Here is a 288358-nt window from a genome sequence, read left to right as displayed (position 1 = left end):
TACAAATATATATTGGTTGCTGTAGATTCGTGCTCCAGATTTGTGTGGGTATGGCCACAACGCTCGGCTGACGCTCGAACTGTTATTAAAGATTTGCGCATCTTTGTCAATACATTTGCAGTTGCGGCTTTTCATTCGGACCAGGGCCCTGCTTTTGCCTCTAAGGCATTCAGGGACACCATGGCTTCGTTGGGGGTCCAACTCCAATTCTCGTCTCCATTTCATCCAGAGGGAAATTCTGTTGTGGAGCGTTTAAATCGTGATTTAAAGCAGTCCTTAGCGGCCAGGGTTATAGGTACGGGTCGTGGTTGGCTAGCCCACCTATATGGAGTACAGAGAGCACTTAATAACTTGCCTAGAAGGTCACTGGGGGGTCGTACTTCATATGAGTGCCTGTTTGGGACACAAATGTTGATGTTCCTGATCTAGATGGTCCTGGTGTGGAGGCGGCAGATACGCCCTTTGACATAAATGATCATGTCACTGTTTTGCAGGATTTACAACAATTCCGTGAAGATAACTCTTCTGCCAGTGCTGCCTCCTCAGGAATTAAGGATGAGCCAGTAACTCCTACTGGTTGGATACCCAGGATTGGGGATCTAGTACGTGAAAAGGTCGCAGTTAAAAAAGAATTTGGTCCTTCTTATCGAGCACCTGTCCCTGTGTTGGGGGTAAGCGGCACGAGAACTGTGATTTTACCGCCGCTGAGAGGGGCCAAAGGAAATCGCTTTGTTTCCATTGATAATGTCAAGTTACAACATGTGGCCGATTCTGCACAGCAGACCAAGAGGGACACCCAGTAGTTCCGGAATCCCTCTCACTACTGGGGAAGAAGTCCTGCTGCAGGTGATTTTCACCGACACTGTTTCCTCTCCGAGCTTGGGGAGGGTGGATGATGATCTTGCGATTGTTCCACCGACGACGATTAATATGGATTCTTTTGATCAAATTGCTGTACGTTCTACTGATGTTTCTAAACATGTGGTTTATAGCATGCCAAGGCGAGAGCCTCCATCTGCTTCTTTGTTCACTGTTGCACCTTTTGCTAGAACTGCCTCTGGCTGCTTCAACGATGCTGATAATGATGTGTCCGGCTCCTCGTCCTCGATGTCTTCTGTCCACGGTCCACAACGGATGCTGGGTTGGCTTAAACGCACATATTTTGTTTTTCCTTGGAACTATTTGTGGCTGTTTTTGACCGTGATGACTCTTTTATTATGGTTGGGATTTGTGGTTACTTTTTTTCTGATAATACATGGTCATTTTCTTCCTGATCGATCTGACATTGAGCACGTGGAGACTGTGTTAAGACTGCATTTTTCGTCTCATATGGTTCGGCGAGACTTGTCCACTGTAAACATTTCTGCAATACCAATTCCGGATGGGATTGTGTGGGATAAAGTAATGTTTGATATATATGGTCCCACTGAATTGATTCAAATACCGTATGTCATCAAGTTATCAATGAATGATATTGTTATACCAGGCATTGTTTCTGATGATTGGGATGTAAAGACAGTAGATTCTATGCTAACAGATTTGCAATATTATACTGTCTATGACGATGAAGATGCTTTCCAGTTTAGAGATAATCATGGTGACATGTTTTGTTACAACTATTATGAACACCACTTTATTCATAAAGCTAGTAGCCCTAAGTCCATGTTTAATTATGTGCAATGGGAACATTGCTCGACTCCTCCACAAGGGAGTACGAAAACGTATTATGATAAATTTGCATATTTTTCTGGGCATGATCAACGAAATGCTAAGTCTTACTATTTTAAAGTTGCCCCGTATTCTAATAAGCAAATGTTGTTGACCGATACTAAATTACTGTATTCAAATTTGTTTGTATCTAAACTTTCGGTCGAGGGGTATGAATACTGGTTTAAAACTGTTGACTTGAAAAGTGTTTGGGGTTCGAAAAATTGGCAGATGCAAGGCAGGGACACATTATTTAGAGCATGTATTATCCCTGTGCAGATGATTTTCCTCAATGACACAGTACAACAGACTAGCTGTTTGGGCTTAGCGACAATTAGGGAGTTGAATTTGCCTAGTATACCTGTCCCTTCTAAATTAAAAAATTGGCAGCACTACGTGAATGCTACTCTTAGTGAATTTACACATTGGGTCCAGAATGGTACGCTTAACATTTCATCGTTACATCCAGGCGGGTGGTTATTATGGCCTGTAGACACTAATGTGTGTCATCAACGTTTTGTTACCTCTTCAGGGGGGTTCAGGACTAATAGGGCAGACCCTCGTTACATTTCACCAGAACATGCTGATATTATAACTCCATACAGTGTGGGGAAGCTTTGTCAGCAATGGTTGAAGTCATCCACGCTGGATGCAGTTAAGTCACATCTCACGTTAATGTCTAATGATACTGATTTACAAGATTTTTTGTCGGGTCCCAAAGTACCATGGAAGAAAAGGTTCTTATATGAAGTTTATAATGAGATTTGGAAGCTTTCACAACAAGAGGCTGCAGCCCGGTTGAGGCAGATTGATCAGGAAAATCTGATGCAGACTTTGTCTGTTGTTGATAATGGCATGCATACCCTTTCTGAACGTGTTTACACGATTGACAGCATTGTTTCCTCTGCGCTTGACATTATTAAATCGGACATGTCTTCTTTATATCATGGGCAGAGTCAGACGCGGTCCATCATGCAGCTAGGTTGGACTCTTCAGACCTTGAAGGCGGGTCGCGTTCCATGGCAGCACGTTCGTGCCAGAGAGATCTTTATCTCTTTTAATTTGACTCGTCAGCAACAACTGATGGCTAAAAAGGAAGCGACATATGTTATGTTGAATATTGAGAAATTGGAGAAACTGCCTTTCACGGCTGCTGAGATTCCGTCAGCTGAGTGGTTGATTCATGGGGTTATTAATTTGCCTATCTCCACTCTGCAATTTACTTCTTGTTTGAAGCACATTCCGGTGGGTAGATATGAACTATTGGGAGACAGTTAAATACACGAGGTGTGGGAGCTTCCCTTTCAGTACAGATGTGTTAATGGTTTGAGGGAGGTTTTTCTTAGCGGCAGCGAATGCGAAGCTTCTGTCAGCCATTCAATGGTTTGTAAACAGCTGTCCTTGCAGGGGGCGTGTAACGCTTCGATTGCTAACTTAGGGCCAGATGTAGCAACCCTTTTGCGAGTCGCAAACGGCGAAAATCGCCGTTTGCGACTCGCAAACGTGGGTTTGCAATGCACAAATGCATATTGCGAGTCGTTACCGACTCGCAATATGCATGTGCGACTCGCAAATAGGAAGGGGTGTTCCCTTCCTATTTGCGACTCGCAATGGTATGCAATACCATTTGCGACCGCATATGCGGTCGCAAATGGCATCGCAGTTACCATCCACTTCAAGTGGATGGTAACACAATCGCAAATTGGAAGGGGTCCCCATGGGACCCCTTCCAGTTTGTGATTGCACCCAAAAATAGTTTTTCAGGGCAGGGAGTGGTCCAAGGGACCACTCCCTGCCCTGAAAAAAACGAAACAAAAGGTTTCGGATTTTTTTTAAATGCAGCTCGTTTTCCCTTAGGGAAAACGGGCTACATTTAAAAAAAAAAAAACCTGCTTTATTGAGCAGCAGGTCGCTAACATGGAGGCCTGCTGACGTCAGCAGGCCTCCATGTTAGCGAGTGCCCATAGTCGCTATGGGGCCGCAATTTGCGACCCACCTCATTAATATTAATGAGGTGGGTCTTTGCGACCCCATAGCGACTTGCAGAAGGTGTCTGAGACACCTTTCTGCATCCCAAATTGCGACTTGCAATTTGTTTTTTTCGTACATCTTGCCCTTAGCTTGTTATGTGAAGGGAGTTCCAGTCCCGGTTATTAAAAACACTTTCCAGGTGCTTTCTAACGGCAGTTACATTGTTCTTAACAGAGAACGCTGCTGTGGCATGCGTGCCGGAATAGTTTACATTGTCGTTGTCAACAAGGCCGTTACGTGCTGCGGGAATGTGTTGTTTCCCCCCACTCAAATTAGGGAGGTAGCGGACATCTGGCCTCATATTGCTACTTCCAAGGTTGATTTTGACAAGTTGAGTCGGCTAAAAGCTTTATTGTTTCAAAAGCATGTGGCCCTTACATCTGCTAGCGAGACCTACGCACTTCAGGTGGCAAGGTCATCGGCGGAGATACAGTCCCTTTTGAATACTAACTTTCCAAGTCACTTCGGTGAACTTGGGGGACGTATATTTAATGCATCCAGCACTGCTGGTATTGCACATTTTTTCAAAGCCGTTGGTGTTGGTTTTATTCACACCTTCTCTTCCATATTCGGTTTGATACCTTCGGCTATACATTCTATTTTCGGAAGCATTTTTGGGGGTTTCCCGATTACTTTGGCTTTATTGGCTGGAGTCTTGCTGTTGTTGCTATTTTTTCGCAATGGCTGTCCCGTCACGACGAGATCCTGTATTGCTGCTCCCGTCAGCGCAGCTGTGTCGTGAACGCATGACGCAGCATTTTGGAGCAACACTCCTGGGACATTTGGAGTGTGACTGGTCTCTGTCATTCAGACCGGTTTTGGATTGTGTGCAACCCGTGTTTCGATGCCTTTGGTGCTCGTTTGAACATGCACTGGCTCTCTGTCTCTCACTGCAGCGCCCTCCAATGGTCGATACTGATCTGTTGATGTTCCCGATTAGGGCTCATTCCCAGACTTGTGCACTACGGATGCGCTTGCTTCGTGAGGCGGTTTATGAGATTCCCTTCCTGGAGGAAGATGGTATTGTCTCTTTCATAGGCCCTGCACGGGGTGCCGCCCTGAATGGTTTTGGGGCTTTGGATCACACCTGCTCCATGGTACTTTGTGGCGTGGATCTTCCGATATTGACATATATCGAAGTGGAGGAACTCCTGCGTTCTGTTGCTTCTGTCTGACGATTGGATTTTTTTTCTCTTTTACGAAATTTACACAATATTGAATTTGGTTTTATGATCACATGTTTCCTAAATTTATGACTTTGTTGTCTTCTCACCTTGTCGAAATAATTGATTTTATATATTGTTTATATTTGGGCATCCTTTTATATTATTGGAACCACTTGCTACTGACAAGGGGAGGGTGTAGTGTGGTCAGTTTTTACGTATTCATTGCGCTTTAGCTTCAGGCTTTAGGCCTTTGTGCACTTTGCCCTGAATATATTTTATTCATTTGCTGACAGCTTAGAGCCTCTGTGCACTTTGCTCTACATGCTTTTTATTAGGCTTCGTACTGTTATTTTTCAAATAGCCAGTTCTACGGTGTTGTTTTTTTATTCATATCACACTGTTTTGCCTACTTCAGCACTGGAGTTCTCCATAACATATTTACTCTGTGCTTCAGTCAAGGATACAGTCTGGTACATTGCCGATAGACGTGGTAGGAGTTTAGACTTGGCATTCCTGCGTAGGGACATTTTGTGATCACGATGACATGTTAGTTATAAAATCACTTCCTTGTCCCAATACACGGAAGAGGGAGATTCCGACCAGGGAACCACAACTAGACGCTGACTGCCTCGTTGCAGATGCTGAACCAAGATCACCTCACCTCAGCTGAAGTGGGTAACATGTCCACTGGTTCTGGAGGGGGCTCCTTGCCCAAATGTCCCTGGTGGGGAGTGTAAGGCCACAGACGCTGAAGTGGGTAACATGCCCACTGGTTCTGGAGGGAGCTCCTTGCCCAATTGTCCCTGGTGGGAAGTGTAAGGCCACAGTCTCTGAAGTGAGGAACATGCCCACTGGTTCCGGAGGGGGCACCTTGCCCAATTATCCCTGATGGGGAGTGTAAGGCCACAGTTTCTGAAGTGCGTAACATTGCCAGCTGGTTCTGGAGGATGTTCCTTGCCCAATTGCCCCTTGTAAGGAGTGTAAGGCCACAGTCTCTGAAGTGGGAAACTTGCCCACTGGTTCTGGAGGGGGCTCCTTGCCCAATTGTCCCTGGTGGGTGGCCTACATGCCCTCTTCTGGAGGTGAGGGCCCCTTGCCCACTGCTGTTGGAGGTGTGACCCTGGCTGCCTCTGCTGGAGGGGAGGGCTCCTTGCCCACTGATGGTGGAGGTGTGACCCTGGCTGCCTCTGCTGGAGGTGAGGGCCCCCTGCCCACTGCTGTTGGAGGTGTGACCCTGGCTGCCTCTGCTGGTGGTGAGGGCTCCTTACCCACTGATGGTGGAGGTGTGACCCTGGCCGCCTCTGCTGGAGGTGAGGGCTCCTTGCCCACTGATGGTGGAGGGGACCTCTTGCCTCTCTTTGCTGGATGAATGGGATCCTTCCCTTTCTTGGGTGGTGGAGTGGGATCCTTTCCTTTCTCGCCTCCACGACTAGGAGGTGCCTCCACTGTCCCCATCTTATGTCCCTTGGTTTTCAGCACCCTAGTCCTCCCTTTCTGAGGCAGAGGTGTGCTCTCAGTAGGAGTGGCAGCCGTCACACTCTGGGGCCCCTTTGTGCCAGTAGCACAATGATAAGGATTTGATGGGAGAAGTGACAGACTGTTTGGCTGAGGTGCTATGCTGGGTCGTTGGGACCCTGATCTTATGGGCAGGATGGGGAGTGGAGGGGAAGGGAAAAGGTCAAGATGGGCAAGGAAAAGCTTCTTAGGGGCGTTGGGGCAGGATGTGGGATGGGAGTGGAGGTTGAGGGTGTGCTTGTCTGAGGTGTACGTCTGCTGGACTTGGGTGCAGGTGCATGGGCAGTGTGCGTGTGTGAGGTGGATGGCTGTTGAGAGTCTGAGTGCGTGTGTTTGTGTCTCTTAGGAGGGGGCAGACAGGGGGTGACAGGACAAAGGGGACGTGTGGATGGATGTTGTGAAGGTGTCTGCAAGTGAGGTGTTTGTGCTGCTTGATGTGCTGATGGTGGTGGTGGCTGTTGATGCAGTGCATGTAGGTGTGAGTGCGGATGTGATTGTGAGGGAGGAGGAGGAGGAGACAGTGGAGGCAGTAGATGTTGTTGTGTGTGCAACTGTCTGTTGTTTGAGTGAGTGCTTGTGGCCTGAAGTGTGCTGCCTGTGTTTGACTGTGGTACTCTTGTCTGATATTTTGTGTGCATGCTGTCGGTATGTGTGCATGGGATGGGTTGCAGTTGAGGAGACTGGGACTGGGAAGTGGTAGTTGGAGGGGGACAGTAAGAATAGGGACACTGGCTGCCAGCAGAGAGGAGGCCAGAGCCTGAAACGATCTCTGTAGGGCCACCAACTCACTGTGGATGCCCTCCAGGTATGCATTGCATTGCTGCATCTGGGATGCCAGCCCCTAGATGGCATTCACTATGGTTGACTTCCCTACAGAGATGGATCTCAGGAGGTCAATTGCCTCCTCACTGAGGGCAGCAGGGCTCACTGGGGCTGGGCCTGAGGTGCCTGGGGTAAAGGAGATGCCCACCCTCCTGGGTGAGCAGGCACGGCCAACTAGTTGGAAGGCTACTGGGAGGGCGGTGCTGGTATGGGGGATGGCTACATTACCTGTAGCTGGGGTGGTCCCAGACATGTCCGCCGCCACCAGGGAGCTAACATCGGAGGAGGAATCAGAGTCAGTGTTGTCACCTCCTGTCTCCGCCGTGGTGATCCCCTCACCCTCCGCCCCACTGGTCCCCTCGGCATTGGTGGACTCTGCCTCCTGGGTCCTGTGGGATGCAGCTCCCTCAGTCGCCGGTGCCCTTGCTCCTCCGCCAAATGATGCTAATTCACACATGGACAGGATGACAGAAAAAAATAAGGGGGGGGAGAAAGGGAGCACTGGGTCAATTACAGCACTAACACCATATATGGCATACACATTACCATCACACACTGGGATTAGGATTGAGCACTATGCATCGCACTGGCATCCCATTGGCTAGGTACCACAGCAAGATGAGAGCAGACCACCACCAACTGCACCCCTCCTGGGACCCACTAAGCCCTGTCTGACATGGAATGCCACCTAGCTAGATTACAAGTTTTTGCTGTACACCTATTTACCTTGAGCTGGACCACGCAACAATGTCTGAACTGACATTAAGGGGTACCACTAACTGAAACCCACCACCAGGATCCCATGGCAGCCAACAAACCTGGTTGTCACGCTCACTGTACTCACCACCTTGTGGCTGCTGTGCTGCCCTCAAGCGCCCATCGAGCTCTGGATAGGCCACTGCCAGTAGGCGGGCCATCAGGAGGGTCAGGCTCCGATTGGCACCCCTCCCTCGTTGGAAGGCCATCCCCAGCTGGGCCTCCTAGGTCTTCTGGGCCCAGAGTCTCAGATCCCTCCACCTTTTCATACTGTGGGTGCTCTCCCGGCTGTAGACCCCCAGGGTCCGCACATCCTTTGCTATGGCACACCACAATCCCTTCTTTTGATGGGTGCTGACCTGCAGAGGTAATGCAGACAGGAGGACACCATTAAACATACAATCCAGCCTGTCACACATATGGCCCACAAATACCATATCCATCCCCATTGGCACACACATCAACCGACGCCACTACCACCAGATTCCCCCCCCCCCCCCCCCCCAAGTGACATGCTTCTAGCAAACACATCTCCATGCAACCTTGTCACATGCATCATGCCCATGGTGTACTCACCTGTTGGTCTGGAGGCCCAAACAGCTATCCATACAGGGATAGGACCCTATCCATCAGGCGCTCCAACTCCGCTGAAGTGAAGGCTGGGGCCCTTTCCCCGGTCACACGGGCCATGGCAGGATCCAGATACAGGTCACAGCAGCACATGCAGTGGAGGTGTTGTCCTGTGGAAAGTCAGGAATCAAGTGAGGTTTTAGACAGAAAATGGCAGAAAGTGGCAGTGACGTCTTCGGCTGTGCACACCGTCATTGCCGCCGGTGATCCCCATTGGCCACTGTACTCCATAGAGCCTCATTTTAGCCAATGAAGTGTAGCACAGCGGTGCAAGACCGCCTTTTGCCATGACGCTCATTGCCCGCGGAGTTACCTCGTTTCCACCTGTCCCTACATACAGGACAGGCGTTTTCCATTTTAAGGTGGTGGACAACATTTTGCAAATTAAGAACTGCGTCATTGCTGTAAATTGCACATACATTGCCATTCACATTGTCCCTTCACAATGCTCTATGTACACTGAGGTGGTGGTTCCATTGTTCAATTTGTAACACCCTACTCACTCTTGTGTCCCTCAAATGCCTACCACTGCGGAGAGATAGGAGGAGGAGACAAGACCTCGTGTACAGACCCCTTGTGGACTTGGCTACACTGGAGGACAGGCACATAATACTGACCTATAGACTGGACAGGGCCACAATCACAGAGCTGTGTGCACAATTGGAGCCTGATCTGATATCAGCTATCTGTCATCCCACTGGGATCCCCCCTCTTGTGCAAGTTCTGTCAGTGCTCCATTTCCTGGCAACTGGTTCTTTCCAAGTGACAGTGGGCTTGGCAGCAGGAATGTCACAGTCAATGTTCTCAATCGTGCTGGCAAGGGTTTTGTCTGCCTTGGTCAAACACATGTGCAGCTACATCGCTTTCTCCCAGGTGGAAGATTTGGCCACTGTGAAGGCAGGATTCTATGCAATGGGACATATACCAAATATTATTGGGGTGATTGATGGAGCACATATTGCGTTTGTCCCCCACTGGGCCAATGAACAGGTGTTCAGGAATCAGAAGTTTCCACTCAATCAATGTGCAAATGGTGTGCCTGGCTGATCGGTACATCCCCTACATCACCGCCAAGTATCCTGGATCTGTGCATGACCCCTTCGTTCTGAGGAATAGCAGCATCCCAAATGTGATGGCACAACTACAGAGGCACAGGGTGTGGCTAATAGATGAGCCAGAGTCCCCACCCACTGTATGTCAGTGTATGCCTTCAGGAGTCATCCCCCATACCATTGTGTAAGGCTAATGTTTGTACCTCAATACTTGCAGGTGACTCATGCTACCCAAACCTATTGTGGCTCCTGACCTCTGTGAGGAATTCCAGGACAGGGACTGAGTTTCGGTATAATGATGCACATGGGCGAACCAGGCGAATCATAGAACGTAACTTCGGACTCCTGAAGGCCAGGTTCAGATGCCTCTATCTGACAAGTGGGTCCCTGTGCTACTCCCCTGAGAAGGTATGCCAGCTAGTAGTAGCATGTTGCACAACCTGGCCCTCAAATGACGTTCCTTATCTGCAGGAGGAGGAGATTGGAAATGCCCCTGTGGCAGCAGTGGACCCAGAGGACAGTGAGGATGCAAATCTTCCCTGATCTCCTGATGGTGTACCTCCTGCAGCCGCTTTTTCTCCTGCATGTTGTTAAGGATCTGGTCCATCTTGTCCTGGGATTGTCGGTAAGCCCACAGGACATTAGTGAGTGCCTCCTGTAGAATCAGTTCCCTGGGCCTGTCCTCCCGCTGGCACACAGCTGTCCTCCGTGTGTTCCTGTCCCCCTGTGCCTGTGTCCCCTGAATGGTGTGCCCACTGCCACCGACCCCAGTACCCTGATTGTCTTGGCTGTGAGGTGTGGACTGGGGTCGATGTACAGGTGGACACACTGCTGAATGACATGTCCTGGGGACAGATGTGTGGGGACGTTGAGTGGATGCTGTGGTGTTGGATACTTAGTGGGAGGCTCTGTGGTGGACAGGGACTGGGAGTGGGCTGGGTTGCCCGACTGACCAGTGGTCCCTGATGGGCCAGGTAGTTCATCCAGATCCAGAAGTCCAGAGTTACTGTCATCACTGAGGGCATCTTCTGGTGGGGGACTGGATAGTCGTGGCACCTCCTCGCCGCTGGGATTGGCGGGGGCACCTGCAGGGATGTAAGTGATGTATTATGCTTTATGTCTGTGACATTTTGTACATCCCTAGCTTCCCCATTATCGTTACTGTTGCCCTGCCACGTTTGTTTGTGTATGGTGATGTATTGTTGGATTGTTAGTTCTCCATGGTGTGCATGCTTTGTTGTTGGGTGTACATGCAGGGCTGGGAGGGTTGTACATGCATTGGTATGGCATGCAGGGCTTGGCATTGGGGTTAGTCACATGTGTAGGTGCACTGTGTGGGATGGAGTGGAGTGATGGGAGCCAGGGTGAGGGGGTGAGATGGCATGCAGGTATGTGGGATGATGAGTAGCAAATATTAACACACCAGTGGACAGACCTACGGCTATTCCAGTGAGTCCCTCAGGATGCAGTATTGCCAAGACTTGCTCCTCCCATGCTGTCAGGTGTGGGGGAGGAGGTGGGGGTCCACTGCCAGTTCTCTGGATGGTGAGCTGGTGCCTTGCTGCCACGGAACGTACCTTCCCCCGTAGGTCATTCGACCTCTTCCTGATGTCATCCCTTGTTCTTGGATGCTGTCCCACGGCGTTCACCCTGTCCACGATTCTCCATCATAGCTCCATCTTCCTGGCAGTGGATATTTTCTGTACCTCTGCTTCAAACAGCTGTGACTCTACCCTGACTATTTCCTCCACCATGACCCGCAACTCCTCATTTGTAAAACAGGGGTGCCTTAGTGGGGACATGGGTGTTGTTTGGTGTGTGTTGTGCAGAGGGTTTTGAGTAATGTGGTGGGGTGTGGGATGTGGGGCGCATGATGGACGAATGGGTGTTTGTGGTGTATGTGTGTAGTTGTCTCTGTGATTTGCGTGGCTATCTCCTGGCTATTTTTTGTGTTTGTAAAGGGTTGTGTGTGATGTGTGTGTTTTATAGTGCTGTGGGTGGGTGGGTGTATTGTGTGTATAAGTGTCAGGTGTGTGATTTTCATTTTGTCCAATGTTGTGTTGTTTTGCATTTGGGTGGCCATTCTGACCGCTGCGGTGTGTAATGCCAGTGGTTTACCGGCGTTGAATGTCCACCGTGGTGATTTGTGGGTCTTAATGTGGTGGGCATTGTTTTGTTGGCGTAATGGTATGGGTGTTTGTACCGACACTTTGCCACTTTCCTTTGGTCTGGTGGATTTGTGTTTGTGGCAGTATTCTGGCGGTTTAGTGTGTGTATGTGTTTCATAATATGGCGAATGGATGTTCGCCTCTGCGACGGTAACTTGGCGGTCGTCACTGCGGCAGTACCCGGGATTTACTGCCAATGTCATAATGAGGGCCTATATCTTGAGTTTTGATTTCATGTAATTATTATCAAATGCAGATTTAAGTCTTATGGTATATTTTCAAGACAGAAGCTGAAATGGGGAGTGTCTGGTTTATCTTTCTCAAAGATGGCGCTCACATAAATAAGCTTTCATGTCAAATGACAACAAACATGAACTACTGTGTGGTGGCCATCTCTGAACTCTCATATAGCAATGCACTTACCTGGAAAAACCTTGCTTCCCAATGACTGGATTACTGTCTTCTCACATCTCACTGAGTTTGAAGACTTACTGTGCCATGACTATGTTTTGGAAATCTCTTGTTGGAATATCGCCTATAGCTTTTGTGTGGACCTGGAAACCTTCTTCAGAGGCGCTATTGTTTGTGATAGACTTTATTGAACCAAAGTTACGTTCTTGTCTACGTGGCAATCTCTCAATCCTTCTAAAGATTTTGAACCAAATATTTGATTTGGCTTTCTGGATGTATTAAAACTGTATTTGATATTATTCAGGGTAATTGAAAAATAATTTTTTGCCTGCATGTATCAGTACACGCAGAGATATTACACATTAGGCTAATGTTTTCCATTATATGTTTCAGTCAAATAATTTGTATTCACAAGCACATGTAACTACAGTATGTTTGATAGTTCAGTTCAGAAAAAATGTAATATTTGTTTACTCTTGTCAAGACTCAGATGCCTGAGACAAATCCATACCAGGTGCAAGAAAGGGTTCTACGCAGTGATATGTGTTTTTTTCCTAATTCCCCTTTCCCCCTGTGTTCTTGAATGTGCCTTTTAGCCTCCTTGGAGTACGAGGTAGGTGAGACAGAGTAGCATCAAAGTCCAGACATCCCTGCAGTGGAACAGCGAGTCTGACAGGCCCTGAATCTAGACCCATCTTTGCCTAGGGTTGGACAAGATTTTAACCACAGTGTGAATCCATTATTTTCAACGGATCTGCATTCACTTAAAATATTTAAAGGAAAAAACAGACAAACTGAAGGTGGTCATTTCACAGTAGTCCATGAATCACTGCTACATTACCAGTACACTGTAGTTCAGGTAGGTCACATTTTGGGCTGCTAAGGATAGAAATCCACCCATTTCACCTGCGGAGCAGGAGTGGGCAGATTTTGTCATGTCACTCCCTCGCCAGAAATAAAAAGGCCAATTTCACAAATTTGCTTTTTGACAAGTTTTTTTTTTTGCACAACCCTATGTGTAGCCATGACATAGACAAGGAATAATCTGCAAGTTAAGAGCATTACATCAGGATGTCAGATGCTTCTCATCAATGAAGAGGTAGTGAAGATGCTGGACCTAGAAACCATTGAGCACTTCTGTGATGAAGGGGCCAGTCAATGATGCTCGTATCCAAGCAAAGGTTGATGGACAAACCCCTCTTCGTGGACTGTTGTGGTCTAAATACGGTAACAAAGATCTATGGCCCAGCACATTACTTGAGCTGGCAAGCTTATGGATAAGTTTAGTGAAGCAAGATACCCCAGGTCTTTTGATTTGACCACTGGCCTCTTGCAAATAGCATTTGCACCTGCAAGCAAGGAGAAGACTGCATTCTCCACACCAGAGGTCTCTGTTAGTTTATACAGGTGCCTGATGATTTTTTAAATGCCCCCAAACACATTTGACAAGTTGCTAGACCATGTGCTCTCTGATTTAGACATCATCGGTGTGGCCTGACTTGATGACATTGCTGTGTTCACCTGTACTTGGACAGAGAATTTAGATACCTTCAGTAGGTGTTGGTTGCATTGAAGGTGACCAAACTGATCATCAAACAACCATGGGTCAAGATGATGAGTCGTCAGAGATCTACCTAGGGCAGCACATAGGGAATAAAAAGTTTTACCCTCTGGAAGCAAATGTCAGGCTGTGATTGACTTTTAGTTCCCTGCTACTGAGATATAGATGAGAGCTTTGTGCCTCACAGGAACAGTTTGGCCAACTATGGGACCATAATTCTCCCTTCAACAACCCTGCCCTCCTGGCCCTGACCTCCTAGAAAAAGTCTACCATGGTTATCTGACTAACAGTTCTGACTGACAAGTATCAGAAGGCCTTTGATATCCTGAAGCAGGCATTTCACTAGGCCACTGTGGTCTCGACTCATCAATATGATCAGTTCTTCACTGTAAAAACATATACTTTGGACAAGGGGGATGGAGCAGTCCTTCCTCAACTGAGTTAGAAGTGAAAATATAATCCCATGGCTTTTATCAGTTAGAGACTACTCAGCAAGGAGCAGAAAAGAGCTGCTATTTAAAATTGTTTTGCAATTGTTAGTTTTAATGCAGTTCAACAATTTTTTGCTCAGGACTAAAATAATGATCCAGATGGATCATAAACCCCTCAAATGTGTGATGACTATGAAATATGAAACCCTTTGTTGCTAGTGTGCTGCATGTTCCTTCAAGGGTTGGACTTCACTCTGAAGCCCTAGGCAGAGGTTTTTCATAGGAATGCTGACTGCTGTTACAAAAGTGTTACCCAGTCGGATGACCGAGTGCCTACTGGCTCTCCTACAGTCTGATCTGTACAGACAGACTTAGAATGGGCATACTGTTGTAATAAAAGTCTCTACATGACTTTGAAGGCCCAGCTGCCTGCGCTATTTTCTGGACAGCCGTTTGTTTTTTCAGTGAGTAAGCTTAATATTTATGTAAGCCATTGCACATGCTCCCTGTATTTTACATCTTTGGTTTACATCAGAGATAGGACCCCTAGTGTATACCCCCATTCTCAGCGAAAGGTGGATTAAATATTGGACCTATGCCTTTTTACCTGTACTGCTGTAGCCAGCAACTCTTCCTGTTCAAATACTTTCAGTCCACGTATCTGATGTTATTTTCATTCATAAAGGGTGGGACATACATTAAGGATGTCTATTCTTTGTTTTGAAATGTGTTGTTTGCGAAAGACTGGTGATTGTTGGGAGTGCTGATTGTAGGGATCCGTTGACCCCAAATGTTTCTGCTGCACTGAATGGTTCTGTATTACAAAAGCTATCCCAGAAGCTTCTGTACCACAGTCAACTAAATGAGCAGGGCATGGAAGTTCCATGCATTACCCAACTCTTCTCTACCTCTCCCCAAACTGTGCAACACTGGTCTTTATCTGCCTCCAAAGGATCAAATGAAACCCTGCATTTAATGATCAAATCACCACATTTTGCAGCGAGGCCGGAAAATTCCTTATACACAGTGGGAATGAGTGTTATAGCCTTGTTTACAGGGAGACGTAGCTTGGATGAGGGACAGTTATGTGTGAGTCCCAAGCAAGGGTATCAGCACATTGCTAAAACTATTGCTAAAGGGCAAGCAATTAATATAACAATCTATAAAACATATGCATGTTGCTTATCAAATTCCATTACTTACATTTGTTATATGTATTTACTCACGCTGGAAAGTTAGTGTTTTTCCCTGATATGATATAATATTTGTAAAGCACCCTAAGGCCTCCCAGGGCTAGATGAGGGATAAAACCAACTATAATGCACACCAGTCTGGCTATGTATTGAATATAGTTTAATTAGTGAGTTTTGGAAAGAGCCATACGTTTATACACTTCCTAAATCTAGATTCCTCAGTAATTGAACTAATCTGTATAGGTAGAGCATTCCAGAGTTGTGAAACCAGATAGGCATAAGATCCTAATTCTTGGGACCTTCAGGAGATGTCCTTGCGCTGATCTAAAAGGTCTGGAGGGGTAGTATTTTGTCAGTAAGCCTCTTAGTTCCTGCGGGCCTTTATCATGAATCACTTTAGGAGCTGGCGGAAAGGCTACCAGTGACAGGAATTTGCATTCCTGTTGCTGGTAGACGACTCCCCCACCCCTCTACATCCAAGAGCCCCCCACCTTCTTTTTCCCTTACAGCATTCTCACCCTGCACCCCTCGCTCACCGTAGTAACCCCTCACCCCCTGTACTTACCGCCCCACCCCCTGCATACATGCAGGCACCCAAACGCTCACACTTACACTCACTCACACTCACAACACCCTTACACTCGCGCACGCACACACACACACACACACACACACACACACAACATTCCCCTCCCCCGAATCCATACACACACTCATGCACACACACAACACCCCCCTCTTTCGGACAGTCACCTTACCTGGTCGTTGAGGTGGTCGTCCGGGAGGGAACAGGTACTGGCGCTTGCACTGCTGCCAGCGCCCCACCAACACAACACCGCCAGGCCATTTTTCCAATTGAAATATGGCGGGCGGTGTTTTTTCGGTGTGGGGGTGTCGGCAGTGCAACCACCACTAGACCGCCAACCGCCAGTACGACAGCTGGCAGTTTTTCACCTGGAAAATGGCAGAAAGCCACCAGCAGTCGTAATATGGCAGTCTGAGGACTGCCGTGCTGGAGGTCTTTTGGCAGCCGCCAGCACAGCGGTCGGCGGTCTTCCCCGCCAAAGTCGTAATGAGCACCTTCATGTTTTAAACTTGATTTCTGCTTCAGTTGGTAACGAATGTAGAGTCTATAATGCCTTCTTTGTTGATTGTGTCTTAGCGATTTCCAATAGCATTCTAGCGGCTGCATGTTGTACTACTTGCAGCTTTTTTCTAACATATTTTGGCGAGCCCAGGTAGAGAGACTGACTGTAATCCAGGCGTGAGGTTATCACAGCCTGTATCACCGTTTTTCTTATGTTTTCTGGGCGTAACAATGATTTTTCAAGAAGTCTTCAGTGTCCCAAAGCAACTGCCAGCCAATTTTGTTGCCTGGGCATTTTTACGAGAGATTTAGGGGTGGGGTGACTACCCAGACAATCTGACCATCCTAAATCCATATTTGCATGTGGGTTGTTTCATAGGAACATCACCTCGGTTTTTTCACCATTACGTTTTAGGCAGCAGTTTGCCATCTACTTAAATACACCTTCCAGGCATAGAGAAAGCTGTGGGTTCTTTATTTTCTTCCCTTTTGCAATTGATACTACCAGTTGTGTATCATCTGCATAAGACACAACTGATAGCCCATGGTTCATCACAATGTTTGCTAAAGGTCTTACGTATATATTAAAAAAGGTAGGGCTACGGGAGAAACCTTGAGGCATTCCACATTTAAAGGCCCGAGTTTCTGAAAAACAGGGATTTTCCATTACTTGGAAGGTTTGATCTTCAATAAAGGACATCCATTTCAGGGCCTTATCCTTCTCCCCCATCTCTTCTAATCTCTGGGTCAGCATCTTATGGCCGACCATAAAAGTTAGAAAAACATAATGCAAGGCCAAAGTGTCACACTTTAAGACTAAGGGCCTGCTTTAGATATGGGCAGGTGAGTTACTTCGCCACAATGGTGACAGATATCCCATCCGCCGAAATTTTAATCCCATAGGATGTAACGGAATTTAGATTTTGGCGAATGTGATATCCGTCACCTTTGTGACAGAGTAAATCATCCACCTAAATCTAAATGAGGCCCTCAGTCTTCTGCAGACTGTACACAAGCATGGGCTTATATATTTTCTAGAATGTGAGGAAAACGTCTTCTGCAAGCTTATGTCTGATAGTTATTATTTTCACAGCTGTGGAAAACGTGTATTTACAGCTAACTTACTAAAGTGTCAAAAAATACAATTTACAATCAAATGAATTTCATTGATTAGGCAGAGGACATGCAGTTGGCTGCAAATTACCAGGTCTCCCCTGTTCCTGAGGTCCAGTGAAAACAAACATTGGCAAAGCCAATATGTTTTGCCTATGCAAAATCTATGGGCTTTGTCAGTGTTTTATTTTCATGTGGCATAGTAGTGCAAGCTGCTGGGCAATATGGCTTAAAGAAAAAAATAAAAGAACTATGACTGCACTATCCAGAACTGACCCCGTCATAGCATTTTGTTTTTTAACTTGAAGCCATGTTGTACATCAGCCAGTGTTCCAGTACAACTTGTAGTAAAAAAAAAAAAAAGCAGCATGTGGAGAGGGGGAACACAAGGGAGGAGGGTGGGAAACACAATAGAGAGCATGGGGGGTGGGTTCGAAATAAGGGAAAGTGGGAGGGTGGGTTAAGGTGAGTGGAAGTAGGGTGGACAGTGGGTTTTAAAAGAAAAATGGTGAGTTCAAAATTAAGGAGATCGGGGGAGGGTGAAGGTGAAGGTGAAGGAGAGGCCCTAAAAACTAAAAAAATAAAATAAAATAATAGTGCTTGCAGGAGCCTGCAGAAAAAGTATACTAGCCGCCAGATGCAGTACTTGGTCCAGGCTCCATGGCAGGATGAAGACTCAAAGTCCAGGAGGAAGGTGGAGGCAAGGAGGAGGAACTGACAAATAGGAAGCGAAAAATAGAGAGTGATGCTTTGATACTTGGCCTCTCCCTGCTATTCCGCTCTCTGGGTGTAAACCTGTTACTAGGTAGTGTGATCAGAGCGCTCTGTTTAATGTCAGAGCATCAGAACTGTAGTTATAGCAGCAAAACTACCCAGGAAGGTGAAGAAGGGACGCTGGCATGAGAGCTGATGCAAGGGCGTCCTGGACATCTGTGTTTTTTGTTGAGCGGTATGAACAGCTCTGTAAAGAACAATACATACCAGGTCCGGCTTTACCACTGGTGGCGCCCTGTGCAAAAGTCTTTTTTGGCCTCCCCACCCCATGACCACCTCCTTAGATTCCCACACTACCACCTGGCAAACTTCCCCTTCATCTCTCCATAGCCCCTCTTTCACATACATTAATTTGTTTTAAAGCGCTTGTAAAGGCTGGCTTTACTAATCCACATAAAATATAGCTCTGTTCTTTGCAGCAGGCACTTTAACCCTCTGTGCCACTTTATGGCGAGTCAAAATTGCCACTGAACAAAACTCCAATCTCTCTTTCTAGCAGGAACATTAATCATAAGAGGTATCTTGATATTTGAATTGCTTCCTGAAGCCTGGACGCACAAGGAACCTTTCAGCGGGTGCTTTTAAATCTCCGGTTCTGTAAGTTATTGTTAAACACAGCACCCCCCTGAGGTCAGCTCCCCCCAATCCATGCCAGCACCCAGTGCGACCGCACTGCTCACACCACCCTAAAGCTGGCCCTGATACATACCAATTAGTTTGCCCCACCAAACAAGGGTGAATTGACTGGTGCATTCTCACAGCTTAATTCCAGTAATGGCAGCTGTTTGTGTGGGATAAAAAAAACTTAAACACGCCCTTCAGAGTAAACTAAGTGTGCTGTTGTGAATGTTCACACACAGTAAATCCCATCTCCGGTGTCATCCAGTGGCACTAGCATTATTAGCTACCTCATCTTTTTTATTTCAAAACTTTTATTGAGACTATGGCGGTCATTCTGACCGCGGCGGGTGGCGATCGCCGCCTGCCATGCGGTTACTGCCGAATGGCCACTCCGCGGCCATTCGGCTTTCCCGCTTTCCCGCAGTCTCAGATTATCAAAAATCTTGCTGGTGATGGTGTGAAAGAAGTAATAAAGAAAATGCCAGGAACTGACAAAGAAGTTACATGCTGTCTGATCAAGAATACATTGAATCTCAAGCTTGATCCAGTATCAAACATCAACTATGAATATGTTTACAGTCAAGAATGTCAAAGAGTTGACAAAACAGTTGATGAATTTGTGGAAAGGCTCCAGTTTGAACTGGAAGAATGCTGTAGATATATTACAACCTATGCTACGCCCTCATTACGACCACCAGGGTTGCGTGGTGGTCCAACTGCCACATTATGGCTGTGGCTGTAGTGCTGCAGTCGGACTGCCATCACCACCACTTTTCATCGGCACGACGGTGCAGCAGTGCTGACAGTCCTAATTCGCCAGGGCAGCACTGCACGTAGCGCTGCCCTGGGGATTATGACTCCCTTCCCTGCCAGATGTTTCATGGCGGTAGCACCACCGTGAAATGTCTGTCAGAGACTGGGTGCCAGAGCCCCCCTGGCCAGCCCTGTCACAATGTTCACTGTTTGCTTTACAGACAGTAAACATTGCGATGGGTGCTAGTGCACCCTATGCACTACAGCATTGCAGCTGGCTCTATTACGAGCCAGAGACAATGCTGTAGGCTGTTTCCTGCTGGGCTAGTGCCCTCTGACCCATCGAGAACCTCGTAATGGGGCCGGCAGGGAGGCAGCCAAACTGGTGGGAACCTACCTCTCGGGACTTTGGTGGACAGGCTTTTCCGTCTGCCGAAGTAAAAATGAGGCCTTAGCTTCGGTGTGTCATCAGCTGCAGAATATTTCCAACATGTAATACGATGCATCATACAAACTGTTGTGAAGGCATTAACTATAGAAATGACATGTTGTTTTTGGAGATACACAGAAGGAGCATGATAGAGCCCTCATACAAGTATGTCAATTACTCAATGATGCAGGTTTGACTTTAAAAGCAGGCAAGTGCGATTTCAATAAGACACAACTGAAATTCTCTGGCCATATCTTTCTGATGAGGGCATGACGCCTGATTCTGCAAAAGTCTAAGGGCCTTATTACGAGTGTGGCGGTCTGGACCTCTGCCAATGAGGCAGTCCGACTTCCACATTACAACCCTGCCACGATCTTGAATCCCAGAGGTCTGGCGATGGCAGAGATCCTAATCCACCAGGGCAGCGTTGCCCTGGGGATTACAACCTTGTTCTCCACAAAGCGGTTTGATGGTAGTAGCACCGCCATGAAAAGGCTGTCGGAAAACAAGTGGAGGGGGCCATTTGGCATGGGCAGTGCAGAAGGGCCCTTGCCCAGCACCGCTGCAGTGTTCTTTGTCTAATTTGCCAGCACCCTGCTGGCGGCAGCATTGTCGCGGGCTTGATTACAAGCCAGAGACAATGCTGAAGCCTGTTTCCCACTTGGCCAGTGGGCGGAAACTTAGGTTTCTGCCCTCTGACCTAGTGGGAAACCAATAATAGCTCCGGCAGGGAGCTCGTTGTGTAGGCGGCATCTACCCTGTCGGGAGTTTGGCGGACAGAGTTTTCTGTCTGCCAAACTCATAATGGGGCCCATAGTCTTGACAAGTGCTGAACCCCCACAAGATGTTTCCATTGTACTTTCTTTACTTCGAGTGGCCAGCTGTTGGTCACAATACCTAAAGGACTTTGCCACTGTTAGTGCTTCATTATGAAAGTTTAGGAAAATTTAGGAAGAAGTTATACTACGAGGAACCTGATTCCGGAGAATCTATGGCAAAAGGTGTTAGAAGTAGCTCACAAAAGACTTTGTGGTATTGTTGCTACAAAGAGAGTTCTCTGAGATTTCCATACCTTGATGAAAGAGTTAAAAAGTAACTCATAGACTATTACATATGCAACTGTCTGTCAACCAAAGTCACTCAACATACTTATACTTGTCAGAACTCCCTAAACAAGCCTGAGAGAGAATAACCATTGCTTTCTTTGGTCAGCTTGACAATTGACACCTTTTAATGGTGCTCATAGATCAATATTCAAATTTTTCTTTGGCCAAAGATTTCTCATCCATGACACAGGAGCGAGTAATCAAAAAACTTGATGGCATCTTTGCAACATGGGGCTTACCAGCCATTGTGAAGTCTAGCAATGGTCCGCCCTTCTACAGCAAAGAATTTGAAGAATTTCTGGAGCATTTGAGCATAAAGCATCAAAAGATCACACGTTTATGGCCACAGGCCAATGGCCTTGTTATGCGTTTTAGGAGTACACTAAAGAAAGCAATGCAGTGTGCAAATGTGGAGAAGCTCAGTCTAAAAACACTACTGAACTCCACTCTACAAGCTTCTCGTTCGACACTCCACTTGACCACAGGTGAAAGCCCTGCGACTTAGATGTTTGGGAGGGCAGTGGTAACCAAGATACCCTAAAGGACCACAGAAAGAAAAATAGTAATGAAAACCTGATTCTTACAAGGGACTTGGTTAAAAAAAAGAAAATGAAAGCGTATGCAGATAAGAGGTGACATGCGAAAGAACCCTCATTCTGAAAAAGAAATTTGGTGATCCCTTGACAGTTATGAAAATGAAAATCGGAAGTTCCTTACAATGTTGAACCTTTTAAAGTAGTGTCTACCAAAGCACACATAGGGGGTTATTCCAACTTTGGAGGAGGTGGTAATCCGTCCCAAATGTGACGGATTTACCACCAGCCGTATTACGAGTTCCATAGGATATAATGGACTCGTAATACGGCTGGTGGTATATCCGTCACTTTACCGTCACTTTTGGGACGGATTACCACTACCTCCAAAGTTGGAATAACCCCCACAGTGACTGCCCAACGACCTGGGAAGTCCCTTACCAGAAACTACTCTCACTTCAGGCCTGTGTTTCATTGGTCTTCAACTCGAGATAGTGAAAGAAAGGCTTATTCTAAAGACTCAATAAATGATGCTGATTCCTTACCATTATAGGAAATCTGAGACATTAATGATGGCCATGTACAGCTTCTAGTAACCAGATCGGATCAACTGATCAAAGCGCCAAGAAGATTATTTGAAGAGATATAGTTGTACATGTTTACCTATATGTTTAAATATTTGTGCCTGTCTCATGATTTTCTAAATAATTGCAATTCTTCATTTAACAAAGGGGGAGATGTAGCATCTTGCATGATTTAAAAAAGAACCTATCCGGCTCCCCGAGGACACAGTATCAGTGTGCAATGTAATAGCTGGAATGGAATGTATGAAAGCTTGGTTTAGAGTATTGGAGTTCACAGGTACACACAGACAAATGAAGACATGTGATTTACAGCTCTGTGGGTGGTCTAGTTATTCAGCAGGGGACCAGGCTGGGAAAGATGCTACACCATGTACATATTAACATTTCTTTTCCTTTGAGTCCTGTAGCACAATATTCCTATGAGAATGAATCTTCCCAAAGCTTCACCTATTGGGCCCATGGTGATTTCTTATGATAATTTATCACAGTATATTAAATATGAATATTTGTACTAATAATTTAGGTGTTTGAAGTGCACCGGAAATATGAACTGCATTTTGTGAATCTGTTGAATAGTGCTGAAAAGTGTAATTTCAGCAATAAACTGTATTGTTCTTCCATTAAGCTGATCGGTTTAAACTCTGTGACTCTTATGCAATTGTATTAACAAGGAATAGATTTTCTCCTTTGACTGAGCTGGATAATAATGACTGATAGTTCAGACTTGCATCCACTGGGGTCCCTAATGGAGGTAAACTACATCCTGATCGCCCAATGGCAGAAACTGCTAAATGTACTGGTAGGGAAGTTAGTTTTATTTCCTGGAACTGTGCGGGCCAGGGGGTTAAGATCCTCGGTCCTCAATGTGTGATGTTTATTTCTCAATTTGACATCGTATTGCTCCTGGAAACATCAGCACAGGAGATGTTCTATGTGGAGGGATTTGAGACTCATGTGGTCCGAGCAATACCTTCTCTTGGCCATAGGGCTAGGGGAGACTAGGCTATCATGCTCCGAATCTCCGCACAGTTACGAGTTGTACAGGTCCCTCTTGGACAAAGGTGGGTCCACATCTTGTGGGTTGTTTCATCTTCGGATTTTAATTTCTTCTTAGTGGATTTTTATAACTCAGTGCGTGATCCAGGATGTCAGATTGAGACCTTATTTCAAGCATTATCAACTTTGGAGAAAAGGGCCGCATCCAAGTTGGGCTGCTTTAACGTCTTCCTCGTGGAGATTTTAATGCTAAATTGGGAATGACTCCTACTATTTTTTACCCGTTTTTGTTGGGAGATGAGGCTTTGCGTGCTGAACCACCTGACTTTAGAGGAAGGCAGTTGATTAAAGAACTGGGGTGGGCAGGTTTATATAATCTGATGGAACAGGTGGCTAGTCCTGGCCTAAATAAGCCTACATTTGTAGAGTAGGGTAAGAGGACCACCATCGATTATATTTTTACCTCTACTAGGTTTGGAGATTTCTTCGTTAGTGGGCAAGTCCATGATTCACTGCTGAATGACCACAATGCCCTTGAAGTTAAGATGGTAACCCCAGTTCCCGGCCCCTCGACCGTGGCCTCAGGAGTGGTTTGGTTAACCCTAGGGGACCAGGGCAGGAGGGTTAGTTGGCATAGAATCTCAATTCCTATTTTATTGGTTGACTTAGTTAGGACGTGTATGAATATGTTTTTAAGGTCTCTCTTGTCAAATGAGGCTCCACCAGTTACCGTCCTGGCAGAGTTCCAGACACTGAATAGTACTCTCAGATCTATTATGCTGGATTTAGCTGGACCTTCAGGGGTTTCAAAGGAGAGGTGGTTCGACAAAAACTGCAGAGTGGTGAGCAAGAGTCTGCATGAATCCCTTAAGGTCAATCGGCGAGATCAGCAGCTTATCAGATCAGCTAGGGCAACTTACAAAGAAGTAGTCACAAATAGAAAGTAATGTCTTAAGGAAGAAAGGTGGGAGCAGTTATTGGACATGTGTAAGTTGGGGGACATGAGAGGCTTTTGGAAAATAGTGAATGGTAAACCTGCATGTTTAGTCTCCCCTGAGGACGTAGGGTCTAATATCCTTGCCCAAAAATGGGTTGCTCACTTTGAGAAGGAATACTCCTTCGATAATGACTGAGTGGGAAGACGTAGTGCCTTTCCTCTTGGGTGTCCACTTTGATTTGGAGGAGATACAACAGGGCATTATGGGTAGTCCATCCAACAAGGCCCCTGGTCCAGACGGTGTCCCTATGCACTTGTATAAGGATAACGTTAGTCTTTGGGCGCCATTATTGACAAATGTGCTGAATGCTGCCATACAAATTGGTATTCCCAAATCCTGGAAGACTGTGGTTAAAGTTCTGGTTTTTGAAAAGGAGTGTAGGCAAAATCCAGGCTGCTACTGCCCAATTTCCTTATTAGAATTTATGGTCAAGATTGTGGGACGTATCATTCTGCTCCGCATTGAAGAGTGGATCCAAAAGAACAATGTCCTTTGCCCGGCCCAGCATGGATTTAGGTAGGGTAAGGGGACGATGGAACAATGCTTGAATCTAAACCTGCTGGTGGGCAAATATGTGGTGGCAAAGATGGGAGCTGTCTATTTTGCCTTCATGGACTTGAGCTGTGCTTTCAACAGGGTCAAGCGTTCAAAGCTTTGGACCATTCTCAAGGGTCTTGGGCTACCTCAGCCTTTGGTTAATTTCCTTTGGGCTCTCCATACGGATGTCAATGTCTCAGTAAAGTTTGCCCCTGTGTGGAGTGGTCCGACCTCTTTACTCTGTCAAGGGTTGTTGGGCAGAGACGTGTCTTGGTGCCAATTTTATTTTTGTTATACATCAGCGGTTTAAATTATTATCTGGCCGCTCATGGCAAAGACATACTGGTGCCTTCTTTATTATATGCTGATTACGCAGTGTTACTCTCATGTACACTGAATGGGCTTAAAGCTTTGGTAGATCTGTTTGTGCATTTCATGGGGGATCTAGACTTGGATATAAACATTTCTATAACACAGGTTATGGTTTGTGGGAAGAGGACTCCAAAGCTCAGACCTATTACTTCAAGGGGCTGGCAGTGACTAGGGTAACTTCCTTTTCCTATTTAGGGAGCACATTTGATCAACAGTGTAGTTGGACCCCATGTCGAGCAAATTGTTGTGTAGATTTTGACCAATCGTGTGGGTCCCTTTTTGTGTTTGCTAAGATGATTGGTAGTAAACCTATCCTGCCACTGCTACAGATATATAAAATGAAGTGCCTACCAGTCCTTTTATATGGTGCATCAATTGGGTGTACCATAATTGTAATGCAATTCAACGTGAAGAAAATCGGTTCTGTGGAAATTATCATACATGAGGAATTGGGTTTGGATTTTGCAGATGATCATGCTAAAGTTGCCCCTTTGTTGCTGTGGATTGCGGGGTGGAGTGGGGAGTTCACAGCGTTCAATAAGGAGATAATTGAGGATTGTCTTGGGTGTGAGAAAGGCTACAAACCCCCATGGTTAAATTACATTAGACCTACCACCTTGTAACTCTGGCGTCCTGATGTATTTTACAATGCGGAGTTGCTGAAATGGTCAGACAGAAGTCTTGTGAAGGAGGTATTCCTTCAGCAAACTAGAGAAGGCAGAGATAATTTGGCACTAGGTAGTCAATCTATGAGGGCCTTGTTGCTTTTAAAAACTTGTCCAGGCTCGGAACCCTATCTTGCTTTCTTTAGAAACCCGTTGGAGAGATCACTTCTTAGGCTCTGCCTGGTTTAATCTTTGTTTTCCCTCGGGCAATATGAGCCGTTCTCGATTAGGGTATGTCCCTCTGACAGTCTTTCGCTGCAGACCTTAGAACATCTGGCTTTGTTTTGCAGTTGTTATAATCCTCCAGAGGGAGGTTCTTGCTGCCTGTCCTTAAAACTAAGGGTCTCTATCTTTACCGTCCTGTCTTCCTTTACCTACAGATGCTGAATGAACATGGTGTTGCTATGGCGGTTTGCAGTTTTTTGAAGAGCGCTTTTTATTGGAACAAAATAATGAATTATGGGTTTTCACTGTAACCGACTGAGGCTTGTTTAATTCAATATGAGGAATGAGGTGTTTCCTTTTTATGATGTTAATGGATTTTAAGGTTGTGATTTTATAGTATTATCTGAATGTTCTTTTTGTGATTATGTGCTTATGAATATTTTATAACGAAATACAGACTCATTCACTCATTCATTGTATTGATGTATGACTCTCATTGTATTATACACTAAAAAATAAGCCCTTCTCTGAGTCTATTGTGCTCAGTCTCCACGGATACTTAGGAGGCAACACTATGGCTGTGTGTCCTCTTATTTATGGCTTTTTTTATTTGAGCTGAACTATATTTGCTTCTGCTGTGTTATTATTTGGATTTTAGTCTGGGCATCATGCTACTATCTGATAATTGAATAACTTACTGACTCCTAAACATTACATTTTCCTTTCAGTAAGGATCTGAATCATTTAATAAACCTTTATAGTTTCCTTTTTAATATTTGTCTCATTTTAATTGTAAAACCTAATCTTTATGGTTTGCATTGTAATTTTGTTGACCAGATCCAGTTGAGGAGCAATAAAATCTTTGGAGTGTTATCACTGCTCCCAGTAAGTCAGAAGTTCTTTTAATTGACATATTAGAAAAAACACCATCAGAGTAGTACGTTATAGATCTTTTCAACAGTGTTAATGGGTGCAGCTCGGCTGGGTTACAGTGAAGTTATCAAGTACTGTCATTTAATAATAGAGCAAATGTGTCCATCAGTTTGAACATCTTCAGGAACATTCTGTGTTAGAAAACAAGGAAAATACTGTACCAAAGAGTAGAGGTAAAAGGTGTGAAAGAAAGCAATATACAGAAGGTGAAAAAATATGGAACTACAGGAGAGGTAGAAGATCGCAGTAGGCAACATATATTTGGAATGTAGCCAAAAGAGAGGCAGTATTGTAAAGTGCACAGCTGTGTGAGATTGAGAGGGAGTAGTTTTATTCTGTAAGAATCTGTCCAGGGAGTTCCAAATTCTGGAAGAGCGCCTAGAGATGGGCAATTAATTGTGGAGTGAGTAGTGATTACCCATGATGTAAGAGACTCAAACCCACCAAGTGTGAATGTGAATGGATAGTTGGTTGAGCAACTTCTAGTCCATCAATTTGAGTTTCATTGTTATCAAGAGTAATAGGCCCATGAGACTCCTGTCTGTGGTTGAGAGAGAGAGAGAGATGGGTAAGATTATTTCAAGTTTTCCATCCATCATGTTTTGTATTGTAGGAAACTGGCTCTGTATATACTATCTCAAAGTGAGAGATAGTGTGCACCGAGTCCAAAGGTTCCCCTTAGAGGCTGATAGTGGCAATAATAGATAATACTAATGCTCTATTTGTGGCAGTGTGTTCGAGCAGTTAGGATTATCAGAGGGTAGTATTAAGTATTTGTTTTACACACACAGGCAATAGATGGGAACACACACCCAAAGACTTAACTCCAGGCCAATAGGTTTTTACATAGAAAAATTTTCTTTTCCTAATTTATTTTAGAACCACAAGATTCAGAATTCAAGTAAGTCCATAAATTGTAAGGTACTTGGCATAGGTAAATATAGAACTTTGAATTAAAACAGTAATGTACACAGTTTGGCATAAAATGGCAATAAGCTATTTTAAAAGTGGACTCTGCAAAATTCAACAGTTCCTGGGGGAGGTAAGTACAAGTTATTTTAGCAGGTAAGTTAAAGCACTTACAAGTTCAGTCTCCGGAGCATAGGCAGCCCACCGTTGGAGGTTCAAGTCAACCCCATACACCCAGCACCAGCAACACAGGGCTGGTCAGGCGCAGAGGTCAAAGAGGGGCCTAAATAACATAGTAACATAGGCGCCTATGGAGACTAGGGGTGCTCCGGTTCCAGTCTGCTAGCAGGTAGGTACCTGCGTCCTCGGGGAGCAGACCAGGGTTTTTTTTGTAGAGCACTGGGGGGGTCCCAAACAGGGACACAAAATACACCCTCATCAGCACAGGGGCCGCCAGGTGCAGTGTGCAAATTAGGTGTTGGGTTCTGTATTGGTTTCAATGGACGGACATGGGGGTCACTCTGCAATGCAGGCAGGGCACAGGGGGGCTTCTTGGGCCAGCCACCGACTGGGCAAAGATGAGGGTCGCCTCTGGTCACTCCTGCACCAGTAGTTGGTTCCTCTCGGGCCAGGGGGCTGCGGATGCAGTGCTTCTTCCAGGCATCGGGTTCTTTGTTACCGGGCTGTCGCGGTCAGGGGGAGCCTCTGGATTCTCTCTGCAGGCGTCACCGTGGGGGTGCAGGGAGGTCATCTCAGGGTGGCCACGTCATGGGAGTCACCTGGGGGTCCTCGCTGCAGTGTAGGTTTCTCTGGACACGGGCGGGGGCGTTGGATGCAAAGTGTTGGGGACTAACGCTTCAGCAGTGAGGTGAGAGTCCCGTTAAAGATGATTTCTTCTTGTTGCTTTGGACAGAGTCGCTGTTCACTGGAGTTTCTTGGTCCTTTGGGTTGCAGAGCAGTCCTCTGAGTTGGCAGATGTCGCTGGTCCCGCTGGATGCGTCACTGTTGCAGGTTCTCTGAATCTGGAGACAGGCCGGTAGGGCTGGGGCCAAAGCAGTTCTCATCTCCGGCTTCTCTGCTGGGTTTTCAGATCTGCAGTCCTTCTTATTGTTCAGGTCATCAGGAATCTGATTTCGTGGGTTCAGGGTGTGTGTTAGGGCTGGAGGGCAGTAGCCAATGGCTACTGTCCTTGAGGGTGGCTGCACCATCCTTCTACTCCCTCCCTTTGGGGAAGAAAGGTCATCCCCATCCCTATTGGGCTAAATCCTCCAAAACAAGATGGAGGATTTTCCAAGAAGGGGGTCACTTCAGCTCTGGTCACCTTTGTGTGGACCTGGCGGACGGGGTGACTCCTCCTTGTTTTTCTCATTATCTACCCGGACTTGCCGCCAAAAGTGGGGGCTGTGTCTGGGGGGGGGCGGGCATCTCCACTAGCTGGAGTGCCCTGGGGCATTGTAACACGAAGCCTGAGCTTTTGAGGTTCACTGCTAGGTATTACAGTTCTCTTGGGGGGGTATGAAGCCCCTCCACCCAGTGCAGGCTTTGTTTCTGGACCCAGAGAACACAAAGGCTCTCACCCCAGGGGGTCAGAAACTCATCTCTCAGTGGCAGGCTGCCACAGACCAGTCAGTCCTGTACTGTGAAGGATTGGGTAAAGTACAGGGGGCATCTCTAAGATGCCCTCTGTGTGTGTTTTTTAATAGCTCCAGCACTGGCATTAATATAGGTGTATTATTCTGAGAAGTTTGATACCAAACTTCCCAGTATTCAGTGTAGCCATTATGGAACTGTGGAGTTCATTTTGACAAACTCCCAGACCATATACTTAAAATGGCCACACTGTACTTAATATGTCTAAGAATGGACTTAGACACTGTTGGGGCATATTGCTCACACAGCTATGCCCTCACCTATGGTATAGTGCACCCTGCCTTAGGGATTTAAGGCCTGCTGGAGGGGTGACTTACCTATGCCACAGGCAGTATTTTGTGTGCATGGCATCCTGAGGGGGATGCATTGCCGACTTTGCCTTTTTCTCTCCACCAACACACACAATCCCTTAGGGTGGCACAACACATGCTGCAGCCCTTAGGGACCTCCCCTGGTCACAGGGCCCTTGGTACCAATGGTACATTTTAGTGAAAGACCACTGGTTCTGGGGCCTGGTTAGCAGGGTCCCAGTACACTCTCAGTCAAGTCAGCATCAATATCAGGCAAAACGTGTGTGTGGGTGGGGTAACTGCAACAAGGAGCCATTTTCCTACATGTATACTTATACTTTAGTGTGTCCATTTATGTGGGACTGAGATGCCAAGAAGTGGGTCTGTATCACAGGAACAAAGCTGCCTGTCTAATGAGCACTAACTAGGGCGAAACCAGTCCTGGGTTGCTTCTATTCCAGTTCAGTGAAGACCTGGCCTGGCAGTTCGGTTTGGACTGTTCTCACTGGAGCGGGATTTAGAGTGATTTGTATATGGCTGGGTCCAAAATGAGGTGGAATGGTGTGCAAAATAACAATGGAGAGGAATGCTGTCCCAAATAATTGCCAGTGACTGAGATTAATTCAAGCAATTCATCCATCACTTTGTATACTTTAGTGTGGTGCCCTAAGTCAGATGGGTTTTCGGAGATGTGGGTCCCTTGCACACTGTGTCACTGAAGCCAAGCTATACTTGGCTGATGAGGCCTAACTAGGACAAAACCAGTCATAGGTTTCTTGTCTTCCAATTCAGTGAGGATATGGCCTGGCAGTTTGGGCTGGACTGTTCCCATTCAACCACAGTCACAACTAATTTGCATATGGCTGAATCAAAATTGAAGTGACATGGTATGCAAAATAACAATGGACTGGGATGTGGCCTGAGTAAATACCAGTAGCTGAGATTTATTCAAGCATTCCATCCATCACTTTTATGTATATTTTAGTGTGTTGCCCTAAGTGGGGAGGGTATGCCCAGACAAGGGTCCTGTGCACACTGTGGGGGTCATTCTGAGTCTGGCGGGCGGCGGAGGCCGCCCGCCAGACTTCCCCCCTCCAAAATACCGCTCCGCGGTCAAAAGACCGCGGAGGGTATTCTAAGTTTTTCCCTGGGCTGGCGGGCGGTCGCCAAAAGACCGCCCGCCAGCCCAGGGAAAAACTCCCTTCCCACGAGGATGCCGGCTCGTAATCGAGCCGGCGGAGTGGGAAGGTGCGAAGGGGGCTGTTGCACCTGTCGCGTATTTCACTGTCTGCCAAGCAGACAGTGAAATACTTGTAGGGGCCCTCTTACGTGGGCCCCTGCAGTGCCCATGCCAGTGGCATGGGCACTGCAGGGGCCCCCAGGGGCCCCGCGACCCCCCCTACCGCCATCCGGTTCCCGGCGGGCGGACCGCCGGGAACTGGATGGCGGTAGGGGGGGTCGGAATCCCCTCGGCGGCGCAGCTAGCTGCGCCGCCTTGGAGGATTCCAAAGGGCGGCGGTACACTGGCGGGAGACCGCCAGTGTTGCCGGTCCGACCGCGGCTTTACTGCTGCGGTCGGAATGCCCTTGGGAGCACCGCCGGCCTGTCGGCGGTTCTCCCGCGGTCATTCGCCCTGGCGGTTTTTACCGCCAGGGTTAGAATGACCACCAGTGTGTCTCTTGAGTTAGCTACATTGGCTCATGGGCCCTAACTAGGGCAAAACTGGTCATAGGTTGCCTGTGTTTCAGTTCAGGGAGTACCTGGCCTAGCAGTCTGAGCAAGACTGTTTCCACTGGAACAGGGTCAAAACTGATACGCAATTGGTTGGACCCAAATGGAGGTTGCATAACAATGGATTGGGATGGGGCCCCAAGCACTTACCAGTGGCCTTAAATTAATTCAGGCATTCCATCTGTCAGGGAGGCTGGGGAACTGATAATCAGGAAAAACTGACCGCTAATCTACCTGGGCATATCACAGGCTCTGACCTCCAAACCACTCAATCATCTGTATTTTGTTTGCAGCCTTCCTCGAGATTTAGTCAGGCAGCCGCAACAGGGACAACAGGAAGACCCTCCCTTCTTTCAGACGTCCAGATTGGGACGGAAACTTGAAAAGAAAACGAGGACCGGGCCCATTTAAGAAGGAGCAGCAGGGAACTCGATGGTACGGGAGTCGACTGGAAAGCGAGAAGACACCACCGAAGAGGACCAAGGAACACAGAGGAAGGAAGCCACAGAGACGGAAGTCATCGGATTGCAAGGTTCTGTTTTAGGACCGGAGGCTCCGATTATGCTATCTCGCTCTATACTGTCAAAATATAGCAGCCAATCAATTAACAGTTAACAAAAAAAACTACACATCCCATGATGCTTCAATACAGCATCACATGCCCCAATCACCAACCACAACCTCTGTCCATAAATACCATGACCCCAAATGTCACTTCCTCTTTCTTTGCTGCTCCGCAGCATATAAGTACTGTTCATTTTTCCTTTCGTTGTTTAATAATAATTATGATGCCATGTATGTTTTCTGTATTATATTGCTGACAGCGATGCGATTTCGCTCGCTCGTTTGTTATTTTTAGCGCTTCGTGCACTAGTGCCGACTTTTTGGTGCCCCTTTTGTGGAGTGGGAGCGGGAACATGCTAACGGGCGTAGTCTTTCTTTCAGTATTTTAATTTTCCCCATGTGCGCGTGCTGTTTCACGAGCCAATCCTTTTGGTTTCACTTTCTGAGGAGATCGACTCGTGTCTGCTGCTCGCGCTACACGGGAGGCCCGTTCCTTGTATTCCCCCTGTGCACCCTGACACCCAGCGTGTGCTAAACGCCTGGGTTGTAAAATCTTAGAAGGCTTGGCCTAGAGCAGGGGTTCCCAACCTGTGGTCCGCGGACCCCCAGGGGTCCGTGACACATTCCCAGGGGGTCCGCAGGCCTGGGCTGGGAGGAAGGCACTTCTCCAGTTGGGGGCCTCTGACAAACACGTGTGTGCTGTTTTCATTTTTATTACTTCCTTTGTTGAGCAGTTTTAAACGCACTGCAAAGCTTCTTGTACTGCAAAATAAAAGCGTCGAGCTAACTCAAGTGATTAATGTATCTGCTGGAGAGTTTGGATCTCAAAGGTAGTGCAGATGGCTACTATGCCTGCTGCAAAGCATGTGTATCATGTAAAAAACAGTATTTTATGTGCATGGCAACAGTGGGTTCCTGCTTTTGTCACAGAGATTCTTTTGTTACTATGCAGTTCATAATCTTAATCTAGCACAGTGAGCTGTGAACTCCCATTATAGAGCTGCATGCAAACAGCATGGCACAAATTAGAAAGTTGTTTTTTTCCTAGTCTTTCATTTTTCTTATGCTGCTAAAAAAGGTTTGCTTGTGTAGAAATACATTCTTATTGCTAACGCAATGCTTAATTTGTGCTTGTTGTTTCCGGTGCTGAGCACCAGCACTTATTTTTGAGGGCCGGGGCTTATTCTTCTGCCTCAAGCATTTACTGCGAGCAAAAGACACATATGGGAAAGACGGAGGAAGGGAAAAACGAAAAAGCATCACAAAGGGAGAAAGTAGAAAGCTGCTAGTGAGCAGAAGTGGCAGGGAGTGGCTTTATATGGATTGAAGGGGCCCGAGATGGCTTCAGGATTACGCCGCCTCAGTATTCCGTGTACCCACATTTAATTGCAGCAGCCACGTGTTTAAGAGGAGGGGTTTGGGCACCGGCAGGTTTTTATTTACAAATTAAGCACTGTGCTAACATCATCGCTAATCACTGTGCTGTGTTCTGAATCCTAGGTTTGTGCTTCTCCGGACCAAGCACTCTTAGAAAATGCCTACCAGTGTGGATGACATGTAAATCCTACACCTTGTAGTCCCCTCTAAAGTGCCCTAACACCCTACAGTGGTATGAGAGGTGCTATAAAACAAATGAAGTACATGTGACAGAGAGGCTAGGGAGAGATGAGAGGCCCTTATGGTTTACTTCCTTTTCCCTTCACTTATTTATTTGAAAAAGCTTTCTCAGATCTTGCATACCTAAAAAATAAAAACAGAAATCGCTCCGGAAATGTACAATCTGACCTGAGGATTCACCTTTCCTAAATAAAACCAAACATTGAAAAGGTAGTTGCCGAGATGCAGTGCCAACCTTCCCAATAAAATGTTTTGATTTTTGCATATTTTTTCAATACAAAAGAATTTTATCTTTAGTAATTTGAGTATTTGTTTGGTGTGTACTTGTTATATTTTTTGCAAATTACTGTTTTAATGTTTGAAAATTAAATCGCACAAATTGCTGGGGGTCCCCGGCTTCCAGTAATGATTCATTGGGGGTCCACAGGAGTCAAAAGGTTGGGAACCACTGGCCTAGAGTGCTAAACAGGCTGCTCCCTCCACGCCTTATTGGGCCCCCACATTTTTTCTATCTGCCTGTAAGGGTTTTTGCACTCCCACTTTTACTTATTAATATTTACTATTAATATTATACTATTGCTTGATCCACATTAGCATTATGGCTCAATGGAGTGAGCAGGAAGCAGGGTACTACCCTGAAGACATTGGTAACCAGCTGGAGGTTAACCTTGTGGAAGCCCTTATTACTAGGGTTTAGCAGTCAGTTAATAATGCCCTAGTGAAAGCGTTAGGGCCCTTTTCGGGCCAACTTTTTGATTACGCCCGCTCCCTGGGTTGGCTTCACGGGCAGCAACCCCACTCTGAAGGGACTAAATCAAAGTCCAAGTCTAAATCAAAAAATATAGAAGGAACTGATGCTCCTTCTGGGGACTTACATGCTGACATATTTGAAAAACTGCGTAAAAAGCGAGCTACCGAACATAACTATAGCTCATGAAAAGATTCTACCTTCTCCCCATCTTCTTCGGATAAGGATTCCTCTTCTAAGGATTCTGATGACTCAGAGGCCCTGGGTCCCAGTAAGAAACCAAAGAAACAGGCGTCTCCTCTTCAGGTGTTGGATTCTGACCCCACTGAGACTGTACACCCCAGATCATCCAATTGGGTCCCGTCCTCTGAAGTGGCTCAATATGTACACTCCAATATTAGACGGAGTTTTGACAAAGAGGTACGGTCGTGCCTTCTGGCGGAATGCCCTAGACCAGATTTAGATGATAAAGTGTCCGACACTCCTGAAATTGACCCCACCATGGTCACTTTAATGAAAAAATTTGCGAAAGATCCAAAGAAAGTACTAGATAGGTCTTGGCACCTCTGTCAAGATAAACTTCTTGATTTAACAGGTCCATTAACTAACATCCTGGATATGGCCTTTCTTGCCAAGGAGTCTGACACTCCTGTGGACAGTGACGTACTGATTGGATGGGCTCAGAGAGCCATTTGTCATCTGGGCAATACTAATCTAATCTCTTCGGAGTGCAGGAAATCTATTCTCATGCGAAAAGAAACTAGCTGATTTAGCCTCTTCTGAGGCAGGCCCGGCTGCGGATGGCCTTCTTTTTGGATCCGCTTTTATCAAAGAGCTGGCCAAGTTTTGTTCTAGCTTTTCTTCTCTTGATAAGGTGCAAATGTCCCTTAAAAAGGTTTTCAAACGCAGCCTTTTTGTCAGGGCCGGTCGTTATGCCCAGCCAAGGAGCTTTCACAAGTCCTCAAAACTATTATCCCAGAAGGAGAGGTGATTGGTATGGAGACGAATCCGAATCTACTTTCTACCCCACTCGCTCCAGAGGAGGTCGGTCCATATTTCGTAGAGGACCCCGTAGGGGACAACAAGGAGCAATCCAAGAAGCTGGTTTCTCAGGTGAGCATTATAGCCTAGTCTCAGGTGCTTCTTGGGAGCAGAGTGGGATTATGTCTAGAAAACTGGAAAAAGATTTCTGGGGATCCTTGGATTCTTCAGACAGTTTTGGGTTTTCATCTAGAGTTTATTGGTACTCCGACACAACTAACCCCCCCTCTTCAAATGACTTTTTCCCACGCAGATCAGACTTTCATAGACGTAGAGGTTCAAGCCTTGTTAGACGAAGGAGCAGTACATTTTTCGTCTCCTCACCCATCCGGTTTTCTCAGTCCCATGTTTGTGGTAGACAAAAAAGGAGGGGGTCATCGTCTAGTATCAAATCTAAAGGATTTCAACTATTGGATCTTGTACAGACATTTCAAAATGGAAGGGATTCACATGTTAAGGGATATTCTATTAGAAGGGGATTGGGTGGTACGCCTAGACCTATAGGATGCTTACCTTTCGATTCCTGTCTATCCCCCCCACAGAAATTTCTGCAATTTCTTTTGAAGGGCCAATGTCTGGAATTCAATGCACTTCCGTTTGGCCTGTCGTCAGACCCTTGGTGCTTCACAAAATTGTTAAGACCAGTGATGGAATGGTTGAGGACCAAGGGAGTTCGATTGATCATCTATCTAGACGATATCTTACTGATGGCTCAGGACCTTCAATCCCTTCTGACTCATTTAGACTGGACCATCAGTCTTGTACAGGATTTGGGTTTCCTTATCAATGTGCAGAAGTCGTTATTGAAACCGACCCAAGTGACAGAATTTCTGGGATTCAAGATAGACTCAGTTCGCTCTCAGCTAATTCTTCCCTCACAAAAGATTTGCAATATCAAGAGGGAGCTGAGATCTGCATTGTCCAGTCCGACTATTTCTTTGAGGAACATTGCCAGAATAGTGGGTCTTCTGGCCTCATCTATTCAGGCAATCTTTCCAGCCCCCCTTCACTACCGTGCTTTGCAGAGACTCAAAATCAGACATCTGCAACAGGGTCTGAGTTATTCAGAACTGATTCCTTTAACCGTTGAAGTCAAGTCGGAGATTCATTGGTGGCTCCAACACATGGAAGCCTGGAACGGCAGGGCCATTTTCGGTTCTCACCAAGAAGTGATGATCGAATCAGACGCCAGTCGTTGGGGTTGGGGAGCCCGTTGCGGCTCCCTAGTGACCAGGGGACGATGGTCAAAATTGGAAAAGACTCTTCATATCAATTGTCTGGAACTCCTAGTGGGTTCTTTTGCCATAGAAGACGGACTGTTGCATACTGCTAAGGATGGACAACATCTCAGCGGTGAGGTATGTCAACAAGCTAGGGGGGAGGAAGTCCAGGATCCTGGCAGAGATTGCCAAGGATTTCTGGCACTTCTGTCTCAATCATCATCTGATTGTCTTCTCAGAATATCTCCCGGGATTTCAGAATACAATAGCGGACTGGAATTCCAGGTTTCTGACGGATTCCAGTGACTGGAGACTGGATCCAGTGATTTTCTTTCAGATAATCAGAGAGTGGGGCCCTTGCGAAGTGGATATTTTTGCATCTCGCCTCAACTCTCAGATATCAAAATTCTTCAGTTGGCCCCCGGATCCTCTGTCTCCGGCGACAGATGCCTTTCTACAGGATTTTCTGATGATATCCAGGGTCCTGTCTCAGGTTCGGAAACAAAAAGCAGACATTATATTGGTGACTTCATTTTGGAGAGCTCAACCTTGGTTACCAATTGCTCTGCAGTTAGCTTGTGCTCGCCCACTTCTCATTCCTCCTCGTCAGGATCTTCTCTTGAACCCGGAAGACCTTCAACATCTACTGATCATATCAGGGAAACTGACATTGATGGCTTGGATGGTTTCAGGTCGAGATGGAATTCCCCGGGTCTTTCGCAACAAGCTGCAGATTTCATCAGGCAGGCTTGGGCCTCAGGCACTCATAAAAGATATTCATCAGCATGGTGCAGATGGAATGGTTGGTGTGATGGAAGGGGTATTAATCCTGTGGAGTCAGATGTTGAGCTGATTGTAAATTTTCTGGCAGAACTGGCTGGTTCAGGTTTGGCTTATAGAAGTATTAATAATTTCAGATCAGCCATTTCAGCTGGCCATGTTCATATTGATGGTAAGCCTGTAGGTGAACATCCTCTGGTCTGTGAATTGTTGAGGGGTATTTGTTTAGCTAATCCTCCTCAAACCAGGTATTCTGTATTGTGGGATGTGAACATTGTATTGAGCGTTTTAGATGCGTGGCCTGCCCATAAATATTTGTCTCGTAAACAGATTTCAGCAAAACTGACTATGTTATTATGTCTGATTTCCTGTAAGAGAGTATCGCATGTCAAGGCTTTGGATTTGGCTGGTAGGGTGTATTCCCTTCAAGGTGTTACTTTTACTATTACCAGAAGAACAAAAACTAATTGCAGGTCAGTAACTTACCCAATGTATTCGGATAATTCAAAACTATGTGTAGTTCAATGTTTAAAGGATTATGAGGTGGTTATAGACAAATTTAGGCAGGTTGCTAATGGTTAATTACTAATTTCCTTGCAAAAACCTTTTAAACCAGTTTCTTCGGCCACTCTTTCAAGATGGATGAGATGGTTAATGAGTGAAGCAGGTATAGATACCGGTCAATTTGGAGCTCATTCTGTTAGAGGGGCTATGCCTCCAAGACATATGCCTTAGGTTCTCGTTTGGAGGACATAATGAAGACAGCTGACTGGTCTTCTGAATCTACGTTTCTTAAATTTTGTCATAAACCTGTGGGAGATGTTGCTACTGTGGTAATTGAACAGCTTTAAATTAACATAATCGGAGCCTCCAGTCCTGAAATAGAATTAAAAAAATTCTACCTTACGCATCAAGAATTTTTAATTCTATTAAGGACACGGAGGCGAGGATTATCCCTCCCTTAAATACATTGTTATGGCATGTGTTCAAGAAATATTTATATATCACATTGATACTATTGATTTTATTTTGCCCTACCTTATTAATATATATTAGATACTTCAAAGTAGTATTGACTATTTTAGCCTTACGAGATATTACCTTCTTTGTTTTATGTTTCTAGGGTCTGATCAGAAGGCTACCTGAAGTTCATTCCGTTGTGTGTAGAAGACGTCATCCATATGCGGATTAGTTCCTTTGGAGGTTTCTGCAACTTCTGGCTCCTGTTGAGCTCTTTTGGTGTTTCCAGATCTGGTTTGGAGGATCGATGGAACAGCGACATCGTAAGAAGTTTCGTTGGGAAGTTTTTAAGGATTATCTGACTTTGACAAAGAAAGAGGAAGTGACATTTGGGGTAATAGTATTTAGGTCATGGTTGGTGATTGGGGCATGTGATACTGTATTGAAGCATCATGGGATGTGTAGTTTTTTTGTTAACTGTTAACTGATTGGCTGCTATATTTGGACAGTAAAGAGAGAGATAGCATAATCCATGCATCCGTGTCCTTAATAGAATTGAAAATTCTTGACGCGTAAGCTAGAACATTTTTTTACTGTCACTGTATCCCAGGAGACGCTAAGGAAGGTGTACGCAGACTGACCTTCGAGGAGGAACCAGCTGTGTCAGCGATGCCTGGAGGTCACCGACAGGACGCTGCACCCTGCCATGCTCCCAGAGAAGCATGGCTTGCTCAAGTACAGGCTCGTGATTTGAGTTGACCAGAGTTAAGACTAACAGCCAGAACGTATAAAGGGCCCCCTGATTCTTACTGGTAACTTCCTTTACATAAATACTGGGGTTCACAACTTATAGGTAGGGGATAGTTCGTCGGTCGTTTTCACATTGTTGGTGTTGGTACAGGAGAGTGAATACCTTATTTTAAGACTCTGGTGGAGATTAACGCGAGCTGTCGGTGGCTCTACCCTAGAGCTAAAATCAACCCCTTCATACTTGAACATGAACAGTGAAGAGTATCGCTGTTTTTTTATGTTTTGCTTTGTTTGTTTTTATAAACACGTTTTTCCCACTCCATGCGAGACACTGGGTGAAGGTGCCTTATATTTGCTGAACACTTACCTGTGGCACTTCTTCTCCAAAGGGGAATGAACCAGGACGGTGGACCAGACATCCAGACCTCCACAGGGGACGCAGTGGAGAATCTTCCCAAACCATAAATAGAGCTATTGAGTCATGGGCTTGAAAAATAAAAAACATTACCTATCTCAACATTACGTGAATGGTGCCATCAATCCCACATCCGTAACACCATCCATCACATTTTTGTATGCTGTAGTGTGACAAATGTTTTTAGTACACGTGGGTGCTAGACACTTATGCCACCACAACTAAAAATTTTAGGTTGAGCCTCCTAGTCAGCGCAAGCTGTCTGGTTGCAAAAGATATATTGTCAGCTGAACAAGAACGTATAGTGGCCTTAAAATCCACTTATTGCTTACCACTTGTTAGCTTCATTGTAAATCTCTTTACTTGCTTCCTTTTTGATGGTTTGCCTTGTCAGTCTTATATTTATCCCTCCTTTGGAGCATAGTCTCTTTACTTATGTCCTTCCACTGTGCACTTTAAGGAAGCTACTTTTTTCTTTTTGCTTAAGTAACCAACGTGAGTGCATGTGTTTTCCAGCTATCTCCTTTATGCACTTCTCTCCACCCTGTGATCCGTATTGCTGTCTCTCATGCATGTTCTTCTCTCTCCCGAAGTCTGTACTGATGCTTCCCTCCTCATTCTCTGTGTTGCTCTCACCTGTGGGCTTCTCCCGTTGCCCCATGTTGCTCTCTTTCTTTTGCAGCCCAGCCTAGTTTTCCAGATCAATGTGTAATGTGGTTCTCCAGTCCATGGACTGCTACAGCACATCACTCATGGACCTGGGAAACTTGGCAGTTATGCTCACATGCACGCCTATAAATTTACACAGTCATGGCTACAAAATGCTGCATAATTGCACATTTGTAGGTCTAAGCTTACCTGTCTGGATTGCAAGGACTTCTTAGGGACCTTTGGAAACCAGAAGCTTCCCTAGGAATACATTCTACCTATTGCTTACCATTGGTTTTGTGTTTTTTAACTCATAGTTGCTTGCTTTCTATGTGCTGGCTTTATTTGTTTTAGGCTGTGCAGTTTACTGCAGTCTTCCACTCGTGCTTGCTTTCTGTAAACAGGCCTTTATATTTTGTTCTTATCTTGTCACATTTGCTGGGCGTTTAAAGACAGAGGTCAAATGTCAGGCTCTGTCTTCCCAGGAAGCTTGGTGTTTACTTTTCTTTCTCTGACTTCAAAGTGAGAGTGGGAGGATTTATGTGACAATCACTTTGGATATTGGGGGTGTGCTGGTGGAAGGCTGTACAATGTTGTTTTTTACTAGAACACAAAAAATTAAATGTCTGTAAATTAACTATGCAGATATGTGGTGGAAAAAAACACTTTAATACGATCAAAACAAATCAGTACACTAGGTGATGCCACTTTTCTATATGTTATTGTTTTTGTGTGCTGTACAGTTTTCTCAGTAAAACTGTACGTCTGTGCAAATTTAATGGTCATTTCACTTGAAAATGTGTTGTCTATAATGATAGTGTGCTACCACAATCTCTACTCCTCATCACTGTATGAAACTCTACTCCCCCTATGCTATGCCACTCTGCTCTACAGAACTCCATGCCACTTTACACCACTCCCTTCCATCACACTCTACAGCACTCCACAACACTGTACTCCACTGAACTAGACTCTACTCCACTCTGTGCCACTCCACTCTACTCCATTCTACGCCACTCTCCTCCACTCTACACTATTCCACTCCACTGTATGCCACCCCACTCTGTGCCACTCCACTCAATGACACTTTACTCCATTCCACTCTATGACACTCTGTGCTGCTTCACTGTACGTCACTCTACTCTACTCCACTCTAGGCCACTTTACTGTAGACAGCTCTACGCCACTTCACCCTACGACACTCTGTTCACTCTACGACACTCTGTGCCACTCTGACAACCCATTCTACTACGATGTATGCCGCTTTCCTCCACTCTACACCACTCCACACTATGGGGGTCATTCTGACCTCGGCGGTAAAAGGCGCCTACCGCCGGTCAGAAATCCTCCATAATCCCGCCGCGGTCGCGGAAACCCGCCACGGTCATTCTGACCCGCAGAAGGCAAACCTCCGAAAATCCGACCGCCACAACAGACCGCCAGACCAGCGGTCGGCGGAAAGGTGGAGGTGACCAAACCTCCACCGCCACGCCAACAGAAATACGCCCATCCCATTACGACCCACGAATCCACGCGGCGGTCATTCAAACGCGGTATTCCATTGGCGGGACACACCGGCGCGGTCAGAATACCCACCAACGAACAAAACTCACCCACATTGGACGATTTGAATCCCACACACCTGATACACATACACACACCACTCCCACACACACAATACAATATAAAACACCCACCCACATCACCCACAAACCCCTACGCTTACAAAATCGTAAAGAAGCCAAGAGAGAGACACCAGCATCCAAAACATAACAGCCACAGCCACTCAACACCATCACCCACACACTATCCACACACAAAACAACACACACCACCACACTCAACTCACTTAAATACACATACTCCACCCCACACATCATACACACCACCCCATGGCACCCCAAAGACAACCCCGCTTCACAGACGAAGAACTCAGGGTTATGGTGGAGGAAATCGTTCGTGTAGAGCCCCAGCTGTTCGGCACACAGGTACAATACACCAGCATTGCCCGGAGGACGGAGCTATGGCAGAGGATTGTCGACAGGGTGAACGCAGTGGGACAGCACCCCAGAAATCGGGAAGACATCAGGAAGCGATGGAACGACCTACGGGGGAAGGTGCGTTCCATGGTATCCAGGCACAACATCGCCGTGCAGAAGACTGGCGGAGGACCCCCACCTCAACCCCCACAATTCACATCATGGGAGGAGGAAGTCTTGAACATCCTGCATCCTGACGGCCTCGCAGGAGTCGGCGGAGGAATGGATACTGGTAAGTTGAAGCTTCAATACTGCTTCCCCCCCACCTGCATGCCAAATCAGACCCCAACCCTCACCCCCATCCTCGAACCCCACCCTCACCCCCACCCCCATCCTCACCCCCACCCTCACCCCCACCACCATCCTCACCCCCACCCTCACCCCCACCACCATCCTCACCCCCACCACCATCCTCACCCCCACCCCCAGCACACCTATTCCCCGCCAATGTCTCACCATCACAACCCACACATCCCAAAACCTAGGCCTGCATGCGTCCACTAAGCATGGACACCCATCACCAAAGCATGCCCAATGCATATACACATCCCCCCCACAAGCCACCCTCACCAAAGCCCCCACACACGAATGCCAGCACTTGGGGACACGGGAACCCACAGATACACCCATATGCCACACATTGAAACTATAACCATACCTCTATACCCCTGCAGGACCCGACCGTCAACACACCGCGGCGGAGGGGCCAGAATTATCCACACCCCCCACCCAAGAGGCCGTCAGCGATGACAGCAGCTCTGTCGATCTGGACACCGATGACCAGCCCGGACCATCGGGGACCTCTGGACAGTCGGTTCCCCTCACACAGGCACAGGCCACTATAGACCCTAACCCCTCTGGGAACACCAGCACAGCTCCCACCCAGCGGGCCCATGCCTCTGTCTCCAGGGCGCGTCAATCTGCGGTGTGTCTACCACTACAGGGCACCCAGGATAACCCACCACCCCAACAACAACAGGGACCTGGGGGCAGTGGTAGTGGGCACACCGGCCAGGGGGCAGAGGCCCAGGGAAACAGGGCAACTCGGCGGGCAGCTGTGCGACAGGGGGGGAGGAGAGGCCCAGGGAACCCACTCTCCACGAGGTCCTCACCACCATCATGGGAGCATACAACCGCTCCCAGGAGACGATGGCGACGGTACTGGCCCGGTTCCAGGAGATCCAGGTGCTGCAGGAGGAACACTATCGGGGGTACAGGGAGGACATCCGAGCCATCAACACCACCCTGGTTACCATGGTAGGGCTGCTGCAGGACCTCGTAAACAGCAGGGCGGACACTGAACAACACCCAAGGGCCCCTGCCACTAGCCGGGACCAAGAACAGCCATCCACCTCCGCCGGCGCTAGTGGACAGGAGGCCCCCGCACAGCAGCAGCCCACCAGACCCCCACCTCCTGCAGGAGAAGAACCACCCCGCAAGAGGGCCCTGAGATCTCGCAAGACAGAGTAGGATGTCAAGACCCCCGCCAGCAATGGATACCACCTGATGTCATCCCACTGTCCCACATTGTCACCCTGTCCATCCTCGAACTGCCCATGCTCCATCTCTCCACAGGCCTCTGGACAATGCACCTGTGTGACTGTTACTCTGGACTCTGCCATGGACATTCCTTCACCATAGCCCCCACCCACTTGAAACCACCCATCCCATTTTGAGCACTTTAATAAACACCTATTTTGCACCAAAATATCAGGAGTCTGGCTGTGATTTCAATAGATTGTAATTGACATGACAGTGCAAATATGTCCTTGTACATGGTGAAGTCAACAAACAGCTGCCACAAAGCTGTAGTCCATGGGGAAACGAAGCACAGGACTCGTAGTGGGGACCCCAGATCTGAAATAGGGAGGGAAAAGCCAAAACTCAGTCATCATACACTGGGGCAAATAGACAGGCAGCAGAGATGCTGCAGAGTAGTTAACTTTTACTAAATTATCTTTGAAATGTTACCTGTGTCCTATTGGAAGTACTGTTCAATGATTCTGTCCCTGTTGTCTGTTTCAGCCCCGTCGTCTTCCTCCTCGTCACTCTCCTCAGGTTCCACCGCTGCCACAACACCACCGTCTCGACCATCCTCCTGCAGGAAAGGCACCTGGCGGCGCAAAGCCAGGTTGTGAAGCATGCAGCAGGCCACGATGATGTGACACACCTTCTTAGGTGAGTACATTAGGGATCCACCTGTCATATGCAGGCACCTAAACCTGGCCTTTAGGAGGCCAAAGGTGCGTTCGATCACCCTCCTAGTACGCCCATGGGCCTCATTGTACCGTTCCTCTGCCCTGGTCCTGGGATTCCTTACTGGGGTCAGTAGCCACGACAGGTTGGGGTACCCAGAGTCCCCCACTAGCCATACACGGTGTCTCTGTAGCTGTTCCATCACGTAAGGGATGCTGCTATTCCGCATGATGTAGGCGTCATGCACTGACCCTGGGAATTTGGCATTTACATGCGAGATGTACTGGTCAGCCAAACACACCACCTGGATGTTCATTGAATGGTAACTTTTTCTGTTCCTGTACACCTGCTCCCTGTCTCTTGGGGGAACCAAAGCCACATGGGTCCCATCAATGGCACCAATTACGTTGGGAATATGTCCAAGGGCGTAGAAATCACCCTTCACTGTAGCCAGTTCGCCCACCTCAGGGAAAATGATGTAGTTCCTCACGGATTTCATCAGGGCAGACAACACTCTGGATAACACCTTTGAAAACATGGGCTGAGACATCCCAGAAGCAATTCCCACGGTTGTCTGAAATGACCCACTTGCCAAGAAATGGAGTACTGACATGACCTGCACCAGAGGGGGAATCCCTGTGGGTTGGCGGATGGGGGACATCAGGTCGGGCTCCAGCCGGGCACACAGTTCATGGATAGTGGCACGGTTAAGACGGTAGGTCAGGATAATGTGGCGTTCTTCCATTGTCGACAGGTCCACCAGCGGTCGGTACACGGGAGGATTCATCCGTCTCCTCGCCCAACCCAGCGGACGGTGCCTAGGAAGGACAACATGGAGCACACAGTCAGGCAACCGACAGGTACGTACTCACAGCTAGCACAGTATACGATTCTCTATGCAGTGAATGGCGTGTATGAGTGGCTATGCAAGGCCTAGGCCTGTGTGACGCAGTTGAAATTGAGCCATGTGGGCCCTGGAAATGGCGGCTGCCTGACCTGTGAAGTGTGACAATGGGATGTGAGGTCAATGCGCTGGCGTGGCACACCGCGGCGGGCGGCGGGCCAAGACCGCGGCGCGAAGCCGCATTGGTTAACATTGAAGCCTATGGGTTTCAGGAGCCAATGGCGAAGGGCGCCGGTGGTGGCGGGACGCACCGCCGCGGTACGCACCGCCGCGGACGTGACCGCCATTTTCTATCTACTTATCCACTTGCGACTTGAACTTTCACAGGAGAGGACCTATACTGCAAGTGTTGCTGTGACCTCGGTCTGGAAGGGACAATGGCTGCTGCGACTGGGGAAAGGGCCCCTGCCTTCACTGGAGAGGAGTTGGAGAAACTTGTGGATGGGGTCCTCCCCCAGTATGCGCAACTCTACGGTCCTCCAGACCAACAAGTGAGTTTAATTCTATCTGGATTTGGGGCCACTGGCTGGCTTGGGGGCCTGGCGGGGATGGGGTGCATGTTGGGGCTGGCGGGGGGCCTGGCGGGGATGGGGTGCATGTGGGGGCTGGCGGGGGCCTGGCGGGGATGGGGTGCATGTTGGGGCTGGAGGGGGGCCTGGCGGGGATGGGGGGCATGTTGGGCATGGCGGGGGGCCTGGCGGGGATGGGGTGCATGTTGGGGCTGGCGGGGGGCCTGGCGGGGGGCCTGGCGGGGATGGGGGGCATGTTGGGCATGGCGGGGGGCCTGGCGGGGATGGGGTGCATGTTGGGCATGGCGGGGGGCCTGGCGGGGATGGGGGGCATGTTGGGCATGGCGGGGGGCCTGGCGGGGATGGGGGGCATGTTGGGGCTGGCCGGGGGCCTGGCGGGGGCCTGGCGGGGATGGGGGGCATGTTGGGCATGGCGGGGGGCCTGGCGGGGATGGGGTGCATGTTGGGCATGGCGGGGGGCCTGGCGGGGGCCTGGCGGGGATGGGGGGCATGTTGGGCATGGCGGGGGGCCTGGCGGGGATGGGGGGCATGTTGGGGCTGGCGGGGGGCCTGGCGGGGGCCTGGCGGGGATGGGGGGCATGTTGGGCATGGCGGGGGGCCTGGCGGGGATGGGGTGCATGTTGGGCATGGCGGGGGGCCTGGCGGGGGCCTGGCGGGGATGGGGGGCATGTTGGGCATGGCGGGGGGCCTGGCGGGGGCCTGGCGGGGATGGGGGGCATGTTGGGCATGGCGGGGGGCCTGGCGGGGATGGGGGGCATGTTGGGGCTGGCGGGGGGCCTGGCGGGGATGGGGGGCATGTTGGGCATGGCGGGGGGCCTGGCGGGGATGGGGGGCATGTTGGGGCTGGCGGGGGGCCTGGCGGGGGCCTGGCGGGGATGGGGGGCATGTTGGGCATGGCGGGGGGCCTGGCGGGGATGGGGGGCATGTTGGGGCTGGCGGGGGGCCTGGCGGGGATGGGGGGCATGTTGGGCATGGCGGGGGGCCTGGCGGGGATGGGGGGCATGTTGGGGCTGGCGGGGGGCCTGGCGGGGGCCTGGCGGGGATGGGGGGCATGTTGGGCATGGCGGGGGGCCTGGCGGGGATGGGGGGGCATGTTGGGGCTGGCGGGGGGCCTGGCGGGGGGCCTGGCGGGGATGGGGGGCATGTTGGGCATGGCGGGGGGCCTGGCGGGGGCCTGGCGGGGATGGGGGGCATGTTGGGCATGGCGGGGGGCCTGGCGGGGATGGGGGGCATGTTGGGGCTGGCGGGGGGCCTGGCGGGGATGGGGGGCATGTTGGGCATGGCGGGGGGCCTGGCGGGGGCCTGGCGGGGATGGGGGGCATGTTGGGCATGGCGGGGGGCCTGGCGGGGATGGGGGGCATGTTGGGGCTGGCGGGGGGCCTGGCGGGGGCCTGGCGGGGATGGGGGGCATGGCGGGGGCCTGGCGGGGATGGGGGGCATGTTGGGGCTGGCGGGGGGCCTGGCGGGGATGGGGGGCATGTTGGGGCTGGCGGGGGGCCTGGCGGGGGCCTGGCGGGGATGGGGGGCATGTTGGGCATGGCGGGGGGCCTGGCGGGGATGGGGGGCATGTTGGGGCTGGCGGGGGGCCTGGCGGGGATGGGGGGCATGTTGGGCATGGCGGGGGGCCTGGCGGGGATGGGGGGCATGTTGGGGCTGGCGGGGGGCCTGGCGGGGGCCTGGCGGGGATGGGGGGCATGTTGGGCATGGCGGGGGGCCTGGCAGGGGCCTGGCGGGGATGGGGGGCATGTTGGGCATGGCGGGGGGCCTGGCGGGGATGGGGGGCATGTTGGGCATGGCGGGGGGCCTGGCGGGGATGGGGGGCATGTTGGGGCTGGCGGGGGGCCTGGCGGGGATGGGGGGCATGTTGGGGCTGGCGGGGGGCCTGGCGGGGGCCTGGCGGGGATGGGGGGCATGTTGGGCATGGCGGGGGGCCTGGCGGGGATGGGGGGCATGTTGGGGCTGGCGGGGGGCCTGGCGGGGATGGGGGGCATGTTGGGCATGGCGGGGGGCCTGGCGGGGATGGGGGGCATGTTGGGGCTGGCGGGGGCCTGGCGGGGATGGGGGGCATGTTGGGCATGGCGGGGGGCCTGGCGGGGGCCTGGCGGGGATGGGGGGCATGTTGGGCATGGCGGGGGGCCTGGCGGGGGCCTGGCGGGGATGGGGGGCATGTTGGGCATGGCGGGGGGCCTGGCGGGGATGGGGGGCATGTTGGGCATGGCGGGGGGCCTGGCGGGGGCCTGGCGGGGATGGGGGGCATGTTGGGCATGGCGGGGGGCCTGGCGGGGATGGGGGGCATGTTGGGGCTGGCGGGGGGCCTGGCGGGGATGGGGGGCATGTTGGGCATGGCGGGGGGCCTGGCGGGGATGGGGGGCATGTTGGGGCTGGCGGGGGGCCTGGCGGGGGCCTGGCGGGGATGGGGGGCATGTTGGGCATGGCGGGGGGCCTGGCGGGGATGGGGGGCATGTTGGGGCTGGCGGGGGGCCTGGCGGGGGGCCTGGCGGGGATGGGGGGCATGTTGGGCATGGCGGGGGGCCTGGCGGGGGCCTGGCGGGGATGGGGGGCATGTTGGGCATGGCGGGGGGCCTGGCGGGGATGGGGGGCATGTTGGGGCTGGCGGGGGGCCTGGCGGGGATGGGGGGCATGTTGGGCATGGCGGGGGGCCTGGCGGGGGCCTGGCGGGGATGGGGGGCATGTTGGGCATGGCGGGGGGCCTGGCGGGGATGGGGGGCATGTTGGGGCTGGCGGGGGGCCTGGCGGGGATGGGGGGCATGTTGGGCATGGCGGGGGGCCTGGCGGGGATGGGGGGCATGTTGGGGCTGGCGGGGGGCCTGGCGGGGGCCTGGCGGGGATGGGGGGCATGTTGGGCATGGCGGGGGGCCTGGCGGGGATGGGGGGCATGTTGGGGCTGGCGGGGGGCCTGGCGGGGGCCTGGCGGGGATGGGGGGCATGTTGGGCATGGCGGGGGGCCTGGCGGGGATGGGGGGCATGTTGGGGCTGGCGGGGGGCCTGGCGGGGGGCCTGGCGGGGATGGGGGGCATGTTGGGCATGGCGGGGGGCCTGGCGGGGGCCTGGCGGGGATGGGGGGCATGTTGGGCATGGCGGGGGGCCTGGCGGGGATGGGGGGCATGTTGGGGCTGGCGGGGGGCCTGGCGGGGATGGGGGGCATGTTGGGCATGGCGGGGGGCCTGGCGGGGATGGGGGGCATGTTGGGGCTGGCGGGGGGCCTGGCGGGGGCCTGGCGGGGATGGGGGGCATGTTGGGCATGGCGGGGGGCCTGGCGGGGATGGGGGGCATGTTGGGGCTGGCGGGGGGCCTGGCGGGGGGCCTGGCGGGGATGGGGGGCATGTTGGGCATGGCGGGGGGCCTGGCGGGGGGCCTGGCGGGGATGGGGGGCGTTGGGCCACTGGAAAGGAAAATGCTGAGTAACTTGAACGTGGTATTTCTCCCTCCCTGTACGTGTCACATAGGTCCGCGCCCATGAGAAGATTGGGATTTGGCGTGCCATCGCCAAGGAAGTCCGGGGCCTGGGGGTCCACCATCGACGGGGCACCCACTGCCGCAAGAGGTGGGAGGACATCCGCCGCGGGACCAAGAAGACCGCCGAGTCTCTGCTGGGGATGGCCTCCCAACGTAGGCGGGGTGCCTGCCGTCAACTGAGCCCCCTGATGTTCCGGATCCTGGCGGTGGCCTACCCTGATTTGGATGGGCGCGTGAGGGCAGCACAGCAGACACAAGGGGGTGAGTAGAAGCATCATCTACTCTGTTGTCGTGCAGTGGAGGTGTCTGGGTGGGGGAGGAGGGCTGTGGGTCCCCCTAGGCCAGGGCGATATCTGTAGGCTGGGCACCCCCGTAAGCCCCTGTGTCCCCAGCCACCACCCTCAGTAGTGTGTCAGTACAGCCATCCCTGGGCCGTGTCATCCATGGGTGCAGTTGACAACTCTAGGCGTGTAGGGCATGTTCCACGGAATGCGTAGCGGACCCCAAGTGCGCAACTTAGTGCAGGGGGCATCTGTGTCTGTCATGTCCGCTAACTGTACCGGAGATCCATGTACTCAATATCCCTTTATTTCTCTCTCCCCCCCCCCTTTTTGTTTGTCTTTCTGTGCTTGTGTGCATCAGCATCATCAGGCGGAGGAGAAGTGGCATCGGGGCAGGAGGGAGCTGCATCTCACATGGCCCAGGAGGGCCATGCCACAGAGTCAGACTGGACCAGTGAGACGGAGGGCGAGGGGAGCTCCACGACGGGGACGACTGGAGCCTGCAGCGACACGGACACGTCCTCGGAAGGGGGCTCCCTTGCGGGGGTGGCACCATCCGTGCCCCCCGCCATTACAGGTACAGCCGCCACCCAGCGCACCATCTCCGCCCTCCCAGCAGCCCCTCCGCGTTCGCCCCGTGCCCGCTCTGCCAGGAAGCCGGGCATCTCCTTCGCCCCAGGCACCTCAGGCCCTGCCCCTGTTACCCCCGCTGCCCTCAGTGAGGAGGTCATTGACCTCCTCCGAACGCTCATTGTTGGGCAGACTACCCTTTTGAATGCCATCCAGGGGGTGGAGAGGGAGGTTCATCGCAGCAATGCGTACCTGGAGGGCATTCATTCGGGTCAGGCTGCCCATCAGCGATCGTTCCAGGCTCTGGCCTCAGCACTGACGGCAGCCATTGTCCCTGTCTCCTGCCTGCCTCTACTAACTCCCTCCTCCCAGTCTCCTGTTCCTCTGCCTGTCCCACCCACACCATCAGACCAGCCTGCACACACCTCAACACCCAAGAGAAGCTCATCCAAACATAAGCACCACAGATCACCCAGACATTCACACACGCAACATTCCGATGCAGACATGCCAACAGTCACTACCACCTCTGTGACCCCCACCTCCTCGTCTCCCTCCTCCCTCCCTGTGACGTCTACACTCACACCTCCATTCACCTCACCATCAGCCAGTGTTTCCATCACCAGCACACCCTCCACTCCAGTCCGCACACGTGCAGTCACCATCCCCACTGCCATTTACACGTCCCCTGTGTCCTCTCCCACTGTGTCTGTCACCCCCTCTTCCACACCACACAAACGCAGCCACCCACCCACCCAACAGCCATCCACCTCACGACAGCCTATCCCTCCTGCACCTGCACCCAAAGACAGCAAACGTGACTCACCTACAACCACATCCTCTCCCTCCACTCCCATTCCCACTGTACCTACCACTCTCCATTGTCCCAAGAAGCTCTTCCTCGCCACTACTAACTTCTTTCCTGACCCTGAGCCCCCCCCTCCTTCTCGTCGGGGTAAGAAGAGCACCTCAGCCACCACCAGCCCTGCAGCCCCCTTGACAAGGGTGCAGGGGTATTGGAGCCCGCCAGCCCGCATGTCTGGATCTTCACCCAGCAGCAAGGGGACAGCCAGCCCACCCCCTGGGAAGAGGAGCAGAAGGCGGAAGGGGCGCCGCAGGAGCCCGCCTTCTACATCCCCCCCGGACACCACCCAGAGACAGTCACCAGCCACAGCTCCAAAGGGAGGCAAGGGCCACAGGCCGACGACTAAGGAGGGCAAGGGCAGCAAGTTGGAGAGGTCAGGCAGCAGGCCTGCTGCCCAGGAGGAGCCCACAACCCCCATAGCCGCTGCCCCGGGAGAGCCCACCACCCCCATAGCCGCTGCCCAGGGAGGACCCAGCCCAGCTGGCCAGGAGGGCCCCACCACCCACAGCCCAGGTGGGCAGTGAAGGAGCACCATCCCCGCTGCCCAGGAGGGCACCACCAGGCAATTAGCAGTTGGCCATAGACCGTCCGCCGTCTCAAGAACCGCTGAACTGGGCCCCGCCGTCTCAAGAACCGCTGGACTGGGCCCTTCAAGGCAAGAACCGCTGAACTGGGCCCCGCCGTCTCAAGAACCGCTGGACTGGGCCCTTCAAGGCAAGAACCGCTGAACTGGGCCCCGCCGTCTCAAGAACCGCTGAACTGGGCCCTTCAAGGCAAGAACCGCTGAACTGGGCCCCGCCGTCTCAAGAACCGCTGAACTGGGCCCTTCAAGGCAAGAACCGCTGAACTGGGCCCCGCCGTCTCAAGAACCGCTGAACTGGGCCCTTCAAGGCAAGAACCGCTGAACTGGGCCCTTCAAGGCAAGAACCGCTGAACTGGGCCCCGCCGTCTCAAGAACCGCTGGACTGGGCCCTTCAAGGCAAGAACCGCTGAACTGGGCCCCGCCGTCTCAAGAACCGCTGAACTGGGCCCTTCAAGGCAAGAACCGCTGAACTGGGCCCTTCAAGGCAAGAACCGCTGAACTGGGCCCCGCCGTCTCAAGAACCGCTGGACTGGGCCCTTCAAGGCAAGAACCGCTGAACTGGGCCCCGCCGTCTCAAGAACCGCTGAACTGGGCCCTTCAAGGCAAGAACCGCTGAACTGGGCCCCGCCGTCTCAAGAACCGCTGAACTGGGCCCCGCCGTCTCAAGAACCGCTGAACTGTGCCCTTCAAGGCAAGAACCGCTGAACTGGGCCCTTCAAGGCAAGAACCGCTGAACTGGGCCCCGCCGTCTCAAGAACCGCTTAACTGGGCCCTTCAGGGCAAGGACCGCTGAACTGGGCCCCGCCGTCTCAAGAACCGCTTAACTGGGCCCTTCAGGGCAAGGACCGCTGAACTGGGCCCCGCCGTCTCAAGCACCGCTTAACTGGGCCCTTCAGGGCAAGGACCGCTGAACTGGGCCCCGCCGTCTCAAGCACCGCTCCGCTGGGCCCCGCCGTCTCAAGAACCGCTCCGCTGGGCCCCGCCGTCTCACGCACCGCTGAACTGGGCCCTTCAAGGCAAGAACCGCTGGCCCTTTGGCAGACGTGGCAGGGCAGGATCTATCTCGGGCAGGGCTGCAGGATGTCCTCTGGCCAACTTGCCTCCTCCAGTGGCAGTGGGGTCTGTTATGGACTGTTTGGACTGTGGCTTTGCTCTCCCCAGGATGGCCCAGTGGGCAGGCCACCCACTGTATGGACTGTATGGACTGTGGCTTTGCTCTCCCCAGGATGGCCCAGTGGGCAGGCCACCCACTGTATGGACTGTTTGGACTGTGGCTTTGCTCTCCCCAGGATGGCCCAGTGGGCAGGCCACCCACTGTATGGACTGTATGGACTGTGGCTTTGCTCTCCCCAGGATGGCCCAGTGGGCAGGCCACCCACTGTATGGACTGTTTGGACTGTGGCTTTGCTCTCCCCAGGATGGCCCAGTGGGCAGGCCACCCACTGTATGGACTGTATGGACTGTGGCTTTGCTCTCCCCAGGATGGCCCAGTGGGCAGGCCACCCACTGTATGGACTGTTTGGACTGTGGCTTTGCTCTCCCCAGGATGGCCCAGTGGGCAGGCCACCCACTGTATGGACTGTATGGACTGTGGCTTTGCTCTCCCCAGGATGGGCCAGTGGTCATGGAGTCCCCTCGTGGATCTGGCGTCGTGTACTCAAGTGGCTGAGGTGCCCCCCCTTCCCTTCCCCCTGAGGTGCCTGTCCTATTTTCTTTCTGATGCCCCTGCAGTGTTCTCTCCGTGGAGTTCTTGTCGTGGGACTGGGCCTTGCCCCTTTGCACAGGACCCCTGTGATCCACGGACAGTGGTTGGACTACATTTAGTAGCTGTATATATTTTGTACATAGTTTATTTCAATATATCTGGCCGTTTATGATCTCTTCTTTTGGTCTTTGCATTATTTCGGAGGGGGGTGGTTTGTGGGTTGTGACAGTGATCTGTGGGAATGCATTGATGTGTGTGTTGTAGTGGGTGTGGGTGGGTGGGTGTGTGCCGGTAATCTTTTCCCTCCCCTGTGTCGTAGGTGCAGTACTCACCGATGTCTTCCGCGCCGCCGGGCGTGCTCCTGGTATATGAGGAGGAATAGGAGTGCGGGGATGACCTGCAACTCTGGCTCCATACTGCCGGAATCTCCCGTGGAGTGCGTAGAGGTGAGCGTTTTCCCGTTCGTAGTCTGTTTCCGCCGTGTTCTTATCGGCGGTGCTCCCGCCCCGGAAAAGGTGGCAGATTGGTGGGTCGTAATAGGGTGGGCGGTACTTTGTCTGCCGCCGGGCTGTTGGCGGGAACCGCCGCGCTGTTTGTTTGTACCGCTGTGGCGGTCGGAGTGTTAAGTTGGCGGGCTGTGTTGGCGGTTCCCGCCAGGGTCAGAATGCCATTTTTAATACCGCCGGTCTGTTCGCGGTCCGACCGCCGCCTCTCCGCCGACCGCCAGGGTCAGAATGAGGGCCTATGAGACTTTACTCCGCTGTATGCTGTGACACTCCACTCAACGGCACTCCACTCCATGACACTTTTCCCCACTCTATGACACTTTACTACATTCACTCTATGCCACTCTACTCTGACACTCTAATCTAGGCTACGCCAATCCTCTCCACTCTATAACACTACACTCTATGACACTCCACTCAACTCCACTCTACACCCCTCCACTCTACACCATTCTACTCCACTCTTTTGGCACTCCACTCTTATGTCACTCCACTCTGTGCCGCTCCACTCTACTCCACTCCACTGTATGACATTCTACGCCACTCCACTCTACGCCACTTCACTCTAGGCCACTCTACTCCACTCCATGCCACTTCACTCTAGACCACTCTATGACACCCCACTGTACAACACTCTGTGCCACTCTGTGATTCTCCACTGTACTCCACTCTACCCCACTTTACTCCACTCTACACCACTCTGCTCTATGATACTTTACTCCACTCTACAATTCACCACTCCACTCTACAGCACTCCGCTCTATGACACCTTACTCCACTCTATGCTATGCCACTCTACTCTGACACTCTTCTCCACTCTATTCCACTCTATGCCAATCCTCTTTTCTCCATGAAACTACATTCTACAACACTCCAATCAATTCTGCGGCACTCCACTCTACATCTCTGCACTCTCCACTGCTCTATGCCACTCTACTCCACTCCACTGTATGCCACCCCACTCTATGCCATTCCACTGTACGACACTCTCCTGCACTCCACTGTACGGCACTCTGTGCAACTCCACTCTACGACACTCTATGCCACTTCACTCTAGGCTACTTTACTCCACTCAAGGACACTGTACCCCACTCCACTCTACTCTTCTCCACTTCAAGATACGTCACTCTGTGATACTCTCCTCAATTCCACTCTATGACACTCCACTCCATGCACCCCACTCCAAGCAACTTCACTCTAGACCACTCCACTCCACTCCACCCTATGACACTCTAAGCCACTCCACTCTACTACACTTTATGCCACCCCACTCCACTCTATCACACTTTACTCCATTCTATGCTACACCACTCCACTCTACTGTACTCCTCAAAACGTTACTCCACTCTACGCTACGCCACTCTGCTCTGATACTCTACACTATGCCACTCTTTGCCAATCCTCGCCTCTCTATAAGACTACACCCTGCAACACTCCACAACACTCCACTCTATGCCCCTCCACTCTATGCCGCTCTATGCAAACCACTCCACTCCACTGTACTCTACTCCACTCTAAGCCACTCCACTATACGACTCCCCAAGTTACTGTACAACGCTCCACTCTACAATACTTTACTCTACGACACTTCACTCTACGCCATGCCACACTAAGCCATGCCACTCTGGAACATTCGACTCCTATCCAATTTACGACACTCTACTCCACTCCAGTCCACTCTAGTCAGTCTAATTTATTCCAGTTCACTTAATGCCACTCTCCTCTGCGCCACTAACTTTTAGTCATGCTGAAGAGTAGCCACGCTGGTATATAACATGGCTAAAACACATTGGTTAAGTCAATAGCTCTTGCGTAGGCAAGACCTATAGGCTTTTCCAATTCTTGTTAATGCTTGTAACAGGGTTGCGGTAACATCAGGCCTCAATACGCGAGTGGGGCCGATTGACAAGTGCCCCGGGGGCATTTCAGAAAGCGACTCACATTCCACCACACACGCCAACCCGGAAGAAGAGGGTTGTTGCGAGGTGACGCGAGGAGAAGAGGAAAAGAAGGCGACGCGTAGAGACAATCGTGGTGGGAGGACCAACGAAGGAGACGCAGAGGTGGGGGAATCTACAGAGGAGAAAGTGGTTGAGAGGGCAGAGGAGAGCGGCGAGAGATCCAGTGAGGCCGAAAGGGCTTGGGAAACGGAGATCCCACCACGTCACAGGAGGGACGTGGCTACTGCAGGTACGGGCCTATTTACAAAACCTGAGTACCTATTTTTGGAAGTGGAAAAGGGAGGGAGGGGAGCCAGAAAGAGGTATAGGAGAAGAGGGAAACCTAAAGCATTCATGAATGTTCTGCATGACTTGCCAGAAAAGAAATAAAATATAAAGGGGAGCAAGCGCGATGTGAAATATTTCAATTTCCTTTTTTGTTGTTCTTTACGACACGTTGTACACCAGAGCACCTGGGCACATATATGAAAAACAAAGAATGTTCACAAACATGCACTTTTGGGCACAGACCCCCACTGATCCCTGTTTCTTCCTCTTTCCCTCCCCCTCCGGCCAGGTGTGATTTGTCCATCTCGATAGATAAAATACTTACTTATCCCTTCCTATTTTTTTATTTTTCCCGCCTATGTCCATCCTTCTGGGGAAACTTCACATCCGGAAATGGAGACATACATAGAAAGAAAAAGAAATAACATGACATTAATAAAAGTCACAGAAAGAGGACTACGAGAAAGAGAAAGAAGGAGAGAGAGAGACAAGAAGAGAAAGAAAAGCAAAAGTTCTCAAATAGAAATACAGAAAATAAAGTAATACATTCAATTACTAAAATAATGAGTCTTCTGACAGTTTCTTCCATAATTATATCCCACGTGAGCATAAGTCCTAACATACCCACGACAATGCTGTACAGTTACTGGTGCTGTACAGCATGAACAAAAGGCCAGGGGCATATTTGTCACTAAGGTAGTATATTGATGTTATGCACACTAGAATCCGCGTGGTTCTGGGCGGATTCTGAACATAAAGTACGTAATGTGCAGGGAGGTGTTAGAGTGTGGTTAACAGAAAGTATGATTTATGAACAGCCTGTGAGTGTATGCTAAGGAATAAAGTAATGTTTGATCGCCCCTCCTGTGTGGCGTATTTCATCTGCATGTTCCTGGGATGGGGAAGATGATAACACTGGCGACGAGTAGGACATACATGCCAGAGAAGACAAGACTGCTCTCCCTGAGAGCAACAATACATCTAACTGCTTGTGCGTGCCATGTGTGCCTAGAATCTATACAGAGTGGTCTGTGACTGGCACATGTGGAGTCGAAGCCCTGCTCCAAACCACACATAGCCACAAAGAGATCAAAGGCTCTGCAGAGGAGCACATTCAAAATGCCCACCAAAACTGCCAATAAGGTGGTCGACAGAGATGCTGCGCCATACTTCAAATACAGAACGATTATTCAGACAAAGCAAGCAATAATGATCACATAAGCAAGGTATGAAAAACAGAGAACTTACCCACTGGCAAGGGCGATTGACAAGGACTGTGACGCATACTACAGCAGCAACCTCTGCTTACAGAAGTTGTTTGTGCCACACTGTGTGGCGAAAGCTGTCTGAATAACACATGCTTTCAATGGTGGCAGAAAGGAGCGCAAAAAACAATACACCCATGTTCCTGAATCCACAACCACCTTCTGACACTTCTATGAAGCGAAATATTGGTGCCATGTAGGCTACGCTGATCAAAACATTCGATGACTTCATAGGTGTACTAGAGGAAGAAGATGGCAAGAAGATCATCAAATATTTGAAACACCTTGCAGGTGATGGAGTGAAAGATGTTCTAATGAAAATATCCAAGACTGATGCAAAATCATACCAAAAGGTAAAAGAAGCATTAGAGGCCAAGTTCAATCAAATGCGGAATGTTGACTATGAAAGGTATATCTTTAAATAAGCGCAACAATAGGTTGGTGAAACAATGGATGAGCTTTTTTAAAGACTTGATGCACTCATCAAACATTGCAAGTTCTGCGACTTCTCCAATGAAGAAGCCATGTGCCTCAGAATCATATATGGGTGCCTTTCAGACTTGTTTAAAAGGTGCCTGCAAGGGAAACACAGTCCAGATAAAATGCTGATGGCTGTGAGAGCAGAAGAACAAGCAGATCGACAACCTGCTGTCGTTGAAGCAAGAATGGCACACCAGGAATCAGCATTGACTATAAAAAGCAAGCACAAGAACAAACAAGATACATGTATGTCGATGTCTTCAAAAAAAAAAAAAAAGCTATGCTTCTGATGATTTCCCCATGAAGGTAAGTGTCCAGCTGCAGGACAAGTTTGCAAAGGTTGAGGGAGAGAGAACCATTTCATAACTGTGTACTGAATAAAAGAAACGTCAAGTGCATCATGACAGCAAGAGCAAATAGCCGCGAGAACATTCCAGAAACATTTGCGCCATGCTCCTAAACCCGAAAAGCAACATCAGCTACAACAAGTAGAAACTAGGCAAAATCAATAATCGTCGAGCTCATTGTACAAAGGTTCTTCAACGTGACTATCAAATACCAGCAAAGAAGATGGATTTGCACTGATGATATCTACCAAAACATGGTATGCACATGTGGGGTTGACTACCTGTAAAGAAGATCACAGTTCAAAGAAAACTCACCAACAGAGTGACAGATATCATTTGGACACTGCCCGAAAATCAGGTTGAAATTGAACAATTATCCAATAACTTTCATCATAGACAGTGGTGCATCGATTAACATCATGCCAGTAGAAAAGTTTAATAGCCTGACCTGTGTGTCTCACTTCACTCCATCAGGCATGAGGGTGTACACCTGGGCTGCTTCTGAGTCATTACAAAGCCAAGGACCATTCAAAGTGACAATGCAACACAAAAAGACATTGCTGTGAGCTACCATTCGTGTTCTACAAGGGACCTAGTTGAGTGCCTGGTTACTCAGTTTTGCCACTTCTGCTGACATGGAACTGATTTCCCTCAACTGCAATCTCTGTGCTCAGTGTGAGATCACAAGCTGATTCCCATCATTGTTCCATGGCTTGGGAAAGCTCAAGAAAATGAAAGTACAGCTTTGCATCAATGAAGACATTTGCCCTGTTGCTCAGCAACACCACAGAGCTGCATTTCATCTATAAGACGTTGTAGAGAAAGAGTTGGAAGCCCTCCTAAAACATGACATCATCAAACACTCCACAGGCCCTATGCCTTGGGTTTCGCCCATAGTACAAGTACCAAAAAAGGACAGTGGTGGAGCAGTGCACACATACGTTGATATGCGCCAAGCGATCAAAGCCATTGAGAGGGAGAGACACCCTGGTCTGCTCATGGCAGACATGATTATGCAATTGAATGGAGCCAAGGTGTTTTCCCCCATTGACCTGAATAATGGATACCATAAACTCGAATTGGAGGAGAACTGCAGGTAAATCTGCTTTATCAACTCATGTTGGTTTGTTCAGATATAAAAACCTAGGTTTTGGAGTCTCTTGGGCTGTTGAGATATTTCAGGATGTTATTCACTGAGTATTCCAACCTGTTACACATGTTTTCAATCACAGTGATGACATACTCTTTTTTGGGAGAACTTAAAAAGAACACGACAAAGCCTTTACCTAAGTGTGCCATTGAGAAACTTGACAAAGTGAAATTAACTGTTCCAGTGGTCTCCAGAATGCGACCAGAGTTTCAAAGACATTAAACATGCGATTGAGAATGCAACAGAAGTGGCCTACTTTGACCCCAAGTACATACCAAAATAACAGTTGATGCCAGCCTGGTCGGTCTAGAGGCAAAACAGTGGGCATCCGAATGCTTAGAGATACATTGCAGCCTATTTGGGTCAAAGCCTGTCTGATACACAATATGCTTGTTCTCTGCCAGAGAAAGAGAGTCTAGCTGTGGTATGGGGTTTCAAACATTTGTATGTATTCCTCTATGGAACACGATACACTGTCATCAAGGATCACCAGGCATTGATTTAAATTTTTAGAAACTCGAAGGCTAAGAAGCCCCCTCGCATCAAGAGGTGGTGGTTGAGACTACAAGAATATGACTACACGATTGTGCACAAACAAAGGAAGGATCAAAAACCCAGCAGATTACTTTTCACAAGTTTCGCTGCATCATCACAGTTCAACATCCAAGCCAGCTCAAGCATATGTCAACTTTATCATGAAATCCAGCACCCCAGCAGCTCTGTGAAACAAATCATTGCTACCACCAATGTGGATAAAGACATGAACATAATCAAATAATTAATTACCATGCAATCATGGAGGAGAAGCACCAGGCCCCTTGCTGATGATGTTGAATTTCAAAAGTGTACAGGATGCACTAGTAGTCACCCAAGAAGGCATAATACTACGAGACTTGAGAATCGTCATACCTGGAAGCCTAAGGCAGTGGGCCATTGAGCTTGTCAATGAACGATACTGTGGTGTTATAGCCACAAAAAGAGCATTAGGGAAACAAGTGTGGTTCCCTAAGCTTGATAAGTGAGTCGAGAAGGAGCTGAAGGTATGCCACATTTGCAGTTGTTTGTCCCCTAAGGTGATGCAGTACGCAGTGACGATGTCTGAACTCTCTGCCCCTGCATGGGAGAGAGTTGCATTTACTTTTTAGGGACGTCAAGAAATGAACATCACCTCATGCTATTCATATATGAATATTCACGTTTTCCTTTGGTGGAAGACTAACCTTCGACAACCCATGACAAAGTCATAGAATGGCTTGATGACATCTTTGCAACATGGAGCATCCCCAAAGTTCTCAAATCTGATAATGGCCTGCCCTTCAACAGGAAACAGTTCAAAGAATTTCTTGTCTGAAACAACGTCAAAAACCAAAAGAGTGCAGCCTACTGGCCCAAAGCCAATGGTGTAGTTGAATGATTTACGGGCACCCTCAAGAGAGTCATTCACCGAGCGTCCATGGAGGGAATTGATCTGAACCAAGCCATGTGTCAGGCCCTCCGGGCCTATCGATCAACTCCTCCCTCGACAACTGGTGAGAGTCCAGCCACCTTGCTATTTGGGAGAACCATCAGAACAAAACTACCTCAATGAACCCTAGTTCGTTCGGTGAATACGGACAAGGTTTGAGACACCGACGCGGCGCGGAAATGGAAAATGAAAACATACGCAGATCAGTGTTGCCATGCCCAGGGAAGAGTTTTTGACAAAGGAGACTGGGTATTGGTTAAGCACAAAAGAAGATGGAAAACAGACACTCCTTTTGCCAATTTTGTGGATTGCAAAGGACATATGCTGACAGCACATCATCCTGGACAATTCATCACTCGGGGCATATCACTGTAGGAAAGTGCCATCTTTCTGGCATAGTTACCCCCACTTTTTGCCTGATGTCAGTGTGTTTGGACTGTAGTTCACTAGGACCCTGCTAACCAGGACCCCAGTGACTGTGCTCTCTCCCCTAAACTTAGTTGCTGGTTACTTCTTACGCCCACAATTGGCAAAATGGGGCACCCATGCAAGACCCTAGTATATATCACCTAGGTACCGAGGTCATTTGTACACCAGGAGTCCCCTATGGGCTGCAGCATGTATTATGCCACCCTAGGAGCCCATGCAAACTGTGAATGCAGGCCTGCCATTACAGCCTGCCTGAAAGGGTGCATGCACCCCTTCACTGCCAAACCTAACCACTTCACTTAGACATTATAAGTCACCCCTCTGGTAGGCCCTTCAGTCCAAAGGCAAGGTGCATGTCGCTAAGTGTGAGTGTACCCCTGCATGAGCAGGGCACCCCTACAGAGCCTAGGTCAATTCCTGGCCTCTGTAAGTGCGGGGAAGCCATCTTAAGGTATGTAATGGACACTGGTCAACACGAGTAGTCCAACTACATAAAGGATATTCTGAACCTAGGCATGTTTGGCATCAAACATGTTGCAATCATGCAACTACGCCGATTCCAGTGTTAATTGCATGATATCATGTACTCTAGGGGATCCTTAGGCGATCCCCCAGTTCTGCCTGCGCAGCCTTATAGGGTCTAGCTGCCAGCCCTCACTGCTGCTGACCCCAGACACTATTCTGCTCTCCTGCTGGTGAGCCAGGCTCAGGCTGAAGGAGCAGAACAAAGGATTCCCTGCAAGAGAGAGGTGTGGCCACTGCTCATGTGTATTAGGTGTCTAATGGCTGGGATGGGGTGGCCTCTGAGTGCCACCAGAATACTTTAAAGGGCCTATTTGGTGCCCTCTTTGGATAATCTGGTTTGCACCATTTCCTGCTCTGGCACAAAACTACACAAAGGACAGGGGAATGACCACCCCCCTGTCCAGCTCCTCCCCCTATGGAGGTACCCAGAGCTCTGCCAGGTGACCACCTGATTCTGCCATCTTGACAATAAGATGTGCAGAGATCCCTGGGAGCATCTGGTTGGTTAGGCCAGGTAGATGACGTCCCTGATTCCCTCTGATAGGTGAGTCACTACAGAGAGTGACCACCCCTCTTTTAGAGGTATTTAAGGGCTCCCAAAGGTCAAGCTAGACTCTACAAGGAACTCTCTGCAAGACATCTACTGCTTCCGGCCTCTGGAACCACTGCTGGTCTTTGCTGGAACAGAAGAAGTCTGCTTCTGGTGGGAAGGCTCCCATTGCAACATTGTTTCTTTGAATCCTACAAGAATTCTGCAACATCCAAGGCTGTGCATCCTCCAGGTTCGCAAGGGTTTTGTTTGCACCAGGAAGCACAAAGGAATCTCCATTGAAGTGAAGGAGTCACGCCCCTGCATCTGCAGGCACCTCAAAGCAAAGTTGACCGATTGGTGGGGTCTGCTGTACCTGGACATCCGAAGATTCTGCAACACAGGTGGTGAGCCTTGTGGCCTCCTTGGGGTCTTGCCTGTCTTCTTTCCGAGTTAGGAGACTGTAGGCCCTTGCTCCTGCCCAAGGACTGGCACCCCAGTGCACTGCAACTGGGCACTTGCCAAGGCTTATTGGCTCTTCCTCCAGGAGATCCTCAGGCTCCAAGAAGCCCGGACCCTCAGCACTCTGCAAACCGAAGTTCATCTCCTGTCCTACAACTCCTGCGATGTGAGACTTCTGTTTTGCTGGGCTGGTAAAGCCTCCTTGTGCCTCCCTGTGTCCGGCGCCTATGGGTTACTCGTGGGGGCTCCATCAACTTCTGCTGGCATTCGTGTATGCTGAGGGCCAGCTCTGACTCCCCTTCCTGGGTAGAGTCTCCTAGTCCTTGCTGGTCCCCAAAACTTTGCAAACTCCTCTTCTGTTCCTGTTTGCATTTGTCAAGGCTTGTTAGTGACCTGGCTGGTTACTAACCCTCCTGCAATCTGGCGACCATCGAGGGACAGCTCATAGGTGACTCCTGGGATCTTCAGCAGCTCCAGGACCCCCCAGCTGGACTTCTTCATCCACTGTCATGCAGGAACTTTATCTTCAGGAGGGTGGGCATTGGCACCTGCGCCACCTGGGCACCTCCTTGGATGCCGGACTCTGTCACCTTCCTTTGCAGGTCCTCCACATTCAGAATCTGTCCCAGGGTTCCACCGGCCTGGTCCACGGGTTTTGACAGCAGCTGGACAATCTGAGGCATCCACAGTCTTCAGAGAGAGTCCCTTCTCCCCTCTGCATCTGGGTCCCTGGTGTAGGTACTCTTGTCTTTCGTATCCTGGAGTTGGGGTACTCTCCATCCATAATCTTGCTTGCTGGTTTCCTCTGTGTCCAATGGGAATCCTGAATTCCAAAAACTCCAACCACTACTCTCTGTGTTAGCCTATGGGACAACTGGGCGGGTAACTGACTTACTCCCGGTTGCTGGGGTCATTTACTGTACTTACCTCTGATGTTCCTAACTGCCCCCAGCCCCTAGCTAACCACCACACTTACCTTGGCTGGAGTCACTCTTTCACATTCCACTTTTTTAGTATATGGTTTGGCCTTCCCCTATGGCCCTATATATTTCTGTGCCATGTCTGATGGTTATTCTATGTCTATAATTGTCTATAATATCTCCAAAGGGAGATGTACCAATATCAGTTTAGTAGTAACTTCTAGCTGCTCCTCCCTCTCACCTCCCCTCTTAATGGCGACCGCTGCGCGGTGAGGAGAGCAACGTCAGCCCTTGACCTGCTATCAAAGTCGTGAGAAGCTCCCGGCACCGCACAGCGCCACCTGTTGTGCCCGTGTCCCTCTCCCCACCCTCGCAGCTGCTACTGCGAGTTCGAGGCCTCCTCCACCCGCAGGGTCCCGCCTGCGCCTCATCCCTGGTGGTCAGTGGTGAGCCGTAAGTATTGTCTGTCTGTTTGCCTGTGGCTGTCTTTAACTGTTTTTCTCTCTTTCTCTGTTTTTTCTGCTCTTCTCTGTTTTTCTGTTGTAGTTCTGTGCTTTTGCACCTTTTTTTTCTGTTCGCGTTTCCCCCGTGGTTTTCCCGCCGCTACGTCCCCTGCATTACCGCCCCCTTGTGCACCCATTCGAAATTTCCCCCATCTCCCAGCTGCTCCTCCCTCCCACCTCCCCCTCTTAATGGCGACCGCGCGCAGCGGGCATGCCACCGGCACGCCAGGGGCGCGCCAGACGCAAGCCCGTCTGCGCCCATCCACGCCTGGACTGCGCCCAGCGCCAGTCCCCCTGGCCTCCGCAACCCCCCCGGCACCCAACGCCACTACAACGTCAACACCCTCCACGTCCTCAACACCGGCCGATCCTCCATCTGCTTCCAAGCCTCACCAAAGTACACCCACGGACCCTTCTCCTGCCGGAGCTGCAGCTTCTCCACCCCCGCAAGAACTGGTGCATCCTTCTCAACACCCGCTCCGTCCACAAGCACGCCATAGAACTCTGGGATTTTCTCGTCTCCTCTGCCCCAGACATCGCCTTCCTGACGGAGACCTGGATAAACACATCCTCAGCACCCGACATCGCCATAGCCATCCCAGACGGTTACAAGATCACCCGCAGAGACAGCACCAGCAGACTGGGAGGAGGGATCGCCATCTTCCACAGGAAGACCATCAGAATATCAACCAACACCGAAGACTCCCTCAGCACCGCCGAACACATGCACTTTCAAATCCACATCGACCCCAAGACCACCCTCAGGGGTACACTCATCTACAGACCCCCCCGGACCTCGTGCTCAGTTCACTGACTCCATCGCTGACGTCATCAGCACCCAAGCCCTTGCTTCTACAGACTACATCCTCCTCGGAGACCTGAACTTCCACCTCAAAAAAAAAAACAATTACAGCAACTCCACCGCCCTGCTTGGCAACCTTGCCAACCTCAGACTCAAACAGCTCATCACATCTCCCACCCCCTCCGCCGGGCACACGCTCGACCCCATCTTCTCCGCCAGCAGCCACATCACCTTCAGCCACATCACCGAACTCCACTGGACCGACCATCGCTGCATCCACTTCATCTTCGATAAACTCACCACCACCGGCAACCGATCCCCCGCCGCAGGTGTAACAAGGTCACCATCAACCAGCTGATCTCCACCCTTGCCCTAGCCCCACCAGATAATACTACCGATGCCAACATAGCCGCCCGCAACCTCAGGCGATGGATCGACGACTGCGCCAACACTCTTGCCCCGATCAAGAAACCATTGCACAACCGTGCCGTCAGAAAGGCCACCTGGTTCACCACCGACCTCCAGGCCTCCAAGCAGGCCTCCAAGCAGGCCTGCCAAAAACTTGAGAGGAAGTGGCACCAGGAAAAGACACCAGCCATCCACATGGCCCTCAAGAATGCCATCCGCAAGCACCACCAGCTCATCCGGACCACCAAGAGATCCTCCTTCAAGGAACGTATCGACAACAACGCGCACAACAGCAAGGAGCTCTTCAACATCGTGAAGGAACTCTCCAACCCCAGCTCCAGCACCAACGACATCCCACCCTCGCAAGACCTCTGCGACTCCCTCGCCACCTTCAGTCACCCCAAGATCACAGACATCCACAACAGCTTCAACACCAAGACCCCACCAGCAGTCGCCAAAACCCCTGACTCGCCGCCCCTCAACCTCACCAACCTCCTGCCCTTCTGGACACACGTCAACGACGCTGACACCACCGAAGAAATAAGCAACATACACTCCGGCTCTCCAGCTGACCCCTGCCTGCACTACATCTATAACAGAGCGAGCTCCATCATCGCCCCCCAACTCCGCATGATCATCAATAGCTCTTTCGAGACCGCCACCTTCCTGGATAGCTGGAAGCACACAGAGAACCACGCCTTACTCAAGAAACCCAAGGCGGACCCTAAGCACCTCAAAAACTACCGGCCCACCTCTCTGCTTCTGTTCCCGCCGAAGGTTATCGAGAAGATCGTCAACAGGCAACTGACACACCACTTGGAGGAAACCAACTCTCTGGACCCGTCCCAATCCGGCTTCCGCAGCAATCACAGCACTGAAACCCCCCTCATCGCCGCCACCGACAACATCCGGACCTTCCTGGACAAAGGCGAAACCGTAGCCCTCATCCTCCTTGACCTTTCAGCAGCCTTTGACACCGTCTGCCACCACACCCTGCGCACACGCCTCCACGACGCAGGGATCCGCGACAAAGCCCGGGACTGGATCACTCCTTCCTCTCCAACAAAACACAGAGAGTCCGCCTCCCTCCATTCCGATCTGAAGCCACCAAGACCATCTGTGGCGTACCACAGGGCTCCTCCCTCACCCAACACTCTTCAACGTTTACATGGCACCATTCGCCAAAATCGTCAGATCTCACAACCTCAACATCATCTCTTATGTCAACGACACCCAGCTGATTCTCTCCCTCATTAAGAAACCCGCCACCGCCAAAACCAACCTCCACGACGTTATGAAGGCCGTCATCAAGTGGATGAAGAACAGTCGCCTAAAGCTAAACTCAGAAAAGACAGAGGTCCTCATCCTCGGCCCCACCCCCTCCACCTGGGACTCCTCCTGGTGGCCACACACGCTGGGAGCCACACCAACACCAACCAACCACACCCGCAACCTGGGTTTTATCCTTGACTCATTGCTCTCCATGACCCAACAAGTCAACGCCGTCTCATCCTCATGTTTCAACACCCTCCGCATGCTCCGCAAAATTTACAGGTGGATCCCTACCGAAACCAGAAGGACGATCACCCAGGCCCTCGTCAGCAGCAGACTGGACTACGGCATCGCTCTCTACGTGGGAACCACAGCTGCTCTCCAGAAAAGATTGCAACGGATACAGAACGCCTCCGCACACCTCATCCTTGACATCCCCCGCCACAGCAACATCACAGCTTACTTGAGAGACCTACACTGGCTCCCCATCAACAAAAGGATCACATTCAAATTCCTAGCCCACGCCCTCAAAGTACTCCACAATGCCGGACCAGCTTATCTCAATGATTGTCTCACCTTCTACACCCCAAACCGTCAGCTCCGTTCAGCCGCCCTCGCCCTCGCCACCGTCCCACACATCCACAGGTCAACAACTGGCAGCAGATCATTCTCCTACCTCGCTGCCAAGACCTTGAACACCCTCCCCATCCACCTACGTCAGACGAGGACCTACTGACCTTCAGGAGACTCCTCAAGACCTGGCTGTTCGAGCAGTAGCAGCCCCCCCCCAGGGCCTTGAGACCCTCACGGGTGAGTAGCACGCTATGCAAATGCAATGATTGATTGATTGATTGATTGATAGTGCTGTAATAACGCATCCTTTATTTGTGAAACACTGTTGTGGTTCTTTCTTGTGACTGAGTTATTGTGTGACTACTGTGGTATTGCAAGTGCTTTACATTCCTCCTGGATAACGTTTAGCTGCTCACCCTAGCTACCCCTAGAAAGCGTCTGCTATCTGGACATCCATTGACTATCACTAAGGGTTGCCTGTACTCAGTATAGGGTGCCACACAATTGGTGTACACCATAAAAGGAGCCAGCCTCCTACAATCACATTTTAAACACCTACCGGGATGTGCGTTGAGTACTGAAAACATACCATAATTGATCCTGCCACCAGGTCTGGCTCAAGTGCCTGAGCCTATGTTGCCCTTGCCCCATCAGGGTGGACTTGAATCATCTAGGATCAACCGAGCCAGCAGACAAGTGAGAGCTCCTTTCCTACTAATCGAGGACATGTAAACTTGGTGAGGTCTGCCACCTCTTTATTTAACAAAGGGGGCGATGTAGCATATTGATGTTTTGTGCACTAGAATTCTTGTGGTTCTGGGTGGACTCTGAACATGGTGGGGAGGTGTTAGAGTGTGTTTAACAGATAATGTAATGAACAATGCGTGAGTGTATGTTGAGGAATAGAGTAATGTTTGACCACAGCTCTTGTGTGGCACAATTCATCTGCCTGTTCTCGGGCTAGGGAAGACGCTACAAGTAAGATTGGGAGAGTGAGTGCTTCAGATTTTCCAACAACCAAACTGGCATATAATGCCAAAACACACTATACGACAAGCAGGGCGCATGAGAGGGGCAAAAGGGGCAGTGGAAAGGGAACAAATGCGGATTGGAAGGGGTACTAAGTGAGAGAAAATGAAAAATGTCCTAGTAAACATGAAGAAGTTTCAATTCTATTAAGGACACGGAGGTGGAGATTATGCATTGCTTTCTTCCTTTATTTCATACAGCAGCTTCAACATAAACTATAACAAAACTACTTTTCCCATGAAACCTAGGGAAAAGAACTACAAGTCCCATGACCAATGATCCAGGCCTCGTTCAATGCCAGGGTAGCTCCCCTTGTGACGTCCTCTTTCTTGGATGCGACAAGATATGCTGATCTCCTCTTCCCTCATTCCTGTTTGGATCCTTCAGTCCCTATTGAATGAAAAGAGAACAAAACCTGGTAATCTACTGCAAATGATTTTGTCAGGAATAAGGCCATGCACGGCCCAGGTTCCGCCCGAAGCTCCGCTGCACGACTCTGAGGCGCTTTATGCGCACCACTTGTCATCCCCTCTTGTTCCAAAGGTGGCAATCAGCGTTGTCTGCCCTGTGGCAAAGCTCATAGAGCTGCAGGTTCAGGACATTGGTGGACAAGATGCACTTATCAGTGCTATTCCAAGAAGGGACTACAATTCCCATGTTTTTAGAGGCAGCAGCCATCTTGGGGTGTGGCAGGCCTATAAAGCCCAGCCACACCCAAGCACGTTGCTCACTATTTTGAAGACTTCGATGCAGTAAGACCTCGTGGGGGTTTCTCTGAAGAAGAGCAGAGTTCCTGCATGGCAGAGGGACATCCAATCGAAGTATCCTTGTTTCCATGGTGAATTCAAAAACGAGTAGGTCGTACTTGTAGCGGTAAGGCCTTGATGAATCAAAATTTTCGAGGAAGCCATTACTTCCAGAAGTAAAGCACCCCTTAGCATAACGAGCAAGGTGTTTTCAGTTTCCAGAGTACAGTGGCCTTGGTGCGACGATCAAAGGCGTTTCAGAGCACAGGTGTACAGCGCTCTTGGCACGGCAATTCAATCGCTTCAGCTCACAGGTGTAAAGTACTCTTGGCACAGCAATTCAAGCGCTTCAGTCCACAAATGTAAAGCGCTCTTGGCACAGCAATTCAAGCGCTTCAGTCCACAGATGTAAAGTGCTCTTGGCATGGCAATTCAATCGCTTCAGTCTACAAATGTAAAGCGCTCTTGGCACAGCAATTCAAGCGCTTCAGTCCACAGATGTAAAGTGCTCTTGGCACGGCAATTCAATCGCTTCAGTCCACAGATGTAAAGCGCTCTTGGCACGGCAATTCAAGTGCTTCAGTCCACATGTGTAAAGCGCTCTTGGCACAGCAATTCAAGCGCTTCAGCCCACAGGTCTTCAGGTAAGACAAGTAAAAAGCTCTTCCTGGTATTATAATTAAAGCGATTCAAGTTTGATGAGTAAAAACTTTTCAGCCTTTATAGTTGTGAATGTGAAGGTATTTTTGGAGATAAGCAAATCATAGGTTTCATTGTTTTTTGGAAAGCATAATATGTGAAAGGCATATTTAATTCTTTGGGATGTTCTAGGTCATGATCAACGGTTTATGTTATGAATGCATAGATGTTACAAGATTGATATTCTGAGTATGAACATAGTCCAAAGCTCTTGCCATCTCTTGTTTCTGAGGTCGTAGTTTATTCTTGTTCCATGATTCAAAGAAGGGGCTTTGCCCTAATTTCAAATGGGGTCTCCATCTGATAACTCAGAGACACATTTATTCAAGAGTCTATTGATGAGTTATATTCCTATGAATGAGTAAATGCATATTTGTTCTAACCTTTTTCTTTTCAGATCTCTCTCCCTGCTATTCCCTACCCTAATTCCCTTCCCCCCGACTGGCTTCATCATAACTCTGTGCTATTATAACTTTCTGAGTTGATGATGCCGGGAGGTGGGCCTTTTGTTCAGCAACGTGCAGATCCCTAAGAAAGGACACTGTGACAGAATTTTTGCATAACAGTATCACGGTCAGATAATCAAAAAAGCCATGAAAACAATCTTAAATAAAAGAGCAACTACACCTAGGTGCAATAAAAACCTCTCTCAACATTTGATAACTTTGAAATTATTCAGAACACTCAGTCGGAAAGAAAACATTTTCAACATTACTTAGACCTTAGGCCGTATAAGTCTGCTAAATCTTCATGAGCAGAGTCTAAAGGTCGGGTAATGGTCTTGACAAGCCCTGAGTGGGATTAATCCTGGCCTCCGTGTCCTTAATAGAATTAAAACTTTCCTTCATATTTACTAGGAAATTGTTCATTCTATGTCAGGACCAGAGGTAAGGATTATACCAGCTCAAAGCTTATTTACCACCAACAAGGCCATGTCCAATACCGGTTTAAAGTAAAACCGCTTGAACATGGAATCAGACGACCAATCCACTGCATTGATTATGTGCTCCAATCGGGCTCCTAAGTGGAAAGCTTTGGAGGCCATTGCTCCTCTTACTGAGTGAGCACCAAATATCAAGATAGTATCCCCGCTTCCTGCATTATCCCCCGAATCCATCTCACAATGGTGGGAGACAAGACTGCCTTATGAGGATTCCTGAACGAAATAAGTAATTGTCTCTCTCCTGGAGGTCTGAACTCCTCTGTCATTTCCTCATAAGCCTTGAGACAGCAAACTTCACACAATTTGGGAGATCTGTGAAAAGCTGGGTAAGAAACCACCTTGTTGTTGGTTTTTGTCCACTTGGAACTATGGAACATCACTCCGTTCGGAGAGAAAGATCAGCCCAGAATATCCAGAGCCCTCACGTCCGACACTCCGCGACATGAGACCAGGCATAAAAGCATAGCCAATTTCGGCGATAGCTCCTTGTGGGATAAAAAATTAGTTCAGCTGCCAAGACAGAAAGAGGTTGGGAACGAGATTCACATCCCAAAGAGATGAGTTGCGCGGCTCGGGCTACAAATTCAAGCGTATGCCCCTCATTCGTTTGCAAACAAGAGGATGCTCTCCTACCAAGGAACCTTCCAGAAGAAGGTGGGCCGCTGAAATAGCCGATCTGTAAGAATTTATTGTTCTGTACGCTAACCCCCGGGTTGCAAGGAGTGCCAGAAAATTCAGGATGGGGATCACCTGGCACCCCATGGGATCGTGGTTGTTTTGAACCAGCGTACCCACCTGAACCATGCTGACCTGTGGCGTTTGTTCGTTCCGTCTGCCCATGCGGCTGCCAGCATGCTTTCAGCTTCCTCTTTTAATCCTGGGACTCTCCAGCATTGCCTGAAATCTGCCAGGCCATAAGCGGCAGTTGGCCTAGCCTCACCAATGGGTGACAGTTGCCCAGGGGATCTTGGAGGAGAGTCCCAAGAAAGTTCCAGAAGAACCAGAAACCAGACTTGTGACCTCCAGCAAGGAGTGATCAGGACTACCTTGACCTTCTGACTGCGAACATGTGCTGTCAATCTTGTGATCATTGGGAAAGGAGGAAATGCAAACCCTTGTTCCTTTGACCAGTCCTGCAGAAATGCAGTGGTCGCTATTGCTAGAGGATCTGGCCTCCAACTGAATAAACAAGGAACTTGGTGAACCAGCCTGGACGCAAACAGGTCTATTGAGAACGAGACCCCAAAGGGTGTCCAAACATCAGAAGATTGACGGGTCCAGGTGCCACAGACTCGTGTCCGACCACTGTCTGGAGTACCAGTCCACTATGGAATTGGAGGCGCCAGGCAGATACTCTGCTGTAACGGAAATATTCTTGGTGAGACAAAACTCCCAGAGATCTTTAGCTAAGTCTGTCAACATCTTGGACCTGGACCCCCCCCAGCTTGTTGATATATCTGACCGCTGATCAGTTGTCCATTTTCAGCAGGACAGTGCAACGGACCCGATCCTTCGTCCCACACTTTATTGCGAAGGACCCCGCCATGAGCTCTAGGCAATTGATATGCAATTTTCGTTCCTCGTCGAACCATTTCCCGACTGTACAAGAGTCTCTGCAACGCGCTCCCCATACGGACTTGCTGGCTTCCGATTCGATCACCTGGTCGGGATCGGAACCAAAAATGGCTCTGCCGTTCCAGGGCTCCATATGTGTCAGCCACCACCTCATCTCATCCACCACTTCATCTGTGAGGGGAACCCTCTTTGAGTATTGAAGGCCTTTGCGTAAGTGAGAGACCTTTAAGCATTGCAGTGCCCTGTAGTGGAGAGTGTCTGGAAAAATCACCTAGATTGAAGAGGATAGTAAACCAGCACCCTGGCGATCTGTCGCAGTGAAGTTGAGCTCTTCGCTATGATTCTCCTGAGCTCCCTGTGTATTTTCACAATCTTACGCATATTGAGGCTCAGAGATTTGTCGACTGAGTCTATCACACACCCTAGGAAGGTGGTCTGATGAGCAGGAGCCAGAAAGGATTTGCATCTGTTGATGATGAAACGCAAGTCCTCTAAAAGACTGACTGCCACCTGGAGTTGGTTTGACAGACGGTGTGGACATGGATCCATTATGAGGATATCATCCAGGTACACTATAAGGTGAAAGCCTTGAGCTCTTAAATTTTCCATAACCGGCTTGAGGGCCTTGGTAAAACACCAAGGAGACGAGGACATGCAGAAGGGGAGGGTCTTGAATGCATAAACTTGCGCCTCCACCTGAACTGCAGAAACCTGCGGTGAGGGGGAAATATTGGAAATGTAAGATAGGCATCCTGAAGATCCAAGAGGACCATCCAGTCGTTGGGCCTCAGGAGGTCTTGTAGAAGATGGATACCCTCTTAACATGGCGGTACACTAGCCAACCATTGAATTCCCTGAGGTTGATTACCAGGCGTTGTCTGCCGTCCTGTTTCTCCACCAGAAAGAGATTGCTCAGGAAAGCATTGGGGTGTCGTTGTGTCCTGGTTATGGCATTCTTTTGCAGAAGATCTGCTACCTCCTTGTCTATTAAGGCGGCTTGATCTTCTGAAAACTGCATTGGGCGTGGGGAAACTGGCTGCACCGGGGTACCGTAGAACTCTGTTTGAAAGCCAAATGTGTTTGAACCATGTCAGCCTGCCTCCCAGATTTAGTTGGGAAGAATTGCGGAGCCTTACCTGACTGGGCTAGAAACTGTGCTCTGGAGGATCCTCTTGAATTTCGCCCTCTGTCCGGTCGTCGGGTGTTGAAGAATTCCCCTTGACAGATGTGGTCTGGCAGGCGTATGAGGCCTTTGGGAGGGTTCTGGATCTAGATGCACCCAGTCAAGAGCCCTCTGCCATGGCCCGCCCCGATGAAAATTTTTGGGTTGAAGATTTTCTTAATAGATGTTTGTGCTTTGTCCAGCGAGGTGAACCTTGCTACAAACTTGCCCAGTTCCTTTATAAAAGGCTCCCCATAGATTCCCCCCCGCACAGTGAGGCCCGCCTCCATCGATGCCAGGTCGCCTAGCTTTGGGTCAACTTAAGGAGGAAAGAATGCCTTTGTTCAGTGGCGAGAGCACAGTTGGTGTTGCCCAGAAAAATGATTGCCCTTTGAGCCCACCCGGATAGGGTCTCTGCAGAGATGGGAGAACCAGTGGCCTTGGCCTCCTCTGCAAAGTCCAGAATCTTCATCGGGGGCCACTGACATCCAGCAATTTATCCTGTCATGAGCGCCAGGATCTATCGATCCCTTTCTTAGGGTCCTTGAAGTACTTCTGAAGGAAGGTGGCCATGGGAGGTTCCAGTTCGGGAGTTAGCACCACTTTCCCAGGGAGGGAAGAGCGTGGGCATTCCACCTTAAGACAAGCCATGACCTCTCTATCTAAGGGTTTGTGAAGGTGGCTAGCCACATATCTGGCCACCTTGTCCAAAGGGGACCACTCCGAAGAGCGTGGATGGATGACATCCTCTGGCTCAAGCATGTCTGTCATAGGCTTCTGGACTTTGGGGTCTTCTACGGGCCAAGGGTGCCAAGTGCGGGATGGTCCCGCTTCTTCCGGCGAATCACTATCACCTGACAGAAGAGGTAGCTCTAACGGTCCTTGAGGACTGTCCTCCACAGAAGGCTCTGGCCCAGGAAAGGCCTTCTTGAAGGATTCAAAGACGCTAGGTCTGCAGGTTTTTCAGCCTTGTGCTTCTGAGGTGGGCACTTCAAGAGGGAAACCCCCGAGGGGATGTTGTCCAGGGCACCCCCTATAGGTATGGGGCAACAGTAATGTTGTAGTTAGAACAGAAAAATCGCACCTGGGCCCAAGCAGTAAATGGCGTGAGAAACGCCTAGCACCGAATGCGCTCGGTGGGCGTCAAGGGAAACTGCCTTGCGCTTGGTATTATCTGGCACTCAGTGCCCTTTTATACAGACCCACGAACTATGGGCGTCAGGCTTCCAGGTGGCTCGGGGATGAAAAGCGCGTGAGGCTAAAGCAACGCATCTGTCAGTTTCAGTTTTGGAAACTGACAAGCGTGTGCCCGATCGTCAGCCTGCAATACGCCCACCACCGTCAATGCCAGGTCGCCTAGCTTTGAGTCAACTTTAAGAAGGAAAGAATGCCTTCGTTCAGTGGCGAGAGCACAGTTGGCGTTGCCCAGGAAAAAATTGCCCTTCGAGCCCACCCGGATAGGGTCTCTGGCGAGATGTGAGAACCAGTGGCCTTGGCCTCCTCCGCGAAAGTCCAGAATCTTCATCAGGGGGCCACTGACGTCTAGCAATTTATCCTGGCATGAGCGCCAGAATCTATAGATCCCTTTCTTAGGGTCCTTGAAGTACTTCTGAAGGAAGGTGGCCATGCGAGGGTCCAGTTCGAGAGTTAGCGCCACTTTTCCGCAGAGGGAAGGGCGTGGGCATTCCGCCTTAAAACAAGCCCTGACCTCTTTATCTAAGGGCTTGCGAAGGCGGCTAGCCACATATCTGGCCACCTTGTCCAAGGGGGACCACTCCAAAGAGCGTGGATGGATGAGATCCTCTGGCTCAAGCATGTCTGTCATAGGCTCCTGACTTTGGGGTCTTCTACGGGCGAAGGGTGCCAAGGGCGGGATGGTCACGCTTCTTCCGGCGAATCACCTGACAGTACCTCTTGGTAGTTCTAATGGGCCTTGAGGACTGTCCTCCACAAAAGGCTCTGGCCTAGTAAAGGCCTTCTTGAGGGATTTAAAGATGCCTAGGTCCGCGGGTTTTTCAGCCTTACGCTTCTGAGGTGGGCCCTTCAAGAGGGAAACCCCAGAGGGGATGTTGTCCAGGGTACCCTCTTTAGAAGTGGTCTCCAAACTTTCTAATGCCGTGCCCCCCCAGTTGCAAAAACAAAAATCATTGGGCCCCCCTCAGGATTTTTTACAACTGTCTTATAAAGATGGCAATGTTTAAATATGCCTAGACCTACTTAAACATTGCAGTTCAGTATTGTTACCTTTAAAAAAATGCAATAATATGCTTCTGCTTAAAACAAAGGCCTGTGTTCTGTGTAATGTTGCTTTTGCCCAGAGTCTGCCCCCCCCCTAGGATCACTTGAGGCCCCCCAAGGGGGGCCCACCCCCCAGTTTGAAGACCTCTGCTCTATAGGTACGGGGAAAGCGCAGGCCAGTTCAAGCAAAGGGCGTTCGAAAGATTCCATTGCCACTGCCACAGCCTGGTGTATTGAAGCATCAACTGCTTGACAGAACTCATCATCTATTGGGAGCACTTGTAGGGACTCTTCCTCCAGATATTCCTCTGTCATCGTCAAGTAGTGAATTTCGCAGCGCTAAGCGCAAGTCAGGTGTAATCCCACTGGGGCCCCCACACCCTTTGGATATATAAAGGCAGTAATGTTGTAGTTAGAACAGAAAAATCGCACCTGGGCCAGGCCGCCTAGGCAGTAAATGGCGTGAGAATCGCCTAGCACCGAATGCGCTCGGTGGGCGTCAAGGGAAACTGCCTTGAGCTTAGTATTATCTGGCACTCGGTGCCCTTTTATACAGACCCACGAACTGTGGGCGTCAGGCTTCCAGGTGGCTCGGGGGAGAAAAAGCGTGTGAGGCTAAAGCAACGCGTCTGTCAGTTTCAGTTTTGGAAACTGACAAGGGTGTGCCCGATCGTCAGCCTGCACTACGCCCGCCTCCGTCAATGCCAGGTTGCCTAGCTTTGAGTCAACTTTAAGGAGAAAAGAATGCCTTCGTTCAGTGGCGAGAGCACAGTTGGCGTTGCCCAGGAAAAAGATTGCCCTTTGGGCCCACCCGGATAGGGTCTCTGGCGAGATGGGAGAACCAGTGGCCTTGGCCTCCTCCGCAATGTCCAGAATCTTTTTTCAGGAGGCCACTGACGCCTAGCAATTTATCCTGGCATGAGCGCCAGGATCCATCGATCCATTTCTTAGGGTCCTTGAAGTACTTCTGAAGGAAGGTGGCCATGCGAGGGTCCAGTTCGTGAGTTAGCGCCACTTTCCCGCTGAGTGAAGGGCGTGGGCATTCCGCCTTAAGACAAGCCCTGACCTCTTTACCTAAGGGCTTGCGAAGGCGGCTAGCCACATATCTGGCCACCTTGTCCAAGGGGGCCACTCCAAAGAGCGTGGATGGAGGAGATCCTCTGGCTCAAGCATGTCTGTCATAGGCTCCTGACTTTGGGGTCTTCTACAGGCGAAAGGTGCCAAGGGCGAGATGTTCACGCTTCTGCCGGCGAATCACCATCACCTGACAGAAGAGGTAGCTCTAATGGGCCTTGAGGACTGTCCTCCACAGAAGGCTCTGGCCTAGTAAAGGCCTTCATGAGGGATTTAAAGACGCCTAGGTCTGCGGGTTTTTCAGCCTTGCGCTTCAGAGGTGGGCGCTTCAAGAGGGAAACCCCGAGGGGATGTTGTCCAGGGTACCCTCTATAGGTACGGGGCAAGCGCAGGCCACTTCAAGCAAGGGGCGTTTGAAAGGTTCCATTGCCACTGCCACTGCCTGGTGTATTGAAGCGTCAACTGCTTGACAGAACTCATCATCTATTGGGAGCACTTGTAGGGACTCTTCCTCCATATATTCCTCTGTCATCTTGGCCAAGCGCCACTGGATGGGGTCAGAGACGCAGAAAGGACTTTATGGGCTGCCTGAGATGACTTTGGAGCTAGTCAAGTAGCGAATTTCGCAGCGCTAAGCGCTAGTCGGGTGTAATCCCATTGGGGCACCCATACCCTTTGGATATATAAGGGCAGTAATGTTGTAGTTAGAACAGAAAAATCGCACCTGGGCCAGGCCGCCTAGGCAGTAAATGGCGTGAGAAACGCCTAGCACCGAATGTGTTCGGTGAGAGTCAAACTAAACTGCCTTGCACTTAGTATTATCTGGCACTCGGTGCCCTTTTATTCAGACCCACGAACTGTGGGCGTCAGGCTTCCAGGTGGCTCGGGGGATGAAAAGCGTGTGAGGCTAAAGCAACGCATCTGTCAGTTTCAGTTTTGGAAACTGACAAGTGCATGCCCAATGGTCAGCCTGCACTACGCCGCACTGTGCTTTCGCGGCTGCGAGTCTTCCCTCAGCCGTGACAGGAACACTGATATGTGTTCCCACGGCACTGCCTATGGCTGCGATGAAAAATCACTGGATAGGTCACTTTCACTGAAGAAGAGAAAAAAAGCATCTACTTAGCTGCTGGAGCAGGAAAGAAAGAAGACGTCACTAGGGGAGCGACCCGGATGGCATAGAAGGGGGGCTGGCTCATTGGTCATGGGACTTGTAGTTCTTTTCCCTAGGTTTCATGGGAAAAGTAGTTTTGTTATAGTTTATGTTGAAGCTGCTGTATGAAATAAAGGAAGAAAGCAAGGCGTAATCCGCACCTCCGGTCCTGACATAGAACTAAATATTTTGTAAAATAAGCAACATTTTGAAGACATTCAAAGCAGAGAGGGAAAGAGAGTGTGTGCGTTTTTGTCTATGTGTATGTAAAAATTCCTTATGAAATCCGACAGACACCTCACCATACCTGACTAAAAGCACCTGTGTCCAAATATTTTCCAGAAAATACATTTCATTTATATGGGGGGGGGGGGGTGAAACACCTTAACCTCCCCTAGCACCCTTTACCTACTTCCCTGAAGCTACGCCACTCTAAAAAAGCATTGGCAAAGCACTCGGTCTCAATGGAGCGACCTATTGGTTTTGCTAAAGCTTGTAAGAGTAAAAAATTTGCTAGCTATCGCGCCAAGAATTTTCAATTCTATTAAGGACACGGAGGCGAGGATAAAAAAATTTCAACCTTACGCGTTAAGAATTTTCAATTCTATTAAGGACACGGAGGCGAGGATTATGCTTCTCTTTCTATGCTTTATTTTCCACAGCAGCCAATGAGAGAAGACAATATCAAAACTACATATCCCATAAGTCAAAGTATACAAAATGACCATAGAGAACATACTATAAAACATCAAGAGGCCATAACACTTCCTCTTTCTTTGCGAGAATACAGTCAGTAAAAGTCACTAAATACAACTTGATCCAATCGAACAACACAATCCAAATCCAACGTAGGATCCCCGGAACTGGGTAGATGTAACCATCTTGCTCTGAACTTCCTTAGAGCGAAGAATTTCAACTCTGATCCCCTCCTAAAAAGAAAACAAATAAAACTAATAATAGTATGTGTTATAGCAACATTGTATACACTATTACAAGCATTCATAAAATTACAGGGTGGGCAAACAATGAGACATCAAATGAAAAGAGAGTACTTAACTCGTAAGCAGAAGTGTTATTGTTGTTGGGAGGGATAATCCTCGCCTCCGTGTCCTTAATAGAATTGAAAATTCTTAACGCGTAAGCTTTAAAAAAAATTCTTCTATGTCAGGACCGGAGGCTCAGATTATGCTCGTTCAAAGCTGATCCACCACAATCGACGCAATGTCCACAATGGGTTTATGATAGAAGGTCTTAAACGTAGATTCAGACGACCAGTCTGCCGCCCTCATAATATCCTCCAACCTCATGCCTAAGCTAAAGGATTTTGAAGCCATAGCTCCCCGAACTGAATGAGCTCCGAACATGGAGACATCAATTCCCGCTTCAGAAAGAAGCCACCTGATCCATCTGGCTAGAGTAGCGGACGATACTGGTTTAAAAGGTTTTTGAATAGCAATCAACAATTGACCTCCCCAGTCTATACGGAATTTGTCTGTAGCCGCTTCATAGGCTTTCAAACATTGCACCACGCACAATTTGGGGTTATGCGGGAAAGCCGGATACGAAGCTGACCTGGTACCCGTCTTTGTCCGTTTGGAGATAGAAAAAGTGACTCCCGAAGGAGAAAAAATCCTGCCGTGTAAATCAAGGGAACGAACATCCGAAACTCTCTTGCATGAGATGAGACATAACAAGAGGGTCAGTTTGGCCGAGAGTTGCTAACGAGAAAGAAATTTGTTATCTGGCCAAGAGGAAATGAACGTAAGAACCACATTGACGTCCCACAAAGAAGTATACTTGGGACGTGGAGGATTCGACAGACGAATGCCCCTCATGAGTTTGCAGACAATATTGTGCTCACCAATCGGTTTGCTTTGAACAGGGGAATGACCGGCGGAAATGGCAGATCTATAATTATTGATAGACCTGAAAGCTAGGCCTGAAGCCGCCAGAGAAGCTAGGAAATTGACGACTAGACTGACATCCGCACTAAAGGGATCGGAACTCCGTTCCGCACACCAATGACTCCATCGTTTCCAAGCCGAGGCATATCGCTTGAGGGTCCCAGGGGACCAGGCTTGGAGGATGAACTTCGCAGCTTGTTCTGAAATGCCTGGCAGGAACCAATGACGCCTGAGATTTTCCAAGCTACCAGACGAAGCTTGCCCTGTGCTATCAACGGATGCGGAGACCCCAGAGGGTCCCGGAGAAGGTCCTGAAGAGGAGGAATTAGGAGATGGAAATCGCACAGAAGCTCGAGCGCCAAAGGAAACCATGCCTGAGCCCTCCAAAGAGGAGCGATCAACACAATCTCTATTCCCAGCCGACGCACCTGGGCAAGAACCCGAGGGATCATGCTGAACGGAGGGAACGCATATGCTCGGTGGGGGGACCAGTCCTGAAGGAAGGCATCGGTGGCCATCGCTTCCGGATCCGGTCTCCAACTGAAGAATAGCGACAGCTGACGATTCAATCTCGAGGCAAAGAGATCTATCGACAGGGGGCCCCATCTGAGGTTGAGAGAGGCAAACACCTTGGGGAGTAACATCCAGTCGCTGGAATCCCAGAGAAACCTGGAATTCCAATCGGCCACAGTGTTGTGATTTCCCGGAAGATACTCCGCAATCACCGATATCCGATGCTGAAGGCAATACTGCCAGAAATCCTTGGCAATGCGGGCCAAGGTCGGAGATCTGGTACCTCCCAGCTTGTTTACATATCTGACCGCGGATATGTTGTCCATCCTCAAGAGAATGCAACAATCCGCTTTCAGAGGGGACACACTGCGTATTGCAAAAGAGCCGGCTAGCAACTCCAGGCAGTTGATGTGGAGTTGGAGTTCCTCCTCCGACCAACGGCCCCCGGTAGTCACATCCCCGCACCGGGCTCCCCAGCCCCATCTGCTGGCATCCGATTCCAGAATGACATCTGGGGCAGAACCGAAGATGGCCCGACCATTCCATGCCTCCATGTGCTCTAACCACCAGGTTATCTCCGAGCGAGCTTCCGGATTCAGAGGGACCAGATCTGTGTAAGACAAGCCCTTCTGAAGATGAGAGATCTTGAGCCGTTGAAGAGCTCTGTAGTGTAGGGGACCCGGGAAAATAGCCTGGATCGAGGAAGATAAAAGACCCACCATCCTGGCTAAGTTCCTCAAGGACACCCTCTGTCTGGATAGAAGTAGGCGCAACTCCTTCTTGATATTGCGCACTTTCAGAGGAGGAAGGAATAACTGAGCTGACACCGAGTCTATCCTGAACCCGAGAAACTCGATCTGCTGGGATGGAATCAGACAAGATTTGGGTTGATTGATTATGAAACCCAGGTCCTGGAGTAACTGGATCGTCCAAGATAAGTGGACCTGAAGGCGAAGGGGATCTTGCGCCATAATTATCAGGTCGTCGAGGTACACTATCAGACGTACACCTCTTGCTCGAAGGGATTCCACTACCGGCCTCATAACCTTGGTGAAGCACCAAGGAGCAGAAGAAAGCCCAAAGGGGAGAACCTGAAATTCGAAGCACTGGTCTTGCCACAGAAACTGGAGGAAACACTGATGAGGTGGGAAAATAGGGATACTTAGGTAAGCGTCCTTTAAGTCTAGACGCACTAACCAATCCGCCTCCTGCAGAATGTCCCTGAGAAGATGGATCCCCTCCATCTTGAAGTGTCTGTAAACCAACCATGCGTTGAATTCCTTGAGGTTTAGAACTAAGCGCGAACCTCCCCTTTCTTGTCTACCAAGAAGATAGGACTCAGGAAACCCCTGGGATGGGGAACAGCTCTGCAAATAGCACCTTTTTTGAGGAGGGCTTGAACCTCGGAGTCTATGATGTCGATATCTTGATGGGAAAAACGGGGAAGAGGAGGGGGACTTTCCTGAACAGGGGTCTGGTAGAATTCCAAACTGAACCCTTGCACGGTCTGCAACAGCCACGGGTCCCTGGATAACTTTTGCCATTCTGCCAAACAAGTTTGAACCCTGCCCCCAAGAACCACCTCTGACGGCTGTATTAGTCTCACCTGAAGTGGCGTGATCCTGAGTGTCTCCCTGTTGAGCTCTGGACAAAGACTTGCGGAAGCGACCTCTACCTCCATGGGGACGAGTGGGGTAGAAGGTAGAGCTTGCTTGCTGCTCCCTGTAGAAACCGAGCCCTCTGAAGAGGGCCTCGCGACGAGGGCCTTGATAGAAGGATCGGCCAGACGAACGCCCCCGCAGGCGTCCGGCCCTCCGAAAAAGAGCCTCTTTAAACACCTTTTTCAGCGACAGCTGCGCCTTGTCCATGGTATTGAAAGTCGCTGCAAACTTGGCCAGATCCTTGATGAAAGGAGCACCAAACAGAAGTCCCTGGGCCGCCGGACCCACCTCTGAGGATGCGAGCTCCGTAAGTTGAGGGTCAATTCGCATGAGAATAGAACGCCTCCTCTCTGTAGACAGAGCCACGTTGGCATTACCCAAGTGGCAGATGGCCCGTTGAGCCCATCCAACCAGGATGTCAGGATCAATTGGGGACTGCGACTCCTTGACCACGTAAGCCATCTCTAAAATCTTGGCAAGAAGGCCCGAGAGGTCAAGAAGCTTGTCCTGACAAGCACGCCAATCCCGGTCGAGACTCTTTTTCGGGTCCTTCGCCCATTTCTTCAAAAAGGTGACCATAGTTGGGTCCACCTCTGGCGTATCTGTAACCTTTCCCTCCAGATCAGGGCGAGGGCATTCCGACCGAAGCCGGGACCTTACCTCCTTGTCGAAGCTAGCCCTGATATGCTTTTGGAGGTATTCAGCCACCTCGGGCGGTGGAACCCAGCTGGAAGAGCGAGGGTGAACTATCTCTTCTGGGCTGAAGGTCAGCACTTTAGGAGCTTTGGACGGAGGGGCCTTGGAAGACTCTGACTTTTTGCGCTTCCCCACGCTTGACTTGGGACCAAGATCCTCCTCCGAATCAGATTCTGAAGATTTTGTGGGTGACTGGTCGGAATCCGAACTGTGAGCTTCCTGAACCTGGGAAAAACTGTACCCGTGGTCCTCTTGAATGGACGAAGCCAATTTTTGGAAAATATCAGTATGAGGCCAAGATTTTGCCTTCGGCTTACCCTTAGAGGTAGAAGGCTGGTCTGAGAGAGCCTCTTCAGATGACGCGATAGGGGGTAACCAGCCCTTCTGGCGCGCAAAATTCTCAAAATGGACCGACAGGGGGCCCAAAGCCCTCTCCGGAGCATTATTTATGGAAACTTGGACCGTATTGCCCAATGCGCCAGCCAGCGTCTCATCCAACAAAGGGAACTGATCCCCGAAATATTCTTCATCTTCATAAGAATTAGCCATCTTGACACTGCCACGCAGTGAACCTGTAAACAGGCAAATTTCAATCACGCAAGAGACGTGCAATAGGGGTAGCCAAAGACTTCAGTCAGGGGGAGTGCGCACCCCAGCAGGCGGAAAGCAGTAGAAATTTCTTTTAAAACTGCTGAAATTTAAATTTTTGGAGTGTGAAGGGAGCCAGCCTGCAGCACTCTAGGCAGCGCCTAATTTAATTATACAGCCCTGGTCAAGGGGGAACCACAGGGCGTCTGGGAGTACAAAAAGGGCGCTCCGGTAGGACAGGGCGGCAGTAAAGGTTAAGCAAAACTCTGAAAAGCTTAAAAAACCCAAGCGCAAGCCAACTCCGAGGAGAGAAATCGATCGCGTCTTTCCGTTGCACTGACAGCGCGTCAAAGACGACGGTTGTCAGGGCAACGAGAAAAAACGCGGGCGCCTGAAGGAGAACAAGACGCGCGCAACGCTGGGAGAGCGCGCTAAGCGTCTGCCGCCGGATCGCCTCACCGAAGCCCCATAAATCGGGCATGCCGACACTCCCGCTCCACTAAAAAGGATAGAACGCGGCGCGCGCTGAGAAAAAGCCAAACAAACAAGCCACAATCAAGAGCCAAAGAAGAGTACTTAGCTGACTGCGGAAGCAGCAAAGAAAGAGGAACTGTTATGGCCTCTTGATGTTTTATAGTATGTTCTCTATGGTCATTTTGTATACTTTGACTTATGGGATATGTAGTTTTGATATTGTCTTCTCTCATTGGCTGCTGTGTAAAATAAAGCATAGAAAGAGAAGCACAATCTGAGCCTCCGGTCCTGACATAGAATTATGCTTCTCTTTCTTTACTACTCATTAAAACAGCAGCCAATCACAAAACAGAAAAAATATAAACTACATTTCCCATGTTGCACATCTCTATGTCACCAACAATCATCCAACAGTAAAGAAAGAGAAGCATAATCTGAGCCTCCGGTCCTGAAAGAGAATTAGACATTTTAGACGTGACAACGGTCTTTTTTCGGTTTCAACGCTAAAGAAGAACTGGCAGGGAAGAGGAGATCAAATCATGTGCTTTGTAATGAGAGGGGCATAAAGTTCACACAGCATAAGTGGAGTGCATTTTACAGGCTAATTACAGATTGTTCTGGATTTCAGAATAAAGGATAAAATCATTTTTTAAGGATAATTATGCCACGTCATTTTAAAATGTCTGTAGCAATTAAGTGTACATTTAAATTTACGGGATAAAAAGTGTGCACGTGATAAAAATGTTAAACCAGTTACAAAACCACAAATATGTTCCTGGAGAAATGTGAATATACTTCTACAGTTGTACTACAGAATATCATTCTAATATGGCCGCTCCATTATCTTGATCCAGTGTTCATGCTGCAGTACATAAGACACCCGACTCCGTAGGTGGGCGCGTTGCTAGTAGAGAAATTAGTTGATTGGGTGATGAGAACGCTACTCCCGTGTCGGGAGGAGCTAGGTGCTGAATCACTTTCTGATTGGTGGGGAGAGAGCGACACCTCCTACCGGGAAAAAGCGGTGAGTAGATGTTACAAAGTCTTACTTGCTAAAGAGACTTGGTGAGTTTTGGTATCTGCGTCCTGTTGAAGCTGGAAATCTAGTTTAATACGTCGGATAAGAGACAAAGCATCAGGGGATGTTTATCAGTCCTGCCTCAGTTTTGGACTGTCAAGGGCGGCGTCGATGTCAGCGCAAGGAAACCGACCCCGCACACCCCAACTGCTAGTTCGTAATAAATCCAGCACTGTTCAGTGAACGCCGTGTCTTTAGGCCTCGATTTACCTGCACCTGTTGAACCATTGGTAGACAGCCCTGATTCTCAGTCATCCTACTGCATTTGGAAGTTATCTGTACAAATGCGCGTTTCTATACCGGCAGTATGTGCAAGGTCATTGTATAAAGCGTGTTCCATAGGATACCCTATATTAAAAAATATGCTCTAAGAAGTGTTTGAAACTATGAATATCACGTCGAACAATGTATTGTATAACGTGTTGTTTATGTAGCGCTTCTTACCGAATCGCCACTATTTCAATGCGCCATAAACAATGCGAGCATTACCAGACAGACCTCCCCTGCTAAAATGCAAATTTGTCCACCTCGAATCACTAGACGCATTGGAGGCAATCTTTAACTCAACAAGCCACTCCAGCTGCACTATTGATAAGGAACGGAATTGCTGCAGACTGGCTCGGTGAGCAGCTGCGGTTTGTTGACATTGTAGCAGACCTGCTCTTTAACTCTTCCATACTCTCGCTGGAAGGGAAAACTATAGAAGTAGCAGATATTTCCAATGTCTCGATATATAAGAGGTTCGTCTGCCCATCTTCTTTCTGTTTCTTCTCTTCATAAGACTAGGGGTAGGGGGCAAAACATGTTGTTGGTCTCTTCCAAAGTATGGAACTATTTTCCTCCAGGCGTTGTGTTGTACGATTCTTACAAGTGCTCAGTAATTACAAAACGGACATTGACACGGGTCTCCAGTGGACCCTAAATTTATGCCCTTAAAGATAAGAGTAAAAAAACATAATCTCTTTCTCTAAAATGTGTACAAGAACACCTGTTACATTTCTCACGTTTATCTTCACGCTGTTTGGCATATCTATCCCTTTCAGCGTCTGGCTTCAGAGCGCAGCTGTCACCAGATTGTATGTGATCAAACTAAAAAAGCGCTTTTAGGAGTACTTCAAAAAGGGATTTAGCTCTGCTCATATGCTGATGAATATTTAGTGCATGTGCTGACTGGGCAAAAGTTAATTGCGTCCTTAGAAAAAGTATCTCCTTTCCACACAGTATGATTGTTTTGTTTGTTTCTCCAGCTGCCTGAGCCAGCAGTAGTGTGGCTGCCTAGAGAAGACTCACTAATAAGCATAAAGTATGGAGCTTGACCTTTTGGGTGCATAATCATGCCACTGCAATGGTTCTTTAGTGAAGTAAATGGCTTACAGTATTTGTTCTTCTGTGTGATCAGCACAGATGATGGGAGGGCAGTTGCAAGCAATGTATTGCTGTTATCCAGTTCCAGCACTCTCCCCTTCGTTTTACTTCATTAACTTTTGTGTATTTGAGAACAGTATGGGATGCCAGGGCTCAGGGGCATAGCTTCAGGTGGATGTTGCATCCCCTTAAAAATGTATTCTGTAGGAAATAGTTGGGCACAAGTGCTTTAAGTCGGATATGGTGAAGTGTCGGATTTCAGCAGGCATTTTTTAGGGTTGAGTCTGTGTCGCACGCGCTGGCGCATGCGTTTCGCTAAGCGAGATGCTTTAGTAATTAAAAAGGGCTCGGAGCCCTGTCCACGTCACGTCAGTGTCTGTCATTGGCTTGTGGGCTTGCCTGTTAGAATGTGCTTGATTTCATTAGTGGAAGGCATGCACATGTCATGCCTTTTCCGGTGGATAGCCCTCCTCGAGCGCATCGACCAAGTACAGAAAACATGCGAGGCTCGCTGTTTTCTGTCCGGCTCGTGGACTACTTTTTCTCTATTTTCCCATCGCGATCTCGCTTGGCAGAAGTTGAGCGCTTTACATAATATCGCCCTGTTACACAGTTAATTTCACTTTTTCGTGTTACGTACATAAATGCAATTTTGCCGATAGGTTTTATTACCAGTGAAAAGTCGGGTTAGAAGTTTACAATGCTATCAGCTCTAACACGAGCAAACGCGAGACCCGTTGCATTGCAAATGCTTGTTTTTACATGCACTGATTGACAAAAACGTGCACACACACTCTGTAAGTACCCCCAACAACCACCTTCCTCTTTCTTTCCACTGCTCCTTATACCCACCCTCATATCTTGCTTCTTATATAATGTATTTTTTTACAAGATATCCCAGCGTGATTGTTGGGAAATTTGAAGCCCCCCCTTACTGACCAATGTATTACCTTGCCAGGGCTGCACGTATTTTTAGGTCTGTATTGACAGTGCAGTTGTCAATGTACCTTAAGTAATCAACAAAAAAGTACCTTCAGCTACATGTTACCCCCCCATTGTAGGATTTGATTAGAGGGAAGTTGTGTGCTTCCACTAGAAAAAGTGGATGATATTCTGCTTTTATGACTTCACAAGCTTATACTTGATGCAGCAGGCCTGAGTTGATTATGGCGACAAGGCAGTATCTGGTTATTATAAATATGATAAAGGCAGCAGGCCCGACATTTATTATGAAAACAAATGCTAAAGTCAGCAGGCAATTGAAGGTGTATTGTTATTACTCTGTATTAAAGCCCACAGATACGTATTTTGTTACATTTAATCTCACAGATTTATCGTAGTAAGCAAGGGTTTTAGCGATGATGACCTACTCTGACAAATCCAAGTGTTTTTTCCTATGATGATTCTTGTTAAGGCCCTATTGGGATGGATTGTGTATTGTTTTGCAAACTATTTTCTACATATTTTACAGTTTATAACAGTATTCATGTTGGTTGCTAGTTTTTGTGTAGTTATAGGCCTGCGTTGGTTAAGATCAGGACTACTGGAGTTATGCAACAGGGGAAGAACAAGTTATGTGGTAGTGTTGACTAAATTATTTGGAGTAATGCAGCAAATTTTACAATGATAAGTCATTAATATGTCTTTTTATGCATGCTAACACTGTCTAGACAAATGTTTCACCTCGTCTAGTACAATATTAACACCAATATACAGCAATAATGAACAGAAAGTTAATCAGTCAACCTTGACGAAGGGCTATAAATCTATCTGAATTTACGTACACAGAGGCAGAGGGTACTTCTGAGCTAGTCCTGTAGTTGGAGCCTTTCTAGCCATTCCTGCTGAAGGTTGTGTTCTATAGAGTAAGAATCTACCAGTAAATGTCAACAAAAGGTTTTTAAGGTCTTCAAGTAGCCTCTCCGTGAATTTAACAGAAGAGGGCAGCTGTAAATCCCTTACAGGTCGAAGATTAGGTCTCAGACCCACTTTGAAAGGGTTCTGTTGGCGTTATGGTAGCACCTGGTGTTGCGCGGCTCTAAAGTCCTAACCATTGACTGTTTAGAAGTGGCTAAGTCAACATGGATAACACTATAGTAGGCAAATATTTTTCAAATTTTCCTAACGTTATTTTTTGGTCCATCTCCGGTGCCTATTGGAATCTGAAAGATTCTTTTGACATCTTAATTTGAAGGAGCTTGTTCTGGACTTTTTTTTATCTTAGTGATAGCCTTGGTATAGAGAAACACTTACATATCAAGATACAGGACAGCCGATCTAAAGTCATTCCGTTTACGTGTGATCTTGATACCTGCATGAAAAGCCCTTGCATTTTATGCTTTCTATTGCTGCAGAAAGAGCAATTAGAAGGGATGCCAGGGGACTAAATACTTCTTTGTTTATGCTACTGTTGTTTACCTGTTTTGTGTTCTTTTAGTAGAGTAGAGTTTGCTATTGTCTACTCGTGGCAGATGAATTGTAGTATTCTGAAGATTTCCTACTATCAGCCAGTATCTAGTCTTTGAAATTCCCTTGACCATCTCTTTGCTTTGTTCCTTCCCTGCTTTCTCACATAGTTTCTTGTTGTTTGCCTTAATCCTGATATTTTTACCAGAAGCAATGTTAGAAAAGACTTGAGGGCTAGGTGTATTACCTCAGTTCCAAAATTTTAATATAATTTCATTTCCCCCCTTTTTTGACTGCTTCGTTTGAGCTGTAAGTTTGTTTATGTGAGACATAGATGTATCCGTCACTACGAAGTGCAGTGGAGCTGTTCTCTGGAAATTAATTTCTCAAGGAGGAGCCAGGAGGGCGGTTGATACCTTTTCCTTGTCACACATGAAGGGCCTAGCAGAGACAACATCTTTCTGGGTGTAGGATGACTGTATTTTGATGGCAGAGTTGTTTTGTTTCCACTGAAGTATAGACACATCCGCCCTTGAATTCGTTTTCCCTTTGTGTTGGCTTTAAGAAGCTGGATGGTGAGATACGAGTAGATGAAAATCTTCCTTAAGTGGAATTTAGGCATAATTAACAAAATACATTTTTCATTTTCTTATGCAAGGCACTCCACAACTCAGGCCCCGCCTACGTCGACAGTTGCATCTCCTTCCACCAACCATCCAGACACCTCTGCCCCTCTTACTCACCAACATCCCACACATACATGGTACTAGATCAGGAGAACGAGCATTCCAACATCACTATTAATGGCATGAAATGACCTCCCACTCCACACCAGAGCCGCCTCCTCCCTTGTTGAAATCTGCAAGAAGCTGAAGACCTGGCTTTTCAATTAATCAAAGCCTAAAAGGTGGCTCTGTGCCGTAGATCTTTTTAGATGGAGAGAGTGAAGTTAACAAGTGTAGTGCTCTAGTTGTAGGCTGGTGTCAAGGAATGATATAAAAATAACTAAGAGGTACGTTCTCAGCGCCAGTATACTCTTGCGGGTGATAGTGCGCTTTAACAGTACACATAGCATTACATGTGAACCGCAAATGCTCATGCATTATGGAAAGCCTCTGCAACAAAATATGGGCTGAAGGGAGACCCACTGTACTGATAATGGAGGTTGTCGAGCTTGAGTTGTAAAAACTTCCTATGTTTCCCAATGCGAGAATGCATAATTTGCACTTTGGAGATTCTTTGGTTCTCATTCAGCCCCTTGCCGTTACCGAGAGTAGAGCATGCAACCTAGCATGCTGGACTTTTACGTTTTTTATTGATCTGTTTACAGTTTTTGATTGCCGGTGAATCGGAACAACAACTTTGGAGATTTTTTTTTTTTTGTATTTTTTTTTTTTTTTGCAGGGACATACAGTATTAGAAGGATCTTGGTGCAAACGTTAGAGAGGTTTCTGCAAGGTAGTTCCTGGTTGCAGAGGTGAATCTAATTTCCTTAACAAATGTGGATTTGGCTAGAGTGTTTGTGTGCCATTGTCTGTTTGCAGTTGGCAAACAATGTCAGCAAATGCTTTGGGTCACAAGGACAGTGTTGCTTTCTAGCATTGAGTCCTCTCTGTCTTTTTTACTGGAAGACTGTTGCTTAGAAATACTAGAAGGTGGAAATCCTAGTTATAAAAGGGGCAGTTGTACCGTGGCCCAGGCATCTCAGAAATGTCATCCACAATTTTTTTCTCGTCCAGACAAATGAAAGTTTAGTGCTCAGCAAGTGATGAAACTCCTCAATTGAATGATTTGGTGATCTCCTATTGCTTTGAAATGTAGAGTATTCATTTGCTGAGAGACCTCCTTGCAAGGACTGTCTAGAACTAAATGTTGCATAACAGACATACTTCCCTCTTCTATAGTTCCTGCAGTTGCCAGAGATGGATAGATTTTAGAATTTTCTAGTCTTCATTTTGGTCTCAGCTTGGCCTCTTCATGCTTTACTGAACTGCTTGGATCAATGGCATATCCTCTGAGACCACAAAGGGTTTATACTATCATCTTTTTAAATGGCATATTTGTTTCTCATAAAAAAATATATGCTGAAAGGTGCAGAAAGACATACTAGTTTTGCAGAATTTGTTTTTTTCACCAACTAAAAAATTGGAAGTGATGTCATTGTGGGTTGTACATTTTCTGGCTGTTTGAATAGATATAGCCGAAGAGACTAGTATTCCTGGGACCCCATCAATTTCAATCACCAGACTGGACCAGGAGCTGTTTTGGACCCTGAAGGACCTGTGGATTGCTGGTTCACTTGTGCTGGCATCCGTACAGGGCCCCCAGATAATGTGCTTCTTTATTTGGGGGCTCTACCCCGAAGTGCCCAGAACAGATTTACTAAACTGGGGTGAGGTGCTGAATTTCATCTTCCATAACTTTATGACGATTCCTATGGTAATGACCCACATCTGCCACTAAAGAGCAAGATGATTATGATTGTGCTTTTCCGAAGAATGTATGCATGGTTCCTAGCCCTGATAGAGCTTTCCACATATTTCCCAATCAAGCTTTCCAGAGAAAGTGGAGGTCCCAAGAGAGGCCTCGGGTAGTCTATCTTCACATAAAAGTTAGTGACATAGAGATTTTCAGGGCTCTTTGGGGAGTATCTGGCTTTTCACAAATGGTTGCAATGTCCATACTGGAATCTTAGGCCACAGACTCGTCCACAAGCTACCGCTAAGTATGGTTGCCCTAGGCTGATTAGTATGCATGATTGTGTGTTTCCATCCTACTCTGGCTCCTGTTGTGAAAATATTTTACTTCCCGTGCAGTGATGGTGCATTCAGTTAAAGGATGGTCTAGGAAAGTTCCTATCAGTTGTACGCTTTTGTGAGTAGATTTTCTTGAATATGTTCCATAAAAAGCAGCTTATTTATGCTATTTTATTTCTGCTTTGTAGAAAATAAATTAGTTGACTGATTGCCATCACATCCCTATTCTCCACTTAATTGAATACCTTCAAACTATCTAGAGGGAATGGAATATGTCCTAGCTGGTTGGAGCACTTGTGCTCACCTTTCTCCTGTGAGGTTCTGCTGCAAGCCAGCATAGAGCACAGTGACTGCACTCTATATTCTGGAGTATCACCTTCACCTGAAATGTCCGTGTGTTGGATATCTATCACATATATCCATCTGGCTTGTATGTGGGACCTTTTTTTTTTTTTTTTAGGAGTCCCAGGGCAGAGCAGCGTTACTGGGCTTAGATTGTAAAAATCAGATACTTTTAGCACTTGTTGCTGGAGGGTTGGCCTACAATAGGGTCCAAACCTGAGCATGAAGTACATGCCTATAACACTTTACCCTCAGGTTAGGAAAGTTGAGTTGTCCAAGCCTTACTCGAGGTGTTGTGGGGTAGACGCTCAAAATGCTTTTAAAGTATAATAACAATCAGTAAATAAATGTCCAGCAATTGCTTTGATTTTAAAGAAAAATGACTGTACTTCTAGCACACAAACTAGTATACACACAATATTAATAGGATGGAATATGTGCACACATGTATTGGGATGTCAATCACTGTGTGGGGGAAAGCAGTTGCTCTGTACTTGGACTGTTTCCCCAGTTAAGGTGTTGTATCAGAGGAGAATACAGTAAATATAACAACATGCATATAATCCTTGTGGGAAATTTGTTTGGTCTGCTTCTCAGAGCGTTCTCCAGATTCCCACCTACCCCTTCTCAAGCTCATGGTACTGCACTATACAAATTCCCCGCATTCACAGGCCTCCCCAGACTTCCATGCTTATACAAACTATACCTTGGTTAGTCTGTTGTGCTTTGTCCCGCTTTTGATAGCTGTGACGGCACAAGTACCGGTGGTATGCTGTCCTCTGTGGCCTACTGGGAATAGGTGTACTGACTCAACCGCTGCCTGGCTGATGTGATTGGTGTCTCCGACCTCACGTTGATGGCAGGCACATGCTGTAGCTTAAGAGGTATGGCCGTGCGGGCACAGGCCATGCTGAGACAGGGCCACTTGATGTTGGATGATGCTTCACACGCAAGTCTTTCTCTGTTCCAACACAAAACACACTACCCAAAGTGAGGCGCTTACCAAAGGTCGCAGCAGCAATGTAAAAGAAGCCAGGTGGATCCACAGATGTGGAATGCAATCTTGTAACATCCATCTCTGAAGGGGCCTTGAGCTTCTGTGAGTGTGACTGCTGATGTACAGTCACGGTTCTTTAAGTGCCATGGAAACACAGGTGTTTAATTATGTTGGCTGGGAGACTGTGAAGCATGTGAGGCCCAAGCCATCATAGGCGCTTTAACTCAAGGGCATGAAGCAGGAGTCACTAGGTCACAGGAACTCATCACCTATTGTGGTGCCATACTTCCTTATTTGTCCACAAAGTATACAGTTCCTAAAATTGAGAACAGGTAGAAGTAGAGGAAACAACTCAAGGGGGTCTAAGTCGGTTCATAAATGAGGCAATGGTTCTCAAGGGATCTCGTTGCTCAGGAGCAAGGACCTTCGCACACCCGTTTGGGTGTCATGCTTCATACGCGGGCTAGCTCCTCGTTGGAGCAGCACTGCAATGCCCAATGGGCCCCTCAAAGGTGGCTTTTTGCCATAGATCTTTTCCGATGGCGAGAGTGAAGTTAACAAGTGTAGCGCTCTAGGTGTAGGTTGGTGTCAAGGGATGATATAAAAATAACTGAGATACTCAAATGAATATTTTAATGAAAAGGCTCTCTTGTTATTATCAAACGGAAGAAAAACTGCTGCTAGTGAATACAATGACCCAGACAGCTCAAAATAATGTTTGTGTGTCGTTCAACATGTTTCTTGCCCTGATTGTCATTAAGGATCTTTAAAATTTATCAGGACCAGTAAACCTAAGAATGCATATCAATGCGAGGAGGGTGGGAAAGTTATCTTAATATCACCCTACGTTAAAAATACGGTGGACACCTACAGTCATCCTCCAGTCACTCTAAAACCAACCTAGCCAAAGGAGAGAGAAATTAAAAATAATGAAGATAAGGCAGTATGCAAATTGTTATTCCTTCTAGACACATGTCAGTAACATGAGAACGTGTCAGGTGACATGTTTGGCAAAACCATGCAAGGGCTAAGTCACAGCGTGGCATGGCGAGCACATTCAAGATGGACAAGACACACAGAACATATAGGTAGACCATAGTGGTTTCAAAATGGTGAGCACACATGAAACCATATGTACAAAATATGCAGGTTAGGTTCACAAATGTCTATGATCGCTTCATCTGTTAGCTCTCCTCATTCAGGTCTATAGATTGCCACCTGGTTCAAAGCAGAGTTGCGCTTAATGCTGTAAAAACAAACTAGAGAGACATAACGAGTAACCCTCAATAAATACTCTGGGAAACACCCCTGGCATCTAGTAGTCAAAATAGTATCAATAAGGGAGCATTGAGACTCAGAGGGACAGCGTCCCATACTCATGATAATCGTTTCGCTCTGTCCTGCAACCTACCCCTCTCTGCAAGTCCGAAGATAATGGAGGCAAGGGAGTTGGTGGTATTAGTAGTGCGTACGATAGACAGTAAGTAAACGCATATGAGCTACCAAAAGTAAAGGGTGCAACTAGACAGTGACTAAACCCCAGAGTACAGTCGCGCTGCTGTCACCATCTGACGAGGATACAAATACACGCAATGAGTATCGATCAACAAAAACAGAAAGAGGACCAGTTCAAAAACCGCTTTGGTGAACCTGCGGTTGAAAAGCAGCCAAAACGATCTTGAAGGTTATGTTGTGTGTTAGAAACGGACCTGGAATTGAACAGGTCGTTTGAAAGGCAAGAAAGTGGTCGCCATGTAGAAGAAGTATCATATTCAACTCGGTCACAAGTGTAGCCAAGACAAACAGACCGCCACATAGTACACACGTTAGTTGCCATCTGGAGAAGGTACTGTTGGTTACATAAAGCTCATCCCTGTAACATTACCATCATCCGTATGGGTCGAACATATTACAAAGGGGGTGGGGTTGGGGGAAACCAGGGAGGAGGGGGCTTATTATGCCTTGATTATTTTCGCTTTCTGCACCAGCTGTTATCATTGAAGAAACAAATTTTGATTCCAGATATTGTGACCTCTTTCCTTTATGTCTATTAATGCAAGATGGGTACACCTATGTATTTGATCTATATTCACGGGAACACCTCTTTACCACTTCTGTGTTCAGAATCCCACTGGGAGAGAGTTTAATAATTAAAGAACCTCATCGGCAGGTTTAAGTACCGCACCCAGGATCCGTGTGTTCTCGGTACAGGACACGCGAGGGCACTGTAGGTGGAACCCCGAGGCCCCCTTTGCAATCAAGTGAGTACGCCAATGTGCTCGGTTACTACCTCGTACACAGAGGTGCATTGTGATGCTGTAGGGGCTCCCTGTCTGATTGTCTATTTCTCCTTCTCAATTTATAAGAGTGAGGACATGGGTGGGAAAGAGGGTGCCCTTTTTCTCTCAAGTGAGTACACCAGTTTGGTCTGTGTTACTACCTCTTACACCAAGGTGCACTGTGACCCCGTAGGGTTTCCGTTTGCGGTTGTGTATATCTTCTTTTCATTTTATAAAGCCTGTCCATCACAATTTCAGATATACCAGCCACTTTCCTTTCAGACAACTCAGTAATTTAATGAGATTAGGATACCACTGACACAACTGTAGTAGGAATAGCCCTCAGTCATTGCATTTGTACACCACAAAGAGGAGTCATTGTCACCTTCCTGAGAATTTAACCAAGATACCTAATGAGTTTACAACGTGTTGGGTTAATTTTCTTCACATTAGTGAATAAATTATGGTACCCTGCACATTGAATGAAGCTGACAAGAGTTAGAGAGACCAAACTTACTCCGCCCACCATGCTAGTTGACTGAATGTTCATATATATTTTTTCAAACATGATCAGAGTAGTTAAAGACCCCTATCTCGCCCAATTTCTTATAAAGCAATGTAGCAGACGTTATTAGATTTTAAAATGAGATGTACATTATATGCCTCCTAATTACAGAATTTTAGTGAGGCGTTTTGACTAGGGCTTCTGGCTGTGATGTTCGGAACTGAATTTAAGATCTGTTTGTCAACTTATTAGCATTTGACTGGTTTCTTGACTCTGATTTGTCGGTGCTTGTTACAGTTGCTAATGATTAATATATCACATTATATCATATTGACTCATTGTTGAGCTCCAGTCCATGCACAAATGAGTTTTGATTAAGGTGCAACTATGGATACATATGGAAGCAGTCACATAAGTTTATTTTGAACCATGAAGTGGGAGGTGAGTCTAGAAATTAGAGTTGTGTGCATTCAGAAGGAAGATGTGTACTGTCATCAATATGTGCTCTCTATATGTTCCTTTCTTTTTTGGAACTAATTCTTCCAGAGCCACTGGTGTCTTTTTTTTTACCCAAAATGTTTCATTAATATGCGAAGACCTGGAAGTACGACAAAGTAGCAGAATGCAAAATATATCTGGTAATAATTTGTTAGGTCCTGATGAAGGCCAATGACCTTGCTGGGCTTTAAAGGCCGAAACATTGACATTTACTGTGATACACCAGACATTTAACACGTGCATTTCATATCACATATTTTGATTTCTTTTTTTTTTTAATCTTCTCCCTGTACCCTTTTAACCCAATATTAAACTGGAAAGTTCAGGTACAGTAAGTCATTTTAATTTCACCTTTTTCACTGCATAGATCCATTCACTATCCTCCCATATGGAGTTGGCATTCACCTGGAGAAGAGGGTATCCAGATGCGAAGCCCCATGAGGATGCCATCCAATAATAGACCATTGTGGTGATTACTTATACTACAAGTGGTTGAGGGTTGAGGGATAACTCCTCTGGGACCCCTGTTTCAGTTACCAGTAGGCTTCACTCCCCATTGATTGGATGCTCTTGTGGAGTAGACCAAATGCAGGATCTTGAATAGTATCAATCTGAAACTCGATCTTATTGAAAATTACCCAGTGGTGCTTCTAAGCCTCTACCCCTTCCTCATCCTCTGTTTTACTAGCATCACTATCCCAGTGCATCTTTAAGTGTTTTAGTTCTGGTTGTTGGACAGCAATGCGATAAATGTGATTGCAGCTTTTTTTTAACCTACATGCTTCCACAAGCCTTATTTGTTATTTTACAGTATGTTCTGTGCATTTGTATAGTGCATGATACAGCCGGGTGCTGAAGCTGTATAGACCAAGCCAGGGCTGGGACTAGGTGAAGAGCCAGGAATTCACCTTCTTGTAAAATTCAAAAACCGAGGAGGCAGCTGTGATGTGCAGCAGCAGGTTGTTCTAGGTTTAAGAGTGATGTAGGAGAAGGCACAACTGCCGGACCTGGTTCTGCGAATGCAGGGATGTGTGGGAGTAGGAGCCTGGTTGAGCAAAGGCATCTGGTAGGTTTGTGGAAGTTTATGGTTGTTGAGGTTAATGTGGCCAATGTTGTGTAAGGCTTTTGTATGTGTTTCTTTTGTGTGAGCCAGTGTAGCTCTTTGGGGTGTGGAGTGATGTGAGTGCTTGATGGGATGTTGAGGATGAATGAACCTGACCGTTGAGTGTTTTTAAAAAAAAAAACATTTTTATACATGGATTGGAGTTTTCTGGTCAGTTAAGCATTGATTCCGCCATAGAATGTGTTGCTGTAGTCCAGCTTGCTGGTGATGAGGGCTTGTGTGACGGTTTTGCAAGTGTTGGTGGGAGCCATTTCAAGATCCTTCTAGTGTTGATTCCTCTATTGTCACAATTTATCTTTGACATGCGAGTGTAGTGCATGCTGAACTTGAGGGTGCTGAAATGTTTGGGAGTCCACTATTACATAGACTAATTTTTACTTTGAAAACGGTGATTTGACGGAGTCTATCAATGTTCAGATTCACAACCTTGTAATCCTTTTAGGTCATTTAGCTCTGACAGTCCAAATCCAACCCAATAGAGGCCTCCTATGAGTTAATTTCTTTCCCCTTCCAAATTACCTTTTTAATTTATGCCATACCTTCACTACTACTGATGTGGCTGGTGGGAGGGTTTGTTGAAGTTTACCGCCGTATAAAAATATATGTAAATTTTTCTACCTATTGCAGGCATTAATCCCAAATGCAGGCTCATTCTGTGGAGCACAAGTCTAATTGTTTACCATTACTAGTTATCTTGCTTCATAATACCGTTCTGTGCTTTGCAGATCAATATCTATTAAAACGCTTAAAGATGCCTTTCTTAGTGTTTTAAGTACCACTCAGGCACTCCTTATCACTAGAGCAAGGATCTTATATGTTTTTTAGTTTTGTTTTTGTTAAAGAATCTGTCTGGTATTTTGTTAAACCTACTGGAATTGTGGTAGCACTGTCATCTTAAACAGCATTGCTGTATCCAATAGATGGGAAAAAATGCAAGCCTGGTCAGGAAATGTACAGGCTCTTTTCTATATACTTCACTATCATCAGTATACAATAATATGTTTCTGTCCCAGGCATCGCGCCACTTCTGTCCCCTTATCACGGGGGTCCCTTTTCTGCTCAGCCATTGGTACAATAAGTGGTAGGGCAGAGGAAAATCATGTATTGCATTCATATCAAGCAAGATGATTCTTAAGTGCATAATATTCAGATTTTAGCTAATGGGATACTGTGTAGCAGTTTGATTGAGGATAGCAGATATAGCCATAATCCCATTTTACTGTGAATAGGTAAGGTCATTTGACTGAGTCTAACGCCTAATGCTTGATATCAAGACAGTACAATCAAACACTTTCTCTGCTTGTACCAGGTTGTTGTGCAGTCTGTGTATATTATTTTGGGATGATCTCTGAGTCATATATCCAGATTTTATATGCAAAAACAATGGATGGTTCATTGAAGTCTCATTTATTGTAATCTACAAAGAAAATGCGTTTGAATTGTCTTAAGACATCAGTAAAGTTAAACAGCATAATAAGAAAACATGGCAAGAATAGAGAAGTGCTCATTGTCTGTAGTGATCACACAGTGAAAACACAAAAGTATCTGTGTGTATGCATGTGTTTATAGAACGGGCAAACAACTTGGGTCACAATAATAGAGTTGAGTATGAAATTTTAAATATCACAGCACAGACCTTCAAATTCCTATTCAGTCTGCCTTGGTTTTGATGACGTTTCAACCTTTTATATCACTTTCACGGTCATCATCAGGAGAAAAGATAGTGCAGAACAGGTAGATAATGTAAGATGGTAGAGTTAAAAAAAGATATATTCTCTAGTATATAGTCAGGGGAGAAGTGGCAAGATAATCTAGTCATTGCATTTACATTACAGATTTCAGAAGGTGAGTTTAATTAATAAAGCCTAATATGGGCTCGTACGCAAGTAATTGAATTTGGTGAAGCCCAAGAATGGATTGTAAAATCAGTTTGAGAGGGGCAATGCTGGAGCAGAATTCTAGCTGCTGTCTGAACAGTGGTTGTTGCACTTCTAGTATGTGCATTATCCCTGCTTATTTACTGCTTTAGTGTGACCATTGTGCACCACTTCTGTGACTGATTTTCACTTCATTTTCTCAACCTTCACATGGCTGCTTGCACAGACTAGCACATGCTCCTAAAATGATCAATTTAGTAGTGATTTGAGATGAAGGAGGAACAGTTAGCCCTTGCCCTCCCAGATGTATGTATCAGTGTTAAGGCTATTGTTCCCAAGTCCATTAACAGCAAACCTTTTTGTCTAGCTTCCTCAAACAGGATTAGTATTAGCGAGTGACCATGATTTCAAATAATTTAAGTTTTTTCTGTCAAAAGTTGGTTAGAGTCGGAAGCAAAGTAGAGGCAATCGGATTTTTATGATCTACTGGCGGGAGGATAACTTTACAAATTAAACAGAACGTTTTGACAAGGTGAATCTCTGACTTTGTAGAATTTGAAGAACTGGAACCAGACCGCGTGGGTGTGAGATCTCTATATGTCCGATTTGAGCTGTGACTGTTTGGGTCTCTCTTGAGCTGCAGCGGGCATCATTGATCAGAACGCCTGGAGCCAGGAAAAAGCAGCAGCGCGAGCCGAAACGACAGGAAGCACCTACTGAGTGAGGGCAAATAGATTTGTTGTTCCAGCGAGGGCATAATTTAGTCTTTTGAGAGACTGGAGCCAGTGTAGCAACCTTGCCTCCATCTGAAGAGCAGATCTTGGATTGCCGAGCAGTCGAATCGTGGTCGAGTGTCATCCACAAGAAGGAAACAGAGGAAACCGAGGCCGAGAGGGGAGCTCAGCCAAGCTCCAGCTGAACAGCAAAACAGCCAGAGAGGTGGAAAGGAGTTAGAGGACGCGATTACTGCAATCTACCCTTAATTCAGCCGGACATTGGCGCTGTGTACTAGACAAGGAATATTTCCATATTTTGACGCAAGCGCAGCGCGGGGTATCATCGGCACCAATAGCAGGAGCATCAGCAGCAGGAGGGCAGGGCCCCCAGTCAGTATATGAGTCTGATACAGGGGGCGGGGTCAAGCGCAGCTGCTGTAGTCAGCCGCTGCTGAGTGTTGAGCCCTGTGGGTTCAAAGAAGTGGCCTAGCTAGGTCTGGGTGCGGCTTGTGAAACCCACTTGTACCCCCACCTGGAGTGTACCCAAGAGCCTTCCGCCCTCTCCAAGCCATCCGGGAACCTCGTCAGAAAGGCTACAGAATCTATCCACCATACTATGTCATAGCGCCAACACTAACGCAACATGAAAGCAGTGATCCTTGACTCTTGGGGAAATAAGGACTAAAAACTAACAAATTTTCAGCAAGTACTCAGGTGTCGCCATCACTGCTGCTCTCTTCAACATCAGCTGGCAAGCTAGCATAATGCGATCTTGCAAGCTTCGGTGGGTCCCTATGGAGGGAGGAAAAGGCCCCTAAAAAGAACAAGGCATTGCTCCCCAGCGAACTTACCAGTAGTATGCTCAAGCACCTCTCTAATTGAAGGGGTTCAGCCCATGGAACAGAGGGAAATCAATTTGGAATCATTATCCGGGCCATTAGCGAAAAAAATGGAGTACAAAATCACAGATTCTTTTACTGCCGGGCACTTACAATCGCAGGAAAATAAAGGACCAAAAGATGTGGTACCGGGATAATTCTGATAAAGATCTCCCCCCAGAAAATCAATCTCTTAAACCGCAAGAGCCTGAACGGTGAGATTCCAGTAAGGGGAGCTTGAAGGCCGAAACCGACAGACCAGATTTTTCGGAGTAAATTTTAGACCTGGATTTTAGCAGTTGGGAGGATCAACCCCCAAGCTCCCTAATAAGGAGCCGGACCTGCCAGATTCTGTTGGTATTCACGACCATCCCCTGATAGAACTCGTTAACATGGACTCCCTTGAGGGTGACATTGGTCTGGCACAAAGGAAAAATGTTCCTCCCATGAATCCAGCCAAAAGTATGAAGAGGATTTGTTGCACACTATTTTTCCACAACTCCAGGCCACAGTCGGAAGTCCCAGCCAACACGTGGGGCTCACTTTTGTCAACATTGAACGTTATGGCAACTGCAATAAAGCATCAGACAGATAAACAAGACATTCAAGTCGACTTACTTAACATCATGGCCAAATATATTGTGGGTATCGATTCAAAGTTACAAGCCCTTAATGATCTGATACAGAGAGCTCAGAAACATAATTATGTACAACAAGTGGCATGTGACTGTGTGATTTTCAGGGAATAAATCCCAGATCATCGCCCCCATTCTCAATGACATACTAGTGGAAGTCAGGGCCCTGGCCCTAAATGCAAGGGAAAGATTCTGTGTTTCAGAATTTGATGAATTAGAGAAATGTGAAGAAAAAAACTTTGGAACACAAAAGAGAGTGGCGGGAGTGATTCAACCCCACATATACTCCCTAGAAAACTGAGCAAGTCCATATACCACTAAAGGTGTGGGGTGATAAGTTAGGGTGAACTGGATTAGTGAACCCTAATCTGGAGGCGCTGGCTCAGCGCGTAATTGCTAGGTAAAGGGCTGAGTATAGGGTGTATATGGTTATGGCTGTATCTACAAGAGGGGGTTCCTTTTATGGACTAGGTGGTCTCACACACATAATAGTGTCATGCTTCATCATTTGATCAACTAGCCCCACCAAGGTAAGATGATACTACCTGGGTGGACTCAACCTCGTTGTTAAAAGAACTACAGAGGGAGTGCTGAAATGTGAATCTAACTGGATATTTTACAGGGATCCAGATGGGGTGTTAATAAAATTACCTTACACGTCACCCGTCACAGTTAGTAGGATACATTAATAAAGGTGTATGTGCATCTATTAAAAATCATCTCTGCACAGATGCTTCCAGCCATTTCTTATGGTACCGAAGTATTGAAGGGCTGGGAGATCCGTGCTTTGAACAACAGTCAAGTTAAAGCATATAAGGCAGTTTTCAATATCCCGAAAACTGCCTCACCTGCCCAGGTTAGACTGGAGATGAGCTTAAAAAATCTAAGTTTCCAGCGACAGGGCACCTTTCTTAAAGCATCATGGAGGCAATGGGCGGCAGAGAATTCCTCCATACTCCACTCCTGCTGCCAAGAAGTGCAGGCACAACAACTCGGTAACAGGCAAGGAACTCGGGGAAGCAACCTAAAGCAGGTTATCATTAGCCTGGCAATGGAAGAAGTATGGAAACGCAACATGGGGAAGTCCGAATTTAACAAATTAGTCAACATTGCTGTTCGCTCACTCTGTCTCATTACAGACAAAGCCATCTTGGCCAAAAGACGGCATGCTTGGCAGTCTTGGGGTCTTACTTGACATTGTCCCCACAGGGATATCTAGCTGAGCACTTTTCTGTTCAAATTAAACATCAACTCCTGCTTTATCGCATGGGATTCTTCGACACCAAAGAAGATTGTCCATCCTGGAAAAGTCAGTATATCGACCAAAACTGCCGCTTATGCAGCTGCAATCAGGAATCATTGCTGCATGCCTTTTGCATCAGTCCAGCTCTTGGTCTGGAAAGAAGAAAATTGCTAAAACACTATTTTCTAGCTAACAATATCCGCTCATGTAGATAAGCGGTAATAATTTGGCTCAAGGGTGAGTCAATTTAATTCTGCTGCAGGGGGGAGGTAACGTTTTTACAACCCCTCCATAAGAAACTGAATAAGGCGGACGTGGGAAAATTGCTTTAGGACAGTTCGTAAAGAAATGGCTTAAATGTCTTGTCTTATGGCCGAAAATGTTTTTTTTCCAGCCTAGCTTTTAATTGCTTTATTATTAAGAATTAATTTTATTATTTGTAGTATGTTTCAATGTTTTATATTGCAGTGGTTTTTATTAATCGAGCAATAAATTACCTACCTACCTGCCATGTTTTCCTTTCAAATATAGTTCTGAGGCAGGCGAAGTACAGCAACATATATTGTACATTTAAAAGTTTTGTGACAACTTTCTAGACTTAATTAAAGCTCTCTTTTTTGCACTGCTTGGGAAAAGTTTGGATATTTCAGGACTCATGCTTTTTCATACTGGTTTGTCCTTTGTCACTTTGCTGCCTTCATGATTTTGTTGTTATCATGGTATTTAAACAGTCTTGCGATGATTGTTATGGGTGGCGCTCCTAGGTTTTGGCAACATGTCTTGTGTTCTGTGTGCTCTCTCCACTGTGAGAAAGTTAGACAGACATTTGAGGTTTATCACTGTAGTTCTCCAATTTCCTAACGACAAGTCTGCACTTGGGAGACCGCTCATTCTGGTATGTCTGTGTTCTGGCTATTGTTCTACTTTAGGCATTCTGTCGATGGTTGTGAATGTGTTTTCTTTTCGTACTTAGTCTCTTAATGATAGTTTTAACGGATTTCACTTTGGTCGTAGTATTCACAAGGGAATGTTCTTTCTGCTCTACTCTGGCATTTATTTGCCTGAAATCAGACCTTACATGTATTTCGATATTCATTGAGTCTATCTTGCACTCGAGCGTGCCCATTGCAGCTAGCAGTACCTCTTTTAGTTTGGGTTCTTTTTCCCCCTTCGGGTGAAGTAACCTTGGAGAGTTCCTGCTGTGGATCATCCATTTTCTCCTCTGATCTGTTGCAGAGAAAATTATGCAGGTATAACTGCTGCACAATTCCTGCACCCCTTTTTGACCCAATCTCTGTCTCGTATGGTTAACTTGGTTGGGGGGATGAGTCCTTTAGTTGGTTTCAATTGGGCTGTAGATCTGGTTCCCCGTTCACAGAGGGGTGGAAGGAAGAGGAGGTCCAGACTAAGGCAAGTTCAAGATTTCTGGGTTTGTGTCGCAGTCCTTTGACGCCTTCTAGCGTCCCACATTTACCCTTGTTGCACTGCCCAGCCTGAAGTTGATAGACACACAAAGACACAGGCCTGTCTGTTCCACAAACCCTAGCAGTTTACCTGTGCGCCTCTCCTGCTTCTGAAACAAGGGAAGGGGTGAGTGCACAGTGACAGGCACCCATTAAGGGAGCACTGCCTGATCCTTTGTCTTCAAAGGGGGGGACTTGGAACAGAGAAGAAAGCCAAACTCACCTACCTCGTACAGTGCACTACGATCCTGGGTGGAGCAACATCTTATCCACTGACCACCCCTGTTGCTTCTCTCCACACTGCAGTGGCGGCGCCATATGATCCATTTGAGCAGATGCAAAGGTGAGCACCTCTTCCCCAAGCAAGAAGCAACCCCCAGTCCTTGAAACACAAATCCTTAGCCCTGCGGGCTTTAAACAATGGTTCACTGCACTTCAGGGCTCTTTCAACATTGGTCAGGATTTCAGCTGCCTGATGTGTTTGAAGGGTGCATCTACGAAGCAGAGAGCTCTTCTAAGATGTGACCTTCTTGCTTAGCTGCTGGCCACATCCTCACTGGATTCATATTTGCTGTCTCAACTTTTCTACTAGGCTGACTGTATATTCTCTGGTGCAAGGTGGGTGAGTGGCTGCTTAGAATTTAGTGGGTAACCTGGCGCTTATGTCTCAAAATCAAAAGCAATCCTCTTAATCCCATGTCTGACTATACTACCCATCTTAATATGGAGACAGAAAAACACAGTAGCAAGTTTAGCTCAAGTCAGCCCCGCCAGTTTCACGTTGTGGAAAATATGAGAGATAAATACACTGTGGTGCTACTCAGAAAAAATATGGAGGCAGCTTGTCTTGACAGTTGATAGATAGTTGATTATGCTACTTTTTGGAAAATGACGGGGAAGATGAACATAGCCTTGTTTTCAACTACCTCTCTGCAAATATCAGGTAAAGTGTATCCCTGCAACCAATTCCACCCGGTCTGAAAGGTCTAGTAATCTGCAAACATGGAGAGCATACACATCCTGCTAGCTGATAGAACACTGCAAGCACAGGGGAGGAACTTCATCCTGACAGCTAATTCGGCGATACCTGTCTGCAAAAAAGTATATCCTGACTGCTAGTTCAACATTGTCACTGTCTGCAAGTATGAGGGAGGAAGCACATTCAGATTGCAGATTTAGCACTCAATGTAGTGTAGTCTCTCTGCTGACATATGTTAAGTAATGCCTTGTCTTCCACCTTCACTATGCTTCTTGGAAGGCTGAATGAATGGTAAGGGTGACCATTTCCAGAAGCCTCCTTGCCAATCTGTCCATAACATGTTGATGTGTCATGTAGGCAGATGAGATAGATAAAGAGATTAAGCCAATATAGCAAAATGAACCAAAAGAAGGTTCTTCAAACTCCTAGACCAAAGACAGGAGTGTCAACCAAGAAACCAGTAGGCATCACCTAAGAAAAGAAAGAAGCAAAAAAACATCTAAATCTGATGTCTTGCATCCACGTAGGGTATCTATGGTCACTCGTTCTTATCTTATCTGGAAGTAAATGTCTACATCATTTCCTTGGTCACACCACAAAAATATAATGTACACTACAAAGACTGTAGTATAATTATGGATTTACTGAGCAGCAATTAAAGACCTTCACTTGGCCAGCGTTAAGATCGTATAAAAACAGTGATCAATTATAAAACTCTGGGAATAACACTCCTGTGTAGGAACTCACTGACAACAACGTTATACAACCAGAACATGGATATGTAAACATGGCACTTTTTATATATAAATGAAGCATATAAAATTACATCCTTCCTCTTTAGGAACAACAGGAAAAAAAGATAACAGATCAGAATTTAAGACTGTAAAGTATTTGAAATGGAAATTGTCAAAAGATCCCCCTTCTAGAGGTACTGTCTAAAATGTTTTTTTAAACTTGAATAGTTTTTTCATGTAATCAACACCAGCAGTGCGAGAAAAAAATCCAGTTACATATGTTGCACAGCATAAGTAAGCAGCATATCAGTCTCCGATGATAAGCGTCTAAAGTCATCAAAAAGCAGAATATCACAAGGGCAGGAAAGAAAACATATAACAATATACAGAGCTAGACTTTCACTTAGAGATCAAAACCACACCTGGCAGCCACAACTCTCATACTGTAGTGTAGCCATTTTTAATGTAGCTTTCTGCACGTTTGCTTAAGGTATTAGGCCTCTGTGCATTTTGCCCTAGATGCATTTTATTTAGCCTCGCACTGTTATTTTACAATAACCAGTTTCACAGTCTTGTTTTATTTTCTTCTATCACACTGTTTAACTTACTTCAGCACTGAAGTTCTCAAACAATACATTCTTGCTCTCTCTGTGCTTCAGTCAAGGATACAATCTGGTACATTGCCGATAGATGTGGTAGAAGTTTAGTCTTCAGGGTTCGTAGAAAGTACACATTCTTACGTAGGGACGTTTCTTAGAACACCGGCATGTTAGTTATAAAAACACTTTCTAGTCCTGGTACACGTAAGAGGAAGATTCCGACCAGGGACCCACAACTAGATGCTGACTGCCCTGTTGCAGATTCTGATCCAGATCACAGGCTTTTGCTCAGGTATGAGGGTTGATGTCCTCCCTGGGGAACCTGAAAGGCAGGCTTAGAGCTTCACATGCTGTGCTCATAATATAACTTAGAGAGAGAACGTAATTTAGTTGCACTATGATAGCATTATTCTTATGTTTCACTCTCCTCGTTACTATTTCAATCCTACTGTATTGTATGGTTCTGGTTATTGCGGCTCACGCCTTGTTATTTAAAATGCAGTCGTTTTATTAAACCAATCTTTAAAACTCAAACTGCCTGTGTCATTTATATATGAGACCGCACTTTGTACGAGAGAACTGGTTGTGACCTGAGTGACCACGACTTCCCTGGGAAGCACTAAGATGTCATGCGCTCGGCTGCCCAATTGTCTCTTCCCTCTGGGAGAGATAAGGTACTGCTAGTTAGCCGGAGCACAACCCGGATTTGGGGTGACAAGGGTCCTTCGCCGTGGTCAGACTTAGTCCCCCACACTGTGAACGAACTTGCCGCCCAAAAATCCAGTAGTCTCATTAGGATAATGAGAGCCTACGCGACAATACAAAATCCACAGTTTACACCCAAGCCTTCACAACATTGGCAGCTCTTTCATCTGTACAGGACAGGTGCAAGTGATGCTCTTTTGCTACCTCCCACTCAAGGACATCTTTAATTCAGAACGTTACCTGCGGGTCCCTTGGTCCCAGCCACCCTATGGCCATCTGGCGCTTAGCTAGGAGGAGCGCGAGGTGGGAAATATTATAAGGGATCTTCCGTCCCTTAGGTCTCGCCACTATACCCAATAGGCAGGCCGAAGCAGTATACAGGATTGTGTGGCCAGTAGCCTCTTCAACCTTGGGATCCACTTCCTTCCAGAACCACAGTCCACAGTACAGCAGCACATACTCAGGAAAGATGTAAGAAGGTGGCACCCCCCCCAGACTGCAGCACACACTTCGCTGCTCTAGCAGGTTCTTTCTTGTTAAGCTGGGAGGGGGTGACATAGGTGCGATGTAGAAAGTGCAGCAGCCTAAATCTATTATTACAGGAGACAGTCCTCTCCACTTCACAGGCATGCACCCAATCCACATCTGCAATGGGCTCTCCCACTTCAGTCTTCCATGTCTGTTGGCCTTATAGGGAGGCTTTCCCCCCCAGAGAGCCTTGTAGAAGAGAGTGATCAGATGTCTGCCCTCACCCTACTGTAGGAGGCCGCCCAACATCTGGGAAGGCTGAGGGGCTGAATGAAAACAACTCCATTAACTCCTGTGCCATATTTCTAGCTTGGCATAATGTAGGAATAACCTGGGTCCTACCTGAATGGCCTACTGCTCCTCTAAAAAAAGAGAGAAAACCCTTGCTTAGATAAAAGTACCCTGCCAACTGACAACTACCTGTCCTCCATTGGGCCATAATAATATCTGAATCTATCGTGCAGAATTGCGCCAAATCCAAAAGAACCAGCTCCCTGTCAAATGGAATCCTGCAAGGCACCTTCTTAACTACTGTTTCCCATATTATGAAGGCGTGCCTGACCAGATATGGAATGGAGAGCTCCAATCAGCACCCTTTCATTAGTTAACAAGCCAGTGTACCTTCACTGAGCAGATCCCAGAAGGGTAGCTTCTCCCATTTCTCAGGTACTGCAGGTTATTGAGCAGCATGACACAAATGTGCGGCAAAATAGTATCATTGCATATCTAGGAAGGCTAAGCCACCATCCTCCATGCCCCTTTTGAGGACTGACAGCGCCACCCTGCTCTGCCGCCCGGCCCAAATCAGTCAGACCAACAGGTTGTCGCCACCCTACCAATCCCCGACAGGGTTCATTTATTCCAGAACCCACCAGTCCTGCCACAACCCTGTGTACATTCCAGCAAAGGCAAGAGTCATCCCTGTGTGGAACCATAATGCCTAGATATCGGAACTCTCTGTTTCCCAACGGATCCCCAGGTCTCGAAGCTGCTCAAGGGAGGGGTCCCCGTCAACCGTCCCAAAGGGAACAACGTCGTCTTCCAAACATTAACCTTTAAGCCAGATACTGCACCAGAGTCAGCCAACAGCCTCATCAGAAGCAACTCTGCCTCCTTTGGGGAATGATGATAAAAAAGTGCATCATCCACATTGTGCGAGATAATGTGGTTAGAACCACCCACCTGAATGCCTCGGGGCTCCAGCTCCCTGCGTAACAATACTGCCAGGGGTTTGATTGCAAGAGCGAATAGGAGCGACGAGAGGCAACCCTGCTGTGTGTACCTTTCCCCACCACCCAAGCCCCTGAGAAAGCCTCCTCAACCTTGATGCGCACCACACGTTTGGTATAAAGTAATTACACCCACCCTCGAAACACTGTCCCAAGTCCCAGCTCCTGCATCACTGCCATCAGATAGTCCTATTCCACCGTAAGAAAGGCTTTCTCCAAATCTATGGAGATTAGGGACAAGTCCCGATTCTCCGCTGAGGATTCATGCAAGACCTAGGTGAGCCGACAAAGATTGAATGCAGTACTACGGATTTGCACGAACCTGCACTGATCCTCATGCACCATATAGCGCATGACCCCCACAAACCTCATTGCCAGCACTTCACAAATAATCTTAACATCAGAATTCAGCATGGTAAGTGGCCTAAATGAGGATGGATGTACGGGATCCTCAACTGGCTTCAGATGAGGCAAATAATGCCCTTGCGCATGGTGGCCAGCAGGATCTGTGCTTTTTGGGCTTCACGTGGTACCTCAAGCTGCTTTTTCTTGAGCTTTGCAGAATAGGTCTGAAAAAACTGAACGGGGAAGCCATCCTCGCCAACTAGGCCTCGGTTTTATTGAATTCACCCAGAGCCACCGCCAGCTCCTCCAGAACGAGTGTCTCATCTAGCTGCTACAAAATCAGACTCCAGCCATGGCAAACTCACACCCACTCCCTTTGGGAAACTCCAACGCATCTGGACGTTCCACCGTACCGGCGCAGTACACAATTCTCAAGTGTGCCCCAAGAGTTTAGAGAATATCCTGCCTACTCGTCACCATACTCCTGCCTGGCGCACGAAGAAACCAAGCAAGGAGGTTGCCAGGCTTATACCCCTCCACCTGCAAACGTTGGGGGTAGGCCTTAAGAGTACACCTATCGCGGGTGTCCAATAGGTCCCGGATGGCCTCAGCGTGCATCTCTGCGGACCCTGCCTCTGACACATGAAGCATCTCTCACACCATGATATCCAATTGCATCCAGACACTGCAGGAGGTCCCTGTACACTCACCCCTCTTAACCGCCTTGAGGGCTTCCCACCCAGAAGCCCTGGTGTCAGTGGTTACTCAGTTCAGTGTCAACTACTCTGTGATCATGATCGCCAGGAAGTCCCTACTGACTACATCAGTCAGAAGCTCCGGGGGCATGCAGCAAGTCCAAGCAAGGTGAAGTTCACTACCCCAGTGTAAGCAGTGCAACACCAGCGCATGATCAGAGAGAGATCTCCCCAAGTGAGTGACCACATGTAATCATGTAGGATCCACCCCAGCCACCAGGAAGCAGTCCAGGCGACTAAGGCCCTCATTCCGACATTGGCCGGCGGCGGTCGCCGCCGGCCTGTCGGGGGCCGCCAGAATACCGTTCCGCGGCCGAAAGACCGCGGCGGTGATTCTGACTTTCCCGCTGGGCTGGCGGGCGGCCGCCTTCAGGCCGCCCGCCAGCCCAGCGGGAAAGAGGCTTCCACGATGAAGCCGACTCGGAATCGAGCCGGCGGAGTGGAAGCTGTGCGACGGGTGCAGTTGCACCCGTCGCGTATTTCACTGTCTGCGAAGCAGACAGTGAAATACATTTAGGGGCCCTCTTACGGGGGCCCCTGCAGTGCCCATGCCAGTGGCATGGGCACTGCAGGGGCCCCCAGGGGCCCCACGACCCCCCCTACCGCCATCCGGTTCCCGGCGGGAGAACCGCCGGAAACTGGATGGCGGTAGGGGGGGTCGGAATCCCCTCGGCGGCGCAGCTAGCTGCGCCGCCTTGGAGGATTCCTATGGGCGGCGGTACACTGGCGGGAGACCGCCAGTGTTGCCGGTCCGACCGCGGCTTTACCGCCGCGGTCGGAATGCCCATTGGAGCACCGCCGGCCTGTCGGCGGTGCTCCCGCGGTCCTCCACCCTGGCGGTTTGAAACCGCCAGGGTCGGAATGAGGGCCTAAGTGTTGTGAGCCAAGGAGTGACAAGTAAATTCAAGGCTCTCCGGGTGCAGCACAAGTCATATATCCAGGAATCTCAAGTTTTGCATTATGAAGACAAGTGAGTGAGTCACCAGTGGCTTTGTCCCCTGGCAGGTGCTGATCCCTACTAGCATCCAAAATACAGTTGAAGTCCCCTGCTTTAATCACAGAGGACCACATTCAACCTTCATACAGATCCTGCATCCCCTCATAGAAGCCCCTGTCGTCACCATTAGGGGGATAAGTGTTTAAGATAATATCCTTCCCATCAAGCATGCCCTGAAGCAGGAGACAATGCCCCTCGACCTCACTATATGTGTGATGAAAGGGAACCCCAGATGCAATCTAAATAGCCACCGCCCCCAGCGCACAGTCACCGAGAAGAGCTGTCTCCTCCACTTCTTCCCCAATTTATGAGATTCACTACCGATGAGATGGGTTTCCTGAAGGCAGGCTATTTGCAGCTTATTACGGCTGCGATATGAGTGCACCCTGTACCGCTTGACATAGCCTTTCAATCCTTTGACAATCCATGTGAGTATATTTGTACAGTTAGCCATCAGAAGGAATAGCCCATCCCCCTAAGTCTATATGGAACCCTTTCCACAGCAATGGCTGTCCCTATGACCTGTCCCAAAGAGACTGAATGATGTAGCACCTCAATCGCACTGCAAGCATAACCACACCCCCTCCAACACACTATGCAAATGGAACAAAACATGTTCAAACCCCCCCCTGCGCCCCCTCGGACAAAAAGCAGAACAACAGAAAACCGTAGTGCTCACCCATTTGTATTGCCAGGACCAGCAGCCTAAACCCACCCCCACAACCATGGCTTACCACTGTTCATGGAGAGTCAACAGCCCCACACAATGCTGTGCCAAGCATCACATCAATGAACCATGCATCATTTTCATTTAATAATCTGTCATGGCTCTGTCCACATCCTGGCAGGATACCCCCACTCTCCCAGGAGGAAAAAAGAGCGATAAACAGGAAAACAACAGATTACTCCCCTCTTCATCCTGCAGAGTCCACTGATACCACAGCCACCGCCGGGACTGACAAGACCTCCACTGGTGTCGATGCATCCTCAGGGGAGTACAGCGCCATGTTTCTCTCTTCCTGTATGGCAACCCCGATGGTCCCCATTCATCAGGGCACTGAGACCCACCAGACGTAGGCCCCTTTTGTGGTCTCCAGCTCGGGCTTTGTGGCCCTCTGTCAGTGTGGGATCCAGTTCTCCACGAGCCCTCCTTGTCCCACATTTCCAGCCACCTCCAAACGTCCTCTGGCAAAAAATGTGTTCTGTTCTCTGAGATCACCCACAGCCTGGCCAGGTACAGCAGCATGTATCGGAGCACCGTGGACATTAGCTTACCCTTAAACTCCAAGAAGCTTTTCCGGTTCCCGTGCACCTTCTGAGTGTAATCCGGATAGACAGAGATCTTATGGTATTCAAAACAGGCATTGTCAGTCTCCCAGTCCGCGCGCAGGTTTCAATACCTGTTCTTATAATTCAGAATACACTCTATGGCGGCCTGTGGCGGTACCCCTGACTGATTGAGGGGGTAGGGAGTACCAGCGCCCAGTGCGCCCTCTATGTGGCATTGAATGAGGACAACCTAGTACGTCGTAGCGTGTCCCGATCCAGCGTTCCACAAAGTTCTCTGTCTCATGTCCCCCCTCTCGGCCTGCACAGGGAAGCACAGAAGATTACAATTATTACGGCAGGACCTCCCCTCCGCATCCTCCGCCCTTGCCTCCAAGGTCCCAGTTACGGATGCGACAGGAGCCTCCTGCTTCCTGATCGAAGCCATCTCCGACTGAAGTTCAGCAATGGATCCCTGAGCAACTCTGACCTTGTCTGATAACCTTTCGTAGAGAAGTACAAAGGAGATTCACCTAAAGGGCCATTGTCCCAATTTTTCTTTCCAACACCACACAGGCACCCTGTTTACCTGCAAGGATCTCCGCATGCGAAGGCTCCTCAGCTGACAAGACCAGCACCAGGTCACCCCATCCACCACCCTGCTGTATCTGCTGTGTGGAGGGTGCTGGTGTGGTATAGTGTTCCCCTGCAGGGCCTGAACTGCTTGTTCCTCCCCATATGAGAGGCGCGGGACACCCTAATCCCAAACATCTGTGTCACTAGGCAGACAAGGCGGAGAATCTCCCAGATCTCAGGAGATTCACCTAAAGGGCCATTGTCCCAATTTGTCTTTCCAATACCACACAGGCACCCTGTTTACCTGCAAGGATCTCCGCATGCGAAGGCTCCTCAGCTGACAAGACCAGCACCAGGTCACCCCATCCACCACCCTGCTGTATCTGCTGTGTGGAGGGTGCTGGCGTGGTATAGTGTTCCCCTGCAGGGCCTGAACTGCTTGTTCCTCCCCATATGAGAGGCGCGGGACACCCTAATCCCAAACATCTGTGTCACTAGGCAGACAAGGCAGAGAATCTCCCAGATCTCGGATACCTCCATCTTCACCTGTACCCGTGCCGGTCTCCTCAGCAAGCTCGGCGCAGCTACCAGTCGCCACCAGTGCCTTGTGAATGTCCCTTTCCTCAGCACCCTCCAGCAGTCACTATCCAGGGGGCCCCCTAATTGCCCAACAAGGGTGTGTGTTCAGGGGCATAGTCGAGGCACGAACGCAGTCAGAGTGCAGTATCCTGGAAGACCAGGTGCGACCCCAAGAGGGGTGAGCGGCAGGCAGGAGTAGTACCAGGGTCCCTCCAATGATCACTACGGCACCCTCCCACAAGCAGCGACTACGTGCAGGCTAGAAGTGAAGGGAGGCCCCTTCTTTTTGCCACAGTCACATGAGAAAGTAAGTCCCTGCAGCTCCTCCAGCCAATCACCCATTTCCTCTCGGGCCCGCAGTACAAGCTCCTAGCAGGTATAAGCAGAGCTTCTCATAGGCAGTCGACTCAGGTGCATGAGAGCCGCCATGCCTCGTTGTGCCTCAGGCATTTGGGTTGGTGTGGCTTGGTCAAGCTCAAATTCCAGCCTGCTTCGAGCGGGCAGAAAGCTGAAGGCACTCCAAGCGTAGCTGTCTGCAGCTTCAACAATCCGGCCCGGCACCACCCGCAGGGAACCATGTAGGACCACCCATGCCTCCGACAACAACTCATAGGCCCACCACGCTTCAAGGGAATCCTCACTCTAGGAGCAATTTCACTAACTGGGAGCCCGAATCTATAGCATGGACATGGAGCACCAGAGAATCCTGCAGTTGCTGTTCTGTTGATGAGGTGGCATGCATCAGGATTATGCAGGATCAAGTGGCGCCAATGTGGAGCTGGTCAGAAACGTATCCTGTCGGCCATTTTGAGTGGCTGTGCCCCCACTGTCTAAAATAATTGCAAATTTCACAAACCACCTTGCTCCATAGCTCACAGTATCTTCATGTGGAACCAAAGGTGAAGAGTCATGAGTAAAGCTCATTTCCTCCTGAAAGTTTTCTCCCCTATGCATACTGTAGGATATAGGAACAAAAAATCATCTTGACTGGCCCCTTTTATGAGTTGGTAATGTTTCAGTGAAACCTGCCTTACTAAATACTTCTATAAGGAAATTAGTCAGTAGTAGAGTCAGTAGTTTTCCTTTCAGTTAATTTAACCTCTGGCAACCTGAAGTGGTTATCCATCGTGCATAATGAAGTGCATAGCGAGACTGTTCAATGGGCCACAAATGTAAATGGCCAAGTTTAGCCAAGCATGTTGCTGCTGTCTCATAGGTTGTTTGGGTGGGCTGTGACTGGAAGCACAAACCTCACACAAGTTTTCCATTGCTGTTTTTTCACTAAAACAGTCTGCGACAACCCTTCAGGTGGCGTTAATTTTTCAATTATGTCATTCTGTACCAAAAGCTCCAACATGCTTTCTAATTAATTTCTCAAACAAATAGGTACATCTGACTTCTAGAGGTTTTCCATCTTTCTTTAAGCAGGTTTTGTGTTCAAAGCAATGTAATTCACTGCTTGCTACAGAAGACTTGTGGGAATGATTTAAACGTTTAAGAACTGTAATCCTCATCCATCAAAACAAAGACAGATTATAGAGAACAAGAATTAAAAATAAACTTTAGTAGTTTTTGGTGTCACCAGCCAACAGCACATACTCCCATGCAGGCTACATACATTTTGTACCATGATGACCTATACATTAAATTAATTTCTGGAGGAAAATTGCCCATTGTAGGAGGCTGGCTCTCTATGTAGTGTGCAAAGTTGGGTACACCGTGCATAGAGTCCAGGCAACCACCTGTTGGTTTACAGAGGTAAAATGTAGATCACCTAATGCTATAACTTTTATGGTAGCTTGGTAGAGCAGTTAGGCCAATCTTGGAGAAGTGCAAAGCATTTGTTGTACTCACAGTATCAATAAAGCAAGACACACACTTAAAGGAATAACTCGAGACCAATTTATAAAAAATTCTTCCGATTTTTATAACATTTTTAAGACCAAGGTCATCAAAATTGGGTAAGTATTTTTTAAGTTAGGATTTTTCCAAATTTAGCAAAAATAGTATTTTTGTGTGTAGTTACGCACCATAGGAATCAATGTAAGAAACATTTAAAAATACATATAAGATCAGGCAACACGTTTACCAGTGTCTTGTTCTGCATATAGGTTGAGGTCGTTAAGAAGTCCTGTGGACCAGCTTGAGGAGTTGGGCGGTTTCTGGTTTTGGCGGGAAGAGCTGCTGAAAAGTCCTTGGAACTGGTGCCAGGTGACTGCGGGGGACCACTTGGAAAAGCAGTGCACAGGTGGACTTCAAGATGAATATGGTGGATCCCCTTGTAGTGTAGAGGTCGCAAGGGGTGGGGGAACCTTAGGGCACAGCTGGTTCTCTGGTGCAGGGCCCAGGGAAGCCGGGTGCAGAGCAGATAGATGAGCCAAGAGCTGTGCAGAAAGGTGCCATTGGAAGCAGGAGGGAGGTCACTTTGAGGGTCGCTTGCAAGTCAGCAGAGCCACTCTAGTGGGTGGTTCTGGTGGTTTCTGAAGTCAGTCAACTGGGACTTCCTCCTGGTCCTTTTGGAGTCTGGAGTGGACTGTCCTTCCTGGTGTCCGACATTGAGTGACCAGTACCTGGGACTGTTGTACGGTTAAGCCACAGTAGGTCGTGGTGGCACAGAATTTGGCACACTTGCAGGTTTTGTCCTCGCGGTCTGTTGGGTGAAATTTGGTTTGGCTGCGGCATCCGGTTCCTTGGTCAGCAGCCGGTTAGTGAACCAGACTTCACTGGTCTTTTAGTCTTTGTTGAAGGAGAGTGATGCCTTCACTCTGGAGGGAGATCTTTGGCGAATTTTAGAAGACTGGAGATCCTCTGGGAATTTTTAGAGTCCGCCCGATGTCTGAGCAAACTATCAGTGGGGATTGTCGAGTTCTGGGTGCAGCAGGCAGGATTTGGCGCCTTTTTCTTTCTGCAGCACAAATGCAGTTCTTGAGCCTTGGGTCTTCTTTGTTGCTGGTCTTCTTGTGTCCGATCTGATCAGCAGGTCTAGAGGTGCCCACTAAATACTGTATTTAGTAGGTGTTTAGGGGAGTACCTAGTAGTGACCAATGGGTCATCTACCTTAGGGTGGCTACACCCACTGCCTGACCACTTCCTTTGGGCAGAGGTCACTTCCTTACCCCTGATAGGCTATTTTCCTATCATGCAAGATGCAGGAAAATTACATGGAAGGGTCATCTCGCATGCAACACCTAACGGGTGGTGCAAGCAGGGGGTGGCCAGTTCTCATGTCCTTTGTGTGTTTTCTCACCATTGCTCCCACCAAAACTGCGAGTTTGCAATGGGAGCATCCATCTACTCCTAGCAGCAGGGCTGGGATTGAGTTTCAAGGGCGGTAAGCCCTTTGAAGCTCATAGGCAGGGCTGTGCACTTTCCTGGAGGGAGGGCGAACACCTCTGCCATGAAGGGGTTTGTTCTGTGACCCAGAGAGCGCAGGCTCTCAACCCAGGGTTCCAGAATTCTGTCCGGTAGTGACAGGCTGGTTGTGACCAGCCTGCAATCGTGTCAGGGTAGTTAGCTTCTGGAAATGGCACCTCTAAGGTGACTCCTGAGTACATTTTGCAGTACATCAATTTCTGGCACCAGTTTGTATTTATCATTCTGAGTTGTTAGATTCTAAATACCCCAGGGTACAGAGTGACCATTGTGTAGCTGTGAAACTCATATTGACCAGTGTCCAGCACATGCATGGAAAATGGCTGCTATGTTCACTTACAATGTCCCCAGTTTGGCAGTGATACAGTAGGGGCATATTGTTCATGCATCTGTGCCCACATATGCAGTATAGTGCACCCAGCCATTGGGACTGGAAGGCCTGCCAGAGGGATGACTGACCTATATTGCATGCAGTCTGTAATGAGCAGGGCATACAGGCTATGTGCCTTGTCAGTTTCATTTTAGGATTGCACCAGGACACTCTGCCTGCAATGGCAGTGCTGGATGTACTTTGAATGCATGGTCCCTAAGGGTGGCACTTTCTATGCTGCTGCCTTCAGGGGCCTACCCTTAGTACCTCATGCCCTTGGTACCTCAGTATCATTTACTAGGGACTTATAGGGGCACCTAAAGGTGTTTCCAATTGTGCCAATGCATCACAACAATTTTGGGAAAAGGATCTGGCTTAGGGAACCCAGTTAGCAGGTGCCCAAATACCAGGAAAAAAGTGGGGGCTAACCATGTCAAAAAAAGACACTTTCCTACACCTATAAACGTTTATGTGACCTTCAAATGAAACAGTAGTCCCATGCGGTTCAAATTGTCTGACAACCTTATCAAAAAGAGAATGCTGAACAATATCAAACATTCACCCCCAGTTGCTCAGATCTGGGCCTAAATCCATTGTGTTTATTTGTTTGCTCACAATGCCATTGCAGTTTGGACTTAGCAATATGCAAATCAGTCTTGACTCTTCTGTCCATGGGAACAGTCTAGCCCAAACTGCCAGGTCAGGTCCTCCTTGGACTGAAAGACAAGCATCCTGCCACTGGTTTTGTGTTATCAACCCTCATCAGCCAGACTAGCTTGAATCCGGTTGCATAGCAAGCATGGATTATGATTCAGGATGCGTCCAGTGGCTGAGATTAATTCAAGCATTCCCCCCCATCAACTTGTTTTTGCATTTGCTGCTCTAAGTGCACCAGATATGCCCAAGAGTGGGTCTCGCGCTCACTGTGCCACTGGATTAAAGTTAGCCTGGCTGATGAGGGGTGATAACCCGAAACCGATCCCAGGAGGCTTGGTTCTGGTCCAGGGAGGACCTGGCCTGGCAGTTCGGGTTGGACTGTTGCCATGGGGAGCAGGGTCAAGACTGATATGCATATGCCTGGATCCAAACTCAGGTGGCATGGTTGGCAAAAAAAAAAATGATGGATTGGGATGCTGCCAGAGCGATTGTCTGTGGCTGAGATTATTTCAAGTTTTCCATCCATCACCTTGTTGTTTTGGCAACCTTATCACCACAGACTTTAATAAACAAATCCTACTGTAAAATTATCTGGTGAAACAGTGTGGTTTGACATAAAGCTCTGTACGTAATAATTGTACCAAACATATGGTAGGATTCACTTATTCGCCAACAGCCACCTTGCTCACTCTGTGAATGTCTAAATCCGTACCCTTCATATGGATATCTTCAACCATTGTTAAGCCACTGTCAAAGTATCCCTTCCTGCTACAAGTCTTGCATTCTCTGCCAATGACTGGACAACCTCTGAAGGAAGCCAGGTGGAGCAAATATCCACAACTGTGGCAGAAGTGTTTAGAATCAATCTTACTGTCTGAGGTAAGATTGGATCTGCTTCTTTCACTACCTATAATGCAAGTTCATCCGCTGAGCAGGTTGTAAGCTCAGTGTGTGGCCTCAGTCCATGCCTGACGTCGTCCTTCTGTACCTCCAGAATTTGCTTCACACAGTTTAAGGCTGTGACACAATGCTTGACCTACCACCATACCCTTCTCCCAGCTACTGTAACATACAACTACTGTTCTTGGATTTCTACAGACCCCACCTACATGAAACAAAGGAGTATATTTCTGTACCTCTATATGTTATGCATGAGGTCCTTACAGTATAACAAAAGGGTGTAAAAATGAACTGTACCTGTAGACCTCATATCACTTATGTTTTCTGAAGGCCTGGATGGGACAGAAATTTCTAATGTCTTAAAACACTAAACTATCTTCATATTTGGAACATTATACCTATGAAGATACTTTTTAAATGGCCATCTGAACTGGACCATGCAGAGTCTCATTTGAGTCTCACCCCTGGGCACATTTTGCAATACATCCAATAATGGTATCCGTTTGTATTTATCATTCTGAGTTGTTCGATTCTAAACACTCCAGGGTAGAGTGGCCATTGTGTAGCTGTGAAACTTGTATTGACCAGTGTCCAGCACATGCATGTAAAATGGCTTCTATGGTCACTTACCATGTCCCCAGTTTGGCAGGGAGACAGTAGGGGCATATTGTTCATGCATCTGTGCCCACATATGCAGTATAGTGCACCCTGCCTTTGGGCCTGGAAGGTCTGCCAAAGGGATGACTGATCTATATTAAATGTAGTGTGTAGGGCATATAGACTGTGTGCCATCTCCGTTTTGCATTGTAGGATTTCACCTGGACACTCCGCCTGCAATAGCAGTGCTGGGTGCACTTTGGTTGCATGGTCCCTAAGGGTGACACAATCTTTGCTACTGCCTTTAGGGGCCTACCCTTAGTACTTCATGCCCTGGGACCATTCAGTGTCTCATTCAATTCTCACCTCTTAGATACTCCCTTTGTTCAGCTGGTGATGACAACTGTCCATTTCAAGTTGAACATTTTTTCAGAAGTCTTTCCCATGTGAAATATCTTCCACCGAATCCTGCTCACCACAGAAGTTGAAAAATATTCCACATATTACCTCACTTCAGCCCGGAAGCTCTTGTTCAAAGTACAAGCTGTGTGAAACAGAGCCATAAGAATTATTTCCAGCATGAAAATTGATGATCATCTTTCCAGTACAGGTTCCAAATTAAACCACATTCCTATCAAAACTCGAATCAAGATCACCAGTCTACCTTTTATGTGAACATTCATCAGTCAACGAGCTCCAAATTACATCTCAAACCTCCTTCCACTGACCAAAATTCAAATTAATCTGTGGTCCTCCAAAGACCTGAAATTGCCTGTTAACAAATGGCACCGAAGCAGAATGAGAAAAACAACTTATAACTGTTGGAGCTGCATTGTGGCACCAACTCTCAGAACCCTGCAAAACGGCCCCCAATCTCAAGAGCTTCTAGACTGCAATCAGACAATACTTCTAAAAGAGCCAAGCTGTCCATTAATAGGAGCTCTCATCTTAACTCTCCACCTCAGTCATGAATCTCACAGTTGCATGGCCCTACATGTTTATCATATGATTTCTATCATGTTTCTTTTCACTGTTTTTTCGGTGACATGAAACAGGATTCTCTTTTGTCAACTTAACTGCACAATTACTTAACAAGGGACATTGAAAACAGAATACGTTTATTGTACATTACAGGTCCGTATATGTTCCAGCGGTGATACAAGTTGATCTCACAGTTATATGGACGAACAGATACCCAACGAGCTCGTGTGTGGAAGTGCAGTAGAAAGGGACATGCTGCACTCGTACAGCGCTGCACTTAGCTGACAGTGCTGTCTAAACGTGAGGCTCTTAACCAAAGGCGCCTGGTAGGCGCACAACGCCCATAGGGCTAAAAGGGCTCTAGCCCTCCACGCCGTGTGTCTCAGCCCGGGCTGCTGTGGCATTGACTCGGCAGCGTCTGACGTCATCTCCGACATGCCCGAGTTTTTCACAGTCTTTAAAAGACCATTGACATGCCTGTGTGAACTGATTAAGGAGGCTTTGTTTGTCTGTTCCACTGGTTCCAGTACCCCTCTCACCCCCCCGCCCACCTCATCTCTTTGTGTTTTACTTTTACTGCCACAGTGGGAGGATGCATTTCATGAAAAGGCATATCACCAGTAGGATTCCCACCTTTCCAAGAGAAAAATACTGGTCTTTTGTTGTTTCACACCCTGAAATAGCCTTGCTTCGAATCCAAATAGGGCTGCAAATAAAATCATATCTATTCATTTGTAACCCGAATTTTCTCTCTTTGTTTCTTTTAACTATTCGTCATGGATCATTACTTCAGTCCTAGAACACATTTGAAGTATGCACAGATAAGTGTTAAAAATACCGGCTTTAGGTGATTCTACTTATTTTTGTACAGGCTGGGGCTCAAAATACTGAGCTTGCAACCCTAATAACAAAACTGAAAGTTTGTTGCAGGAACAGCACATTATTTATTTTCCCCACCTGCCATCCCTGATTGATGCCATAATAGCAATACTTTAACATATTTGAAACCCTACGCTGCCGTCAATAACATGCTGCGTTGCTACAGGTGTCTGGGAATACATACTGCATTCAGACAGTTCACTCCTCATTCTCACCGCCCACCCTTCCCTTTCACGCTCACCCTGCACTCACAGCAATCACACTACACTCAGTGCTCACCGTGCACTCATGCCATTCACCCTCCTCCTACCCTACACTCACACCAGCGCACCACTCACCCTGCATGCACATGGCGCTCTGCTCACCCTAGACTCAGTGATTACACTACACTCACACTGCTCACCGTGCACTCATGCGGTTACCCTGGACTCACTGTTCATCCTCCTCCTACCCCGCACTCACTCAAGCACAGCGTTCTCCCTGCACTCTGTGATTACACTGCACTCACACAACTCACCATGCACTTGTGCTGTTCACCCTGCAATCACTACTGACCCGGCACAGATGTGACACTTCAGGAGAGGATGTGCAACAGCCTGAGCTGCCTACTTGGGAGCTGGGGGAACCAGGTATGAGTCTCAGCATCAGCTCAACATCCTGTGATTCTGGGCAAATCACTTAATCTCTGCACCTTGTGAACCTCTCAGGTGACTTGCTGTGCTTTACAAATCCGGGATTTATCTTTTAACTTACCTGTCAATCTCACTGCTCACTTTGCAGTCTTACTCATAAGCACATCACTAAACATGCATTTATTCGTCCCACTATGCATTATCACACGAACCCAAACTCATATGGTCACATCACTCACCCTGCATTCACTTCTCTCACCTTCCTCTTACACTGTCACACCACTCACTGTGCACTCACATAGGTACTCCTGTCACTCACAAAGCTCATACTTCACTGACCGGGGTACAGCATTCACCCTGCACTCACATCATGCAAAGAAGCACATCACTCACCCTGGAGCAACACCACTCACCCTACACTCCCTCCTCTCACCTGTCACTTACACGGACAAACCTCTTAGCTTACACTCATAAAGGCACTCTGTTCACCTTTCCTGCACACAGCGACGGTAGTATGCTGGAACTCATAGGGCACACCAACATCATGCACTAACTCCTCTCACCAGTCACTCTCACAGATCACCGTTCACTCTCGCCACTCATCCTGCATTTACACCACTCACCACCACTCTGCACTCACTCCTCTCACTCTGTACGTACTCCTTGCACCCGAAACTCACACGGGCCCTCCTCTCACATTGCATTCATGCAGCTTACCCAACACTCACATAAGGACATTTTTCACCCTACACTTGCACTCCTGCTGCATTCACTCACACTATTCACCTTTGCCAAGCTCTTACATGAGCACACCTCTTACTCTGTGCATATAAAAAATGATACAACTCTCATGAATATACACATATTTCTACAAAATCACCCAGAGAATACCTGCTCTTTCCATAGTGCTAGATGCCTACTTAATTCCATCTGCAACAAAGGGGCTGGTGCAAGAGGAGAAAGTGGACTCAGAATGTGGGATGGTGCGAGGAGGGAGACGAGGACTGAGACTTTGGGGTGTAGCACTGGTCTGATGTTCAGCCAGTCGTGGATCTCTATTCACAACAATACTTCATTCTGCTCATGTAGGTTGTTTTTGCATTGTAATTTGGGTCTGAAAATCCCAAAATGCAGAGTTGCTGGATAAAATCCATGGTTGCAGAAGAATTCAAACATTTTATAAGATCAGTTGGTTGATGTGGTATTACACGTTAGAAAGTGGATTAGTTGTTTACAGTTCTGTAAGTGATTGATTCCACATATGAAACTAAATAAAGTCCTGTACAACTATTTTAAGGAAGAGCCCTTTCCATTCACACCATACTTGTAACAAACATTGACAAGGCAACATATTTTTTTTGAATAGTGTATAATGAATATGTCTTTAATAAGCTTCACTAAAATGCAAGACAGGAATAGCAGAAGCATCATGGCAAGCTCTTCGAACACAATGGAAGCAGATTGACTAATGGGAGTGTGTGTGGCAGTGTATGCGTGTGTGTGTGTGTGACAGAATGCAAACGAACAAAAGAGTGCAGCAGACATAGTGAGAATGAGTGTGTGTGTGAGGGAATCAGTGTGAGAGAATCAGTGTCTCAGTATTTGTGTGAGTGTGTGTGTGTGTGTGTTATGCTTGCATCTGACCCCTCTCATGCCTTTGATTATTTTCATTTCTACTGGGAATTGTACCAATCATCATAAACAAATACTTTTGCATCTGTATTCTAGCAAGACCTCTACCATCGGTGCTGGCACACCTGCGACATAATACTCCCTTTTTAGGGTCGAGCCTGCGTTGCATGCGCTTTGTATTTAGAAAAGGTCTCGGAGCCCTGTCAACTTCACGTCAGTGTTTTTTATTGGTTCATGGGCTTGCCTAATAAAATCTGCTTGCTTTCATTAGTCGAAGACACGCATACGTCATGCCTTTTCCGGTGGCTAGCCCTCCTCCAGCGCAGCGGGCAAGTACAGAAAACATGCGAGGCTCGCTGTTTTCCATCGGGCTCGTGGACTTCTTTTTCTCTAATTTACGAGCGCGATCTCGCTTGGCAGAAGTCGAGCGCTTTACATAGTTAATTTCACTTTTTCGGGTTATGTACATAAATGGACTTTTGCCCAATAGGTGAAAAGTTGGGTTAGGAGTTTACAACGTGATCAGCTCTAACATGAGCAAACGCGAGACCCGTTGCATTGTAAATGCTTGTTTGAGAGTTTGTCAGTAACAGCTTGGTGCATTCCTGCATGTATATGGCTCAATATGCTACCTATACGGGAACTGCTCTGTGTGGCAAGGTAGCAATAACTATTAGACTTTTATTTAGTGTAGCACAGGTGTGTGGCCGTGCATTTACAGGCAGCAATATTGCCACCTCATTACACACAATTAACTCAGAAAGAAGGAATGGCATTTTGGGACTTGAATCTGTGACTTACCAGTCACGCACTCCAACATAACGTGGTGTAGCCCACTAAGCAGTCCTTACTTTGTAAAAGAATAAATGCTCTGGCCCAAAATCTTGCTCAGGAGCCTGTACCTGGCAATTTAAAACGCTGTGAGAGATGAATACCAAGACTGCCTCGGTGTGCCACTTTCATCCACCACTGGGAGCTCCCTGTGCTTTTTTCTCACTCTTGCAGGTTATTTTTCATCTTTGCTTTCTTCCTTGATCACAATTTTGTCATCTTTCTCTTTTTCCTGTTTCACTTTTGGGTTTTTCTTTGTCTTGTTCTATAACAAAGTCTGATGAGGAAAAATATATGTGGGGTCCTGAAAATGAGTACCATACTCCAACTTCAACTGCTGGCTCAAATTGAGAACTGCTACTAATATTTTGAAACCGTACAAAAGGGCAGCCTTTACCATAAATATTTTACAACATCTCATCGGGTAAACTAAAGCTGTACCTTCAGCCAACAATGGGTCAGGGGCAGTTGTCTAGACCTGCAATTAGTTGAAGCCCAGAAACAGTGTCAAATCTACAAAGAATTTTTGAATACTATCAGGTTTGTCCAATATATTTAAACCGCACAATTTGCTCACTTATTTTTCCTCTTACAATGGCTCTGAACCCATTTCTAGAAATGCTTGTCCTGCCCATTGCTGGGAGCAGGACTGGCTTTTGCGCGGTGTGAACAGTGCAGCCACATCTGCCACTGGCTTTGATGATTGGTTGAGAGTAATCTATGTTTAGAAAAAACTTTTCGTTTAAAAGCACATGACCTTCCTTGTGCATCCAGCAGTTTTCAGGCAACAATAAAAATGTCAAGATAACGCTGGTGATTATTGTTCCTGCTGGTGAGAGATCAGAATTTTGTGTACTGGCAGTTTAGGCTCATCATAAAGTAGTGCAGAGGGTTAATGTGCCTGCCACAAAGAACTTGTACCATGCAGATCACTGAACTGAGTGTGAGTGAACTATGAGCAGCACTATAGAAAAAATGAAATGTATGTCAGAGAGAGAATATGAAGAGATGAGGTGCACTGTTGGAGGGTATTCAGTCTGCCTTGGTTTTGATGACGTTTCAACCTTTTATATCACTTTCACGGTCATCATCAGGAGAAAAGATAGTGCAGAACAGGTAGATAATGTAAGATGGTAGAGTTAAAAAAAGATATATTCTCTAGTATATAGTCAGGGGAAAAGTGGCAAGATAATCTAGTCATTGCATTTACATTACAGATTTCAGAAGGTGAGTTTAATTAATAAAGCCTAATATGGGCTCGTACGCAAGTAATTGAATTTGGTGAAGCCCAAGAATGGATTGTAAAATCAGTTTGAGAGGGGCAATGCTGGAGCAGAATTCTAGCTGTTGTCTGAACAGTGGTTGTTGCACTTCTAGTATGTGCATTATCCCTGCTTATTTACTGCTTTAGTGTGACCATTGTGCACCACTTCTGTGACTGATTTTCACTTCATTTTTCTCAACCTTCACATGGCTGCTTGCACAGACTAGCACATGCTCCTAAAATGATCAATTTAGTAGTGATTTGAGATGAAGGAGGAACAGTTAGCCCTTGCCCTCCCAGATGTATGTATCAGTGTTAAGGCTATTGTTCCCAAGTCCATTAACAGCAAACCTTTTTGTCTAGCTTCCTCAAACAGGATTAGCATTAGCGAGTGACCATGATTTCAAATAATTTAAGGAATTCCCCGGAAGTCATTCGTTCTTTGTGAATTCCTTCACGTTGTTTATTTGGTGCTTATGTCTTCCAGCATGATCCTTTCTCCTAAAGGTGATCCTTGGTCGCCTATTAGTCTTCTGATTCTACAGTCTCAGACAAAACTCCTCTGCCTTTTTCTTGCTGAGGGATATCCTAGATATATAAAATACACTGAAAATAGGTTGTGCATGTTTACATTACCATTTGGTCTCCCTTCACTGTAATGCTTGCCTTGACAATCCCCGCTTGTATATGGCTTGTGGTTTTGTCCCTCATATGAAGCCATACTAGTTATTTGCCACCTTTTCCCCATATTTTGTTCATCTGGGTAGTTTGTTCAGGGTTTCTAAAAAAAAAAACTACTGTTCTTTATTTGTTTTTTATAATCTTGAGTTGTCCACACGAGGATGGGTTTCTGTGTGTTTGTTCTAGTACAAGAATCTCTCTTTCTAAAGCTTTGCATTTACCTTTTTGGACACTATCCTAGTTATCCTTGAGATGAGAAGCCCTCTAACTAAAGCTATGTATGCTTCCTGTAATGTTTTGACACTATTTTTGGACCCACGATTTACCTAAAAATAGTGTTAGGAATAGCCTCTTACAATATGTACAGTCTGATTGTTCATAAGGTACAGCAGATCTCCGGCCTCCCACACGTTTCTGCTTAGGCAATATTATCAATATCATCATTGCTGAGTGGTCAAATGTTCCTCTTACCTTGTATGAGACCTTACTGAATCTGTGTGTGAGAACTGGTAGTGAAAAACTAGCCTATTCGAGAGAGTGTGTCATGTACGCCTCAGAAGAATGAAAATATCCTGCTTGTTTCATCAGGCCCCTCCAGATATTAACCATAATGATCATGTGATTCCCCCCATTTCATACGAGCTATTCATCATGTGTGTGCAGCCCCCCCTACCAAAACCCTCCCAATATTAGTAAGGTCTGCGGGACCTGAGTTTACCTAATTCTCTAAATTTCTCTAATATGGTAGATCACGTCCCCTGTGAAACATACACACATTTACCAAAAATACCTTGTTTTTCCATTCCACATGATAAGTGCCACCATGTAGCCGCCATCAGTGACCGCACAACTTTCTTCCATGTGCAAAGTCATAGATTATTTATTATTATTATTATTTATTGTTTTTTTACTGTAGTGGCTACCTCCAGGAGTTGGTGGACTGCCCCAATTCGCATTGCAGGCTAAACTTGCCACGACCTGTAAAGTGACAGTTACAGCCCAAGAGGTGGATCTTTTGCAGATCTATTATTTCTGCCTGTAGTTTAATTCCCATTTTAACATCAACTCTCGATTGATCCTGTTGGCTAATGTATTCACATTCCATGGCAAACATACAGTGTTTTTTACATTTCCCTTATGTTGTTCATATATCCCCACCCTTGATGTGATTCCCACACTCGCATGTGCACCAGTGTCGTGCTTCCTCAACTCTTTGCTCAACGTGTTCAAATGGGAACCAACATAAAATCTGTTAAGTCCGCATGGATATAGCATTAGCTGTAGTCAGGGGCGACGAGTTCAGGGTGCTCCCAGGCGCAGGAAGGAGGTTACTGCTCCTCTGTCTTGCTGATGAGACTCAGTCCAGTTATGTCACTTTTGGCTATCGAGTACATTACTCTTTCAGGTCTGTTCCAAACTGTGTAGCTGTTTCATTAGTGGGAATCTTGGAGACATTGGAGGGCTCCTGTGCTCCCAATGGCTCCTTGTCTACTGTCCATACATTATCTCATTTTCTTGTCTTGATTGTATGAGTTTAGTTCAATGTTTTATTGTTTGCTTCCAGATACCATTGGACACTCCTTTGTTAAGGGTCTGTCTGTCATTCCTCAGGTTTGGCTCTGCTGCCTCTGTTTTTTCTGTCAAAAGTTGGTTAGAGTCGGAAGCAAAGTAGAGGCAATCGGATTTTTATGATCTACTGGCGGGAGGATAACTTTACAAATTAAACAGAACGTTTTGACAAGGTGAATCTCTGACTTTGTAGAATTTGAAGAACTGGAACCAGACCGCGTGGGTGTGAGATCTCTATATGTCCGATTTGAGCTGTGACAGTTTGGGTCTCTCTTGAGCTGCAGCGGGCATCATTGATCAGAACGCCTGGAGCCAGGAAAAAGCAGCAGCGCAAGCCGAAACGACAAGAAGCACCTACTGAGTGAGGGCAAATAGATTTGTTGTTCCAGCGAGGGCATAATTTAGTCTTTTGAGAGACTGGAGCCAGTGTAGCAACCTTGCCTCCATCTGAAGAGCAGATCTTGGATTGCCGAGCAGTCGAGTCGTAGTCGAGTGTCATCCACAAGAAGGAAACAGAGGAAACCGAGGCCGAGAGGGGAGCTCAGCCAAGCTCCAGCTGAACAGCAAAACAGCCAGAGAGGTGGAAAGGAGTTAGAGGACGCGATTACTACAATCTACCCTTAATTCAGCCGGACATTGGCGCTGTGTACTAGACAAGGAATATTTCCATATTTTGACGCAAGCGCAGCGCGGGGTATCATCGGCACCAATAGCAGGAGCATCAGCAGCAGGAGGGCAGGGCCCCCAGTCAGTATATGAGTCTGATACAGGGGGCGGGGTCAAGCGCAGCTGCTGTAGTCAGCCGCTGCTGAGTGTTGAGCCCTGTGGTTTCAAAGAAGTGGCCTAGCTAGGTCTGGGTGCGGCTTGTGAAACCCACTTGTACCCCCACCTGGAGTGTACCCAAGAGCCTTCCGCCCTCTCCAAGCCATCCGGGAACCTCGTCAGAAAGGCTACAGAATCTATCCACCATACTATGTCATAGCGCCAACACTAACGCAACATGAAAGCAGTGATCCTTGACTCTTGGGGAAATAAGGACTAAAAACTAACAAATTTTCAGCAAGTACTCAGGTGTCGCCATCACTGCTGCTCTCTTCAACATCAGCTGGCAAGCTAGCATAATGCGATCTTGCAAGCTTCGGTGGGTCCCTATGGAGGGAGGAAAAGGCCCCTAAAAAGAACAAGGCATTGCTCCCCAGCGAACTTACCAGTAGTATGCTCAAGCACCTCTCTAATTGAAGGGGTTCAGCCCATGGAACAGAGGGAAATCAATTTGGAATCATTATCCGGGCCATTAGCGAAAAAAATGGAGTACAAAATCACAGATTCTTTTACTGCCGGGCACTTACAATCGCAGGAAAATAAAGGACCAAAAGATGTGGTAACGGGATAATTCTGATAAAGATCTCCCCCCAGAAAATCAATCTCTTAAACCGCAAGAGCCTGAACGGTGAGATTCCAGTAAGGGGAGCTTGAAGGCCGAAACCGACAGACCAGATTTTTCGGAGTAAATTTTAGACCTGGATTTTAGCAGTTGGGAGGATCAACCCCCAAGCTCCCTAATAAGGAGCCGGACCTGCCAGATTCTGTTGGTATTCACGACCATCCCCTGATAGAACTCGTTAACATGGACTCCCTTGAGGGTGACATTGGTCTGGCACAAAGGAAAAATGTTCCTCCCATGAATCCAGCCAAAAGTATGAAGAGGATTTGTTGCACACTATTTTTCCACAACTCCAGGCCAAAGTCGGAAGTCCCAGCCAACACGTGGGGCTCACTTTTGTCAACATTGAACGTTATGGCAACTGCAATAAAGCATCAGACAGATAAACAAGACATTCAAGTCGACTTACTTAACATCATGGCCAAATATATTGTGGGTATCGATTCAAAGTTACAAGCCCTTAATAATCTGATACAGAGAGCTCAGAAACATAATTATGTACAACAAGTGGCATGTGACTGTGTGATTTTCAGGGAATAAATCCCAGATCATCGCCCCCATTCTCAATGACATACTAGTGGAAGTCAGGGCCCTGGCCCTAAATGCAAGGGAAAGATTCTGTGTTTCAGAATTTGATGAATTAGAGAAATGTGAAGAAAAAAACATTGGAACACAAAAGAGAGTGGCGGGAGTGATTCAACCCCACATATACTCCCTAGAAAACTGAGCAAGTCCATATACCACTAAAGGTGTGGGGTGATAAGTTAGGGTGAACTGGATTAGTGAACCCTAATCTGGAGGCGCTGGCTCAGCGCGTAATTGCTAGGTAAAGGGCTGAGTATAGGGTGTATATGGTTATGGCTGTATCTACAAGAGGGGGTTCCTTTTATGGACTAGGTGGTCTCACACACATAATAGTGTCATGCTTCATCATTTGATCACCTAGCCCCACCCTGGTAAGATGATACTACCTGGGCGGACTCAACCTCGTTGTTAAAAGAACTACAGAGGGAGTGCTGAAATGTGAATCTAACTGGATATTTTACAGGGATCCAGATGGGGTGTTAATAAAATTACCTTACACGTCACCTGTCACAGTTAGTAGGATACATTAATAAAGGTGTATGTGCATCTATTAAAAATCATCACTGCACAGATGCTTCCAGCCATTTCTTATGGTACCGAAGTATTGAAGGGCTGGGAGATCCGTGCTTTGAACAACAGTCAAGTTAAAGCATATAAGGCAGTTTTTAATATCCCGAAAACTGCCTCACCTGCCCAGGTTAGACTGGAGATGAGCTTAAAAAATCTAAGTTTCCAGCGACAGGGCACCTTTCTTAAAGCATCATGGAGGCAATGGGCGGCAGAGAATTCCTCCATACTCCACTCCTGCTGCCAAGAAGTGCAGGCACAACAACTCGGTAACAGGCAAGGAACTCGGGGAAGCAACCTAAAGCAGGTTATCATTAGCCTGGTAATGGAAGAAGTATGGAAACGCAACATGGGGAAGTCCGAATTTAACAAATTAGTCAACATTGCTGTTCGCTCACTCTGTCTCATTACAGACAAAGCCATCTTGGCCAAAAGACGGCATGCTTGGCAGTCTTGGGGTCTTACTTGACATTGTCCCCACAGGGATATCTAGCTGAGCACTTTTCTGTTCAAATTAAACATCAACTCCTGCTTTATCGCATGGGATTCTTCGACACCAAAGAAGATTGTCCATCCTGGAAAAGTCAGTATATCGACCAAAACTGCCGCTTATGCAGCTGCAATCAGGAATCATTGCTGCATGCCTTTTGCATCAGTCCAGCTCTTGGTCTGGAAAGAAGAAAATTGCTAAAACACTATTTTCTAGCTAACAATATCCGCTCATGTAGATAAGCGGTAATAATTTGGCTCAAGGGTGAGTCAATTTAATTCTGCTGCAGGGGGGAGGTAACGTTTTTACAACCCCTCCATAAGAAACTGAATAAGGCGGACGTGGGACAGTTCGTAAAGAAATGGCTTAAATGTCTTGTCTTATGGCCGAAAATGTTTTTTTTCCAGCCTAGCTTTTAATTGCTTTATTATTAAGAATTAATTTTATTATTTGTAGTATGTTTCAATGTTTTATATTGCAGTGGTTTTTATTAATCGAGCAATAAATTACCTACCTACCTGCCATGTTTTCCTTTCAAATATAGTTCTGAGGCAGGCGAAGTACAGCAACATATATTGTACATTTAAAAGTTTTGTGACAACTTTCTAGACTTAATTAAAGCTCTCTTTTTTGCACTGCTTGGGAAAAGTTTGGATATTTCAGGACTCATGCTTTTTCATACTGGTTTGTCCTTTGTCACTTTGCTGCCTTCATGATTTTGTTGTTATCATGGTATTTAAACAGTCTTGCGATGATTGTTATGGGTGGCGCTCCTAGGTTTTGGCAACATGTCTTGTGTTCTGTGTGCTCTCTCCACTGTGAGAAAGTTAGACAGACATTTGAGGTTTATCACTGTAGTTCTCCAATTTCCTAACGACAAGTCTGCACTTGGGAGACAGCTCATTCTGGTATGTCTGTGTTCTGGCTATTGTTCTACTTTAGGCATTCTGTCGATGGTTGTGAATGTGTTTTCTTTTCGTACTTAGTATCTTAATGATAGTTTTAACGGATTTCACTTTGGTCGTAGTATTCACAAGGGAATGTTCTTTCTGCTCTACTCTGGCATTTATTTGCCTGAAATCAGACCTTACATGTATTTCGATATTCATTGAGTCTATCTTGCACTCGAGCGTGCCCATTGCAGCTAGCAGTACCTCTTTTAGTTTGGGTTCTTTTTCCCCCTTCGGGTGAAGTAACCTTGGAGAGTTCCTGCTGTGGATCATCCATTTTCTCCTCTGATCTGTTGCAGAGAAAATTATGCAGGTATAACTGCTGCACAATTCCTGCACCCCTTTTTGACCCAATCTCTGTCTCGTATGGTTAACTTGGTTGGGGGGATGAGTCCTTTAGTTGGTTTCAATTGGGCTATAGATCTGGTTCCCCGTTCACAGAGGGGTGGAAGGAAGAGGAGGTCCAGACTAAGGCAAGTTCAAGATTTCTGGGTTTGTGTCGCAGTCCTTTGACGCCTTCTAGCGTCCCACATTTACCCTTGTTGCACTGCCCAGCCTGAAGTTGATAGACACACAAAGACACAGGCCTGTCTGTTCCACAAACCCTAGCAGTTTACCTGTGCGTCTCTCCTGCTTCTGAAACAAGGGAAGGGGTGAGTGCACAGTGACAGGCACCCATTAAGGGAGCACTGCCTGATCCTTTGTCTTCAAAGGGGGGGACTTGGAACAGAGAAGAAAGCCAAACTCACCTACCTCGTACAGTGCACTACGATCCTGGGTGGAGCAACATCTTATCCACTGACCACCCCTGTTGCTTCTCTCCACACTGCAGTGGCGGCGCCATATGATCCATTTGAGCAGATGCAAAGGTGAGCACCTCTTCCCCAAGCAAGAAGCAACCCCCAGTCCTTGAAACACAAATCCTTAGCCCTGCGGGCTTTAAACAATGGTTCACTGCACTTCAGGGCTCTTTCAACATTGGTCAGGATTTCAGCTGCCTGATGTGTTTGAAGGGTGCATCTACGAAGCAGAGAGCTCTTCTAAGATGTGACCTTCTTGCTTAGCTGCTGGCCACATCCTCACTGGATTCATATTTGCTGTCTCAACTTTTCTACTAGGCTGACTGTATATTCTCTGGTGCAAGGTGGGTGAGTGGCTGCTTAGAATTTAGTGGGTAACCTGGCGCTTATGTCTCAAAATCAAAAGCAATCCTCTTAATCCCATGTCTGACTATACTACCCATCTTAATATGGAGACAGAAAAACACAGGAGCAAGTTTAGCTCAAGTCAGCCCCGCCAGTTTCACGTTGTGGAAAATATGAGAGATAAATACACTGTGGTGCTACTCAGAAAAAATATGGAGGCAGCTTGTCTTGACAGTTGATAGATAGTTGATTATGCTACTTTTTGGAAAATGACGGGGAAGATGAACATAGCCTTGTTTTCAACTACCTCTCTGCAAATATCAGGTAAAGTGTATCCCTGCAACCAATTCCACCCGGTCTGAAAGGTCTAGTAATCTGCAAACATGGAGAGCATACACATCCTGCTAGCTGATAGAACACTGCAAGCACAGGGGAGGAACTTCATCCTGACAGCTAATTCGGCGATACCTGTCTGCAAAAAAGTATATCCTGACTGCTAGTTCAACATTGTCACTGTCTGCAAGTATGAGGGAGGAAGCACATTCAGATTGCAGATTTAGCACTCAATGTAGTGTAGTCTCTCTGCTGACATATGTTAAGTAATGCCTTGTCTTCCACCTTCACTATGCTTCTTGGAAGGCTGAATGAATGGTAAGGGTGACCATTTCCAGAAGCCTCCTTGCCAATCTGTCCATAACATGTTGATGTGTCATGTAGGCAGATGAGATAGATAAAGAGATTAAGCCAATATAGCAAAATGAACCAAAAGAAGGTTCTTCAAACTCCTAGACCAAAGACAGGAGTGTCAACCAAGAAACCAGTAGGCATCACCTAAGAAAAGAAAGAAGCAAAAAAACATCTAAATCTGATGTCTTGCATCCACGTAGGGTATCTATGGTCACTCGTTCTTATCTTATCTGGAAGTAAATGTCTACATCATTTCCTTGGTCACACCACAAAAATATAATGTACACTACAAAGACTGTAGTATAATTATGGATTTACTGAGCAGCAATTAAAGACCTTCACTTGGCCAGCGTTAAGATCGTATAAAAACAGTGATCAATTATAAAACTCTGGGAATAATACTCCTGTGTAGGAACTCACTGACAACAACGTTATACAACCAGAACATGGATATGTAAACATGGCACTTTTTATATATAAATGAAGCATATAAAATTACATCCTTCCTCTTTAGGAACAACAGGAAAAAAAGATAACAGATCAGAATTTAAGACTGTAAAGTATTTGAAATGGAAATTGTCAAAAGATCCCCCTTCTAGAGGTACTGTCTAAAATGTTTTTTTAAACTTGAATAGTTTTTTCATGTAATCAACACCAGCAGTGCGAGAAAAAAATCCAGTTACATATGTTGCACAGCATAAGTAAGCAGCATATCAGTCTCCGATGATAAGCGTCTAAAGTCATCAAAAAGCAGAATATCACAAGGGCAGGAAAGAAAACATATAACAATATATAGAGCTAGACTTTCACTTAGAGATCAAAACCACACCTGGCAGCCACAACTCTCATACTGTAGTGTAGCCATTTTTAATGTAGCTTTCTGCACGTTTGCTTAAGGTATTAGGCCTCTGTGCATTTTGCCCTAGATGCATTTTATTTAGCCTCGCACTGTTATTTTACAATAACCAGTTTCACAGTCTTGTTTTATTTTCTTCTATCACACTGTTTAACTTACTTCAGCACTGAAGTTCTCAAACAATACATTCTTGCTCTCTCTGTGCTTCAGTCAAGGATACAATCTGGTACATTGCCGATAGATGTGGTAGAGGTTTAGTCTTCAGGGTTCGTAGAAAGTACACATTCTTACGTAGGGACGTTTCATAGAACACCGGCATGTTAGTTATAAAAACACTTTCTAGTCCTGGTACACGTAAGAGGAAGATTCCGACCAGGGACCCACAACTAGATGCTGACTGCCCTGTTGCAGATTCTGATCCAGATCACAGGCTTTTGCTCAGGTATGAGGGTTGATGTCCTCCCTGGGGAACCTGAAAGGCAGGCTTAGAGCTTCACATGCTGTGCTCATAATATAACTTAGAGAGAGAACGTAATTTAGTTGCACTATGATAGCATTATTCTTATGTTTCACTCTCCTCGTTACTATTTCAATCCTACTGTATTGTATGGTTCTGGTTATTGCGGCTCACGCCTTGTTATTTAAAATGCAGTCGTTTTATTAAACCAATCTTTAAAACTCAAACTGCCTGTGTCATTTATATATGAGACCGCACTTTGTACGAGAGAACTGGTTGTGACCTGAGTGACCACGACTTCCCTGGGAAGCACTAAGATGTCATGCGCTCGGCTGCCCAATTGTCTCTTCCCTCTGGGAGAGATAAGGTACTGCTAGTTAGCCGGAGCACAACCCGGATTTGGGGTGACAAGGGTCCTTCGCCGTGGTCAGACTTAGTCCCCCACACTGTGAACGAACTTGCCGCCCAAAAATCCAGTAGTCTCATTAGGATAATGAGAGCCTACGCGACAATACAAAATCCACAGTTTACACCCAAGCCTTCACAACATTGGCAGCCCTTTCATCTGTACAGGACAGGTGCAAGTGATGCTCTTTTGCTACCTCCCACTCAAGGACATCTTTAATTCAGAACGTTACCTGCGGGTCCCTTGGTCCCAGCCACCCTATGGCCATCTGGTGCTTAGCTAGGAGGAGCGCGAGGTGGGAAATATTATAAGGGATCTTCCGTCCCTTAGGTCTCGCCACTATACCCAATAGGCAGGCCGAAGCAGTATACAGGATTGTGTGGCCAGTAGCCTCTTCAACCTTGGGATCCACTTCCTTCCAGAACCACAGTCCACAGTACAGCAGCACATACTCAGGAAAGATGTAAGAAGGTGGCACCCCCCCAGACTGCAGCACACACTTCGCTGCTCTAGCAGGTTCTTTCTTGTTAAGCTGGGAGGGGGTGACATAGGTGCGATGTAGAAAGTGCAGCAGCCTAAATCTATTATTACAGGAGACAGTCCTCTCCACTTCACAGGCATGCACCCAATCCACATCTGCAATGGGCTCTCCCACTTCAGTCTTCCATGTCTGTTGGCCTTATAGGGAGGCTGTCCCCCCCAGAGAGCCTTGTAGAAGAGAGTGATCAGATGTCTGCCCTCACCCTACTGTAGGAGGCCGCCCAACATCTGGGAAGGCTGAGGGGCTGAATGAAAACAACTCCATTAACTCCTGTGCCATATTTCTAGCTTGGCATAATGTAGGAATAACCTGGGTCCTACCTGAATGGCCTACTGCTCCTCTAAAAAAAGAGAGAAAACCCTTGCTTAGATAAAAGTACCCTGCCAACTGACAACTACCTGTCCTCCATTGGGCCATAATAATATCTGAATCTATCGTGCAGAATTGCGCCAAATCCAAAAGAACCAGCTCCCTGTCAAATGGAAGCCTGCAAGGCACCTTCTTAACTACTGTTTCCCATATTATGAAGGCGTGCCTGACCAGATATGGAATGGAGAGCTCCAATCAGCACCCTTTCATTAGTTAACAAGCCAGTGTACCTTCACTGAGCAGATCCCAGAAGGGTAGCTTCTCCCATTTCTCAGGTACTGCAGGTTATTGAGCAGCATGACACAAATGTGCGGCAAAATAGTATCATTGCATATCTAGGAGGGCTAAGCCACCATCCTCCATGCCCCTTTTGAGGACTGACAGCGCCACCCTGCTCTGCCGCCCGGCCCAAATCAGTCAGACCAACAGGTTGTCGCCACCCTACCAATCCCCGACAGGGTTCATTTATTCCAGAACCCACCAGTCCTGCCACAACCCTGTCTACATTCCGGCAAAGGCAAGAGTCATCCCTGTGTGGAACCATAATGCCTAGATATCGGAACTCTCTGTTTCCCAACGGATCCCCAGGTCTCGAAGCTGCTCAAGGGAGGGGTCCCCGTCAACCGTCCCAAAGGGAACAACGTCGTCTTCCAAACATTAACCTTTAAGCCAGATACTGCACCAGAGTCAGCCAACAGCCTCATCAGAAGCAACTCTGCCTCCTTTGGGGAATGATGATAAAAAAGTGCATCATCCACATTGTGCGAGATAATGTGGTTAGAACCACCCACCTGAATGCCTCGGGGCTCCAGCTCCCTGCGTAACAATACTGCCAGGGGTTTGATTGCAAGAGCGAATAGGAGCGACGAGAGGCAACCCTGCTGTGTGTACCTTTCCCCACCACCCAAGCCCCTGAGAAAGCCTCCTCAACCTTGATGCGCACCACACGTTTGGTATAAAGTAATTACACCCACCCTCGAAACACTGTCCCAAGTCCCAGCTCCTGCATCACTGCCATCAGATAGTCCCATTCCACCGTAAGAAAGGCTTTCTCCAAATCTATGGAGATTAGGGACAAGTCCCGATTCTCCGCTGAGGATTCATGCAAGACCTAGGTGAGCCGACAAAGATTGAATGCAGTACTACGGATTTGCACGAACCTGCACTGATCCTCATGCACCATATAGCGCATGACCCCCACAAACCTCATTGCCAGCACTTCACAAATAATCTTAACATCAGAATTCAGCATGGTAAGTGGCCTAAATGAGGATGGATGTACGGGATCCTCAACTGGCTTCAGATGAGGCAAATAATGCCCTTGCGCATGGTGGCCAGCAGGATCTGTGCTTTTTGGGCTTCACGTGGTACCTCAAGCTGCTTTTTCTTGAGCTTTGCAGAATAGGTCTGAAAAAACTGAACGGGGAAGCCATCCTCGCCAACTAGGCCTCGGTTTTATTGAATTCACCCAGAGCCACCGCCAGCTCCTCCAGAACGAGTGTCTCATCTAGCTGCTACAAAATCAGACTCCAGCCATGGCAAACTCACACCCACTCCCTTTGGGAAACTCCAACGCATCTGGACGTTCCACCGTACCGGCGCAGTACACAATTCTCAAGTGTGCCCCAAGAGTTTAGAGAATATCCTGCCTACTCGTCACCATACTCCTGCCTGGCGCACGAAGAAACCAAGCAAGGAGGTTGCCAGGCTTATACCCCTCCACCTGCAAACGTTGGGGGTAGGCCTTAAGAGTACACCTATCGCGGGTGTCCAATAGGTCCCGGATGGCCTCAGCGTGCATCTCTGCGGACCCTGCCTCTGACACATGAAGCATCTCTCACACCATGATATCCAATTGCATCCAGACACTGCAGGAGGTCCCTGTACACTCACCCCTCTTAACCGCCTTGAGGGCTTCCCACCCAGAAGCCCTGGTGTCAGTGGTTACTCAGTTCAGTGTCAACTACTCTGTGATCATGATCGCCAGGAAGTCCCTACTGACTACATCAGTCAGAAGCTCCGGGGGCATGCAGCAAGTCCAAGCAAGGTGAAGTTCACCACCCCAGTGTAAGCAGTGCAACACCAGCGCATGATCAGAGAGAGATCTCCCCAAGTGAGTGACCACATGTAATCATGTAGGATCCACCCCAGCCACCAGGAAGCAGTCCAGGCGACTAAGGCCCTCATTCCGACCGCCGCCGGCCTGTCGGGGGGCCGCCAGAATACCGTTCCGCGGCCGAAAGACCGCGGCGGTGATTCTGACTTTCCCGCTGGGCTGGCGGGCGGCCGCCTTCAGGCCGCCCGCCAGCCCAGCGGGAAAGAGGCTTCCACGATGAAGCCGGCTCGGAATCGAGCCGGCGGAGTGGAAGCTGTGCGACGGGTGCAGTTGCACCCGTCGCGTATTTCACTGTCTGCAAAGCAGACAGTGAAATACATTTAGGGGCCCTCTTACGGGGGCCCCTGCAGTGCCCATGCCAGTGGCATGGGCACTGCAGGGGCCCCACGACCCCCCCTACCGCCATCCGGTTCCCGGCGGGAGAACCGCCGGAAACTGGATGGCGGTAGGGGGGGTCGGAATCCCCTCGGCGGCGCAGCTAGCTGCGCCGCCTTGGAGGATTCCTATGGGCGGCGGTACACTGGCGGGAGACCGCCAGTGTTGCCGGTCCGACCGCGGCTTTACCGCCGCGGTCGGAATGCCCATTGGAGCACCGCCGGCCTGTCGGCGGTGCTCCCACGGTCCTCCACCCTGGCGGTTTGAAACCGCCAGGGTCGGAATGAGGGCCTAAGTGTTGTGAGCCAAGGAGTGACAAGTAAATTCAAGGCTCTCCGGGTGCAGCACAAGTCATATATCCAGGAATCTCAAGTTTTGCATTATGAAGACAAGTGAGTGAGTCACCAGTGGCTTTGTCCCCTGGCAGGTGCTGATCCCTACTAGCATCCAAAATACAGTTGAAGTCCCCTGCTTTAATCACAGAGGACCACATTCAACCTTCATACAGATCCTGCATCCCCTCATAGAAGCCCCTGTCGTCACCATTAGGGGGATAAGTGTTTAAGATAATATCCTTCCCATCAAGCATGCCCTGAAGCAGGAGACAATGCCCCTCGACCTCACTATATGTGTGATGAAAGGGAACCCCAGATGCAATCTAAATAGCCACCGCCCCCAGCGCACAGTCACCGAGAAGAGCTGTCTCCTCCACTTCTTCCCCAATTTATGAGATTCACTACCCATGAGATGGGTTTCCTGAAGGCAGGCTATTTGCAGCTTATTACGGCTGCGATATGAGTGTACCCTGTACCGCTTGACATAGCCTTTCAATCCTTTGACAATCCATGTGAGTATATTTGTACAGTTAGCCATCAGAAGGAATAGCCCATCCCCCTAAGTCTATATGGAACCCTTTCCACAGCAATGGCTTCCCTATGACCTGTCCCAAAGAGACTGAATGATGTAGCACCTCAATCGCACTGCAAGCATAACCACACCCCCTCCAACACACTATGCAAATGGAACAAAACATGTTCAAACCCCCCCTCCGCCCCCTCGGACAAAAAGCAGAACAACAGAAAACCGTAGTGCTCACCCATTTGTATTGCCAGGACCAGCAGCCTAAACCCACCCCCACAACCATGGCCTACCACTGTTCATGGAGAGTCAACAGCCCCACACAATGCTGTGCCAAGCATCACATCAATGAACCATGCATCATTTTCATTTAATAATCTGTCATGGCTCTGTCCACATCCTGGCAGGATACCCCCACTCTCCCAGGAGGAAAAAAGAGCGATAAACAGGAAAACAACAGATTACTCCCCTCTTCATCCTGCAGAGTCCACTGATACCACAGCCACCGCCGGGACTGACAAGACCTCCACTGGTGTCGATGCATCCTCAGGGGAGTACAGCGCCATGTTTCTCTCTTCCTGTATGGCAACCCCGATGGTCCCCATTCATCAGGGCACTGAGACCCACCAGACGTAGGCCCCTTTTGTGGTCTCCAGCTCGGGCTTTGTGGCCCTCTGTCAGTGTGGGATCCAGTTCTCCACGAGCCCTCCTTGTTCCACATTTCCAGCCACCTCCAAACGTCCTCTGGCAAAAAATGTGTTCTGTTCTCTGAGATCACCCACAGCCTGGCCGGGTACAGCAGCATGTATCGGAGCACCGTGGACATTAGCTTACCCTTAAACTCCAAGAAGCTTTTCCGGTTCCCGTGCACCTTCTGAGTGTAATCCGGATAGACAGAGATCTTATGGTATTCAAAACAGGCATTGTCAGTCTCCCAGTCCGCGCGCAGGTTTCAATACCTGTTCTTATAATTCAGAATACACTCTATGGCTGCCTGTGGCGGTACCCCTGACTGATTGAGGGGGTAGGGAGTACCAGCGCCCAGTGCGCCCTCTCAGTGGCATTGAATGAGGACAACCTAGTACGTCGTAGCGTGTCCCGATCCAGCGTTCCACAAAGTTCTCTGTGTCATGTCCCCCCTCTCGGCCTGCACAGGGAAGCACAGAAGATTACAATTATTACGGCAGGACCTCCCCTCCGCATCCTCCGCCCTTGCCTCCAAGGTCCCAGTTACGGATGCGACAGGAGCCTCCTGCTTCCTGATCGAAGCCATCTCCGACTGAAGTTCAGCAATGGATCCCTGAGCAACTCTGACCTTGTCTGATAACCTTTCGTAGAGAAGTACAAAGGAGATTCACCTAAAGGGCCATTGTCCCAATTTTTCTTTCCAACACCACACAGGCACCCTGTTTACCTGCAAGGATCTCCGCATGCGAAGGCTCCTCAGCTGACAAGACCAGCACCAGGTCACCCCATCCACCACCCTGCTGTATCTGCTGTGTGGAGGGTGCTGGTGTGGTATAGTGTTCCCCTGCAGGGCCTGAACTGCTTGTTCCTCCCCATATGAGAGGCGCGGGACACCCTAATCCCAAACATCTGTGTCACTAGGCAGACAAGGCGGAGAATCTCCCAGATCTCAGGAGATTCACCTAAAGGGCCATTGTCCCAATTTGTCTTTCCAATACCACACAGGCACCCTGTTTACCTGCAAGGATCTCCGCATGCGAAGGCTCCTCAGCTGACAAGACCAGCACCAGGTCACCCCATCCACCACCCTGCTGTATCTGCTGTGTGGAGGGTGCTGGCGTGGTATAGTGTTCCCCTGCAGGGCCTGAACTGCTTGTTCCTCCCCATATGAGAGGCGCGGGACACCCTAATCCCAAACATCTGTGTCACTAGGCAGACAAGGCGGAGAATCTCCCAGATCTCAGGAGATTCACCTAAAGGGCCATTGTCCCAATTTGTCTTTCCAATACCACACAGGCACCCTGTTTACCTGCAAGGATCTCCGCATGCGAAGGCTCCTCAGCTGATAAGACCAGCACCAGGTCACCCCATCCACCACCCTGCTGTATCTGCTGTGTGGAGGGTGCTGGCGTGGTATAGTGTTCCCCTGCAGGGCCTGAACTGCTTGTTCCTCCCCATATGAGAGGCGCGGGACACCCTAATCCCAAACATCTGTGTCACTAGGCAGACAAGGCAGAGAATCTCCCAGATCTCAGATACCTCCATCTTCACCTGTACCCGTGCCGGTCTCCTCAGCAAGCTCGGCGCAGCTACCAGTCGCCACCAGTGCCTTGTGAATGTCCCTTTCCTCAGCACCCTCCAGCAGTCACTATCCAGGGGGCCCCCTAATTGCCCAACAAGGGTGTGTGTTCAGGGGCATAGTCGAGGCACGAACGCAGTCAGAGTGCAGTATCCTGGAAGACTAGGTGCGACCCCAAGAGGGGTGAGCGGCAGGCAGGAGTAGTACCAGGGTCCCTCCAATGATCACTACGGCACCCTCCCACAAGCAGCGACTACGTGCAGGGTAGAAGTGAAGGGAGGCCCCTTTTTTGCCACAGTCACATGAGAAAGTAAGTCCCTGCAGCTCCTCCAGCCAATCACCCATTTCCTCTCGGGCCCGCAGTACAAGCTCCTAGCAGGTATAAGCAGAGCTTCTCATAGGCAGTTGACTCAGGTGCATGAGAGCCGCCATGCCTCGTTGTGCCTCAGGCATTTGGGTTGGTGTGGCTTGGTCAAGCTCAAATTCCAGCCTGCTTCGAGCGGGCAGAAAGCTGAAGGCACTCCAAGCGTAGCTGTCTGCAGCTTCAACAATCCGGCCCGGCACCACCCGCAGGGAACCATGTAGGACCACCCATGCCTCCGACAACAACTCATAGGCCCACCACGCTTCAAGGGAATCCTCACTCTAGGAGCAATTTCACTAACTGGGAGCCCGAATCTATAGCATGGACATGGAGCACCAGAGAATCCTGCAGTTGCTGTTCTGTTGACGAGGTGGCATGCATCAGGATTATGCAGGATCAAGTGGAGCCAATGTGGAGCTGGTCAGAAACGTATCCTGTCGGCCATTTTGAGTGGCTGTGCCCCCACTGTCTAAAATAATTGCAAATTTCACAAACCACCTTGCTCCATAGCTCACAGTATCTTCATGTGGAACCAAAGGTGAAGAGTCATGAGTAAAGCTCATTTCCTCCTGAAAGTTTTCTCCCCTATGCATACTGTAGGATATAGGAACAAAAAATCATCTTGACTGGCCCCTTTTATGAGTTGGTAATGTTTCAGTGAAACCTGCCTTACTAAATACTTCTATAAGGAAATTAGTCAGTAGTAGAGTCAGTAGTTTTCCTTTCAGTTAATTTAACCTCTGGCAACCTGAAGTGGTTATCCATCGTGCATAATGAAGTGCATAGCGAGACTGTTCAATGGGCCACAAATGTAAATGGCCAAGTTTAGCCAAGCATGTTGCTGCTGTCTCATAGGTTGTTTGGGTGGGCTGTGACTGGAAGCACAAACCTCACACAAGTTTTCCATTGCTGTTTTTTCACTAAAACAGTCTGCGACAACCCTTCAGGTGGCGTTAATTTTTCAATTATGTCATTCTGTACCAAAAGCTCCAACATGCTTTCTAATTAATTTCTCAAACAAATAGGTACATCTGACTTCTAGAGGTTTTCCATCTTTCTTTAAGCAGGTTTTGTGTTCAAAGCAATGTAATTCACTGTTTGCTACAGAAGACTTGTGGGAATGATTTAAACGTTTAAGAACTGTAATCCTCATCCATCAAAACAAAGACAGATTATAGAGAACAAGAATTAAAAATAAACTTTAGTAGTTTTTGGTGTCACCAGCCAACAGCACATACTCCCATGCAGGCTACATACATTTTGTACCATGATGACCTATACATTAAATTAATTTCTGGAGGAAAATTGCCCATTGTAGGAGGCTGGCTCTCTATGTAGTGTGCAAAGTTGGGTACACCGTGCATAGAGTCCAGGCAACCACCTGTTGGTTTACAGAGGTAAAATGTAGATCACCTAATGCTATAACTTTTATGGTAGCTTGGTAGAGCAGTTAGGCCAATCTTGGAGAAGTGCAAAGCATTTGTTGTACTCACAGTATCAATAAAGCAAGACACACACTTAAAGGAATAACTCGAGACCAATTTATAAAAAATTCTTCCGATGTTTATAACATTTTTAAGACCAAGGTCATCAAAATTGGGTAAGTATTTTTTAAGTTAGGATTTTTCCAAATTTAGCAAAAATAGTATTTTTGTGTGTAGTTACGCACCATAGGAATCAATGTAAGAAACATTTAAAAATACATATAAGATCAGGCAACACGTTTACCAGTGTCTTGTTCTGCATATAGGTCGAGGTCGTTAAGAAGTCCTGTGGACCAGCTTGAGGAGTTGGGCGGTTTCTGGTTTTGGCGGGAAGAGCTGCTGAAAAGTCCTTGGAACTGGTGCCAGGTGACTGCGGGGGACCACTTGGAAAAGCAGTGCACAGGTGGACTTCAAGATGAATATGGTGGATCCCCTTGTAGTGTAGAGGTCGCAAGGGGTGGGGGAACCTTAGGGCACAGCTGGTTCTCTGGTGCAGGGCCCAGGGAAGCCGGGTGCAGAGCAGATAGATGAGCCAAGAGCTGTGCAGAAAGGTGCCATTGGAAGCAGGAGGGAGATCACTTTGAGGGTCGCTTGCAAGTCAGCAGAGCCACTCTAGTGGGTGGTTCTGGTGGTTTCTGAAGTCAGTCAACTGGGACTTCCTCCTGGTCCTTTTGGAGTCTGGAGTGAACTGTCCTTCCTGGTGTCCGACATTGAGTGACCAGTACCTGGGACTGTTGTACGGTTAAGCCACAGTAGGTCGTGGTGGCACAGAATTTGGCACACTTGCAGGTTTTGTCCTCGCGGTCTGTTGGGTGAAATTTGGTTTGGCTGCGGCATCCGGTTCCTTGGTCAGCAGCCGGTTAGTGAACCAGACTTCACTGGTCTTTTAGTCTTTGTTGAAGGAGAGTGATGCCTTCACTCTGGAGGGAGATCTTTGGCGAATTTTAGAAGACTGGAGATCCTCTGGGAATTTTTAGAGTCCGCCCGATGTCTGAGCAAACTATCAGCGGGGATTGTCGAGTTCTGGGTGCAGCAGGCAGGATTTGGCGCCTTTTTCTTTCTGCAGCACAAATGCAGTTCTTGAGCCTTGGGTCTTCTTTGTTGCTGGTCTTCTTGTGTCCGATCTGATCAGCAGGTCTAGAGGTGCCCACTAAATACTGCATTTAGTAGGTGTTTAGGGGAGTACCTAGTAGTGACCAATGGGTCATCTACCTTAGGGTGGCTACACCCACTGCCTGACCACTTCCTTTGGGCAGAGGTCACTTCCTTACCCCTGATAGGCTATTTTCCTATCATGCAAGATGCAGGAAAATTACATGGAAGGGTCATCTCGCATGCAACACCTAACGGGTGGTGCAAGCAGGGGGTGGCCAGTTCTCATGTCCTTTGTGTGTTTTCTCACCATTGCTCCCACCAAAACTGCGAGTTTGCAATGGGAGCATCCATCTACTCCTAGCAGCAGGGCTGGGATTGAGTTTCAAGGGCGGTAAGCCCTTTGAAGCTCATAGGCAGGGCTGTGCACTTTCCTGGAGGGAGGGCGAACACCTCTGCCATGAAGGGGTTTGTTCTGTGACCCAGAGAGCGCAGGCTCTCAACCCAGGGTTAAAGAATTCTGTCCGGTAGTGACAGGCTGGTTGTGACCAGCCTGCAATCGTGTCAGGGTAGTTAGCTTCTGGAAATGGCACCTCTAAGGTGACTCCTGAGTACATTTTGCAGTACATCAATTTCTGGCACCAGTTTGTATTTATCATTCTGAGTTGTTAGATTCTAAATACCCCAGGGTACAGAGTGACCATTGTGTAGCTGTGAAACTCATATTGACCAGTGTCCAGCACATGCATGGAAAATGGCTGCTATGTTCACTTACAATGTCCCCAGTTTGGCAGTGACACAGTAGGGGCATATTGTTCATGCATCTGTGCCCACATGTGCAGTATAGTGCACCCAGCCATTGGGACTGGAAGGCCTGCCAGAGGGATGACTGACCTATATTGCATGCAGTCTGTAATGAGCAGGGCATACAGGCTATGTGCCTTGTCAGTTTCATTTTAGGATTGCACCAGGACACTCTGCCTGCAATGGCAGTGCTGGGTGTACTTTGAATGCATGGTCCCTAAGGGTGGCACTTTCTATGCTGCTGCCTTCAGGGGCCTACCCTTAGTACCTCATGCCCTTGGTACCTCAGTATCATTTACTAGGGACTTATAGGGGCACCTAAAGGTGTTTCCAATTGTGCCAATGCATCACAACAATTTTGGGAAAAGGATCTGGCTTAGGGAACCCAGTTAGCAGGTGCCCAAATACCAGGAAAGAAGTGGGGGCTAACCATGTCAAAAAAAGACACTTTCCTACACCTATAAACGTTTATGTGACCTTCAAATGAAACAGTAGTCCCATGCGGTTCAAATTGTCTGACAACCTTATCAAAAAGAGAATGCTGAACAATATCAAACATTCACCCCCAGTTGCTCAGATCTGGGCCTAAATCCATTGTGTTTATTTGTTTGCTCACAATGCCATTGCAGTTTGGACTTAGCAATATGCAAATCAGTCTTGACTCTTCTGTCCATGGGAACAGTCTAGCCCAAACTGCCAGGTCAGGTCCTCCTTGGACTGAAAGACAAGCATCCTGCCACTGGTTTTGTGTTATCAACCCTCATCAGCCAGACTAGCTTGAATCCGGTTGCATAGCAAGCATGGATTATGATTCAGGATGCGTCCAGTGGCTGAGATTAATTCAAGCATTCCCCCCCATCAACTTGTTTTTGCATTTGCTGCTCTAAGTGCACCAGATATGCCCAAGAGTGGGTCTCGCGCTCACTGTGCCACTGGATTAAAGTTAGCCTGGCTGATGAGGGGTGATAACCAGAAACCCGTCCCAGGAGGCTTGGTTCTGGTCCAGGGAGGACCTGGCCTGGCAGTTCGGGTTGGACTGTTGCCATGGGGAGCAGGGTCAAGACTGATATGCATATGCCTGGATCCAAACTCAGGTGGCATGGTTGGCAAAAAAAAAAATGATGGATTGGGATGCTGCCAGAGCGATTGTCTGTGGCTGAGATTATTTCAAGTTTTCCATCCATCACCTTGTTGTTTTGGCAACCTTATCACCACAGACTTTAATAAACAAATCCTACTGTAAAATTATCTGGTGAAACAGTGTGGTTTGACATAAAGCTCTGTACGTAATAATTGTACCAAACATATGGTAGGATTCACTTATTCACCAACAGCCACCTTGCTCACTCTGTGAATGTCTAAATCCGTACCCTTCATATGGATATCTTCAACCATTGTTAAGCCACTGTCAAAGTATCCCTTCCTGCTACAAGTCTTGCATTCTCTGCCAATGACTGGACAACCTCTGAAGGAAGCCAGGTGGAGCAAATATCCACAACTGTGGCAGAAGTGTTTAGAATCAATCTTACTGTCTGAGGTAAGATTGGATCTGCTTCTTTCACTACCTATAATGCAAGTTCATCCGCTGAGCAGGTTGTAAGCTCAGTGTGTGGCCTCAGTCCATGCCTGACGTCGTCCTTCTGTACCTCCAGAATTTGCTTCACACAGTTTAAGGCTGTGACACAATGCTTGACCTACCACCATACCCTTCTCCCAGCTACTGTAACATACAACTACTGTTCTTGGATTTCTACAGACCCCACCTACATGAAACAAAGGAGTATATTTCTGTACCTCTATATGTTATGCATGAAGTCCTTACAGTATAACAAAAGGGTGTACAAATGAACTGTACCTGTAGACCTCATATCACTTATGTTTTCTGAAGGCCTGGATGGGACAGAAATTTCTAATGTCTTAAAACACTAAACTATCTTCATATTTGGAACATTATACCTATGAAGATACTTTTTAAATGGCCATCTGAACTGGACCATGCAGAGTCTCATTTGAGTCTCACCCCTGGGCACATTTTGCAATACATCCAATAATGGTATCCGTTTGTATTTATCATTCTGAGTTGTTCGATTCTAAACACTCCAGGGTAGAGTGGCCATTGTGTAGCTGTGAAACTTGTATTGACCAGTGTCCAGCACATGCATGTGAAATGGCTTCTATGGTCACTTACCATGTCCCCAGTTTGGCAGGGAGACAGTAGGGGCATATTGTTCATGCATCTGTGCCCACATATGCAGTATAGTGCACCCTGCCTTTGGGCCTGGAAGGTCTGCCAGAGGGATGACTGATCTATATTAAATGTAGTGTGTAGGGCATATAGACTGTGTGCCATCTCCGTTTTGCATTGTAGGATTTCACCTGGACACTCCGCCTGCAATAGCAGTGCTGGGTGCACTTTGGTTGCATGGTCCCTAAGGGTGACACAATCTTTGCTACTGCCTTTAGGGGCCTACCCTTAGTACTTCATGCCCTGGGACCATTCAGTGTCTCATTCAATTCTCACCTCTTAGATACTCCCTTTGTTCAGCTGGTGATGACAACTGTCCATTTCAAGTTGAACATTTTTTCAGAAGTCTTTCCCATGTGAAATATCTTCCACCGAATCCTGCTCACCACAGAAGTTGAAAAATATTCCACATATTACCTCACTTCAGCCCGGAAGCTCTTGTTCAAAGTACAAGCTGTGTGAAACAGAGCCATAAGAATTATTTCCAGCATGAAAATTGATGATCATCTTTCCAGTACAGGGTCCAAATTAAACCACATTCCTATCAAAACTCGATTCAAGATCACTAGTCTACCTTTTATGTGAACATTCATCAGTCAACGAGCTCCAAATTACATCTCAAACCTCCTTCCACTGACCAAAATTCAAATTAATCTGTGGTCCTCCAAAGACCTGAAATTGCCTGTTAACAAATGGCACCGAAGCAGAATGAGAAAAACAACTTATAACTGTTGGAGCTGCATTGTGGCACCAACTCTCAGAACCCTGCAAAACGGCCCCCAATCTCAAGAGCTTCTAGACTGCAATCAGACAATACTTCTAAAAGAGCCAAGCTGTCCATTAATAGGAGCTCTCATCTTAACTCTCCACCTCAGTCATGAATCTCACAGTTGCCTGGCCCTACATGTTTATCATATGATTTCTATCATGTTTCTTTTCACTGTTTTTTCGGTGACATGAAACAGGATTCTCTTTTGTCAACTTAACTGCACAATTACTTAACAAGGGACATTGAAAACAGAATACGTTTATTGTACATTACAGGTCCGTATATGTTCCAGCGGTGATACAAGTTGATCTCACAGTTATATGGACGAACAGATACCCAACGAGCTCGTGTGTGGAAGTGCAGTAGAAAGGGACATGCTGCACTCGTACAGCGCTGCACTTAGCTGACAGTGCTGTCTAAACGTGAGGCTCTTAACCAAAGGCGCCTGGTAGGCGCACAACGCCCATAGGGCTAAAAGGGCTCTAGCCCTCCACGCCGTGTGTCTCAGCCCGGGCTGCTGTGGCATTGACTCGGCAGCGTCTGACGTCATCTCCGACATGCCCGAGTTTTTCTCAGTCTTTAAAAGACCATTGACATGCCTGTGTGAACTGATTAAGGAGGCTTTGTTTGTCTGTTCCATTGGTTCCAGTACCCCTCTCACCCCCCCCCCCAGCCCCCCCTCATCTCTTTGTGTTTTACTTTTACTGCCACAGTGGGAGAATGCATTTCATGAAAAGGCATATCACCAGTAGGATTCCCACCTTTCCAAGAGAAAAATACTGGTCTTTTGTTGTTTCACACCCTGAAATAGCCTTGCTTCGAATCCAAATAGGGCTGCAAATAAAATCATATCTATTCATTTGTAACCCGAATTTTCTCTCTTTGTTTCTTTTAACTATTCGTCATGGATCATTACTTCAGTCCTAGAACACATTTGAAGTATGCACAGATAAGTGTTAAAAATACCGGCTTTAGGTGATTCTACTTATTTTTGTACAGGCTGGGGCTCAAAATACTGAGCTTGCAACCCTAATAACAAAACTGAAAGTTTGTTGCAGGAACAGCACATTATTTATTTTCCCCACCTGCCATCCCTGATTGATGCCATAATAGCAATACTTTAACATATTTGAAACCCTACGCTGCCGTCAATAACATGCTGCGTTGCTACAGGTGTCTGGGAATACATACTGCATTCAGACAGTTCACTCCTCATTCTCACCGCCCACCCTTCCCTTTCACGCTCACCCTGCACTCACAGCAATCACACTACACTCAGTGCTCACCGTGCACTCATGCCATTCACCCTCCTCCTACCCTACACTCACACCAGCGCACCACTCACCCTGCATGCACATGGCGCTCTGCTCACCCTAGACTCAGTGATTACACTACACTCACACTGCTCACCGTGCACTCATGCGGTTACCCTGGACTCACTGTTCATCCTCCTCCTACCCCGCACTCACTCAAGCACAGCGTTCTCCCTGCACTCTGTGATTACACTGCACTCACACAACTCACCATGCACTTGTGCTGTTCACCCTGCAATCACTACTGACCCGGCACAGATGTGACACTTCAGGAGAGGATGTGCAACAGCCTGAGCTGCCTACTTGGGAGCTGGGGGAACCAGGTATGAGTCTCAGCATCAGCTCAACATCCTGTGATTCTGGGCAAATCACTTAATCTCTGCACCTTGTGAACCTCTCAGGTGACTTGCTGTGCTTTACAAATCCGGGATTTATCTTTTAATTTACCTGTCAATCTCACTGCTCACTTTGCAGTCTTACTCATAAGCACATCACTAAACATGCATTTATTCGTCCCACTATGCATTATCACACGAACCCAAACTCATATGGTCACATCACTCACCCTGCATTCACTCCTCTCACCTTCCTCTTACACTGTCACACCACTCACTGTGCACTCACATAGGTACTCCTGTCACTCACAAAGCTCATACTTCACTGACCGGGGTACAGCATTCACCCTGCACTCACATCATGCAAAGAAGCACATCACTCACCCTGGAGCAACACCACTCACCCTACACTCCCTCCTCTCACCTGTCACTTACACGGACAAACCTCTTAGCTTACACTCATAAAGGCACTCTGTTCACCTTTCCTGCACACAGCGACGGTAGTATGCTGGAACTCATAGGGCACACCAACATCATGCACTAACTCCTCTCACCAGTCACTCTCACAGATCACCGTTCACTCTCGCCACTCATCCTGCATTTACACCACTCACCACCACTCTGCACTCACTCCTCTCACTCTGTACGTACTCCTCGCACCGAAACTCACACGGGCCCTCCTCTCACATTGCATTCATGCAGCTTACCCAACACTCACATAAGGACATTTTTCACCCTACACTTGCACTCCTGCTGCATTCACTCACACTATTCACCTTCGCCCAGCTCTTACATGAGCACACCTCTTACTCTGTGCATATAAAAAATGATACAACTCTCATGAATATACACATATTTCTACAAAATCACCCAGAGAATGCCTGCTCTTTCCATAGTGCTAGATGCCTACTTAATTCCATCTGCAACAAAGGGGCTGGTGCAAGAGGAGAAAGTGGACTCCGAATGTGGGATGGTGCGAGGAGGGAGACGAGGACTGAGGCTTTGGGGTGTAGCACTGGTCTGATGTTCAGCCAGTCGTGGATCTCTATTCACAACAATACTTCATTCTGCTCATGTAGGTTGTTTTTGCATTGTAATTTGGGTCTGAAAATCCCGAAATGCAGAGTTGCTGGATAAAATCCATGGTTGCAGAAGAATTCAAACATTTTATAAGATCAGTTGGTTGATGTGATATTACACGTTAGAAAGTGGATTAGTTGTTTACAGTTCTGTAAGTGATTGATCCACATGTGAAACCAAATAAAGCCCTGTGCAGCTATTTTAAGGAAGTGCCCTTTCCATTCACACCATACTTGTAACAAACATTGACAAGGCAACATATTTTTTTTAATAGTGTATAATGAATATGTCTTTATTAAGCTTCACTGAAATGCTAGACAGGAATTGCAGAAGCATCATGGCAAGCTCTTCGAACACAATGGAAGCAGATTGACTAATGGGAGTGTGTGTGGCAGTGTATGCGTGTGTGTGTGTGTGACAGAATGCAAACGAACAAAAGAGTGCAGCAGACATAGTGAGAATGAGTGTGTGTGTGAGGAATCGGTGTGAGAGAATCAGTGTCTCAGTATTTGTGTGTGAGTGTGTGTGTGTTATGCTTGCATCTGACCCCTCTCATGCCTTTGATTATTTTCATTTCTACCGGGAATTGTACCAATCATCATAAACAAATACTTTTGCATCTGTATTCTAGCAAGACCTCTACCATCGGTGCTGGCTCACCTGCGACATAATACTCCCTTTTTTGAGAGTTTGTCAGTAACAGCTTGGTGCATTCCTGCATGTATATGGCTCAATATGCTACCTATATGGGAACTGCTCTGTGTGGCAAGGTAGCAATAACCGTTAGACTTTTATTTAGTGTAGCACAGGTGTGTGGCCGTGCATTTACAGGCAGCAATATTGCCACCTCATTACACACAATTAACTCGGAAAGAAGGAATGGCATTTTGGGACTTGAATCTGTGACTTACCAGTCACACACTCCAACATAACGTGGTGTAACCCACTAAGCATTCCTTACTTTGTAAAATAATAAATGCTCTGGCCCAAAATCTTGCTCAGGAGCCTGTACCTGGCAATTTCACACGCTGTGAGAGATGAATACCAAGACTGCCTCGGTGTGCCACTTTCATCCACCACTGGGAGCTCCCTGTGCTTTTTTCTCACTCTTGCAGGTTATTTTTCATCTTTGCTTTCTTCCTTGATCACAATTTTATCATCTTTCTCTTTTTCCTGTTTCACTTTTGGGTTTTTCTTTGTCTTGTTCTGTAACAAAGTCTGATGAGGAAAAATATATGTGGGGCCCTGAAAATGAGTACCATACTCCACCTTCAACTCCTGGCTCAAATTGAGAACTGCTACTAATATTTTAAAACCGTACAAAAGGGCAGCCTTTACCATAAATATTTTACAACATCTCATCGGGTAAACTAAAGCTGTACCTTCAGCCAACAATGGGTCAGGGGCAGTTGTCTGGACCTGCAATTAGTTGAAGCCCAGAAACAGTGTCAAATCCACAAAGAATTGTTTGAATACTATCAGGTTTGTCCAATATATTTAAACCGCACAATTTGCTCACTTCTTTTTCCTCTTACAATGGCTCTGAACCCATTTCTAGAAATGCTTGTCCTGCCCATTGCTGGGAGCAGGACTGGCTTTTGCGCGGTGTGACCAGTGCAGCCACATCTGCCACTGGCTTTGATGATTGGGTGAGGGTAATCTATGTTTAGAAAAAAACTTTTCGTTTAAAAGCACATGACCTTCCTTGTGCATCCAGCAGTTTTCAGGCAACAATAAAAATGTCAAGATAACGCTGGTGATTATTGTTCCTGCTGGTGAGAGATCAGAATTTTGTGTACTGGCAGTTTAGGCTCATCATAAAGTAGTGCAGAGGGTTAATGTGCCTGCCACAAAGAACTTGCACCATGCAGATCACTGAACTGAGTGAGAGTGAACTATGAGCAGCACTATAGAAAAAATGAAATGTATGTCAGAGAGAGGATATGAAGAGATGAGGTGCACTGTTGGAGGGTGGTAGTGAGGAAACACATGGAAAAAGAGGTCATGGGGTGAGTGAGGGGTGCCAAAAAGACTGTCACACTGGGCTCCACCAGTGCTAGAGCCGGCCCTGGCTAGAGGTGTTATTCCCCCCCCCCCTCCCCCTCGAAGTTCAGGTCTAGTTGCGCCCCTGAGTCTGGTCGAGTTGAGACATTGAATGGAATAGTATTGAGGCGGTGCCAATGAATGCGCGTGATGTAACAAATTTCACTTTAACACTATTGACGGTGGTACTGCACCCTACACTAACCTGCTGTTTCTGGTATTTCTTTTACATTGAAACTCATGATTTGCGCAGCTCACAGGGTGAGGCACATTGACCATACCAAGCTGTATCTAGCAACAAGTGAGCACCGTGAAGAGCTCGGACTGGTATAGGGGAGATTTTGGTGTCCATAATGTGCACCTGAATGCAGTGGTAGAGCCACAAACATCTAGTATACCCCGTATAGTTGTGCTGCATTTACTCGTTAATGATATAAAATGTTGCTCCACAGTAGCCTTTTGTAAAGTTAATTATGCCTTTCTCATTGGTGACTGCAGCGTAATGAGATGTTACAGAGGTGTATGAGCATAAAGCCCAGTGGGAGGAGGGATGCAGGTCTGTAGCCAGACCCAAGCAGAATGAGGGGACAGAGGGAATCGGGTGCTGTAAAGAGTGGGACAAAAGAAATGGTCGCGTTGTTGGAGGACTGCGTTAAGGTCCATGCGTCCTTAAGGGACAGGGAATGCTGTGCTTTGCTTTAGAGTCACGGTGAGATGCTGCAGAGAGAATGAGTTGTTGCAAGATCACAGTAAGGTCTATGTATCTTGACGGGAGGGGGGATGCACTGAGGTGCTGCGGAGAGAGGGGAGAGAACGAGTTGTTGCACGGCTTCCGTGCAGATCGCAGGGATGTCCTTGTAGAGGAAAGGGAAGAAGGAATGACATACTGCAGGGTCGCCGTGAGTGGTACTTACATAATCTGAGATCTGCAGACTGAAGGGAGAGGGGATGAGGTGCATTAAGGACACCATCAAGTGGATTTTAAATGAGGAAAGTGTTACAGAAGAAAAGGCAAGAGGAAGGGAATCGCCAGCAGTTGATAGGCATGACATCCAACTGGAGCCGTAGACAAGGTGGTCATATGACCCGCAGAAGTGGGATTCGCCACCCGCACACACTTGCCTGAGCTTCGTACCGTGCACCTCACCGGCATACATCTGAAAAAGGATGCTTTGTGGTCTGTAAGGTGAATACACATCTCACTGTTTTTCTAGGTATCCTGTTGGGAAAACGAAATTCCTGTAACCTACAGAAATATGTTTTCGGGTGGACAAGCAACCTTTTTGTAATCATTCTGAAATACGCCGTTTATATTCCTCATGTATGATGGTCATGATGGAATGCATGGCTCCGTGAGATTTTATTCGGCCTGATAATCACTGTTTCTAATTGTCTTTTCATTCATTTCTGTGTCCAATGCTTCTTTTAAACTATTTTTAATTTACGGGACAGGCTCTTCTCCTTTCGTTGAACTATTTCTATCTTTTTTTGTTTTATTTTATTACTGTTAATTTTATTTTGTCTTTTTTTATGCTGGTTGCCCCCCCCCAATGTTCCCTTTACTTAATATGCCCGTTTCTTTTTGCACTCTTTACGAACACTTAGTAGCTCTTCTTCTCTCAACTTCTCCTTTTACATTTTACTATTAATATTTGCCTGTCTTCTCCTTCCCCTTTTGTTTCTTATGTTTTTGTCTTTCTGTTGTTTTTTTAAATTATTTTTTATTTCACGATTTTAATCTAATCCCATCACATCTCTCTGCTCCACGTTTGAACCAGCCTGTTTTAGGATGTATGTCTAATGCTAACATTGTAAGTTTTCAAACTTATCAGTAGGTCATATTGGGCACCAATACACTATTTCTCTTCATGTCAATATTTTACTTCAGTTATTTGCTCCAAGCCCTGGGGTCTCGGTTTGTCAAAGGATTGCCAGTCAGGTGTGGTTGTTTTCTGTCTCCTTTCACAGGCAAGCTCTAGTGAAGATGGCTCTGTGCCGCATCGGGAAGCTGAGCCAGAAAGGCAGTGTACTTTTCCTGTGTGACATGCAGGAGAAGTTCCGGCCCAACATTGCGTACTTCCCAGAGGTGGTGTCGGTGGCAGCTCGCATGTTGCAGGTACAGGACCCTTGAGAGAGTGAGCAGTGCGTGTATTTGGGTGCATTAGGTGCTCTGCTACATTTAAATTGTGATATCTGTTTCATCCCGAGGATGCCCATAAATGCTGACCTTTGTAGGCAGGTGCAAAGAAATGTTGTCTCCCGTTTAGTGAAAAACAAAGTGCCATGGAAGGGTTGACAGGGGAATCTTGGCTTGTAGATGTTGTCACGGACACCTTGGGCTATAGGTCCAGCAATGGTTTCATCTTTGACAACGAAGATACCAGTCCTGCCTCTCGCGATGCTTCAAACGTCTTCCAAGATTCATAAAATGGCATTGAGAGCGCAATGAGTATTTATGCCTCTATTTGTATTCTACTACAAACCTGCATTGTAGAAGTGTTGCAGCTGATTGCATGGCCTCCTTAGCAATCTTGGACTATTGTGCACAAACAGAGCACCTACACAAGGACACAGTTCCTCCCTCATTGATGGGGGTGTAACCCCATGCAAGAAAGGGAATCTCTTGCCTCTTGCACTGGGTTTATTACCCAGGACAGTTTGTCTGTCCTGGGTAATAAACAGAATGTTTTAAATAATCAGTAGTATAAATGAGAAAATGTGCCTAGCCTTCTATGGTCCAAGGGTATAGTACTAAGTGCCCAATATACAATGCATGATTCTCAAAACCTTAGGGTTTGAACTGCAAAAGGGTCTTTTGTGACTAATCCCCTTTCCAATTAAGGAAAGTCTTTCAGACTTGCAGATGGGTTTTGCAACGTATTACTAATCACATTTAGGAGAGGGCTTGAAATGGGCATCCCCTCCTAATTGTGAGTCATAGTTATATATATATATATATATATATATATATATATATATATATATATATATATATATAAAAAAAGTGGTTTGTGACAGCAGTTTCAGTCAAAAACCATTGAGAAATTGAATTGAAGAGAAAACCCCTCTCCATATGGTTGAAGGCTTTATCTGATAGGGACTTATATTGGCAGATTCCTTACCTTAGAATTTGCCCCAGGTGTCAGTCTGAATCTGTAAAGTTTTCTCTAGCAGTACCCCTGCATGCCTTCAGTCGACTCCACGATTGTCGTAGGCATGGTGGTCGCTGGATGTGACATTCCCGGGTCATATATAGGCGCCACCCCTGCGTGCTGTCAGTTCTTTTCTCTCCGCGCCAGCCTATGCACAGATCCGAAGAAGAGCTACACATAGTCACTTTTTGAATGGACTTTTCCACTTTTTGTCGAAGTTTTTGACTTCTTGGTGCGTCGAGGATGTCATCACGAAAGACCGGCTTCAAGCCCTGCGGCTCCGGTCACCGTATGATGTCTGTGACGGATCCTTGTGTGTCTGTGGTGTTTGGAGCGAGACCACGACCCTAAGTCGTGCCCTGAGTGCTGAGCCATGAACTTGAAGGTATTGAGGGAGCGATCCCTAAAACTACTCGTGGCCCGCACTCGGCTCCAAGTCTCTCTCGGTTGAGAGGAAGGCCACGGGACCGCTTGCAGAGCCCTCACCACTCGTCATCGTCCCATTCATGATCTAGGACGCTCTGGTAAGCATAAGATGTCGAGGAAGCACAAACGTTCTTTGACTTTACCCCCTCGGTCTGCTGATATGATGCAAGAGATGGAGCATCAATGCGCAAAGCCTCTGTCCTTGGAGCTTCCTGCGGCGTCAGCTCCATGCCTCTCCGAGTTTCCGGGAGCCAGAGCCACCACTGCCCAATTGAAGAAGTTTTACAAGGCCATTAGCCTCCTCTTTGGGAAGTCTGACCCTGCTGAAGCGCCTTTGGGCCCCGTGGGGTTGGTAGGGGTCCCCTAGAAGTTCTGTGCTGGCGGCTTCGGCCCTGGCTCCGGAGGGCACCCAGGGATCCGCTTCTGGATTTGAACCGGCATCAGTTGTGCCACCGTGACCTTCCCAGAAGACGGTGCAGACATCAACTCTCCCGACTCTGCCCGGGCCCGCGTCGATCCCATACTCATTGCCGACTCTGACACTGAGCTGGACTGGTGTCGCTCAATTCTGACTTTGACGGGGACTTTGCACCCTAGGTCGGATCCTGACCCTTATTCTTATGGGTACGGTGAGAGTATGGAAGGGTCGCTGGACCCTTTAGAATACCCGCTTGAAGACCCTATGTTCTGGGCTCAGGAACTGGGTGAAGCCAGCGGTCTAAACACCTCACCAGACGCCGGCATGTTTTCTCCCCCTACCGTGGGTACGGAGGAGAGGGCTTCTTATTCCTTGGTGGTGCGGAGAGCGGCCAAGGTCCTTTGGCCTCGAGCTGCCTTCGGTGGCACCTCCTGACAGTGGTGCTTCAGCACTGGCCTTCCACATCTGAACCCCTTTTGCCCTTCAATGAAGCCCTCACTGACATCCTGCTGGTGACCTGGTCCAAACCCAGCACAGGGGCAGGACAATGACCCACCACCCTAGGCCTGCACCTAACGACCCAGCTTTCTTTACCCAACACCGTAGCCCTGAGAGCTTGGTTATCCAAGCTTCAACATCCCATGGCACGTTCCCTTCTGCACCCTGGGATAGGGAATCCAAGAGGCTGGATCATCCTGGGAAGAAGTTGTTTTCTTCTTCCAGCCTGGAATTGCGGTCTGTGAATACTGCATGCCTTTTGGGACTTTATAGAATACGGTTGTGCAGGTGATGCCACAGGTCCTGGAGAAGGCCTGGGCCATTCTCTCCCAAGCCGTTGCTGATGGGAGAGACCCAGCTAAATTCACAATCTGTAATGGGCTGAATACAACCGACTCTCTAAGCAGATCAGTTGCTTCGATGTGGACTTGAGGTGCCACACCTGGTTGAGGGCATCTGGCTTTTCAGGGGATGTCCATTCCACCCTTATGGACATGGCCTTTGATGCCACCCGTCTCTTCAGAGAGAAAGCCGACGTGGCGCTCGAGCGCTTTAAGGAGTCTCGGGCTATGGTCCAGTCCATAGACCTTGTAGCTGCCCCTCGCCCACATCAGTCTGCTTTTTGCCCCTTTTGTGGCTATGGAAGGAGCACCTAGCTGCGTCCATTCCCATCCAGCCACCGTGCTGGGAATACTGCCCAGTCTTTGTGTTAGTGATGACGTGGGATCCAGCATCCGCATGGATGAGGGAGCCAACGGTCTAGCCATTACACTGCCCACCCCCTCCGCTGCAGCCTCCAAATCTTCCTAGTCTGAGGCAATCGCATCAAGGACCAGTCGGAGACAGAATTCACCATCACCTCCCCCTCTGGCAGACCATCACGTCAGACAGGTGTGTTTTGCAAATAGTCCGAAGTGGCTACTTCTTCCTCTTCGAGTCTACCTGTCCGCACCCCCACCTTCTTACGATCGCATGACGGAGGATTAACTGGCACTTCTCTGTAAGGAGGTTTTGGCTCTCTTGGCCAAGGGAGCCATAGATAGGGTAGGTTGTGGTTGTTACTCCTGCTACTTTCTGGCACCCAAAAAGGACAAGGGCCTTTGTCCTGTCCTAGACCTCCGGTCTCTCAATCTCTTCCACAGAAAGGAGAAGTTCATAATTCTGACGCTGGCTTAGGTTTTATCTGCCCTGGACACAGGAGGCAGGATGGTAGCGTTGGACCTGCAGGATGCTTATTTTCACGTTCCTGTCCTGCCGGCACACAGACGTTACTTGCGGTTCACGGTGGGCCACAAGAACTTTCAGTTCACCGTGCTCCCCTCTGGTCTCGCCAGTGCCCCTCGGGTGTTCACCAAGGTGACAGCGGTGATTGCAGCTCATCTGCGCAGGTCAGGGGTTTGAGTCTACCCCTGCCTCAACAACTGACTGTTGAAAGCGGACTCGCCCCAGGCTGTCGTCTCCCACTTCCAGACTACGACGGACGTCCTGCATTCTCTGTCACGTTTATAGTAAACCCAAAGTCACACCTGACTCCCTCTCAGATGCTCCCTTTTATTAGAGCTGTTCTGGACACAGTGCAGTTTCGGGCCTATCCTTCTGAGTGGCCAGTCCAGGATATTCAGGCTATGATTCCAATGCTTCAGCCTCTATCCTGGATTTCGGTGAGAATGACTCTGAGGCTGCTGGGCCTCATGGCCTCCTGCATCCTTCTAGTGTCTCATGCTAGATGGCATATGCAGGCTCTGCAGTGGGACCTGAAGTCCCAGTGGGCACAGCATCAGGAGATTTTCTCCGACATGGTCCAGATCTTGGCGGGAACTCTAGAAGTTCTGCAGTGATTGCTAACGAACCATGAATAGGTCACAGGCAGATTCCTCTCCCTTCCTCAACTAGATCGCATAGTACTGACAGATGCATCACTCCTGGGATGGGACGGCCGCATGGGAGAGGGTAGTTCATTAAGTGGTGTTTGGTCTCAGGCGGAGTCCAGGTTCTATATTAGTCTTTTGGAGCTCCGGGCGGTCAGACTGGCATTGAATGAGTTACTTCCCTCTTTCAAAGTGAAAGTGATGCAGGTGGTCACAGACAACACCACCACAATGTGGTACTGCAACAAGCAGGGCGGGGTGGGGTCGTGGACCCTTTGTTGGGAGGCTCTGCATCTCTGGACATGGCTGGAACAGCAGGGCCTATCCCTAGTGGTTCAACATCTGGTGGGCTCTCTAGACGACAGAGCAGACAAACTCAGCCGACAGTGCCTGGTCGATCACAAATGGCGTCTCCATCCGGATATGGCACAAGGTCTCTGTCAGCAGTGGGGAGAGCCTTGGTTAGATCTGTTTGCCTACGTAGAGAACGCGCACTTCGTAGAGAATGCGCAGTGTCTGCAGTTTTGTTCACTGGCGTTTCCAAGGCAGCCTTCGCTCTGCAACGCTTTTCATCTCGAGCGGAACTCAGGCCTCCTGCACGGCTTTCCGCCCATATCACTTCTGCCCAGAGTTCTCAAGAAGGTAAAGAATGACCTGGCCCAAGTAATCCTTGTGGCTCCGGACTGGGCATGAAGAGTCTGGTATCCCAATTATTGAGCATGGCCTTCGATTCTTTGATCAGCCTGCCCCTTCGGGAGGATCTTCTGTCTCAGCAGGGGAGGGTTCTACACCCGAACCTGTCCAGTCTCCGCCTTCTTGTGTGGAGATTGAGCGGCAGCAGTTGACAGCCTTTGACCTTATGCCTGAAATCTGCGATATTATCTTGGCAGCCAGGTGACCCTCCACCAAATGGTATACATCTGTCGATTGAACAAATTTGTGGCATGGTACACAGCCAAGTCTGTTGACCCCCTTTCTGCTTTTCCTTCAGAGGTCCTCTTACACATACTTTCTTTGGCCCAGCAGGGCTCTGCTCTGGGCACCCTTAAAGGTTATTTGTACTCTATATCTGCCTTTTCTGACATTACCTGACCAACCCTCTTTATTTAAGTCTCCTACTGTCAGTAGGTTTCTTAAAGGCCTTGCCCACATATTCTCTCTTTCTCCTTTCATTATGCCCCAAAGGGATTTGAATCTGGTTCTGACATTCCTTATGTGTGCTCCTTTTGAACCACTTAATTGTCCTCTCAGACTCCTGACATTAAAAAACAGCCTTCCTTATGGCTATTACATCTGCCCGCAGGGTCAGTGAGCTGCAGGCATTGTCATCTAAGCCGCCTTATCTTACTATCTACTTTGACAAGTGGTGTTTCGCACATGGGCCTCCTTTCTACTAAAAGTGGTTACACCCTTCCATATAGGCCAATCCATCACCTTGCCTACATTTTATGCTCCCCCCCCAAGGAAGAGGAGAGACTCCACTGCTCGGACCCAAAAAGAGCATTGGTGTTCTATCTTGATCGTACCAAAGAGTTCCGGGTGGATGATCAACTCTTTGTTAGCTATGTAGCTGCCAAAAAAGGTCAGGCAGCCCAGAAGACAACTATTTCTAGATGGATCTTTCTCTGCATCAAAATGTGCTACACATTGGCTAAGAAGCAACCCCCCCAGAGAGTTTGCATGCTCACGCCACCAGAGCAACAGCTGCAACCATTGCGTTAGCATGTGGAGTTCAAGTCCTGGACATCTGCCAGGCAGCAACATGGGCATCTTTGCGCATGTTCACCAAACACTACTGCCTGGACAGTAGGGTCCGAAGAGATGGGTACTTTGCCTGTTCGGTCTTACAGGACTTCCTAGTATGATCTTGGTTTGAAGACCCATCTCCAGGGATGGTATTGCTTGGTTGTCTATTCTATTCTAAGCTAAGGAATTTGCAACTAGACGTCTCTATCAGATTAACAAGTTACTTACCTTCTGTAACAAATTATCTGGTAAAGACATATTTTAGTTGCAGGTTCCTTACTGATTCACCCATTCTCCCCGTTCTGGGAACTGATTTCTAGGAAAAGGGATTTCCCTTTTAGGCGCACCAAGGTCATTGTTCTTCATGGCTCCTCGCTTTTGGCGTGGAAAGTCGTGAAAAGAAACTGATGTCAGCGCACTTGAGTGGCGCCTATATACGACCCGCGACGTCACATCCGGTCACCATAATGCCTGCAGCTCATGCAGAGTCGACCAACGACATCTGACGGCGCGCATGGGTACTGCTCGAGAAAAATCTCCGGATTCAGACAGACGCCTGGGGGAAATTCCAGGGTAAGGAATCTGCATCTAGAATATGTCTCTACCAGGTAATTCATTAGCAAAGGTAAGTAACTTGTTCTTCAGTTTCAAACTATATCACCAGTCCCTTGTTCAGATCACCTTACACCTGCCATGTATATTGGAGAACAACTGTAAATGGCTCATTGATAAGTGACCAGGCACAATGCTGATTTGTGTGTCATGCATTAGGCCCACAATCACTTTCCTCTGTTGTTTGCTAAAAACATTAGACAGTACCTTTGCATCCATATTAATGGGCCAGATTGGGCATATCGTTTCCCAGTTAGGAAATAAAAAACATCACAGCATTATTGAACTCCTCATACATCTTACCAGTGGACGCAGATTCGTGAAGACCACATACCATGTTGGGGGTGATCTGTAATTTTCTTCATCTTGAGCATGCGATGGTTGGCACCCTTCAGATTGCCTCAGATATCTCTTCAGTTGAAACCTCACACTTAAACGTAGCCTTATCATAGTCTGTATATTTAGGCAGGGTGATTTTGGCCAGAAATGCTTCCTCTACACCTTGAGTATCCCTGTGATCAGCGTGGCAAATGTAGCAAATTAAAGAGGCAAAGGCCTCCTGAATTTCGCCTGAATGAGTAAGAAGTCTAAGAAGATTGTAACTTTTGGCTGAGATTACAGCCTAGACTTCATCTGCCGAATCTGGGTTGCCAGTAGGCGGCCTTCATTTTGACCTTGCTTGTAATAACACCTCTTCAAGTAAAAGAGGATTTACTCTGGGTTGGATATAAATAGGGTATTTAGGTCAAACTTTTTCCTTTCAAATAAATGGTCTTTGGTTTGTATATTCTGTCATGATGTAAATTGCTCTACGCACTCCCAATGGCTAGATTCAAAGTGAATAGTTGTTCCTCAGAACCATTTGTAATGAAGACATGTGCGAGACAGGGCTGTCTCGTCTTGGCCTTATTATTTGTCCTGGCACTAGAGCCTCTAGCTTACCCCATACAGTGTTTGTCTTTTACTCTAGGGTTTTGATGGGACGACTCATAGGAGGAGGATATATAGATGTATGTGGATGACGTCCTCATGTACGGCGTAGAACTGATTCTCACATTGGAAGGTATCCTATGTATCTTTGAGTAGTTTGGGTACTACTCTGATTTTATGATCAACCTGAATAAATCGGCGCTATTTGCACTGACCCCTGGATCCCAAGAATCCAGTGCATGGTAGCCACTCAAAACTGTACATGTATGTTTTACTTACGTTTGTATTTATACCACCTACATCACCAGGGATTAAGCGCACCTTGCTAGAAAGTCATTTATGCGTTGAGACATATAATCTAGTCTCGCTTGGACACTGCTGATTCTGTGGCAAGGACAGTGGGGTTTTCTGAATCCTTCTGCTGCTCTGCCGGGCTCTGTACATCGGGATTCTTCCCTGATGTCCAGTCAGCCCCAATGTATTTACCTTTCAACTAATCCAAGCTGCTTAGGGATAAATCTGACTCCGCTGTGGAGAGATTTAAAGAATGCAAGGCTAAAGTTAGGTCTCTTGGTAGCCAACCAAATAGGGACTAGAGAAAAATTGCCAAGTTTCAATGTTTTGTGTGAGACTTTAATTTTCACCAAAGGCAATTCACGCAGCCTTAGCAGCAAACCCAAAGCCCACTACTCAAGCAGTATAAGACCAATGTAAAAGTAGAGAGGCCACAGCACCCAACTGGCAGGCTTATCCTACTCCCCCTCGCCTAAAAGCCCACCTGAGAAGCAGCTCTAGTTCGCCCACATAAGAGCATGTGATGCCACTGGGAAGTGGGGTGTCCTCCTTTCCATAAGCCTGTAAGGCCGTGAACTCGAACCAGCGGTCCTTCAAATTTGTAGAAAGGTGGCTTTCCCTACCCTTTCAACAGCTCCCCTCCCTGTACCCCGCCACCAAGGGCCCTTCAGTCAGAAGCCCAACTCTGCCTCTTGCAGCAGGAGGTGGCAGCCCTGCTGCAAAAGGGAGCAGTGAAAATTGGACAAGGGTTCTATTCTCTGTACTTCTTGTTTCCCAAGAATGACAGTGGTCTTTGTTCGATCCTGGATCTTAGGGTCTTTAAACTCTGCCACTACATGAAAAGTTCAAGATGCCCTGCCTGGTGGTTTTTAAGCACTAGAAGTGGGAGACTGCAAGGTGGCACAACACTATCAGTGGCATCCTTGCCTTGCATAGCCAATCATCCCGGGATGTGGCTTCAGCAAGGCACTTGGATTCAAGTCCTTATGCTTCTATCTCTGTTAGGTCTGCTGGCTTCCTTCATCCTCCCTATCACGTATGCACGCAGGCACATAAGAGCTCTTGAGTGGTCCCTCAGTAGACAGTGGTTAAGCATGGAAGTGACCCGTAGGACACTATTTTGATTTCTCAGGACACTGAAGTAGATATAGCTTGATGGTCAGTGGAAGAGAACCTATTGTGTGGGATGTCCTTTCACCAGTTGTGGCCACAGTTGTGACAGATGCCTTTGGTGTGGGGTGCACACTTGAAGGAACTGGAGATCAGAGAACTGTGGTCTCCAGAGAACCAGCCTGCTCGAACCAAGGGCAATTCAGCTGGCACTCAAAGCCTTCCCCCCTTTCATTCACAGTCAGTGAGTCCAAATCTTGACAACGATACAACTGCGACATGATGTGTCAACAAACCGGGAAGAGTGGGGTGTCATCTTCTGTTGAGAAGGCTTAAGGCTCTGGGTATGCCTACTGGGATTTGGTTAGTCACCAACCATCTGGCCGAATCACCAAATGTCAGGGATGCCATGCTGAGTTGGAATCACCTTGCCAACCCGGAGTATGCCTTTATCCAGAACAGGTGCACAACATCTTTGCCCTGTGGGATTAACCACTTGTCATTTCCCATTGCCCACAGTTCTGCACTTTCCAGTATCCACTACAAGGATATTGGAGGATGCTTTATGGTTGAGGTGGAATTTTCCACTTCACTACAGGTTTCTTCCTGCTGATTCCTCAGGTTCTGAGGAATATTTAACAAGACTGGGACCTACTAATCTTCATTGCCCGAGATTAGCTGAGAAGGGCGTGGTTTGAAGACCTCATGCACCTCTCCCTGTGTCCCCCACTTTATCTTCCTCTCAGAGCGGACCTCCTCTCCCAGTGAAAAGGGCAGATTCAAACTCCAGAGCTCCCACCTTCATGCTTGGAGATTCAGTGGGAACACCTAACTTCATTCCAGATACCAGCAACAGTAGTGGGTGTCATTTTGTTTGCTTGCTGTGATTCCACCAAAATGGTATACCTTGGAATGTGGAACATATGTGTCACTAGGTGCACTGATAACGCAGACACCTTGATGGCCCACTTATAGTATATCCTCAAATTTGAACTTTCCTTGTCCCACTGAGGTTGTACTGTAGGAACCATTAAAGGATATCTGACAACCTTGTCAGCTTTTCTATGCCTTCCAGGTCAGCCTTCCCTTTTTAAGTCCACCATTGTTATTCGGTTTCTAAAGGAAGGGACAGTTTCCAACTACTCCGTTTGTTATGCCGCAGTAGGACCTCCATTTGTTTTTGACATTCTTGATGTGGTCTCCATTCAAAATAATTCATAGGGCCAGTTGAGCTTATTAACGATCATCTCTTTGAGGGGTGTCTCTGAGCGAGTACTGAGCGCCCACCCGCCATTTACATGCGTTTTTCCAGATTAAAATTGATCCTCTAAAGCAGAACTGCTTTCCTGCCAAAGGTGGTGACCCCTTTCCTTGTTTGTCGATCCATCATCCTTACCTCTTTAGACTCTCTACCACACCCCTCCAAGGAAGAGGAGAGGCTTCACAGGTGGGATCCCAGTAGTGCGGTCAGCTTTTATGGTGACCGTACCAAGTAAATGAGGACTGATGACCAGCTCTTTTAGGGTATGCAGGCAACATGAAGGAAAAAGTAGTGCAGAAGAGAACCCTCTTTAGGTGGATTATCTTAAGTATCAAAATGTACTATACCTTTGTACATATGGAAACACAGGAGGGCATTTAAGCCCGTTCCACCTGGGCGAAATCCTCAACATCAGCTTTGCCAAGGAGAGTAAACACACTTGAAATCTGATAGGTGGCTACATGAGCATGCCTTTATACCTTTGCTAAGCATCACTGCTTGGATATTACTGGGAGAAGGGATGGCCATTTTGCTTTCTCTTCTAAGTTTTTCGTATCTCACCATACCTTCAGACTTTCCGGCATGTTCTGTACTGCTTAGGAATTGTTGAAGGCGGCACGTTCTAGTTGGCTGTGTTGGGGCCCCAGCCGGGAAGAACCTACCACTCCGTCAGAGATGTATGATTACACTCCCTGTATAACCTGTGCTCACCTTTGGCTCCCTTGGCACTAAGCAGTCAGGCCTTATCACAGAAGCAATGTGTAAAGCATTGGCACAGCACTCTCACGCAATAAATACACTGAGCATCAAAAAAGAAACTTCACACGTGTGGCAGGTAAACACACTTTGTATTCAATAGACACATTAATTACCATAACACATCAAATCATGAACGTCTGGGCATGAATCACACTGGGTAATATTAGTAGCAGTAGTAGCTCAAACGAGTTAAAATGACATTAGTAACATGCACACTTGGGAGAAATCCTACTTTACTCCCCCAGCTCACACACACACACACATGCAGCACCATATGGTGGTGCAGCTGATATCCGACAGGTCAGTTGATAGCACAGTCTAGACTCCATGACCCAAACTTTCTTCCCCCCTCCGTCTCACTCAAATACCCAACACGCACAAGTTAAAAGGAGAAATGAGGCACAATGCTTGGTGTGCAGTGATATGAGTTGCACCAAACAGTTCCAATCACTTACTATGAAGAGATGCAAACTCAGTTCCTCCCAGGCAATGAGGCACAACTCCCAGGGCGCGTGGATATGGGCCACCCCAGACAATTCCGGTCCCACACACAGGCACAAGTTGAGTAGTGCCACACGAGGTAGAATGAGGCACTACTATGGTTATGCCCCCCACCACTGAGGGTCACAACCTGTGAAGCAGACACCACATGCAATGAGCATGTAGTCAGCGTGATGCACGAGGGAGCTGCAGCACGAACGATGTAGAGAGCCACGTGGAGTCCCACAACCCATGAATCCGCTCACCACCAACAAGACGCTTATGTGTGCTGAGGCCCCACAATGCAGGGGCATTCTTCTTAGATGCAGGCAATGCATTTGGGGCTCCCCTCCAGGCAATCCGGTCTCCAGGCACAATTCTTAAGTTCACGCTCATGGCGCGCTGTCAGTTGGAATCCAGCAGACTATGTGGGCACTTGAGAGGGCACCGCTCTCTAGGTGTCACAGCAGATGGTGTGGGTCCCTTGTGGTAGGTCTTTGATGCCTCTGAGGCCTCCACTAGAGAACAGAGGGCAAACCGACAAGCCCTTGGAGAGCACACTTCAGGAAGCCACACAGCAGCAGGCAGTCTTCCCAGGCCAGCCGTGATTCAGGAAGGGTATGTGGTCCTTCCAAGTAATCATCCTTGTGCACAACAGTCTCCTCTGGCAGTGTGCACCACACTGTACAGCGTCTGCGAACCCACGTTCCTGCAAGTGTATCTCTTCCCTGCTGCAGTATGGCACCAGTAGTTATACAGTAGTGTGCCTATGAAGTTGGGGGTTGTTCAAAGGCTTTTTCTTTGAACCACAGATAACCCCGCTAAATTTCAGTTATGTCTGCCATGGGGCAGTGGAATGCAGATCTTAATCTTTAGTGGGGCCGTGATCTGGGCCCCCAGAGGCCAAGTGTCAAAACCTCTCTCTCCAATCTATACAGCCAGGCCCTCAAATGGCAGAAGTCTATCATTCCAGTTGCATGCCCAATGTTCATAGCTGTCGCTGGGGAATGCACAGATGTGCTCCTCCAACCTCCAGTGTCAATTGGAGCAAGTAGGAAGGCACACAACGAACTTTAGACCACAGAAATGCCCGTTTTCCAGAAGTGGCATTTCTCAGTTATTAATGACAAAATCACATTTAGCATAGGAAGGGGTTTATCACTTCGAATCCATTTTATCACTACGATTCCAATGATGGGAAACATCATGAGGCTGTTCGACTGCAGTCCACTTTTGCAGTTGTAAGTGATTTCAGTCCTTCCCCCATGTTAGCCTATGGGGAGTGCAACCCTCAAAGATAGTGAGACACACATGGGTATTTTTCACTATGATTAGCAACACCTTTGGTGTAAGTGTGCACACACACAAGGCTGTAATGGCAGGCTGGACACATGTAAAACACTATTGTGCAAGGGCCCGTGCGCAAGGCTTCAATGGCTGGCGGGACATATTGGTTAGTGCCACTTCCTAACGTATGTAGGAAGGGCGCGCACACTTTCACACTGTTCTTACAGTGGGAAAGTGCCCAGGGCCCTAAGGCGACTAAAAGAGAATCAGCAAAACCTACGAAAGGAGCCGATCTCCTAGGTAGGGAAAACCCACGTTGGGGTTCTTCACTACCGGGGCATGCACCTCCCATGTGTACCTGCCCTGCCTTCTGCCTACCATCTGCTCCACCCTTTATGGGGTGCTTTAAGGGTAGTGGAAGGCCCATTCAGGGTTGGCCAAGGAGTAAGAAATGCCATTCTAAGCACCAGCCCAACCGCGCCTCCCCAGACCTGCAATGGCAGGCCTGATACATGGTTGTCAGGCTAATCTGATGGGTGGCACACTCCACGCAGCGTTCCACTAATAGCCGGGCCTTACCCGCCCCGGGTATGTGGTGTACCTTTTTACAGGGCACTCCAGGGTACTGCATCGCAACCAATCACATAAGTGTGCCTTCCTGGCATTTGTTGGAAGGGCGCACGCTCTTTCGCTCTGCAGCACAGTGGGAAAGTGCCCAGAGTCCTAAGGCCACGCAAAGAGAGTCCGCAAAAAAACTGGGAGGAAAAAGCAAAAGGTTTCAGGGTAATCCCTCAAGAAGGGCCATGTCCAACATGAATCTATTCAGAAGGTGAGTAATTTGCAGGTAAAAGTATCCATCAGAAAAAAGTTACTTAGCTTCAGTAGTACTCTTTCTTGTGGATATTCTTTCCACCAATCCCACCCACCACCGAGTCTTGAAGGATGGTCAAGATTAAATTATTGTTTTTTTAAAAGGTTCCTAACTAACACGTTGCACTGTGTCTACTCAGAATTTATGTCACTCCCATCCTGTTTGCCTCATAAGCAGAGACAAAATGAATGGGAAGCTGACATCAGGGCACCAGGGTAGGTGCTTTATCGCTCCAGTGATGTCACTGTGGCTTTGTTTCTGGCGCTGACGTGGAGCCAGCGCCCCCTACTGGTGTGGAAAAGCTACAAATCTAGAGCCAAGGGCCACTATGCACAAATTCATAAACTCGCATAGCCAGTGAGGTCAATTTGGAAGCAGAAAACACCATAGTAGACAGGGTCTTCTGAGTAACAGGCCAGGGGTGAACAGGTGGTTTGCCAATAAAAGATTGATAGGAAAAGTGAACATCTAAAGAGGCCCACGTAAAGTCAACCATTGAGGCGCTTTTATCAGCACCAAATCACAGGGCCATACATCCAGAGCAGCGGGTGTCGGGCAGCAAGGAAATGGCGTAGGTCACTAGTCTCCAGTGCTTGATGAACACAAGAGCTTGGCACCATGAAGTCCTGCCTGTGCACATGCAGTGATGTTGGCATGAGGGCAGTGGTAACAGTAGTGTTATTTAATCCAAATCTACCAAGAAGTTTACTTTCACCCTTGACTGCCAAGACTGGTCAGCATAGCGCAGAACAAGGGCATCGCCCACTTATACTGGCATTGAATGTCCAAGAGTCACTGCCCAGTGCTTCAGCGGTGGGTGACATAGGGCAAAGTGCAGGGGAAGTGATATAGGAGGCGCACCTCAGTCTACTGTCTCGCATGAAGGTGGTGAAAACGTGTGGCACCTCAGTTCCAAACAAATCCCAGGAGTGGAGAAACACACCAGGTTACTCTGTATGTAGTATGTCATGAATGACATCCCCGACCGAAGGAGCAACGGACAAGGCGAGAGAATCAATGCCCGAGTTAATCTCAGCCACTGGCAGTCGCTTGAGGCCACATTGATCATTGTTTTTTGCCCACTAGACCACTCGAGTCCGAGTCCTGTCGTATGCAAATCAGTCTTGGTCCAATGCCAGTAGGAGCCGTCCAGCCGCACTGCCAGGCCGGGCTCTCTTCAGACAGGAACACAATAGACTCCATACTAGTTTCGACCGACTTAGGTCCTGTCAGTGAGGCATAGCACGAGGCCTGTAGCACAGTGAGCACAGGACCCAAACCTGGGCATACCTGTCACACACTGAGTGTCTACTGCAGCAAACAACAAGGTGATGGATAGAATAAATCAAACTCAGTCACTGACAGCTGCTCAGGGCCGCATTACAGGCCATGTTCTTTCTCACACTATTCTAGTCTAATGCAGCTGTATGCCCCTTTGCATGTGGCTGTGTCTTGTTTCATGTGGCACGGTGGGCTGAAAAACAAGGAGCTCGATTGCTGGCCAGTGTAATAACCAGTGGATTAGATTCATTCAGGTAATCCGCCCATCACTTTTTTGTTTTCCTCGTTGTGACGCCCAAAGTGCAATGTCTACGTCCAGATGTGGATGCTGATCTCACTGTGCCGTAGAACCACAGCTGCACCCTTGTGACGAGGCCCAGGTAGGCTGAAACCAGTCCGACGTTATTTTTTTTTCCCCCCATTCAGAGGTTATTTTTTTCCCCATTCACAAAGGACATCGCCATGTTGTTCAGGCGGCCTGTCCATATTGAACCAGAACGAAGTCTGATTTGCATATGGCTGGTGTCTGTCTGAGGTGACACAACGGGCAAGAAAACAATGGACTTCAATGGGGCTCGTAGTAATTATCAGTGGACGAGATTAATTCAAGCAGTCCACCCATCACTTTTTTTTCTTGTTTTTCTCTCGCCTCACGGGGACACAGGGAGATGGAGGTGAGAGCCAGCAGCTTCGCACCATCTAGGCTATTGGGAACAAGGTGATTTAAATCCAGTATTGCAGCTACAGCAGTGCTTGTAATGGGAAAATAGAAGTGCAGGTACTCTGTACCAGAGTACCTGCTTGTTTCTGTCTTGATAAGTGCCGGTACTCCGTACCTGACAGTACCGGCCCATTTAAAGCACCGAGCTACAGAATCCAAGAGCAATGCAGCATGTCCTAGGCCAGGTAGGCTCCAGTCTGGTTCAACTGAGGGGAGTCCCAGAAGGTAAGAGAATGGTTATTCCAAGCAAGCACTTTATCGGGAAACAGCCACACTTAGGATTGGCACAGATGAGAAGGGGGGGACAGGTCACGCGCAGACTGGAGCTTGCATGGGTATCCCAAGTGACCAGTGCCAGAACATAGGCATCCTGTATTAACCTCCATCAGCCTGCATATCTACCTTAAGAATATGCCCACAGTAGGCCCCGGTTGGGTATTGAGTGTGCACCCCTTGGTGCTAGTCAGAGCCACTGGAATTATGCGGCTAGGAAGCACTAAATTATGCGGTAGGGTTGACTGAATTATGCAGCAAGAAAAGGCAAATTATGCGGACAATGCGCAACATTTTTTATACTATTACTTAATTATTTTGTAATTTGTACACATGGTAATGCTGTCTGGGCAAATATTTCACCTCCGTACCAGTTTAAAAGCCAAAGACAGAAATAAGCAAGCACAAGATGACCAGTTAACATTTGAGAAGGGTTTTCTGCTGCGTGCGAACACGTGCCCACCTCTTTAGAAACGTTTGATACTGTTGAGCTAGAAACGCATTTTTAGTTAAAATCTGCAGATCATGCAGCAGGTGATAATTATGCTGCACATTTGGCACATCCATGATTACACGAAAAAAACAGTCGCTGGGTGAAGAATCGCATCATTCCAGTGGCCCAGGTCATAGTTCACGTGCATTAGTGCCGCCTGACAGTTCCGAGGGGCAGCAGGGTGTGAAGGAGCCTTAAAAGGAGTCTGCCATCACCGGGACGACGAATCCCCAACTCTCGTCGGCACCAACGCTTCTGATTGTACCCAACCTCAGACCAGGGCCAGAGGGCCACCTGCACCAGTGAGGGCGGTGGCAGCGCTCACTTCACGCGCAGAAGACGGACTTTGTTTTGTAAGTGATACTCCTGGTCCTGGTCTGCACATGGTGAATGTAGGTGAGGTTTGAGTAGAGTCAATTTGCTCGCTTAGTGACAGGGCTCCAGGATTCAATATCTTTGATTTATGTTCTTCACATACGGGAAGAGGCGGCCCATAGGTAAGTTAAACGGGTAGGGCCCTGGTACCCAGCCCATGGCACAGGTGAGTTGACTGGCTTCTTGAGGCGCCTGGGCACAGACGGGCATTCAGAACTGCTGACAAACCAGCGTACTTCTGTTTCGCTTTAATATTCCTGTGAACAGTGACCATCATCATTCTGTCCATCCTACCCTCACTTTTTTAATCTCCCCAGACCTGCACCCATCCTCTATATTCATGGCTGCGGGGAGGCAGGTGGAATACTTTGGCTGGACTTTTCATGCGGTTAATTGTTTACTGTACACCTTTGGTTTGCATGCTGCATGTGGGGCAGGTGTTTGAGGATGGAGGGCTGGGGCCGGAGCACTTACTGGTCACGTAAGCCAGTGTTTGTCTCTCATACACTGAGATCTGAGCAGGCAGCATATGGAAAACTCCACATCCCTCATTTGCCTGTGCAACTGCTGCCTACAACCAGGGAGCTGAAAACTAAACCAATGACCCAGGTGTTTTTCTTTTAAATCGTTCTAAAGACAAAAAGTACCCTTCATCAAGTAATAGCACTTTTTCACTGTAAACTTCATATAGTTGCTTAGTGAACCTAGTCCCAAATATATGAAATGAATACTGTATACAATCAGGCTTTACCAATACTAGATTGTTTTATCATGCTAAGAAAGATTATTGTATTATAGTTTGTATTTGCATGTTGATACTTGTACTCCTGTGTTTGTAATCAACACAACAAAACTGCAAGTACCAAAATGGAAAGAAATAATATGAGAGATTGAACTATCCACATCTGATCTGGGTTTGTCACATTGTGGCACGCACTGGCCGGATTTATTGTACTCTTCACTGTAACTGTCTGAATTAACCATTGGAACGGGACTTTGTCTCTCTCGCTTTGTGTGTTTTCCTCTAGTAATCATACTTTGTCTAAAAAACACCACTCTCAGCCATCTCCGACACTGGTCTCGTGGGGTGACAGTGACTGTGTGTGAAAACGCAGGTTCTGCAAAAATAGACTCCCAATTTTACTATTTCAAATACTGGATCTAAAGTAAACGTGCCAATCTGGATTACATTCCTAAACACAGCCAGCTTCTCTTCCCAGTTATGTTAGATCTGGGTTAATGCAACTCCAGTCCTGGCCTATTTTGAATGTTTGGTAGCCGGATTTAGATACAAGTCAGATTTATAGAGGGAGGCATTTATGTAGCGTAGAGATTATAGTAGTCTGTGGTTTGGAATCTGGTTTCGCTTTAAAAGAAAAAAGAAAAGTTTTTTAAATGCTGCTGGTGAGGGTTGAGCTATAGAGCAAAATCCGTTGTAGATCTTCTCACGTTCTGCTGTGTATGAGAAGAGGATACTCAGTAGGACCAGTTATCTTCCAAGTTCTAGAAATGAGAGGGATCTGATTGGTTGGCATCTGTGTTCCTGGCTTTTGAGTCTCTGCCTGTCAGTGTTTACTGCCAAACTGATTTTCTATATTGTCATAGACGGCCAGTGAAGGCTTAGTCCTAAAGGATTCTCAGATCCCCAAATGTGTTTTGAAAGCCGGGGGGAAATGGTTAGTGTCAATTAGAAAGGAAATCGTGCCATCAATTCTTTCTGTGTGAGGCTCAAAAAAGATTCCATAGAATGGAGTAGTACAGAGGTACCAGAGGGATCAGCCAAAATAGCTTTGGTACTGTGCTTGAGCTTTGACATTATTTATTTGGTTGACCTTGGCCAAGCCAGCAGATGAATTCACTGCATTTGTGGCTGTTAGAAGTCTTAAAACAAAAGGTTGGGTCCTTTGGAGCGAAGGTGGATATACACCATATAAAGCCACTGTGCACTTTTCCAGTGAGGGATAAAAACAAATTATTCAAACTTCACAACAATAGAAAAATGATGAGACTGGCTGTGGCTGTTCAGTGCATTGCATATCGATAATATTGGCACAAAATTGGACCAAGATCTGACTGCATCCATAGATAGCTCTGCTTGCCAGCCCTAATGTTTTTAAATACTCAGACCCTGCCCCAGAGTACTGATATCCTCAAGATGCGAGTCTGAGCTGCTCTTACTGGACTATAGGCTAGCCTCAGTGTTAACTTTTGTCCACGTAAGCTCCCCATTTGACTTTCTGTGTACTTCAGCCGTTTCTTGCAAAATAAGATTCAGCTAGCCTCTTCTGATTATGCAGGCTTTCTTCCGTCGGGTCAAGCAGAGCGGTGTTGTCTGCATGTTAAAATGTACAGTAAATAAGACCATGAACAGATGCAGCAGGAGGTATTTCCTAATTTCTCAGTCTCACACAAAGGCTTGACCTAATTTGCCACATCTTAGTTATGTGGTGTTTTTTTTGCATAAGCTAGTTGCATAAATGAGAATTCCTATATCTGTTTCTAGGCTGGCCACTTTATTCTATAATTGTGCTCTGTCTAATCGGTGAAATACCTGAGAAGTGTTTAAAAAAAACAACACATTTTACTACAATCCACCAATACAAGGGCCATTTTTATTGGGACAAGGCACTAGTGTAGTAAAAGTGTAATATATCAGTCACGTATATTTATCAAGGAGGGACTTGAAGGCAAGCATTGCTAGATCGTGCTGTAGCTCTGCATGGAACCATCTGGACTAAATAGGTGAATATTTGCTGTTTCTAGTGGATACTTCTAACCACAGATTACTCTCCTCAGAAGACTCACCAGGCATCCCTTGACTTTTCTTAGCAGTGCTCCTGTGCGCCACCAGGTGGCGCTGTGGTTCCTCTTTGGCCACGTACTGGCCCCTAAGTAACAGAGCGGACCCTCATTGAAGTGCTACCCCTGCACGCTGACGTCAGTTTCTTGGGACTTTTTTTAACATGCTAAAAGGAACCCATTCCACCGAATAGGGACGTAGGGGGGGCAGTGAGAGGAATCTGTGGTTAAACAGCATACATCAAAAAGAGTGTTACTGAAGATAAGTAACTTGTATACGTAACTTGTTCTCCTGATGGGTACTTCAAACCTCAGATTCCTTGCCTCAGAATAGATACCAAAGCAGTATGCCACCCAGGTGGAGGGTTTGTGAACTAGACTTGGATCAAAGGGTCCTGCAGAAGTCTGTGGGCAAAATGCCCTTTTTGCCAGACCTGGGTGTAAAGTAGTAGTGCTTCGTGAATGTATGCGCTGACCCTTACTGTGGCAGAGGTCATGGACAGGCATGCTACAAGCCAACACAGCAGTAGCAGCCCTAGTCTTGGTGGAATGGCCTCTCAGACTTTGAGGGCTACTTCTGGTCCAATGGGTAGCAGATTCTGATGCAGAGGACTATCCGCCTCAACAGGGTCTGCTTCTTCACAGTCTTCCCTTTTTCGGCTGGTAGAAACTCACAAAATGCTGATCGTTCACACTGTTCCTTGGTACGGTCAGTATAAAAGCTTAAAGCCTGTTTAGAGTCCAGCCGATGGAGCCTCTGAGGGGTCATGGAGAAAACTGACAGAGTGATGATTAGCCAATGTGAAAGGTAGTCACAGTATTCAGCAAGAATGCTGCCCGAGTCCTCGGCATCAACTTGTCTGTGGTACAGGTGGTGTATGGTAGTTGCACTGAAAATGCCCGGAGTTAACTCACACAGCTAGCTGCAGTAATGGCAGTGAGGAAGACAGTCTGCAAAGGAGACGCAGCGAGCATCTGTGCATCAGCTGAAATGGTGCACCAATGAGAAACGTCAAGACCAAGTTAAAGCACCACCAAGTCATCACAAACAGCTTGGAAGGGAACGTTTCAAACCTTTAGTAAATCTTATCACAACAGCTGATTTAAAAAGACCGTTGATCACATTAACTTAGAAAAGCCAAAAGGTCTGACAAATGATCTTTAAAATGTGTCCAGTGCATAGTTTTGGAGGGCCAAAGATATAACAAGCAAAAGAATATCTGGGAGATTTGCTTGTAGAGGAACACTTTTATGAGTGCCATACCAGATCACAAATTGTCTCCGCGTTAGTCGTATGTGGATTTCGTGGAAGGGCAATTGGCAGAAAGGGTGCTGTTTAAATGGCTATTTTTTTGCGATTTTATATAGCGTGAACTTGATCCCGGGACATTAGAGTGAATGTGAAAACAAGCCATATACTTTTTAGGCACAAGAAAGTCAAGGGATTTGCCCGTAATCATAGGATGTTGGGCTGAGGTCAGGATTCGAGCCTGGTTCCCCAGTTGAAAATGGGCAGTTCTGGCTGTTAGGCCACATCTCCTCCCCTCTACTTGTGTACTTGTTAAAAGGATCTGCAGGAGGGGACGTCGTTCTACACGTCCCATTATAGTTTGCTTTTGCTGTTCTTCGTAGCCAACATTTTAATGTTATTTCTAAACCAAGTTAGTCAATAAAGTTATTTATTCTGTGATTTATTTTTTCCAAGAAGCTCAGAAAGTGTTACCCAAACATGTCTATTCCCAACATGTCCCCACCAAGTATTGCCTTACGTTATGCTGAAGAGCTGAAAAGCTGACTCAGATATACAGCTCAGGCTGAGTAGACTTGAGGGTGGACAAGCCACCAATGTTGATAGAATAAGCATCAAGAATGGAGGAAAAGGTGAGGCCTGCTATTTTTAGTACTACTCCACGATGAAAAGCACTATGTAAGTACTGTATTGAGCTAGAAATCTTCATAGTGGGCCAACTGATGATAAACTTTTAAGGCCGGCTTTTTTGTTAGAAGAAATATGTGGCGCAGAAAATGTAGATGTGGAAACTGGTTGGGTATAAACTTGTGAAAGGTTGAAACAAATATTTGAAAAGATGCAACAGTCGTTTAAGTTTTTTGCACAATACACGTTTTGTCCACTAGAGGGCGGAAAGGCACCAGCAGTTAATGATGCTTATTATTAGGAAAGGCTCTAGTAACTGCCCACTTTAAATTCGTAGGCGGAAACTGACATTTTTGTCAAAGACGTGTTTGAGAATGGACGGCCTTTGTTTGTTCCGCAGATTCAGGCTAAATGCAATCTTCCTAATATAGATGGTGACATCTTTCTTAAACTCGAGTACATTGTCCATACGAAACCTAACTCGATGTGATCAGACCCAGAATCCACTGACAAAGGTCCCACAGCCTCAACTATGTGCAAACTCATTAGCAAACCTCGACCATCCCTCATGAACAAAGTTACAAAGGGCTGGACCAGAAACCCTGGTGTGTCTTCAGATAGACATCGGACAGGAAAATGAGTCAAATATTTAACTCTTCATTCAAATACAATGTTTCCTCCATGAGAGTCAAGTCTTGTGCACCAGGCCCCTTGAACACCTTTGGGTTTATAAAATTAAGAAACCTGTTGGCAACGCCAATCTTCCGAAAGGACTTTAATACAAATAGTGACAAATACAGTAAAGTGAGACCTTTTCGCGATCAAAACCACAAAGACTGGAGGAAACCTTGATATGAAGCATAGACACACACCCAGCAGTGGCAGGCGGGGGAGATCCTTTGGCCTGTCCACAGTAGCCTTTGTACAAGACACACTGACATCAGATAGGATACTGCTGGTGGAAAAGGGTGATAAACTTTCACACCATGCTTGGTGGGAATGGGTGTGTTCTGCATGCAGATGTGAAGCCAGAGTATCCACTAAAGTGCACTTTAGAAACATCACTGGAAACAAGGTCCCTGGACAAACAGGAGCTTTAGCTAGTGCCTTGAGACCCTTACAGGTGAGTAGTTGCACTTTACAAACTCTGATTGGTCGACAATGCTCCATCACTACTTGGCGAATACCGTTGATTTTAGCGGGTGTTGCAGTTCAGGGACCCCTGTATCTCACTCCTTGCATTACAGTAGGCTGACCCCAGTGCCACGCTCAATGTTTCACTTCCTCTTCTGGAAAGTGTGGAGTGTTGCTCGTCTTGTCTTTTGTCTCCTGTTGTTTTCTCATAGCATCCTTCCTAGAATTCAAATCTCACGTGATCTGTGGACATAAGTATTTATATAAATTTGAGGTAAAGATGCAATCATGTCAACTCTTACATAAAAACTATGCTTTTGAGATTTAAATTCATGTAAGACCAGCTTTTGGAGGGAAAAGTTAGGTAACAAGCATTGGCAAAGCCAGTAGTTTTTGCCTTTGAGATTATTGGCTCTTCCGTTGCCTTTTGTTCATGCCGTACAGCATGAGCATTGTAGACTTTGGCAGTGATTTGTCGCTATTATGTTTAGCAGTATGGATAAAAATAATGATAGAAAACACTAGAATGCATCCAGTGCTAATGCACTTTAAAAAGTGCATTACCCCTGGCTGGGTTGTAGTGCTTAGTTAAATGAGTTTTAGCCACACTGCAAAGCATCTGCGCTTCTGTACAGCAGGGCTACAAAGCAAAGTACCTCTCATAGGTGAGTCTTAGTGACTTTGCCAGTGGTTGTTTCATCATCGGGTCGCTGACCAGTCTAGGTGACCAGCTGCAACGGACAGATGTAGACACAAGCCCAAGAAAGAGAGAGTGGGTAAGAGCAGCAGAGAAAAATAGAGTAGGAGAGTGAGAATGATAGAAAGAGAACATAGTGAAAGTAGATAGATCCATACGTACACACTCTTGTTGGAGAGGACCATGCAGTCATGTGCGGGCAATATCTACACGAACAGTGACAATATGTGTATTTAGTGGTTGGATTTACACCATGTCAGCCCTGTCCCTTCCATTTGAAATGCAATACATAAGAAATCACAAATTATCATGATATATCGCACACTGTACACTCCTCTAGTCACTTGCCTTCCGTATTTGCAGCCATCATGTTTCGTTGTACTCATTTTATTGACTTGCAAAGATGAAAATGTGAGTCTGGTTTGTAAGTATGTTCCTAGAATAGGCAGACTTTTGGGCTGAGCTGCCACAGAGCATTACATTGTATATTGGTGTGTTTCTTTGGCCTCACCCTTGGGTACAGTTTGTAAGTTTCATGGGGAGCTGGGGGTAAGCGGTGGTGACCTTTACTAATAACTAAAGCGTCTCGCTGCGATACGCATGCGCGGGCGCATGCAACGCAGGCTCGACCCTAAAAAGGGAAAAAGAGAGCATCTGCATCATTTTTCCTCTCTCCTGCCATCATTAGTGCAGCTTGCTCCGTAGTTGCTTATTTCCCTATAGTTTGTGCTTTCCCTGTGCCCCCTCCTGCATCCTTGCTTGCCCATTGCCCCTCCTCCTCGCACCTCCTTCCTTTGCTGTTCTTTGTGCTTGCCTAATGCCCCCTCTCTACTGTCGTGTTGTGACTTGGCCTCCCCCCTGTTTTTTCCTGTTTTCTTTCTGTTGCTGCCCATCCCTCACTCCCCGTCGCCTCTCCGCTGCTTGTGCTGTAAATAGCAGACCTGTATTGCACATCTCACTGCAGCCATACACTGCTTTTCTGTAACAAAGGCACTATGTGCATGTGAAGGAGGAAGCGCCATAGCATGGCTGCTGCTGTGTGGTGGGGCTGTCATTTCCTGGGGCAGAATGCCAGGATTGGGGAGATCTCAGTCAGTTCGCTATCGAAGTGCGAACTTATCTCCTTTACAGTCACAGAGGATGGGACACTTTTTGCTGGCGAGAACCTTGTACACAGTAGCGGGCACTTACATTACACAAGCATTGGCATTGCCAATAGGTTTCGCATTTGCAAGATGTAGAGCTACTGGCGTTGTAATGACAATGTCTTTTACCCATGGGTTTTGGAGTGGAGTGGAGTGTTTTATGTGAGGTGGAGTGGAATTATGTGGGGGTGAGGAGTGATGGGAGAGAGGCAGGAAAAAACAGGTGTTTAATCCTTGCACTGCCGAAAGAAAAGCAAATGACGCAAGAGCAGCTCTGCCCAGGCAGCAAAGAAGAATGACAGTGCTGCAAACGGATAGTAAGTAACGGGCTGGTTCCAAGCCCAATACAGAGCACATGTCTCACAAGCAAGAGCGCATGCTCATTGCGGGCGAGACCTAAAAATTAAATGAATCAGCTGACGCACCCAGAATTATTGACTCTTCGCGCATACGTGTTTACTTATAATGCTGGTTTAATCTAGAACGTCGCCGTATTTGTTGCTGAATTTCTCCCGAGCAGAAATTTCTTGCCACAGTAGGTTTTCTGTTTCCATTGACTCTAATTGTTATAAACAAAGTTAGAAACGGAAGCCTGTTACGCAATACACCGACTGCCCACCAGAGGGTAACAAGGCACCAGGAATGAACAATGCGTTCTATAGATGAGATATTGCTTCGCTGACGTTATGTCGTAAAAGAGCATACGTAAATACATTACTATTGGCGAAATACAAGGTCACACGGATACTGACTGTTGCCGTACTTGTGAAAGCGCTATATACTTCCGAATCACCCACTTTGTAGTATCTCCCACAACTTCATTTCTGTTGATGCTTATTATATCGCTTAAGTTTGTCTTTTATCTTAAATCGCCAGATAATTTTGAAGGGCTCTAGGCGGAGTTACCGAACCAGAATTAACAGCGCAAATCTAACTTGTTTTTTTTTTGTGGAGCTTTCGTTTGTTCAAACCAGAGGACAACTCGGAGGGAAACTGCGCTGAGGATTGTGGAATTCATTACTTGCAATACTCTGGCAACATTATCTCGGGGGTGGATACTTACTGTAGCGACTTCACTAAGTGCATTGGGGTGCATTAAATTTTGATTTAAGTTCTGCTAATTATGTGTACTATCTTCCCGAAGCTGATACTATCGAGCTGGTCATTAGTAACACTTGGTATTACAACACTTGGATGCCAGAGGGTTTTAGTTATGTGCAAGCGTCCGTTGTCATCATTATGGTCTTCGTCGTAGCAAAATACCCTGACTGCAAATTCCTTTACAGAGGTGCTCTTACCGGCGCCATTTTCCCCTATCGCCAGTGCTTGAAATGGAAAATGAGAAGTGCAGGTACTCTGTAAGAGAGTACCTGCTTCTGTCTGAGAGGTGCCGGTACTCTCCAATTAAAAGTATTAGTTTTTTTTTTCTTCCAGAAGTGCGGCTACTCTCCCTCTAAAAATAACAAAGTGCCGGTGCTCCGGACCGGACAGTACCGGCCCATTTAGAGCACTGCCGATCGCCTCCTCCGCTATGCAGTCATGGACCATCTCGCCTGCTCTCTAAGCTTTAAATTGGAAGTGAAAGTCCTCCCTTTATGTCACACCCTGAAGAAACCCCCTTTCACTCAACGGTCTCCATATTCGGTATATTAACCACTGCCCCAAAGCCCTGTATTGTCCCCTTCTGCCCCCTTCTTGCTGCCTTGGTTGTATTCAACCAGATATCCCTCAAATGATTGACAAGGTTCCTGGGATGTGGGCTACCTTACCAGCATTCGTATGGAGCATTCTGCCTCGAGCGCAGTGTTCGGACAGCATTTTGAGTTTTCACAAGATATGGAGACAAATAGACCCTTTGGTGTTGGCCTGCCTTTGTACATGCAGGTCAAATGACCAACATCAATTTCAAAAAAGGAGGGGCAGAACGGGAGATTTGGAGAAAAAACGAATATCTCCTGGTCCAGTGTGTATTTCTCCCAAATATATACTCCACAAAGTTTACACACAGTTCCAAAATCAGAGAAAAAAAGAGATCGAGGGTTATAGTGGTAAAGACAGGTTTCCAGTGACCAAAAAAAAGGGGGGGAAGCAATATGCTTGAAGCAAGAGCCCTCACTCACCGTCCGGTGACATGCTTCATCATAGGGCTATGCTCCTCGTCAGGCCGGCACTGCAATGCCTGACGGGCCCCACAAAGGGGCTCTTTGCCGGAGATCTTTTAGGCAGTTGGTGTAGAGCCGGTCAGATGAAAAAAAGAAAGAGGATTGGTATGGAAGAGATTAAAAATGACTAAGGGTAAAAAATTTATTTATTCAGATATTTAAACCCTTGGCATAGTTAAAAACATCGTGTTAGGGATATAGTAAATTAATGTATACAATCCCTTGAAATTATAACAATTTTCACTAGAAATTCAAGTAAAAAAAGGGTACAAAAAAGAGTATACAGAATCACTGTGATAATCAAGGGGTCAACATGTTTCTCGCTATATTGAGTTGAAATTGAACTCATGCGATTCATCAGGACCTATTTACGTACCTAATCCTTTATGAAAACTGCTTTGTGCAGGTGTTCCGGGGAAGGAGACGGCTCACAGGTGAACCAACGTTTGTGGTTCTATATCAATTCATAATGGAATTTAGAGCCTGCTACCTCCCTGAGGGAGCCCACCAGTAATACTTGGAGGGTTTTGAATAAATTAATGCACAAAGCAGTTTTCATAAAGGATTAGGTACGTAAATAGGTCCTGATGAATCGCATGAGTTCAATTTCAACTCAATATAGCGAGAAACATGTTGACCCCTTGATTGAGTATCACAGTGATTCTGTATACTCTTTTTTGTACCCTTTTTTTACTTGAATTTCTAGTGAAAATTGTTATAATTTCAAGGGATTGTATACATTAATTTACTATATCCCTAACACGATGTTTTAAACTATGCCCAGGGTTTAAATATCTGAATAAATAAATTTTTTACCCTTAGTCATTTTTAATCTCTTCCATACCAATCCTCTTTCTTTTTTTCATCTGACCGGCTCTACACCAACTGCCTAAAAGATCTCCGGCAAAGAGCCCCTTTGTGGGGCCCGTCAGGCATTGCAGTGCCGGCCTGACGAGGAGCATAGCCCTATGATGAAGCATGTCACCGGACGGTGAGTGAGGGCTCTTGCTTCAAGCATATTGCTTCCCCCCCTTTTTTTTGGTCACTGGAAACCTGTCTTTACCACTATAACCCTCAATCTCTTTTTTTCTCTGATTTTGGAACTGTGTGTAAACTTTGTGGAGTACAAATGACCAACATGCCAGGGGCAGAGGAAGTGATATCATGCACCTGTTGATCACAGTGACATTACAGGAAGTAACATCATAGGATCCGATGTCTACTCAATAATTGATGTCACGTGCCATTTGACCCTGATGACATCTTCTGAATTACTTCGCTAAAGTTAAGAACCGTTTCACATCTACTAAAGCAGATACATGTCTAGTTGAGTGATCAAACGTATTTTAATTAATATACAGTCCTATGTTAGGAGTGCACCCACTGCCAACCCATCTGCAAACAGTAAATGCAATTACAGTCATGCAGTCACACCCTAAAATAGCCAGGCTCAAAACTCAATGACTGTTCAGTACCACTGCTCTCTTGACACAATATTTTAGTTTAAACAAAGAATTCAGGACAAACGTATTGTATACGTTTTTTTTTAACCAAATTCTATGATAATCTGAATGTGAATTTAGAAGTATAAACGCTTTGCTTTGCCATATAAAATACATACTTTAGTAAACACTGAATTTTTTTTAATTTTAAAATCCTGTACAGTGCTACATGCCACATAGAGCTTCTTCTTGCTCTGACTGAATGATGAAAGCTAATGGTGTACATAGCAGAAAATGCAGTTTGATGTTCTGCTTGTTAGCGACCAGGTTTCTTATTTTGCCAAATTCAATGGCATTTCTGTTTTTCACTTTGGAAAGATGAAAGACAGAGGGACTGCTGAGACTCAAGTCTATGGGCTTTGGGAATGAAACACAGATCCATGTAGTGGATGTCTCAGTCTTCTGAACCACCTGCTTTGGTTTATAGTAAAGCACAGCGGCAACACTTGTTAAAAGGGTTATTATCTAGTATTGGACAGTACTGGCAGCATCCAACATTTCTGTTACAGCGGAGCAAAGCTGTTAAACTAACGGTGGACAATGCCGGAACTTTTCAGTACACTTCCTGTACTTTTATTGACTCATTATTAGCAACTTTTAGCAGAGGTGCCACATAAATAATGGGAAATTAAACAGAAACATGACAACACATCTCTGCAGAGACTAGTGCTTATTTCACTGTATTTGTACTTTTTGTTTTAGAAATTTTTAGAAATTGGGTTTATGGTTGGCAGAGGTATGCATCCTGTCCGAGCAGGAACCACAATCCTAGCCAGAGTAAGTCACAAACAGACCCTGAATTAACCTGCGCTCACACTCTGGTAGCTTGGCACAGAGCAGTCAGACTTAACTTAAGAGGCAATGTGTAAAATATTTGTGCAACACTTCAAGTAGTAAACAGTGAAAACACCACACCAAAAAGTTTTTTTTGTTTCTTCCAAGAAGTGCGTGTATCTGGTTTGGAAAATAGAGCTTAATTTAATAAACAAAACAAGACTAAAACAACACAAATCCAAAACATAGAAATTGAGATATGAATTTTTAAAGAATAAACGAAATTGTAGTGCTTAAAGACATGAAGCGCCAACTGATGCTAATTGTTTGCTCTAGAGCAGGTCAAATCTGAAAAATCATGCCTATCGCGATGGAGTAGGGGTCGGGTACAGAGACCAGCCTTGGCCCACTGCAAAAGTACCTTATTTGTGTCATCGTCAAGGGAGATGCGAGGAGCAAGGGACGTGAGATGTTGTCATTGATCCTCGGATTTAGGCAGCGGTTTTAGTCGGGCCGCGCAAAGATAGAGATCTGTTGGAAATGGAGGTGATGTGATGTGATGTGCTGTGCTATGCTGTCGGCGATGCGATGTCCCCAGTCCCTGCAGCAGCAACGATGAAGCAGCACTTAATATCTACTTCCAAGGACCCAGGGCTGGATTGGAACACCTTGGAAGGGAGAGACTCGCATTTGGTTGAGTCCAGGTCTGTAGGTGATGAGTTGGAAGTCGTTTGTGTCCCTGAGACATCAGAAAACAGGAGGCAAGCATCTGGAGTCACCCTTGTTCTGGGTTCAAGTGATGTGGATTCAGGCCTTGCCACCCAGGCAAATATCATGTCAGCCCGGCAAGAAAGCACTTCTTCTAGAGCAGCGGTCCAGCAAAGTGGCAGTCCTTGTAGCAGCACAGCAGTCCTTCTTCCTAGCAGAGTAGCCACAGGCCCATAAGTGTACTGAGTTAATAGGGTCAGAAGTCCAGTTCTTAAACCGAGTGGCGCCTTTGAAGTGGGGGAGACGTCAGAGAAGGGCTTTGAAGTGCACAGAGGCCTTCCCTTTTTGCTCTGGCTCCAGACTAACTACAGGGGGTTAAGCAGTCCTGTGTGTGGGGACAGGACACAGCGCAATCAGGTGTGTCAGTTCCTCCATCCAATCCTGCTCAGTACAGTTCCTTAGGTGCTAAACATGACCGATATACTCCACCTCAGTCAGGAATTACAGTTTATTAAATGTAAATAAGGAATCCTCAATGGTATCCTATGAGGGGGTAGGCCTCACAGTAGTGAACATTTAATTTGAGATTTTTTCACTACCAGGGCATATAAAACGTACAAGCATATGTCTATTCTTTTAATTACATAGCACCCTGCCCCATGGGCTACCTAGGGGTGACTTATATGTAATAAAAAGGGAGTTGTTAGAAATAGGGTTTCTAGTTGGCTAGGGCATGTTCCTGAGCCAGGCAGAACCCACCACTCTAGTCAGGGCGAGTAAATTACACACCAAAACTATCTGTGCTCACCCCTGGTTAGGATTAGCCCCAGATGTTATGTGTAAAGCGTTTGTCTAACACCCTCACAGCAGTGACAAAATAAACATACCACAAAAGAGACTCCACACATGGTTATATAAAAATATATGGCACATATTACTCACAGAACCTAGACCAAAACAACATTATTCATAAGCATTGTGCTTACTAGATTGTCACCCATAAAGTACTAATTATCCAAACACCGCAAAGTGAAATGACATATACCAGTGAATATGTGGGGCATAGGGTGCAACCGATCATGAACAAGAAAGTGCATAATCCATCACTGTAATACAAGTAATGTCATCTGGTTTGGGGTAAAATACATGAGGAACCATTTGTCATTATCACAATCTAGTCTCATGAGACTGCACGCCTTCTATATAATATGTGGTCATCTTGTATGGTAGGAATTGTAGGCAGCTGGAAATCACCTGCATGCCTTCCTTTGATGGGATAGTAATTCCTTGGTGAATCCGTCCTTCACCTATGGAGGGTTTCCTCCCCCCCCTTGCCAAGGTGGAATAAGGCCTCTCAGGTCCTCTGCATGGTAAGTAGGACTAGCGGGTATGAACACAAGGCCAAAGAAACACACAGGAGACCTTGCTCGATTCCCCCACTACTCTGTGCGCCCCCTCCCTCTGCCCTCGAGTGCACTGGTCGCTGACACAGTACCTTTCAGTTGCGAACCACATAGTAGAAGTAACTGGCAAGGGGGCGACTGTCCAGATCGTACTGGGCAGTCATCGGTCCAGTGGGATGCGCTCAGAGAGCCAACATTGGGTTGTCAGCCCTCTTTCTGGAAGAACGGCAGACAAGCAGGCAGACCGCACGGGACTGACCTCACCCTGTGAGGCAGTCTCGGTGGTCGCAATCGATGCACAGATCCTCAGGCGGGGCGACCTCTCTTACCACCAGCACCTCTGCTTGGCACAGTTTCCACAGGCGGAGTCCATAGTGCTCTGGCAGTGCAGGGGGGGATATAATCACTGTGATCCTGGGGCAGATGCTGCTCAGTGTGTAAAGGCAGCGCAGTGGGGCTCACACTGCTCTAGGGCGAGGTAGAGCGCTGCCTGAGGGAACAGCCTGGGCTCACCACACACCTGTGGATGAGAAATGTGCTAAGAGGAAGGACGCACTTACCACTTGCTAGTTATATAACAGGGGTGAGGAGCCAAAAACAGTGCTTCCCACACACTGGGCTCCCTGGAGAGCACTGGAGGGGGGATTGGGGCGGTTACAGAGGTACGATCGGCAGGTGGGCCAGCACATAAGCAGGAAATACTGATGGCGGTCTTCCTTGGCAGTCCAGCTGGCTAGAAGTCCACACAGTACCTGGGCAGAAGAATGTCGGGGAGCAGCTGGCATCAGGGCAACACACAGAAAAGCAATCCAGTTAGTCCTTTGTGCCATCCACCACGGCAACAACAGAAGAGCAGTCCAGATGAGTCCTTTGATGCAGCACACCAGGTCTTCAGGCAGAGGTTCACTCCCAGTTCCAAAGTGCTCTAAAATCATGGGGTCAGTGCCCCTGTATTTATAGTAAAATGCCTTTGTTCAAGGGGTGACTTCAAAGGGACCCTTTCAAGTGTAATTCAGCCCTTTTCTACTCCGCTCTGGCTTCAAACATCAGTAGGGGGTAAATCAGCCCATTGTGTGAGGCAGGGACACAGCCTATACCAATATAAGTGTGCCCCACCTCCCTTACTCCCAGCCCAGGAAGACTTTCAGTATGCAGATTGATGCAGTAGCCTCTCCTGTCACACCTAGCCCCTGCTGTGTTGTGGCTGTCTGGAAAGTATTCTAAGAGCGTAGCTGTCACTCAACCCCAGACGTGGATTAGAGTTCAGGTGCAATGCACATAGTCATAAGCACAGAGAAGTGCCCACTTTCTGAAAGTGGCATCTCTAAAATAGTAATGTAAAATCCAAGTACACCAGTAAGCAGGATTTCTCACTACCATTCGCAACATACCAAACATGCCCACGTTACTCTTTCCAGATAATAAATCACCACTTAGACATATATAAAGAAATTCCCTATGCTAACCTATGTGAGGAGCAGTGCTCACAGTAGTAAAAAACAGAACAATTTGTCACTACTTAAAACACATCCGGAGATGTCCTACCTTTTACATACACAGCATCCTGCCCATCGGGCTTTCTAGGGCCTCACTTAAAGGTGACTTAGGTATAGCAAAAAGGGAGTTTAGGGCTTGGCAAGTAGTTTGAATTGCCAAGTCAATGTGGCAGCAAATTGCTCATGCAGGCACTGAAGTGGCAGGCCTGGGACAAATTTGAGAGGCTACTACTGAGGGTGGCGCAATCAGCGCTGCAGGCTCACTAGTAGCATTTAATTTACAGGCCCTGGATATTTGGATTACCACTTTTCAAGGGACTTACAGGCATATTAAATATGCCAAACATGTGTAAACCAATCATACCAAGTTTTAGGGGACAGAGCATGTGCACTGTAGCACTGATTACCAGTGATAATGTGCTAAGAGTCCTAAAGCTAACAAAGAGGGTCAGAAAATTAGGAGGAGAAAGGCAAAAAAGTTTGGGGATAATGGTGCAGAAAGGGTCATTTCCAATAGTAGTTTAAGGCTTGGCAAAGGGTTTTAAATGCAGAGTCGACGTGGCAGTGTAACACTGCATTCAGTCTGCAATGGCATGTTTGTGACATGTTTTAAAATGCTAGTTAAGTGGGTGGCGCAAGCGCAATGCTGCAGATCCATTAGTAGCATGTAATTTACAGGCTGTTGGCACATGTAGTGCACTTTACTAGGAACTTCTAAGTAAATTAAATATGCCAAATAGGTATAAACCATGCTATAGGGAGAGAGCACAAGCACTTTAGCACTAGTTAGCAGTTGTAGAGTTCACAGAGTCCTGAGGCCAATAACAACGAGTTCAGCAAAATTGAAGGGAAGCAGGCAAAAAGTTTGGGAGAAGAGTAGGCTGACAAGGCTAATAGCATTCATCCAAGTTGGTGGACGTTTAATAACCATGATGAAGTAAATAGTCCACACAACCCTCCCAGAACCCAGTGCACACTGTCTAAAATCAGTATCTGCATTTCTGCCTTCAGCTCTACACAGAGCTAAACTGCCTTTTAGCTAAGTTTGTTCTATACTAATAATACATACATATACAGGCGGGCAAGAGCTAAACATTATACATATTTAAAATCTTTACATATTACAGTTTAAGGCATGTACAATAAAAAGTCTATTGTCAACATTCCTTCTTTTCTATAACTAATACTGTATGTGCTCATATTAATGCCTTCCATGAAAAATCATCATACAGAGCCCCCCTCCCTACCCCCATTCCACATTAACTCAAGAGAACCCATGCCAGTACTTACAACCCCCTGCTGTAGTGTATCATTGAAACTATCATTGCATCAGCCAGTGTAACTATCAAAAGAGTTACAAGGCTTTTGTTTTAGTAATACTTAATGAACAGACATCAGGAAAAAGTGCCTTCTAAATTTAGATACCAATTTTGTCTAGGTCATTTCCTCTGGCTCTCCCCTTTACACCTCATGTTCACTGGATAAAGAAATGCAGCTCAACCCTCACTAGCATTTTGTTGCTTCCTTTTAACTAAGTGGATTTGGTCCTTATTGCAGAAGTCAAGCTCAGGCTGGGTAAAACTAGTGTGGAAATCTAGGAATACCATGCTGCCACAGAAGGCAATTGGTGGTGCAAAGGTTTCTTTGTACTATCAGGTGGCCAGCATGTCTTTCCCTAGGCCCAGCACACAGACTTCTCAACTTCTCATTTCAGAGTTGAACAGGCAGTGCTACTACTTTCTGTATAAAACGGAGTAAAAATGTTGACTCAAAACAATTCCTGAATTGCATCACTTATTACATTTCCACAGCAGTGTTTCACATGACCTTAGAATTGAACCATGCATGATTTTCAGGTTAAATAATAGCAAAATCAAATTGAGTCCTTGGAGGAGCTGTACCAGTACCGCAAAGTGTTGTTCTCATTTCCTAATTTTGGCACCTACCTATGCGATATCAAGAGGAGTTTAAGAGATATTGCTAGGCTCAAATAGAAAACTGGTAACCATGCAAGATCAACATGCTTTACACTCAGAGTGACAGCAGGATACACAAAAAACTAATTTCCAAATTATTGATTTATGAATAGAAATTCCATTTTACTGACTTACAAATAGGGTTTGAGAGGGTCGCTGAGTGTGTTCTTACCATCCAAGAAAGATAACTGAATACAGTCCTTTCAAAAACAGATACAACATGGGCAGCTACTGGTTAAGCCTCCCTTACACAAATGTCATTGTGTTGCTAGTATTAAGACCACAACTAACTTTTAAAACCGGTACATCACAAAAACTTAGCAACCATGGAACTTTCCCTCACTGCTGTGCGAGCCTCATTCACACAAAACAGTAAGGAACACGTTCTGCGATAGGACGCTTGTTGTGAAGGCAAGACTGCTGGTTTTGGGCTGCAGCACCATCTTCTGTTAGGTAACTAGTCGATCCCACACCTTCTGGTAGCTGTCGGCCTAACCCTTTTGGCTAACTAGTAGCACCTCACCCAAACCTAGAAAGAAAGGTGATTTGTGGCAGCCTGGCGCATGATACTCTGACTCCTCAGGGATGTCGCAGTTGGCAGATCCAGTCTTTTTCTCTCATTAGAACAGGCAGACAAAGAGATGCAGGACAGTTTTCAATGCATTTATTAAAAAGACTGCAATCTATGATAAAATATATGAGCTGTGATTGTTAGGAAGATGAAACATATCACAATTAAAATTGTTACCGTAAGTGAGAAGTGGATAAACAATCCCAGCATATTGGAATAACCATATGCCTAAAGATTCCTAACCACACTTTCTAGCTTCTACACAAAAGCATAGCAGTAATAGCCCTTTTCTGCCTGTACTTAGTCCATGCAAGGAAGACCTGCCCCAATATCTGAAAAGTAGGGGTCTGCCCGCGGCTCCCTCAGTTGCTTATAGAGACAGGCCTGAGGCCAGCAAAGTGGCAATGAAATGGCACAACATAGGATGGTTCCTCTGGTTGGGATGAGCTCTCTAACCTTCTTTTAGCCTGTGTGATGTTTTTATAACAAAACATGTTATGTTCTGAGAAACAGACCTGACGTGATCCTGTGTCTGAGCGTCGAGGTTGTCTGCACATTTTTGTGGCGCCAATACTAGAGAGATTATCATGTACAGTCTTGAGCAGTGGTACACTATGAAATGTCATGCAAATAAAGTAATAACAGTTTCACAGAATAGAGGCTGATAAAAAAAAAAAAAAAAAAGTCCCCACTAAAAAGCCAGTTATGCTAAAATGAATAAATGAAATGAAGTATGTAATCTGGTAAAAGAGTACCGGCCACAGGCCTAAGCTAAAGTAGGTTGCCCAAGCAAGACTGAACTGAACCCACGACAATACCAGCTGGCCTACAAATCCCAAATCAGGCTACACTGGGACAATAGCTGTGGTAAGCTCAGTCTTTTGTCTTTTCCTGATCACTCCTTCACTTTGGCTGATGACAATTGTTGCAGAAAGCTCACACATCTTTGTGCTGCTGTTATGTATACTTCAGGCTGGAGACAGCCCTATTAGGAGAAGTATTACTCTACATAAAGGCTGTGTTTGGAGAGTAGCCTGGAAAGCACACTTGAAAAGAGAACCAGCGAAACAGGTTTGAAAGTGCAGACAGGTGCTACACATCTGTGACTGCTTTTACTGTATGAAACTTAGACCGCAAAACCTGGTTGTTGTTCCACTTCTAAGTCCTCTATTGCCAAGGAAGGAAAAGCTCAGCAGATCACCACTGTGCAACCAGAGCCGGTGTTTGCATGGTAGCCAGCTTTCTAGAGGTGAGGGAACATCCAGGAAGCGAGGAATGGGTTTGTAGCAACAAGTTAAGGAGGCTGCTCAACAGAACAGATCCAACTCAGGTGGTAACAATGTAAAATCTGAACTGAGTAAGAACTGAGCATATTGAACATTGAGAGATTGACCATGAAATACATATATTACAGTAGAGGGGAGAACTGCACCAGAGCCAAGATCAAGCTGTAGCCATAATCCCTGGGGAGAACAGGCAAGCCCATAAGGTGGCGGCCCAGAGAGTGATAGTGGGTAGAGGCACAGCCCTAACTCAGTGCCCAGAACACTAAGTTGTGCTTTGTCCATGTTTGTATTTCGATTTCAGTATGCATTAAAATATTTTTCATACTTGGAATTAAAGCACTGGGATTGATGTTTAGTTATGGTGCTTGCTCTGTGATTGCTGAGTCGTGAGCTGGAGCATGGCTACGCTTCCTCCCTGAGTAGCCTGCGACTACTCAACATCGCTACCACCGACAATCAAGTGCTGAAGGGGTGGTACTTGTCTCTGTTTGCAGAGCCATAGTAGAACAGGCCCTGGGACATCGAAGGCAAACAACCTCATCCCTCGGTAGGCCCTGCATGCCTGTGGCCCCTGAACTGCTTCTGACAGTAAACCTCTGCAGCTGCACTTAAATAACAATAACACAAGACTGACTTATATATGAAATAAAAAGAAACTGAATTTTTGGCAGAAATCTTATGACTCCCCTGTGCCAATTATAAACCATCGTTTTCAAGGAAGAAAAACTGCTACAAAGGCAATAATCTGGTCCCGGCCTGCAAAGAGTAAGTATTTATTAACTACACATACGGTGGTAGCTTATATGTATATGTACACCAGGATTTATGTTAATGTGCATGAGTACAATATATGACGTATTTATTGTGAATTATCAATAACCACCTATTGTGATTCAAGAGGAGCACATCCCAATGCTTGAAGTCTATATTATTGTAAAACTGAATGCACCTTCCTCCCCCACCACAGCAGCGATATGGGATGTTCTTCTGTATCACATACCCAATGAGCAATACTTGGCTGCCTCTTGCCATCACAAACATTAATAAAAGTATTGTGTCAATTGATGTTTCAAAGATGAGCCCCTTTTAAAAAGCTGCCATGGGCCATTATGAACACAGTGCTCCGTAAGGGGTTTGTATCATTGTGCTCAGTCAAAACCCTAATAAGCCTCCACTCTTACAAGCCATTAATATGTCCATACATTTACTCAGCAGGTACTCTTCAAGTGTATATGTTGTTCCTTCTTCATGCTTCCACAAGCTTGTAAATTTCACTCAGAGGCACTAATGAATCTTCCAAATGACCTGTTGTTAGAACACATAACATAATGGCTGGGCAAAGCACAGGTTCATGTGTTTTCCACTAAGCCAATGGCATTCACATTATCACTGTGGGAAGGATGAAAGGCTGAGTGGACCCATTTAGATTCAAACCTGTGACCATGGGTTTAAACACTTGTGCCTGTTGAGGATGCACCACACTCTAAGCTGCCAGACCCAGATAATGACCCTGTTTAGATTCAACTGCTAAATACACATACCTGGTCCTGCTACAGTGTTTTTTTTTTTATTGATTTCTAATACTTTTGTTTCTAGTCAGGGCACTCATGCTGAGCCTGTTGCTTTTGCATCTGTCTCTGGAACGTGGTAGCTCTAATACATTCAACAGCCAAACAATTTCAGTGAACATATTTATTGTACAGATAATAAAATCCAATACAATTGGACAGAAGGAAAAAGAAATGCAAAGACGAGCAGAAGCTAAATACATACTAAAACACATCATAATTAGAATACACATAATAATAAGAAGAAAGCATTCCTACCTAAAAATATATAAACAGTCCTAAATATGAAAATAGAATAAACCACCAAGCCCGGAACTCTACATAATGCATAACAAAATAAAATACATAAGCTCAGGCCCTAAAGTGCAAAGTACATTAAAAAAGACTACAATGAGTGCCAGCATATGCCATTAAAATCCACAACTTAACCAACAGCAACGGCATGGCAAGAGCAAATTCCAATCCTGCCTATCCTTTGCTCGCAGTGCTACTAAATTTAGATTGAGCAATTTTAACAAATTTAATCAGTAACACATTTAGCATTGAGTTACCAGGGTCCAGAGACTGAATAATAGCCTGTCGACAGGAGCGAATTCCCAATTCATTCCATTTGCGTCGAAGCAAAGATCTACGCTCATTAACTAAAACTGGACACAGACTGTCCACATGATCTAGAGTCTCCGCCGCATTATTAGAGCCTCTGCATATTACCCCTTCCCCAGAAGATAGCCGCCATTGAGTTAGATGTTTAAAAAAAAAACCAATCACCCATCCTTAAGGCCAAAAAGTCCCTTTACAACCGAAACCCATAAGAACAGGAAAAGAAGCTAGAAGGCATACCTGGCTTAAAGGAATTAATTACTGACCAGGCATGCTTCCTTTGAACAAGGAGGGAATGATCTGAGTGATACGAATACAATTTCATTGGGAAGATAATTAACGCATACAGCTTAGACCAGACTGAGTGAAAACCTATGCTGTTGTATGTTTAAGTATAGTGGAAGGTTGAGGGGTGGAATGTAGAATGTGGGGAGATGGAACCTGGGGGTTGGAGGTTGAGGCATTCTGATATGGGAGACGGTTGAGAAAGGATGTGTGGACCAGCTTGAGAAAATAAACTTAAGAAATACAAGATTACGTGTGTCCTCATCTTTACATATGCCTAGTGCGTTTGTATGACACTGCCTATTTTACCTATTTTTATTTTTTTAACTAAAATTAAGTAAAACTGAAATCCGAACACACACCATGCTACTACAAGTGACAGCCTAACTCACACAATCTTCGTTCTTCTTGTCCGGCTACATATGCTAGACCGACAAGTAGAGGGTTTTGTGTTCAGGGAGACATTTGCAAGCTAAAACTAGAATGGTAGCTACTCTGTGTTCTAGCAGATAAGATAGCACGTGTTTTGTATAGTATTTCTTCCTAGTGTAGGTGCTCAGTATGTGAGCTGTTATATTCGTCAGCTTAGAAAATATCAAATAGGATTTTAAGGCGCTCTGCTGATGTGTACTGGTCTTCACTGTGCCCTACGCTCAGTGACGTGCTTTCACACACTGCCTGGCGTTCTGAATCCAGAACTACAGAGTAACATGTCGACACCCTGTGCAGCACAGAAATAGAAATGAAAAGTCAGGTCTACTACATGTGTAAATTTTTATTCAGTGTTTAAATCCCCACACACATTTTAGGAACACAGATGTAAATCTTATTCTTAAGATGCCAGCTTCAGTTTACATGAAATGTGCAGTCAGATGCTGAGACCCAATAAAAATGTAAAACTTTGCAAAAAGCTCATTATCCGCACTATGGGCCATATGTACTAACACATTTTCCTATTGACACAGAATGGGAAAACCCCATTGATACATCTGGCCCTATGTTCCTTAATATGGACTTTGTAAAAGCCTGTTTGAGGTCCAACTTATGGAGCCTCTCCTCCCCTTTGAAAGTGTGATACTTTGTGGAGACATCTGGTAGTGATGGATTGCCCAAAGTGAAAGGGAGACACGAGTCCTCAGCATTATGTTGTCTGGGATCCAAATGGTGTACGGCAGTTACACTGAAAGTGCCTGGAGTTCACTCACTCAACTAGCCGATGTAAACGCAATGAGGAAGACAGTTCACAAAGTCAAGAGACACAGCAAGCAACAACACATCCGCTCGAATGGTGTACTGATTAGAAACGCTGAGACCAAGTTAAAGCCATACTATGGCATCATGAACAGCTTGGGAGGGAACACGGGTGTCAAACGTTTAGTAAATCTCATCACAATAGGTGATTAAAAAAAAAAAGAAAAAGACAGTTGATCCGCTAAAAGTAGAAAAGCTGAAAAGGCTGACAAATAATCTATAATAATGCCCTCTGCAGTGCCTTGCACGGCCAAAGATAAAACAAACAAAAAAACATCTGACAGACTTACTTGTAAAATGTCATTTTTATGAGTGCCACACCAGGTCAAAAAATGTCCCAGCGTTAGGCTTAAGTGGATTTCGTGGAAAGGCGCTTGGCAGAAAGAGTGTTATTCAGTTTTATATAGTGCAAACTTGGTCTGAGAGCTTTAGAGTGCAATGCGAAAACCAGAAATACACTTTTTAGGCTCTGGGAGGTTATGTGTTTTGCCTGCAATCACAGGATGTTGGGCTGAGGGTAGGATTTGAGCCTGGTTCCCCAGTTTCAAAATGGGTAGTTCTGGCCGTTGAGCCACATCTCCTCCCCTCTACTTGTTGGAAGTAACTGCAGCAGTGGCCATCATAGTTTACTTTTGCTGTTCTTCTTAACCTCTGGCCAACACTTCAACGTTATGTGTAAACCACTTTAGTCAATAAAGTAAGTTATTCTTGGTGTACCTTTTTTCCAAAGGCTCAGAATAGATTACTCTGGCATCTCTATTTCTAAAATGTCGCCACCAAGGATTGCTTTACGTTCTGCTGAGAAGCTGGTAAGCTAACTCGTTGGGACAGCACTGGTTAACGATGTTGCTCAAAGGAGAATTTACCTAAAAAAACTAAAGACAAGAGGCATCTGTTAAAACCGGAAACAATTTGTTTAATTAAACATTACATCCAGGAGAGCAGTTAAAGAACTGGGGTCTGAGGACTGTTGTACATTGAAATTAAGTAAGTTTCTCTGGGTGCAAAAAGTAAAAATAAAACAAGAAAAACATTCCTTCCTTGGTTAAAAAATGCGAACAGTTGCCAAAAAGTTGAAAATACAAATCCAGATGGGGAATGCAGGTGGGCCTCGACCTGGCGTGGACACAGTGTGGGCCAGTGAGTATGCGTCCAGATGTCCAGCAAACCTCAAAATTTGGCCAAAAAAAACACTTTTTCCTCACATTTCGGTAATAGAAAGTTCTGGAATCTGAGGGGAGCCACAAATTTCCTTCTACTCAGCATTCCCCTATATCGCCCGATTAAAAATGGTACTTCACTTGTGTGGGTAGGACTAGTACCCGTGACAGGAACTACCCCAAAACACTACGTGGAGACATCAAAATGATCAAATACAAAACTACCTGTTTTTGCAAGGGGGATGGCTCCTGCGTTTTTGGTCCTGGGCTCAGCAGCCATCTAGGGAAGCCTACCAAACCCAGACATTTCTGAAAACTAGACACCCGAGGGAGTCCTGGGAAGTGTCACTTGCGTGGATCCCCCCCAGTGTTTTCTTACCCAGAATCCTCAGCAAACCTCAAATTTAGCTAAAAAAAAAAAAAATCAAATTTTTCCCACATTTGTGTGTGTGATCAGCGCACCAGCACAAAGTTCCCACTACCCAACGTTCCCGGCAGTCTATCGATAAAAATGATACCTCATTGTGTTGGTGGGCCAAGTGTCTTTGACGGGGAAGAGCCAAAAACATGTTAAAATTGAGGGGGAACCAAAGCGGGTCCAAAAGGGCAGTTTGAAATAATTTTAAGGCTGACAAATGGGTCAGAATTTTCATCGGTATAGATGCAACAATGCTGGGTGGTTGGAATTTTGTGAATTCCTGCAGACTCTGGAAGGTTGCATCACAAAAATGTGGGGACAATGTGTGATTTCAAGCAAAGTTGGAGGTTTACAGGGCATTGTGGGTAAGTAAATAGTGCTGGGTGCATGTGCAAAGCACACCACCCTGGACTCACCCTGACATTTAGGGGGTTATTACAACTTTGGAGGAGGTGTTAATCCGCCCAAAAGTGACGGTAAAGTGATGGATATACCACCAGCCGTATTACAAGTCCATTATATCCTATGGAACTCGTAATACGGCTGGTGGTATATCCGTCACTTTACCGTCACTTTTGGGACGGATTAACACCTCCTCCAAAGTTGTAATAACCCCCTAAGTTTCCAGATGTGTCTAGGTCTCGTAGATTTTTCTGCATGGCAGCGTCCCAAAGTCCAAAAAGTGCAGCCCTCACCATTTAAAATGGTACGATTTTGAGAGTTAGACAAGCTCTCATGGCCCAAAAGTAAAACCAAAACCCAAAATAATCAAATGTCCTCTTGCTTGCTGTTGGGATAAGATCTTTTAGTGTGCGTCGGGAGAGCGGAAAGACTGTTACCCCCTTTAGCTGGGGGTGGGGGCATAACCGTGCCCATACTGGTTGGTAGCCACCACCCCACAATTTTTTTTTCTTCTATGCCCTGGCATCTAGTAGGCTTTCGGCCCCCCCTCTCCGCCCCAGGGAGTGGATCTGGGGTAATTGTCCCATCTGCCCACCAGTGGGTAGAACAACTTTGCCCCCATTTATTTGGGGTGGGGGAATGGCCATGCCCCACCCTCTTGTTTAAAAAAAATAAAATAAAAAATAAAATGGGCCTTACTAATATAGGTCAATCTGCGTCTAAAGGGGGGCAGAAATGGCCAACAGTAATGTGCCCCCGTGGGGAGCGACCCTTGCATAAGGGGCTGCCTCCCCAAACACAACACACACACCCCAATCCCTGGGGCCTAAGTGTTTTCTGTCCCACCTGTGGGCAGATCAGCCTAATAGAAATAGGCCGATCTGCCCCGAAGGGGGGCAGAAATGACCTTAAATAAATTTGCCCCCCAGGCGAGTGACACTTGCCTAACGGGTCTCTCCTCTTGCGTGAAACTGATGTAAAAAACAAAATGGTGTCTAGTGGTTTCTGCTCCCCTTGGCAGCAGATTGGCCTAATAAAAATAGGCTAATCTGCCCCCGGGGGGGAGGAAGGAGGGGGACAGAAAATGCCTCATAAATAATTTCCCCCCTAAGGAGCGCTCCCCTTTTTTGTATATGTAAAAAAAAAAAATCCCTGGTGTCTAGTGGGTTGCTTGTATATTAAGATGTCTTGTTGTGCACTTCGTCATTGATCAGTCCAATATCAGCAAGGAGATTTGAATGTGAATTGCAAGCCACACATACAAATATTGTTCAAATCAGCATCAAGCAGCGGAGCAGATGTGAAACCTGCAATTTTAGTACTACTCAGCAGTGAAAAGCACTATAAAATGTATTGAGCTAGACATCTTCGTAGGGGTAGTAACTGATAATAAACCTTAATGCATGCTTTTGTTGTTAGTAGAAATACGTGACACAGAAAATGTAGATATAGAAACTTATTGGGTATAAACGTGTGAAAGAATAGTTCACAAGATGTTAGTCGTTTAAGCTTTCGGCGCAATACATGAGTTTTCCACCAGAGTGAGCAAAGGCACAAGTAATTAATGATGCTTACTATTAGGGAAGGCTCTAGTAACTGTCCACTTTAAATTCGTGGGCAGAAGCTGACATCTTCTTTGTCAAATATCTGTTAGAGAATGGACGACCTTTGTCTGTCGTGGTCATCGTGATGACGTCGGGGTTGAATATAGGCGCTGCCTCTGCACGGTGACGTCAGTTCTTTTCTTTCCGTGCCACTTGCTGATCTGGAGAAGAGCTACCCTGGTAACTTTTTGACCGGCCTCCACATTTTTTTCAAATTTTCTGGTGACTTTTGGTGCGTCTAAGGATGCCCTCGAAGACCTGGTTCAAGCCTTGCGAGGATTGTCACCAAATGATGTCGGTGACGGATCCACATCGGGTCTGCTTGTGGTGTCTGGAGCGCGACCACGACCTGAAGTCATGCTATCAAGTGCTGGGCCATGCCCCCGAAGGCTTTGAGGGAGCGGTTCCAAAAGCTCATGGTGGTCCGGCGCTCAACTCCGCATCGTTCCTGGTCTCGCTCGAGGGGAATGTCTTGAGACAGGCCGTGGAGTCATCACCACTCGTCATCCTCCAAGTCATCGGGACATTCGTGTAGGAAGTCAAAGAAGGCTAGGCATTCCTTTACTTCACCCTGTTGCTCGGATGACATGACACGGTGTAGGAAAGTACCATCTTGCCTGGCATGTTCCCCCATATTTCACTGTATATATGTTGTTTTAGTGTATGTGTCACTGGGACCCTGCCAGCCAGGGCCCCAGTGCTTATAAGTGTGCCCTGTATGTTTTCCCTGTGTGATGACTAACTGTCTCACTGAGGCTCTGCTAACCAGAACCTCATTGGTTATGCTCTCTCTGCTTTCTAAATTGTCACTAACAGGCTAGTGACCAATCTCACCAATTCACATTGGCATACTGGAACACCCTTATAATTCCCTAGTATATGGTACTGAGGTACCCAGGGTATTGGGGTTCCAGGAGATCCCTATGGGCTGCAGCATTTCTTTTGCCACCCATAGGGAGATCTGACAATTCTTACACAGGCCTGCCAGTGCAGCCTGAGTGAAATAACGTCCACGTTATTTCACAGCCATTTACCACTGCACTTAAGTAACTTATATGTCACCCATATGTCTAACCTTCACCTGGTGAAGGTTGGGTGCAAAGTTACTTAGTGTGTGGGCACCCTGGCACTAGCCAAGGTGCCCCCACATCGTTCAGGGCAAATTCCCCGGACTTTGTGAGTGCGGGGACACCATTACACGCATGCACTGTACATAGGTCACTACCTATGTACAGCGTCACAATGGTAACTCCGAACATGGCCATGTAATGTGTCTAAGATCATGGAATTGTCCCCCCAATGCCATCCTGGCATTGGGGGGACAATTCCATGATCCCCCGGGTCTCTAGCACAGACCCGGGTACTGCCAAACTGCCTTTCCCGGGGTTTCACTGCAGCTGCTGCTGCTGCCAACCCCTCAGACCGGTTTCTGCCCTCCTGGGGTCCAGCCAGGCCTGGCCCAGGAAGGCAGAACAAAGGACTTCCTCAGAGAGAGGGTGTTACACCCTCTCCCTTTGGAAATAGGTGTCAGGACTGGGGAGGAGTAGCCTCCCCCAACCTCTGGAAATGCTTTGATGGGCACAGATGGTGCCCATCTCTGCATAAGCCAGTCTACGCCGGTTCAGGGATCCCCCAGCCCTGCTCTGGCGCAAAACTGGACAAAGGAAAGGGGAGTGACCACTCCCCTGACCTGCACCTCCCAGGGGAGGTGCCCAGAGCTCCTCCAGCGTGCCCCAGATCTCTGCCATCTTGGATTCAGAGGTGTGCTGGCACACTGGACTGCTCTGAGTGGCCAGGGCCAGCAGGTGACGTCAGAGAGTCCTTCTGATAGGCTCTTACCTGTGTTACTAGCCTATCCTCCTTCCTAGGTAGCCAAACCTCCTTTTCTGTCTATTTAGGGTCTCTGCTTTGGGGAATTCTTCGGATACCGAATGCAAGAGCTCACCAGAGTTCCTCTGCACCTCACTCTTCACCTTCTGCCAAAGGATTGACCGCTGACTGCTCAGGACGCCTGCAAAACCGCAACAAAGTAGCAAAGACGACTACTGCAACTTTGTATCGCTTCATCCTGCCGGCTTTCTCGCCTGTTTCCTGGTGGTGCATGCTCTGGGGGTAGCCTGCCTCCTTCTTGCACCAGGAGCTCTGAAGAAATCTCCTGTGGGTCGACGGAATCTTCCCCCTGCAACCGCAGGCAACAAAAGACTGCATCACCGGTCCTCTGGGTCCCCTCTCAGCACGACGAGCGTGGTCCCTGGAACTCTGCAACTCTGTCCAAGTGACTCCCACAGTCCAGTGACTCTTCAGTCCAAGTTTGGTGGAGGTAAGTCCTTGCCTCCCCACGCTAGACTGCATTACTGGGTACCGCGTGATTTGCAGCTGCTCCGGCTCCTGTGCACTCTTCCAGGATTTCCTTCGTGCACAGCCAAGCCTGGGTCCCCGACACTCTAACCTGCAGTGCACAACCTTCTGAGTTGTCCTCCGGCGTCGTGGGACTCCCTTTACTGACTTCGGGTGGACTCCGGTTCACTCCTCTTCTAAGTGCCTGTTCCAGTACTTCTGCGGGTGCTGCCTGCTTCTGTGAGGGCTCCCTTACTTGCTGGGCGCCCCCTCTGTCTCCTCATCCAAGTGGCGACATCCTGGTCCCTCCTGGGCCACAGCAGCATCCAAAAACCCTAACCGCGACCCTTGCAGCTAGCAAGGCTTGTTTGCGGTCTTTCTTTGTGGGAACATCTCTGCAAGCTTCTTCACGACGTGGGACATCCATCCTCCAAAGGGGAAGTTTCTAGCCCACTTCGTTCTTGCAGAATCCACAGCTTCTACCATCCGGTGGCAGTTTCTTGGCACCCTCAGCTGGCATTTCCTGGGCATCTGCTTACTCTCAGCGTTGTCGCGACTCTTGGACTTGGTCCCCTTGTTCCACAGGTACTCAGGTCCGGAAATCCACTGTTGTTGCTTTGCTGGTGTTGGTCTTCCTTGCAGAAACCCCCTATCACGACTTCTGTGCTCTCTGGTGGTTATAGGTGCACTTTACACCTAATTTTCAGGGTCTTGGGGTGGGCTATTTTTCTAATCCTCACTGTTTTTGTACAGTCCCAGCGACCCTCTACAAGCTCACATAGGTTTGGGGTCCATTCGTGGTTCGCATTCCACTTTTGGAGTACATGGTTTGTGTTGCCCCTATACCTATGTGCTCCTATTGCAATACACTGTAACTTTACACTGCTTGCATTACTTCCTTTTGCTATTATTGCATATTTTTGTTATTGTGTACATATATCTTGTGTATATCTGGCATCCTCATACTGAGGGTACTCACTGAGATACTTTTGGCATATTGTCATAAAATAAAAGTACCTTTATTTTTAGTATATCTGTGTATTGTGTTTTCTTATAATATTGTGCATATGACATCAGTGGTATGGTAGGAGCTTTGCATGTCTCCTAGTTCAGCCTAAGCTGCTCTGCTATAGCTACCTTCTATCAGCCTAAGCTGCTAGACACCTCTTCTACACTAATAAGGGAAAACTGGACCTGGCACAGAGTGTAAGTACCCCTTGGTACCCACTACAAGCCAGGCCAGCCTCCTACACACGGGAAGAGCGTAGACGCTCTAGGCCTCCGTTCACTCCGCACCTCTTCGAATTTCCAGGAGCCGGAGCGACCTCTGCCAAACTAAAAGAATATTATGAGGCCATGCACCTCATATTTGGGCAGTCCGACCCCTCTACAGCGCCTTCAGGGCCTGGGGGCTCGGAAGGGGGCCCTTCGGGTTCCTCTCCGGTAGCTCCGGCTCTGCCACCAAAGGTCCCTCCGGTTCCGCGCTGGTGCCAGTCGCACCACTGAGACCAGTGTCAGCAAAGTTGTCGACCCTCCTGACGTTGGTTGGGCCCATAATCAACGTCGACCTAATCCTAATCCCTGACAACCCGGAGCTAGGACGGCGTTGGTAGATGCCAATTCCGACTTCGGTGGGGCCTAACCACCCCAGGTCAGATTCAGACCATTTTTCTTTGGGTATGAATATGAGGAAGGATTGGAGGGGTCGCTGGACCCTAATGAATACCAGCAAGATGAGAATATAGACTGGGTTCAGGAATTGGGTGACACCAGCGGTCTTGATACCTCCCCAGACACTGGCATCCTGTCTCCTCCTACTGTGGCCACGGCGGAGGGAGCTTCTTATTCCATGGTGGTCAGTAGAGCGACTGAGGTCGTCTGCCTTGAGCTACCTACTGTTGCCGTCAGGACTAATCTCCTGATGGAGGTGCTTTAGCCCGGAGCCTCTGCATCGGAACCTCTCCTTTCATTTAACGAAGCCCTCACTGATGTCCTACTGGGTACCTGGTCCAGACCCAGCACAAGGGCTCCTGTGAATAAGACAATTGCTCACCGCCATCTTCACGCCCGAACTACCCTAAATTCTTGACTTAACACCCCACACCTGAGAGCTTGGTCATTCAGGCACCCTTGTCTCGTTTGGTGCATTCCCTTCCGCTCCCCAGATAGGGAATCAAAAAGGCTGGATCAAAAAGGGTTGAGAAGATGATGTTTCCTCCAGTCTGGCGTGCGGTCGGTGAACACCCCATGCCTTTTGGGCTGTTCTACCCACTCCTTGTGGGAATGGTCACGCAAGTTCTGCCAAAGATCTTGGAGGAGGCTTGTGCGATCGTCTCCCAAGCTGTTGCCGATGGGAGAGATGCAGCCAAGTTCACTATAAAATGTGGGCTGGACACGACCAACTCTCTGGGCAGATGATTGCATCGACTGTGGCATTACTACTCCGCGCCTGGTTAATTACTTCTGTTTTTTCAGGGATGTCCAACAGACCCTCATGGACATGCCCTTTGATGGTGCTCATCTCTTCGGGGATAAGGTGGACTCAGCACTGGAGAGATTTAGGGACTCCCAGGCTGCGGCTCGGTCCCTTGGACTTGCTACTGCCCCGCAGCCCCGCAAGTCTGTCTTTCGTCCCTTTCGTGGCCACGGATGGGGCTTCCTGTCGCATCCTCTCCATAGCCACTGTGCCACTCATGCTGTGCTGCTCCTGTGCGGCTGGGGACACGGAATCCCACGGGCTCGTGAGACGGAGAACGTGAGGTCTGCCCACTTCACCCCCACCCCGGCGGCAGCCTCCAAACCTTCCTAGTCCGTCCCCCCACCTCAGACCAGTTGGTGGCAGGATAAGCCATCACCTGCCCCACTGGGAATCCATCACAACGGACAGATGGGATTTGCAGATCGTCCAAAGGGGCTACTCCCTTCCCTTCGAGACTTCCCATCCGGTCATACCCCCATCATTTGGCCCTCTAACAGAGGATCATTTGGCTCATCTCCGCAAGGAAGTTATGGCTCTGTTGGCCAAAGGGGCCATAGGGAGGGTTCCTGTGCCAGAAATAGTCTGTGGTTGCTTTTCCTGCTACTTTCTGGTGCCCAAGAAGGACAAGGGCAACAACAACTGCACTGACCTCCTGGTCAGGGTCTGCTGCCCTCCCCAGCTGCTCTGGCTGCTGCTGCCTCTGCCTTTGCTGGGACGAACTGAGTCTCTTCTGACTCTCATTTCGAGGCCCTCCTCCACTTGCAGGCTCGTCCCTGCGCCCCATCCCTGGTGGTCTAGTGGCCATCACAAGTAAGTATTTCTTTTTCTTTCGCTTTCGCTCTTTCACTCTTGCTTTTTCTGCCTTTTTCTCTATCATCCCTCGTTTATCCTCTATCCCTTTTCCTTTCTCCCCTCTTTCCTCTACCCCACCTTCCCCGCGAACCACATTTCCCGTCTCCCAGCTGACCGCTCCCCCCGCCGCCTCCTTTCTCAATGGCAGTCACGCGCAGCTGGCGTGCTGCTGGTGCGCCTAAGGCAAGCCCGTCCACGGCTGGACCGCGCCCAGCGCCATGAACCCTGGATCCCTGTTAAACCACGCCCTCGACTGCCTCCATTACAACTCCGAGACCCTCCTCTGCCTACACACCAGACGTCTCAGCAATTGCTGCACCATCTCCACCAAGGACAACAACGGACCTTTCATCTGCAACAACTGCAACTTCAGCAAGCCAAAGGTACTCTCCGCACACAAAGATACCAACAACCTCCACAACCCCATCAACTGCTTTCTCCTGAACATCCGCTCCCGCCACAAACACGCCACCAAACTCTGGGACCTGATCGACACTACCCGACCGGACATCGCCTTCCTTATTGAGACCTGGACCAACCCCACCTCTGGTCCAGACATCGCCATCACCATTCCTGGTGGTTACAGCATCCTAAGGAGGGACCGGTCCTCCCGCCCGGGCGGAGGACTCTCCATCGTACACAAGTCCTCACTGCATGTCAAGGTCATCCCAGAAGAACACTGCACCACCATGGAACACCTTCACTTCCTGGTCCACTCCAACCACAACTTCTCCATCTGTGGCCCCCTGGTGTACAGGCCGCCCAGCTTTCATAGACAATGTCATAGACATCGCGATCCCCCCAGGCCCTGGCAAGGAAGGACGCACTCCGGTTGCGCATCAACTCCTCTACCCACAACTCTAAGGAACTCTTCTCAGTCATCAGTGAGTTCACAGATTCCCCCCCTTCTTAAGTCACCAGCAACCCCCGTCACAGGACCTCTGCGACAAACTTGCCTCCTTTTTCCACCACAAGATCCAGGACATCTACGACAGCTTCCTACTGGAAAATCCTGGCACCGGAACCTGTGACCGACCCACCCCCTAAAACACACCAAACCATCCACAGCTGGTCCAAGCTCACCACAGAGGAAACAGTGAACATTGTGAACAGCACCCACTCCGGAGCCTCCTCTGACCCCTGCCCACACCAAATATACATCAAAGCCAGTGCATCCATCGCACCCGAGCTCCGTAACACAATCAACTCCTCCATCAACACAGGCACCTTCCCCGAGGACTGGAAACACACCAGAATACGCCCTCTCCTGAAGAAACCTTCGGCCGACCCATCAGAAATAAATAATTTCCCCGCCCATCTTGCTGCTACCCTACCCCTGCCAAAATACTGGAGAAAGCAATCAACGCACAACTATGGAATTTCATGGAGGCCAAGAACTCCCTGGACAGCTCCCTGTCCGGCTTCCGCAGCAACCACGGCACAGAGACAGCCCTCCTGGCAGCCCCCAATGACATCCGATTACTCCTAGACCACAGCCACACTGTAGCACTCATACTGGTCGACCTCTCAGCAGCACTCAACACGGTCTCCCACAGCACTCTGCGCACCAGACTCCACAACATAGGAATCTGCGGAAGAGCCCTAGAATGGATCTACTCCTTCCTCTCTGGGAGGATGCAGAGTGTCAGACTCCGGCCCTACACTTCCAGACCCACAGGACTCAACTGAGGAGTCCCCCAAGGACCCTCACTGAGTCCCACACTGTTTAAAGTTTACATGGCCCCTCTTGCTACCATTGTCAGAAGCCACAGTATGAACACCTTATCATATGCCAATGACCCACAACTCATCATTTCCCTCACCGAAGACCCGGACACTGCCAAAAGGAACTTTTACTCAGGAATGGAAGCTGTCACCACCTGGATCAGAGAAAGCTGCCTCAAGCTTGACTCCTCCAAGACTGAGCTCATCGTCTTCAGAAATGCCACTTCAGCTTGGGACTACTCCTAGTGGCCCACATCCATCAGTGCCTCCCTGCACCGATCGAGCACACCCGCAACTTAGGAATCATCCTTAACTCCTCCCTATCCATGACCCGCCAGGTAAGCTGTTGCCTCCTGCTGGCACACACTCTGCAAACTTCAGAAGATCTTCAGATGGATCCCAGCAGACTGTCGCAGGACAGTCACCCATGCCTTAGTCACTAGCAAGCTCGACTACGGCAACGCCCTCTACGCTGGTACCTCAATTAGGAACATCAAAAAACTTCAACTCATCCAGAACGCCGCCACCAGACTCATTCTGGACCTCCCTCACTGAGAACACATCTCCCAACACCTGAGGACCCTCCACTGGCTACCAGTCGCGAAGCAAATCACCTTCAAGCTTCTCACCCACACATACAAGGCCATACCCAACGCAGAACCAGCCTACCTGAACCACCCTGTCTCCTTCCACACCCCCGCCAGATCCATCTGCTCCACCCGATGGCCCTGGCCACCGTCCCTCGCATCTGCAAAACAACCACCGGAGGACGATATTTCACCTATACTGCAGCAAAGAGCTGGAACAACCTCCCCCTGCATCTCAAACAAAGCCTGTCCCTCATCATATTCAGGAAGAACCTCAAGATGTGGTTCTTTGGATGAGGCCTCTCCCCTCACCCTGTGCGCCTTGAGACCCTCACAGGTGAGTAGCTGCGATTTACAAATATTGATTGATTGCTTGATTGATTGAAGGACCTTTCTGCCTTGGACCCAGGAGACTGGATGCTGGTGATGGACTTGCAAGACGCTTATTTTCATATCCCCCTCTTGCCTGCCCACAGACGTTACCTACGATTCGTGGTAGGTCACAAGAATTTTCAGTTTACCGTGCTCCCCTTAGGCCTTACTAGTGCCCCTCGTGTGTTCATGAACGTGATGGCGGTGGTCGCAGCTCATCTGCACACGTAGGGAATTTTGTTCTTTCCCTACCTCGACGACTGGCTTTTGAAGGCAGACACGCCCCAGAAAGTCGTCTCCCACCTTCAGACTATGGCGAGCCTTCTGCATTCGCTGGGGTTCACTATGAACATGCTGAAGTCACACCTGATTCCATCTCAGACACGCTTCCTTTCATCTGAACCATTCTGGACACAGTGCAGTTTCTGGCCTATCCTCCCGATCAGCGAGTCCGGGATATACGGGCTATGATTCCGATGTTTCAGCCTCTAGCCCGGGTTTCGGTGAGAATGACTCTGAAGCTGCTGGGCCCCATAGCCTCCTGCGTCATGTTAGTACCAAATGCCAGATGGCATATGCGGGGTCTACAGTGGGACCTGAAGTTTCCAGTGGGTGCAGCACCAGGGGAATCTCACTGACATGGTCCAGATCTTGGAGGGGACTGCGAAAGATCTGCAGTGGTGGGTTTCAAATCAGAATTGGGTCAGCAGCAGATCCCTTTCCCTCCCCAGCCAGATCTCACAGTTGTGACAGATGTGTCACTTCTGGGATGGGGTGGCTACATGGGAGAGGTTGAGATCCAGAGGCCTCTTGTCTCCGGCGGAGTCCGGGCTGCACATCAGTGTTCTGGAGCTCCGGGCGATTCAACTTGGATTGAAAGCATTCCTTCCCTCTCTCAAAGGTAAAGTAGTGCAGGGGTTCACCGACAACATCACCGCCATGTGGTACTGCAACAAACAGGGCGGAAAGGGGTTGTGGACCCATTGTCAAGAGGCTCTTCGCCTTTGGACATGGCTGGAACATCAGAGCATTTCCCTGGTGGCTCAACATCCGGCGGGATCTCTGTACACTCAGTATTTGTGAAGCGTTGCAGGCTCATGCAAGGCGTGCTTACGTGGCTTCGTAAATGTCATTTTTCATTGTGTCGCTCTTGCACCATCTTGCGTGGTGGAGGAGCTACTCAGATGGGCTCATAAATATGTCCTTTATTTATGAGAGTTATATTCATGTAAGACCAGCTTTTCAAGGAAACGTGTAATAATGAAATGAATCATCTGACCCAACCAGTGCCAGCCTTGGTTCTTCGCTCATACCTGCTTGCTTGTAATGCTTGTTTGACCTGTAACGTCACCGAATTTATTACTGAATTTCTCTCGAGCAGAAATGGCTTCCTACAGTGGCAGATTTTATGTTTTCCTTGTCTTTATTTGTTCTAAACATAGTTTGAAAAGATGCAATAGCCATGCAAGCTTCTTACGCAATACACCTGCTGTCCACAAGATGGCAACAAGGCACAATGAATGAACAGTGCGTAATGTAGTTTAAGCTCTCTTGCTGCCCAGACGATACGTTCTAAAGAAGCATAAATACGTTGCTATTGCAGCGCACAAGGCCAGGTAGTCTAAACACCAAAGATGCCTGCTACAGCATAATATACATCCGAGTTCCTCCTTCACTACTTATGATGCTGATTACATCAGTTCGGCCGTAATCTTAATCTTAAAGGCTGTAGCAGGAGTTACCGAGCCCATCCGATTTAAAAAGTCGGCAGAAACGGTACGGATCTGTCGTGTTCTTTGGTTTTAACACAGATGAAACCACAGTAGGAAAATGCGGGGAGGACTGTGGAATGAATTACTTGTAATACTCTGGTAACGTGATCTCCGGGCTGCGGATTTACCGTAGTGATGTCTTTATTGGACCAATGCCCCATTGGAAAGAGGATGTTGCGTAATCCAGGGCTGCCGACCTTGGAGATGCGGAGCCTCAACATCCTGTGACCGGGCACATCACTTAATATCCCCGCGCCTACCAAAAATGAATGTGCCCTTGTGTAATGTAACTAGCAGCGGGGGGGGGGGGGGGAGGGGGGGGGCGGGGACGTTTTGGGTGTTACAACTCCCCCTCCCTTCCCCTTAAAAAATGTATTCTGTAGTGAATAGTTGGACACAAGTGCTTTCAGTAGGGTATGGTGGAGTGACTGTCGGATTTCACCTGGGATTTTTACATGCCCACGCTAACAGTCACTATGACACACACACTCACTTTCTCTCTCTCTCTCTCTCTCTCATCCTTTGCTTCGTTTTTAAAATGTTGATTAGTTTGAATTTGTTTTATTTTAGGTGCACCTTACAATCTTCCCGCCTCTATCTTTGCACTTCTCCCTAAGCCCCACTCATGTCACGCTTCTCTTATAAAGTGTTTTAGCAAGGTATCCCAGCATGATAGTTCCGAAATCTGAAGTTCGACCACCTAACCCACCCTCCCCCCCCCCCCCCCCCCCCCCCAACTCCCTTGCCCCCTCTGCCAAGCTGTGCCCCAGCGCTCCAATACCTTGGTGTCGAGTTCTGGCTGTATAAAACTGGCAAAAAAAAAGTTACAGGTGATGGAGGGATGAGGCCAATGCTCAGCAAAGTATGGAGCTTGACTCGAAGTGCAAGGACACAACCATAGCTCTCTACTTGGTATTTAAATGGTCGTGTAAAAATGTGCTAAAGACTCTTCAAACTTCAAAACATGTATTTCTTTAATGTGAAAATGTTTCACTTCGGAACACTAGAATGAGCTGCTGCATTATGTGATGTTAGTCAGAAGTGTTAAAGCAGATTTACTCACATTGTGTGCCAGGTTTGTGAAGGTTTATTTGGAATTTACATTTAAAGCCAGAACTTGTTTTGTACTGTAAATCGCCTGAAAGTAATGGAAAGCAGCGCCCACTGCCCCAATAATGATGATGTTAGAGAACCAAGATACACTTACATTATAACATGATCCCTGCAAGAGTTTTAAAAAGTTTTGGCGCAACATGAAAACATATACAAGTAAGGTTTTTGTAGAGCACACCTTCCTAAACTGAGATTTTTTTTTTAAAGATACACTAAAATAAGATGACAAAAGAAAAGGAGGGATAACGAAATAAGGTATTTTAGTCCAGCAGATGAACAGTTTGGTCCTAGGATCCTGGTTTCACGTTGCACAAATTAGCCACTAGATGAAGGGACAGGGTGCTTGGTGATTGACAAAGGTGGGTGGGTGGCAGAAGCCACATGAAGATTTGGCTTCTTTTTGGCTTGAGGTTCCAAAGATACATCTTCCTGAATCAGAACTCTGGCCTTCAGTGGCTTCACGCCTCTAGAAAAGTGAATTTGTCCAAAAAGCTGATATTTTATTGCAGAATCAGCTGATGATGTATTTTCTCCACCCTAAGTACCTGATTGACATCATGCTCGAGAGTTCCTTAGAGCGTCTCGAGATACAGCGTCCTGCATTCAGACAGCTCACACTACACTTACATAGGTTCACCACTCACTGCCCTCACAAGGGCCCTCTGTTCACCCATTACTCACATCTCACTCCCCTCGTACATGACACCATGGCCATTCAGCTGTCACATTGGCACACCACTCACCCAGCACTCATATAGGCACACCTTTCACTCAGCACTCAATGCTTACCATGCATTCACAGCACTCACCGTCATTCAGCACTTTCATGGACACACCTCTCACACAGTACACATTAAATTACCCAGCACTCATATACACGCCTATATGTCTACAAATGCACTCTCAGAATATCTGTTCTTCCCATAGTATTAAATGCCTATTCAGTTCCATCCACAATCACAGGGCCGGTGCAAGAGGGAAGTATGTACTGAGGCTGTGGGATGGAACAGGAAGGGTGAATGGGCTGAGGGGGCTGCTGTGGGGGCGAGATCAGTCTTATTCTGTGAGGATGAGCCAGGAGGGAGAGGTGATGTGGTTCAGGAGGGAAAAGCAGGTAAAAACTGCTGGAGGGGGAGCAAGCACAATAGGCTATGGGTGAAGTGCTGAATCTTGGGCCGTGGGCTGGTGATAGAGTGGGGACTGCAGGCCAAGGGTGTGGGTGGGCACAGGCTGTAGGTCTGCACTTACGTTGCTATGAAGGAAGAAGGTGGGGGTCACCGGTGGCAGATTTCTTTTTGCTACTTTCAAAGTCACAGTGTAGACCAGCATCTGTGCCTCACTGGCCTACATAGTGGAGCTGGATCTAAAAAGTAAGTCTCAGAAGAACAGAAAAACAGCCATGAAGGTGTTAAAAAAAAAACTACTCAAAGCACTATGCAAGTACATTAACTCTTCAGTAGAAACACATGGAGTTATGCCATGAGTTGTGTGGTCATGGTGATTATCCAGAATCAGTAAACTGGATTTTAATAACACTTTCAGTTTTATTCAAAATCACCTTGTTTTCACTTCTGTGCCTTAATGAATTTGGTGTCACGAATCTTGCACCATTCCTGTCTGCACCCATAGTGCTTTGGATTTCCACTGAACATTTAGCATTAAGTGAATTGCAGTGACTATAGAGAGTTAGGAGGCACACAGCGCATAGCTGATCAGTTTGAATACATACCCTTTTTATTAGAGGACCTGTCAGACCATGTTCATGGGGCTATGGGGGAAGCATGGTCCACTGGCTCTTGGCCTTGGGGGCTGGGGATTGTTTGTCTCTGATGTCCAGGAATCCATCCTGTTACGATTGTGCAAATTGGGTCAAGTACATCCCTTACAGCACTTGGGTCTCGATGTTAGTGATGAAAAGCAGTCACAAGCTTCTCGAGGAGGTATTATGGGGTGCCACTGTGGGTAGCCAGAGTAGTAGCCCGGAGTCCTTGATTAATGCACATGCTGTCATTGGTGGGGGCTGATGACAGGCATTGGGCCTACTTGGTCACGTGGTGTTGAGCAGCAGATGTACAGCCATGTAGACAAGGACCCAATGGCATGCTAGCAGCGGTGGTGACAGGCATAGGCTTTGACTTCAGTGGCTTCAACCGCAAACATTCTTGTACATTGGCAAAGTTAGCCACCAATCCGCAATTACCACTTGGCACTTCACTTCTAGAGAGACTGTGCCCGTACTTTCGGGCTAACCAATTGCTCTGTGCAGCCTCCCTTACCCTGAGTAGGCTCTCAGCACTAGGTTCTGGCTGGATCATTCTCCCTGTAGGCAGGCTGACTTCCAGGCACTTGAGTTCAGAGAAACAGCTCTTCCAGTTAGGAAAGATTCCAGGGAATAATCCATCTCATCTGAGAAGCTGGTTATAAACCAGAAACTAGCTCTCGGTGCCCAACAGCCATCACAGAATGCTGCAGAGCACAATGATACTCTTCATAGCAGGGTAGTCTCCAACCTGGAGTACCCACAACAGAGGCACAATGAGGCATGAACTTTCTATACATTGCTTATAAACAGCCACACTGTACAGTGATCAAGGGAAATACAAAAGGCTGGCTCACCTATACTGTCCTTTCCACTCTGAACAAGAGACTTCAGTCCTAAACTTCACCCCCACCATCTTCCAGATGGCAGTGCTGCAGGAAGACTAATCAGCAGCCCCTCTTAGCAAAAGAACCTCTGTGGACTTCTGAAGGAGTCTAGTCTTCTCTGTCCCTACTTCAGTGTCCAGGTGTCCTCCCTCCAGCTTCAGGAGTGTCCGCAAAACGCTTCCACCATCTGGGAAAGCAATCTTATCTCCATTTTGTGCCCAGTTGTAGGTTAGGGGTTTCCAAAATGGAACCTGCAGGCCTGCATTACGCTGGCACACTCATGCACATGTTGTATGTACTACACAAGCTCATACATAAATGTGCACAACATATCCTTGGGATATTCGCATACTGATTAGAATTAGCACGTTGAAGCAGAACTATACACAAGTGGAGCCTCCAGTCCACTGACACTGATAAAAGGTTCTGGACATGACTGGATTCACAAACACTGTATGCTGTACCATTGATCTATATGCTAAAACTGAGACAAGCCAGTAGTCCACTGTCAGCAAAATAAGAGCACTTTTGGCATGCGCCTCTGGGTCACTGGACAGGTACAAGACCTCAGTCTTGACAAGGGACAGCATAGGCTTCTATGCACTAGATTAGCATGATGCTAGTGCCAACATCTGGGAAAACAGATATTAACAGTTTTGCATTCAGGAAAGGGCAACATGACTGTCTACCTCGTAGGGGATATTCTTGTCCCAGCAGAAGGTTCAGGCAATATTATGTTTTTCTAAATTAATATGACTTCTCTTATGGTCGTTTCACTCTGTACATGTTTGGTTGAAGCCTGTAAATCTGATGTTTGGTGGATACTAAACAAGTGACTTTTTGCATCCCATTATATAGCCATTGGTCTAAATATATATTATTTCCTTAATGTCAGAGCGGAGAGGGCTGTTGAAGCAGCATTTTATAAGGGTTGGATTCTGCACATGCAGGCAGGCAATTATAGCCTGTCTACAAGGAGAGGATTTAATGCTTTGAGGGATATATCTGAAATTTATAGCACTTGCTGAATCAAAACTCACTGGGCTGGCCCCACAGAGTACGGGTGTATAGCAGTCATTCATCCTGCTCACAAAATGGTCCGAGGTACTCGCATCTTGCGGTTCAGATTCTTTTTTCTTTCTTTCACCCTTTTTGACCCTTATTTTATGATCTGCTGCTTAGGAGACCCTGGCTCACCATTCCCCTATCCGTTCTAATGCATGCACTATGCACTTTCTCTATGAGCTCTGCACTTGATCCCACCCTAACGGTAACATGCACTTAGCACTTTACTCATGACTGGGCATTGAGTCAAATGATGTCACTGAATCTACATTGGGTTTAAATGGGGAGTATAGGAGTATAACTTATGTTTGAAATGTTTCCTGTTAATGTCTCTTTATTGCAATCACCATGTTTTTATATTGTAAGTTTTAATTAACTGAACAATAAAAATTCCAGGATGCTACATTATTCACATGCAGTAATAGTCGTTCCACATCCAGCATATGGTGAGCAGTGTAAATGTTGCATTTTCTTTTCTTTTCTTCTGGAGGGAGTAGCAAGGAAAGCTGACTGGAGCAAATAAAGTTAACAAACAATACCGAATCTCTCCCTTGCTTCAGGGAGGCCTGCCCTAGGTCCTGGAGAGCTGACAGTGGCCAAGAGCCTGTACCAAAGTAAATGACATCTGAGTAGGGAGAGCTCTTGAGGAGTCTGCAGTCCTGATTAGGGGCCTAGATATCACAAACAACCCCTCCAGAAGAGTTCAGAGGAAAACGTGTCATTCAGCTGCAGTACCTGAAGTGGTAGTACCATAGCGCATCTTGGTTCCTTGGCAACACAGCAAAAGGCCTCCTCATCACTGACTTTGGCAGATTCCAAGTCACACCTGAATTACTTCCTATCCACCAGTGTTATTCTCCCTCCTTACTTTCCCACTGCTCAACCACGATTCTAGTAGCATAGCTCAGTTCACCAGACAACAGAACACAAAAATAATTACAGTTAATTGCTTTTAACCTCCTGACCACGGAAGATTTTATCAATGATGCAAACACTTGTAGGCAAGGACAACAGTGTTCTCTTGAATAGCACTGTAGTCAATTCAGACAGAACTGTCAACAACAACTTGAATACAGGTGTCTTCCCAAAGGAACACTAAATGCCTTATATAAATCCTCCCTAAAACAAACATGCCTTGGAACAAGAGATCTGTCTTACTTCTTGCCAGTAACCGGCTATGTTGGTCAAAAAGACAGAAAGATTTGCTTTATGACAAATATCTGATTTTGGGGTGCCAGCATGCTTATTACTTAAACTCTTCCTTGCCTTTGATATTATTCACTGTCCCAATCTTCTACTTAGACTTGAAAAAACACAGTGTGTGAACTGAAGCAGATTCCATCTTTTCTACCAGACAGATCATCATCTCACTTATCCCTTCAGATCAACTCCACTCAATTCACATTCAATGTACCTAACAGTTCTACTTCCTTTATAAAACTTGCCTTTGCTCTCCACTGTACCTAATATCCTTCTTCAATCTCAATTCTTACTGTAGTGCAGATAATACACAAATCATATTTAAATATGAAAACCCATCTGACTTTGACTCCTACTTAAATGAACAATGCCTCAGGTGGTTAAAGAAAGGGTGATCTCTGACCACATCAAAATAAACATCTTCCAAATTAAAATATCCATATGCACCAAATGGAACAGACACCACCCATTAACAATCTGACCTCAGCAACCACTACCAAGCAACTCAGCTAAGTGAAAACAGTGGGATCCACGTAATCTGATTGGGTTTGTCACTTCTTTCCCTCATATTGACTATAAAGATAGGTCCGCCCGCATTGCTCGAAATGTGTGACCTGCACCACTTGCTGGAAGTGCTACCCCTCCCCCTGAAGATCTTGTCTAGTTGCCCCACCCCCACATGGGAGGCTGGGGAGGAGGGGAAATGGTTTTGATTCAAGCTCTGTTAATTCTGTCTTTCATCTTTCTGAAGATAATGGAGTGAATACCATGGGCTGGTTATTAGTAAACACTTGACCAGAGGGTTATAGTTCTCTGCAAGTCAGTAGTTATCACTATCATCTTCATCCTAACAAAATGCAAGATTCCTTTAAAGAAATGTTGTCCATCTTCCCTGCTTTTATTTTGTAAGTCAGTTCGTACTTAACCTTTTGACCTCTGTGGACCAACTACTTAATCAACTACTTAATCATTACTAAAATCCAGAGATTCCCAGTGTGTTGTTATTGGCATCCGGGGACCCCAGCCTAAGCAATTTAGATAATTTGAACCGCAAGACAATGCACAAAATTATGGAAACAAGCAGTCCTCAAACAAATACTAATACACAAATTATGAAATATTTTATTTAATTCACAAATATGAATAAACACAATTTTACTTTTAACAGGCAGGATGGAGCTTTCCTAAGTTCGTTTTGGGCCACCTATTGTACATACTTCTGTTTGATTCACTTGCACTGCTCCCATGAATCAGTCTGGGGCTCCCAACTTAATTTTTAACCTCCAGTTTAAATATTTTGATTTTTTGAATTTCTTTATTTATTCACACTTTATTAATCTGTTAAAAGTATTTAATTTACTAAGCAATCACAGACCCCCTGTGTAGGTATCGTGGTTTCCAAGACCAGAGATGAAGAACCGCTGTTGTAAGTGAAATTCACCCCTTTATGTTACATTTTGAACCCCTCCCTTTTACACAACTGTCCCCTTTTTAGGCATTTTCACCCGTGCCCAGTATTGTCCCTGACCGCCCACTGCCGCCTTTCTTCTGCTTTGCTTTGCTTGTTCTTATCTGAATATTCCTCCAGTGACGGCCAAGGTTCCTGAGAGGTTGGTATTGTTACAGCGTTTGTATGAAGCGCGCTATAGTGCGGTGCTCTGACAGGATTTTGAGTTTTCACAGGGTATGTAGAGACAAGGTAGCCCTTTGGTGTTGGTCTGCCGCTGCATGGGACATGTAAATAGATTGGGCTATCATGTATATCTTAGGCCGGCCAGGTGTATTCAGTGGCCAAACTCAACGTGTTTCTTGGCATTGACCTGAAAACGAAGCTCACTGTTTAAAGCGGCCACTGCAAGAATGGTTGTGCGCGTTGCAGAAGGCACGGGAGCCAATCCGATTAGTGACGCACTGAAGGTACGCTCCAAAGGTATCTAAAGCAATCAGACATAGCTTGATTCCCCCCACCCTCAATAGGAACAATAGCTCAATAGGAACCATCACTAAGCAATACATTGGAGACACCGCTTTTCAGGGACCACACAACACTACCTGTTAGAACTGAACGTTTCGCTGTAGTCCTAAATCAGGAGTGGAGGAACCGGTTTTCCTTTTTAAAGTCGTGGCCCGGTGTGCAAGGAGCCGTGGCAGAAGATTTGGGAACATTTTGAGCATCAGAAGGTGTAGAGCTTTGCCTCCAAGATCTGAATATCTCAACATTTTCTTTCAAATCAGGCCATTTGCTGTTGCAAGTGAGTGGACTGTAGTCTTGACGAAAATGATGTCCCTAAAAACGTCTGTTTTTAAACCGCTCCCTGAGGGCACTGGTTTGTGTCATTGCCCAAAGCACGTAGGCCAGTCTGTCAAGTGGTGCTCATTTTGAATATCACAGCTAGTTCATCGGTGTGGTTACATTTTTAATTTCGAAACTGCCTCTCATGGCCGGCTGGATACGGTGTGTGCCTTGCGATATAAAACCAATCACTTTAGGAATATAGAATCTCTCATACCTTCCTGTGTGCATGGGTTGCTGCTGAGACCTGCTCATCCCAGCACAACAGTAAATACATGTAAAGCGTGTGCGTTCTCTCTCACTCCAATTTCCAGAATTGCATGCCTGTGTGCAGCGACCTAATGCATGATAAGTCACACATGACACCAAAACCCTTTCCACAAAGGCCACAATTAAGTTCATCACGTTTTCAAGCAAGCCCGCCGCCACTGTGTAGAGTGTTACCCGTCTGTTAATGCGCATTAGTGCCACCTGCAGGAATACCTATGTAAATGCAGTTACAGTACAGGATAACTACACAAAGTGTAATGTTGCATTTTTTAGCTACCCGTGCTTATTTTTGCCTTTCATTTTATGCGATACGATTGCCTTTCTAGTATGTCCCTAATTATGTGCCCAGTTATCTAAAATGGCCACTTAGAAGGATTTATTGGGAAAAGCTATTCTCTAATTCAGTTTCGGTGTCTTTTTCCTGCCTAACTTTTAACTCCCTTACTCGGAGACGCTGCCAGTGATGGGCAGTCCCCCCGACCACCTTTACTCTCTGTTGATGAGCCGGTTGTAACCCCAGATCACCTGCACTCTCGGGGTTCACGCTCACTTGTAGGCAGTGTAAGGCGCGGGCATTAGAGGGTAGAGGGAGAAGGGGCTATTGTGGGCAGTTTAGGCACTTTAGGCCAGTGCGTGATTGGCACTGATGTGAAGATTGAGAAGATGGCACTGAAATTTGCAATTTGTAGACCATTTGAAAGGCTTGCACTAGTGAGCATTCTGCCTGGTTCTGGTGACCAAGGTGAGAACCTACTTCCAATGGGCAGTGCGAGGAACTTTCCCTGGGGGGCAGTGAGGGAAGCTGGTACTGGAGGGTAGTTGGAGAGTGGGCACGGATGCACCATGTTAAGAACGCTACCCTAGGGTAATATACAACTGTATTTCTGAGTGCAAGAATTTGGTGTTGATGGAGACGTTTGCAGTGCTGGGCAGTGTGTCAGGTGATCAGCGTGAAAAGATTGCACTGGTGAACAGTTAGGCGCTCCCACTGGTAGAAAGTGTGAAAAGCTGGCACTGGTAGCCATTGTGAGTGGTTGGCACTGGTGGGTAGTGCGAAGGCTGGCACTACTGAAGCAGGGAGGATACTTGCACTACTAGGTATTGTGGACAATTCCCAGTACGGTGAGCTGCAAATTCTTACTATCAATTCTCTTTAGCGCCTTGAGGATACTCTGTTTCTAATGTGCCCTATAATAGGGCCTGACTGGCTGGGAATTGTCCCTAGCTTTCTTGCCCAAATAATGCAGCTCCCTTAAATGGCAAACAACGCAAGAATCGAACGCTGCGTCGGAGGCACTGCTGATGACGGATTCCCGTCAGCCCTTCATTAACGAAGCCATTTGCAGCTCATCTTTTTCCTCCCAAGTGTTAATCAATTTTTTTTAATCGGATTATGTTCCAAAGAAATTAGGCTTTTACACGAATTGCTGCCACCGCGAAGATAAAAATGAATGTGTTTATTAAAATCGGAAACGCGCAAGAGATCTTCATGCGCTGTATACTGCGCAACGGACTGTGACGGGGAACAAAATACAGTTTTACACCGAGACTCACTGGTTATTTGCTAATTATCATCGCATCTGTCCGTCCTCTTCCGGTCATTCAAGGGGTCTGACCTGTTAGGAAATGCTCCTGTTTCCTCTGTGGCCTGTCTGCCTCTAGTTTTAGGACCAATATTATCTTTGTGTGATCCTTCGCAGACTTTTTTTTTGTGGAAGTTTTTTTTTTTTTTTTTATTTCCGAGCCTAGAATACATTTTCATAATTTAACAGATACAAAATGGTTGACACTGAGATGCGTTTGTTGCATTATTTAAATGGGAAGAAAGGGTATACATGTTAGAAAGCAATGTAGGGCGTTACTGGAATTAAAATAACCACAAAACAAAAATTGTACGAAATTCTGTTTGTAAAATCATGCTTGTTTTATCAGAATACTAAATTTAGGTCACAGCCTCCAGACCGTGCAGCTGTCTGGTTTGCTAAAGACATCTTGGGGACTTCCACAAAGTTGACCTAGGAATGCATTCCGCTAGTTGATTACTGTTGGAAATGGCCCTTTCTGCAGGGTTATCCCCAAACTTTTTGCCTTTCTCCTATTTTTTCTGACCCTCTTTTTGTTGGTTTTAGGACTCTGGGCACTTTACCACCGCTAATTAGTGCTAACGAACATATGATCTCACCCCTAAAACTTGGTATAATTGGCTTACACCTATTTGGCTTATTTAATTTACCTGTAAATCCCTTGTAAAGTGGTATACGGAGGACCTGTAAATTAAGTGATACTAGTTGCCTGGCAGCACTGATTGTGCCACCCACAGAAATAGCCTTTCAAACCTGTCTCAGGCCTGCCACTGTACTGGGCCTGCAAGTTCAGTTTACTGCCACACTGACTTGGCAAGTCAAACCACTTGCCAAGGCCTGCACCTAAGTCACCCCTAAGGTAGGTTCTAGATAGCCCCATGGGCATGGTGCTGTGTATGTAAAGGTAGGGCATATATTTTATATGTGTTACATGTCCTAGTAGTGACAAACAGACAATTTTGTTATTTTACAGTGAGTGCTGCTTGTCTCATAGGTTTGCATTGGGAATTCCCTTTTATATGTCTAAGTGGTAATTTCTGATCTGTAATTAGTAGTGTGGGCATGTTTGGTATATTTGGAACGGTAGTGAGAAATCGTGCTTACTGGTGTAGGTGGATTTTACATTACCATTTCAGAAATGCCACTTTTAGAAAGTGGGCATTTCTCTGTGCTTATAACTCTGGTGCGTTGAAGCATGATTCTAATCCACGTCTGCGGCAGGCTGACAGGCCCATTTTGTGCATACTTCCTAGACAGCCCTCAATCAGGGAGGGTTAGGTGTGACAGGGTTACATCTGCATACTGATAGTCTTCCTGGGCTGGGAGAGAGGAAGGTGGGGCACACTTTACACTTGTATAGGCTGTGTCCTGCTCTCACTCAAAGGGCTCATTTACCCCCTACTGATGTCTGGAGCCAGGGTAGAGGAGAATGGAAATTCTTAGAACTGGTCAGATCTGTCTAGAACAGTCTCCTGCCTTCTAGAAGCGGGGCATTTTGAGTATAAGTAGAGGGGCTGTAACTCCTTGTTTTTAGAGCACTTTTGGAACTGGGACTGAACGTCTGCCAGAAGGCCTGCTGGACTACCCAAAAGACTCATCTGGACTGCTTTTCTGTTGTTGCCCTGCACCCAGTATGTAGGGCTGCTATTGAGCGATCCCTGTGTTGTGCTCCGCATCATTGGCATTTCCAGCCCTATTAGAAGGATGTGGACGTTCTGCCGTACTTTTTTTAGGTTAACAAATACTACCAAGGGTGAATGCATAATGTGCACAATACTCATACATTATGTTGGTTTGTCAGAAGAACCATTTGCTTGCATTGCTGGGTGTTCCCTAATGTATATAACCTTGCGACCTTAACATTATTATGATAGTGAGCTTTACTACTGTAACTGCATTTGGAGCATGATCCATATGATTTATGTCATTGTGTAGAACTATGGTATTTACAATGTAGGACACATCTATTTTTATATAATCCTGTGTGGAGTCTCTTTGGTGGTGTTTTTATTGTGTCATTTGTGTGAGTGTGTTGTGCAAACGCTTTACAAATGACCTCTGAGGATAAGCCTGACTCCTCTGACCCAAGCTACCAGGGGGTGAACAAAGGTTATAGTTGGTGTGAAACTTACTTGCCCTGACTAAAGTGGTAGTTTCTGCCTGGCTGAGGTGCATACCCTAGCCAACCACAAACCCTATTTCTAACAATTACCGTTGGCTTTGTGGTTTGTAACTCACACTTTCTGGCTTTCCATTTGCTGGGTTTGTTTTAGGCTCTCCAGGTTCAGTTCGTCACTCCTGTTGCCTAAACCATGTTTACTGTATTCTTTCACAAACTCACTTTTTGTTCTTATCTTGTCACATTTGCTGTACATTCAAAGACCAAGATCAAATGTCAGATGCTGTCTTCCAGGGGCGCTTGTTTACTTTCCTTTCTCTAACTTCAAAGTGAGAGGATTTATGTGACAATATTGCTGGATACGGGGGGTAGGAAAGAGTTTTTTTTCTAGCCAAGGACTGCATTTAAATGAACTGTGTAAGTATATCAGAATTATGAATGCACAATTGAAGCACATTTTTTGTTATTTCTGAACTGTTGCAAACAAATACTTTAATATGATAAAAAAATCATTAAATTGGTGATGCAGTTTCCACACATTTGCATCTGTGCAATGTATAGTTTTATTAGTAAACCTGTATGTCTATGCAAAGTTAATAGTAATTTCATCCGAAATGTGTTCTATGTAATGGCAGTGTGCAGCCACAGCATGAATACTCCACTCTGCCCCACTCCACTCTGCACCACAGCACTACACTCTGCTCTGTACTACTCCACTTTACACCACTGCACTCTGCACCACTCCACTCTACTTCACTCTACACCCCTCTACTCTACCCTGTACTATTCTACTTTATGCCAATGCACTCTTCGCCGCTCTACACCACTCCAGTTTAAGCCATACCAGTCAACTCTACACAACTCCACTCCCCTATGCAACACTGAACTCTATGCCAATACAATCTGTCAATGCACTTTACTCTGTAACACTTAACTCTATGCCCCTGCTCTCTGCACCATTTCAGTTTACGCCACTCTAATCTTCTCTTCATCACTGCAGTCTAAACCACTTTACTCTACCCCATTGCACTCTATGCCACTCTTCAAAGCTGCACTATACCCTGTACCACTCCACTTTATGCCACTTCACTCTACGCCGCTTCACTCTACTCTGAAACAATCTGCTGTATGCCACTCTACTACAGTCTGCGCCACTCTACTGTATGCCACTGCACTCTAGGCCACTCTACTCTTAACCACTGCACTCTGCTCTGCATCACTGCACTCTTAACCACTGTTCTCTATGCCACTCTACACCACTGCGCTCTGACACTCAACTCTGCAACACTGCACTCTCTGCCACTGAACAAAGTGCCACTCCACTTTGCACTACTCCACTCTATGCCACTCCACTCTAAAGCACTGTTGGAGGCAGCACGTTCTGGTTGACTGAGGTGAGGCCCTGGCCACGCAGAACCTAACATTCCCCTCAGAGGTGGGTGATTACACTCACAGTATAACCTATGCTCACCCTTGGGTAGCTTGGCACAGAGCATTCAGGCTTATCACAGAGGTAATATGCAAAGGATTGGCACAGCACGCCCACACAATAAGTACACTGAGCGTCACAAACAATACTTCTCATGAGGTGTATGTAACTAAAGTTTGTTTTCAACACACACATGAATTACCACCACATGAACATCATGTAAATCTGGGTATAAATCATATTTGGAAAGATCACTAGTAGTACGAAGCCCAACAGTGTTAATACAACATCAGCAGTATGTACACATGAGAAAAACAATACTTTACTTCCCTGCACCAACATGCGGTACTACCCTTTTGGCAACACAAGACCCACTGTAGTGATCACCCCATTTCAATATAAAAGAGTTGTAGGATGCATCCCAGTTCCCAACAGTTGCAGCAATCTATACATAGAGGGAACTATAGTACTTTAGAGATTGCTCCACGGCCTAGGCTGCACCAGCAAACATCAATGCCAACTGTTATTGTAAACAACGTGCACAGCAATGCTACTGCGTGGTGAAATCAAGCCCAGACACTCTCTCTCACACTCTCACTCCTTATTGCTACGTGGTATCACGGATATCAGTAACACTAGCATACAGGCACTTGCATACACTCATTTCCAGCACCCTAATGCGGTTCTCTGATAGCCAGCAGGTGAAGTGTAAATTAATTTGCAGAACCCTCTTGGACACAAACCTTCCTGCACCCCCCCCAACTGATTCCCGCCCCCTCAGACTTAGAAATGAAGCAACCTCTCCCCTGGATACTAGGCCCCTCGCAGCCGGTGGTTACACTTTGGATCGCAGGGCAAAGGTATAGGGGAAGAAAGTGAGAATAGCTGATCAGGCAACAGTCAGCAAATGGAGGGATGGTTCCCACTCAGGAAGTTCACTCATGGGTCTCCAGACTGGCCTTCTGGTGTGGGCCCGATCTACAAAGCACAGGGGGAGGGTCGCCTTGGGACATGCTATTCAGAGTGGTGCCCAGACAAGCCAGAAACTCCACTCCACAGCTATTTCCCAATCTTGCACCTTCCAAGACAGGAGGCACCATGCCTGGGGTGCGATTGACTTGGACTGCCTCAGGCATCCAGGTTGCACACAGAGTTTACCAAATTCCATGCCCTCCTGGTATGGGCACAAGGTCTGGTGCGTGAGGACCTGAGTTGCACCAGACACTTCTGAATGCACATGCAAAGTACTCAATGCAAGGCCTCCCTGGGATGAGGTCCAACATCTGGCATGCGATAACTTGAGTCGCAACAGACAAATCTGGTCACACACACTCACAGAAAGACCAGGTCAGCAGTACAGCATGAGGTAGAATGTGGTGCTGTTCCAGGTACGCCCGCAAATCTGAGGGTCGCAACAAGTGACACGCACACCACATACAATGAGCATGCAGTTGGGTGTCACATGAGAGAAATGCAGCGCACTCTACAACACAGGCCACGTGGGGTCCCACAGCGTGTAATCCGTTCATTTCCAACCAAACGCTTATGCATGTCATGTCCTCACGATGAAGGGCCACACTCCTTGAACGCGGGCAGTACTTTGCAGCCTCCGCACCAGGCAAACCTGGTCTCCAGGCACAATTCTTAGTTCTACTATCAGTGGAATCCAGCAGACCACGTAAATGCGTAGGATGGCACAGCTCTCCAGATGACACAGTAGAAGGTGTAGGTCCCTCGCAGGAGGTCTTTGATGTCCCTGAGACCTCCACACAGAACAGGGGGCAAGCCAACAAGCCCTTGCAGAGCACACTTCAGAGTGTCACACTGCAGCAAGTAGTGTGCCCAGGCCAGCCACGATGCACAACCCCTTCCTAGGACAGTAAATACCCCTGTGTACAACAGATTCCTCTGGCAGTGTGCACTACGCAGTTTGGGGACTTCATCCTGTGTTTCTGCAGGTATATCTCTCAATTGCTGAAGTGTGGTACTTGTAGTTATACTCAAGTGTGCCTTTGAAGTTGGAGGTGGTTTAAAGAGTTCCCTTTTGAACCACAGATGTCTCCCCTAAATTTCAGTCCTGTCTGCAATGGGGGCATAGAATATAGATTTTATCTTTAGTGGTGCCACGATCTGACTCAGAGAGGCCAAGTGTCAGAACCTCTAATCTATCCACCCAAGCCCTCAAATGTCAGGGATCTGTTGTTCCATTTGTTTAAGTTTTATAGCTGTCACTGGGGAATGCACAGATGTGTTTTCCCCCAGCGGAATGAACCTTGAATTAAAAAGGCACACAAAAGACATTTTAGAACATGGAAATGCCCAGTTTCGAGAAGTGACATTTCCAAGGTATTATTGACAAAACCACCTTCTCCATTGGAAAGGGTTTGTCTGGAGGCTGCTCCTCTGCAATCCACTATTGCAGTTAGGATTAATTATAAACTTTCCCCCATATTAACCTATGGGCAGAGCAGTTCTCAATGGTAGTGAAAACACACATGGACATTCTTCTCTTTGTGGGCACATGTGCCCTGGCGCAGGCATAAGCCTGCAGGAGCAGGCTTGACACAAGCTTTGAGAACACCACAAGGGTGCAAGCGCGCCCATACAGGCCTGCTGTGTTAGGCTCAGAATATATATAAAAACATTAATGGGCACGTGTGCACATACTAGCACGTTGTGCCAGGCTCAGTATACATATGAAAACACCATTGTGTAAGTGTGTACATACTGGCAGGCCATGCTAGGTCAGTGTATACCTGCAAACACCAATGTGCACCTTTGGGCAAGCCATGCCAGACTCAGTATATACATAAAAATACAAATGTGCACATATAGGCCAGCCAGGCTTGGTATATACAAGGAAAAACCAATGTGCAAATGTGCACATATCGGTAAGTCATGCCAGGCTCAGTATATACATGAAAACACCAATGTGAAAGGGAGCACATATAGGCCAACCAGGCTCAGTATAAACATGGAAAACACCAATGTGTAAGTGTGCATATATAGGTAAGCCATGCCAGGCTCTGTATATACAGGAAGTCACCAATGTGCAAGTGTGCACATACTAGTAGGCACTACTTCCTAACTTATGTAGGGAGGGCGCACATGTACTTTCACACTGTAATTACAGTGGGAAAGTCCCCAGGGCCCTGAGGCCATCAAACAGGATCAGCAAATCTGCATAGAAAAAGCAAAAAGGTTTTGGGAACCACCGTCCCCGCATGTCAGGTCTAACAGGCACTATACTCTATTCTGCACCACTCTGTTCTACTCTGCGTCCCTGCACTCTATGCCACTCTGCATTCTACACCACTGCACTCTATGCCACTGGACTTTACTCTTTGCCACTGCCCTCTGCATCACTCAACTCTATATCACTCCATTCTACCACTTTATGCAACTGTACTGTGCCCCACTCCAATCTACGTGACTGCATTCTATGACGCTGCATTGTACATCGCTGAATTCAATGCCACTGCATTCTATGCCACTATACTCAGCAACACTACGCCGATGCACTCTACACCAGTCCACTCTACGCCACTCTAATGTATGCAACTTTACGCGACTCCACACTATGCCTCACCAACACACAACACTTTCTGCCACCACACTCTACGACACTCCATGCTACTCTCCTCAATGCCAATAACTTTTAGCCATGCTGAACAGCAGCCACGCTGGTGAACAGTGTGACTAAAACACACTGGCAAAGCCAATAGCTCTTGCGTAGGTGAGACCTCTTGGCTTTGCCAGTGCTTGCTCAGTGGTTCAGATTCAGTTGATGGAACTGGAAGTCGTGGATTAAACTATTGGCTGTGTTGCCAAAATATCTTGCAATTCTTTCTTTCCAATTTTTGTGTTTGAGACTGTAGGTAAGTACGATATAAATATGTAAAAAGTTAAATAACACAGTGGACTGGTCCCTGTCTCCCACATCACATCTGTGAGCGAATTCCCCATGGAATTCAACTCAGTTAGTTTACAACTTCGTGGAATTCTGTGGAGTTCCGCAAGAGGCAGAGTGCCACCTGCCCTGGCCTAAATGCGCCTGATCTCAGAAGCACTAAGCAGGGTCGGCCCTGCTTAGCGCTTCTGAGATCGAACGCATTCAGGCCAGGACAGGCAGCAGCAAAAGCTTTCAGGCCTCTTGTGCAACGGCCTTCCCCGTGTGCTGTACACATTGGGGTGGGTGAGTGCGCACTGCAGCTCAGCTGTGGGCCACACAGCGCAAGGGCAGACTGTCTGCCCTTTCACTGTGTGGCCCATAATCGGGCTGCAGTGAGGTCCATTCCGCTGGCAGGGCTAGTGGAGTTTTTGGTCGAACTCCGTGCTCCGCTTGCCAAAAACTCCGTTAGCTCTGCCAGCGGCGCTGAGGTCACCGCCCACCTTAATCTTAGTTTCCTTAATGAGATTTTACCTCGCACGTCACAGGCTGTGGAGTGAAAGAGCTGTAGTAAGGGCAGTTTCCATGGAGCGAGAGAGCTGGGACCGACGAGGGAAAGATCTAGAGCCGCGGCTTCACTAACCGAGGAGGGGAAAAGCTGTACCCGTCGCTTCCCATGAAACGAGCGAGCTGTGCCTTCACTGACCGCCGAGAGAAAGTGCTGTAATGTAATTTTCCACGAGTTGACAGAGTTGCTACTTCGCTGACTGTGGAGTTCAAGGTCTGTAACGTCACTGACTGTGAAATAAAAGTGCGGTGGGGTCATTTGCTGTGGTGTGGAAGAATTTTGACCTCACAAACCGTGTAGCAAGAGAGCTGTGACGTCACGCGCCATGGAATAAGAGCAGTGACTTCCCGTGGAGTAAAAGAGCTTTGACCTCACTTGCCTGATGTGACGTCAGTGAGCATGGAGTGAAAGTGTTCTGATTTCACTCGCCATGGAGTAACACTGCTGTGATGTCACCGGCGACGCAAGGAAAGTGCTGTGTCGCTATTAGTCGTGATATTACAACATCATGAACAGTGTCAGTGAAATCTTTATTCTTTCTAATATCTTGCAAGGTGACTTGCATTGGAATGTGAACATTTTGTGACATTCTGTGCTCGACGTATAATGTGCAATTAAGTTAGATGTATTCATGGGCATTTCCTTGTCCTTTGACTCTTGTTTCCCATGTACGATCCTGAGGTGATGTTATTCCACAGTAAAACACTTCAAACATGAGCTGGTTACAACTTCTTAGAAGTCCTGCATCCTTAATAGTACAGTGCCAACTTGAATCAGATGGATATGTCGGGCTCGATGTGCAGGGCTCAGGCTGCATCTGTGTTTCAGCTTAATGCTTGGCAAAACCTCTAAACTCGACTGGTTGCAGGCAGAGGGCATCAAGGTAAATCTGCATTGAGCGCACTTTTTGCTGTGGCCGGCTTCGTGTGTGTAGGCACGTCATTGGTCATGCAGTGAAGCCACCGTGGTGTGCGGATCTTTGAACTAAAGAGTATGGACTATGGTGGATGAAGTTTTAACCTGCACCCTCGATATTGGGTAAAGGTTATCAATTTTGTCCAGCGTGCTAACTGTGGGTATTTAACAGCATAGCTTGCCACTGTGGTATGAGTTAAAAATAATAATACAGACATTGCAAAAGAATGTCCAATCAGAACGTTTTTCTACATCAATTATCCAGCTAAAACGCGTTATTTTTTTCTGCAAAATTGTTAACCAACAATCCTACAGTTAGTGGAAGTTTTCAGCTTTTTTTTCCAGAGTCACAAAGTGAAAGAGCTGTGACAATATTAGAACCTGGAGACCGCCAGCAAGCCCTCACCCCCACACCACCAGCCATACGTAGACCGACAAACTTATTGGTTGAAAGAAGTTTTTATTACAAGTTATTTATGATATTTTTACATATTACTTCACCATAAATCACTTCAAATAAACTTTTTCATATTTACAAAAACATAAATCACATCCATAAGATATCTTCAGTAACCATAAATCATTTACTTATGACAGGATCCCTTCCTGTCCTGAACCATCATTGGACCACACAAGTGAGCCGTACCTCACCTGCATCCCTAGGAGGGGCGGTTGCCCTGACTACACCGTTCCTTGTCCACACGCTCAGGGTTCCGCCCCCCCTGCCAAACACCAATTCGCCTAGGGGTGTAACGGGGCGGCCAAGAGCGGGAGCCCCATGGCCCCCCAGCGATCTCGGCTCCCTACCCCTTAATCTGGTGTATACATCCGCAGGTTGGCTCAGTACTTCAGGATCCTATCTCTGGTGTTAACCCGGGGCCCCAGCCTTGGGGACCCCTCTGTTGCTCCTGGTTACTTTAATACCTCACTTTCCACCACAAGGGCGACCAGGGCCCCAAAGGTCCTTCGCCCTCCCCACCCGCCAACAGACTGCAACGCAATTGGGGAGGTGCTCTGCCACAAAACCCGGATGCCACCAGTGGGTCCCTGCCCCAACCCCGCTAAATGTAAACCGACAAAATCTGATTGTTTTTGCATTGTAACAATTTTATAATCATAAAAACATATGCTGTAAGTCAACAACCCATCCTGTCCTAAATCATGATAAAGGCAAACCTAAGGATCCTCCTGCGTCCCAAACACCGTTGGACCACACAGGTGAACAATACATCACCTGTATTCCTTGGGGGGGGCAGTTCTCAACACCTCACTGTCCCTTGGCCACGAGCTCAGGGTTCCGCCCCACCCCAACACTGAGCTGCCGCGGGGGTGCAAGTGGGTTGGCCAGAAGCGGGAGCCCCGTGCCCACCCCAGCGATCTGGGCACCCTAACCCCCAAGCTGGTGTGTACATCCTCCGGCTGAATCAGGACTGCATGATCTTACCTTCTGTGTTATCCAGGGTACCCTGCCTTGGGTACCCCTCTGTTACATAGGGTGCATTTATTAACTCATCTCATGCCACGAGGGCGACCCGTGGCCCAGAGGTCCTCCGCCCTCACCACCTTTAAACGAACCGTGGAAAAACTGCGAGCCGACCGACACTCCAACCACCACAATGCAAGAAGGCCGAGCCTTCCTGGGGGGGCGCTTATGTAGCCCCCCCACTGGCATGCGGGGGCTGGAACCAGTCAGAGCTGGCGCAGCCTTAACATTCACCTTCCTAAACCTAAGTAACAGGCCAGCCCATCACACCACTAGTGCGAAGGGGTTCTTGGGCCTTAGCGGTCCCGTCTTCTAAGGGGCCGCGCTCCCCCATCTTGGGGGGCGCTCTTCCAAGAGTGAAATAGCCGTGGCATCACTGGTCATGGGCTGAAACGGCTGTGATGCACAGATCATGGAGTGAAAGAGCTCTGACCTCACTGGACATAGGGTGAAACGGCTGCGATGCACAGCTCATGGAGTGGAAGAGCTCTGGCATCACTGGTTATGGGGTCAAACAGCATTGGTGCACAGATAAAACGGGGAAAGAGCCGTGGCATTACTGGTCCCACAGATCATAGAATGAAATAGCCGTGGCATCACTGGTCATGGATTGAAATCACTTTGATGCTTGTCGTGCAAGAGCTGAGGCATCACTGGGTCGTGAGGTGAAAATGCTTTGGTGGGGTTGATCATAGAGTGAAAGGTCTCTGAGATCACCGGTCTTGGCCTGAAACAGCGGTGGCGCTCATATTGTTAAATGAAAGTTTTCTGATATCAATCGTGGGGTGAAACAGCTATTGTTTATATTATTGTAGAGTGTAACAGTTGTGGCATCAGTGGTTATCGGTTGAAACAGCTGTTGTATGCAGATTACGCGTTGCAAACTGTGACACCTCTTGTGGGGTGAAACGTCCTTGGTGCGCAGATCATAGAGTGCAAGAACTATGATATCACTGCCATGAAACAGTTAAGGTGTGTGTGTGTGTGTGTATCATAATGAAAGAGTTGTGATGTCATTTTTTTGTGGAGTTAAACATCTGGGGTGCACAGATCAGGGTGTGAAAGGCGTGTGACATCACTAGCCGTGACGTGCATCAGCTGTTGTGCATGAATGATGCAGTAAATGTCTGACATCACTAGCCATTGAGTGAAACCTCTATGCTTTGTAGATCATAGAGTGACAGAATGTGACATCACTGGTCGTTGGATGAAACAACTTATGTACTAAAATCGTAGACTAAAAGACTGTTATCGCTAGCTGTGGAGTGGAAGAGTAGCAGTGCATGGATCATTGATGGAACAGCTGTGACATCACTTGTGATGGACGCAGATCACTGCGAGAAAGAGCAATGACATTACCCATCATGGGGTAAAATAGATGGCATGTTGCTGGTCATGCAGTGATATGGCTATGGTGCACAAATCATTGAGTGAAACAGCTGTGATGTTGCTGGTCGTGGTGCACTGGTGATGGATTGAAACCACTGTGACGTCATTGGCAACAACAGTGAGATTACTGGTCATAAAGTCATCAGATTCTGATGTAATGATTGCTACAATCCGATAACAAGAGGGTTGCTAATATGGAATTGGCCACTGACATATATCAAAACCGTACCTCCGTTTGTTACAGTACAGACCTGATCCCACTTGGTTTTCATCTCTTATCCCCACTCCATGACTCCCTCAATTGTCTTTTTCCCTTACAGGCAGCAAAAGTACTGGACATTCCAGTGATTGTGACAGAGCAATATCCAAAAGGCTTGGGGCCCACTGTGCCAGAGCTCGGTGCTGATGGCTTAAAGAAGTACTCCAAGACCTGCTTCAGCATGCTGATACCAGAAGTGGAAGAGGCGCTGAGTACCATCCCTGATCTACGCTCGGTCATCATGTGCGGCATAGAGGCCCAGGCCTGCATCATGGTACGTCAAGACGTTCAAGATTGTGTATGGAGACTACTTTATCCGTTTAAATCTGGATAAAATATCTTGAGTTACATGTTCTTCATGTGCTCTCATATTATGTAATGATTCTTTCTCATAGACACTTTTAGCCGCAGATTCCTTATCTTTCGAAATCCCCCCCCTGAGTCAGACTAGATCTGGAAGATTTTCAACAGTCCCTCTGAGCACCGGTAGGTGGTGCAGTGTGGCTCCACAGTAGCACAGCTCCTTTAAGGAAATGATGGGAGGAGACACAATCCTGGATAATGCCTTCATTTCCTTTCTTTCTGCAACACCAGACGTAGATCCAGACCTATCTCTTGCCTCTCTGAGACTCCTTTTACCTCAAACTTGCACACAGCAGGTAAGGGAAATGTCACCTTCCAAAACAGGTTTTAAACCTTGTGGGACTGTCATAAATGTCTGGGATAAACCCTCATCATATTTGCCTTTGATGCTTTGGATCAAGTCATGACTCTAAGGCCTGTAGTAATTGCGTGTCGATGAACTCGAAGCCCATACGAGACCGTGAGGTGAAACACTACATCGCCAAGCACCAGAAGACTCCACAAAAGGACTGCGCCAAGTCACAAGTTCAGTCCAATTTCCATTCCAGATCCAGAAGTCGTAGGAGTTATTTCAGAGATTCGTCTTAGTCTTGATCAAAGTCATCAGGTAAGTTGAAGAACAATCACAAGAAATCTTAGGAGACTCTGCACCTTCCTGTCACACTTACTGTCCTGAGATGGCACGGGTAGGTGTCCTACTTCTCAATCCTGCTCCTGAAGTCTATCGACATCGGAGCCTATCCTACAACTTGTTCCAACACAAACTGAGTTTCTCGGGCCACCCGCCACTCCAAAACCAATCGAAGAGTTCAGTGAGATCAACTGACTGTTAGGATCCTTGCAAACTCCCTCTGGTGTGCCTTTGGGCCCATGGAGCAGAGAGTTCCTCCATCTGGAATATAACTGGTGGGTTTGCCATTGGCACTGGTTGGACCCTCCAAGGCCACCACTGGGCTGCCTCGGACTCCAGTTCTGACTCCACCTCTGGCACCAAGGTCCATGTCAGTTGCCGGACCTTCACTGATGCCGACTCCATTGATGCCGGAAGATGAAGAAGCCATTGTACTCTCTGACTAAAAGTCAGCACCCGTTCAAGCTCTGTGAGGCTGTGCCTGGCCAATGTTTTTGCACCACTTCCTCTACCCGAGCCTTAACAAGGGAAAACCCATACTCTGCATTTCCTGTTTGTCACAGATTTTTGGCAAAGACTGTGATGTGGGTAATGAGCTTGGCCAGCCAAGTCAAGAAGAGAATTGGTATGATGAGTTACAAGAGGCTAGTGTCCTTGATACCTCCCCTGAGTCCGAACTCCTCTAAGCCCTTAGTCTTGGCAGTGACGAGATCCATGGTAATATGTAGGGCAGCCGAAGTCCTTGACCTCCAGCTGCCCACCTTAGAGTTCAAGATCAGTGTTCGTACAGAAGTCCTTCAGCCAGGGCAAACACTTCCTGAGTCCATCTTACCTCTTAATGAGGCTTTTACGGATACTATTTGGGGGCATGGGACAAATCTTGCTCTTGCCGCTAGGTCACCTGCCAGATTGCACAATGGCACTGCCCTGTCACTAGTGATCCTGCATTCTTCTCAGCACACCTCCCTTAAAAGCTTGCTGGCCAAGGCTTCTGCAAGCAAGACTAACCCCAACACATTAAACACATAAAAGGTGATGGGAAGAATGCGTGCAATTTGTCTAACCACTGACAATTGCTCGGTAAAGCATCTGAAACCATTGCGCTTTTGCTTACCATGCCACCTCAATATGGGCCCAGCCATATGCAAATCAGCTTTGATGCTGCTCCTCATGGGAACAGTCCAGCCTGAACTGCCAGGCCCTCACTGAACCGGAACACAAACAACCTAGCACCGGTTTTGTCCTGGCAGGGGGTCATCAACCAAGTGTAGCTTGGTTTCAGTGGCAGTGAGCAAAAGGCACAAAAGGTGATGGGAGGAATGCTTGCAGTTTGTCTAGCCACTGGCAGTCACTTTGTGATAGCATCCCAACCCATTGTTCTTTTCCTCGTTATACCAAGTCAGTTTTGACCCAACCAAATGCAAATCAGCCTTGACCTTGCTCCTCATGTGAACAGTCCAGCCGGAACTGCCAGGCCAGGTCCTCACCGAACTGGAACACAAGCACAAGCAGCCCAAGACCGTTTTGCCCTGATTGCCACTCTTCAGTTGTGTGTAGCTTAGTTCCCATGGCACAGTGAACACGGATCCCATGTCTGGGCATACCCTTGCCACTTAGGGCTGTACATCAGACACACCAAAGGTGATAGGAGGATGCTTGTAAATTGTCTACCCACTGGCAATCACTCGGGGGAGCTTCCCAACCCATCTTTCTTTTGCTCACATGCCATCTCAGTTTGGTTCCAGCATATGCAAATCAGCCTTGGCCCTTTTCCTCATGGGACCAGTTCAGCCTGAACCGCCCAGTCCGCTAAACCCCTGCAGCCCCACCTAGCAAACCCCTTTAGAGTGCCCTTAGCAGAGTACAGACACCTGGTGGGAGAAAGGATCAGATGATTCTTTGCAGGTTTGGCAGGCCATAACATTGGACAAGTGGGTCCTGTAAATTGTTAGGTAGGGGTATGCCCTATTATTCATTCTCTCTCTGCCACACCTTCAATCCCCCTCCCATCACGACTGGCAGAGGAGCATGTGTCCATTTTGCGGCATGAATTGCGAGCCCTTTTGGTCAAAAAGGCTATCGAGAGGGTGCCCGCAGAAGAAGTAGGATGTGGCTGTTATTCCTGCTACTTTCTGGTTTCACAATAAGGAAGGAGACCTCCTTCCTATTTTAGACCTGCACCTTCTCCATGCCTTCCTCTAGACGGAAACATTTAAAATACTCACACTGGTTCTATCTGCCCTCGATCCTGGAGATTGGATGGCGGCTTTGGACCTGCAGGATGCATATTTTCATATACCCATCCTGAAGGGCAATCAGCCCTACCTGTTATTCTTGGTGGGAAAGGAGTATTTTTAGTTTGCTGTACTCCCATTTGGTCTCACCAGTACCCATCAGGTATTCACGAAAGTGATGGCGGTAGTCGCAGAACACCTTTGGAGGTCAGGGTTGCCATTCTTCCACTATTTCAATGACTGGCTGTTGAAGGCAGGCTGCCTCAGGAAGTTGTAAACCACCTCCAGTCTAAGGTGAACCTCCTGTCATCTTTGGGGTTCACTATCAACATGCTCAAGTCAGACTTGACTCCTTCTCAGATGCGCCTCTTCATTGGAGCAATTTTGAGCATGATTCAACTTTCTGTCTTTCCCCCGGGAAAGAGAGTACAGGACATTCAAGCTATGATCCTGATCTTTCAGCCTCGGTCCTGGATTTTAGAGAGGTCAACTCTGAGGATTCTTGGACTGATAGTCTCCTGCAGCCTGCCAGTAAGCACACCAGATGCCATATGCAGACTCTGCAATGGAATCTGAAATCTCATTTGGCGCAGCATCAAGAAGACCTCTCCGATCATGTTCAGATTTTGGAGGAAACTGCAAATGATTTGCAGTAGTGGTTACTGGACCACAATTTGGTTAGCTGCAGATCCCTCTCCCTTCCTCATAGAGAACTAAAAGTAGTGACCAATGCATTGCTTCTGAGTTGGGATGATCATCTAGGAGAGGTGGATTTCAGAGGCCTCTGATCTCTGGCAGATTCCTGGCTCCATATTAGCCTTCTGCAGCTGAGGGCCATCCACTTGGTATTGAAAGCCTTCCTTACTTTCATCAGGGTAGGCTGGTGCAGATGCTCATGGACAACTTCACCATCGTGTGGTACTGCAACAAACAAGGCAGTGTAGAGTTGTGTATTGTGTGCCTGGAGGCCCTGAGCCTCTAGAAATGGCTGGACCACTAGGGAATTTTCATGGTGGTGAAACATTAGGCAAGATCGTTAAATGCCATGGTGGGCAAGCTCAGCCATTGGTGCCTTGTGGACCAAGAGTGACAGTTTCACCCGGAGGGGGTACAAGGTTTCTTCCATGAACGGGAAGAACCTTGGCTCGATCTGTTTGCCACAGCTGAGAATGTGCAATGTCAGCACTTCTGTGTGTTAGGAGTTTCCAAAGCATCTCTCGCTCAGAGATGCATTCTGCCTCAAATGGAATAGGGACTCCTGTATGCCTGTCTGTCGGTACCATTCCTCCCTGAGTCCTCAAGAAGATCAGGACAGACAGAGCCCAAGTCAATCTAGTGGCCCCAGATTGGACACAAAGACTACAGTATTCGAACTTCAGGCTGCCCTTCCAAGAGGCTCTGCTATTGTAGCAGCAGAGCAGGGTTCTGCACCCAGGCTTTAGCCATCTCCAACTTCATGCCCAGAGACCTATCTTCAACAGTTGAAAACCTTCCTTCGGAGATAGTTGGTGTCATCTTGGCAGCCAGATGTCCCGCAAAAAAAAAAAAAAATAGTATAAAGTGTGGTTAGGTTAGATTTGTGGCTTGGTGTAGTTCTTGGCAGATAGACATCCCCCGGCACAGTTATCTGAACTTTTGTTGCTTGCTTTGTCCCTGGCAAGGCCTTTCTCTGGGCACAGTTAAAGGGTATCTTTTGGCTCTTTCGGTCTTTTTGTGGTTGCCAGATCAGCCCTCATTGTTTGTCTTAAGTTTTATGGGCTTTTTTTTTAAAGGTTTTTAACATTTGTTTCCTCCTTCTCCCTTTGTCATGCCACAGTGGGACCTTAAGTTGGTCCTCACATTTCTGATGTTCCCTCCCTTTGAATTAATTCACGGCTGTCCCCTGTGGCTTCTCAACCTGATGATAGTCTTCCTCCTTGCTATAAAATCGGAGCAGCCTGTGAGTGAGCTTCATGCTCTTTGTGTCAATGAGCTGTACGCCACCTTCTTCCTAGACAAGCTAGTTTTGCGGACATGGCAGTCCTTCTTGTCTAAAGTTGTGACGCCAATTCATGCCGGTCAAAAAATCACCCTGCCGGCGTTCTATGCTCTGCCTCACCTCTTTAAGGAGGAGGATAGACTCCACCATTTCGACACCAAGAGAGATCTAAGCTTTTATCTTGATCATACTAAATAACACTGGGTACGCAAACAGCTCCTTGTGAAATTCTCTGGAGCAAAAAAAGGCAAGGCTGTGCAGAAGAGAATCATCTCCTCCTGGATCGTGCTTTACATTAAGATTTGTTATTTATTGTCCAAAAACAGCCTCCGGATGGACTACGTTCTCATTCTACCAGGGCCAGAGCTGCTATCAATGTGTTGGCACGCGGAGTCCCTGTCCTGGACATTTGACAAGCGGCTACAAAGCACTTTTGTTTGGTCAGCCAAGTTTGCAAGATGGGTATTTTGCCTGTTTGGTCCTGCAGAACTTTCTGGTTTGAGTCCGTTCAAAGACCCACCTCCGAATAAGTACTACTTTGGTATTGACTCAAAAGGTGAGGCATCTGCTGCTAAAAGTCCAGCAGAAGAACAAGTTAATTACCTATGGTAATGCTCTTTCTGGTAGAGACTTTATCTAGCTGCAGATTCCTTACTGACCCTCTCCTCCTCCTCCTCCTAGTTTTGTGATTAAACTCTATCTGTTACTAAGACCCCAAGAATAGGCATCTGCTAACTGGTCACAACCAATTTGCTATTTGAGCTCTGCATCTGGGGGCATGGACAGCCTCGAAAGCAACTGAAGGGAGCACACAGGAGTGGCACCCATATGGTCTCTGCACGTCATTTCCGGAGCAAAACAATGTCCGTGCAGAGCCTCATGGTGCCACCTACTGGCACGCAGAGGTAGTGCTGAAAAGGTTCCAGAGCCAGTCTGATGCCTGGTGAATATTCAAATGGTGAGGCTGCTCGAGAGTATATACCAGAAAGAGCATTATGGAAGGTAAATAACTTGTTCTTCTCTCTGTCAGTTCCTCTGCAGGACTTTGAAGGAGTTTCTTAGAGAAGCCAGACACTTTGCCAAGATGACCAGTGAGGTGGCTTATGCACTGATTACTGCAACAGTCTAACACTCGCATCTCATTCGGTTTACATAGCCAGACCCCAGGTCTTAGGGCACCAAGAAGGCATAAAGAGCTTCACTGTACACTTCTCGTGTTCTTTTGTCCTCAGTGAAGACATGTCTCAACTGGAGCAGACCCAGAGGAAGCAAGGCGTTATCTAAAACACGTACTAAAGCTTTTTAGTTGATACTTCAATGTTTTAAGGCATCTTTGGTTGTAGTCAGGTGTCATTAGGGTCATGAATTGAGGTACTAGCAAAGGGAACACCACTTAAAATCTTCCGTAAAGACAACAAAAGAGCTCCACTGATTGGGTGATTGTACTGGACTCTTTCTTCTTGTAAAGCATTGATCAGTGTTATGCGGTAAAAGGGCATTTCTTAAACTTCATGCCAGTAAAAGGCTTAACATGTGGATGCTAATTTGGCAGCAAACTCAGACTACCGACACAGCGTGACGGCATCTGAAAGAGCTAAATATCCGCAAAAAAAGTCTGTCACTTAAGACGAACACTCTTCAGCCACATGGCACTGAAAGCTCAGTGTGCTGTAATTGCAATGAAGAGGAAGCTTTCCATGAGACAAAGTAGGTAACATCCCCTGAACCCGACTTTCGTTGGCGGGTTCCGTTATACTTCGCTGACACTTTTGCAAACTCCCATCGTATTTTTCCTTCGTCTCACGACTAACGGTATTACAATATTACTGCCACCTCCTGCCCCAACAATGCTAACTAAGCCAAGCGTCTAGTGTCTTCTGTTGCCATCACTCTCCTCCGCTTCCTCTTCAGAGCACTACTCTCTGTCTGCTGGAGAAGGGCCTGGATGTCCATGTCGTGGCGGATGCCTGCTCGTCCCGAAGGTAATAACCCAAACAGTAGCGGTCCATGCATCCAGCGCGATGGAGTGGATCTGTTCAGAATTTGGAGATGAAAAAGTTAATCAAGATTTGTTCCCTTTGTCAGCCAGGTGGATCGGCTCTTCGCCCTATCCCGGGCAAAGCAGAGCGGCGCCTTCCTCACCACTAGCGAAGGGGCGATATTACAGCTGGTCCAAGATGCTGCCCACCCCAGGTTCAAAGAGGTAATGCTTGCCTGCGTTTTACTTTTGAGATCCCACTCTTTCCATTCAGTCTACCTGTCAGAAGTTTTGCCACCCTTTTTATACATGCTTTATTTCTTCTACACATAATAAGAGGCAGGCACATTGTTTTACAGACTGCAAATCTGTGCAGTCTACTAGATCCCCTTATGCATGTTATTTTCCAATTGACATCAGTCTGGATAAAGTGATAGATTTTCATCAGCCTCGCATTAATTGCCCGGTGTCCTTTTCAAACCACAAATTCGAACTAGGAAAGCTGTGGAGGGTTTCTTCCAGTGATAGGATGCACTGTGAGCAGTTGGTTTGTTCCGAGTGCAGAGAACATTCTCATTAATCACAGAGCATCTGATCAGAACAGCTGTAAACTTCCCACAACCTTCAAGCGCCCGGCAGGCCACAGGGCATTTTAGTCAGTTCCCTGCGACCAATCAGTTTGTCTCAGCAGTTAAGCCAGTCTGGATGGTGGAAGGGCAGCCATGCACATTGTGTGCCCTTCATAGTTGTGGACATCACCTCTTCCTTTGGGTCAGGGGAAGGTGTGGTCCATTCTGCAGCATGGTGATAGGCCGTTGTCCCCACCCTTACATTATTGTAATCTTTACGTCTCTCTCTTGCATATAAACACTAAGCGAGTCTCGGTCAACCAGCCTAGCCCTCTGCTCGTACGGACCCTGCACGGTTGCCCCTACCAGTGTTGCATGTGGCCTCCTTCCACTGTCTGTCAGTCCCTGCGTTCTCAGTACTGTCCTGCTACTTTACACTCCTCTAATATACCTCCACATATGTCATAGGATGTCCTTTCCCTCTTCTGCCCTTCCCTGACGTGTCCAAATTCCGTTCCTCTCCATCTTCCCTCATACCATCCCTTTAAATGCATCTCTCTATCCTCCTCTTGTCAATCTCTGATTCCCTTCTCTCCCTCTTCTACTTCACTTTTTTCTTCTGTTCCATCTATACCATCCCCTTTCCTCTTGCCACTCTCCCTCTGCTCCCATTGACCTCCAGTCTGTACGGTATGTTATGGCTCGCCCTACCTTTCTCCCATGTTCCCCAACACTTTTCCTTGGCCCAGCCTGTAACCATCTTCTTTGCTTCCCCGCCTGCCCCTTGCCGCCTCGACGCTTTGATTTTCTTTCCTTACCCTATATTGCAATGTCGCTTGACTGCCTCCCACTTCCTTCCCTCTGCACCCTTACCCACGTTCTCCATGTTGCGTATTTGCCTCACTGTAACATCTGCCAGACAGATCCATTTGTATGTGGCGCCTCGAGCCGGACTAACGCATCCAGCTAGGCCTGGCTTTTTGGTTCAGCAGCACTTGCCATTCTGAGACTGAATGGAGAGGAAATAAGGTTGGTGGCTAGCTGTTGTCTTTGGAAATTCACAACCTAGCTTCAAATTCCAGTCAATGCTGAAAATTATGTGATTCTTGGAAAATCACGCTGTAATGGGCAAGATGTACGAAGCATTTTTGCCTTCACAAAGGGAGAATCGAGCTGTGACTACAAAAATGCTTTTTCTGATGGACAAAGCCCACTTTGGGATTTTGGTAGCTAATCGCAGCTTGTTTTTGCGTTTCAGTATTTGGAAGGTGTGTCTTTTGAGGGTGTCCCTTCCTAGTACTGAATCTCAGTGTTATGAACGTTTGAATGTTTTGCAACCGAAATGCACTTGCAAAACATTTGCAATTTTCCACCAACGTGAAGTTGATGGTAACCCATTCGCAAAGGGGCTCCAGATTACATTTGCGCTATCTAAATGCCAATACATGATGCTAAGTGCTTCTATATAAGACACATGCTAAACTGATATTGGCCAACAGAGATCAGGCCCTAGCCAATCGCAATGTAGTCTGGCCCTTGATGTCATGATGAGTTCAGTCTCTGAGATCACTCTGCCAGGCTCTGAGGCCCATACCATGGAGGACTAAGTGATCTCTGTTTTACTGCTTCCTTTTAAGGTTCAGAAGATAATAAAGGAGCCTGCTCCCGACACTGGTCTTCTTGCCTTCTTTGCAGGCCAGAACCCCCTCTGCACTTAAACAAATCGCCAGGGACAAGATGGATGAATAATTCAGCAAATGGATGTATGATCGGGGAAATCTGTGATGTGGACCGACTTTTTAATGAAAATCCTGATGCAATAATGGATGTATGGCTAATTTCAGTTCATCAATATTTCAAGGAGAACTGTTTCACGAAAACTACAGCAGGCTTTTCTCGTACCACTAAAATTCTTAACCAGTGCACGCCAAAAACAGTTGTTCAAAAATTAAAGATTTCAAGATTCAAAATGATGCAGACATACAAATGTAATTATTTTTTAATACAATATATGCAAAATGTATAACGGTTCCCATCATTTTTTTAAATCAAAACACTGCTTATCATGCAGTTGCTCAGTAGTGAGACTACTTTTAGTTTCCATGTACTTCTAGCCAGCAACATCTTTTCAACCTCCTCATGACTACTCCTAAAAGGTACCTCGAGGATGTTATTAACATTTTACTTTGTTTGCAGCAGTTAAGGCTATCACTTTATGTTTCACCTTCCTTATTCCCACGCAAAAGGGCCAAGAAATATCCTACTTTGTATATCGACATTGTGTCAGAAACAGATATTTAATTTGTTTGAATTTGCATATGGATAAATATTCTCTGTCAACCATTAGTGAATTGGCAATATATTTGTTGCTGATTAGTCCTCGTTACGTGTCTTAATGTCACATTTTTTTCCGCAACATGCAGCTTAACAATCTGTGAACTGGTGCAGTGTGCACTTGCAATACATGCCTTCAATCTTCCTGATATGAATGTTCACCAAAGTTTATCAGGATTTGTGACTTAAATTTGCGCCTGTTCAGATTATGCATAATTAATTTCCTTTAGCAATGTGTCCACTGTCCTGTATGTATATTTAAATACATCACCTGTGTAGATATTGTCTTAGGTTCCTTAAGTTTATTAAAAGATGTGAAAATTTTCATTAACCACATTAAAGCTGCAAACGCACTGGGTCATGCAGTCGATATTTTCAAGTGTAAAATTTGCGATATTGTTTTGGTTGTAACTGGCTGGGTCTATTCCTTTTATCTGTACCTCCCTTTCTTGCCATGGTCTGTTACCTCTTCTTTTTTCGGTGCTTTGTGAATACTCTTTTCGGTTGCTTCCTCCCTCTTGTCTTTGAGCATTACACAATTTTACCATGTACTCCATGCTCCCCGTGCCAAGATCTGGAGGTAAACAGCTTTCGTTTTTTGAGTTTATTCTGCCTCCCTAAGAACTGATAAACCATTTTTTAAAATTGTTTTCTTTATCTGCCCCTTCTTTCATTCTGTTTTTAATGTTTCACTGTATGCAGTTTCATAAGACCTGTGATATCCTGTTTACCACATTTGAATTGTGTAACACCTACACCTCCATTTTTATCTAATGTTCCTGGTCCCGCATCAGAGACCCGAGTCAGATGAAATGGTTAGTCCTACAAGGTCCCCTGATTTCTGGACCATATTTCAGTGTAGATCTTATTTTTTATGTGATGTGCCTTCCGATAATGGGCTAGTGCTTGACCGGCATAATTATAACTTAACTATTTCTATTTGTGAAAGGGTTTTGAGCTACGTTGTCTATATGAGGTTCCCAGTTCTAATATGTAAAATAATGTTTTTCTACCTAGGGATTTGAATGTATATGTTCTATAGTTCATCACATTATTTTATCAGTGCCTGGTGCCTCACAATACTTTTCCTTTCTCCAAAACCATTTTGTATACAAATACTAATGTGCTGAGCCCAATCTTTGCCTGTTTATACAACTGCAAAAGCAAAACTGCACCACATCTAGACATCAAAGGAGCACATGTCAGCCCCAGAAGAGCCCCATCATGGCAACGGTGGGAGTGTCTTCTCGAAAGCTGCCTCGGCTGGAGTTTTTCCTCCAATTTCACCAGTTTCTGTTTAGAAATAAATCAGTTACCATCATTAATAAGGTCCCTCTGTTTGAAGGTGGAGTACAATGCACCTTAACATCACAGGTGGAAAACTCTCAAGGGACCATAGTGTGATCGATGGTTGCAAAGAACTTTGGAAAATGGGCACAGTGGACCTGTGCTTTTCCTATTCAGTGACCACAGGGTTCCACTCTAATCTGCCTCAGATAGAGACTAGGTAACCTCGTGTATCATTAGAAGAGGTGATAATTAAACACACATTCCTTTAAAATCAAGAATATACACTACCGGAGAGCGTCATCCTTCCTCAGTCGGGAGTAATCTTCGACCGTTTCCAACCATTCACCAGAATCCCATTTCATTCAACCGTACGGTTCTACAGCTGCAGATCTTATTTTATTCTTTGGAATTAATTTGTGTGTCACGCGCTGAGAAGTCTCAAATCTACATCTTATAGGTCCATAATATAACTGTCATACCTTCATCCTCAGTATGTTTTTTGGTTTCTGGACATTGTGTAGCAAACCAGCTATCTGTTGTGTATGTTATTTTCTACAGTGGGCATTGACAGGAACTGCTCTTTTTAAGTGCAATGAACACATGCCAGATCCGATATGATGCCTTATTAATGTAACGTGAATTGCTGCACGTTTGAACGAGGAAAGCGTCACAACTTGACTCTGACCAATAAAGTCCCTACAGATCCCTCCACCCATGTGGAGTGGACCTGTAAAAGCCGCAGCTCGAGCGCTCACTCACGTTTTCTGATCTGATTCCCTCTTTGAAACTTTTCACATCCATTTGCATCACATAACACTACTCAAAATCTGTTTTTACCCAAAAAATGCACACACCATGGGAGCAGACCTGGTGATGTGTAAGTCCTTGCATATTTACTTTGTTCTATATCCTGCTAATACGATGCCTTATGGCCACTGTCCATTGACCTTGGGGAAAGCGATCCTATGACAGAAACAGGGAGAGCTTGAAAACCGGAAGAGTGACACTAAAGACTGAGGGAGGTAATAGAAGGAGGCATGTGGCAAGCAATAGAAAAAAAGATTTGTTATATATTTTTGATGGAACCCAAATATGATCTTAAAGGTACTTAAGAGTACCTTCTGACTCTGTAAATTTACAAGATTACAAAACAAGAAAATAGTTTAAGAACTGCAGTTTTGTGCACATAAGAGTACACTCGTTCTCCTTCTTTCGTACGATCTGTACTCAGACTGTTTGACTGTCATTTTTGAGTTCCTGTCTTGTTTTTGTAGACCCTGATTAATGTACATGTATTCACAGAAAACAATGGTTCAAAAAGACCAGTAGGCCCATTCAGTCAGGCTAACCCACTACTCCCAGTAGCACCTAAAGTTCATACATAGTTTCCGATTATATCCTGGATTGTTCAAACATAATTTTTTGTTTTAAACATTAATTTTCTATGTCGCTGGTATTATTTCTCATTGCCTTTTTTTGTATATAACAGTTGGGCATTTTTGTGTGTTCCTGGCGCAGATGTGGCTAATTGTGAGCAGTATTGGTTTCAATGAACCATCGTCATGCCCAACAAACGCTCCCATTTCTAATGGTTTCCTTCCAGTTAACTCCTCTGTCCTATGATCTGTGAGCAATCACTTGGTGGTGTCCATCTCCATCTCCACCTTCACCTTCATCCCTGGGGCTTGAAGTCACGTTGGTCCAAATATCGTTATTTTTGTGACTCTGTGTTGTTAGTTGTAGGTTCTGTCCAGTAACAAACCTGTGCGACTGCTGCCACCTTGGGTAACGGAGAGAGCCAACTCTGGAGTTACCATGGTTACAGCTGCCTTTAAATGGATGTGTCATCCAAAGATGGATATTCAGTAGGTAGAGAATCTATCTGAGGAACATGCAAACATCAGACTAGAAATGGGAAGGGCGATGTCTTGTAAGATTGTGGTGTCAGTTGTAGGGTATGACTTTGGTAACTTGGGAAAGAGAGAATACCAAGAGACTCTTGTATAAATGTCGCACCTTATGCGGAAGGAGAGCCGGCCACCGTCTTGGGCAGAGCATAACAAGCAAGTAAGAAGTGTATGTGAACTTTTTTTTTCTAATACTATCGGGTGTTCTTGGCCAGCGCTGAGTGAACAATAAATTATAATGTGCAGATATACAGAACATTGATATATCCGGAGATCAGAAAATAAAGCCTCTTTAGGACGTCAGTGTTTATTATTCTCACTTTATTTTAAAAAAATGCATCTCCTCCCACTCGCAGTCTAGTGGCCCCATCAGCCGCTTCTGCACCCCAAACCCCGAACATCGATCTCCGAATAAACAGTCCTTTCCCTCTCAATCAAGAGCCTTTACGTTCTCGCTGTCTCCAGAATAGCCAGTGGCTTCCATCCCCAGAGCTCTTTCGCTGAAACATCACAAGTTGTGTAGTTAGTTATACCGTTTGCATAATGTACTCCTACGACCTGAAAAAGGTACAGTGTGCCAAGTCCAGCGTCACTTTCTGTGCGAGGGCGTAGGCTAAGCCCCCTTTCACAGCAAAAAAGAAAGCAATGTGCAATGCTAAACCTGTGTTTATTTGAAAAAAAAAAAACCTTGCTATGTACACAAACAAACAGAAACTTGAACGGGCGGCTTCTCTACAACACTGTCAGCCGCTTCTTATACATTTTCAAGGTGCTCCTCTGGTGGGCGGGCCCAAAGTCTAAAGAGTATTTTTCCGGGCTGACAATCTCTCAGCCCTGAGGTCTGTGAGGTCATCAGCTCGGCAAAGACCTAGCATCAAGGGCCAGTCTCCACTACCTGAGGACATGGGGATAAAGTTAGCCCTGGACGCTCCAGACGCACGGCGTGAAACGCTAAGCCTCCACGTCAATCAGGTAGTGGAAAGAGCATTGTCACCCCACCTTTCCCAACTCGTCGTGGGGTGGAACTGTCCCTGTAACGAGGTGGGAAAGGTTGTGGTAAGACACACTGCACAGACTTGCCTTGAGGTGTCTGTGACTGCTTCCTCTGTGAGTTAATCCTGGAATCAATTGCAATGCTGTGGGCATCTGTGCACACACATGATTTATTTACTGCCAGACCAGTGCCAGGCCAGCTACGGTGGCAACAGTGCCAGTGGGGAAGCAAAGGTAAGTGAGCCCGAAATGGTGTGGGCATATATAAATTCCTTCGCTTACATAAATAATTGGTCTGGAACACTCCAGAAGCAGAATATTGTATTGCACGCAGCTCTCATGGAGTTAAAAATGAGAGGCCAGGAGCGGGGACAGCATGTATACATAGTCAAGGTGAAGTGAAAAAAAAATGCCAGTTGGGCCTTTCTGCCTCTTTGACTGAATTGTTGGGAATATGTTTAGTGGCAGTGGTTGGCCCTGAACCAGCTGAAGTTAGCTATGAATTGTACATGACCAGGTTGGCTTCTGAGAGGACGTCACTCTGCATAGAGGATGGTATGTGTATGCATCACAAGTAAGGCGACCTCACTCAAATACTCCTGAATATGGACGTCACATATTTTGTTCCAGCACAAAATAAAATTATCTCTGTCAACGCTGTTTTTTCACCCACTTGTAAATTAATTGCTAACCCTGCATGAGAATGTGAATGGCTTATTCCCCTGCACTGTTACCATTGCTACTCTGTTGTAAAGCACTCTGCCATGCTGTGCCACACTCCTGCATGTGCCTCATCAATAACCAAAAATAAATAAAGAAATTACATCAAATGAGGTCAGGGTTGTAAATTGTGTTGTAGGGTATGATTTACTCCCTCTTTCAGGGTGCACCCCATATTATAAATCTGCATACCTGCAGCTTCTCCCCATTTCTTGTTTGTAGGGTAAACAGTAAATACCCAGACGAGGTCCTTCCTAGCGTGAAGTTTACATCAAGAATGCACAACACCATCATTGCACATTTGTATTTGTATTTGGTATTTATAAAGCGCGTTCCGGCCGAAGCATCGAATCGCTCAAAAAGAGAGAAGCAAGTGACAACTAAGTTAACGAGGGAACAGCCAAGTTTTAATAAGCTTCCTAAAAGCCATAACATTTTGTTTCTTCCTTATGCACAAAGGGAGTGAATTCCAGCATTTGGCCGCTTCCACCGTAAATGCCTTGTCACCCCATCTAGCTTTATGAGTGCGGGGGACCTGAATCAGAAAGGATCCCGGGGATCTAAGTTGCCGGTTGAGCCTGTACCAGCATAGCCTGGAAGATAGATAATCGGATCCACTTCCTTGTATGGCCTTATTGGTCAAACATAAGGTTTTAAACCTAATTTGATTTGCCACCGGTAGCCAATGCAATTGTTTCAGGCTATCAGTAGCAGAAGCCGAGCACGGGAGAGAGTGAATTGAAGATTCCTTGGTACATTTCACTTTCAGAGTGCCAAAGATGTGTGTTCTGGCAAGGGAAAGCTGAAGAGAGTCATTGTATGTGCTGATGGAACACGTATGGGTGTAAGGTATTTGTTGTGTGAGTATGGCATGCATGAGTATGTGGACAGTGAGGTGGAAAGTGTGACTGTGTGTTGTGAATGTGCGAGTATTACGCCACTTGCGAGCTAGGCAGTTGGTTAAAAGAAGGGTTGAGTGGTACCATTGTACCACATAAAATTATTTGCTCGGGTCAAGCTGTGAAATGTTAAAATTGTTTTTAGCACCATTCTAACATGTAGCGGACTAGCGTGCATCACACACAAAGCAGATGTTTCAGTAGACTGCAGCATGAATGGCTGGTAGCTCTTAATGCATGCAAATGTGCATGCTGTATTTCTGTCACTCTTTCATATGAACACTGACATGCACACACCCTCGCATGCCCTTATCAGTACACCTATATGCTTATTATACATACACACGTGCATTAATAGCTGTGTATGGTGTATGTATATATATGTGCATGCATGCACAGCCAACACACTTATGTACAAATGTGTGTTTTGGCATAATGATCTGTCTCTCTCTGTTTAGATGTTTAGGTTTATTAGCATTAACTCACATTTATCTGTTTATATAGGGGACTTTCTGTATATGAGCATGTTATGATATAGTGCTTATTTACTCATTGTTTTACATCACCATTGTGTCACCACAGAGGGACGAGGGGGTGGGGACAGATACCAAGTGATGGGAAAGAGATGGAAATGAGAGACTAAGAGTAAGGAGGCAGACATGTAGGCCCAACGAGGAAGAAGCCTTGTAGATTTTGTGTTCTTCCCCAAAGCATTATTATCATAGAGGGCAGAGTGAATTGTGAGCAGCTGTTCTTGGGCATCTGTTCAGCAGGTAGAAAGGTGGGAGCATGAGTTGTATTGGGAAGAGAAAGCAGGAGAGGGAAAGAGGTGAAAGATGTGGGTGGTGGCATGCTGTTCAAGAGATACTAGTGCAGGCCAGGAAAGATCTTCTTGGAGTCATGAAACTTCTCCCTCTCCACTCTTCTGGCTGTCTTTGCAGTCAAACCTTTCATGCAGCCTCTCTCCAATAGACACATTTATCTGTTTCCAAAACTGAAAAGGGAGTAGGAGCAAAGAGGAATTTGAGGACTCCTTATTTCAACAGGTGCTCAGTGAGAATGTTAGGAGGAGGCTCAGCCCACATGAAGCTGGAGGCCTGGTCATGCACCTCGCCATAGGTTGCCTACCTGGGTGCTCTGATGAAATGCCTGGCCACGTATGGAGCTCACATTTGGAAGAAGGAAGTCAGGCTTGACTACCAAGCCAGGCCTATGAAAGCTATTGCTTTGTGTTCCCTTTATTTAAAGGGATTGGGCTGAAAATGCATCTTTTTATCCCATTTTTAGTAAATAAAATTTGCACAGGAAATGGAGACTAACCCCCCAATAAAATGCTATGCCCCATGATCCCCGCCGAACCAGCCCAGCCCCATCTCTCACAAACCTCACCAGCCGTCACTGACCAAGTCGGATAAAAGATCACAGTTAGATATGGAGGTGGTAAAGTGCATGCTGAGGAAACACTTGTCACTTTTTATTCCCTGTTTCGATTTCAGATTTACAGGTCAAACTTGCCAAAGTGTCACTTTTTCAAATGTGGCTGGATTTCCAGTAGCTCTTGGCTCGTCTAAGCGTTTTAAAAAACATTTTCATTTTGTTGTAGTGGGAAATGGGATCGCTCAAATATGAGGGAGAGAAGCCACCTACTTGATGATGCCGTGATTGAGCTGCTAAAACACCCACACCGCCTGCCCTTAAAAGATAAACTAGTTTCTGTGAGGAATCCCTGGTTCACCCCGGTAGTTTTTCTCAAGCAGCTAGAGAAATGTGCAAAATAAAGAACATAAACGGTCCAAACCAAGTCAGTTAAAGCCTATTAAAGTTTCATAAGTAAAATTCTACAAACATGATGGGAATTTCAGAGAAATAATAAACAGTAAGTAGCGTGCATCAGACCCCCATTACGCCCGTGTGCACCTTATTGAGCACTAGCACTTGTGCCTTCGCTTTGAATGAATGGTGACTAAAATGTTTTTCATCTTTTTACCAGGAGCTTATTCTGCTGTTTTCTTCATGGAGCTATTTTTGTTCTGTGGCGAATTTTGGAGCATTCACTCTGTGCAGATTCAATTGTAGCAATAAAAATGAATTATGGTTCTTTTTGGATGAAGCAACCCAATTGAGTTATAGTGAGAAGGGGCAAGATGTGCAAAAATAACATTTTCTGATACCTAAATAGAGAACAATACCAATTCACTGTTATGAAATCACAAAACGTATGTACTATGAGCCCCGTGTCTTAAATTGTGATTTCTTAGGAGCCGCTATTTGCAAATTGTGAACATCTCTGTGTCTCCCTGTAAGGAAATGCCTCTTTTTGCATGATGACCTCCAAAGGTTTGGACTGATGCTGCTGGTTTTTCTACTCTGAGAGTGCACTGAGGCCTGCTCGCAGTGCCAGCGTTCCAACCCATTACAAAATGTATGTTGAATTGGCTACCCCTATTTGGCATAAGCTGACTTACTTATACGCCCCTAGTATATGGTACCAAGGATACCCAGGAAAAGAAAGATAGAGTGTCCCCCCAGGGCTGCAGCAATGATTGTGCCAACCTGTGTGTGACAATGTACTAAACGGCTCCCAGCCTGCAACAGCAGCCTGGAAGAGACTTTTTAAAACTGCTTCCCTTAATATATACATATCCCTTAAGCAAGGCCTATGGTGCCCTACGGCAGATATTTGAATACTCTTAAGTGGGATACACACTTTTACTATGTCCTAACAGCAAAAATGCCAAATTGTTGTTTTTGATGTGGAAAAGTTAGTAGCCCCATTGGCTGTAACACACAGTTAGTAGCTGACCTCTCAGCCAACATCTGAATGGGACTACTAAAATGAGTACTTCAAGGTATCAAGTGAATTGTGGCATTAAACCCGACTTAATGCCCAAGTCATATGTAATGTCACTTTTAAGGAAAGGCAAGTTTTGGAACGTTGCCACTCTGTTGCCCAGTTTGTCCAGTGGCCTCACATAGTTGCTGGCCACCAGCCAGCCTTCTGCTTCCCTAGGGAGTACTGTAACGGACACCCAGGCCAAAGAGCAGTAGAAGCCTGCTATAGGAATAGATGTTACCTCTCCCTTGCAGGAAGTGAAGAAGGGTGTTGGCCCAAAAGGTGAGCCTCAAAGGCAAAGCCATCTGTGGAGGGCAAATGGCAATTGGACTCCTGAAGAGTTTCCCCTTTGTTCAGGTATAGTGGCTGGCAGCACGAACAGGGAGAGAAAAACAGTGCCCAAACTAGCCCACAGGTAGCCACACCTCTAGGGATGGCTACCAAACTCCTAACATCCTTAGAAGGGTTCAGATCTCTTGGGAGTTGCAGGGTAGTGCACTCTGGGATTGCTAGATGCCACCCATAGCTGAAAGTTGTCACAGGGCGGGAGGAATCCTGGTAACCCATTGCCTAGTGACCAGCCCCAACCCCCACCCAATTCCCCACCCTTTCTGCCCTCTCCCTTCCCCAAGTCACTCACTGGGCATAAATATGGCACCCCTGACCAAAGAAGGACTACCTTCTGACCCCTAGACCTGGCAAGAGAGGCTGCACCATCTGCTGGAATGCACCTGCAGCACCTTGGGCTAGCAAAGAGACAATTGTGCCTGTAGCTCCTTGCTCATCGAAAAGTTGCTCCTGAGCCTCAGACCAAATAAGTGTCTCCAATGGTCAGTTGGCTGACCCCCTGGAACCTGCACCAGGGACATCAAAGCAGAAGAAGCCCACATCAGCAAGTCAGTAGCTACATTCGGAAAATCGCCTCTGACTGCTCATGGGTGACCTAAGAGACCAATCCTTGAAGGCCAAAAGTTGTACTCAAGTCTACTTGATCTGGGAGTATGTTCTAAGTCCAGATTGGTTGCCAAAGAGGGATATCAACCTTAACCAAAGGATACTACTGGACCCACTGTGTATGCAGACTTGTAGCCCAGCTAGAGCTGGCATTCTGCTGACTCAGAGAGTACTTTGAGGGACACGACACCTATGTCCAAAGTCACCCCACCTTACCTGTGGACCGAGGAATAATTGGAGGAACATCCATTCCTGCTGAACACATAGCACCAAGAGCATATTTCAGCATCCTGCATCCCCAGCATCAAGACCACCCCTTTGAAGTCTATTGTGGTCTTGATGTAACTCATGTGGAACTGGACTGGAGTATGCTTTGGAGACCAGGTAACTACAACTTCTCCTTACTGCCCTCCCCCCAGCCTTCTTTCTGCATGATTTGGTTGCCCCACTCAAACCCGAGTAGCTGAACACTGCTCTTTTAAACATTTTTAAAGTTTCTAAACATCATGTTTCCAATGCTTGTTTGCACTTTGGACTAAAAAGCTGACATTTAAGTTTTACTTGAAAATCTATATTTCCGGAAACCTCTGGTGTTTTTTTCACATCTTGGTGTCCAAAAATTCTTACAAATATAATCTATTTTTTATAAATTGGTGTTTGATTTCTTTTGTGTTGTGTGACTTTCCTGTTTTGTTGTTTGGTGCTTCTAAATGCTTTACACTAGAAACTTTATTTAAGTGTTGCTGATCAAATCTGCAGCTACCCAGGGTGGAGCTAGAGGTTTTACAAACAAGCCTGACTGGACCCAAGACAGTTTTGCTAGTGTAGTACGGGGTAAGGTCACACAACTTTAGTACACCACAATCCTCACACTCACATTTATGACATCAGAGAATCTAGAAAATGCACTGAAAGAGTGCATTAGGCCATGTGGCAGAAGCATTAGCAGAAATAGAAGGAAGACTCCATTGCCATCCACTCCCATCCTGCGTCATGGCTAGGTAGATTTCCCTGGATGAATGAAGTAGGATCCATAAAAGGAAATTTAAAGACCAGGTGTATGAAACTTTAACTGAAGAATGTGTTGGTAAGTTATTAGCAACTGCTTTTGAGGCTCCCAAATGACAAATCTGGCCACCTATCCAGCAGAGGATAAGTGCAGTTGATGGAACAAACAGGAGTCTAGAAGAAATTCAGAAAAGATAGTACACTCTACAGTCACGCACAAAAGAAAGACTTGTGGCAAGAAGACAAGATGGTGCATATACTGGAGGAAGCCCAAGTACCACCACCAACACCCATGGAGAAGCTTATTGAATTTACTCTGTCGTCTGAGGCAGTGATAGATTTCACTACCATTGACACATCTAAAAACACTTCCAAGTAAGTAAAGTGAGTTCTATTTGTATGAAATGCAGGTTTAATAATAAATTAATGTTCCTATGTATGTGTAGCACATCATGCACACAAGCAATTCATTCATTCACCCATATATTTTTTCAAATGTGTTAAATAACATTTTGAATGCTGCACATATTTTCTGTCAACCAGTCCAATACATTGTGGTCTACGTATTCAAGATTATTAAACTGATTATTTGCTCGTAGGGCAAGCTATTTTACATATGTATATATTTGCCATTTAACAAAACCTTAGAGATTTTTATACATTTAGCAAGACAACATATGGTCAAATAAATATTCCTGATTACTGTTGAGCATACTTTGACATCAGGAATTCCTGAGTAGTCACCCCAAAGACATGTTAAACATTGTTAAGGTGCAATTGGAGTTAATTTCCTTACACATTGTACCACTCATTTCTCACAGATCGTAGTATTGGTGATGCATCCTATGTCACAAACCAATCAGTAACGGGGGAAGAAGGTAGCACGGCTCCTGAGACAAGCTGCTTGGATGATACAGGCAGGGAACTTTGAGTTGTTACTCATCACAAGCTATCAGAAACAGAAGAGGAAAGCCAAAATGTCAGTTCTGCCATAAGTACAGCAACTACTACTACCCCAACCACTGTGACATCAAGCACAGCAGTGATATTTACACCTTGTAGTCCGTCTGCAAGTAGAAAGCATTCAAGGTAGCACAAGATCAATCCAAGTGGTACTTGCCTCACCTCCTGCTGATTTCAAAGAATGCAAACAAAGATGCTTAGAGTGCTGGAATACCAATATAAGGCCCTTTGCCAAATCGGTTGCAAGGTTGATTGGCTTAAAAGACACAATGTATGAAGGCTTAGCAGCAATGCATCAAAGCATAAATGAAATGTTGCAGGCCTTAAGCATTTTGTGTCATTCATTAAATGAGGGGTTTGTTAAGACAAGAGCAGCGCCGTTCCACAAAGCAATTACATTTTTCTTTCCTTTGCCAGTGATCTGATGTGTGTGGCTTTTGTCCACTTTACTACTCCTGCCCCGTCTTGGTCTTGCAGCTGTAGACCCTGCTACTGTTGTGCTTCACGTATTAGAACATTGGAATGTTGAGAGCTCCGTTGAAGACAATGGAGTAGCAGCGGCCTATATAAACCGAGATAGGCCCGCTGCTCTCAACACTTCAGTGTCCTAAAACACGATATCTGCTGTTCTCCTTCCCCTGTCTCTCGAAAATATATGAATCAGGCAGAGGAATGCGAAAGGCAGAGGCAGTGAACGAAGACACACACTGCCTTTACCCTTCCATCCTCCTGCACTCCGTATCACCGGGGCTTCAGAAGGAGGGAGGGGTGAATTCTGCTCAACTCCTGGGTCTCCCTGGCTTGGCTGAACTGCAAAAAGCAGTTCAGCTGGACTTCAGCCCCCTTTCACAGCTCTTGCTGTGAATGTTCAACAGCTATCAGCCTGGCCCTGTGTGCAGTTGTCAACTGTAGAACATTGAACAAAGGTTTCAGAGCGGGGGGGGGGTTCAACCCCTTTGGGCTCTGACTCCTTTGTTTTTCTAATTAGAACATTCTGCCCTCAGAGGGCAGAACATTTTAATACCTTTATAGCCAGCTGTAGTTGGGCTACACTGGTCATTAAAGGCCTGCTCCCTTATTAAAGGCCCACGCCTTCGGGATTTAATGCTGGGGCGAGCCTTTATTGGCTGAGATAGTGTGCTACGGCTGGCTATAAAGCTATATTAGAACATTGGAATGTTGAGAGCTCCATTGAAGACACTGAAGTAGCTCTGGGCCTATAATGCCTAGTATTAGCCTGTATCTCCAATATTCTAATGTTTGTCTTCATGTTTTTCCCCTTTTAGTTTGGAACATTCAACTAATAGTGGGTGGAATGTTTAAATAGTCTTATAGCCCTTCTGCCTCAGGCTAGAATGGTTGTTAAAGACTCTCTCCTTCATGGCCTTTATCACTGGTATAGCCCTCAGCAGCGGACTATAAGGCTATGTTAGACACATCCTCACAGCTGCCTGGTGAGGTTGAGCTTTACATAGTGGCACTGGTGGTTTGTAATCCCTCCCAGACATTTTTAAATGGCTGAAACTACTTTGTAATTTCACACTGTGCTTTTTATGTAGGCACAGAAAATGTATTGCATTTGCAAGCCGATGCAGACATCTACGTATAGGTGTGTTGCATTTGCAAGCAGATGCACACTTCTACCTATAAATCAATTTTTGTGGCAAGCTCTACTGAACTGCTTGGTAAAGAAATGCTGAAATTTTGGATAACATGCCAATTAAAACATTGCAGAAAAATCCTTGAAATTTTGATGTCCTCCCAGCAACTGCCACTACAGCCTGGTAAGCTACCTGAGGTTAATAGGTGGAGGGAAAAAAACACCTGTATGTATGTGAGTATGGCCTGGCTGCAGTGTCTTCCTTCCTAAAATTGGGTTAAGTTCATCTATAACATCCATAATGACCTGGCTACTCAACCTGAATTTAATACAAACCTCATCCTCTATCTGTTTAAGATAGAGTTAAACATATCCTAAAAATACCTTTCCTTTCTCCTCGATAGCCCCTGTGCGAGGCCGCAATGCACATTCACCTGGCCAGAGCAGAGAGTGTAACCATTTTAAAAGTTAGTAATATTATCAGCTTTTTTAGCTGGGAAGAGTAGCATTTTTGAAAATGACGATCCTTCCACGGGCTCTGGTGTTATTTCAGGCTCTTCCTCTGGAGGCCCAAGTAGGTGTGCCCCACTCAGTGCAGGGGGAACTAAACTGCTTTGTCAGGGCCGGGGAGTGACCCCACATGAGCAGCAAACTGATTTACTGGCTGGCCTGTGAAAAGAGCTTGGGGTTCCCTAATCTTTTGCTTTATCAAGGGGCACAACTTTGCCTCATAGTGGAATGGACACTTGAGGAGGTGAGAAACATTGGTGTTTCATGGATAAGGCTATGGCGGGTGACTACCTCAGGAAGGTCCTCTCCTTGAAGCGATGGTAGAGAGCCTGGGGACTGTATTCATCCCCTGTTACCAGGGCTACCCCTGGTGTGTGCCCGAGTGGCCAACCGGAAAGCCTTGATGTCATTTCCGTCCCTGCTGACCCCTATCTTGAGTAACACGGAGTTTGTCCCAGGTTTGCATCAAAGTGCCTTCACGGCCTGGCAGTCAGTTGGCTGCTGATCTCTTGCGCATATATTTTATGCCATGGGCCCTTTTTGCTTTGAGCAGTACAAAGCAGACTTTTGGTTAATCCAATATTGGAACTTTTCTTGATTCACATGCTTGAATCATTCCCGTCATCAAGATGGGAGCCCCACGGTACCTTATAATAGCAATGCAATGTTAAACCTATAGAAAGAAGGCTCTTCAATTTTGTAACATAGCCTAGTCACTGTTAAAAAAGAGACCAAACTTAGGTTTCAGCCAATTAAGCTGCTTTGCCCTCTAGAACATTCCTGTGAAAAGCCACAGTCCCTCAGATTTTCAACTGCACGTCGTGCTATGGAGTCTCCACTGAGCTGTGCCCATTTTGAAACATTTCAAACTAATTTCTAACGATTTCATTGCCTTTGGGACATTCAGGTTTGTCCCTTATAACATTTTTGCTGTAAAGTTATTGGGCAGGTCTGTGGTACCTGCAGTAAGAAGATTCTTCACTCGGAGACTGCATCTACTGCCTTTATCTAGCGTACAAGGCCAAAGATTGTAAGGTATGTTGTACTTTTTTTTACCAAGACATTGAAAGACCAGAAAGGAAGTTATGCTTCAGAAACTCAAAATTAGGAAGGAGCTGGTGTCTGATTCTTACAGTGAGGAGTCCTCATTGTTATCACAAAAAGAAAGAGAGATCACCCCATTCTCACTCCTCTCTTGAGAAGCCAAAGAAAGCCTTGAAAAAGACCACTTGGGTCTTACAAGGGGGACGCAGTCCTTCCAAATCTCCTCAAGAAAATGAATTTCTAAGCATAAGGGGGAAAAAAAGGGACTGTCTGTCTCTTCAAAGAAGCTAGAAAAGTCCAGGTCTGAACCTCCTACAACACCTCCTCAGGTTTGTCATTCATTAAAAAAAAAAAAAAAAACTTCTGTACCATCTACTGACATCTCGCCGGCGAGTGTCCTGCCATCAATGAAAGCCTAATTATCTGCGTCGTCGTTGACGACAAAGACATACAGGCAACATCTACGATAGCTACAACACGCACCATATCCACACTGCCACCTCGTCTTTCTCGACGACTCTTATGCCTAGACCTTCAATGCTGAAGATTACCGTGACCTTGTTGTCGATGGAAGTGACGTCAGGTCCTCTGTCGACATTGACTCCCTCGTCATCGACGACTACTCATCTGTCGATGGAAGACACTACTTTTATGACATTGCTGCGCACATCCTTGATGAGAGAAAAGCAGATATTTAACTCCTGCGAACACCTCTCTAAGCAAGGTGTCTCCATTGATACCAGCCCATCTGTTGTTGAAGAAGACTCGGAGAAAGAAGGGCCCTTTGGGTTTCCCACAGCCCATCTAAACTACATGTAAAATGCCAAGAGGAGGAGTACAAAGAGGGGGAATATGAGGCACAAGGTTGTTACACACCTCAGGAGCAATACCACTAGCCATACCAAGAGGAAGTGTCTATCTTCCTCTCTAGTTACAGTCTTACAGTTCATGCTCACAGATTACAGAGGGTGTTTTCCACTTGCTTCATCTACTGCGGCACAACCTTCCTCACCTGCAAAATCCCCATCTGGACAGCCTCCCATTCCAAGACAAAGACCATTGTCATTGCCTACGTCAGCAAGGCACACTCCACATACACCTCTCCTCCAGGACCCAGCAACTACCAATGAGAGAGAGAGAAGAGGGAGAGCTCTGTGACACCTACACAGAATGGGGTGATTGTTTTATACCTACACCACCATTTCCATCACCCACTCTAGTGGATTCCCCACCTAAAGACATTGGGGGATTCCATAACCTGCTAGAAAGGGCAGCAAAAAGTTTCGAGCTCCCCATCCCCACTACGCAGATGGACTGCTTTCTCTATGATTTTAAGGAGCCATTTTGGAAGCCTGTGAGATTTTTGGAAGCCTGTGAGAGCTATGCCCATTGTGAACTACGTTTGGTAAAAGGGCTTAAAATGAATGAATAATCCAGCCACAGTGACCGCAGTTCTACCGCCCTTGGATGAGCCCGTCTCACTGGCCATCCAAAGCCTGACTCAGTGATCGCACAGGCAGCCCAGGGTAGATCTAAGAACCCCTCGACCCCAATCACAGTGCTTGCAGAAAAGAGCATAGGTGCCTTGACAATATTGTCAAGTATTTCTCATCGATGTGAGTGCTTACGGTCATGGCAGTGAATTCTCTAGCTGTTCTAGGACGATATGATCGCAAATTGTGGGCTGATATCGCTCCATATGTGGATCAGCTATCGGAGGAGGCTAAAGCCGAGGCCAAGAAACTTTTCCCAGATGGGGATAGATTGTGCAATGGACATCGCCACTCCTGCATTTAGACAACTTGCTGGTGCTGCCGTTCTCAGGAGACAAGGCTGGCTCAGATACCTCTTTGAGACTGGAGGTCCAGAACAAAATACTAGATTTACACTTCGAAGAAACTTTTTTCGGCAAGCATGTTGACAATGCCCTGCAAGCCATAAAAATGGATACAGACACAGCTGAATCGCTCGGGACACTTCAATATAGGAAATTGCCCTTTTGGGATGTCCAAGAAAGAGGACTTCCCTCATACAGGGGAGGTTATCAACAATATTGTTACCCCCCCCCCCATTCATCTACTTCTCAGCAATTTTGTCCCCAATAGTCCTGACAGCCACTGTCGCGTAGGTTCTCATTATGCTAATGAGTATACTGGATTTTGGAGACAGGATTACATGGATTGTGGCTTCTAAGTATAATTCCACACCACATGACGCCTGTCGGCCTAATCAGGATTCTCCAGCTAACTAGCAGCACCTCATCTCTGGCTGAGATGATTGTGGTAACCGGGCGCATGACAAGAAACCTCCTCGGGGGAATCGTGGTCGATCAGATCCCTTCCTTTTCTCTCAGTTACCAAAGGTTCTCATACAGGCAAAGATTACAGAGGCAAAACAGTGTTCAATAAGGATGTATTGAAATAGCTGCATCTTAAATAAAAAGGCATGTATTGAAATAACTAGGATGATAAAACACAATAAAAACAAACAGGTGACTAACAGTAAAACAGAATACTGTCACTAAGAATGATATATATATTTCTCCTACCTACACTATGTTTCAGCACAGTGTTATAAGCCTAATCTGCCCTTTGGGTTTCCCCCCTGGGGGTACATCATCCCTCATACCTGGAGGGAAGAAGCCTGTAGTCTAGAGAGACACCGCCCCCGTGTGGATCAGGGGACCGGCCGTCTGAGCAAGTAGCTGCAGCAAATCAATAAGTATACAGTCGTGGTCATCTGGCTGGAATCTCCCTCTAACGTGTGGGATAAAGGGGTGTTTTTTTTAAATAGTCCCCACGTATGAGTGTGTGTTTTCTGTGAATGTTTGAGACACAGCATACCACGTTTGTCGGCAACCCTATCTGACTGTAGCCTTGGAGAAAGCACAAAGTGAAATAAATGTCCTACTAAGAACGTAATGCTTTCGTAGGCGAAAGTACAGTGACATAAGGAAAATAAAACAGCACCGCAAATGTCGCTATTGCTAGAAAAATAAAGCAGTACTGAATAAAAAGTAACAGGGTTAAAGTGCACAGCGGCAGGCCCGGATAGCTTAAAACAACGTGTTTAAAACATAGTTAAAATAGCTATACAACACCCTCCCCATGCCTGTTGAAGGTGGTTTAAAAGCTCAAGTTAAAAGAAATCTAATGAAACTCTTATACTAAAAAAACATATATGTCAATAGTGAGAAGTTAAGAGAGATAGAGGCAGGAAAAGGACAATCTGAACAAGCCAAATTCAATAGTCAGTGTCACTTTGGAAATCGCTAGTTACATCCAGGACAATTGAAGCCAGGAGACGTTCTACTTCGACAGGTAGTAAAATATCCAGATCATATCCAAGGAAAGCCACAGAGCACTTGTGTTCCAACGCCTGAGCTCCAGCTGAGGCAGCAGCATTCCATGTCGTACCAACAAAGGGCAACTCATAAGCGGCTTCCCATAGCACACGCACCCTCAATGTGCATGTCTGATAATGAGCCCTCATCGAGAACATCAACAGATCAGCATCCAATGAAATTAAGCGCTGCGTAGAAAGACAGACTTTCAATGCACATTCAAAGAGGCACCAGAGGCATCCAAATACTGGCTGCACGCAATCTAAAATTGGTCGGAATGACAAAGACCAGTCACACTCCAGTTGTTTCAGGAGTGGTGCTCCGAAAAACTGCATCATGCGTCCACAACACAGTTGTGCTGGCGGTAGCGCTTTCAGTACTCCTTGCTGTGACGGGACAGCCATTGCGCAGAAAAAGTAGTAACAGCAAAATGCCACCTATTATAGCCAAAGTAATCGGAAAACACTTGAAAATATAGAATGAATGGCTGATATGAAACCAAATATAGAGGAAAAAGGTGTGAACGAAACCAGAACCAACAGCCTTAAAAAAGTGGGCGATTCCAGTAGTACTGCATGCATTAAACATTCGTCCTACAAGTTAACCAAAGTGTCTCGGAAAGTTTATAGTTAAAAGGTACTAAATCACTGCTGATTACCTCGCAACCTGAATCGCATAGGTCTCACGTGTAGATGTAAGCGCTACATGTTTTTGAAACAACAAAGCCTTTAGTCTGCTCAACTTGTTAAAATTCACATCAGAAGTAGCAATATGAGACCAAACGTCTGCCACTGCGTTGGGGAAAAAAGGACTTTCCCACAGCATGTAACAGTTTGGGAGACCGAAACGGCATAAGCTATACCGGGTCGCATTCCACAACAGCTCTCACTGTTAAGGAGCACATAGCTGCCATTTGAGAGTACCTGGAATGCAGCTCTCATCAAGGGGACTGGGACTCCCTTCAGATAACAAGCCAAATTTTCTGCAGAGACATTACACGCCCCGTGCAAGGACAGCTGTTTACAAACCACCAAATGGCTCACAGAAGTCTTGCATTCACTACTGTAAGAAAGACCTCTTTCATGCCATTGAAACATTTGTATGAGAAAGGAAGCTCCCACACTTTGTGTATGTAACTATCTCCCAGCCTTTCATATCTGCCCACTGGAATGTGTTTTAAACAGGATGTAAATTGAAGTGCTGAAACGGGCAGGTTTATAACCCCAGGTATTACCCATTCAGCAGATGGTATTTCAGTCACAGTAAAAGGCAACTTTTCTAACTTTTCAAAATTCAACATGACATAGGTTGCTTCTTTCTTAGCCATTATTTGTTGTTGTTGCGTTAAATTAAATGTGGAAAAAAATCTCCTTTGCGCTCACGTATTGTCAGGGAACGCGACCTGCTTTCAAAGTTTGTAGTGTCCAACCTAACTGCATAATGGATCTTAGCTGACTTTTTCCATGTTGCAAAAATGATACATCACTCTGTACTATATCTATTGCAGAGGATACAATGTTATTCAAGGTGTATATTCTGTCGGATGAGGTGTAAATTCCCTTATCTACAACGGCTAATGCTTTCTGTAAGTTTTCCTGATCTATATGCCTTAACCGGGCAGCCGCTTCTTGTTGGGAAAGCTTCCATATTTCATTATATGCAGCATATAAGAAGCATTTTCTGCGTTGTCTTCCGGGGCCTAACAGGAAATCCTGTAAATCTGTGTTATTGGACAGGAGACGTAGATGGTCTTTGACACCATCTAGTGAGGAGACCCTCATCCATTGCTGGCATAGTTTCCCTACACCATGTGTTGTCACTATACCCGAGTGTTCTGAGGACACATAGGGAGGGTCTGGCCTATTCATTCTAAAACTCCCCGAGGAGTTAACAAAACGCATATGGCACTCATTGGTGGCTACAGGCCACAATAACCACCCACCAGGACGTGAAAATGAAGTGTTAAATGTACCATTCTGGACCCATTCATTGAGCTGATCTTTGGACGTATTTATATACTTATGCCACTTGTAAAATTTAGCAGGAGTAGGAATACTGGGCGCATTCAATTCCTTAATCTTTGCTAAGTCTAAAAAGCTTGTTTGTTGTACTGTTTTGTTTACAAATATAATTTGAACAGGAATCATACATGCTCTAAATGAAGCTTCTCTTCCTCTTATTTGCCAATTTTTTGTCCCCCCTCCCCCATTTTTAAGTCAATGGACTTCAACCAGTACTCATAGCCTTCTGTGGCCAATCGGGAAACAAAGGAATCAGAGTAAATCAATTTTGTATCTGTCAATAAAACATGTTAACTTTCCATTTCTGCCAATTTAAAATAATATGACTCAGGATTCTTAACATTGTGCCCAGAAAAGTATGCACATTTTTCAGTATACGTTTTAGAACTGCCTACTGGTGGAGTCGGGCAATGTTCCCATTGTGTATATTTAAAAATAATCTTTGGGGTACTTGCTCTGTGAATGAAATAATGTCCATAATAGTTATAACAGAACATATCTCCATAATTTCCTTTAAACTGGTAAACATCTTAATTTTCAAATACTGTATAATACTTTAGATCAGACATCATGGTATCAACAGTTTTCACATCCCAATCATCAGAAAGTACTCCAGGTGTGATCACATCTGTCATAGAAAGTTTAAACACATATGTTATTTGAATGACCTCAGTAGGCCCATATGTATCAAATAATACTTTGTCCAAAACAATCCCATTGGGAATTGGCATGGCTGTAATGTTCACTAGGAACAATTCTCTGCAAACTTTGTGCGATGAAAAATGTGGTTTCAGGACCTCATCCACCAGTTCAACTGTAAAGCGTTCAGGAAGAAAATTACCATGCACAAGGAGAAAGAAAACAATAACAAACCCAATCCATAGGAGAAAGGCAAGTACAGTCCATAAGAGCCATGGGTAAATCCATGGACAAGTGAAATAGTTCATTTTAAGCCAATGTATCAACTTACGTGCTCTTGGCAGTTCTGTTGCAGTTAAGGCAGATGAGTCGCTGAAAGTGTTGTTAACGTCGACAAAATAACCAGAATCTGTTCGTGCAAAACTGGAGCTGTGTTTTGTGAGGAGAACTTGCTGAGGACTCCCTTGGTTGTTCATAGTAAATTATGATATCAGTTTGGGTAGAAGTTGTATGAAATTGCTCCATATTTTCATTACTGATTGTGGAAGTAGTTATAGTTCCAAGACTGGAACCGGTGTATGATAAGAAGGACCAAATTCCTTTTTCACAGCAATCTTTTCACGCACTAGATCCCCAAGTTTAAGAATCCGGCTAGTAGATGTTACTGGTACATCCTTGATTCCAAGAGAGGCAGCATTGGCAGATGCGTTGTCATCACAGAACTGTTGTAAGTCCTGCAAGACAGTGACACATTCATTTATATCAAAGGGTATATCCGCCTCCTCCATGCCAGGACCATCAAGATCTGGAACATACATTTGAGTTCCAAAAAGGCATTCGTATGATGTACGCCCCACGACACCCGTTCCCGCCAGCCAGGTTCTGGCGGTGAAAACCGCCAGAACCAGGCTGGCGGGATGGGGGTCGGAATCCCCATGGCGGCGCTGCTTGCAGCGCCGCCATGGAGGATTCCCTGGGGCAGCGGGAAGCCGGAGGAAAACCGCCGGCTTCCCTTTTCTGACTGCGGCGGTCAGAATGCCCCCGGAAGCACCGCCAGCCTGTCGGCGGTGCTTCCGCGGTCGTTGGCCCTGGCGGTCCATGACCGCCAGGGTCAGAATGACCCCCATGGTGTCCCTGTAAGCCCTTGAGGCGAAAGCAGGGACCCGGTCCGAGTGAAAAGCCTCAACATCACATGTGCAATAAAGACTTGCAAATATTTAATAACAGTTCGAGCGTCAGCTGAGCATTGTGGCCAAACCCACAGAAATCTGGAGCATGAGTCAACAGCGACTAGAATATATTTATATGCACTATCTGATGTCAGGGGACCACAATGGTCTAGGTACACACATTGTAATGGTTTGTTGGAAATTAAGAGGGGTGTCTGCGGTGGACGTTTCACGGTGGACTCTTTCATTTGCTGGCAGATGTCACAACAAAGGACATACTGCTTCTTCTGTTTGTATAGACCTGGCCACCAAAATCGTGATTGTAATATTGAAATTGTAGCCGATACACACCAGTATGGGCAGAAGCAACACCCTTGTGCTGCTTTTACTAATTTAGATCTTAGGTCTTTAATGGGAATTACTCGAACTCCCACACCTTGTATTGTTACTTGTGCTTCAAACAAGCCTCCCATCTGGTAGGAATATTTAGCAAAATAGGCTTTAGGTAAAGGCATGCCGTCAGCCGAATCTTTCATGGCTGGAAGTGTTTCATCATCCGCAATTGTTCTAGAGTGAGTTACTGCAGCAACAGAAGCCAGGGCTACTGCTGATTTGGCTGCTTCATCAGCCAAAGTGTTGCCATCAACGTTTATTCCAACACACTGATGTCCTAGTGTATGCACAACATGGACATTAGGTAGCATTTCTTTCAGCTCCGCTACTTCCCCCACAGAAGTCTGTGTCTAATGGTGTTACCTTTTGAATCTCTGAGCCCATTTTGGTGCCAGTAATGGAGATATTAATTGAAGACTGGACACAATAGTATGAATCACAGACGATGAAAGTCATCTGCTCAGGATCCGTATGTTTCAGTGTCATCACCAGAGCCATGAGTCCTGCAAGTTGTGCAGTGCAAACTCCTAGAGTCTGCGTATAAGTAGTTTGTGGATGGAACTTGCCGACCTTCATGTAACCACTCAAAACTGCGTAAACAGCGGAGTATTGATGTTTTTTTTCCTATCGCTGGTTGGGCTGAACCATCAGTGTACAGTCTTTTATGATATTGTTCCATAGGCAATGTATTTGCTGGAACTGGATACTCAAGTTCATATTGTAAGAATTCTTGGGTCTGTAATTTGGAGTCAAAGACATAATCAACATCAGTAGCTGTCAGAGGCGTTGCCTATTGGATCTAACGTGGATGTAGTGCTTTCTCGTTAGGAACACTCGCTTTGGTAACAGCCTCTAGGGCTGGAACGGGGGGACGACAATAATGCGTTTCCCCTGGGCCAGAGATGTCTCTTCAAGGACCGCTATCTGGATAGCAGTGAGGATTTTTTCAGTGGGAGCAAAGCATTGTTCAGCTGTGGAATATAAGTGTGATTTATATGGAGTTGGGACGGTCTCCCCCTCATTGAATGTAACATAAGTGAAACCAATGGCACTAGCAATTACTCTGATGACCTGTTTTTTATTGTCCCCTATATGCAAGTGTTTTGCTTCAAGCATGTCTTTCTGCAAGGCTTTTAAAATGCATGTATGTTCGACTGTCCAAAAGTTTCTAGTAAAATCAGGACGTATTAAGTCATATAATGGTTTAATGCATTATGCATAATCTGGAATACATGTTCTGCCAAAGTTTAAAAACCCCAACATTGACTGAAGCTTTTTTACTGTATTGGGAGGTTGGAGTTGCGACATTGTTTAAAAATTGGGGCACCAGGCTCTTGCCTTCATCCGACAGTTCGTATCCCAAAAACAGGACACCAAGGAAGGCTATTTTCGTTTTTTTGAAGTTGAATTTGTAGCCAATTTTGTCAAATCCTACAACAATGCGGGCTACCCATCTTAAATGTTGCATGAGGTCATCGTCTGTGAGATAAATGTCATCCACATATGACAATGCCTCACAGTCAATGTTGTGTAAAATATATGTTACAGGAGCTGAGAACAGTCCTGGGCTGTTCTTTTACTCCTGGGGGAGTCGGCAGGGGTTTTTCTGAGAGCCAAGGACACTAAAACCTGTTAGGTCCCTACTTTCAGGCGCTATGTTTTGGCAGAAAAACCCATTGGATATATCCAGGGTCTTCTTGTATTTTCTGCGCACTATATTGTTCAAGAGCTTTGTGCATATTGTATAGCAAATGTTTTTGTGTGACTGTTTAAATGTCTGTAGTCTAAGACTATTCTATAAGAATGGTTGGGTTTATTGATTGGAAAAAATGGATTATTCTTGGATGAGTCTGAGGGTTCACTGACACCCTTGTACTCCAATTGATTGAGAATTTCCCTCACAGGTGCTTTAGCATCATATTTTATAGGGTATTGAGGGTGTTGTTGGGGTTGGGATTTTCTTGCTATTACGTGGTAGGGGGAATCTATGTCCCATCCTACGTGATTGCAATATAACGCAGGTGCCTGTGCCACTGCCCAATCAATGGCATGCATTTCAAAGAGCTTTCTGGGAAAAACAGGCGAGAAAGATCTTTCAATCACATCCTCTCCATAAGGGAGATCGTGGATGGAATCTGGCGGCCAATCTTTTTCAGCCAGAAAAATATCATAAATAGAGGCGACGTGGTCCTAAAAAATAGCGTCAATTATGCGTTCAATGCCCCCTTCTAACTGAATAGTTACTCTGTACACCCTTTTGGGTTTTGAGACACTCATGCCCACAGTCTCAACATGTAAGAAGTCCTGAGTTGCTTTCACCTCTAGATGCTCTTGAAGATCCTGGCGAACTATTGTGACCTCTGCTGCACAGACAAGCAGTGCCGGTGCCCACTTCCTGTTCTTCAGTAAAGCCCTCTTCTTGAGTGGCATATCAAAATGTAATTGCTGCCACTTTTTTCTTTTTAAATTAGGGTTTTTGTTGGGGAAGTTTCTCTTCTTTTTTAACTGAAACTTCAGACTAGCTTTGTGAATCCTTTCTCGGTTTCACATACTCAGTTTGCTGCTCTGACCACCCACCTCTCTCACTGCATTTTTCCAGTGAGTCCTGAAAGGAACGAGATTGGTGTGTATCAGTATATTGATATCTGTCAGGGTTTTTATATTATCCCTATTTCTAAGTTTATACCTATGTTGTGGGGTCTCCGCATGCGGAGATTCTCCCCTTTCTTTTTTTAGGTGTTTGTTGTTTTTTATCCCAACGTTTTTTGGAACCCTCAGGCACTTGCATGTTATCTTTATTAGATCTGCCTTGAAATTGCGATTTAATCTGCCTGGCCCCCAGACTATCTCAACTAATTCTAGAATAGGTCTCTCTGATAATCTTTGGTAGTTCACGTTCTTGATCCTGAACAGGAACATCCCAGAGCTGCATGCATACTGCTAATGCAACTGCTTCCCCTTTAAGATTACTTAATATAATTGAGGATACTGTGGTGAAATTGCCCATTAATTGCATCCCCAAATCCAGGGCCGGGGCAGCCCCGTATTTATCTTGAATTTGTTTTAGCACCTCTGGAAAATTGGCAAGTGTTGGTGTACTGTGTGCGGTAGTATAGAGCGTGGCAAATACGATGCCCCATGTATTGCAGTTTTCAATTGTGGGAACCATCCCGAAAGGCAAGCTCATAGTGAGAATTTTATGTTTATCCTGAGGTCCTGTATGAGGAAAAACTGCTTCCAACGCATTTATTTTTTGAGCTAACCAAAATTGAATTTCCTCCCGCTTGGTGGGTACCTTACCCATAATCGAATGTACAGTTGCAGGATTAATGGATGGCATGACTGCATGTTGTTGCACTGGGGCAGCACGTGCTGGGTTAGTATTTAATGTTTGCATGACAAACTATACTAATAGTCTGTATATTGTCATGAGCTCTATTTATAGGAGGTGAACCTCAGCTACCACTAAGGTTGCTGCATCAGGGTGTGGTGTATATGTGGCAAATAAAGGCCAGGTTGGGCCATCATTGCTCAGAGGACCTAACCTAGCATGTAATATTGTTTTTGGTAGGGCACCATCAAGCCAGTTATTATGGTCTTGATAAGATAAAGGCATTTCTAAGTATGCATAAGCTCTGTATTGTGAAAGTATATTTGCAGGTGTATAGTGGTGAAATGTATTTGTGTTCCCATCTGCTGCTGGAAAAGTGACCCAAGAATAAATCAATTCTTTTCTGTAGGCTGGATGAGTCTCAACAACAAATGTAAATGGACACCCTTGAGCCGTTAGGCCATTTGCTAATAAATGTGCAGTAAGAGGTGGTTGCATATTTACTGCAATTGCTACCCGTTGTGGGCTCGCCATTTTAATGGTAGATGTATGTTCAGAGATAAGGACACCTAGTGGGGATTGGTCCTTTTTAAGGTTCAAGCTTGAACAACCTACAGCTCAAGATAGGTGCTACCTGTTTAGCTGAGGAGGAAATCCTCAATACCACGGACGTCTCTGTATATAGTATTGAGGTGTCTTTTGCCTTAGATGAGACAGAGATACTTAGGAGGATCCGAATATTAGTGCCTGACCAAACGTTGGTGGCGCCATGCCGCATAGGTACTTATTATGCTAAAGAGGGTACTGGATTTGGGAGACAGGAACACATGGATTGTGGCTACTAAATATAATTCCACACCACATGATGGCTGTCGGCCAAATCCAAGTTCTCCGGCTAAATAGCAGTGCCTCATCTCTGGCTGAGATGATTGTGGCAACCGGGTACATGACAAGAAGACTCAGGGGAATCGTGGTCGATCAGATCCCTTCCCTTTCTTTCATTTACCACAGGGTCTCATACAGGCAAAGGCAACAGAGGCAGAATAGAGTTCAATAAGGATTTATTGAAATAACTGCATCCTAGATTAAAAAAAGGCATGTATTGCAATAACTAGAATGATAAAATACAATAAAAACAAACAGGTGACTAACAGAGTAAAACAGAATAGTCCTACCATACTGTCACTAAGAATGGTATATATATTTCTCCTACCTACACTATGTTTGAGCACAGAGTTATAAGCCTAATCTGCTTTTTGGGTTTCTCCCCTCGGGTACATCATCCCTCATACCTGGAGGAAGAAGTCTGTAGTCTAGAGAGACACCATCCCCATGTGGATTAGGGGTCCGGACGTCTAAGCAAGTAGCTGCAGTGAAGCAATCAGTATACAGTTGTGGTCATCTGGCTGGAATCTCCATCCAACATGCCTGGGACAAGGGGGTGTTTTTATAATAAAACAGCTGATATTCTAAGAAATAGTCTCCACCTAGGAGTGTGTGTTTTCTGTGAATGTTGGAGACACAGCATACCATGTTTGTTGGCAACCCTATCTGAATGTAGCCTTGGAGAAAGCACAAAGTGAAATAAATGTCCTACTAAGAACGTAATGCTTTCCTAGGCGAAAGTACAATTAGATAAAGAAAATAAAACAGCACCGCAAATATCGCTATTGCCAGAAAAATAAAGCAGTACTGAATAAAATGTAACGGGGTTAAAGTGCACAGCGGCAGGCCTAGTTAGCTTAAAACAACGTGTCTCAAACATAGCTAAAATAGCTATACAACACAACCACAGCAGCTTACAACAGACCCACACCAAAAGGCAGAACGGAATGCTAAGGAAAAAACGTTGATCGACGCCAATGACCGCTTACAGAATCTGACTACTTCCCTTTCTTCTCCATTCAGGCTAGGAGGAGAATCTTCAACTGTATTCAATGCTGGCAAAAAATAACCATATTGGACCCTTAACCTTGTTCAATTCGGCAATACTCTAGAATTCAGTAGGACCCCACCACCATCCCCACCTCACACCTCCATTCTGAAACATCTACAACTTCTCAAGTTGGAGGCCAAAACCATGCTCAAGAAAGGGCTGATGGAAAGAGTTCCTGCCTCAGAACAAGCAAATTGATTCTATTCCTGTTTCTTCTTGGTTCGCAAAAAGTGGAAGGAGTGGCAACCAATTCTCAACCTCTGTGATTTCAACTCCTATCTAAAAAAAAAAGAAAAAAAGTCATTCCACACGGTAATGTTGCAAGATATTCTGCTATTCACAAATCAGGGAGATTATATGTCAACCCTCGACCTTCAGGATGCATATTTCCATAAACCCATCTATCCATCCCACAGTAAATTCCTAACGTTCATAGTAGCCTTCAGCCATTACCAGCTTAGAGTTCTTCCTTTTGGCGTGAAGTCTTCTCCCCGGAATATTCACAAAGTGTTCAGCGCCTGTAGCAGCCTTTTTAAGGAAACACAAACACCAGGTATTCCCATTTCTAGACGATTGGCTAGTCAAGGTACATTCCAGTCAAGCGGTGCAGAGTTCAACAACTGCCTGCATAACCCTATTCAACAAGTTCGCTCTCAAACTGAATTGGAAAAAGTCAGTCCTTCAGCCATCAAGGAACTAACATTCTTGGAAGCAGCGCTAGACAATGCACCCAGCAAAGCGTACCTCACTTCAGTGAGACAGTTAAAACTAATGTTATTAGCAAAATTGATACAAAGAAAGGAGTCTCTTTCAATTCGCATCTACATGTCTCTTCTAGGAATTATGTCATCATGCAGTCCTCTAGTTCCATTCTGCCGTCTACAGATGTGGCAGCTCCAAGAAGAAGGACAAGCAATGGGTACAGGCAACAGGCTCGTTCAATGACATCATCAAAGTCACCCCAGCCAAGATCAAGGGCCTATCTTTGTGGATAAAGAGACAAACCTATCAGTCAGCCTTCCTCTCCTCAGTTTAGCCTCTCTATTGGTCTTCACCAGCGACGCCTCCCTAGAACGATGGGGAGTGTACCTTCAAGACCTGCAGGTCAGTGGCAAGTGGCAAAAGTCTCATCTACTTTGCCATATCAGTCTTCTTGAGGTCAAGGCAGTACACTTAGTCTTGCAGGCTTTCCTTCCGAGACTAAGAAACTCTGCAGTGCTGATCCAAACAGACTGTACGACCACAATGCACTACATCAACAAGTAAGGTGGTATGAGATCACACCCCCTCTCTCATGAAGCACAAGACACCTGGGAATGGTCCTTCCACCACGGAGTGCATCTACGAGCAGAACATGTTCCTGGAAAGCAAAATATGATAGCAGACACTCTCAGCAGACTGAGGACTTCTTGCCACGAGTGGGAACTAGATCAGGAAACCCTCAACCAATTCTTCTCCCAATGGGGCAAACCAAATCTCAACGTTTTTGAAACCCCCCTCCCTGAACTGGAAATGCTGGTTCTTTGCAAGCTGGCATCATCATCGTTGGGATCATGGGGGAATCCATTTTCAATTGCATGGCTCTGAATCTTTGCTTATGCCTTTCCTCCCATACCTCTCCTTCCTGAGGTTTCTCATGAAAATGAAGACCAAACCTTGCCGGATAATCGTCTTTGCCTCAACGTGGCCACACCAGCATTAGCTTACAGAGCTGCTTCTCCTTTCGGAGAAACCTCACATCTAGTTGAAAACAATACTCTATCTCCTAACAGTGAACAAAGGTCAAGTGTTGCACCCGGATCCCAAGTCTTGCACCTAAGCACAATGATTTTGCCCACTTAAACATCTCTCCAGACTGTAGGCACATAATTGCCAGAGCCCAAATGGACATTACAAACAAAACCAATCACCATAAGTGGAAAAGATTTTGCATAGAGTGCCAACATGCTAAAATACATCCACTTTCCTCTTCCCCTGAAGAGATCCTTCCATATCTGTTGCAGTTAGCGCATTCAGGATTGGCTCATGCAACCATTAAAGTCCATTCGGCATCCAAATTCCATTTTAGGTGATCACTCATGTCACCATGATTATGGTCTGCCAGAATAGTTAAACAATTCCTCAAAGGAATATTTAGATTTCACCTCCAGTCAGACCTCCTTCTCCGCTCTGGCAACTGAACACTGTGCTCTCAAGGCTTATAAAGCACCCGTTTTAACCCATTCACAGAGCAGATATAAAATCCCTTTCCTGGAAGGTTGCTCTCCTTGTAGCTTTGACCTCTGCTAGACGAGTCAGCAAGACTCAAGTCCTCACCATACAGGAACCCTTCTTGCAGTTTATGGACGAAAGGGTGACTCTTCGCACAAACCCAAAGTTCATTCCTAAAGTCCCTTCACACGTTCACCTCAATGAACTGGTCATCCATTCTTTCAAAACCCTACAACATCGACTGAAAAGGCATTACATTCTTTAGAATAATTCAGGAGATGCCTAAGTTCTATTTATACAAAATGAAAGGTTTTTGCAAGTTGAATCAATTATTTGTGGCTTACACTGCACCACGAAAAGGGTATCCCCTTTCCAAACGCAGCATTGCTAGGTGGATATCTAGTGCAATCCACCTCTGTTATCAGGCAGCAAGAAAACTGTTACAGATGTCGGTGCGTCCTCATTCTACAAAAACTATGTTGACTTCAACAGCACTGTTTGCTGGTGTGCCACTTCAGGAGATTTGCAGGGCAGCTACCTGGAAGAACGGGCCCACCTTTATGCTGCATTACTGCTTGGACTCTACACTTCAAAGTAATGAAGCAGTGCTAAGGCACCTTTTTCAGCAAAGGTGAGCTATCTCCTACCTACCTAGCTATTTTCCTCGCCAACCTCTTGTTATGCACATTGTTTCACTGTCTTCATTTTTATGTCTTCATATATTTACATATGTTTAAGTACATCACTCATTATATGTATTTAGGTATATTTGTTTGTAGATATATCTATATTCACTTAAAAAAGGTTACAGGGACCTTATACTTAGGCTCACATTTCAAACGTACAAAACCATAGAAATTCTGCAGTTATATTTAGTTATTTCAAGTATCTATAACTCGTGCCCTAAGGTAACTATAACTCGCTCCCTTGCCATGCACTGCTAATAACCCCATATATCACATAACACATAACATAATTTATGACATCATTGATAGTATCGCTGCAATATTTGCAGTAAAAATATTGATGAAAAACTGTGCATGGCGGGTGTGCGAGTTGTAGTTACTTGAAATAACTTGGACTATAATAGCTGAATTTCTATGGTTTTGCGGGTTTAGAATGCGGGCCTAACTATAACGTCCCTGTATCCTTTGCTTTTTTTTAAGTGAATTTCTATGTTTTTTTCATTCTATTTCCTAACTATAACATCCCTGTAACCTTTATTTTTTCAGTGAATTTCTATGGGTTTTTTAATGTAAAGTAATTGTAATTACCTTATGTTAATCTAATCGCTGCTGCGCGCATCCTTTGGCCATGAGCAGCGGGGGTTGGGCGCAAGCCTACCCCCCTTTTTACCACCCAAACACGCATACCTTCGGGTTTGAATGCAAAGTGGGAACCTTGGGAGATACCAGGAGCCCGCCCTCAGGGATGGCGGGCCCAGTGCCATAAATGGCTTCAGGATGGGCACCCCTTTGTTCAGCACAGGTGATTCCCGGGATCGTATATGGCGGCCCCCTCCCTGTTTAAAAAAAAAGAAAAAAAAAAAAAACTAACTGGCCTTCGGTGAGGTGGTGTCCCCTGGTTGTTTGTGCAGGCCCCCTCTTGAAAGTTAATTATAGCCCCAGGGAGTTGGTGGGCCCCTCCCTAACATTTTTTAAATGTAGCCCTTGGGAGGTGGCGATTCTTGGGGCCCAGGGGGAGGTCCGCGCCCCCCCACACATTATTTTTAATTTTTATGTAGCCCTGGTGAGGTGGTGCTTCGCGCACTGGTATATTTGTTAAATGTTGCTCCAGGGAGGTGGTGTTCCCTGGGGCTTTTAAAAGTCCTAGGAGGAGAGTCCTGTGCACCCCCCTCCTTATTTTTTATACTGGGCATGCCCCTGGGACCGGGCCCACCGAGGGCAATATTATTAAGAAGCGCAGGAGACTGCGCTTGTTTTTTAAAAATTTACTGCAAAATCTGCAGATCCACTGCGGATTTTGCTGAAAAAAATATTTTTAAAATACTGTTTTGCCCAGGACCAAGGCTAGGGGATAAGGGCATTCGTACTCTGTCCCTTTTCTTTTTTTTTTGAAGGGTAACTCGGCTGAAGCAGAGTCCCAAAATGGCTGTCAACACTTCCTTGTTGAAGTGTTGACAACCAGTTCTATATCAGCATGTGGACTGTTGGATCTGCAGAGGATTTGCGTCCATAGATATCTATGTTTTTGAACCTTTAATAACTCCAAAACTACTGAACGGATTTACACCAAATAGGAAAAAGCACGATCTGCACTCCCAAGATCCAGCTTCCTGCCAAATTTGGTGTAATTCCATCCAGCGGTTCGGGCTTGTTCATGTAAGAAAATAAGTTACTTACGTATAACTGTAGTTCCCCAGTATTGGAATCTTTCATAGAGTCGCATGCGACCCACTCTCCTCTCCTGGGAAGCACACCTTTGTTTCTCCATATGAGTTAATCTCCTATATTCGTGCTTTGAAAAGTTGAGGGACTGGAGCTTTTTACAGGAGTTTCTTAGAGGGCAAAGCAGCCTGATTGGCTGAAACCTAAGTTTGGACTCTCTCTCCTTTTAAAAAAAACTTTATTATTACTATATAATAACAACACGTGAACTGCACCGTTCATGGGGTATACTGCAGCACCACAGCCTTACATTCCAAATTGACAATCATGATGTCTGCATCAATTCGTCAGCAGAGTCTCCAGCGATACATAAAGTGTTACCCACACATGTGAGCGTTGATCAAAACTAAACAATGTGACTCCAAAAACAATTGCCACCTGACAAGCAATACATGGGCAACAGAGAAATATATATCATTCACCATAAGTGATATAACGTGGAAGACATTTCAGAGCAAGCCAGTGTGCATTACTGTCACCGAGCTAGTGTATTAAATTTGAGTCTGGAGGGAAACTACAGACATGAGCCAGACCAGTAAATATGAATAAGGTACACCGTTCCAAAATTATCTAACAACCTAGGAGACCTGAAATCTCAGGAGCAAGAGCCCTCAAGCATCACAATAGATGACTAGCATCATCATCGGGAAATACTCCTCGCCAGGCCGGCACTGCAATGCCTGACGGGCTCGCCGAGAGGGGGGCTCTAAACCGTGCTACTCTGATAGTGACTGGTGAGTTCAAACTATACAGACATAGATGCCTGCATTCAGGCACCAGTACACATAGGAGAGGACAGAAAAAATACTTAAAATTGGTTATTCATTGCACAATCTACATCATAGTTTAATCAGTACAAAAGAATGAAGACCAAGATTAAAACCAGGAATGAAAGTCACAGGTTGAGTATAATGCTCAATTACTTTCAAAGAACAGATAAACCTCAGAGGACTCTAACTATTATAGTACACCTAAGCTGGGGTCGACGTGTTTCGTGTCTTGCGGTCCAACCGGATCCAGTGACGCTTCATCAGAACCAAAAACAAAAGAATAAATCTCCTCTTCTCCAAAAAAGAAAAAAAACTTAATTTAGGATTGAAAAACCGGTCACTTACATTTAAGTAAACTGGCTAAGTCAAAATCAGGTCGCCCTAGAAGACAAAAACATAGAAGATAGAAGTCGAGATCGGGCTCCTTGGGAGGCACGTTCCAAGGACTCAAGTTAACACTGTGCACAATAAACGAGAAATCAACAAAATAAGTCTACTACAACACAAATCATGTATAATATAAAATAAAAAAAAGATATAATCTGTCACATGTGAAGCTTTTTTAATTTAAAAAACCTGAAAAATTAGGAATAATAGAAATGGGCATACTTGTGCTGCAAAGAGTATACCCAATATTGCTGCATCAATGCCATAACACAAAGTCTGTAAGTCAGGGCTTATTGCAAAACCGTCGCACCGCAAGGTATGGGGGTGAAGAGCTCCTCTGTTAAAAATAGGGGCAAGAATGTAAACCCCTCGGTAAACCACAGTGGCCCCTGTTTGAAAAACAAAGCGTACTCACATATTAGTTAATGGTCCAATGCCATGGACCTACCCTCTGAAACGGCGTCCCTGAAACGAATAGAGACGGGCGCCGTCAGAGTTATTCATAGATGCCGCGAACCCGGAAGTAGCTGCATCTTCCGGCTCGCGCGGGTCTATGATATTGGAAATTGAGGAAGGACTAACGGTCGAACCTAGTCCAAAGAAATAAAGGAAGGACTACCTTCCTATTATTAACAAGTATACGAGACAAAGTCCAAGGAAATAAAGGGAGGACTACCTTCCTATTATTAACAAGTATACGAGACAAAAGAGCAGTCAAAACCTCTAAATGAAAAAACACCAAATCTTTTGATATTAAAAAGATAGCAAAAAACGGGCAAAGTATAACAAGACACAATTGTAAAAAAGACTTTTTAACTTCACTGAAGGTGTTATTTTCTAAGGCATACGATATTTAAATATGATTTGTCCAAATCACATTGGAGTATCAGAGGAAGTGAATACAGTTAAATCAGGAATATATTGGGTCCTCATTGTTATGATGAGAGTGAAGTCCAGGGGATATCGTCATTCAGACCCCATTGAATTAGTCCCTAATTTGAACACCCATCTTTGTTCAATCCTGAACAGTGACCCAGAATCATTAGGTCGGATTCTTGGTGCTTCTACTACCATCCACCATAGGTCATCAGGAGAGTGTGAGGTCTCCAAAAAGTGCGCACTCAGTTTAGCGGTAATTCTATTGCATCTGATGTTGCTTCTATGTCCGTTAATGTGTATCTTTACAGGTCTGGTTGTAATACCAATGTAACGTAAATCGCAAGGGCACGTTATCATGTAGATACAATTCCTGGTATTACAGTTGGTGTGTTTCTTAAGGCGCCAGGTACCTATAGGATTTAAATTCAATGTCATAAGATGCCTAGTGAGAGAACACACGTTGCAGTTGCCACAGGGGTGATGACCCTCCACAGGGGGGAGACCCCATAGTGTCTTTTGAGTGGGGGTATCACGTGGAACTCGTGGGCGAGTGTGGACAACAATGTCCTTAATGTTAGCAGTGCGTTTAAAAGCAAAGAGGGGTCTTGAAATTTCACAGCCCCCACTCGTAAGAATTGACCATCTTTTACTGATCAATTTCTTGATTGAATTAGATTAGGGAGTGTAGGTAGAAACGCATGTTAGTTTGGTTTGAGACCCCTTTTCAATGGTTGCTAACAAGGCATCCCTATTGTTATTCCTAGCTCTTTTACGTGCCTGGTTGACAATTCTTGAGGGGTAAAGACGTTCAAAGAGTTTCTCTTGAAGAGAGTCAGCCTGGTGTTCAAATTCTTGGGGTGAGCTGCAGTTGCGTCTTAGCCGTAAAAACTGGCCAACAGGTAAATTGTCCCGTAGAGATTTCAGATGGTGACTCTCGCATAGCAAAAGAGAGTTACGATCTGTGGGCTTATGATAGATGCTAGTGAACAATTTACCATTGTTGATGGTGATCATAAGGTCCAAAAAGGGTAAATGTGTGGCAGATACGGTGGCAGTGAATTTAAAAAAGGGATCAAGAGTATTGATCCAAGCTGTAAAGTTATCTGCCATTGTCAAGGAACCCTGCCATACGATTAAGATGTCGTCAGTGTAGCGCCGCCACAATTTGATGTAATTCTGATAAGGATTAATTGGCGGTAAAATGTGTTTTTTTCAAAGTGCGAATGTGCTACCCATTGATGTTCCTCGAATCTGATGGTAAAATTGATCCTCAAAGAGGAAGACATTTTCTGTCAAAGCCAGCCTGGCACATTGCATAATGAAAGGCACAGGGGAGGATAGTGAAGCTGACACTTCCCGAAGAGCAGACTCAACTACCTGTGGAGTCGCTTCTTGCGGAATATTAGTATATAATGCCTCAACATCCAAAGTGATAATACCCTGTACAACACCAGAGTCATTGATGGCTTCAATTAGATTCAGGACGTCTTTAGTATCTTTAAGGTAAGTCAAGGAACTTCTCACTAGTGGCTGTAAAAAATGGTCACAGAAAATTGACAACGGTTCTAAGACCGAGCCTAAACCAGATACAATAGGGCGTCCAGGAGGAGGTGTTCTACCTTTGTGAATCTTGGGTAAACAATAAAAATACGGAATGCGAGGATGAGGTGTGTCAAGAAATTCGGCCTCCTTAGGTGAGATCCAAAAATTATTCCTAGCTTCTTCAATGAGGCATCTGATCTGAGTCTGTATTCTTCCGGTGGGATCACTCATTATCTTGGCATAATAAGTGGAGTCGCTTAAGAGATGTAAGCATTCACATCTGTAGTCAATGGAGTTCATGATCACAATGGCACCGCCCTTGTCAGCCTGCTTAATGGTTATGTCAGGGTCAGATGCTAAAGATAGCAAAGCTCTCTTCTCTTTCGTAGGTGTATTTATATATGACTGTTTCGGACGCAGTTTGTTTAAATCAGCTAACACTGCTTTTTCAAAAGTCAAAACTTCACTAGGCATAGTTACTGGTGGTAGAACGAAAACTGAGGGTTTCTTTAAACCCGAATCAAACGATTGTGGTTCCACTGTTTTGTCCTTAAAGAAAAAGTGTAAACGAATTTTGCGGAAAAATTGGGCAAGTTCAATGTGCAGGCGGAAGAAATCTTCCTCAGGGGTAGGAACAAACCCAAGGCCCCTATTAAGCACATTAGTTTCATCCTCCGTTAGTTGTCTAATCGATGGATTGCCAACTAAGTTCTCGCCGTTTTTTTTTTTACTTTTCTCCTGGTAACCATCTGGGGTTCCTCTCTGGACCACTGAATGTGTCTGCCTCTTCCTCTCCTTCTGCCTCTGCCTCTGCCCCGGCCTCGGCCTAAAAAAGGTACGAATGGCATCATTGGGCGTGGTTGAAAAAATGGATAAGGTGGTTGCCAAGGCATTGGTTGATGTATAGGGTACGGAGGATAGTTAAAGAAAGATTGGGGTTGATTCTCATCTGTGCTCCACCAATCAGACGAGGATCCACTGCTGTGATTGCGGGGTTTTTTATAGGATGAGGTGGATTTGTCTGATGACCGAGATTGGTTGTCCACATCGTAGTCATCTTTGATATAGGGATAGACCTTCTCTCTGCTGAACTTTACAATATCTTTCTGAAGTTTAGTAATCTTCTGTTGAGTTAAAAACTCCTTTGTCTCATTAAGTTCAGCAGTGATTTCAGACAAACGGCTTTTGAAATCTGTCAAAGTGACCGTGGTTTTCAAAGTATTCTCTATAGCACTAATTTGCGATATTTGCGCGCAGATATTCCGTGGGGGCAGACCCATCACTGCTAAGGATGGAAGGTGTCTGCAAAATTTTCTAGTCCTAACAAATAATTTTTCTTGTTGTCCTGTTGAGATCATTGAAATGGACGATTTCCAGGGCCTCAGTTACGATGATGAGATGGTATCAGCAATTTTGCTATAGAGAATACTTTGAAAACCACGGTCACTTTGACAGCTTTCAAAAGCCGTCTCTTTCTTGACCTGAACTCTTATTCCCAATTTTAGATGTTTGGATTGTGAAGGATCCACGGTGACACCCAAGAGCAACCCTTCTCTGCAACTTGGGTGCTTTAGATTTTCCGACTCGACTGATGCATTGGTTGCAACTTTCTGAACTGGGCCTCGCTTGCTCTTTGTTTTGATTGGGCAATCTTTGGCAAATGACCTTTCCGCCCACAATAGAGACATTGCCCATTTGTTCTGCGTAGGTCCTTTTCGTCTTTGGTCAAAGGTCTCCTGATGGTTCCAATTTCCATCGGTTCCGGCGTTCTTTCTCTCGGAGTTCTTGAGTCTTTGTTATCATGAGCATGCCAAGAATGTTTTTCAGTCTTTTTACGCGTTCCTTTTCGTTCATTTAAACGATGATCAAGCCTCAAGACAAGGTTTATTAAATCTTGACAGTTTGCAGGTTGTGGGTCAATTTGCGCTAAGATGTCTGTTAGCTCCCCTTTGAGTCCCCTGTAAAACAAGGCCGTTTGTTTTTCTTCAGGCCAGGATGTCTCAGCGACCAGCCGATTAAAGTTGGCTAAATATGACACTAAGGGGTTTATTCTAACTTTGGAGGAGGTGTTAATCCGTCCCAAAAGTGACGGAAAAGTGACGGATTTACCACCAGCCGTATTACGAGTCCATTATATCCTATGGAACTCGTAATACGGCTGGTGGTATATCCGTCACTTTACCGTCACTTTTGGGACGGATTAACACTCCTCCAAAGTTAGAATAACCCCCTAAGTCCTGATTCCCTTGGCGTAAGTCTAATAATTCACGATCTGCTGACTGTGTTACAGTTCTAAAACTCTCTCAAATTCACGAACAAAATTTTTCCAGTTGTACAACAGGAGACTATTTTTACGCACAAGAGGAATAGCCCAGGTAGCTGCATCTCCAGACAGATATGACAACAAGAAAGCTACTTTAGACTGGGCATCAGGGAAAGTATGTGGTCTGCAGGTGAAGTGAAGTTCCACTTGAACCAGAAAAGATTGCGCTTTCAAGGGATCATCTGAGAAGCGTTCTGGGGGAGCTAAAGGAATGGCTGAAGGAACATTGAGGGAAATGTTAGTCGGACTACCTCCAGTAGTCTGAGAAGAAGTACCTGGCCAAGACACACCTGTGGGACTTTGTTCTTTCTTCTCAACCTTATTCTGTAACTGACTCACCCTCTCAGCTAGACTATTTGTCAAATCCTTTGATGATACCACTTCTGACTGGAGCTGGGTGATAGCCTTGACTAGCTCGTCCAGTGTGGCCATGCTGAGAACATACACAAACCAGGAAGATAATAATTTGTGGGCTCACTATTCTGTCAGAGTCACCAGATCCTCGGGGTCCGTGCACGTTCCCAACACTTCCACCACAAGACAGCTCCAATACTCTGATTAGATTTATCACAGAGTCTAAGAGAGTCCAAGTGGGGAAAAGGGGATTAGGACGGGAACAGCTGGGAAGGAGACCTGTAGGAAGCAAAAGGTTAAAACACAACATCAAAATTACATCTCATGAAATCAGTACCATGCTACAACTCTAAGCTTCGTCTTTTCGGAAAAACATGAACAACCCTAGAATAATCCTAAAACTGACTAGGCTTTAGATGACCTAATACCTGAGGAGGAAACAGGAAAAGTTAAATAGGACTTTCAGATTCAAGTAATTTCTTTAGCATGAGAATCAGGAAACACTCTGAGCAATTTCTAAACAACCATATGAATCTCCTTTTAGGAATACATATCAGGAACACACAGCATCACATCTAGAACTCTGGTATTGTGTTGTGTTCATCTCAGAAAAAACATTGGGAAGTAAATTGCGCACACTGCAGATTTTTATATGAGTATTAAACACCATAAAGGTTTGTGCACCATGAAATCACACATCGTAGATTCAAGGAATAAATCACGCGACGTGTCAACTTGAAATGCTACCAAGAAAATGTCTTAGAATGGTAGCGCACAGTAACTTACATTATTTATACACGAAGAAAGAATTTGCGCGTCTTGCCGATTCAAATGCCACCATACAAAAGCCAAGAAATGGTAGCACACAATGAATAACATGAAAAAACACTCAAGGAAAGAATCGCGCGTGTTGCCGATTTGAATGCCACCATGTAAATGCCAGAAAATGGTAGCGCACAATGAAAAGCATGAATTACACACGAGAAGTGAATCGCGTGTTTCGCCGATTAAATGCCACCATGTAAATGTCAAGAAAAGGTAGCGCGCAATGAACAACAAAGTTAAATGCTCATGAAACGAGTTGCACGTCTTGCCAACTCGTAAAACATCATGTAAATGTCAAGAAATATCAGCGTGCAATGAACAATAATGTAATAACGAAGTCAAACCTTTATGGAATAAATTGCGCGTCCTCCCTATTTGCAAACCACCATACAAATGTCAAAAAATGGCAGCGCACAAGTAATCTGTTATTCATTTAAGAATTCAAATCAAGAATATGAAGATTCTCAATTACGGTGTTGGGAAATGTCCAAACACCGTCTTACTGCCCGGAAACAGTGATCACCAATGAGAGATGAGTGCAGAAGACTGGAAAATCCAAATAGGCCGCCAGGACAGGAGCTCAGGAAGAAGCTGCTGCTCTGCACCGGGACCTCTGAATAGTGAGCACTGGAAGTTGGGCTGACTCTCTTTTATAGAGTCTTGGCCCAGCCTAGAACCACGCCCAGGCATGTTGCAGGGAAAGTCTCCAGAAGGCCCTGGAAAGGGACCACACCCTAACACACTCTGAATGTCTGCAGCAATATATTGTAAATTTACAGTATTTATAAGTACCTTAAAAATTAATCTTTTGGATGGAATTCTGCAATGCAAAAGGTTAAACAATAACATGTCATCACAATGCATAAATTACTTTGTCTTGCGAGTGTTGGGTTTTTGCATTCTAGATGCCCGTAGAGCACGCACTGTCCTGGTGTTGACAATGCCCCAATTCCGCAGGCGTGTTCGCAGCCCTATAACTAGGGGTTCCATGGCCAGGGCGAATAGTAGCGGGGATAGGGGGCAACCCTGTGGTGTGCCCCACTCAATATCAAATGCCTCGGACACAAGTGTCCCAGTGCAAACCCGGGCCCGTGGTGACGAGTAGAGTAGAAGTACCCATGACAAAAAGTAAGGTCCCAAGCCAATCCTGTACAGAACTGCCCATAAGTATTCCCAGGACAGGGTGTCAAATGCCTTCTCTATATCCAAGGCAACCAGCAAGTCCATGTGAGTCCCTCTCCCAGGTATAAATTCAAATTGATCCTTTCCCACTAAGGAGGTCACTACATGTCCTAATCGCATTGCGAGGACCTTGGCGAGGATTTTCACATCCACATTTCACATAGAAAGTGGCCTATAGGAGCCCGGGTCCGCAGGGCCCCTCCCTGCCTTAGGTAGCATAACGATCAATGCTTCCCTCATCTGCTGTGGCAAGAGGCCCCCTCTGCTTGACTCAAAGTGTTTCCTGTAGTCTGGGAAGTAGTGTCACGGAATATGCACAATAAAACTTGACTGTGATGCCATAGGGGCCTTCCCAGAGGCCATGCCTCCCAAGGCCTCCCGGAGTTCCTCCAGGAACATCTCACTCTCTAGCTCCTCCACCTGAGCGTCCATAAGCCTGGGTAACTGGAGGCTATCCAGGTATTCTCCTATTTGAGAACTCTCGTCACACTGCGGAGAAGTGTATATGGCTCTGAGGTGCTGGCGTAAACGGGTATTCACATGTGTTTGACCTATAATCTTATCTCCAGTTGGACCCCGGGGAGTTAGGATTATGGGGTTGGGGCATTCACGTCAGAGCAGCCAAGCGAGCATGAGCCCTGAATGATCCCCCTCACTATACAATCACTGTCTGAAGTCTTTACGGACATAATTATCTAGTCTACTCCACAGGGCACCTATGCGACCACGCACCACTCGACTCTCAGCTTCCGATGCGTCACCATTATCAATTTGACGCTGCAGGGTATTTAGGGAGTCCTCCTGCTGCACCAGTTCCTGATCTAGCTTCATCCGAATACTGTATGTTTTAGTAAGGCTTTCGCCTCGTATAACAACTTTAAGGGCCTCCCATTCTATGCTGCGGCTCTGGGCAGTGGTCCAGTTCTCTCCAAAATAACCATTCAGGGCCTCCTGAATATCATGCCTATACTCATGGTCGCCCAATAGCTCCGGCCTCATGCACAGGAGGCGGATCGCCGGTCTAGGCGTGTGGGTACCACATTCTAACAGAAGAGTTGCATGATCTGACAGAAACCTGACCTGGTAGATAGCCCAACGAACATCCAGGGTCCCGTTATTCGCAAGTAGAAATCTGTCTAAACGGCTATATGCACCATGTGTGGGAGTGTAACATGAAAATGTTGTGGAAGTGGGGTGCATCTCCCTCCATATATCCACTAAATGTAGATTATCCATGATCCTGCGGAGCATGGCAGCCATATGAGGCTTAGTGCCCATCCTTGGCGGACTTCTATCCAAGGCCGCATCCAAAACACAATTAAAGTCACCCGCCCAAATGATGGGCATCCCCGTATAGGGTACTAATTCACACTGGAGCCTTTGGAAGAACTCTGCATCGTCTGTGTTGGAGTCGTATATATTTAGAATGCAGAGCTCACAGCTGTCCAACTCTCCATGTAGAAAGACATAGCGGCCCTGCACATCTGCCGTAAAGCTCTTTAGTTGAAAAGGTGTCCCAAGTGCCACCCAAACTGACACACCACTGGCATAGGATGAGTATGTTGCTGAGTATAATTGTCACCACCACTTCTTCTGTAGTTTTTGCGCTTCATTATCTAATAAGTGTGTCTCCTGTAGGAGAGTAATAAGGACCCCTAGTCTCCTAAGATATGTATGCACTCTATAACGTTTTATAAAGGAGTTCAGCCCCCTCACATTCCATGTGACCATTCTGATCAATGCACTTGCCATGCTCTAAGCCAAGTTGCAACCACCACCCCCAACACCCCCACCACACCCAACCCCCGCTCGCCGCCCCATCAATCCAGCCCCCCAGTCAGTTGCATTTTCAACAATAGAGGCACAAACCTTCCCTCCGTCTCAGGAAGTACGGTGCATTCAGTGCATGATACGAACTCCAACAGCAACTAGAATTAGGATCCATAAACAACAACCCCATCCCACCCCGGGTAAACACCACCGACAACTAGTGTCTGCCCCCTCCATGTGTGTTTCCCGCTATCCATCCTAGAGTCCAGAAGGTGGAGGCAGCACCAACCTGTACCACAGCAAGGAACTGGCCTGGACAGAGTTTGTGCTATACTCCCACACCTCTCACCGGACTACCCAGACCTTGCACACACAGTACCCAAATCACAGTGTTACTCTCTGCAAATGATTAGTATAAGCCACAACAGGTGACTCTCACCGCTAAAAGGGAGGGGGGGGAGATTTTTTTTTAGCATTGGTCAAAGCTAAGGGGGGGAAGAAGGGAGGAAGGTAGCGAATGTACACCACATTGGCCCTGCCCCATGTCCTGTAGCTGCCCGAGTCTCCATCACTCCGCAATAAAAAGGAGCTTAACAGAAAGGAGGAGGCGGGGAGAAAGGAAGGCAGCAGAGAAAAAGGAGAAGAGTGGGGAAGGAGAGCTCAAGTCCGGCAATAGTCACAGCACCACTCATCCAGTTCTGGTACGCATTCACAACAACCCTTCAGGCGTTGGTGCTGTCTGAGTCCTGCGTCAGTCCACCATCCCCAAGGGGGGAACTGGACCGAGGGGATGCCTCCGCAGTGATGGATCGCACCAACAGTCTCACCAACAGTCTCACCTCCTCCCGCTCCTGACGTCTCTTGTCCACACTCAAGGTGCCATCTGGGCGTACTATCACTCTGGCGCTACTGGCCCCACGCATAGTGGATTGTAGGTTACCTGTTTTGGTGGGCTTCTTGTGGACCCCTCTGCTCTGGGACCCCGGGGTTCTGCCCCCATCGCCAAGCTCCAGCCAATCCCACACCGCCTCAGGTGACTGAAAAAGGTGGGAGCGGCCTGCATGGAGTACCTTCAATTTAGCTGGGAATAGTAACATATAGGTGTACCTGAGTTCTTTCAGTTTCGCTTAACACCTATGAAGGACTGTCTTTGTAGCTGCACCTCCCGACTATAATCAGGAAAAAAGCGGATTATGTGGTTCTCGTAGGAAGGGTCTCCATGTTTGCGCACCTCTTGGAGGATTATGTTCCGGTCCCTGTAGTTGAGAATCTTGGCGATGATCGCTCGAGGAGGGGCATCCGGCAGCGGCAGAGAGGCCAGCGCCCTGTGCGCACGTTCCACCACAAACACGGCTGACAGGGAGGCGTTAGGTAGCACTTTTTTAATCCAGTCCTCCAGGAAGGCCTCCGGGTTCGTACCTTCTGCCCATTCTGGGAAACCCACCTCATGGAGGTTGCACCTACACGCTCTTCCCTCTGCATCCTCAGCTCTCAGTTCCAGTCTGCACGCTTTAACCTCCAGAGCGGCCACCAAGGTCTTTAGGGTGTCAATGTCAGCTTGCATGGAGGTCACTTGTTTCTCAGTCGCCACTGAGCGTTCAGCTACCGTTCTCAAATCAACTCTCAGCAAATTCACTTTGACTGCCATGGCAGCAATTTGCGACTTTACTGCCTATCCCGAGGCCTCAATGGCGGCTGGGATTCGCGTTCCAGTGGGTTCACTCCCTTCGTTCAGGGGATCAGGGGGTTCTTGTTGTAGACTCCCACCCACAGTCTGCGCTGTATATTGGTCTATCCGGGTTAGCTGTGCTCCTTTCCCCGCTCTGTCCTTGCCCATGGTGTACACTAAGCGTTGTATCCGCCTCCACCACTCACCTAGGGCACTGATGGTCACAGTGTGTGCGACAGGGCCAGCTCACAAATTCAAGCTCTTACCGGTCGCAGTAGCATCGCGGAGGCGGGCTCAGCACTATCCAGCAGTCTTGGGCCTCACACAGGCCTTGTCAGCGCACTATCGCCGTGCTCCAAATCCTCATCTTCGGCGACCGGTCTGCAGCGCAGGAGTTCCACCACGTCCAGCGTCGTATTATTTCTGGGGGTCATTAGGCCCAGTGTTCCATCATCGGTGCCATCCGCCCCCTCTGTTGAGGCAGGGGGATCCGTTTCCCACATGTGCCAATTGACGTTAGCCAAATTGCCACCACTGGGGCGCCCCCCTCTATAAGCCCACAGGGCAGCACCTCACAACTCCCCCATCCTCAAGTTAATGGCCAGCCGACACAGCGGCCACCATGTTAGGATCAGGCAGTCTCTCAGAGTCCGGTAGACTGGTAGACTGGGGCCGGAGCCTAACACAAGCCCCATCAGCGCACAGTCAAATCTTCGTCTCAGGTGGCTGGTCCGCGGCGCGGGGCCCCACCACGTCCGGCATTGTACCTGTTCCAGGGGGCTACTAGGACCTGAGCCCTGTCGTCAGCTCAGTCCGTACCCCATGCAAGGACAAGACAGGGTGGGGGTCCATTCCCCACATGCGCCGACCAACGCAGGCCAGATTGCCACCAGGGAGACACCACTCAACTCCTCCAGCACTGGATTAACGGCCGGCCGACACGGCAGCCGCCATGTTGGGATCAAGCAGTCTCTCGGAGTTCGGCAATGCGGCCCGAACCTTTTACAATCACTGACTCGCGCTTTACCCCATCCACTGGATCCCCATAGCTATTTTGCAGGTTCTGCGGGGCCTCGGGCGGCAGGATGATGTAGGATCCTGAACACAGGGCCACGAGCACTCTCCTAGTGCGTCCGAGCAGCCATCTTGTTGGCCACGCACCCCCTACTCTCTCTTTTTATTAACAGTGACTATAATATGTTACAGAACTAAAGGGCTTAGAGCCTTCTTTCTATAGGTTACCACTGCATTGCTATTATAAGATACAGTGGGACTCCCATCTCTATGATGGGGAATGATTCAAGCATGTGAATCTATGAAAGATTCCAATCCTGGAAAAACTACAATTACATGTAAGTAGCTTATTTTCTTGCCAGAACAAGAGAGGATGCGCTATCTGCAGGTGCATCACTGGGTCACTCACCTGGCCATCTGGAAAGGGACACATCGCTCACACTTTTTGAAAAATAGGTCTTATCCAAGAGTGATGATCGCAGCCTCATCTCCGAATTTTACACCCTGTTGTTGCAGCCCTGTCCAGAGGCTATAAACCTGGGGCAAAGGGGATGGGAACGTGAGTTAGGGAGGACAATGTCACATAAGGAGTGGGAGGAGATCTATGATAGGGCATGACACTGCACACAACGCTGCAGGCATTGAAACAGCCTAAAAAATTGCCACATAGTGGTACCTTACACAGAAAAGATTTCACAGAGGCAAGCCCACCCGCAGTGCAGACTGCTGAAAAGTCTGTGGATCCCCTGGGACTCTGCTTCACTTTCTCTGGGATTTCCCTAAACTCACACAATACTGGGACACAAATCTAGCTGACATTGACCGATATTTGACAATATTGTATGTGAGGCCTATCTAATGCACTGGCTTTCCCTCTTAAATCACACAAGGGGCGCCATATTGGACTGGTGCTGGGGGCAGCACTCCAAGCTATTCTTTCCTATTGGAGCACAGAGAATCTCCCAAAACACAATGTAGCTTCATAGGCGGTGGCGTACTCTTGGAATAGAACGGCTGTCCCTTGCACTGACATATCAGCTGGACTCTTATAGGGAACAATGGCAATCATATATAGCGCTACTCTCTACTGAATTTAATGAATTGACTTGCCCCTGTACCTTCGAATACTGTGCTTAATTGCACCTGATGTAGCGGCGCAGCAGAGGGGAGTGACTTAATAGAACACTGCCAAAAGGGACAAGTGTTTTGCCTAGGTGAGATCCTTCTTTTGGCGGGAGAATCCCTGGGTTCAAGAGGATTATTTGGGGACGGGTTTGATTACTTTTGTTGTTTATACTGTGCAGCACCTTCACCGGAATCAATTGTTCAAGGTAGTGTTTTTTCATGCTGTTTGACCCAGCTGCAATTTAATAAAACAGATTTGAACCATAAAAGTAATGTGAGTTCTCTTTGTTCACATTCTGCACCTGGTGACCACCCATTTCATATTGATGGTATTTTGCACATGCAGTTTCCCTCTTTTGCTGCTATTCACAAATTGTGATTGCTTAATACATACAAAGAGTGATTCACACACAAATAGAGAATCTGTATTTAGGATTCGCCGAAGTACCTTGCAACATACTGCATTGGTAATTTTTTGGTTTGTTCTACTTGAAATCTTTCCAATAGACACTCTAGTACATTGAAAATTGCATTGTTTAGTGATTGCAAAGGCTTTTGTGAGAGAGTACCGACTCTTAAACTGTTTCTACATCAGGCCCCGGTCTTTTCTTAAAACAACAACCGGGATTGTAGTAGTTAATTTTTTGGTACTGAAGAAACTAATGCCCCAAGAAGCCTGCATAGGATAGAAATGGCTTTTTTTTATTATTAAAAGTAGTAATATTTTGTAATAATTTTTAAATATCTCCCGAAAGCCCTGGCTAGCCCCAAGGCATACTTAAGTGTACGTGTTGCACCCTATTTCGTTGGTTGTGCTTGGAAGAGTTTGGTTTATAATGTGGCACTACTAGGGTTTTGATGCTGTGTTATGAGCGGTTCTT

The 288358-nt window shown here is 46.8% G+C and overlaps 1 protein-coding gene across 3 annotated transcripts; it reads left to right on the top strand.

The window, feature by feature from the left end:
* The first annotated feature begins 56060 nt into the window (after window positions 1-56060).
* ISOC2 (isochorismatase domain containing 2) lies at window positions 56061-241818 on the top strand. Of its 3 annotated transcripts, none has more exons than XM_069200619.1 (6): window positions 56061-56279; window positions 155330-155477; window positions 231440-231652; window positions 238496-238566; window positions 238670-238787; window positions 240769-241818. In XM_069200619.1, the coding sequence occupies exons 2-6, from the start codon at window positions 155346-155348 to the stop codon at window positions 240847-240849; spliced, it is 615 nt and encodes a 204-aa protein (XP_069056720.1). In that variant the 5' UTR covers window positions 56061-56279; window positions 155330-155345; the 3' UTR covers window positions 240850-241818. The 3 variants fall into 3 exon arrangements, with proteins under 3 accessions (XP_069056720.1, XP_069056721.1, XP_069056722.1); XM_069200620.1 differs by lacking the exon at window positions 56061-56279 and adding an exon at window positions 84817-84926; XM_069200621.1 differs by lacking the exons at window positions 56061-56279; window positions 155330-155477 and adding an exon at window positions 84821-84926.
* Window positions 241819-288358: the final 46540 nt, after the last annotated feature.

This window comes from Pleurodeles waltl, chromosome 7 (assembly GCF_031143425.1).
Source record: "Pleurodeles waltl isolate 20211129_DDA chromosome 7, aPleWal1.hap1.20221129, whole genome shotgun sequence".
NCBI lineage: Eukaryota > Metazoa > Chordata > Amphibia > Caudata > Salamandridae > Pleurodeles > Pleurodeles waltl.
The sequence above is the reverse complement of the archived record's forward strand: the minus strand, read 5'-3'. Positions and strand labels throughout refer to the sequence as shown.

Coding starts and splice junctions, on each gene's coding strand:
- ISOC2 (XM_069200619.1), top strand. CDS start 155,346: ATGGCTCTGTGCCGCATCGGGAAGCTGAGCCAGAAAGGCAGTGTACTT. Junction 155,478..231,439: donor TGGCAGCTCGCATGTTGCAG/GTACAGGACCCT, acceptor TTTCCCTTACAG/GCAGCAAAAGTACTGGACAT. Junction 238,788..240,768: donor CCCACCCCAGGTTCAAAGAG/GTAATGCTTGCC, acceptor CTTCCTTTTAAG/GTTCAGAAGATAATAAAGGA.